Source organism: Heloderma suspectum, chromosome 10 (genome assembly GCF_057233095.1).
Source record: "Heloderma suspectum isolate Gila_16-S chromosome 10, 16-S_ref, whole genome shotgun sequence".
Taxonomy (NCBI): Eukaryota; Metazoa; Chordata; class Lepidosauria; order Squamata; family Helodermatidae; genus Heloderma; species Heloderma suspectum.
This window is the reverse complement of record NC_139467.1, coordinates 30,476,881-30,720,673: the sequence shown is the minus strand read 5'-3', so window position 1 is coordinate 30,720,673 and position 243,793 is coordinate 30,476,881. Positions and strand designations below refer to the sequence as shown.

Below are 243,793 nucleotides of genomic sequence, written 5' to 3'. Positions count from 1 at the left end.
TTTTAGGGTGCCTTGTCTTCCAACCACAGTGGGAACAATGGCAGATGAAGTCGCAGAGACAAGGCTCCCTGCTTTGAAATGCAGGCCAGAATAAATCTCATCCACCCCGCCAAGCTTATTCTGGTGCGGAGTTGAGAAAAACAAGTGAGCTATTTTCTAGCCGCCAACAGAGAGCCTGGCAGCCTTGAGCAGTGTAGCAGCAAGCTGGAAGCTGCAAGCACTGCAAAGAGCAAAGGCTTCTCCCTGCCATCAGATGCCCTTTGATGGCAGCCCAAACCTCTGAACAGCAGCCCTTTACAATGCGTCGTTTCTGGATTTGGCCCTGTGAGGGCCTCTCCCACCCCATCCCAATGCATTAACGAAGCACATCGTCTCAGGCACATGAGCGAAGAGCACGTTCCAACCCCTCCCCCCTTGAATCCCCAAGTGCTGGCAACAGACTCTCCCTAGATACCCCAGGCATCCATTCAACTGCCAACAGAAGCACACGAAGCAGCCGCGTCGCTCAATATATAGGTTTCTTTTAATATAAAAAAGTGTCTATTAAAAATTCCTTCCTAAATACACAAAAAGACCAGTTGGGGTGCAGGGGAGGGAGGGCAGGGAAGCAAAAAAGGGAGGCTTTGGGGTGGTGGATGAAGGCAACTTGGCCCCGGGAAGGAATCAAGCAAGCAGGAGCTTATATGGTGACAATCAGGTGTGTTCTGTCTCCAAGCAACTATCAAATCTGGTATATTTAGTTGTACAGTTCAGATCAGTAATGGACAACACAGGATGGGGTTTTTTTCTTCCTTTTTTCCCTTTCTTTCTTTGCACAATCCACAAAGCTGTACATAAGTTTCCAAATCGAGAAAAAAAAGGAGGGAATAAACAGGGCAGGACAAAAGTGAAAAAAGTCACATGCACGCACACACACACACACGCACACACACACACACACACACACGCACACACACCCTGAGCTCAGCACTGGCGCAAAGGGGCACACACGGAGGAAGGAATACTCATTTCGATTTACAAGTGGCCAATGAGAACTCAGAAAATGCAGTTGATCCCCTCCCTCTCCCCCCTCCCCAACAAAAGAGGGTGTATTTGCTTGTCTTTAATATTTTTTCCTAGTTTTTTTGTTTTTAATACAAATTTGGATCTTTGGGTGCGTACTGCCGAAAAACAAACAAACAAATTTTAAAAATCCCCCCAAACAATAAAAAAGCAACTTAAAACCTCAATGAAACCCATGCTGAAATTTGCACATCACAAAACCACAGCAGATGTACAGATGCAATATACAATACACGATTTATAATAAAACGTTATATACAATAAATAGGTTCTTGTTACTTTTTTGTCAATCAATCCGCGAATAGTTTTCTCAGTGCATACCTGACACAGTTAGCTTCTCTCCTGCTTTGACTCTATCCGGACTTTCATTTTTGTCCACAAAACGTTTGTTTCTGATTTTGAAAACGTGTGTGTGTGTGTGTGTGTTTTCATTGTGTTCGCTCTTTTGTATTGTTTTTTTTTTTTTTTTACATTTTTGAAAAGTATTTACAATTGCTGGTTTTGTGCAGAAAGAAAAGCCCCGTCACCCCATCCCACCCGCGTCTTCTCAGTAGAGGGACACAAGCACCTCAGTGACAGACCTGGGACTGAGGGGGCAGGGAGGAGTTGGAGAACAAATGGGGCACAGTAATACAGAGAAGGTAGGGAGAGGGCAGGAAAGGCGACACGAGGTGTCCATCTTCTTGCTCGGATTTCTTGGGAAACGAGGATTTTTCTGGTGAAACTCCCCCCATTCTCCCCCCGCCCCATGAAGCAATGTCAAGAGGAGCCACAGTTTGTTGCAAGAGCATAGCCAGTGTGATTGGTGGGAGGGGTCTTTTTCCTGTTGGTTATGGAAACTGGAAACAGAAAAAAAGAGAGAGAAGAATTTACATTATGAAATATAAGTAGTTAGGAGGATAACAACTTTCGGCCAAAGCAACCAATGAGAGGGGCCAAGTGCACATTTTCAAAATGAGGGTCAAACTCGGAATATGAAGTCTTGTTATGAGGCCCCTGAACAGTATGTAGTGTTTGCCGTCAGCTGCCTTACATGGAGTAAGGATGGACAACTCTGCCTGCTTCACTTTCTATGATGTTTGCATCTTTTCAAGCACAACTTTGTTCCATCCCCTTTCCCCATCAGTTACAGGATTTTAAAAAACCAAAAAGTCTACATGAAAAATTCATTTGCATTTTGATGCACTTTTTTGTAGGTGTGAAAATTTGCAGGCACATTTGCAAGCAATTTCCCCTAATATACAACATCTTTCTTGCATGCTATTTGTCCCCAACAGATGCTTTTGTGTGTGCAATTTCCCCTATTTTGGTATGCATTTTTTGATCAGAGAGCTGCACTGCAAAATTCAGAGAAGTGAAAAAATCAAGATAATTGCATTCCAATTCATCCATTTGTTTGGGAAGTGCAAAATGTGAACCAAACAAATTCCTCCCTCCCCTCCCTAATGCAGTATGCCTCAGAATACTGGTCCATATAGCTTGGTATTGGCAGTAGCTGTCCAAGGTATCATGAAAAGGCCTTTCCCAGCTCCGAGATCCTTTTAACCAGGGCTCCCAGCGACTGCACCCAACATCTTCTGCACGCAGAGCATGAGCTATACTGCTGAGCCATGGTCTCTTGCCGTAGTGTGTGGCTTGTCTTTCCGCCTACCCTTCTCTGGAAGCTGATTTCGACACTGGATCTGCTGTCTGCTCACAGCACATTGCTCTCTGTCAATCAGTGGGAGGGGGTTTGAATGATCATAAAATCATAGAATAGTAGGGTTGGAAGGGGCCTATAAGACCATCGTGTCCAACCCCCTGCTCAGTGCAGGAATCTAACTCAAAGCATCCCTGACAGATGGCTGTCCAGCTTCGTCTTGAATGCCTCCAGTGTGGCCCTTGATACCTTCCAGACCTCTGACTACCAGGGCTAAAACAAATGGGAGGCAAGAGACTTGGCTGGACCATTGGGAGCATCAGCAGAGTGGGGGATGGGGGTCACCACCCCTTAAGGGAAAGGAGGGTCTATGGCAGGGGTGGGGTGTGGAACCTGTGGACCTCCAGTTGTTGTTGGACCCCAAGTTCCATCAGCTCATCCAGGGTGGCCAATGGGCAGAGATGTTGGAAATTGGAGTCTAACGTCAAATGGAAGGCATAGGTCCCACAGGAGTAACTGAATGTTGGAGCATTCTGGAGTGTGTGTGTGTGTGTGTAGGCTCACATGGGAACTCTGCACCTTAAAATCTCAAGAAGTGCAAGGGCTGGCTGTAGTTACTCAGTACTGAAATCATGGTGTGTGTGTGTGTATGATCAGAGGCACTGATTATTTCATGCAGTTCAGAGATGTGGAATACAAATTCTGGGATGGAATCAAAATGTAGCCCTGGTCACACCACGGAGGTCTTTCAGTCATGGCTAAGCAGACACAGTCAGAAGCCCCTCCTGGGCCCAACACGCCTGGCTTTGTAGTTCCAAAGGCCTGCCCATGTGGGGATCAAGAGGCATAAAAATGCAGAGGAATGGAATGCCTGACCCTCCCATGAACGATGCTGGAGGTCCTCAGGCAGAAGAAACAGAGTGACAGGAATCCTAGGGAGGCAAAGGATGAGGCGAGCTGAGGGATCAGTTGTCATAGAGACTGTGACGGCTAGACTCGTTCAGCTTAGTTAGCATGGGAGAGCAGAGAAAGGCACCCATTGGACAGCGACTGTTGAGAGGCTCTCAAAAGTGGCATCAAAATGGACGCCAGTAGGCAGGAGCGGAGGAGGAGAGATGGCTGGCAACATATCCATTCCAGAGACACCTGTTTAAAGGGGGTGCCTTGGCTACAGCCTTCCTCTGCAGTCCTTCTCTCAGCTCCGTCTTTTGCGTTGCCAACGTGTGATTTCGATGGAAGGGAAGAGCCAAAGCTTTTTGCTTGCGCCTACGGATTGTGCAGCCCAAAATGACGGGCAGAGCCTGTCCTTGGGATCAAGCAGGATGAGCTGCATATGGGAGTGGAGGTACGAGCAAGTGGTTGCTAACAAACCTCTGCATTGCTCTCCCACCAACGCTGCCTCCTTCAGAGCAAGGGAAGCTGGAAGTGGGGTGTGTGTGGCAGATGTGGGCAGGACCCCATCCCCCGCTGTCATGACTCTCATGCAGCGGCAGGTAGGCTGGCGGGCCGAGACGGAGCTGAAGCCTGAGTGAGCGGCAGCTGGAGCGCGTGTCACGGGTCAGCATTGAGGGACCCACTACCGACCCCTGGAGCTTCCTGGTTCTCCTCCTCTATGTGTTCGCCTGTCCTCACCCAGCGTGCAACCAGTGATAAGAGTGAGATGAGGCAGCACCCTATATTTGCCTTGCATTCTCCTGCTGGGCAGTTGTCTGGATTGGGCCCAGAAAGAGAAGGCAAGCAAAAGGACAGAGGTGACACTGACAAGCAGGAGGGCCTCTTGCCCACAGCCTCCCCCGCCCAACCTTGAGGCCAGTGCTAGGGGGAGGGCGCCGGGCACTTGGCTTAAGCATTTCGTTGTTTATGAGGACCCCAAGGTCTACCCCCTGGCACCAGCTCATCGTGCAAAAGAGTGCAAAGGCGAGGAGCCAAATACCAAAGAGTGGGTGGAGCCAATTGCCTCCTTCTCCCCATGAGCTGGAATGCCCTGCATATACAAGTGCAAGCCTACACAGCGATCAAGGATGAGAACAGCCTGATTTGTTTGCGGGGTGCGGGGGCTTTTTTGTTGTTAAGAACGTAAGAAAAGCTCTGCTGGATCAGACCAAGGGTCCCTCTAGTCCAGCATGGGGAAGGTGTACACAAATCTCTTGTGAGGCCACTTTTGGGATAGTGTATTGGGTTGCCAGTGCTTCATCTCAGGAAGGATATTGTAGAACTGGGAAAGGATCAGAAGAGGGCAGCTAAAGAGAACAGGGCCCTATGAAAAGAGGTTATGACATTTGCGGCTCTTTTGTTTAGAAAGGAGGCGACTAAGGAATGGCTACTTGTCATCAGTGGTGTAGTGGAGGTTTCAAGGCTCACAGGATTGAAGCGCCAGGACCTTTTGGTTGGCAGGGACGATGACCCATCCTCAGACTTTACTAAAGACCTGCTCCTGGTGGAAATGAGAACTGAAAGAACTGGTTTGTGGATATGGATTGAGAGATCACCTTCTCCCTTATTAACCTGCTCAGTCACTGATGCCATCAGAGGGCATGCTCCTGGTGGTTCTGCATGGACCTATGGCCTGATTGGAATCCACGTGGAGTACAGCCTTCAGTGTGGTGGCTCCCTTTCTGTGGAACTCCCTGCCTCTGGAGGGAAAATACAACATCGTGTATTTTCAGCACATGCTGAAGACATCTTTATTCCAAGAAGCCTTCCTTGATGGACCAGCCACAGTTTTATTGGTATTCTGTTTTTGAAAACTTTTAATAAGGTGTTTTATTCTTCATATCTTTTATTGTTCACAGCTACAGAATTTGTTTAAATGTGGAGTGGTGCATAAATGTTGTAAATAAAATAAATTAATAAACATAGTTTATTATGAAATAAAGATGTCTTCAGCATGTGCTGAAAATACACTATGTTGTATTTTCCCTCCAGAGGCAAGGAGTTCCACAGAAAGGCATAGTTGCCTTCGGTTTTGGACTTTCCTTGGGGCCTTGGACTTTCCTTGGGGCCGTGGCTCTGGGGACTATCATGATGAACATCTGCACTTCAAAGTTTACCACTACTTGTCATGATGGCTATATGCTCCCTCCAGGATCAGAGGCAATATGCATCTGAATGCCAGTCACTGGGGAACAGCAGCAGGAGAGGGTCATACTTGCAAGCTTCCCATAGGCACCTGGTTGGCCATTGTGGGAAACAGAGTTCTGGGCTAGACAGATCTTTGGTCTGATCCCAGAGGGCTCTTGCGTAGTTCTTCACTGTCTGAGAATCCTGGATTAGCTGGATGGAGGATGGGGAGATGGGACAGACGAAATATATGATGGCGCACCCCATGTACGTGGTTCTGTTTGTGGTATAAACATTATGTCACAAGGAAGTCTGAGTATATAACACCAATTCTGGCCTGCTTGCACTGGTTGCCTGTATGTTTCCAAGCCCGGTTCAAGGTGCTGGTTTTAATCTATAAAGCCTTACACAGTTTGGAACCACAACACCTGACGAAGTGCCTCTCCTGACATGAACCTACTAGGACACCACAATCAACATCCGAGTCCTTCCTCCAATGCCACTTCCAAGGGAGGTTTGGAAGGTGGCAACAAGGGAGGGGGCCTTCTCAGTAGTGGCCCCCAGATTGTGGAATGATCTCTCCACTGAGGCTCGCCAGGTGCTAACACAGTCATATTTTTGGCACCAGGTGTCAAAAGAGTACCCTCTACTCCCAGGAATTTCATGGCATATGATGGGACATTTATGTCAGCTGTCTTGAACAGGTCTAGTATTGAAATTGTTTATTGAAATTGATTTTAGCTAAATTGTTTTAAATGCTGTAAGTTAAAAATGCTACACTATGTTTTATTATAATGTTGTATCTGTGGTTTGTAATTTTTGTGATTTGTTGTGAACTGCTCAGAAAGCTTCACCTATTGGGCTGTATAGAAATGAAACAGGTATAGAAATGACATCAGGTCTCATCCCTACAGATGTCTTGGATTGCAGTTCCCATCAGCCCCAGCCAGCATGGTCAATGGCTGCAGATGATGGGAGTTGCCATCCAAAACATTTGGAAGGATCCAGATGGGGGAAGTCTGCCTTAGAACCAATACAAATATTCACGCGCATGATACAGCCCTCCCCAGGCTGTGACACTTCAGAACATGGATGGGGAACAAAGCCCAACCATTCGTTCGCCCTGTTCCTGAGTATGGAAAACTAGCATGTCAGGGAGGACACACCAGATCCCTTCTTTGTGACTTACTAGATCTGGGACCTGAACAGATGATATAAATTAAAGCAATGTGCGCATATTCACCTATGTGGCTCCATTTGGGATTAGGGGCACAGGACTACTCAGGATGCAGAAGCTGGGCTATCTCAGCCCTTGGGAATCGGATTCATCAGCCCCCCCTCTGGCCACTGGGACTTCAGCAGGCCTTGCTCAGCCCACACAATTTCCAGATAATCTTCATAGCCTTGAGGGATGTATAAACATGCTCTTTAAAAAAAAAATGTGGAGACTCTCCGGTTGCTGAATTCTGTACTCAGTGCTGTAGCACAGTGGCAAAGCACGTGCTTTGCATGCAGAAAGTCCCTGGTTCAATCCCTGTCCACTCCAGGGAAGGGATTGGGAAAGAATCCTGCCTGGAGCCCAGGAGAGCCGCTGCCAGTCAGTGTCGACAATACTGGGCTAGGTGAACCAATGGCAAGGGAGGCTGGTGGCTCCGATGTCAGTGGGGCCATGAATCCGCTCCGGGTTTCAGTCAGAACTCTAAAGAAGCTTTCCAAGGTGCACCCTGGATAGCTCCTTTAGAGTTCTGACTGAAACCTGGAGTGGATTCACTGCCCCACTGACATCGGAGCCATCAGCCTCCACTGACCAATGATAAAATGTAGCTTCCTTCGTTCGCATGTTTTCCCTCCAGTTTTTAATTATTTGGCAGTCTAGATTAACCTGGGAGATAATTTGGGCAGGGCCTGTCTATGTGTTCTGTACAGTGCCTGGACTTTTTAGGCACATAACAAGCGGTTTGTTTGCAGCGGGGCTCATAGCTCCGTGACAGAGCACCAGCCTTGCATGCGGAGGGTTCCAGGTTCGATCTTCGACATCTCCAGTTGAAAGAAGTGGTTGAGGAGAAAGACCTCTGCCTGAAAGCCACTGCTAGTCTCAGTAGACAATAAATACATGAATTACTGGGTAAGGCAGACCAATACATCTGAGTCTGCGCAAAGCAGCGTCGTCTGTTATTATTGCTGCTGTGACACACAGCTCAGATCTTCAGTAGCAACTTACTTCTTTGTTTGTTTGTTCTCTCCCCTGCCCCATTTTTCATGTCACACTGTCAATGCACAGTGCTGTGGGGCAATCCGAACACTCAGCCCCACAGACAAGGGGATCAACTTTATGGAAAGGGTTAAAAAAGTACACAGGCCTCCTCCCCCATACACCTTTCCACTGAATGGGTTTAAATGAGCACTTAATGTGTCTTTAATATGGCTGTTTCAGTATGCTAATCCAATATCGATTGATTGTTAAAAGGGAAGCCCCTACTCTGAAACCTGAACCAGCCAGAGAGAAACAAACCTGGCACACAATTAGTGCCAAATTACAAGGCCCTGATGACTTTGAGTACCTCCTGATTAAAGCTGGAAACTGGAGAGGAAAAGGGGCGAAACCCAGACAGGCACCTGCGCTCCGGAAAAACGCTTTCTGATGGCAGTCTAGTGAGGAGGTGTGTGCATATGGTGGAACAGCCTAATCAAGAGGATTAAAAGCACAGGTGCATGCCGGGGCATACTGCAGCCAGGAAAAGAAAGAAAGAACAAAAGTGAGCAAGGACAGAGCCTGAAGGGCTGAACTGAATGGGAGTTCAGGTTTACTAAGGCTGGAGAAGGACAATTGCTTTTAAGAGAGCCGAAGCAAGGTGACAACACTGCAGGAACCTTGCTTGTGGGGCATAAGCTCATGTTTTTTGTTCCCCTACTGCCTTTCCCAACCCGGTGACCTCCAATTGTGTTGGACTACAACTCCCAGCATCCCCCAGCCATCATTGCCGGCTGAGGGGTGCTAGGACTTGTTGTCCAGCACAACTAGAGCACACCAGCTCGGGGAACGCTGCACTACAGTCTTAGACAAAATGGGTTTTTGAAGCACTGGAAAAATAAATTACATAATCCATTTGGGGCAGGGATGTTTTCAGACAGGGGCTCTTAGTGCTGCCCAGTCATTGTTCTTCCTCTGTAAATTGCAATGGTCTTCCCACACTTTGGTGGTGGTGGTGGGGGGTATGGTGCTGTTTTGGTGCGTACATCTCACGATGTTTCTGTTCACAGTATTTATTTGCTCAGAGCGCAACTGCTTAGGGCACAATCCTACACAAGTTTAGACTTGGAAAAAACCCTATAACTCCCAGCATCCCCCTTGCTGCCTGGGGAATGCTGGGATTTATAGGATTTTTTTCTGTCTAAACATGCATAGGATTGCGCACTTACTTACTTACTATATTTATGTACTGGCCAATAACCAAAGTTCTCTGGGCGGTTGATGGTCAACGTTGAAGTACAAAAAAAGAAGTAAAATACAAACATGAAGGCTAAAGCCCAGTAAAACCCGCAACAGCGTGAAACCAAAATAAAACCAACAGCAGGAGATTACATTAATGCAAAGAATTTTAAAAACCACTCAAAGCTTTTACGAAAAGCCTGGGAAAATGAAAAAATCTTCACTTGGTGCCAAAAAGACTGCAATATAGGTGGCCAGGTGAGAATCTCCCAAGGAGGGCATTCTGCAACTGGGGCACCCCCACGCCCAGTAGCCATTCACACACGTAATCCCCCCCCCGCCAAAGGACCTCAGGAGATTGTCTTGCGTTTTAGGTAGGTATATGTGGGACGAGGCGATCCTTCAGGTAAGCTGGCCCAAGTGATTTAGGGCATTAAAGATTAATACCAGCGCTTTGAATTGAGCCTGCAAATGGACTGGGTTCCAGTGCAAGTGGCAAAGTGCTGGCATAATATGGTTGTATTGCCCAGTCCCAGTCAGCAACCTCATTGGCCTATTTTGGACTAACTGAAGTTTTCTGGACTGTTTTCAAAGGCAGCCTCACGTTATTATTACATATTGCAATAATACAAGCAGGTGGTTACCAGAATGTGGGTAACTGTAGCGAGGCCATCTCTGTCCAGCTAGGGTCAGTATATCGGCCTAAGCTGATAAAAGCTGCTCTGAGCCTCTAGGGAGAAGGCTGGATCCACAAGCATCCCCCAGACTGCATGCTTGATCCCTTAGGGGGAACTCAACCCCCTCCAGAACAGGTTGGACACCAGCCATCTGGCCAATCAACCACCTACTAACAGCTCTCCTGCTTTGTCTGGACGGAATGTCAGGTGAATGGTACCTTGCCACCCACACAGCTATGTCATACCCAAATTCCAGCTTTTACACAAAAAGTTCTGGCCCTGATATTTGGGGAAAACACACACACACAGCCTGGTGAGGGTTTTTTCCTGGTCACTTGGCAATCTGACTTGTCCCTCTTTGAGGTTGCACCGCATCATTACTGTTTTCTTCATGGGGCCTACATCAGGCATGGGCAGACTCAGGCTTATGGCATCTACTTTTGTGTATTATGAGAACCCTGAGGTCTACCAACTGGAGCCAAGTCGTGGCGCAGAATAGTGAATAAGGAGAAAAGCCAGCTACTAAATAGCAGGTGGAGCAAAATGTCAACTTCTCCCTGTGAGTGGGGAAAACTTGCATACTACAAATGTACATCTGGGAACATAGGAAGCTGCCTTATACCGAGTCAGACCCTGGGTCCATCTCGCCCAGTATTGTCGACATTGACTGGCAGCGGCTCTCCAGGGTTTCAGGCAGGAATTTTTCCTGCCCTACCAGGGGACACTGGGGATCAAACCTGGGGCCTTCTACATGCCAAGCAAGTGCTCGACCACTGAACCATAGCCACTCCATCTGAGTTACTAGAACAGTCTAACCTCTGATCTCTAGTATCAGGGAGGGAGGGGCCCTTTTTGTTGTTGCTATTGTTAAACAATTGGGAGCCAGAAAGTCTTGCCAACCTCCTGCAAATCAATCAGCGTCTACCGGTACATCCTGATGTACCTTCAACTGACCCTTGAGCCAGACCCCTGACAGCTGAGAACCTCCAATTTAATCTCATGCCCACCAAGCAGGATAGCAGCAGTGAGTGAACTGCTGTGAGCGAGTAAATGAAGTGTGGCAATTCCATACTACATGTTTAGTGTGGAAGCATCCTGGGTGTGATAACAGGATGAGTGTGTACACCATGGGGCAACTATGCTGTTATCATGACACTTCCAGAGCTCTGAGAGAACTGGCCCCTGTCTCCAGCCTGTGACTGGAGTTATTTGGTGCACAATCCTATGCATGTTTAGACAGAAAAAAGTCCTACACTTCCCAGCATTCCCCAGCCAGCCATGCTGGGAGTTGTAGGACTTTGTTCTGTCTAAACACGCATAGGGTTGCGCCCTAAATCAATGGGAGGACAGTCCTGCAGCTCTTATGGAAAACAGGCAGGGACAAATGGCAAAAGCCCCATTTATCATCACCAATGTGACTGCTTGTAATGAGAGAACAGAAAGAGGGGCTTGGTTCACCTGATGGCAACTGTAATGCAGGTTGATACAAGGAGAGTGGATCCCTAAAGTATTGCAGTCCCAGGCCTTAAAGGGCTTTACAGGTCAAAACCAGCACCTTTAACTGGGCCTGGAAGCACACCGGTAGCCAGTGCATCTAGTGTGCTATGGGCTGAATGCGCTCTTGGTTATTCTTTTCCCCATTTACAGACAAGCAGATTTTTGTGCCATCACAATGTTAAGCACATTACAGTAGTCAGGTCTGGAGGTTACAAGAGCACTGAAATCCACAAAGAGAGAACATGCCTCAGGATGCAAGAAAAATTGCTTTTTTCTTAAGAAAGCCCAACATGCTTTGGCTCAGATTTTCTTTGGGGTTTTCTTCAGGGCATTCCTTAGAATAGCCTTCAGAGAATCTGGAAGAATCTGGAAGAAATGTTTTGTTTGTTCAACAACTGGCATGTAAGGAATCCCCTGAAGAAGGCTCCTAAGAAAATCTGGGCCAAAACACGTTGGGCTTTCTTAAGAACAAAGCCATGTTTCTAGCATCTGAGATGTGTTCTCTTTGTGGATTTCTAGTGGAAGCTTTCCACTTTGTTCATGCTCACCATTTCATATCTTACAAGAGCACTGATCAACAAGTTTCTAGCCCTTATGGCAGAAAGCCATAAGGGATTCTCCAGCAGGAGGGCAAATGATGGTGGTGGTAGTGGTAGGCAGGCAGGTGAGAATCCTAAGTGAATGGAACAGGAGAAAACGCCAAGGAGATGGAAGAGATCATTACTTACTGGGAGATGATGGTGTCTCCAAGATCCATTCACAGACTTTTAAAATCTTCTGGGCTCTCCAAAGAACTTAAGCAACAAAAGTAATTTTAAAAAATGCAAACAAACTGGGAGAAAAATAAAGAAATCTGCACAAAAGAAGGGGAGGGGGGAGAAAGATGAGGAGGAAAACGCCGCAACTTCAGTCTTCATTACCAAGTTTTCATTTGAGTTCACAGATTAGATGGTTTTCTTTCCCCTCCCCGAAAAAGAAGCAAAAACAACTGTCCCCTTCCCTGTGGCTGTCCTAGGTTGTTGTCCATTGCCTTTTGGTGTGTTTCTCGTATGCATGCTGTGGGCGGGCGGTGCAGAGGATCATGGGAACCCCCCATGCTTTCCTGCTCCACCCGAGCGGTGGCTGTGACCATTCGATTGTCTTTTTGCTGGATTGTGGGGTGGGAAGAGGGCTGACAACACAGTCTGGTTCAAAAATCGCCTCCGTGCCCTTCTCAAAGAAAGCAAGTTTATTTTTTTAATATATTTTCTTTTCTTCTTTCTTTTCTTTTTTTTTTTTAGGGGGTATTATCTCTCTCTTTTTTCCCTCTTTTCCTTTTCCTCTTTTTTTTTTTTTTTTTTAGAAAAACAAAAACAAAAGAACCAACAAACAAATGAAAAGGTCGGTTTTTGATTTCCATTAAATACAGAACTTGAAAAGTGTTCCAGAAAAAGTGCTGGCTAAAGTAGCTCTGAAAGAGAGAGACAGAGAAAGAGAGAGAAAACAAGAAAGAGACATATATCAAAACACAGCTTGTTCTGTCAGAGCTTGGGTATTTATTCTGGAGCATGGAACCCAAGGGACCAATAACCTTTTTGCCTGACAAATCCCTTTATTGGAATCTACGGTTTGATTTGTCCCTTTAAACAGAACCTACTAAGCATCTCTGGGCATAACCATACTGCCTTTATTTAGGGCGGAGGTGGTCAACTAGTGTGGCTTGTGCAGCCTGCAAAGCAGTTTGATTTGGCCCCTTACAGTCACTATTTCACTTCAATTGAGGGGTGGCTAAATGTTTTGCCCAGTTTTGCTTGTAAGGGCAAATATATATGTATTAAATTTAGACCCTGCCCTTCCTACAAGAAGCTCGCAGTGGCATATGTGCTCTTTCCCCATGTTTCATCCCCCAACAACCCAGTGAGGTAGGTTAACCTGAGTTTTTAAAAGCTGCTTTTAAAAGTTGTGTGTGTATGTGTCTATGGAGAGAAAGTTGCAGGAGGTGGACGTTATGGCTGTGCATATGAGTACACGCGTGTGTGCCGCCCAAAGAGACAGACTCACTCTGCATCCTCTGTTCTCTTCCAGCAATACCTCCATAAGACCAAACATGTGACATGACGTCATCACACCATGAGTCTCATGGCAAGCAGCCAACGAAGTGGGGTGCAGACAGGAAAACTTGCTAAGCAATTATGTCAAATCAGGCATTTCTTTATTATACTGGACATTACCAGTAGAAAGGAAGAAGAGGAGGAGGAGGAGAAGCCGAGACACAGGGCTACTACTTTGGTACAGCCAGGTGGTCAGTTCCAGCCCCTCATTGCATATTTTGTAGGTAATGCCCAGGATAAGAGATACTCAAGAGGTCTGAGAGATGGTAAACCCATGTGTGAGCTGCAGCACCTTATGGACTGCAGGAGGGTGCTCACATGACCACTCCCCAGGGTCCTAGGCTAGTGCCAGTAAAACCATCTCAGTAAAACCTAGGCCAGATATGTTACAGAACAGCCTTCTCCAACCTGGTAACCTGCCGATGTGCTGAACTACAACTTCCATCATCCCCAGCCAGCATGGCTGATGGGTGAAGCAAGATGTAGTCCAACACATCTGGAGGGAACCAGGTTGGGGAAGGTTGTTACAGAGCGTGACCACAGGCAAAACAAACTTCTGAAGCCTGGGCCATCTGGAGAACAGAGTGGGCCTTGGCCCCAAGAATACTGCGGCTGGCCAGTGCTAATTTTAATGGATGGGAAGCTCTGTTTGAAGTTCACACACAGAGCCCTGCTGCTCATTTGCTGCCACCCAATTAAAAATAAAACAAAGCAAAGCTCAAAAGGCAAAGGGGGCATTCAGATCCCACTATTTTTTTTTATGTTGACCCTGCAGTGTCGGCCACCCCACCAAATAAATGAAATCTTTTCACCATCAGCTCAGTGAACAATGCGCTTCCCAGAAAATTATCTGTGCGTTCCTCCTAGTTTTGTTTCTGCCTGGTGACAACCGTTGGCACAAACCGCCAGACCAATTTTTATCGCCATCACAAATTCCAGTCCTCCAAGCCCTGAGAGAGAAGGGGATTGACCTGCTAAAATGTGGAATAGCTTCTAGCCACTTGCGTGTATGTTGCTTCTGCATGGACATACACACCCAATGAGATTTGGAGGTGACAACCTTCTACCACCATTGCGTAGGTACTGAACGTAACATAAGCACACTGCACTCACATGCCAGAGCCCTGCACTAGCTTCCATTAGCCTTTGGTGTTAGCCTATCCAGCAGTAAATATTAGTCACTGATTTGGTTTATTATTTCAGTTTATATCCTGCCTTGCTGCATATAGCACTCAAGGCAACTAACAGCAGCAAAAAGAATAACATTACAATAAAACAAAGAGCTCATATCCAACATGTTTTACAGCCTGCAACTCTCCCAAAGATCAACCCAAACGTTCTGTTAACCACAGGCACCTCCTTTGAACACAGTGTGTAGGAAGGCTTTCTCAATCACTGCCTCACATTTTTAGCACTTCCTTCCTCTGGAGGTTCTCCAGAAGCCCAGCTGAAGCATATTGCAGAAGCAGTGAAAGACTATTCAAGTTTGGGTATGCATCTGGATGTCAGGGCTAGCTGCATAGTATTTACGCTTACAGCATGTAATTCCACCCCCACCTCCATTAATTTTAAGGCTGGTTCCCAAGTTATAGCAAAAGACAGGTCCTATTGCAGGACCACATCCTTTCTGTAATCTTGGAAAGGTGTTTATGTATCTGAAAACATGTGCTCAGGAACCTCTGCTGATCACTGCTCCCTGGAGACAGTTTATTACTTGTTTCCAGGCACATGGTATCCTTCAGATGTTACAGAAATAATATAGCCAACCGGGGGGCGGGGGGAGGGGGAGACACAGGGAACCGTATCCTGCTGTCATATGAGAAGGGATAATTTCTTAACACACTGCTGCCTATCTTAAGTCCTACGATGTGAGGCAGAATATATTAGCCAGCACCCCAAAATGCTGTAAAACACCCACCAGGTAGGACTCAATAGTAGACTGCACATTTTAGTTGTTATCTATAGTCCTTAAGGGTGCAATCCTAGGCATGTTTAGACAGAAAAAGTCCTACAACTCCCAGCATTCCCCAGCCAGCCATGTTGGCTGGGTAATGTTGGGAGTTGCAGGATTTTGCCTTTCTAAACTTGCATAGGATTGTGCCCTAAGCAGCCTTTTTGCACAAAAAAAGAAACAACCGATAAGCCAATATATATGGACTACTCTGTTTAAATAATTGCCTGCCTTTGGTCCTGACAGAACAGAAATGGTTGTTTAATAGAGGAAGAATTCATAAGACTACTGGATAACTTCTGATGCAGATACACAAAACGGGCACATTTCTGGTATGCTTGTCAAATCTCCTCTGGTGTACTTTGTAGCTTTAAATTGAATCTCCTCTTTTGTTGCTTTAGAGGTTCACTTTGCCTGCGTACCGCTGAATTTCATCTTAGTGTACAATGATGTGCATATGTATTTGTTATACATAAATGTTGGGTGCTTTACAGCATGTGTTTGGTGTTGTTTATGAACTGTTATCCTCCTTTTTGTACTGCTGGAATATATTAGCAGCATGCAGAAATGCCTTGGCTTGCACACGAGCATCACCTTAAAGCCCCATCCCTACCCAGTAACTGCTGGACATCCATTTGGGAAGGCAATGCTGACCCCATCGTCCCTCCCCTCCCCTTCCACCCGGGTCTTCAAGTATCCCAAAGCCAGCCACTTTTCTCTTCCCATAATGCACCCTGATTCTGGTTTTCTTTTTTAATGTGCCAAGAAGCCCATTGCTGGCACGCCTGGGACACTGGCAATGTGCACAGCAGGCCCGAGATGCCCTCTTCCCCCGAGCATGCCTGCTCCCCTCCCGGCTTTTCCTTCGGCACCTACCCTGAAACAAAACCTTGTTGTCTGGTTTGGCACTTCAGATGACACTACAATGAGGTGACTGTGAATGTGTCCTCGGGGTGCTGCTCTAGCATTGGACCCAAAAACCCGCTCTTCTGGGCTGCGGCCATGATGGGGTGCCCTTGGGGCGCAAAGCTGGGGTACCTATAGTTGTCCTGCAGCGGCAGCATGGAGTCTCTTGGGACTGGGGAGATATTCAAGTCATTCATCAAGGGGCAAATGTAGGCCCCTCGGTGGTGAGCCCTTGCCATGTCCATGGGCTCCTTCTCGCTCTTGGAAGGGTTGGTGCTGGGGGGGCTGGTCAGGTGGGGGTTGAGGCAGGAGGCGTCCGGGCTTCTCCCCATGAAGTCCACCAGCATCCCGACCCCGGCTTTGTTGTCATAGGGAGGGCTACGGGTGCTGGAGGTGGGGGAGTACCAGTAGCTGGGGTTTTTGCAGCTGGGTGAGTCATAGTGCGGCTGAGACATGGACAGGTCCCGGCAGGCCATGTGCGCGGCTGCCGAGTGGGGCATGCCGGTGGCCCCTTGCATGCTATGTTTGAGCGAGTCGCAGGCTGGGAGCTTCCGGATGTCACTGGGCCGTAGGTCCTCCTTGAAGGCCAGGGTTGGGGAGCAATTGGGCGAGAAGGCTTTCTGCAGGCCCGCTTCAAACACAGTCTGCTGAGGAGGCGGGGCGGCCAGCTGGTGGGGCAAGGCGGAGAAATGCTTGCTGTCCAGCTCTGCCTGCCCCAGGCCGGGGGAGTCGCTCTGGAACCCTTGCCCAAAGGTGCCGTCCGAAGGGGTGGAAGGGTTCATGGAATATGGCCCGGCATAGTCACAGGGGTCTCTTTCGCTGAGCCCAAAGCCCCGGGATTGGGAAGGCAGTGGGGACATACTGCTGTCTCCGCTGTAGTAGTCCAGGCCTAAATCGGTGCTGTCTTGGAACAGCAGGTTCACTGGCTGGGACTTGGCAGGGAATTTGCTTTTGCCGGTGCCTCGCTCCTTCTTGGAGCTGCAAGCGCCCCGGGTGCCCCGTGGCTGCCGGGCCCCCGTGCCCCTTTTGGAAGGATATGCGCCCGTCGTGAAATTCAGGTGGGCTGCGTCGAAGAGGTCCACTTTCTTCCGCCTGCCACGCCCTGGCTTGGAGCTGCTCTGGAATAAGACACTCTGGTTCCAGTTGTACCCTGGGGCTGAAGAGGACTCGTTCCAGTCCATCATCAGCTTCTCCAGGCTAGAGAGGCTGGACTGGCCCTCGCTGGAGGAGGCCTCGCTGTTGGCCCTTCTGTAGCCGGCCGGCTGGTTAAACTGGGTGCTGTCCGAGGAGGACTCGGAAAAGGTCTCAGAGACCGTCTGCTGCTTGGCCTTCTGGGGGGTGTAGTTGGAGATGTCCAGGATGACATTGGGCTCGTTGATATGGCAGTCAAAGCCCGGGTTGTAGAGCTGGCTGAAGGTCTCAGAGTTCCAGTCCAGGCCTCCATAGCCTTGCCGGAAAGCCCACTGGGAGGCACTGGGAAACTGCCGGCAGTTCTCCGGGGAGGGCTGGAAGGAGACCGAACCTTTGGGAACCATGTAGCCCCCCGGGGACACTGTGCTGGCCCGGCTGTCACACCGCATGGGCGTGTGGGAGGCGCTGGAGAACTGGCTGGGATCCGAGCTGTTGAAGAAGGAGGCTTTGCTCAAGGGCAAGCTGGCCGCTGAAGTCTGCTGGGCATAGCTGGTACTGTGGGCACTGCTGGGCGAGGAGGGCAGGCTGTTGCCGCTGCCGTAGGTGAAGCTGCAGTCTTTGTTGTTGGGGCAGTCCTGTGTGGCGTGGTACGGCTTCCCTTGCTGGAACAAGCTAGAGGGCGTCAGGCTCTGCCCTCCGCCGCCATAGCTGCTGTACTGTGCATAGCTGGAGGCTGCCGTGGAGTGAGTGGTAGGTGACCTGGAGACAGCCGAGAGGGGTGCCAGCTTCTGGAAGGCATCTGTGCCACGGCACTCGGAAGCCACCTGAGAAAGGCTGTATCCTGTCGCTCTGCTGGGCGGGAACGACTGCCGGCTTGTCATGACTGTGTGGAAGGGTGCCTCGGTCGTAGCGGGGGCAGCGGTGGAGGAGGGCGTGACTTTGCCCCCTCGGCTCGGGTAAGATGCCATGCCCCTCTGGGTGGCGATAGCATTGGGAGGGGCCGTATACGTGGTGGTGGACTTCCGCGACTCGGAGCGCGTATTGGAGAGGGCAAAGTCCAGCAGGTCAGAGGAGTCATCCGAATCCAGCAGGGAGCGGAAGTAGCCCGTGAAAAGGCTCTGTCTTTCCTGGCTTAGCTCAGACTGGGAGGATGGGTTGCTCCCACCATAAAAACCAGACCTGCTGGAAGAACTTGGCTCCAGCGCAGAAGAGTGGAAGGTCCGAGAGTCGGTGCCTTGGTAACTGCAGTTCCTGTTGGCTTGGCTGGAGAGGTGTCCGTGGTGGGACATCCAAGGGCTGTCCTTGTCTCCGCACCATTCAGAGGTCGCATCGCTGAAGTTCTGGCTCAGGTTCTGCTCCGGAAACAGAACCCCATTTTTGCGGGATCTTCGCTTCCTCTTGGGCTTCTCCATGGAGTCTGGCTCTGGCCGGCCCCTTTTCCGTGGGTGGGCGGGGTCACCATGCATGGCCGCTCCCGGCGCAGCCTTCTTCTTCTTGCCGATGCCTTCAAAGAAATCGCTGAAGGAGCAGCGAGCAGAGCGGGCAGAGTGGCCCCCTCCACGCCCAAACCCGCCGCCTTTGCCACCACGCCGCCGGAAGCCTTGGACTCGGTGCAAGAAGTGGGAGATGCTCTGGGTGTCGGGGGCCTGGTGGATGGAGTCCGGCTCGCTCGGGGTCCAGCAGCGGGGTGGGGAGCAGCGAGCCGAACACTGGCTCTGGCGGTTGAGGAAGGCCAGCTTTGCCAGGACGTCCGAGTAGTCGGCTTTGCTGTCGTTGGTGTCGGCCACGTAAGAAGGCTGCGGCGATGCCAGTTTCTGCTTCCTCCTCCTCCGCTTCTTGACTTCCGGGGTGGGCTCCTTGGGCTTGCAGGGCCCCAGCATCAGGTTCTTCGGGGGCCTCCCCCGCTTGCGCTTCAGGATGATGGGCATTTCACCTGGAGGGAAGACCACTACCACGTTGCGGCCATTGTTCTTCATCTTCAGCAGCGGAGTCGGCTCCGCTGAGCTGCAGGCGGTCAGCTCCTTGCCTTCTAGGTTCAGGTTGCTGTTGAGGGAGGAGACTTTGTATGTAGTCTTATTCCTCCTCCCAAGGGAGACAGGGATCTTGGCCATCTTCACCACCATCCTGCGCATGCCACGGCACTTGGGCTTTGGGGGCTGCAGGCTGGCGGCAGTGGCGGCAGCTTTCTGGCCATCTTCAGGCTCCAGAGTGGACATGAGGGGACCAAGCACTTCATCTGCTGCTGTGGTTGCCACGGGCATCCTGGCTTCCTCTGGCTGCGCCATCACCACCTCCACTGGCACAGCCATGGGGAGGACCCTGGTCTCAGCTGCAATCTCTGCCCGCCGCCCCCGGCCTCCCCTCCGCCGCCGGCAGAGCATCTTTGGTTTATCTGCTCTACGTAGAGCATACTTCCTGTGGTCATCCCTTCCCCGCCCGGCCCCTCGCCTTACCACCCCTCTCGGGGCACAGCCTCCGAGGCGGGATTCGGGCTGTAGCGGAAGCGCTCCGAGGGACTCGTCTGTCCCCAGCTGGGGCTGGGAGTCTAACAACTTGGGCAGGGGGCCTAGCAGCTGGGCCTCTGGATCCAGAAGCTGGGCTTGGGCGTCGAGCAACTGGTGGTCCAGCGCCCCTAAAGACTGGAGCCCTAGAGGCTCAGAAAGGGGTTCCAGGGACTGGAGGGAGAGCGATTCGGACAAGGGCTCCAGGCTTTGCAGTTCGAGTGTCTCAAGCGTCTGCAGCCCCAGCGGGGCAGGCAGGGGCCCCACCGTCTGCAGGGCTAGGGGTTCCGGGGGAGGCTCTAGGGACTTAGAGTCTACTAGCTGAGGCGGGTGTTCCAGAGGCTGCGAGCCCATTAACTGGGACCTGGAATCGAGCCCCTGGCTTGCGAGCAACTGGGGGTGGGACTCTGCATGCTGATGATCAAGCAACTGGGGGCCTTGGCATGCCAGAGAAGCCAGTTCGCTCAGGATATCTGTGTCGGCCAGCTCCGTGTAATCGGTGGTGTCGGACTCCGAGCTGCTGGCGTCGTCGAGGCTGCTGGGAGGCTTCAGAGCAGGGCTACTCTGGCAAGCTGGGTACTGGGCGGCCTGAGCGTCCCCCTCTGCCTCTCCCACATAGAGGCCGGTCTGGGCCTGCTTGCACAGCACAGCTTTGGTGCTGCCCTGTGCTGCTAGCTCCTCGGGGCTACGGATGCTGTTGGCCAGCATGGGCGAGGAGTAGAAGCTGTACTGCAGGCCCTGACCCCGGCCTTCCTCGCCAAGTAATGACGGGTGGCTGTTGAGCTGTAGGCCGCTGCAGTCCAGGTGAACGCCACAACTCTTCAGGTCCTGGGAGAGGCGGTTGATGTCCTTCATGATGTCTATGAGCTGCACCACAGGGTGAAGGTTGATATGGCCGTTGCCACATTTGCTCTTGAGCAGCGAGATGATGCTGTCGATGTTGCACCTCCCCGAGGCCAGAGTGGCATCGGGGAAGGTCTTGGCTGCTCTGTCGTGGGTGGCTGTCTCGTCCAGGACCTCGGCATCGACAGGGCCGTCCAGAAGGTTGGCCGGCAGCAAGTCCTCGGCCTTGGCGGTGCCCTGGGCGTGAAGGCTCTTGTACTGGTCGGCTGTCTCCGTACGGCGTAACGAGCCAGACTTGTGCTCCCGGCCTAATACTGAGCAAGACCCCTCGGGGAAGCTGAGCATGCTGAATGACAAGGCTTTCTCTGCCAGACACGCCGAGGCCTTTTGGCCAGGATGCCCTGCCTGGCAGAACTTCGGCTCCTGGGGGTAATCGGAAGAGCTGCGGACGGCGCCTCCTGTTGGTGGGACTGGCAGGCCCTGGGGTTTCAGGCGCTTCCTCAGTTCCTCTTCACCGGCGTGCCTCTTTGCTGAACAGTTGCTGGGATGGACTTCTGCAAATGTAGGGCCTGGACCTGGAACAGGCAAAGGGGAGAGGTTAAGGTTCTCCTTGGCAGCCAGAGAAGCGTGTGATGAGCTCCAAGATACGACAGCATCTTTGAGCTCATCACTTCCTGGGGCTCCTGAGCCATTATGCTGGTGTTTCCCCAAGGCAATCTCTTATGCTGAAACCCATTGTGACACGGGGATGCGATGCTTTGGAACTCCCTGCCGCTGGGGGTCAGGCAGGCGCCAACACTGTGTTGCTTCCGGTCCTGTTCCAGGAAGCATCCCTTACATGACCAGCCACGGTTTTTATTGGCATTCTGTTTTTAATAATTTTAATACGCTGTTCATTCCCCTCCCCCCATTGTACTTCTTGTGTTCCCTGCTCTGGAATCTGTTTGGAGGGGGAGCGGTATAAAAATGTTGTAAAATAATAAACAAACAAACAAACAAACAGCATCCTCACGTCAAGTTCCACTCCTTTCCCCACAAAGTGAAGAAACCCTGACCTCATGTTTTGATGGTGCCCCATGGGGCATTTTCCTGGCCCAGCTCTACATCTTTGGCGGCCACTACTGGGGGTAGAAAACACACTAAGGGATGACATTGCAAGTTGGGGTCGGTGTTACTGTAGGGGAAAAGGAGAAAAAACCAACACAGGGATGCTGCTCCTAATGGTACCCTGGCTTGAGTTTCCCCATATGTCCCCCGTAACATGTAGAGCAGCCTTCTCCAACTTTGTGCCCTCCAGATGCATTGGACTACATGCTGAAAGTTGAAGTCCAACACATGTGAAGGGTGCCAGTTTGGGGAAGGCTGATGTAGGAATCTGACATGGGAATGCCATTTGTGACAGCATCCACACATCATGCATAACGTTTAATTTCAGCATTGCATGGTGAGGGTGGTGACTGGGTTTTTAAAGTATGTTTTATGCAGCTGAGACTAGGCTGATCCATGCCTTCTTGCAGGAAGGGAAGCCTCTCTTTCTCCTCTGGCCAGTGGCTGGGGTCACACGGTCCTCTTTCCCTCTCTCTCTCACTTCTGTAGCCAAAGGGAATGCAAAGACATTTGGGATTTGTCATCAGCCAGAGGTGACGGGCCTTCTCAAATGCCGTTGTTCTCCTCAAGGGAACTGTGCAGCAACTGCAGACAGTACCAACCAAGCAAGTCCTTCTGTGGAGGCAATGTTGTCTTCCCTGCGTTCACACTGCTAAATCTAAATTGCTGGGAAACTTGTGAGTCTTGCCCCAGTAAGAGCAAGGAGCACTCATAAGTTTTGCAGACCAGTAGTGGTTGCACTAGCACCAATAACACCACTGTGAAGCATGTCACAAATCCTCTCCCCTCCAATCCCAACCCAGTTTCTTCTGCCCTGTCTCTTCTTGCCCTGCCCTGTCTCTTTCTGCCCTGTGTCTTTCTGCCCAGATTCTTCTGCCCTGTCTCTTCTTGCCCTGCCCTGTCTCTTTCTGCCCAGATTCTTCTGCCTTGTCTCTTTCTCTCTTGCCCTGTCTCTTTAGCAACCTCTTTCTCTCTCCGGCCCCTGGAAAACATGCCTCCTACAGTATGAAATAAAACCCTGAGATTCCTCTGCAAAGTCAAGTGGTGGTGGGACCTGAGCCTGCAGCGGGGCTCAAACTGGTGACTTGATGTCTGATGAGGATTCAGCCTGTGTGCCCCCACCCAGCTGTGGCAAAGGAAGGAAGTGCAGGGAGAGCAGCCAAATAAACTTCAGGCCAGGGGATGAAAACATCTGGGTCAGGCTTGCTCACTGGTGTGACACCTGCTGTGGTTACCTACACACGGTCTTCACCTGTCTCTCTGGTTAACAGGAGCCAGATTTGACAGGCTTCCCTTTCCTTGTGTGGCAAAGAGAAGAATGCTTGATGTGGCTCATGCTAGTAAAACTATGCGAGTAGGAGAGGGGAGAGGCAGAGAGAGAGAGACGATCATCTGAACATGGCCTTGTGTTTGGTCCAGTGTGCCCCAAGTGCACTGCAGCCTATGATCGAGACACCCACCTGTCCTTTATCCATGCCAACCAGAGGCGGCCTTGCCACGAAGCAAGGTGAAGCGGATTACAGGTGCCTTTGAGGGTGACAGATCTGATGACCCAAAGGGCACAGGCTAGCAGGAACATCTAGGGGAGGCGCTGTAGCCCAGTGGCAGAGCACCTGCTCTGCATGCAGAGGGTCCCAGGTTTGATCCCCAGCATCTCCAGGCAGGGCAGGAAAAACTCCTTGGAGAGCCGCTGCCAGCCATATTGGGCTTGGCGGGCCAACGGTCTGATTCAGTATAAAGGAGCTCCCTATGTTCTCTTGTGTGATCCCCACTGGAATGAAGGGGGGTGGCGCCAGGGCACCGCCATTCACCTGCTCTTGTGCAGCTCCTGACTGTGTTAAATGAGCAGGAGGGTGGTGCCATGTCGATTTCCCCCCTCAGGCACCATGACGACATATGAATGTGACAGAGCCATGCAACGGATGGGGTGAGTGGGGAAATGCTGTGCGGGGTGGCGGTGCAGGTATGCTGCTTTTTGTTGCTGCTTTCCTCCTTGATCTTTAGGAGCTACATGTAGACCACTACACTACACGGACCAATACGCTAAAGGACCACCACGTGGTCATCCCATTCCCACTATCCCAGCCAGGTAAGGAAACTGTCCTGCAGCTTGTGAGGCAAGGAGCACATGGTTTGGGCGTGCGAGCTGAGCCATGGTTTGAGCCATGGTTTGGGCCTGTGAACTGAGCCATAGTTTGGGCCTGTGAGCTGAGCCTAGAAGCTACATGAGGAGCTACCAAACCAGCACTGAGTAGCCAGGGACTAATAGTTCTTCTACTAGGTGGGGAACCTCAGGACTGGGGGCCAAATGTGGTCCTCTGGGATTCCCCAGAGGGCCACGTCTTCTTCCCCCACCCCCTTTCCCCCAACCACTGATTGTTTGGTGGTTTCCCGGCTTTTGTGCAGTTTTCCCCTCCTTCTTAAAGGTTGAAATGCCCCTCCTAAGGCTTAGTTACTAGCAGTGAGAACTTTAAGTTACAGTAGGCTGGTATCTTTTATATTTTTGGCCCACCCCTTTTGCCTTTGGCCCTGCCCACTACTGGACTGCAGCCCCCGAGAGCTTCTCTAAAAATGGAATTCAGCCCTCAGACTGAAAGAGGTTCCCCACCCCTGTCTTAGACTCTAGAGTGCCTGGAGGCCTCACCTCTTCCTGGAATTGCTCAGGGTCAGGATCCAGAGCACACGTCAGGCTTGTCTTCTCCCCCTAAGTACACTGGATAGATAGGAGGCCTTGGGCTGCAGCCTGGGCGTTGCATCGTAAAGGTGGGGAAGAGAAGGGGAGTGTTCTATAGCTGGGATGGCAGTCTCAGCAAAGGGGAGAGGGATCCCTTCTAGCAGACCACCCTCATGTGGGTAGTCATCTGGGGACATGGCTGTAACGTTCCTTCTTCTTCTCCCTTCGCAATCAACACACTCCAGGAAACAAGGGTACAGGCTCACTACTTTATTAGTAAATGACCAGCTTCTTTACAAATGCAGATTCTAGGAAACTCTCTGACTGCAATGAAACAACTAATCCACACATCTACGAATATCAACAGAGGAGACAAAGTGGAAGTTAGAGAAGTTGCCAGCAGTCTGGGCACGAACTTTTAGCTAAACATGCTTGGCAAGGATGCCCCTCCCTTCGGTGGCTCCCTCCTACATTGGCTTCTATGAGTGGCCAACCTGGCGGAGTGTCAGAGCCCCGCGCCTAACTTTTCCCGCTTTGCTCTGCGACAGACCCTAGCATCCCTCAAGTCATTCCCTTCACTCTCCTCCTCCTCCAAATCCTGGGTTCTCATGCTGGAGGAAAGGGGGAGCCACTCAGACTGGGCCCTCTGCGTGCCAAGGTCTTGGGAAGACAGTCTCGCTGTATCTGGGCTCACTCAGGAGGGTGCCTGCCTCTGCTCTGGCTGTTCCCGTTCAGATTCCGAATCTGAGCTGCCAGACATCTCCACATGCTCAGATGCATTCCTGATAATGGCCTCTGGATGTAGCTCACCATATGTCTGTGTGCAGGGAACCTCCCAGTGGAGGCTGGTGGCTCTGATGTCAGTGGGGCGGTGGACCTGCTCCGGGTTTCAGTCAGAACTCTTTGAATAGCTCCTTTAGAGTTCTGACTGGTTCTGACTGAAACCCGGAGCAGATTCATCACCCCACTGACATCGGAGTCACCAGCCTCCACTGGACCCTCCAAGCTTCCCATCTTCTTTCCCCTCCAGTCCAGAGGAGAGGGGATCAGGAAGTTTTGCTTGTGTGCCAGACTTTGAAAGAGGGGTGTCCAACGTCTTTCAGCTCATGGGCTGAATTCCACTTCAGAGAAGCTCTCGGGGGCTGCATTCCAGTGATGGGTGTGGCCAAAGGCAAAAGGGGAGGACCAAAACAGCCGGATAGTTTAGCTTGGAACTCTTACTGCCAGTCACTAAGCCTTAGAAGAGGCGTTTCAACCTTTCAGAATGGAGGCGGGGGGAACAGCACTAAAGCTGGGAAGTCTGCAAACAATCAGAGAAAGGGGGTGGGGCCAAAGGCATGGGGTGGGGCCAATGGGGAAAAGGGGTAGGTCCAAAAATTCCAGCCTAGTTTAGCTTAAAGCTCTTACTGCCCAAAACTAAGCCTTAGGAGAGGCATTTTAGGGGGGATGCACAAAACCAGAAACTGCCAAATGATCCCCAGTCCATCTGAGGAACCCTGGCAGGTCAGATTTAACCCAAGCGCCGGAGGTTTGAGCCCCTGCTTTAAAACAAACAGCAAAATGGGTAAATGATCATAGTCTGCAATGCACTTGAGGCATCCCCTGCACAGGACTGGTAGAGCTGGAGGATATATAGCCTCTGAATTACTACTACTACTACTATTATGGTTATTTATTTACGCCGCCTTGGGTTTCTTAAAGAGGAAAAATGGTGGGATATAAATGTAATAAATTGTTGTTGTTGTTGTTGTTATTACTATTATTATATTCACAAAACAATGCAGGGGGTGAAGGGGTAGTTCTATTGCTAGTAACTAATCGGGTCACAAAATGTGCTTGTGACACTTACAATGATCATCCTCCACAAAGCCTTCCCAACAGCAGTGGGGCGCTATTTGAGAAGAACATCAGCAACAACAACAGGTAAAAAGGGCGGAGTGCTGAGCAACTGTGATCTCCTCACAAGAAAAATGCAACCTGTGCAGATGGCATGCAATGCAGGAGAACAAATGTGCATTTACTGTGCAACAAATGGCCTGCACAGAAGGGGCCCAGAGGCTGCCTGCACACTCCTTCATTTCTCTGCTGCCTCACAAGGGAAGAATGGGAGGGAGGGAAACACAAAGTCCACAGTGCACAACTCACCTTCTGCTTTGCTGCTCCTGCTGTTACACTTGAGTTCTCTGTGGAGAGGAAAGGAAAGATTTTTTAAAAAAGGGAATTTAGCCTGGAGAACAAACAGACCTGCCCTTCCTGTCGGTGGCTCAGACAGCCCACTCCTCCCTACTTTTATTTTTAAAATATTTTCATTTTTTCTGACCGGCAGCTGGGATTGCCTCAAAGTGAAGTGAGGCGCTCGTAGCTGCTGCCATCTTAACTTCCCATGAATGCCTCTGGGCAGGTTACTTGTCCTTTGTAACTAGCCATGCCCACCCACAGCAGCCATTTTTTGATTGTGCCCTGGGCAGTTTCTCAAATTTCCAAATGTGCCTGTGCTCACTAGACTAGGTCCCTAAAACCATGAAGTTGCTGGCTGCAGAACCTGGCAAATTGGCTGCTACAGCACGGTAGCTTTTCTACATAGATCTCTTGGGTGCGGCGGAATCATCACTATCACAGCCTGCCTGCTTCCTGCCCCTCTTTGGCCTATCTCCCTGTCCTAGTTCTCATGTAACAACAACCCATGGTTTGTTGTTGGGTTAGAACTATGGCTTGTTTCCCCCTCAACAGCCCAGAGTGCTGTGTTCACTGAACAAGCCTGGGTGTTTGAGAAAACGGATGCTAAGTGGAAATGCTGAGTGCAAGGGAGGCTGCTTGCTTGCTGGCTCTGGTGCAGCCATTTTAGGGGTTAAACCACCATAAAGTGGTGTTATATGCAAACCAAGTTTCTGCCTCTTTGCTCCCAACCTTGCCAACCACTTTCTGATTCTGTACCCCATTCCTGCCTCTTTCACTGCTGCTAGAACAGATTCTGTAGAAGCAAGGTGCAGAGCGGAGAGGTTGTGGACACAGTACTTTAGGATCACACAGCTGGCATACACCAACACTGAAACAAGCCCGTTCACTCATGGGAAAAACACGAGTGTAGAGACTTTGGAACTTGGAAGTTCTCAAGAATGTTCTATATCAGCCTCCCCAAATTGGTGCCTTCCAGATGTGGTTGACTAAATCTCCCATTGGCCATGCTGGCTGGGAATGATGGGAGTTGCAGTCCAACATATCTGGGGGGGGGCATCTGGTTGGGGGAGCCTGTTCTAGTCAATCCATATTCTGCGCGCCCGTCCTTATGTAGCCAAAACAGCACTACCCATGCACATGGAAGAGATTTCAGGAGGTTTGGGGGAATCCCAAGATTTGTAGAAGGACAAAAAATAAAAAAAAATTAAGGGGGAAAAATTAAGGGGGGAATGCCCCCAAAACAGTCCATTGAGGCAGAGAATGCTTAGTGGGCATGGAATGCAAATTGACTGTTGAGGCGGGTGATGCTGGAATCACCTGGAACAGGACATAGCTGGCTAGCACATTAAACCAAAACACTTCACAGTGCAACATTTTGTTGCAGGTCCCACTTATGATTCTGATTATTTCCCTACCTGGGAAGGAAACCCTAACTGTCGCTTGTTCTTTGATCATTGGGCCTTTGCACCCTCAGACCAACTCACTCTTCTGAGAGGGTTACCCTACGTTGCTCCTTGTTCGAACACAACGTATTTTCATGGGGGCCCATCATCAAAGTATCTGAGCCATAAATGACAGCAAATTGCTTGAACATCTTCATTCCTCAACAAAAGCACCTGGAGGAGACCCGTGATTAGATTTCCATTTTTTTTAAAAAAAATAATTGGATTTATTTTTGCTTGGGGCAGCAGTGCTCGGGATGGGAATGTTTAGCTCTTCTGTTTCCCAATTTAAATATCCCATTGAAAGCTGCTATTTGCCTTACAGCAGAAAAAAATACTGGTATGATGATAGAGATAACCGTATTTTTGCTGCTGCAAAGCTAGTAGCAACTTTGGGAGGGGGGTATTTAAAGCAGGAAAATAGCACAGGGAAAAGGGCTAAGCACCCACATATCCCATGTTTGTATGTGTGTGTATAAAGCTGGAAGACCTGTTTATGAATCTTCTACATCATCCTCATTTTGAGCCTGAAACTCACAGGGAATAAACAGGTAATTGTAAAATCCCACTGCTGTGAAGATGCAGAACAAAATGTACTTCTCCCAAATAAAGTCTGTTTCACCTTTTGAGGATTTCAACACCTCTACAAGCTTATTCAGAAGCTAGTGCCATTGAGCTTGATGGTAAGTGTGTTTTGGATTGCACTGTTAATATGGACTAGGTTCCTCTTACCATGCTGCTTGTACTCACACTTGGGATGGTTAAAAAAGAAGGGAAAGAATGAGGTATGGATGCTACCGTTTCCCCTGACAGGGGCTCTGTACTGAAAGGCAGAAATTCTACAGGTGCAGCTTTCCCCCCATTTTGGAGAAGCAGTCATGGGAGAAATGGAACTGTTCCAATTTCTGTCTGCCATCGAGCTATTAAAGGCAGAGAACCTGTGTGTGCGTATGTGTGAAATGTGAATATCATATCCACTATTTTCATTCATGCCTACAGGTACAATGGAAACTATAAACTGTAACTGTATGAAATCAGAGGATGGAAGATATTGCAGATTTATTAACCAAGTCCCAGAGTCACCTTTGCCAAAAGGCTCTTGTAGCCACATCTCCACTAGGTGTCCCTGATGAGCTAAAGATCCCCTTCCAAGCGGCTGTGTCTGTTAAACGGTTAAAACCCCCTCCCAAAGTTATTCCCACTTTCTGTTTAAACTTTCTGACCTGGCTGTGCTACTTTTCTGGCCTGACAAAAAAAGCCCCCTTTGTGTAGTTCCCTTTTTGTGTGACAGCCGAGTGCTTGTCTTGCCGAAAGCAGGCTGAGGAAACACGCACCTGGCACGAAGGTTTTAAAAATGTATCCGTTACACCGTCTGTGCCTCCCCTCACCCTGGGCCTAGAAGGCAGGAAGGACAGACGGAAGGAGAGACACTGAGAGAAATGGAAGTCCTTTGTTTGCAACTTTCTCCTTGGCGCGGGGGGGGGGGGGGGACTATGACTGAAAATTCTCCATTCCATCCTAGACACGAAGGGCCAGTCTCCGTCTCCATGTACTGCTTCATGTGTCCCCTTGGGGTTTTGCTCACTGAAAAGACAGGCGTCTCTTCCCTCAGTCTGTTTCAAGAGGGTTAGCCTTCAAGGAGTCCTGTGGCAGCCCCAGGCCGGTTGGGAAAAACCTTCCTTAGACAGGCCAGGCTGTTCTAGATAACAGGCCTATGCTAAGACCAAAGCACCAAGTACACACGAAGCAGACTATCTATGTGGGTACATATGTATATGTAGGCGTGCATATCAGCTCAGGTGAGCTCCAGTATGCCCAGATGGGATGTTTATCCCAAACTATGGTTTATCTCTTAAGGCCCAGTTTTGACTGAGGCAGTCAACCTGGCTCTGGGTTCTATCACTTCAGGCTCGTATGATAGAATGTGTTTTAATACAAAAAGATTCCTTGCTGATAAAAATCTAGCAAGTCAGGGAGAAGACATTCCATTCTAGCCTACTTGACCTCTAGTTTTCCAGGTGCAGAGTTGTTTTGAATGGAGGAATACTCACTCCTATCAGCCTCTACCTGGGCTCTGAAGTGGTACAACCCAGACAACTTGTGCCACCGCAGAGGGAATTAGGTCAAAATGTGAGGTGGATCTCCGGAAGGAAATGTGAACCAGCTGTAACCAGATGTGTGTATGTTGGACCCTATATACCCAAGAGACTGTCTCTTCCTCCCATATCCTGTTATGATCTTAAGGTAGCCGTCCCCAACTTTGTGCCCTCCAGATGGTTTGGACTACAACCCCCAGGATTCCTGACCATTGGCTGTGTTGGATGGGGCTGATGGGAGTAATTATTATAATATTATTATATTTATTTATATCCCGCCTTTTTATTTATTTATTTATTTATTACATTTATATCCCGCCTTTTTTCCTCCAAGGAACTCAAGGTGGCATACATAATTCTCCTCCTCCATTTTATCCTCACAACAACAACCCTGTGAGGTAGGTTGGGCTGAGAGTCTGTGACTGGCCCAAAGTCACCCAGTGAGCTTCCATGGCCAAGTGGGGACTAGAACCCAGATCTCCTGACTCCCAGTCCAGCACTCTAGCCACTACACCACAATACTGGGACTCAAGTTGAAGCCCAAAACCTCTGGAGGGCACCATGTTGGGGAAGACTGCTCTAAACTTATCCATGCCCCATTGTATGGTCCCCATGTAATTACTTGTGGGAATGTGCAGGGTCATGAGTGGCAAGGATCATGTAGAACAGCACCAACCTCCGGTGCCCACCAGATGGACACTTAGGGACTTAGGGATGTGTAAAATCTGTTACGTCTATGTTTCACAGGTTGTCAGGGACCTTTCGTTCCGTTGTCCACCGGCAACAGAACTGGATGTTCTCATTTCCAAATTTGCGCAAATGCACCCATGCAAAAATGCACCCCCCCCACGCAATGGGCATTTTCATGCTTTAGCCTATGGGGGAAATGCACATTTTCAGCTGGGTTTTTAAATTTTTTTGCATAGTTTTCTACAACAAAATTTGAGAAAAATCCCCAAAGGTTAAAAAAATGGTCTGCAAGTCCATGGAATCCACCTGACAGGGAAAAAGCCGGTCCACTGAAGAATCCGCGGGTCGGATTTATAAAAATCTGAACTCTTTTGGTTCTATTGCGGATTTCTCTGACACCCCTAGTTGGACTACTTGTCCCATCAGCCCCAGCCAATGTGACCATTGGTTATGCTGGCTGAGGAAGATGGGAGACGAAGTCCAACACCTTTGGAGGGCACTAGGTTGGAGATGTTTTGTGTAATTGATTTTATGAACAGGTACTTGCATGCATTCAGGCCACTGAACTATTTGCAATCCACTGCAGCAGCATTTTTCAAGCTGCCTGTTTGGAAGAATTGCACAAACCTTGGTCAGTCTGCAACCTTCCTGTCAGCTCCACACACTCCTTTACACAGTTGTGTGTGGGTCCTGCTGAGAGTCTGATCTTGCTGTGTGGAGTGCTTCACACAATACTTTTACAGACACAAAATGTTTTACATTGGCCTGCAAAACCACACATACATACATACAGCCAACATTTTACCCATCAACTGTATGGTGCTGGCATATGCTTCAGGAAGCCAATATTACCTACGAGTTCCCACTGCATGCAAAAACAGCAGCAGACAACTGCCACATAATGTGTGAAGCATCCCTGATTGTGCCTCCTGAAGGATGCCCTCCCAGGAGCATTCAGACAACAAGGGCATATAGGAAGACATCCTCATGTCTTGCTCTCCACCTCTGGAACTCCCTTCCATAGGAATGTTTAGCAAAGCCCAAGCATCAGAATGTAAGAGTGGCTTGGCTAAGCACATGAACATAAGAATTTGCCTTATTTGTCTGTCTACCCCAGTACCGTCTACAGCAGACTTCCCCAATGTGGTCCTCTCCAGGTGTTCTGGACTGCAACTCTCAGCCCCAGTCAGCACACAATCAATGATCAGGGATGATGGGAGTTGCAGTCCTTAACATCTGGGGGGGCATCAGGTTGGGGAAGGCTGGTCTACTCTGGCTGGCAGTGGCATTCCAGGATGGGATCTTTCCCAACGCATGTGTGACCTCATACTTTTAACTGGAGACAGGAGGGTGAGACTCTGAGACTTTGACTCTGAGACTTTCAGAGTCTCATTGAGAGACTCTGAGACTTTGACTCAGAGACTTTGACTCTGAGACTTTCAGAGTCTCATTGAGAGACTCTGAGACTTTGACTCAGAGACTTTGACTCTGAGACTTTGACTCTGAGACTTTCAGAGTCTCATTGAGAGACTCTGAGACTTTGACTCAGAGACTTTGACTCTGAGACTTTCAGAGTCTCATTGACTCCGAGACTTTCTGCATGTAAAGCATGGGCTCTGACAATGAGCTATGGCCCCTTGGCAACTTGAGAATGCCTTACTTCCCAGTTCAGTGGGGCAGTATTCAATGGTGTCATTCTGCAAACTGAAATAGCACTAGAGGAACGCCTCTGAATCAGTTGCGCAAATGGTTGGCAATTATGCTTGCGCAACTGGTTGTACAAACAGTTGCACAACCAGCTGCATGACACGCTGCACAACCAGCTGCATGACAGTTTGCACAAGAGTTATGTGCAACTGGTTGCACAGCATAATGCATAAACGCCCATGCAGCTGGATTCTTCTCTTGCGCATGGTTCAGAACTTAGTTTCCGCTAGTGCAAGGTCATTTGCGCTAACAGAAAGACACAGCTGGATACTGCCTGTTGTGTCCTCTTAGAACATAAAAAGGGGCCTTTTACTAAGTCAGACCACTATCTAGCTCTATATAGTTACTGGTAGTAGCAAACAACGACAGATCACAATACAACACATTGTTGGTGAGCAAATCATACAACCATGTAAAATATTGCTGATCCTTTTTTTTAGCTGGAGATGCGAAGGATCGAACCCAGGGCCTTCTGTATACAAAGCGAGTGCTCTACCACTAAGCTAGAGCCCCTCCTGATGGCCAGGGATAAATAAACATTACCGTGCTTTATTATAGCACCACAGTAAACTTTAACAAAACAGTAAACTTTAAACAAATAAAAAAAACACATTTTAAAAGTTTGCTGTTTTATAAGAGATGATTTTATGTGGCTTTTAAAATGATGGTGATGGTGATGATGGATGGCATCTTGAGCAAGCATGGATGGGACAAGTTATGAATAAAAAACAGATGACATGAAAGATATAATAAATTTTTTTGCCACAAGATGTGTAACACATTCTTTACAATTGGAGGGCAGTCGGAGCCCGTGGGAGCCTTTGTCCCGTTCTCCTCCCATTTCTGACTAGTCCTTTTGTTTCTCTTTATCCCTTTGTCAAAGACCTTAAAGCATGATATAGTGAATCTGTGCCATCCCTTTGTAAAATTCTTATGAAAAACACAAGGGCACTCATCCTCATCTCTCAGCACCTCTACAATTAGAAGAGCATACATCCTATACATCTTTCACCCGCTCAGCTAGTGCATAAACACACAGCTGGATGCCTTGCCAGGGAAACTTGTTTTCTGCTTTGAGGATGCAGGAACATAGGAACCTGCCTTATACTGAATCAGACCTCAGTCTAGCCCATATTGTTGATACTGACTGGCAGCAGTGGCTCTCCAGGGTTTCAGGCGGGATTCTGTCCTAGCCCTACCTGGAGATGCTGGGGATTGAATCTGGGACCCTCTGCATGCAAAGCAGCTGCTCTATTACTGAGCTGTAGTCCCTCCCTAAAGTTACGGTCCCTCCCTTGGATCATGAAGCTGCTTTACATCCCCACATATAGGGCAAACAGATACCACCAGAGTAGGAGTAACACTGGATGTGGGTGTTTGTTTTTACTTCGCTTGATTTATATTAGTTGCAAGAGGAGTAAATCAGGAACACGAGCTTCTGATGGCAACACAGGTTAAGATTCCCATTGGTGAGATTACCAACATTTATCATCAAAGTTTGGATGCTTAGAACCCAGCTTTAACACGCTGCCACAAACCACTCTACACATGTGGAGATGCCACAGATGTGGCTGGAAATCAGCAGAGGTTGGCATCTTCCCTGTGGCTGTCATAGGCTTGGACGGTTGTGACTTCTCTTTTAATTCATACAATCAGAATGTATATCAGAAGCATTTTTTTCCTTTTAGCTTTGCAAGTGGAGTTTTGCATTTTTTTTTAAAGTAGCAAGCCATGTTTATACGTCCATCCTTCATCTTAATCTGCCCTGCCATCATAAAACATTTGGGGGAATGCTGGGGGAATGGGGGTGGGAAAGGTGTGCTAGTAAAGTTATGGGTGCTAGCCAATAGGTACTATCCATAGCTGGCTTTTCTGCAGTCCAAACCCACCATGCTGGAAACATGAAGCATCAGTTTTGCAGAGCTCAGCCCCCAAAGAGAAAGAGGTGCATTTGTACTGAACATGGTGGGAATGTTTTCAAACTATCCCCAGGGTTCTAAAAATGTTAGATCTGTCTTCATCCTGAAATGAGCAACTTGTATGCTCTTCCACAATTCATTTCTACGGAGCTCATGTAGAAAAAGCTTCTGGTGCTTTGTACCCTCTTTGAGCAAAAGGGTATTAGAAATCTATGACTGTGTACAAATGCGTTTTCTTCTTCTGCAGAGTGAGTTTCCTTGCATTCAGAATCCAAGGCAGAGATGTACATGCCACAAATTTCAACACTGATTAATTATTACTTTTGCGCCTCTCCCCATATTTCAGGCAGACTATCTGCTTTTTTGTTTAGAATGCTGTTTGTACATTTATGCAATCAAAACTTTATTCAAGGCCTTTAAAAAAAACTGTAGGTGTTTTTAAAATAGCAGAACTGTTTCAGGAGGGGGAGATTGATTTGTGTCACACGGACACTAGCCAATTGGTGCTGCACACAGCCTGCTTTTGTTGCAAAGTGGCAGAACCGGTTTCACCTGAGCTGGAGAAAATGGGTTTTGTTTAAAACAGAGTGCAGCAAGTGTGTTTCCAGAGTGGTCCCACTGCTTGCATAAAGTTTCATCTTGATGCACCCTATGTTTTAAAGACAACTAGCCCTGTGTGTGCCCTTGTAAAATGATTTAACCCTGGTCCCTGAATGTAGGCAGCTTCCCTTAAAACCTCAATGAGTGAAATGAAGAACATTTCAGCTTTCATTTTTAACAAGGCATGTTTCCAGCCCAGACTCCCAACTGGTGGGTCAAGATCCCACCAGATTGGAAATCCTGCATGGTTCCCCAGGAACTTCATTTAATGAGTTCAGGTATTTATACTTTACTCTGTGTATCACACAGCTAACAGCGTAAATTTTAAACTCCTCTTTCTTTGCGTGTGCTTCTATCCATTTCTATTATTTGTTAAAAAATGAATAGAACAAAAACATTTGGGGAAAAACCCACTAGTCCAATGTTTTGAAGGAACTTTCTGTAGGAGCGTTGAGACTGGGTTAGGAAAATTCAGAGGCTCTGGGGGGCAATTTCTGACTCTTGGAACCCACCAGGGGCCACACCTCCCCCCTGCAAAATTGCAGCTGTCGAAAAAGTCATGTTTCCCTTAGGGTGCAATCCTGTGCGTGTTTAGACAGCAAAAAGTCCTACAACTCCAGCATGCCCAGGACAGCATGGTTGGCTGGGGCATGCTGGGAGCTGTAGGGCTTTTTGCTGTCTAAACATGCATAGGATTGCACCCTTAAATGCAAAATCATGCTCTTGGAGGCCCTGGGGGGGGGGGATGCAATTTTGCTTTAAATCAAGGCACCCATTCCCCGTACACCTTGTTTTAAAGGGAAAATGTGCCTTTCCTTGGCGCCGCAATTGGTGGCAATTTAGGTTGCAAGGGTGGCAAAAAAAGAACACAGGCTGTATGCAGCCCAGTCCTGCTCTTCAATCTCATTCTAGCAGGGGTTTCTTGTCAGGGATGCCATGCTGGGCCTCAGGGAACAGGGATGTGGAGCATCACCCTGCGACTGGTAGGCACTGTGATGCCTCTAGACTGACCAGGCTTGGTACAAATAACAGCCTCCCGTCCTTGACTGGTAGAAGCGAGCTTCTACTAGCTCCTGACCTCCAGGACCCTGAAACTGAGACGGAACCCTCCAGGCTTGGACGTGGGCTGATTCCCCTCCCTGGCCTGACACTTCCCACTGATGCTGTGGCCCAGTCTTGTAGTGCACAACCAAGAAGTACAGAGAAGTACCGAGGGACGGGGGAGCCTCTTATGGCAAGCGTGGGAAGTGGACTATGTTGGCTAAGGAACAACAGCGGTCTAATGGACGCGGTGCACCGGGAATGCCTGCATCCCTGACCTGAGCTCCCAGGAACACAGGCAATGAGCCTATGTACACTAGTTGCAGGGGAACATGGGCGGGAGGGTGCTGTTGCACTCATTTCCTGCTTGTGGGTCCCTGGTTGACAGCTGGTTGGCCACAGTGTGAACACAATGTTGGACTAGGTGGACCCTTGGTCTGATCCAGCCGGGCTCTTCTGATGTTCTTACGTTCTTATGAACCACTTGGGTGCCCAAGAATAAATATCAGAAATAGCACCGGCCTCAGCTACAGAGGTCTTGGTTGGAAAAACTCAGCCTCGCCCACCCCTCCCAGTTGAGACTTGTTGTGTGCTAAGGAGGCGCTTGCATTCCTTTCCCAACTCCTGCCGTTCCACCAGCCAGCCGCCCCCCCGCCCCGCGAGCCCCTTCCCTTTCTGTGCCTCTCAGTCAACTCTGGTTTCCTTCAAGCTGCAGCTGCTCATCCACTCACCCAGCACCTGACTCAGCTGACTTCCCGACTGCCCCTCCCACTGCTGAGGCCACCTGGCTTCTGCCTTTGCCGTCTTACAGCATCGAGGGCTTTCCGTCTCCCTTCCTTTGGAACCTGCTGTGCCCGAGATACAGAGACGCGGGCCCAGCAAAACAGCACTGAGAAGAGGAAGGTCCATTTGTTGCTGGGGCATAAATGCTGCCCCCTGCCTGGGGCTGCCTAAGGCTGTCCCCTTAGAATAGCCTTCCCCAACCTGGTGTCCTGTAGACGTGTCAGACTACAACTCCCATAATCCACAGCTAGCATGCTGGCTGGTAGCTGGTGGGAGTTGTAGTCTGACACATCTGGAAGGTGCACCTTGTAAGCACACCTGGTCACAATATGCACTTTGAAACCTGCGATTTCAGAATGCCCTTGTCAGGCTTCCTGTTATGACCTGGACCCCCCAAGCAACTCCTTAAGGATCTCTTGCCTCCTTAAGAGCCCCACCTTCCTCCTTTTAAAGTTCCCCTTCCCAATAACATGGGGTTTAGGCTATAGACGTGGGGTGATTAGCATTTTTCAGACACTTGGGTTTTAACCACAACAGTTTACTGGTAAATTAAAGCAGGCAAATTACAGCTAAAGGTATTTACAGAATACAGCTAAGTGATACAAAAGGTATTAAGAGAAAATAAAGGTGGCAGAAATGCAAGTTCCTCTACCCTCGCTGCACTTAGACTTCTCCAGGCTGCTTCTTCCTGCTCTCTCTTCCTGCTCTAGTCTTCCTTTCTTTCCCTCACTGGCTCTCTCTCTCTTTCTCTCTTTATCCCCTCCTTCCCCCCAACCAAAAGTACTGTTTCAAACCTGAAGAAATGAAATGTAACTTAGGAAAATGAAACTTAACTACGGAAATGAAACTACTCCTCTACCCCACCCAACAAAAAAACCCCAGGCTTCTTGGCCTGACCTTTTTACCTTGCCTCCGTAGGCCTCAAACCTTCACAGCCCATAAAGGGGTTTGCTTTCCAGAAAAGAAAATGTAACTTGTCACTGGGCCCGACTCCAACACACAAGGATTCAACCAACTCCTGGAGGACAGATCGATCAGTGGCTTTTTAGCTCATTATTGCTAAAGCTGGAGCATCCATTGCACCTGCAGTACAGTCCCCATAACTAAGATGATGGGGAAGAATAGCAGGAGACGGCTCTCTCCGTCATGCCTTGCTTGAGACCTTGCCGGGAGCATCTGCCTGGCCATTGTTGCAGACCAAGTGCTGGGATGGATGGACCTTTCGTGGGACTCCACCCGAAGTTCTTAGGTTTCAAACAAAACTGCTTGACTTTCAAGATGATTTCATGAAGCCTGGGACTGGATTTATGATCTGTGCATCCTGACAGATCCTGATATTCCACCATGCTGCAGTGTGACCAAGAAATGGACCCAGGATGGGGCTATGTCAATAAGAGAAGGGTTGATTGTCAATAGGATGGGGGTGGGAATGGTAACTTCCGGCAAAGAGTAGGTTGAACTTCCATCCCAATAGGGCAACGTTCCCAACCTAGTGCCCTCCAGGTATGTTGAACTACAACTGCCAGTAGACTGAGACAGGAGACAATCTTTTGCTGTGAAAAAACTTCTGCAGACTTTTTTCTCTACCCCCTAAAGAAGGCCTAAAAATAAGAAAAAGGCCGAAACGTGTTGGGCTTCCTACAGTAAATTTGTTTTTGCATCTTGAGAACCTGTTTCTCTTCGTGATCTACTTTGGATGCTTACCTCCTTCTGTTTTCTTGGACCAACATGGGAGGCTGGATATGCAGGCTTGGTGGTGACACGAAATCATACTGTAAAGCAGGGGTGGGGAACCTTTTCTGTTGAGGGCCACATTCCCTTGGGGGATAATCTTTCGGGGACTGCATGTCAGCAGTGGGTGGAGCCAAAGTCAGCAAGGGGTGGAGCCAGAGCCAAAAGTGGGCGAGGCCTCTCTTTTTCTTTCTCTTTCTGCCACCCTGTTCTCTCTCTTCTCACCTGCCTGATGGGCTGCTGGGGGATAACAGATCGCTCTTACCCGAGTCTGAACTGATTGCTTGCAGGGGGGTTTTGAAATTAGACTGAGGACTCCAGAATGCCCACCCCTGCTGTTAAAGCAGAGCACTCTTGAGCATGTGCAAAAACTGTTGTGTGGCATTAGATACTGGAGAATCGGAGGGCTCCAGATTTGCTTCTCTGATGTGGGTCTTTGGGGTAGCTTATGAAGCTCTGCAAGTTTCATGGATCTAAAATTTGCAAGTACCCATTCAAATGACCCAAATGCGTGTGTTTGGACATGTTGCTTCCTGTTTTCCTACTTTTCTGAATTTTTCCTGGTCCCACTTGTGACTTAAAGCAGCCAAAGAGGACAGATTTCCCAGCAACTTTAGTGCCAACCCCCAGAAGTATATCAATGATTAGGAAGCTGGTGCTAGGGTGACTGGTTTGCTGTTACTATCCCTCTGCCACCCAAACTGTCTGTCCAGAGCAGCAGTGATCAGCATGAAGATTGGCAACGTCAACATCTGTGCTCCATGTATTGGCACGTTGATTCAGCACACGCTCCACTCTTGGAAAACACCTCCACCCTGATGCCTCAAGCAGAATCCAGGGGTAAGGTTTGTCCTGGACTGTACCACTTCAAGCTGGAGTTGGGTGGCTTCATGTCTTAGAAAGCTAGCATGTCAGGGAAAGAGCTCCATGTAGTCCTCTCCCTACCATGCTATTTGTGTGCAAGGAGTTATTTTCACGGAGGAGCAGTCAAACATGCGATCTCCCACTTGCAGCCCAAAGTGGCACCATTATCAGTCACTTGAGTCTGTGGATATAAAACTCTCTCCCAAGTCTATGTAGCGGGAAGGATCTGATCCAAAGCAGCTCATAGATCAGGGGTGCAGAACCTCAGGCACAGGGGCCAAATCTGCCCCTCCTGGGGACCTGGATGGCCATGCCCCCTTTCCCTGTCTCTGTCCCCTTTCCCCCAACCACCCATCATTGGGTGGTTTCCTGGGTTTCATGCAGTTTTCCCCCATTCCCGAAGGCTGAAATGCCTCTCCAGGTGCTTAGTTACAGGCAGTACGAGCTTTCAGCTACAATGTGCTGATATTTGGGGTATTTTGGCCACACCCTTTTTGCCTTCAGCCCTGGCCACCACTGGCATGAGGCCCCCAAGAGCATCTATGAAAGGAATCTGCCCTTTGGGCTGAAAGAGTCTCAACAGCCCTCTTGAAAGAGTCTCAACAGCCCCCAGAGCCTGCCCTACCATTAGGCAGAGAGAAGCAGTCACCTCAGGCGGCAGATGCCAGGAGGCGGCAGCAAGGTGCTGGAGGAGAGACCTGTGCGCCATGTGGCCTCCTCTGTGCCCCCTATGTTAGCCTGCTGCCTTCAGATGGAGTGGAGGATGCTGTCCCATCATGAGTGTGGAAGACAGATTGATCTGCCAGTCCAGTCAGCTTTTGTGCATGGAATGGGAGGGGGCGCCATCTTGTCCTTCACCTCAGGCTGCAAAATGTCTTGGGACGTCCCTGGGGGCAGCTGTGTTAGTCAGTTACAGCAAACACAAAACAACGACTTGTGACCAACTTAAAGACTAACGTTTTGCCAGATTCATCTGGCACCAAGCGACTTGTGCCTGGGCGCTAGGCGGGTGTACGGACGTCTATGGATCTCTGTCAACCGAAGCCATGCCATGCCAGGGCTGGTCTGGAGAGCAAGTTTGGTTGTCACCACCCATAAAAGTGGCCCTCTGTGGAGCGCTATGTTCTTCCTCACAGGAACTAATGGCAGCCATTTGCCTCTATGGGAGAAAGCATAAGGGTGCACTTGGAGCAACCTGGTGCCCTCCAGATGTGTTGGGCTACAAGTCCCAGACAGCCCCAGCCACGTATGAGGAGAGGCAAAGGATAATACTGAAAAGACACACGCCAGAAAAAGCAAGCGCAATCTGTAACTCTTTTGACAGATATTTACATTTGGACTTGAACATGTAAAATGTAGAGCTAGTGTGGTGTTAGGTGTAAAGATAATGAACTGCAAAGCTGGGAAGTTCCAAGTTTAAATCTCAGCTCAATGGACAGAAAGCCTTAGATCAGAGGTGGGGAAACTGTAGCCTTCCAGATGTTGTTGGACTCCAACTTCCATCAGCTCCAGGCAGCATGGCCAATGGTCAAGGTGGATGGGAGTTATAGTCCAAACATAGCCAAAGGGCCATTGGTTCCCCACTCCTGCCTTGGATAAACCACTGTTCTCTCAGCCTCAGCACCCCGTCCCCATCTGTCATATGGGCCAGTCCCTCTTTCTCAGCCTGGTCTACCTCACAGGGTTGTTGTGAGGATAAAATAGGCTGGATGGGAAGAGAATCTTCTACGCTGCCCAGAACTCCTTTGGGGGAAGGATGTGATAAAAGTGTAATAAAGTAAACAATGGCCCACCTTATAGGGTGGTTGTAAGGATGACTTTAGCTATGAAAGGCTTTGTGTATTTCAGAAAAGCACTGTAATCAACAGCGAGCACTATTTATGTATTTCTTTAGTAATACATTCCCAAACATCACAACTCTCTCACATCCATATTCCATACTAAAGAACGATGCTAAATCCTGACGGAAAAAAATGCCCACACTAGAGTTTCCTGCTTAAGGGTTAGGCTGGAGGTGTGAGGAGATGGAAAAAAGGAACCACCATGTGGGATGCAGGTTTGTATGCCAATTGCCTAGGAGGACAGCACCACCTGCAACAACCCAATAACTCCCCTTCTCCCTTCTATTGCCGACACTGCCACATGAGTCAGTAGGGGATCAGCACAGTTGCCATTCTGAAGGAAGGCATCCGAACTGCCATGTGGACATACCCCGAGGCTCCAGTCTGGTGGGAAACAGTCCTAGGCGTACAGGCTGTGCTTAAAGGAAGCCGAGGCGATTCTGGGCCCTGCGCTGGAAAAACAGGCAAGGGGAGAAGAGCCTTTCCCTTGAGAACTGGCTGGCCCAGCTCAACAGAGTGTTCCTCCCTCCCTCTCTCTCTCTCTCTCTCTGCGTTCCAGAAAGGTTGCAACATACATCATTTTACATTTTTAACTTATTGCTGCCTTCTGCGTTTCACGCTTTTAGCTTTGCCTGCCGCTCTGAGTTCAGGGAAAGCGGCATGTCAGCTTTTAAAGAAATCAAAATAATCCCATATATCGTACATACCAGTAGCCATCTTATTCTCCAAGTGCCGGTCCTTATGTAGCCAAAACAGCATCATCCATGCACAAGTAGGGATGCATGAAAATGTCGTTTCAGTTCACAAATCATCAGAACTTGCCCCATTTGCAACCCCATATGTGACGAGGAGTGCATTGTTCAGAAAAACCCTTTTGCACATCCCTGAACTTGTGACTGAATTTGAAAAATGTGTTGTTCTTACTAATGCACACTTTAAAATGTGCTTTAAACCCCCCCAAACATAAATTTTCATACTTTAGCCAATGGGGGAAAGTGTAAACTTTTGAAAAATGTGCACAGAAATGCAAAACTTTCCCATTTGAAATGTGCACTTTTCCCATTCGAACAAAAGGAAAAACAGGTTGCAAATGAAAACAGGAGTGAGGCGAACTGAGGTTCGAAGTGGAGTTTGGAGAATCTCATTAGGCTCGAGCATCCCTGGTTTCCTCACCTTGGCCGATGCACAAGGAGGAAGTATCAGCAAGGTTGGGGAAACTCCAAGGTTTGCATAACTAGAAAACCCCCTTTTTTCAGGGTGAGGACAGCTCAATGAGGAATCATCAGTGGGCACAGAATGCTGACTGACTGTTTGGAGGAGGGGAATGGAAAACTGAGCATGGGGAGGGAATGGAGTATCCTACAAAAGGGCATGTCTGGCTGGCTGGAACTGTGGCCAGGAGCATTCCATGCTGCAACATTTTGTTGCAGGTTCCACTTGTAAGACACGATACACAGAGTGAAAGGCAGGTGCAGCTCAATTCAGCAGGAACATATTGGCATAGCAAGTGGTACAAATGTTAACAAACCGTAAAGAGGCATGGACAAATGGTCAGTTGTAACCTATCTGGGGTTTCTTTTTGTGTGTGGTCATTTTACTATAACTTCTTTTTATTTGTTATTGTACTATAACTATAATTTATTCCATATATATGGAACTCAGCCGCAGTTAAGGACATTTTGAAGTCTCGCTCATTTCAGTGTGGGACTTAGGTGCGTGCTTAACTTGTCTCCTGTGGAATTCCCAGAGGTTTTAAAAATGCCTAACTTTGGCTGGATCATGCTCACCATTTTTCAAATGCAACCCTGGCTACAAGGCTAGGCAATGGGCAATTTGAAATATTTATTTATGTAAAGACAGATACATCTGTTGAAAAGTGTTAAAAATAATTCAGCTCATTTATCCAGACTACCCACATGTGGGAAGGAGATGCAACAGTACCCTCAATGCCACCCCCCCCACATGCGTGCCACTCCTTATGGAACACCAGAGGTGCAGAACTGATGGCAGGAGCCACAGGTAAGTTCAGTGGAGCCTGGCTGCTCCAGTGTCAGTGGGGGGGGGGGGTGTGAATCATAGAATCATAGAATAGTAGGGTTGGAAGAGGCCTACAAGGCCATCGAGTCCAGCTCCCTGCTCAATGCAGGAATCCAAGTCAGAATCCGCTCTGGGTTTCAGTCCGAGCTCTAAAGGAGCGAACCATAGAGCTTCTGACTGATTCTGACTGAAACCTGGAGAAGACTCATTGTCCCACTTACATTGGAGCCACCAGCCTCCACTGGGTAAAAGTTCTATGCTGCAGTGTCACTCAGAGCTTCACAACACTTTTGGACATCAGGACATTTGGCTCAGGATGTGCCTCCTCCACCAGACTTTGGGAGGGAGATGGCCCAAACTTTTTCCAAAGCCTGACCCTCCCCCCTCCCCCCCTAAACATCTTTCACATATTATTTCAAAGAGGTCCAGCCCTCTCCTCCTCCGCCCGCCCCCCCGCCAGCCTTGGCACTGAAACCTTTCCATTGCCGGCCCCAGCCACTGCGGCATGGCCCCCTCCCTCTCCACTCTAGGAGGGCTCCACATTGCAGAAAGCCGCTGCAGGAAGTGACCTCAGTTCTTTGGCAGGCGCGGCCCTGTTGCACCTACAGGAGCCATCTGCTCCCCTCCTCCCATTCCCACCGCTCGCAAAGGACCATCACCCTTCTGCCCTCAGCGTCCGCTTGGAGCCTTTAGAAAGGGCTGCTTTTGTTTCGCTTTCGGGGTTCTCTTCCCCTGCAACCTCCCCCTCCCCTGTCTGCCCCCAAACTTCCTGACACTGTCCAGCGAGGGTAAGAAGGAAGGGATCCAATGTCTGCCGCAGACCTGGCTTTCCTCCTGGCTTTCCCTACACTCCCACCCCGTTCCTGTGAGAACAGTCCTCCCTTCCCTCCCCCCCCACCGCACTGCTGTTTCCAGGCAACTCTTGGCCAGATGTGGAGTGAGAAGGGTCAGGAAAGCAACAGCACACAGCAGGGACCCACAGAACCCTGAGGAGCAGTAAGGAGGGAAGGGAGCCGGAGGAACCAAGAAGCAAGAGCTCTCTCTCTCCCTCTCTCATGCATTTCTTCAATCCCACCCACCCCCTTCTGTCAAATGGGGCTAAAGACAGCAGGGGGGAGCTACTGGCTCTTTGGAGAACGAAGGCTAGGGTGTTGTGTGTGTGTGTGTTTCACAGCTGCACTGAAGTAAACCTGGTACTATTGAGCATTCAGAATCCTCAGATTCTTTGCTTGCTTTCTAAAAAATGCAAGTTTCGTCCTTAAGGCAGCCAAGATGGGCCTGGAAGGACCAGGAGCAACGGGCGGTGAAAACTCTTAACAGAAATCCAACTGGGGGAGAGGCGGGACTTCTAGCGGTCACTGTGCTGTGTTTAACCCTGTTAGCAGAAGAAGTATAAATCAGGCGATGTGCACATACTCACGCACATCCCAGAAGTCTGCTTTTCTTAGTGCAAAATTTTGATTTAAATACAGAGTGTTTCACTGCTTGGGATCAGTACTGGGAGATCCCCAGATGTCTGGTAGCCCACAGGCTTCAAAATCCATCTCCTTCCTCCAATGAGTTCAGGTGTCCCTTCCTCACTGCCCCTTCCCTGCATGTTCTTTTCACAACCACCCTGGGAGGTAGGTTAGACTGAGAGATAGTGACTGGCCCATGGTCACCCCTTGGAGGATGAGTGAGTAGGGATTTGAACCTCTGTCTCCCTGGTCTAAATCCAACCCGATCCATTGCACCACCACACTGCTTCTTCCTCTGCAGTTCTTCCATTTCTGGAACATAGGAAACTGCTTTATACAGAGTCAGACCCTTGGGCCATCTAGCCCAGTATCAGCAACACTGACTGGCAGCTGTGGCTCTCCAAGGTTACAGGCCAGGAGTTTTTCCAGCCCTACCAGGAGATGCTGGGGATCGAACTTGGAACCTTCTGCATGCACAGCAGATGTTCTACCACTGAGCCAGAGCCCCTTCCTTACAGGTCTGGTGAAGGGTCAACTACCACGAGAAGCCTGGGACAGCAAATTAAGTTTGGGGTGCAGTGAGGGAGCAGCACAGCTACTTTTCAGCAACACAGGCTACAACCAAGCCCGTACTCACAGCACCACCACAAAGAAACTGAAAATGGTTTATGCATCAGCAAGGCAAACAGAGGCCTAGCTGCAGACTGGCTGTGTAGTGGTGAAGGTGTTGTAATATCACTACTCTGCCCTGGGCTGAGTCTTGGTCTATTCTCACACACAGAAGAAAAAAAGAGGGGGCAAAATACTGAGGGGTGGAATGTGCAGAACCGCTTCAGACCGCAGTTGAGGAGAATTCTGTTTCAGAAAAACACAACTCCCTGCAAACAGAAAATTAGCATGACATTCAAAGGCTTTCTGATGTGCTAGTTTTCTATGTGCAGGGGACGTTGTTTGCTTTTTGAAATGTGGTGAGAGGCCATTCAAATTGGCATCCATCCCCACAGCCTGAAAGCAGCGGAGTCCATTCTATCACCCCGTTCCGCTGCATGCATACACTGAGCTTGAGTTTGGGCATTTTCCACTGAACCCACTTTCTCCACATCTCGATTTGGTCTCGCCTGTCTGCCCCAAATTAATAAGAAGGGTTAGAAGTGTAACCCTCGCATGACCACAGGGATACGGCAGGAATTTACGTGGGCCCATCCCCTCGCCCATCTCTCCCCTCCCCTTACCTGGGCCGCCCGTGCTTGCAGTGGAGGTTCACCCTGAAGTTTCTCTCACCGCCGTCCACCTCGCTGTGGGGCTGCCGCAGCCCTGGGCCCTGGCTGCGTGGAAACCATTCAGCCGGCGGGTTGGCTCCGTTTTCCAGTCCAATGGGCTGGCAGGCGATGGAGCTCCCATCTGTCAAAGGGAAGCACACAGACCCAGGCGTGTGAAGCAGGGGCAGAGCGGGAAGAAGGTAAAAGAAGATGGGGACCAATCTGACAAAACAGGTAATCCTGCAAGCCTGCAAAGGGCCCAGTAGTGCCTTGCCCATGGATGCATGTGTGTGTGTGTGTGGGGCTGCACACAGGGCAGATGGCTGGGACAGGGATCATTTGCACGGGCAGCAGCATTTCCTCCTCCCCATGGCCATACTTCCAACCCTCTAATCTTGCAGGCTTTTAGCAAGCTGTTGCTGCCTTCGTTTCCTGGTCAAGAGAGCAGGCTGGGGCGAGGGAAGTTATGTCTATAGCATCTCTAAATACAGGAAGGCATTTGCTGAGCTGTATTTGCTACTGGCATCCTAAACACCATCACCACTGCCACATCTACAGGTTGTCTTGGGAGTTATTCACATTAGGCATTGTGCAGCTACAGAGGGTAACACACACATCCATGGCTGACCAGGTTTACAACTGTGCACTTCTCCCTGCAACCTCCCTGACTTTGAAACCAATTTGCATCGGGGATGCAACCAAGAGGCAAGAGGATCCTGTGTCTTTGTCCGAGGCTTGACGGTTCCAGCTCAAGGTCACCAAAAATTAAAAAAGGGGCTTGGCTTTGGACTAGAGCAGATGTGCACGAGTCCCCGCCTCGGTTCCTGGAGCATGCAACCCCAGCCTTGCGCTGTGGGTCAGATGCCTGCGTGCAGCCCTGACAGACAAACAAAATGTCCGTGCATCCCTTTCCATGCCAGGCCTGGCTGTCACTCATCGGGTCTGCCTCATCTCTACCCAAGCTCTCTTGGCTTTTCCTTCCTTGTCTGGCTCCCCTCCCCTCCCCTCTCCCTCTTCCCGTTTTGTCCATCTCATCATAGCCCTGCAGGGGGATCAGCCAAACTCTATTAGCTACAGTCATCCTGCTGTCTCAAGCTGTGTTTGAGAGAAACACACACTGTGTGTGTGTGTGTGTGTGTGTGTGTGTGTGAGAGAGAGAGAGAGAGAGAGAGAGAAGGCATGCATGCTCTGTGCAACTTATCTGTGTTTCAGTGGCCAAATGCTGGTGGCATGTGCCTATGCATCTCTACTTGCATGCCTGTTGGGTTTCTGCTATTTTGCTGGTATGCATTTATGTATCTATTCATCAAGCAGGCCATGGAACTCTGTCTCATTCAACTTCACAACCACCCAGCAAGGTAGACCAGGAATGGCCAACGGGTAAGCTGGGGGCCAGAGCCAGACCCAAATCAATTTTGCATCATGCCTCTGATAACCCTACTAGATATTAAATCAAGGTGCGATATGAATTTTGGCCAACAGATTTTGCACAAGAAGAAAAAGACAACTGCTTAACAGTGCTGCTTTTGATGGGGCCAACTTTATTATAAAGGAGGTTAGTGTAGTGCAATAACTGAATGGTGAACCAGGAAGTCAAGGTTTTTTGATTAACAACCCATAGTTAAACCACAGTGCAGGGTTCACACATAACTACAACCCACACTTCAACAACAACCCACAATTCAGTGCCCCCCACCCCAATTATGGAATGATCTTCCCAATGAGTCCCACCTGGCGCCAATGTTGTTATCTTTTCGGCACCAGGTCAAGACATTTCTCCCAGGCACTTGGCAGCATATGATGTGTTTTAATCAACCCTGGATTTGTCTTATGGTTATGGATGATTGCTTGAAGTTGTTTTTAGATATATGTTGTCTTTGTTTATATTGTCCGTCTGTGTGTTTTTTATGTAAATGGCTTTTAACGTCTGTATACTGTATTTTTTATGTTTGTAATCTCCGTAAACTGCTCAGAATGCTTTGGCTATGGGGCAGTAAAAGGTAAAGGTAAAGGTGTCCCCAACCAGTCGTGTCCGACTCTAGGGTGCGGTGCTCATCCCCGTTTCTAAGCCGAAGAGCCAGCGCTGTCCGAAGACGCTTCCGTGGTCATGTGGCCGGCATGACTGAACACCGAGGTGCACGGAACGCTGTTACCTTTCCCGCCAAGGCGGTACCTATTTATCTACTTGCAATTTCTTGCTTTCGAACTGCTAGGTTGGCAGAAGCTGGGACTGAAGACGGGAGCTCACTCCGTCACGCAGCACTCGGGTCTCGAACTGCTGACCTGCCGACCTTCCAGTCTGCAGTTCAGCGTCTTAACCACTAAGGCACCGCAGCCCATTCTGTACTGTATGGGGCAGTACAGAAATGCTAATCATCACCACCACTACCACCACCACCCATACTCATCCTGTACTCTGAGGTTTCAAATGTCATCTCTGCCATGAACTTACTGGAAACCACTGGCCATGTTCACATAGAACGAGAAACCAGGTTTCCAGAGAACTGTGGCTTATCGTGAACAAACTGTGTGCTAGTGGATGCAGCAAGTTTGCTCCTGCTTGGCGATTCCTGCTAGCAGAAGTCGCTAACCCAAGGGTGGGCAACAGGTGGCCCTGGGCCGCATGTACCCCCATCCTTCTTTGCAGCCCTCACTGCTGCAGCACTGCTGATTTTTGGCAGCAGACCAGCAGCAAAAAAGCTCAATTCTCCATTTAAAACAAGGCACGCAGGGACAGTGTGCTTGTTTTAATGCACAATTCTGCTCCCCAGGGCTTCTGTGAGTGAGATTTTGCACTCTTCACACACCTTGCTTCAAATGGGAAATGTGGCTTTTTTGCCGCTACAGCACTGCTGAAATTCAGCAGCAATTTGATGGTGCCGCCCCAGTGGGTTCCGGGGGGCAGAAATTGGCCCCCGGACGCTCAGACATTGCCCACCACTGGACTAAACTAACCCAGGATTGAAAGCTTACATTGGGATTGTTCTCATGTAACAGTGGCAAATTGTGGGTTAATTAACACACAGTTTGCTATTCAACCTCCAACCCAGAGTTCGCAACCCAACAACAAGTCTTGGCTTCTCTTCAGCATAGGTCTGTGTTATTCAAAGCAGGCATCTTGGCTTGTTGCTCCCTTTACACTACAGAATTGCAAATCGGGCTAGGTTCTTGGTTTACAAACCCTGGCTTGTTTGGGAGTGCTATGCCAGGATCTCTGGTTCAGATGACACTGTGCGCTTTATTTATTTATTTTGAGGATAAACCACAAAAGTTACAATACACTATGATAAAACATCCCACACTGAAACCACGTTACAATTCCATCTAATTCAATAAGGAGAAGAGCAACATCATACAAGGAAAGGTCAGCCTAAACCAATCAAAAAATATATCAAAATTTAAACAAAAGCAATAATTAAACTAACCCAACCCAAAGGTGGACTGAAACAAAAATGTCTTCAGGACCCATCTAAAAGAAAACAAAAAAGGGGGCAAACATACCTTTCTAGGGAAGGAGTTCCATAGATGGGGAGCCATCCAAGATTGGTGTGGACTTTTAAAGCCCTAAACAGCTTGGGACCAGAGTATACAAAGGAACGTCTTCTCTTGTTTGTATCCGCTCGGACCCCTAGGTCATCTTTGGAGACCCTCCTCTGGGTGCTCCCAGAGGGTGGCTAGAAGAGAGAGGGTCTTCTCAGTGGTGGCACCCCACTTATGGAATGCCCTCCCCAGAGTAATCTTTTTGGCACCAGGCAAAGACCCCTCTTTTCTCCCAGGCATTCTAGAGACCGACTTCTAGTTTTGCATGGCTGTTTTAACAATTCCTGTGCTGTCTGTTTGTTATTGTATTTTATTCTTTTAAATATTGTATCATATTTTATATTTTTAATTGCCTGTATTTTAATCTTGTAATTGTTGTATTCTGCCCAGCGAATATTGTTTATTGGGCAAATTACAAATATAATAAATAAATAAATAATCCCTCAAAAGGTACTGGCAGGTCTGTAAGCAGGCCCTCTGAAGCTGATCTTAGGGCAAGGGCAGGCCCATATGGGTACAAGTGTTCCATCAAGTAATCTGGTCCCCAAACCGTGTAGGGCTTTAAAGGTTAAAACCAGCACTCTGAAGTGGGCTTGCAAGCAAGTAGGCAGCCAGTGCAGTTGATAAAATAGTGGAGTGACAGGCTCCAAACACTGAGCCCCCATGAGAATCTGGGCAGCTGAACTGTGCCTTAGCTGAAGCTTCCGAACTGTCTTCAGGGGCAACCCCATGTACAGTACATTACAGTAGTCCAGCTGGGGTGTGACCAGGGCATGGGTAACCGAGGCAGTCAACCCAAGATAGGGTTAATCTGCCTAAGCTGATAATAGCCACTCCTAGATACCGCTGCCACGTGTACTTCCACAGAGAGTGACGAGTATAGGAGCACCCCCAAGCTGCAAACTTGGTTGTCGAGGGGGAGTAAAACCCCACTCAGAACCAGCTAAACATCTTTATCCATGTTTGTCAGTTCCCCCACTCACCCACAGCAGCTCCATCTTGTCTGGATTAAGCTTCAGCATTTTTGTCCTCATCCATCCCAAAACTGCCTCCAGAAACCTGTTCAGGAGTTCCACAGCCTCCCTGGGATCCGTAGATGGAAATGAGAAATAGAGCCACATTCCACATACTGATGACACTTCAGCCCAAACATCACCTGGCGCCTACGTTGTATTCCTTCCAGTGCCAGGTGAAGACCTTTTTATTTTACCAGGCATTTTAGCATTTTAGCTTTCTAGTCTTTTAGCTTTGCTGTTTTAAATCTGTATTTTAAATATCTGCAATGCTGCTAGGTTTTATTCTGGTTGTACGGTTATATTGTGGTTTTAATGCTTTTATATTTTATATTGTTTTACTGTGTGCTTTTTGGTTTTAATTTTTGTGAACCGCCCAGAGAGCTTCAGCTATTGGGCGGTATAGAAATGAAATCCATCGATCGATCGATCAATCAATCAATCAATCAATCAATCACTTCTCCCAGTGGCTTCATGTTGATGTTAGCCGGTGTCGGGGACAAGATGGAACTCTGTGACAGCCCAAAGGCCATAAGGTGGAAGAGACATCTTCCAGAATCACTGACTGGGTACATTCCGCCAGAAAAGACCAGAGCCATGGTAGCACTGTGCCTCCTAGTCCCACTCTAGCCAGGTGGCCCAGAAGGATACCGTGCCTGATGGTATCAAAAGCTGCTGAGAGGTCCAAGAGAACTAGCAGGGTCACCTTCCCCCATCAATTCCCCAGCATCAGTCATTCACCAGAGCGACCAAGGCTGCCTCCATCCCATATTCAACCCCAAAGCCAGATTGGAATGGATCCAAATAACCAGTAGCATCCAAGGCTGCCTGGATGTCAATTCCTGGTTAGTTTAGCGGCTTGTGCTAGCAGAAGGAGCCAAGTGGGAATGAACGGGCTGTATGCACCAGCATCCAGCTCAATCATGATAAGCCAGGATTCTCCGCAATCCAGGATCTCCATTCCGTGCAAACCCTCCCCCACTTGTAATATGGGGAAGAACCAGTGGAGGCTGGTGACTCCGATGCCAGTGGGGTGGTGAATCTGCTCCGGGTTTCAGTCGGAACCAGTCAGAACTCTAAAGGAGCTATCCAAGGTGTGAAGCCTTACAGGTTCTGACTGAAATCCAGAGCAGATTTACTGCCCCACTGACATCGGAACCACCAGCCTCCACTCGAAAGAACACCTCTGACCTACCTTACAGGAAAAACAAGCCAATAGTAACTTGTGGTATCTTAAGAGACTAGCAAATTCATTGTGGGATGAGCTTTCGTAGCCAGAAGCTTATTTCATCAGGATTTCTACCCTACACAGATGCTGTATACATTATCTAGGGATAATGTATTTGATGATTATCACAACAAAAGCGTCAGGGAGGGGGAAGAATGATGGGGTGTTCTCTCTCTTCTCCTTTTAGTATCAGCGCCTGATGGTGATGGTTTACAAAAACAGCTCCCAGAGCAAGGAAGTGAGGCTGTCTAGACTAGTAAAGTCTCCAGACTTTTCAGTCTTCTGTTAAGACATCTCTTTTTCACCAGGACTTGGGGTTGATGTACATTTGTTATTGGGCGGATCAAAAATATAACAAACAAACATCCCATCCCTACTACTGCCGAGAGTTGCTTTAGTTAGCTCTGGTTTCTACTTACTTGTTTTGTTTTTATCATTGTTATACATTGTATTGTGTTTTTAACTTCTGATGATGAACTCCCATGGCGGCCCACGTGAAGCCAAAACGTGGGATAAACATTATTTAATAAATTAAAGATTGCTAAACCATGCCTTGATGATATGTAAAAGAGCCTGGAGGAATCTCACACTGGCAATCTCCTTTTTCTCATGCCAGTGGAGGCTGGTGGCTCTGGTGTCAGTGGGGCGGTGCATCCGCTCCGGGTTTCAGTCAGAACCAGGCAGAACTCTAAAGGAGCTTTGCACCTTGGATAGCTCCTTTAGAGTTCTGACTGGTCCTGACTGAAACCCGGAGTGGATTCACCGCCTCACTGATATTGGAGCCACCAGCCTCCACTGTCTCATGCACAATTCCCAGAGACTGGTTTGAAGCAAACCACAGTTGCCATTTCATCTGAAACAGCAAGCTATGGTTTGTGGTGGCCCTGCAACCCTGGATCAAAAACCAAGGTAAAACCCTGGTTTGTGATGCTGATTTGCAGGCAAAACCCTGGTTTGTGATGCTGATTTGCAGGCAAGCGCAGGCCATAGCTTGACCGAAAGCTATGAAAAGTATGGTTTGTCTCAAACCGGGATTGGGAGGTGAGGCATCACAACACACAACAGCACCATAGGCAAATTTGCCTAGTGAAGGGGGGCAGAACGTTAGGCCTGTGGGCCAAATCCCACCCTTCTGGGGTTTCCCAGAAGGCCAGTTCCCCTTCCCCTGGCCCCTTTCCCTCCAGCCCTGCTTGTTTGGTGGTTTACCCATTTTTGCTTGTCCCCCCGCCCACTCTAAAAGGTTGACAGGCCTCTCCAAAGGCTGAGTTAGTAAACACTTTGAGCTAAAATATGCTGGGATTTTTGGCCCCACTCTTTGGCTCCGCCCACTACTGGCATGTGGCCCTCAAGAAAATTTGAGGGCCACATTCCAGTAGTGGAATGTGAAATGGGCAGCGTGGGTTCTAAATCCCACCCGTTTGGGGGAGCGGGATGGGGGAAGGCAACCCTGCTAGTTCTTTTGGACCTCTTGGCGGCTTTCGATACCATCTACTTTCTCCAGTAGAAGGAATGTGGCCCTTCTCCAAAACTGAATCTAGCCCTCAGGCTGAAAGAGCTTCAGCACCCCTGGCTTAATGTCAACCCATGCTTTGGCATTCTACCTGAACAAGCCTTTTGTGAGCCAAGAATTCAAGCTTCTGCATCTTGAAGCAAATGTCGCATGTCGGATGTCTCTTGGGTAGCAAGGAGCAGCTTTCAAGCATCCACACGAATCAGAATCCATTCTTCCCTTGCCCTTTCTGTTTCCCGTCACAGGATTTTTAAAGGCAGACCATGCGTGGGAGAAGGGGGTGGCCTCATATGCCACGTGGCTTCCCCAGCCAATGTTCGACAGATTCTTGTGGTTAGGTGGATAGGAAAATTAATTTCCTCCAGTGCTAAAGCCCAATTATTGTGTAGATCTCAAAACTTAATTTCCTACATATTATCACTACAATTCTAACAGGACGTCTTGGCTAGCGCTTCAAAGGAATAGGTGAGCCATCAAGATAAGTGGAGGTGTCCACTAAAGAGGTGCGTTTACATTTGACAAACATACCTCGAAGCCTCCAATCAAGTGATACCCAGACAAAGGGGAGTTGGCAGTTCCACAGTGCCAAAAGGAATAAGGGTGCTGTTGTTTTTGAAAAGACAGCATGGCTCAAAGCAAGCAAGGAACACCTTAACTTCTATAATTACATTTCCTTCATATACAAAAAGCCGCAAGCACCTGAGTGCTACAGTATCATGACAATAATGTATAAAACATTGTAAAGTGTGTTGTAAGGAGCCTGGGGAAGGAGGACCAGCCAGCAGCTGCACCAGGTGGATCCTGAGCCTGAGCCTGCTTCTGCCCCCGCCCACAGGTACTTAAGGCGGGGCTGCCAGAGGCTGCTCGGGAAGGAGCCTGGGGAAGGAGGACCAGCCAGCAGCTGCACCAGGTGGATCCTGAGCCTGCTTCTGCCCCCGCCCACAGGTACCTAAGGCGGGGCTGCCAGAGGCAGCCACCTCTGGTGGTGCTGCTGCTGAATGCCAGGTCGGCCCAAAATAAGACCTCCCTCATCCATGATTTCATTGTGGATGAGGGGGCTGACCTGGCATGTATTACTGAGACCTGGGTGGGGGAACTGGGAGAGGTCACTCTCTCCCAGCTGTGCCCTCCTGGGTACTCGGTGCAGCATCAACACCGACTTGAGGGTCGGGGAGGGGGGGTTGCCGTGGTCTATTGGAATTCAATCTCCCTCTCCAGGCTTCCTGCTCATTCGAGTGCAGATCTTGAGTGTCTGTACCTTGTGTTGGGTACCCGGGATAGATTAGGGATTCTGTTGGTGTACCGCCCACCCCGCTGCCCATCGGACTCCCTGCCTGAGCTGACGGAGGTGGTCTCGGACTTGGTGTTGAGGACCCCCAGGATGATGGTCCTGGGGGATCTCAACTTCCATGCCGAGGCCGCTGTATCCGGGGCGGCTCAGGACTTCATGGCCGCCATGACAACCATGGGGCTGTCCCAACATGTCATCGGCCCAACGCATATAAAAGGACACACGCTTGATCTGGTTTTCTCGACTGGGCAGGAGGATGGTGATCTGAAAGTGGAGGAATTAACATCTGTCCCTTTGTCAAGGTCAGATCACTTCCTGCTGAGGTTTAGACTTCTGGCGGCCTTTCCCCTCTGCAAGGGTGGGGGACCTATTAAAATGGTCCGCCCCCGGAGATTAATGGATTCCGATGGATTCCAGAGGGCTCTGGGGGATTTTCCTGCTGGTATGACGGGTGCTCCTGTCGAAGCCCAGGTCGCTCTGTGGAATGCAGAGATGACTCGGGCGGTTGACATGATCGCACCCAAGCGCCCTCTCCCTCTGAGCAGAGCCCGGCCAGCTCCTTGGTATACACCTGAGCTGAGGGCAATGAAGCAAGAGGGGAGACGGCTAGAACGCAGGTGGAGGAAAACTTGTGCTGACCGAACACAGGTAAGAGCCCACTATCGAGCCTACTCTGTGGCGGTGAGGGTGGCAAAGAGGCAGTTCTTTTCCACCAGCATTGCATCTTCTCAGTGTCGTCCGGTGGAGCTTTTCCAAGTGGTTCGCGGCCTGTTACATTCTGGGCCAGGGAGAGAGACGGTGGAACCCTCGGTAGCACGCTGTGACGAGTTTGCGCGGCACTTTGAGGATAAAGTCACTCAGATTCGTCATGAATTGGACACCACCATTAATGCAGTTCCATTGGTAGAGGCGTTCAGAGCACCGTCTGGTCCAGTTTTATTGGATGACTTTCAGTTACTGAGGCCTGAGGATGCGGACAAGGTGCTTGGCCAAGTCCGATCGACCACTTGTGTGCTTGACCCTTGCCCTTCATGGCTTATTAAATCAAACAAGGAGGGGTTGTCCGGCTGGGTCCAGGAGGTTGTAAATTCCTCCTTGAGAGAGGGAGTGGTGCCTGCTGCTTTAAAAGAGGCAGTAATTAGACCACTCCTGAAAAAGCCTAACCTGGACCCAGAGGATGTTAACAATTATAGGCCAGTGGCCAACATCCCCTTCCTGGGCAAGGTGCTTGAGCGGGTGGTTGTAGGACAGCTCCAGGCACTCTTGAATGAAACGGATTATCTAGATCCATTTCAATCGGGCTTCAGGCCTGGTTTTGGAACGGAAACTGCCTTGGTCGCCCTGTGGGATGACCTCTGCCGGGAGAGGGACAGGGGGAGTGCGACCCTGTTGATTCTCCTGGACCTCTCAGCGGCTTTCGATACCATCGACCATGGTATCCTTCTGGATAGGTTGTCTGGGTTGGGAGTTGGAGGCACTGCACTACAGTGGTTCCGCTCCTACTTGGATGGCCGATTCCAGAAGGTGGTGCTGGGGGATTATTGCTCTGTGCCATGGCAATTGTGCCATGGGGTTCCACAGGGCTCTATTCTATCCCCCATGCTGTTTAACATCTACATGAAACCGCTGGGGGAGGTTATCCGGAGGTGTGGGCTGAGGTGCCATCAATATGCGGATGACACCCAGCTCTACCTCTCTTTCTCATCAAAACCAGGTGAGGCAGTGGCTGTTCTGAACCAGTGCCTGGGCACGGTAATGGACTGGATGAGGGCTAATAAACTGAAACTCAATCCAGACAAGACGGAGGTACTGTTAGTGGGTGGTTCGTCTGCCCGGCTAGGTGATATTCAACCTGTTCTGGAGGGGGTTGCACTCCCCCTAAAGGATCAGGTTCGTAGTTTGGGGGTGCTCTTGGATCCAGAACTGTCACTTGAGGCACAGGTGAACTCAGTGGCACGGAGCACTTTTTATCAGCTTAGGCTGGTATACCAACTACGCCCTTATCTGGACAGAGATAGCCTAGCTACAGTTATCCATGCTCTGATAACTTCTCGTCTGGATTACTGCAATGCGTTATACGTGGGGCTGCCTTTGAAAACGGTCCGGAAACTTCAGCTGGTCCAAAATACGGCAGCAAGATTGTTAACAGGAACTGGCCTGCGAGCTCATATTACGCCAGTACTTTTCCAGCTGCACTGGCTGCCAGTCCATTTCCGGGCCCGATTCAAAGTGCTGGTGTTAACATTCAAAGCCCTTAACGGCTTGGGGCCAGGTTACCTGAAGGATCGCCTCCTCCCATATGTGCCTGCCCGGACCTTAAGATCATCAGCAGCAGCCCTTCTCCGTGAGCCCCTGCCAAAGGAAGTGAGGCAGGTGGCTACTAGGAAGAGGGCTTTTTCTGCTGTGGCACCCCGGCTCTGGAATGAGCTCCCTAGTGAGGTTCGCCTGGCGCCTACATTGTACTCCTTTCGGCGCCAGGTGAAGACCTTTTTATTTTCCCAGGCATTTTAGCTTTCTAAATTTTTATCTTTGCTGTTTTAAATCTGTATTTTAAACTCCTGTACTGCTGCTAGGTTTTATTGTGGTTGTATTGTTATATTGTGGTTTTAATGTTCTATATATTTTAAATTGTTTTATTGTGTGTTGTTTGGTTTTAGTTTTTGTGAACCGCCCAGAGAGCTTCGGCTATTGGGCGGTATAGAAATGAAATAAATAAATAAATAAATAAATAAATTGTACACACTAAGTAATATTGCTATAGAGCATTGCTACTTGTAAGGTGCTAGCGGTCTGTGTGTGGGTGTCTCTCTTCGGGGGGTCATTTTCAACTCCCCTGGCCCCCTCCCCCAAGTCATCACTCTTGCTGCTGTGCTGCCAAAATCTGGCTCTGCAGCACTAGCTGCACTAGAGGCCAAGGAGGGGGGCACATGTGGAAATTGTCCACCCCTGCTGTAGAGCATTACTACTTGTAAGGCAATTTCTAATTGTTTTAAAATATATATATCATTTTCCAGTGTGGCCGGTGGGGGTGCGTATGTGTGAAAAAGGCCCCATGGATGTCCCTGCTGTGAGGGAATATCAATAGGCTATGCCCTAGTTCCTTGATCCCTTTTTCCAAACCTGCTGCTTTTGGATTTCAACCCCTTCCCTCCCTTGGATTATGCTACCTGCCTCTGAAACGTTCTCACCTTCGGTTGCTGTGGTGGATTGAGACCTGGCGCTCTCTCTGTCTTTCTCTCTCTCTTGGAAACAAAGCCCTATGAAGAGAGACTGAAAGAACTGGGCATGTTTAGCCTTGAGAAGAGAAGACTGAGGGGAGAGAGCATAGCGCTCTTCAAGTACTTGAAAGGTGGTCACAGAGAGGAAGGCCAGGATCTCTTCTCGATCACCCAGAGTGCAGGACACAGAATCATGGGCTCAAGTGACAGGAAGCAGGATTCTGGCTGAACATCAGGAGAAACCTCCTGACTGTTAGAGCAATACGACAATGAAACCAATTCTCTAGGGAGGTGGTGGGCTCTCCCACACTGGAGGCCTTCAAGACGAGGCTGGACAGCCATCTGTCAGGGATGCTCTGACTTGGATTCCTGCAATGAGCAGGGGGTTGGACTCGATGGTCTTGTAGGCCCCTTCCAACCCTACTATTCTGTGATTCTGATCCTCCCTCCCTCCCTCCCTCACACACACACACACACACACACACACATGAAAACTTGACATTTGAGGTCTGACTCCCTAGGGAGCTTGACCCAATCCACGGGGTGGCTGTTTGGGTAACCGGAAAGCACGCCCCTTCCTTCCTCAGATGCAGAAGCTGGCCTTACCTACGGCAGGCCAGATTCTCATTTCACAGATGACAAACTAAGGCTGAGGCATCGCCATGCAGGCCACGTCAACAATGGCTCATTTTTCGGAGATTGGCTGTGCACGCCCATACAGCATGCCGAATGCTCCGTTGTTCACAGAGGTTCCTCTGGCCGGCATCAGCCCTGCCTGTCCGCGTGACTGGAGTGGGTCTAATGCAGACAATGTGGTTGGTGGAGCTGGCTCTCCCTGTGTTGGCGCTGGGCTGTCCTGGGAGGAGAGGTACCTGCTTTTTCCAGGGACAAGTCTTCTTATTTCTAGTTGAGTGATGGAATGCCAAACCAGGAGTGTGAGCAGCTGCCATGGAGGCATGTGTCCTGACATGCCAAGGCCACCCAGCAAGCCCTGGCTGAAGTGAGCGGGATTTGGAACCCATGCTGCCCAGGTTCAAAAGCTACTACTAACTCTTGATGCAAATCTTGGGGCACAATCCAGACAAAAACATTACGTACTTCAAAGCCCCGATGTCAACGGGGCGCTGAGTATATGCTTAAATCTTGGGACTTCACAGCGCTGAATTTCAGGCAGATTATATCCTTAGAGTTTGGGCCATTTCTAGCCGGGGGCGGGGGGAATATTTGTATGGAAAAAACAGACTTGAAGCCATTTCAGGGATTTTGCTGCCAGATGAACTGGATGTTTGTATGACTGGCACTGCTGGAAATATTCTGTCAGGAGAAGAGGAAGTGAACTAGTGTACAACTTATTAGCAGCTGCAAACATTGGTGGCAGGTTCTGCAGACAGAAAGTAGCACCATCTATTCAGCTCCAGTGTTTGATGGAGGTATGGAAATAATGACAACAACATTTCTGTCCCACCCTTCCTCTCAAAGAGGTCAGGGAGGCTTACTCCTTCATCATTCTTCTTCCTCTTTTTATCTTCACAACAACCCTGCGAGGTAGTTCAAACTGAGAGATAATGACTGGCCCAAGGGCACCCACTAAGCTTTGTGGCTAAGTGGGGATCCGAACTCGTGTTTCTCTGTTCTGACCACTACATCATACTGGCTCTCTGACCATCACTGCCAGTATGGTCAACCTGGCATATTTTGCTTAACAATTTAAGACAGTCAAATAGAATTCAGTGTAGGGTTTAAAGTAGCGGTGAGGAACTACAGAGGAGCCCAGGGGCCACTTTCCACCCTCGGACACCCCCACCCCCACCCTGGGCCACACTCCTGCAGCCACCACCACCATTCAGCAGCAAACCGCTATGGAGGCTTAAAAGTGACAAATTTAGCTTGAAAACAAGCTTAATTTGACCTTTTTAAAACTCCATAGCAGTTTACCACTGAAAAAACACCTATTTTTGCCTTTGGTGGTGGAGGTGGCAGGGCTGCTCAAGAGGACTGGTGTGTGTGTGTGTGTGTGTGCACACGCTGCCTGCCCATTTTAAAGCAAATGGAGACATTGCCAACATCTGCCAAGATTTATCCAAATGGATTTTGGTTCTTGCAGAAAAAAAACAGGAAACTCCCTCTCCTCCAATATTTAATTTCTGTCCACAACCATGTACAGGGCAGTATATCTCTGAATATCGGATACTGCAGACAAGCAACTGGGAATACTCTCCTTTCTGGCCCTACTTGTGAATACTCAGGAAGCTGCCTTATGCAAAATCATACTACTGGTCTGTCTAGCTCAGTATCACCTACTCTGCTTTGACCGGCAGTCACTCTCCAGGGTCTTGGGCAGACAGGGCTGGCCCTACCATTAGGCAGAGTGAGGCGGTTGCCTCAGGCAGCAGATGCTGGGAGGTGGCAGAAAGGTGTTGGAGGGAGAGCTGTGGCCCAGGCAGCCTGCCCTGGGTGCCCGAAGCTAGCTTGCCCCCTTCAGGAGCAGTGGACGATGCTCTGTCATTGCCAATGTTGAAGTCAGATTCAGCTGTCAGTATGTCTACATGGAATGAGAGGGGGGCGCCATCTTGTCCTTCGCCACAGTCAACAAAATGTCATGGGCCAGTCCTGCAGGGAGAGGTCTTGCCCGTCCCCTACTACCTGAGACTCTTTCAATTGGAGATGCTGGTGATTGAACTGGGGACTCTCTGCCTAAAAAGGATGTGCTCTCCCATTGAGTATGGATGTCTGTTGCTGAGAAATCTGGCCCTTTTTTGGGCTCATCAGATTTCTCTGGTGCCTCGATATCTGGTTTGCATTTGCGAGCCAAGCCATGGGTTTCTTCCCAAAATCCGGGAACATTATCGGGTTTTCTTTTTTTAAAAATGGCGTAAAAACCAATTTGCACAAATTATGCAAATTACAGCAGCAATTTGCACAAATTATGCAAATTACAACCAGTTTACACAAATTATTCAAATTATAGCTTAGTTTGCACAAATCGATGCAGATTGAGTTGGGCCAGCTTGCAGGATAGTGAGCCAAAGTCCGGGGGGTCGAGCTGATTAAAGCTCAGCGAGCTTCGCCCCCCAGACAGATTCCTCTAATATCCCTACCATTGAGCAGCTACAGCACTTCCCTGTAACCGAGGGAACTGTTTTAATCCAAAGAATCTTAGATTAAATGGACCTTGATCTGATGCAGCCAGGCAGTTCTCATGTTCTTGTGCCTGTGCCTAGGTGACTCGTGCCAGTATGTCTATTAAAACGGCTTTTATTATTTATTTGAGCTATTTTTCTCCCACTCTTCAGCACAAGTGCTCTCAGGGCAGCTAACAAATCCAAAGGTGTTTCCCCACCCCTTGTATTCACAGCACAACCCTGTGAGGTAGGTTAGGTTGAGAGAAAGAAAAAAGAGAATGACTGGCCAACGGTTGCCCAGTGAGCTTCATGGTTGAGTGGGGAATTGAACCTGGGTCTCCCCAGCCCTAGTCAGACACTCCTAACCACAACACCACACTGGCTCTCCGCAAATGGTTGTGGTGTGCTATTCTTTTACATAGCTGTTTCAGTCAAGTGTGGTGTAGTGGTTCTAGTGTTGGACTGGGATTCAGGAGATCTGGGTTCTAGTCTCCACTTGGGCACAGAATCATAGAATAGTAGGGTTGGAAGGGGCCTATAAGACCATCGAGTCCAACCCCCTGCTCAATGCAGGAATCCAAGTCAAAGTATCCCTGATATGTGGCTGTCCAGCTTCATCTTGAATGCCTCCAGTGTGGGAGAGCCCACCACCTCCCGAGGTCATTGGTTCCACTGTCGTATTGCTCTAACAGTCAGGAAGTTTTTCCTGATGTTCAGCTGGAATCTGGCTTCCTGTCACTTGAGCCCATGATTCCACATCCTGCACTCTGGGATGATCGAGAAGAGATCCTGGCCTTCCTCTCTGTGACAACCTTTCAAGTACTTGAAGAGTGCTATCATATCTCCCCCCAGTCTTCTCTTCTCAAGGCTAAGCATGCCCAGTTCTTTTAGTCTCTCCTCGTAGGGCTTTGTTTCCAGTCCCCTGATCATCTTCATTGCCCTCCTCTGAACCCTCTCCAGTTTGTCTGCATCTTTCTTAAAGTGCGGTGCCCAGAACTGGACACAGTACTCAAGATGAGGCCTAACCAGTGCTGAGTAGAGGGGAACTAGTACTTCACATGATTAGGCAGTTATACTTCTATTAATGCAGCCCAAAATAGCATTTGCCTTTTTTGTAGCCACATCACACTGTTGGCTCATATTCAGCTTGTGATCTACAACAAATCCAAAATCCTTCTAGCTTGCAGTATAGTTGAGCCAATGAAGCCCCCTGGGTGGCTTTGGGTCAGTCATTGCCTTTCAGCCTAACCTATCTCACAGGGTTGTTGTGAGGATCAAATGGAGAGGAGGACCACCATGTAAGCCACCTTGGGCTCCTTGAAAAAGGTGGGATATAAATGAAATAATATATATAATAAACTGAAAAATCCTTTCTGAAGTGAGGGTTGCACTTTTCTCGCCTTCTGTCCCTTCGATCTCACACCGTGGTGTTCGTTGCCACTGAATTGTGTTCCTTCCTGTGGATCCATACGTGGATGTGTCACCTCGATATCAGCTTTCTTATGGTGTGCATTCACATTTTTGTCTCCCACCACCATCTGCCTGGCTCCTGGGATGGCTCTGCATCCACCTGTGTGCCCGTGTCCCTCTCCTGCCTCTCCCCCCACCTCAGTCCCACTTGAGTCAGCCTATTCTATGACCCCTGATCAGCGTGGAAACCTATCAACAAAGCAGGGAGGAAGAATTCAGACCTGTCAGGTATGGAGCCCACATCCCACCCACCCCCACCCCCTTCCTCCCCATGCAATCTCTGAGCTGGCAGGAAAATGCAGGCACACAGTTCTGGCATCACTGAGAAGCTGCTGTTGCAGGCTGGGAGGGTGTAGAGTTACACCAAAGGGCAATGTGGAACAAGGAAACAGCACTAGAAAGACCGGTCTAGTCTCAGCTGCGTCTGCTCATGTGCCCAGAGCTGGAAGCAGAAAGATCAAGAGGCAGGCAACTCACAGAAGGCTTTTCTTTATAGTCTGTGGGTCCCAGCCCCTCCCCAACACCCCCCTTACCGTCTCCCCACCCCAACTTCCTTTTTAATTCAAGTGAAACGTGGAAAGACTGTGGAAAGACTGAAAAACCGTTCAGGCCCCGGGAGCCTTCCTTTCCAAGGGATCAAGGGCAGCAAGGGAGGAAGCAGAGTGAGTCCACAGGGACCCTTTGGGCACTGACACATTCCTGTTTACGCCAGGAGAAAAGCCAGCAGAATCTAAACAGTGTGCAAATGCATGGCGGTCACCTGAAGCCTGGCAGAACATCTGTGTCCAGAAAAGGATGCATATCCAGAAACATTCTTTCCCCACCAGTTCTCAAGAAGCACACCTCATAAAGGGACATCACCACTGCACAAGAACACAGAAGTACTCAAAGCTGTGTATGTGAGCAGAAACAGGCACCCAGTACTGATAAAACGAACACTCCAAAAAGAAGGGCACACACAGTTACCGCAGGTGGGAGGGGAGGATGCAATGGAGTGTGGAAACTGAACAGGATGTGTTCAAGGCGGGGGGGGGGGAGATGGCACAGGCTCACAACTACAAAGTCATAAGAACATACGTAGATCCATACTGGACCAGACCAATGGTCCATCTCATCCAGCATTCTGTTCACACAGTGGCCAGCCAGCTGCCCACAGGAAACCCACAATCAGGACATATGAGTGCAACAGCACCCTCCCGTCCATGTTCCCCAGCAGCTGGTGTACATAGGCATATGGCTTCTGGTACTGGAGGTAGCACATAGCCATCAGGAGTAGCCTTCTCCTCCAGGAATTTGTCCATTGATAGCCTTCTCCTCCAGGAATTTGTCTAACCCCCTTTTAAAGCCATCCAAATTGGTGGCCACCACTATGTCTTGTACCACACCAAATTCACACCCAAACTGCACACAGACGTGGACACTGAAATATGCCCACCCAACCCAAAACACAAACAAAAAGCCTTGTGTGAGCACTCTTATTCAGAGAAGTGTCCAAATACAAGGCCATGCGCACATACAGACCCTCATACAGTCACAGACCTCCCTTGTTCCTGCTGTCATCCCTAATTTGCAGGTTCAGCCTGGGTTTCCTTCCTTGCCCAATTCCCCTAATGTTGCAACAAGCCTGTATGGCTGCTAAGGCAGGCTTTCCCAACCTGGTGCCCCCAAGATGTGTTGGGACTACAACTCCCAGCACCCACCAGCCAGCATGGAAAGACTGTGCTAAGGGGTCTTATACTCAGAAGGTTGTCTGCAAGCAACTGGTGATAATGCAGGAGAGGAGGAAGCACTGTGTCCCCTCCCCCCCACTCTTCCCTGCCCTGCAAAACAGCAAGAGTTTTGCTACGGCTTGGGGCGAGGAAGGCAACCAGGGGATGTTGACCCCAGTGCACAGCAAGAAATATAGAGGAGAGGAGGAGGTGGTGGAGCTTTATTAGCCAGGCTTTCTGAGCTAGCAGGGAGTCCAAAATGCTTCCTGCCCCCCCTGCCCCGCCTCCAAAAAAAAAGCACCTTTCCTCCATCCCTGCTTAGTTGAGAGCCTGCAATCCCACTCCATTTGGCGTTTGGGTTAATAAACCCTTCAGCTTCAGCCTTACACTGAACCAGGGAGAATCAAGAGTTCAGTTTCAGGGGGCTCAAAGCGCTGGCCCCAGACATTGGTGCTTGAGGTGGAAAATCCAGACACGCTCACACACTCACACACGCGGGACACAAATTCCACTGAGAAGCTCTCCTGTGTAGACCTCATTGAAATGCTGCATACAGCCTCCTGTGCTCTCCCTGCTGGATTGTGTTGCATGAGTCAGACCTGTCTGTCTCCCACCGACTGCCCTTAATGGTGACAAAAAATCTCTCCCCCACCCCCTCAACTTCACACAGCACTTTGGGACCTGCGTCTACCCAATCTTAATGCCTCGGCAGATGAACAGCCGGGGCACAACCAGGCCCCTGCCCCTGGTTCCACCAGCCGAAAAAATGCAGCGCTGTGCCGCAAGCAGACGGGCCTGCTGGGAAGCCGGATGGAGGGTGGCCAAACCCCCCAGAATAGGCTGTGACTCACTCTCCTGGCTCACGGAATGGTCACCGTGTGTGTGTGTGTGTGTGTGTGTGTGTGCGTGCATGCGCACGCGTGTGAAATTATAAGGCCACACCGATCCCCTCTCCCCTTCCAGCCCCTGCATGGTTTGCTTGTGCGGAGGGAAGAGTTGGAACGGCAGGGCTGCCGCATATGCCCAGCCTGAGACGGGCCTGGATCCCCCTCAGTGTGGAACTGCTGGGACCCAGAAGCCCTCCATTTCCCAACTGCCGGAACCCAGCTGTGCCAAAGCATTCATAGGCTTGGCCCCAGAAAGGGAGGGGTGGAAGAGGGCCACAGCGAGGGGAGGGAGGAAAGGCGGCAGGGGGGCTAGGAGACAAATACTCTTTTTCTCCACTGCGCTCACTCTCACCTCCCCTGCTCAGCCGCAGGCAGCTGCCACATGGTAAACATTAGGAGCTCTGGACTTCACTGTTCCTGGGGTGTCAGCCAGGGGTATTTCTCTCTCTCTCTCTCTCCAAACTCCCCCCCCCCATTACAAAACTCCAGCAGAGACCACACAAGAGAAGGAAAAGATGCTTGGATAACAAAAGGGAGGGGGCAGAAAGAGAGAGAGAGAGAAGGATATGCGGGGCAGGGGGGATGCAGCATACATGAGATTGCAAGGTAAATGGGTGGTGCAGGCAAGAACACAGCAACATATACAGTGTGTGTGTGTGTGTGTGTGCGCGTGTGTGTAAAAGAGTGAGAGAGAAAGATTGCAGTCACCTCTCCTTGCTACTTCCTGACCCCTGGAGCCTTGGAAAGATAACAGCCCCCAAAGAGTGCTGACTTGCCTTTCAGAAATCCAATATCCTCGCCTGGTGAACTAATCGACTACCTGGGCTCACAATAACCACCCTGCAAAAGGATTAATCCTGGCGCTGAAAATCTTTAATTAGTTTAACAGTTTCAGGCTCCGTGGAGGCAGCAAATGGCAGACACAGGCGCCCTGGCCTCCCCCGCCCCCCCCCCCGCCCCCTCTCTCAGTCCTCCACAACTCAAGAATGGGACCTCCTGGGAGGCTGCTTCATTTCCCAGTTGAGATGGAAAGAAGAAGCAAGAATTTCCCAGCTCAAGATGGGAGAGATGCTAGAGAGGGTGAGGAAGGGCAGACTCTCATTCTCTCTCTGCTTTTTTTTATTATTATTTTTCTTATTAAAGAGAGAGCTTACTCCCTTGGAGTGCAGAGTGTAGTCCATGGGAAGGAGACATGATCAAGCAATCTCCATCTATTGCCAAATGGCTAGAAAGGCAGGACAGTATAATACCGAGTTGCATCTCCTTGCACATTATAGCCAAGGGCCACCGCATGTTGCGCAGTCACACTGTGCAAGTGTGGAATCTGGTATTGAGTGCACTGTGACTCTTTGGTTTTATTTTATAAGATGCAAGTTTCTAGTCCTTAAGATTCTGAAGTGAGGGTTAAAAAATATTTTGGCAATGCCTGGCGGGCTCTCATAGAAGGCAATCATGGGATGATGACAGTGCAGAGCAGAATTTCCACATCCATGTTCTCAGGCATGCTTCTGACTTCCATGTCTCATGTTCTTTTCCCAGGTTGGGACTGTGAGCAGGCATCCAGTGCCATTGGGGCCACACAACCAGGCAGAGATCTTGAAACAAATTTGGCTTGATGGGCCACACATCTTGGAATCAGCTGAGCTGATCCAAAGGCTCAAAACCTCGCTACTTTACCATAGTCTTCCTGGTACAGAAACCTATCTCTGCCATTTCATGAAAGCAACAAGTCCATTAGCACAGTCCCTGCTGGCATTACCTTGCCACTAAGCCTCTCCCTCCTATGGTTTGTAGAATTCATCCCTGGATCGACAAAGAACGAGAGAGGTAATAGGGAGGTGGCCAATCTCTTTAAGAAGTTGAAACCCCAGGGAACAAGATAGCAGCTACCAAGGGAGGAGACAGTGTGCTAATCCAACGTGACTCAGAGAAGAGTGGCAAGAAGTAGGAATGGCCAAATCCAGAATGGGGCGAGGATGCACTAGGAAGCATGCTGTGGAACAGCCAGACGAATGCCAAGATCCCAAAGATATATCTCTGCCAGGAAGCAAAGAAAGAATAGGACAGAAACCATAAAGTGTGTCTAAAGCCAGCAAACCCAGCAAAATTTTCCAAGCATGGAAGGCTGAATGATTTATTCGGCGCTCAAGGCAACTAACAATAATAAGAATCAATGAAAATGAAAACTTAGTTAAAATAATTATAAGATGAATACATTAAAAACACAATTAAAAAAACACAGTAAAAGAAAACAGCACCCTCTCTTGTAATACTGGAACCCATTGGGGTCATCCCATAAGGCTGAATGGTGGGAGATTCAGGACAGATAAAAGGAAGGTCTTCTTCACACAGTGCATAATTAAACTATGGAATTCACTACCACAAGACGTAGCAATGGTCACCACTTTGGATGGCTTTAAAATGGGGTTAGACAAATTCCTGGAGGAGGCTATTGATGGCTACTAGTCCCGATGGCTATATGCTACTTCCAGTAACAGAGGCAGTATGCCTATGTACATAAGAACATAAGAAGAGCCCGGCTGGATCAGACCAAGGGTCCATCCAGTCCTGCATTCTGTTAATACAGTGGCCAACCAGCTGTCGACCAGGAACCCACAAGCAGGACATGAGTGCAAGAGCACCTTTCTGGCCATGTTCCCCAGCAACTGCCTCTGGTGCTAGAGTAGCACACAGCCATCAGGGCTAGTAGCCATTGATAGCCTTTTCCTCCAGGACTGTCTGACCCCCTTTTAAATCCATCCAAATTGGTGGCCATCACTGCAGCTTGTGGTAGCAAATTTCATAGTTTAACTATGTGCTGCGTTAACTATGTACACCAGTTGCTGGGGAACATGGGTGGGAGGGTGCTGTTGCACTCATGTCCTGCTTGTGGGTTCCTGGTCGACAGCTGGTTGGCCACTGTATTAACAGAATGCAGGACTGGATGGACAACCAGGGCTTGTGGGTCCCTGGTTGACAGCTGGTTGGCCATTGTGTGAAAAGAATGCTGGACTAGATGGACCCTTGGTCTGATCCAGCAGGGCTCTTCTTGTGTTCTTATATTCTTACATGCCAAAGCCCTGCTTGAATAAAAACATCTTTGCCTGCTGGTGGAAGGACAGCAGAAAGGGGGCCAACCTAGTCTCTCTCGGCAGGACATTCCAGAGCCTGGGAGCAGCCATTAAGAAGGCCCTCTTTCATGTCCCCACCAAACGTGTTTCTGATGGTAGCGGGAACAAAAGGATTTTATTTATTTAATTAATTAATAAATGGGATAGGAAGGCATGTTGGGGCAGAGGAAGGTCAGAGACTGGAGATTAGGTCAATCAGGGTAAGACTCAGCAGGAAAGCTTTGCCAAATAGATATTTGTGCATAAGCATCTTGACAGTAACAAGCAAAGACAGGAAGTTCATATCCAGGCAGTAACCAATACATGGTCTGGCTGATGCTTAGGCGCAATGAGGCACATGGAGAATTATTGGGGAAGCATGGACATGGTTGCAAAGAAAGCAGAGATCCACACCCCCAAAGAGCTCTGCTTCCTTCCAGTTCATGAACACCACCACGTGTAGTTCTTCAAACGCAGTGATCACCAGACAGTTGGAACATTTGCATTGCAGTTACTGTGCAATAAAGAATGGGGTATGGTCTCCAAAAGCACATTCAGAATGCGGAGAATGTCACTGTCACGTTTCCTTTTAAATCCAAAGTTTCTAACCCTCAAAGATGCCAGCCAGGGGCGGGGGAGGGTGGGAGCAGGGCGGGCGAAGAAATACAGTTTCTGGATGTTAACCAGAAATTGATTTTATCCTCAGATCCCAGAAGTGTGATAATCCAATAGGAGAAGGGCAAGCCTTGCTGGAGGCCGATAACTAGTCTGCTGTTTACCATTTGGAATGGTGTGTGCGTGTTAATGGATCCCAGCGAATGCTACATCCCAACTTTGCACAGCAGGAGAACATGCAACCAGCAAGAGAACAAACCTTAAGTAAAAGAACAAAGAGTCTTCTGGCACCTTAAAGACTAACTCATTGATTTCCACTTCGTCAAAAGCACAGGTTCTTGAAATGATGGGTCAGTGTGGTGTGGGTTGTTGTTGTTCAGTCGTTAAGTCGTGTCCGACTCTTCGTGACCCCATGGACCATAGCACGCCAGGCCTTCCTGTCCTGCGCTCTCTCCTGGAGCATGCTCAAGTTCATATTCATTGCATCGGTGATGCTATCTAGCCATCTCATCCTCTGCCATCCCCTTCTCCTTTTGCCTTCAATTTTTCCCAGCATCAGGGTCTTTTCCAGTGAGTTTTCTCTTCACATTAGGTGGCCAAAATATTGGAGCTTCAGCTTCAGTATCTGTCCTTCCAATGAGCAGTCAGGGTTGATTTCCTTTAGGATTGACTGATTTGACCTCCTTGGTGCTATAGCCTTATTCTGGATAAATGATTAATTGCTGTGGCAGTACAATGGACACAAACCTTTCTTTTAAATTAAAAAAAATAGAGTTGTGGACAGTCAGAGTTCAGGATTTGATCCCTTTCATGCTGTCCACACCCTTCCACATATTCTCCTGCCTCCCTATGTTTCTCACCTCGGCAGGAGGAACCACAAACACTGCAATTCCATTTCAAATATATTTGTTAATGTAAGCAGTCAATATATCTAAATAAGCATCTATATGACTTTGACGGTTGTAGGAGATATTTGAAATGAAAGTGTTAAATCCTTTGTGTTCTCCCCTCCATATCAAGGGAGGTGTTAATTACTATGTAGTGATGTTATATGATATGAATTCCCCCTCTCTTTTTGCTTTTGTTGTTATTGTGTTGCAAATAAAAAGACACACACACACACACACACACACCCCACTCTAATTCCAATTTGGGGGGTGTGGGGTAGGGGAGGAACAAAACAGGCTCTGAAATCACAAACCAGGTTGGGGAATGCACAGCTGTACACACTTCATAAAGAACACCCAGTTCAGCAAAGTTTATCCAAAATTAGGCCTCTTTGCACCGCAACAACCTCAGAAAGTACGGGCCATCAGTTACGTGGATTAGCAACAATTGGGGTGCGGGTGGGAAGCTACTAGGGTTTGTGAGCCAATTTGCAAATACATTTAGGAGTCCACTTGAGCACATTTTATTTATTTGTTTGTTTGTTTAATACAGTTCTAATCTGCCCAATAGCTGATGTTCCCTCGGAGGATTACAACTAGTTAAAAAACTAAAATGCCATTTTAAAAAACAGTTAAAAGTTAAAATACAATGCAAATATTTAGTACAATACACATCCCTCCTTGACCAGAGTACCTAAGCCAGGCTCAATAAACGCAGGCTTCTCGATCTATCCACTATTTAGCTGCCACCAGTGGCTATCAGCCAAGATGGTCAAAGGGAACTTCCAGATCCAGTATGCCACTGAATACCAGACCCTTTATTTGAAGAGCTGCCAGAGGACAGTCCTCTATTTGAAGGACTGTCTTGTCCAATTCTGGTTTAAAGACAAAGAACCATCACAGCTGTTGCCCATCCACAGTTACCACTTGGACAGCAGCCTGAACAGGCAGGCACACAGGTGAGAGGGACTATATTTCTTAAATTCTTATAATTTCTATATATGTGCTTCTATACATATAAATTAGCATAAGCAAATTTCAGGCAAATCTGCATCCTCTTTAGCCCTCTTGTTTGGCCATTTGCAAGCGGACACCCTAGGAGCAACAGCAGGAGAGGACCATTGCCCTCATGAAATGGAGGCTGGTGGCTCCGATGTCCGTGGGGTGGTGAATCCGCTCCGGTTTTCAGTCAGAACCAGTCAGAACTCTAAAGGAACTATCTGCACCTTGGAGAGCTCCTTCAGAGTTCTGACTGGTTCTGACTGAAACCTGGAGCAGATTCACTGTCCCACTGACACTGGAGCTACCAGCCGCCACTGCCCTCGTGTCCTGCTTGTGGGCTTCCCAGATGGCAGGATGCTGGACTTGATAGGCTTTTGGTTCTTATATTCACCTCCTGCTCCCCCTGCCACCCAAATCTGTCCACTTCTTTGCCTGCTGAGAGCCAGTGGCTACAGTGTTGGACTGGCAGTCGGGAGATCCAGGTTCTAGTCCCTCCTCGGCCATGGAAGCTCGCTGGGTGACTTTGGGCCAAGCCCTGACTCTCAGCCCAGCCTACCTCACAGGGTTGTTGTTGTAAGGATAAAATGGAGAGGAGGAAGATTATGTATGCTGCTTTGGGTTCCTTAATGAGGAAAGAAGGCGGGATATAAATGTAATAAACCAACCAATAAACAAGTTGGTTCTGTCCTCTGTCCCCAGCCCTGAAAGAGGGCTAGAACAGTAACCTCAAAGCTTCTGCTGGCCTTTTGGCTGTAGTAAAATGGTAGAACCCACTTGTGTCCTGCAAAAAGGTCTGCGGCCTTCAGGAAGAGCTAACACCACTGTCATCTGCACACTGCAGGGTCAGGGTAGCCATGTGTCCTCTTTTACAGAGGACAGTCTTCTATTTGCAGGGCAGCCAGAGGACTGCCCTTATTTGCAAGGCTTGACAATCCAAGTTGCTTTAAAGGTAAAGAATCATCAGCAGAAAGGGCTGGGTATTGAGCTTGTCCTGCAAAAGCACCTGGACAGCACGCTTTGAACAAGGCACACACAGCACCTGGTCACAGTCCTCCCCACTATAGTGAGATGTACTGTATTTCTATATAAATGATACTAACAATGACTGAATTTGCATCTATAAAGATAAATTAACATATGCAAATCTGTGTCCTCTTTTGTCCTCTTTTTTGGTGATGCATGTCCTCTTTTTTGGCAATTCACAAGTGGCCACCCTATGCAGAAGGCAATCACACCCTCACTCTGGGCAAAGATGTTGGGCGAGCCATTGTGCTCCTGGATAAGCTCCTTTCTGCCTTTTTCATTAGTCCATATATTCATCAGCGGCCTGGTTCAATGTTGTTGACCGTGAGGCCATGTAAGGGAAATTACTCAGGTGATTCTGTTCAGCCATTGCTGGGGTGCTGGGAAGAAGACATTTTAAAGCAGGGATGGAGAAACTGTAGCCATCCAGATGCTGTTAGTCTGCAGCTCCTACCCTCTCTGACTACTGGGTGTGCTGGCTGGGGCTGACGGGAGTTGGAGTCTAACAACATCTGGAGAGTCAAAGACTCTCCCCTCCCCATTTTAAATTGTGGTGGAAGTGGTTTCAACATTCATTCCCTGCAATTCAAGGCATTTTGTATTCAGGCCAACGATCGTACATCGAAACAGCTTCCACAACCCGTCTGTTTTCCTTCATTCTAAGGCTTCTATATATGTGGAACCTGCACACTAACGCTAGTAGAAACACAAGAATACAATCCACCGCTTGGCTTGACATCCCTCCACAGGAAGCCTCGCCTTCCTTATTGCACACACTTCGACTTCCACCTCCTTCTATTGCCATTCCTTTTATTCACTCCTTACTATTTGCCGGAATAACTCTTTGTTTTGCATTTACAATTAGGAGACAAAACAGATGGCAAGTGATTCATCTTGGGTAATGGGTCCATGAGATTCCCCTAAGCTGCTGGATTTCCTTTGCTGGAGCCTATAACTTTAAGTTGCTGTTTTGTGGCATGCATGCATTTTCCCCCCAGTCAAGAACTGGGGAAAGGCAAACGTAAATTCAGCAGCTGTTTGGGGAGGCAAAAACAGGGACCACTGTTCTGTTTGACTGGTGACAGTGAAGGATGCAGAGAGAGAGAGAGAGCGCCTGTGGGAGCCGCTCTGTGGAGTAAAAGAGAGGCCTGCGCTTCTAGCAATGCTGTTGCCAATAAGGAGCCATTTTGATCCTGTCCTTAGACCCCAAACTTCATTGATCGTGGCCTGCTGTGGTGCATTCTGGGACAATGAAGGCATGTGGTGAAGTTAGATCCCTGTCTATGTGCAAAAGATGGGCTTGGAGTAACTTCTAAACATGAAACATGGCAATATACGGCAGGAACAGGGCTGGGAGAAGGTAGGCTGTCCATACCGAAGAAGAGTCAGTCAAGGGGACAAGAACTTGTCACAGATGGACAACCACATACTATAGATAACATGTGTTAAAATGTGTATTCAACCAAGGAGGGCATGATGAAGGAAGGAAACGGCTGCTCCAACAAAAGGGCCCCACTTATTGCTTCTAAGGGTTAAAAGGTGTTGCACAATCAGCCTGATGTTATTGCAAAGCACGCTAACCTGTAAAAGCTGGTCAGAGAAGTTCTGAAAGAAGCCTTTAGCGAAAACCCCATCCTTTCACCCCCAGCTGAAAGGAAGCATATAACTGCATTTGCACATATTCATCCCTTGTTACCCTTTACTCTCTCATTTTTCCGTCTTGTCAAAATGTACTTTCAGAGCAGGAATCTGGCTCTCTCTTTGTGTTTATGTTCTGTTCTGCAAGGTGTCATGTACATTGATGGCACCAGTAGCGATGATGAAAATGATGATGATGATGAAAGCAAGAAATGCACATCTACTCTTGTGCCTCCCATGTGAACCGGATTCAACACAGACACAACAGCTGCCTGGTTCTGCCCTTGAAGGTCTTAAGGCCAAATCTGTCTTTCGCATATCTCCTCCTCCCCCTAATCCATTCACAAATTAAGGGAAAGCTCTTCACCAACCATGGCTTAGAAATCATCATATTTTAATGTCTGAGAATTAGATATTGTTTTAAACTTTGTTGTAGTAGTAGTAGTAGTAGTAGTTGTTGTGAGCCGCCTAGAAGGATTTGTATTCTGAAAGGTAGTATATAAAGCAGCTTTCCCCAAACTGGCACCCTCCAGTTGTGTTGTACTACAATGCCCATCATCTCCCAGATGTGGATTATGTATACAGCCTATTATAAAGTGGATGTAGTTTAACACATCTGAAGGGTGCCAGGTTGGGGAAGGCTGACAATTATAAAGTGGCTATACTAAATGAAATACAATAGAATGTGAAAATACCGAGTTCTTGGACATGAGGTTGCCAGTTGCATCTGAGATCAGCTGGGAAAGGGAAGTGAGCCAATCCTATAAAAAAGTGGAGAACCTTGTGAATGTAACCCCCTGGGGTTCCTGAGATCGAGGCATTGGTACAAAGCCCCAAATACATATCCAATGAAAACATGAGACTGGCGTGAAACATTACCTTTTGCTTCCTTATCACAGGGTGATGCTCCCTTGCTAACACTATCAGTCTACTCACACACGTGTGCACACACACACACCTCCTCTTCCTGCAGTCTTCTTTTGCCACCCAGTTCACCTTCTGGGAGGGAAAAGGAACAGAGGGAAGGCGTTGTGAAATCAACCAACAGATGGGCTGCTGAAACAACGCACCTCGGCCAGCTCAAACCAAAACGCTGCAGTTCATAAAAGAGCTAGCAGGGAGACGGGCTAAATTTAGCTGCTTTCCAGTGCCAGCTTTGTCCCCCCACCCTTTGCAGAAAGGGGGGGGTTGTGTTTCTCTCTTCCAGCAGATCCCTGTCCCATCATGCTTTGCGCCGGCTTCCTCTGGAGAGGGCCACGTTGATGTCTAGGACTGTTCTCCCTGCCTCAGCTGGGGACTTACTCGCATTCCCTGCTTCTTGTATGCTGTTCCGCCTCCAGGACCAGGCCTTTCCTGAGATGGCTCTGTTTCTTGTCTCCTTCTCTGCCACCAAACACCTAGCTAATGGACCTGACGTAAATGCCACTGCTCCCTCAGGCCAAGGACAGCCAGCTCCGTGGCATTGTTTGCAGCCACAGAGTCAGGCGCTCCATAAAAAAGGGACTTGCCATTTCTCTGCATCTGGGAAGGCCAGCTTCCCTCACCCCAATGCCCTGCCTGCCAAGCAAGACCTTGAAAATCCAAGGCCAGAGAGAAAACAAGAGTTTTGTTTGTTTGTTCCTCCCCGCCCCGAGAATTGAGGGTGGTGTGAAAAGGAGATGGTTGCTCAAAGCAGGTATGCTCATCCTGGTTTTGCCTCTTGGAAAACAGGGTTTTGTATTGTTCCAGCCATCTGAAAAGCTGGCTTGAGAGGCAGCAGGAGAAAAGAGAGGGGTGCACACTCCACGGGCAGCGAAACTCTTCTCAAATAAAATTTCAGCTCTCTTAAATATGGCTGTCTTTCACTAGCCCAGACTTCCCCAACCAGATACCCTCCAGATGAACTAGACTATAGACCCTATCATCCCCAGCCAACATACTGACTGGGGAAGATGGGAGTTGCAGCCATAGGAACATAGGAAGCTGCCTTATGCTATCACTCAGACCCTTGGTCCATCTAGCCCAGTACTGTCAACTCTTGACTGGCAGCAGCAGCTCTCCAAGGTTTCAGGCAGGAGTTTTTCCAGCCCTGCCTGGGGAGATGCTAAGGACCAAACCTGGGACCTTCTGCCCGCAAAGCAGGGGCTCTACCACTGAGCTATGGCCCACCAACACATCTGGAGGGTGCCACATTGGGGAAGGCTGCTCTAACCCAAGTTCGCCTGGATTGTGCTATTAATGTCTCAGTCCCACCTGGAGCAAGAGACACATAGGACGCTGCCTTACACCAGATCAGACCATTGGTACCATCTAGCCCAGTATTGTCTGCTCTGGCTGACAATGGCTATCCCAGGTCTCAGGCAGAGAAAGTCTTTCCCATTGTACCTGGGACCTTCTCCATAAAAAGTATGTGCTCCAGAGTTGAGATACACACGTCCCCCAAAGGTTCAGAGGTGCCAGGCTTTGACACTGGTTAAAAGCTGTACTGATGTAGATGAGAGGGGGAAACAGGGCCATTCCACCAGCCCTGACTTACTTTTTCCCTCTTCCCTCCCCATTCCCTTTTCCTTGTGTGTCATGACTTTTTAGGCTGTAAGCCTTCAGGCAGATGCCGTCTTGTTTTACTGCTTATAGGTAAGCTGCTCTGGGAGAGTGTTTGGCTGAGGAGCGGGATGAAAATACTTTAAAATAAAATCAATAAAAGCATCCCTGAACCTCATGCACAGCTGTGCTCTAGCTCTAAGCAAAGCTACACAGAAAGAAAGAGGAGAGGTCTTCCTTTTCTGCCCCCCACCCCCCAGGGCATTTATGCTGGTGCATTTTGATTTGCCTGCAAGGCTGAAAGACTCGGGAGAGTTAACTGAGCAGCAGAAGCTGGTTGCTGGGCGGACTTGCTGGAAATGTGCCCATCCCAAGGTCTTAAGAGCTGAACAGGCGCAATGCTTTCCAGCATGAAGCAGCTCAGGGACAGCAAGGATGATAAAAGGAAGGTGGAGCGGGAGGGGTAGAGGGGAGACTTTAGGGATCTTTTGGGTCTCTTTGCTCCTTGCACAATCTGCAGGATGGAGGGAGAGTGGAAAAGGAGCTGAAGGACAGCAGACAGGCACAGGGTGCAATGAGACGGAGAGGGAGTGACGCAGACAGAGTAATCGCTGGGCCTCGGCAATTTATACCATGTCAGGTGTGGGTGCCAAAAGGCTGGCGTGGTTGACAGCAATCCTTCCATCCCGGTCCTTCTCTCCAATCTACTCCGGGTTGTCGGAAGCAGCCACCTGCCTTTGTCTTTCCTCATCTGTGGAACCCAGCCCTGGCCTGGGGGAGAGAGTTTGGTGGCTTGCAAGGCCAGTTCTGAAGGATCGACTGCGCTGGCTAAACGGAGGGAGGGGAAGGTGTGGTGCATGAGAGATGGCCTCTTCCCCCAATTGGTGAAGCAGCCCCCACAAAATGAATGAGGCAGAACATGCTGCACCAGACCCATCCCCCTGAGAAGGCAAAGAGCAGCCTATAAGCCAGCAAAAACAGATCTCCTGTTTGCTCAGACCAGTGAGCTGATCTGACCCAGAAGTCAGTGGAGGCTGGGGGCTCCGACATCAGTGGGGCAGTGAATCCGCTCCGAGTTTCAGTCAGTCAGTCAGAATTCTAGGTGCGGAAGCACCTTGGATAGCTGCTTTAGTTCTGATTGAAACCCGGAGCGGACTCAATGCCCCACTGACATTGGAGCCAGCAGCCTCCACTGCCAGAAGTGTTCACTGGAGTGAGGGCAGCAGTGGGGGGACGGGACGGACAGTATCATTCTGGCCCATCTGTGCAGGGAGCTTGCCATGGTTGGTGTGGGTGGCCACCCTGCAGTCCCCCTGGATGGCAGTGCCGAAGCTGGCTCCTTGCAGGAGATCCCTTAGGTCAGCTTTCCCCAACCTGGGGCCCTCCAGGTACATTGGATCACAACGCTCAGCATCCCCAGCCAGCGTGGCCATGGCTATGCTGGCTGGAGATAAGGGGAGTTGAAGTCCAATCCATCTGGAGGGCTGCCTTAGGCAACAAGTGCAAGACCTGCTGTGGACTCAAGTGTCAGCGTAGCAGCACCAAGAAGTTCTGAGGTCTTGCCTGCTCAGGTACTGCAAAGGTACCCAAGTGGAGGGGGATGAAGGGGAGAGGAAAGGCCGGTGAGCATGCATGGCCATGGATTCTCCACTTATTTCTCCCTGGAGGTACCATTACCTGGAGGTAATGCAAAAAATAATGGGGAGCTGGGCCACGCAACAGGAACGGGACATGTTTGTGCACCACAGAAACACAGAGACTGGTATCAAGCATAGAACTCAGCATCCTGGGAATCTCAGCTCAGAAGTAAAGTTTCTAGCCCTTAAGGCTTCCAAGATGCTTTTGAAAGCACATGGGCAACACTTTTGGAGGACAGGGGAGGGGTGCAGCTCGGAACAGACAATCAAGATTTTTGGGACTTCAGGGCCAAGACTTTGGAACATGGCTTCCCTCTTCTACCTATAATGATCACAATCAGCCTACACTGTGGAAATCATTTACGCCAGTCACAGGATTCCACTTCTCCCCTTCATTAGCTTCAAGTCACCATGTCAACATGCTGGAAATGCATCTGCTGTATGTGCAGACCTCAGTCACAGACTGTAGGTCATCTACTGCATCACTTCTACAGCTTGTTCAGCACCTAGCATAGGAGCCTTGCTGGATCAAGCCAAGGCTCCAACTAGCCCAGTATCCTGTTTCCAACAGTGGCCAAGCCAGAAAATGTTGGGAATCCCTGCCTCTTTTTGTCCCATTCACACACCCAGCTAGTGCCAGATAAATGTCCAACAGTTACCCCCACCTCTTCTCTGCAACCCCCTTGCTTCTCTTGAAGAGAAACAGTATATTCACCCTCAGCCCACCCTCCAAAACTGGCATGAGTGAGGCTAGTGATGGGGAAAATGCGCTAGTCGGGGACAGGAAGACCAGCCCTCACTCAATTTGGCCCCTTTCTTGCACAGGAGAAAAACTTATATGCTAATAGCAAAATCATTCTCTGAGTGTGAATCCTTATGTAGCCACACACAAGAAGCCTCAAGTTCTGCAGAACTAAAATCTTGGGGCAGCGGGGTGGGGTGGGAGAACCATAACAGGGAGGTTGGGAGGGAGAAACTCCAAAAGAACTCAAGACTGAGCATGGTCAGTGGCCAGAAAATACTGGCTGCCAGATGAAGCGGGGGGAGGGGGGAGGGGAGAAAAACCAGGGTGGAGAGAGAAATGGAAGGGAGTATCCTAAAAAAGGGCAGGGCTGGCTGGAACCCTGAAAAGGAGCATTGCAGAGTTTGTTGCAGGTCCCACTTTTTAGGAAAGCTATGCATATAAAAGGTATCACCCGAGGTAGAACTTCAGGCCTCTCTCTTTCTCATGCATGCACAAGCACGCACGCACACACACGCGCGCGCGCATGCACTCACACTCTTGAATTTCTCCTGCTGCTCTGGTGACTTATCAGCAAACATCCGAGAAAGAGGGCGGTGGAATGCCAGACAGAAAGGAGAGGCAAGGACAGAGGTGGCAAGACCTGTTCCTATTTTAGAAACTGACTGGACAAGAAATGTAGAATCCAGTGGGCAGAAGGGATTTATGATCCAACACTAGCTGTTCCCCTCACTCCCTCCCTTCTGGGAGGGGCGATAGTTGATGGGGAACTCCTGGCTCAAGATCTTTTTTCCTGGGAGACTCAGACATCCATGCAGGAGGCTAAGAGCTGCCTACAGGGGTGAAGAGAGGAGGTTGCAGTGCCAATGGAGACAGGTTGATGCACAGAAACCAGAGGGGGAGGGAAGGAGGCAGCGGGAATGGTGAACACCCGAAGAGAGCATAAAACCCTAAGTGACTGTGACGGTCAGAGGCGCACAGACCAGAGTTCCCCACCAGCTAAGAGTCCAAGTTGTGATCCTTCCCCACAAGCCCTTGCAGCCAATGTGGGAAATTATAAAGGCAAAGGGGGAACCCCGGTTTTGTGCATGATGAAGAACCCCAGTATCTGACTCTGCAAGACAGCTCATGCATCAGCTTCCTCAAAAGCCAAACTCTCCTGGAGGTGATTAACCAGGGACTGGGCTGTACAACTTCAGATGGGGGCTCATTTGACCAACTACTTCTCTGTCCAAACAAACAACCCTCTAAAATAGCCTGGAGGTGGGAGAGAAGGGTTCACTTCTAACTTGGCCAGTTTTCTGTGTGGAGGACATTTTTCAAAGGAGAAGCATTTGATTGCATGAGCCAAGGCCCTCCCTGCAAGCTGAAGTGGTACAGCCCAGGCTTACTAAGTAAGAAGTTCACTCTGGAATTGTGGCTATACAGCTAAAAAGCCAAATGCTGAATTGCTAAAGGCACCAAACGTTTTTGTGTGTGTTTTTTAAGAACGAGTTGGATGGGCTTCTAGTGGCCAGGAAATACTGAGAGAAGCCCACACCCTTATTTAGTAATTTTAATTCAAGTATTTACAGACTGTTTTTAAGGGCCATACCCTCACAAAGCGACATAAACAATAGAGACAATAATAGATGAATTAGATACATCACATTGGTATAAATTACAATGAGACAGCACTTTGGAATCACAGGTCTAAATGGACTGTAGGGTTACACGGAACCCCCTGGCAGAATCATATAGCTTAGAATACTTTAAGGAAAGGCAGCCTGGAAGAGAGGCATTTTGAAGCTTCATTTGAAAACCAACACTGTGGGGGCCAAGCATAATTCATTCGGAAGGGAGTTCCATAAGCATGGGGACACCACTGAGAAGGCCAAGTCTCTCATGCCTGTCAATCTAACTGATTTTACAGACAGGCATACAAACTGGATTTCTGATGTTGATCTTAATGTACCAGCATAGTTCTATGGGTGAAGGCAGTCCATTTACCCCAGTTCCTACCTAGTTACTGCTCACCAGTGTCCTACATATCCAGTACCTCTTTCTTCTTTACAATTTCACCACGAGGACAGGATGCCTAACCTGAGCTTAGCATGGGTGGCATTGTGCCAGATAAACAGTTACCACTTCTGCTGTTGCTGAATGGCAATTATGAGCTCCATTATCGAATAAAATCAATAAAGTAAATTAGGATGGGGTTTGTAATTTATTTATTCTGCTCACAAAGCAAAGCTGCCCGAGAGCTGTCTTTTCCAAATGAGGAGGTTGGGGTTCTGACACAGAAGACCAGCATTCAGGATCTGTGCTTTACTGTGCTCCAAGAATCTCAGCTAGCTGAAGCCTGTAGTGCATCCTTTCCCAACTTGGTGCCCTCCAGATGAGCTGGACTAGAACTCCCATAACCCTGCAGCCAGCTGGAGGGCACCAGCTGCTGTTAGCACCTCCTTGGTGCTAATCTTAAGCATGGGGGGTGGGGAGAAAAGCAAGCAAGTAGAGTCAATACACTATAAATAAATTTTAAATGATGGGAAGGAGCTGAGTGTATTCCCTTGGGAGGTGGCAGCACCATAGATATTTCAAGGAACTACTCCCACGCTGTAGGGCCTTCCTGGAAGTCCCCCATTTATCCACCCAGGCACACGGCACCTTTGGCTCCTGCTGAACTCCGAAAGCCAGGCTGGGGATGCTGGTACCCTCTAGAACAGTGGTGGGCAACACATGGGCTGCATGAGGCCCCCACAGGCTTATGTGCAAACTCGCACCACATTGGAGACCTTACTGCACCCCATGAGCTATACACTGGGGCAGCCTGTCCATACAAGTATAAATCTACCTCTGTATTAGTGAAGATTCTAACAGCCTAAGACAGGCAGGGGAGAGAAAGGGAGAGAACAACGCTTGTTGCTGTTGCAGCTATTGTTAAAACAATTGGAGGTCCTTCCAGACAGAGGGCTCCTAGCGCCATCAGTGAGAAGGCATAGTACAGCTACTCTGGGTGCTTTTTTCTTTTTGCTTAACGGATTCTCTGTGGTAAGAAAAGATGAAAGAGGCAGCGGGAAAACACCGGAGAGTTGCAAGTGGAAGGCGACAAAGATGTCTGGACCCCCCCCCCCCACAAAATTCTGTGAATGAGGCAGGACTAAAAACTTTGTCTGGAAGCTGTCAGGGAGTCAGAAACCCCTGCTGATGGGAATGCTAATTAGCAATTGAAGGGTGGGGTATAAATGTTAGAAAATCAATCAATCAATCATGCAGTGATCTACTAGGAGATCCTGAATTACCTTCTGTTCAGTTCTGCCTCAAATGGTACCTTATCTAAGGCATGGTCCATTCCCACATGACCTAATTGGTTCCATAGTCCTCTAAGAGTCCAGTGCCTAAATTTGCTTTTTTCCCCCTCCTCTCTCCCAATCCCCTTTCCTTTTGTGTCCTGTCTTTTAGATTGTAAGTCTGTGGGGCAGGGACTGTCTTATTTCTTATCTTTGTAAGCTGCTCTGGGAGCATTTTCAGCTGAAGGGTGAGATAAAAATGCTATAAATAAAAAAGTAAGAAAAAAGGGCAGGATTTCCTACTGACCAGCAAAGAAAACATGTCCTGGCTTGGGAGTAGGGTTCATTTCAGTTCAGTAGCCAGAAAAGCAAGGAGTAAACCAGGTTTGGTTTGTTTGCAGCTTCTGTTATTGTTGTCACCCTTGTCCTTTTTATTTGTGTTTTACCTTTACTTAATATAGTTTTATGCTATCCTTCAGTAAAACTAACAACAAAAATGATAGGAAGAGGGTGTGCGAGGAAGCAAACATTAAATAGTAAGAAAAAAGTAGCAGTTAAAAACAGCTCACAAAATGTATCTGTTCTGTTGAAACGAAATCTACAAGCAGCTTATAAACTAGGCGAATAGTTTCTGAGAAGTCTTCAAGGCAGCACTGCAGTAGTCTAGGCTGAAGGTTACCAGGTCATGAATGACTGTGGCCAACAGGAGCCCACAAACATTGGCCCCACTTACATTATTGGTGATTGCCACAGCCCCCTCTGGCAGGCATAGAAAGGAGGCTGGCAAGTTCTTCTCATAGTTGTGCAGGCCATAGAGAAGGTAAGGAACAGCGAACATTTATCCCACTGCTCAGAGGGCACTCCATGTACAAAAACTGCAGTGCAACTGAGACCTCTGCAGCAGGGATCTCTCTGCATGGTGTTGGGTGACCTGCTCGCCAGAGGGCTGAGGGAACTTGCCATAGGCAAGATGGCAGGTGGATTTGAGGATGCTGGCAGGCATGATCTTTCAGTCCAAGAGATGTTGCAGCTGGTGGAAGGGTACTGCATGTCACTGAGCTTCCAATGACAGTGCTAGATCTAGCAGTACCCCCAAACTACAAATCTGGTCCTTCAGGGGGAGCGTAACCTCATCCAGAGCAGGATGAATCCCCACTCCATTGTCCAATAAACCATCTTCTGGTTCAGCACTTCACTATTTCACTTGATTCTGATGAAAAAGGCCTAAATGCCATGGGGGTGAGCAGCAGTTTCTGGTGCCACCTTCTGGAATTTGCTGTACAGCTAGGATTGGAACCACTGAAACACAGTGCCTGAGATTCCCAACGAGGACAGAATACCATGGTCAATAGCACTGAACGCCACCGCTGCCAGAAACCACCCAAGCTTTGCCCCTAGATCTACTCTGGACTCAGACCCTAGAATATTTTATTTCAAGGGTTGGCAACTCTAGGGAAGCCTCCCAGAAAATACCAGCCACACATTCTGCTGGGATCCTGCCACAGTCCACACTAGATGTTCGCTCCTCTAGCTGCAATCCAACTGGATACCTGTTCAGCTGAAGCAGCCTGCTTGTGAAAGAACAGTGAGGGTATGATGCCGTTTCTGTACCTCAAGACCCCTACATTGGATGTGTCTGTGAGAAAGCAGAGGGGAACATAGGAAGAGCCCTGCTGGATCAAACCACAGATCCATCTAGTTCAGCATTTTGTTCACAGCGTGGTCGACCAGTCAGGCAGGGAGAGGATGGCTCACCTTGAGAGAAACATGTGATCACAAGCAGCAATCTGTTTTCGTCAATGGTGTGGGTTCTCTGAGCAATCAAGCTGGCTGGCTGGGATGTGGGAGGCAGGGGAAGAAGTCAAACAGCTTAGCTTTCCAGGGCATGTTAAATGGCACACAATTAAGCCCCAGTTCTCCAAAGTTCTCAATCTTTAGGGCCTGCTGATGGAATTTCCTCCCCGAAGCAAGAAGAAGGAAGACCACAACACTTTACAGCAAGGGTAGACAACATTTTTGGGCCATACGCACATTTGGCAGTTTGAGAAACTGTCCTGGGAACCATCACAGAATGGCTGCTATGGGAAGTGTGGTTAGTCACAAATAGGGGTGTGTGATGCTGGGAATTCTGTTCTGTTTGAGCCTAATTGGATTTTGCAGTGTTTCCATTCTGGTAAGTGGTGGCAGACCATAGTGGAATTTTTTTCTGATTCTGGAAATATTTTGTGCATTTTTTCAGGTTCTGCAATTTGTACAAATTTTTTTAGGGGGTGGTCTTGAAATTTGTGCAAATTGGGTCATAATTTTTTAAAAATATATTTTTATCGGTGATCTTGTGTAAGTGCGCGTGATCCCAAGTCCACCTGTCCGCTATGTAGCCCTGCAGAGGCATATTCCCCTCTTGTCAATATCTTCGTCAGTTTCATCCTCTCCACACACTACTTCATTTAGCCCAGTGGGGCCATATTCCATACTTGTCCAAGAATTTGTGGATTTTATCTTCCCCTTCAACCCAGCGCAAATTCTGCAAATTGCCACCATTAAAAACCAAATCCACAGAGCCAAACCAGAAAAATCCATTGAGTTTTCACCCCCCAAATGGAATGTTCATGCATCCCTAGTTGCAAAAGACAACTAACATGCCCAAAAGACTGACTGCAAGGCAGAAGTGGGGTCTGAGCACCAACACACTAAACAATTCCTTCGAACCCACAATTTTCAGCACCAACAGAAACCCATTTCACAGCAACCCCAGCTGCTGGTAAGGATGTTTGGGGGCACATTGGTGCCCATAGGCACCATGTTGCCTGCCTCTGCTTTAAAGCAACGTGGCCCAGTCCTGTTAGAGAGTGTCAGATCATGCGGGAAGCTGCCCTAAGAGCTCAGATGGCCAAAGTCAGAAGAATATTGGTCAAAGGTGCTCTAGGGGTGGTAGGTGTTTTGTTTTTGTTTTTAAAAAACCCCAAGAACAACAATAGTATTTTAATCAACTTTGGCTTCCCATCTGCTAGCTTGGTACTGGACGAGCATGGGATAAATCTTCTGGCTGTTTCTTTTTGGCAAGGCAACGAGCAAGGAGGCTTCAGACAGGGAGATTTTGTACAGCCTGGTTATAAGAACCTGCTGTATCTCCTCCCAGCCACTGAGATCTCTTTGCATTGCACCTTTTGCAAATGAATGACTGAGTGAATGAATGAATGGATGAATAAAATAATAGAGCTTAAGAATCTAGTACAGTTATGGCATATCCTGTCCTCCCTTCCTCTCACACAACTGGTGCTTGATGCAAGGAGTAGGGCTACAGTTCTGAACAGGTGTGCTTATGCAACGCTGCATAGATCTTGTAGAATCTGGGGATTGAGCCAGTAAGACAGGGCGACCTTGGAAAACGTGAAAGCTTGCACAGTATTTTGTGACCTTTGGGACACAAAATAAGTCTTGTAATATGAAGGTATTGCCATAAAATGCATTTTGGACTTTTTCTTAGAAAGCAATCCTATGGTCCCTGGGCAAGTGTCCATAGGATCCATAGGATGGCTCAGAAAACCCATTCCGAGGTCAGAGACAGTGCCCTGACCTTGGAAGGGGGAGGTGTAGTTCTGACCCCCAACCCCCAGTCTGACCCCTCATAACCAGCATGGAGAGAACCATGCTGGCTGCCTCTCTGAGATCAGAAAATCAACCTTGGAGAGGGGGAAAAGGGGGCATTCCAGTGGGTAGGGAGGAGACCGGAGAGGCCAGGACACGATTTATCCTGAGCCTCCTCTAGCCTCCTTCATTCCCCTCCAAAGCACCCTCATTAGACAGGCTGAAAAGCCTGTCTAGCAAAAAATTCAAAGATTGGAGGATGGGGAAGCAAAGATCACCTATGCTGCTCTTCATGCCCTGCCAACTTCAGCCCTGCTGGTCATAGGAATCTCGGAAGCCTCTGAACAGCAATGATGCAATCCATAGAATTGTGCCCTTATGGCCTTTCTGCTTTAAAAAATAAAAAAAGGGAAGTTCATGGAAGATAAGTTGATCAATGCCAATGGAGCCCCCATGTCCAGAGACGGTACACCTCTGAATACCAGATTCTGGAGACATTCAACAGGGGAGGGATGGGGCCTTCGTGCTCAGCTGTGACCTTTCTAAAAGGCATCTGGGTGGTTATCAATAGAAACAGACCTGCTGGGCTAGGAGGTCTGATCTAAAAAGGCCAGTGGCCATGCTGGCTGGGGATGATGAACTATAACCCCCAATACATCTGGGGGCACCAAGCTGGGAAAGGAGGCCTTAGCACAAGAAGATGGTTGTTGCAAGACTACATTCTAATGAAAGTAGCTCTTTAAGGGTGTAAGAACCATGCACTGAGTCAGCAGGAGAAAACCTCATAAAAAACAAAAACAGAACAGGGTAGGGCTCTTATACCACGGCTCCAAGCATGCACCTGAAATTACCTGGAAGCAACTGTGCCCCAGGTGATCACCTGGTGAATGCTAGGCTAAAGGACTCCAATAGAGGCTGCACTATGTGGGCATCTCCGCCTCCCTCTCAACCACACAGCATCCTTAGAAGACCAGGCATTTGGATTGTGAGCCATTCACATGCAGGGATCTGCTTCTTTTTATGTTTGTGCAGTTGCTGTTCCTCCATTGATTTCCCACTGCTCCTAGCTCCCCGACAGATCAAAACAAAACAAGATTAATTAATTTATTTATTTGCAGAGGGGCTTTCTAGCATTCAGAATGGAAAAAAACACACACAAGGTACCACCAGAGCCCCTGCGCTGATCATATGCAACCTGTCAGTCAGCCATCACTTTGTGGATGCCCATAAACTGCTCCATTACCTCTTCTAATTGAGAAGAATGCAGCTGCTGGGGGGGGGGGGTGGCAGCACAGTGTTAAAAAAAGAAAAGGATAGCTTGCATTGGTTTGACAGTGGATTCCTAGAATGCTTCACTGCTGCTGCAATGGGAAAACCCACAGCAAAAAAAATATCTGGGCTGGACCTATGAGGGATGCTGACCAAGAGGAAACAGAACCTGTGCTCAAAAGAGTGAAATTCTGAAATGGAAACCAACCCCACAACCATGAATTCTGCAATAAGAAGAAAATTGGCTTAAATCAGGGGTTGGCAACTTTGGGAGGGGAGGCTGGGGGTCACTTTTCACCCACTGGGCCACTGTCCCCCTCACAGGCTGTCCCCCTGCTGCTTCTGCCACCATGCCCCAAAGATCAGTTCTTTGCCGAATTTCATCAGCAAACTGAAACAGGGGCTGCAAAGAGAAAAATTAAGCCTGTTTTCAAGCTAAATTTGTTCTTTTTTAAGCCTTTGGCAGCATTTGTTACCAAAATTCAGCGGCAAACAACTGTGTTTGTTTTTGCCACCATAGCACTGCCCAATTTTGGTGACACGAGGGCTGCACTGGAAGCCGGGGCGCATGCAGCCAGCGGGCCAAGTGTTGCCCACCCGTGGTGTAAATGGATTTGGATTTTCTGCCTCAGGTACTCCAAATGTCCTGAGCCATCCCCATTCAGTTCTGACAGCATACAAGCTACCAATTTACATCTCTGGATTCAGGCAATGTACTTAAGAGTGTTCCCCCCCCCCCCAAGTGTGTTACAATTGCCATGCTCCTCAAAATAGCTTCAGTGTGGTAAGTGCTCTGGAAATGTTAGTGACAATGGACTGGATGTTAAAGCATCACAAAGAATGCTGGAAAACAGTTCCCATTTTCAGCAAGTTTTCACCAGCCCTCAAGAAAATATTTGCTCATTCATTTAAAATCACTTGCCCTCATTTGCAATTGCTCTCAATGGTGTTATCACAAAGCCAACCCCGATTGGTTGTGTTGCCCCACATCATTTTATTTATTGGTTCTGTTGTGGTAACACTTATAGTAGTTGTGACATCATCTTGTCCACTACATGAGATCACCCATTCAACTCATTAAACAAGAAGGAAAATAGCCATCAGCAATAAGAATAGTACCAAACGGTTTTGAAAAGAAAAGGCAAATATTCTTGCCATGAAAGTTGTTTCGGGAGGAAATTTATACCCCACCCCAAACAGTAATTTCACCCCCAAATTGAAATGGCTGAAAGTTTGGTGCAGACCTAGGTTTCAGACAGGGTTTAAATTGCAAGACAGAGACTTAGTTGGAAACTTATTAATTGCTGCCTGAACAGCATCAGCAAAGCTACAAATCCCCGATTCTATGGATTGGCTCAAAGGTCATGGGATATAACAGTAATGAACAAACCAACCTCTCTCATTCATATGAGAGAAACAAGATACTGTAGAGAAAACCTTTGAAAACACATAGAAAGAAGCTTGTATATTTTGGATATACAATATATGAGGGAAAATTATATAATGCAAGTTCTATAAAATACTAATATCACATTTGTTGGCATAATGTACCATTTAATTGGAAAACAGGAAAAACGGCATATTGATTAAAAGCCTCTCATGCAGTAACAGCCCAACTCAAAATACAACATCGTATTTAGTCTGTATGGTAGTAACTGGGCACCTGTGACTGTTAAACAGGTGAAATAGAGCAGGGAAACCATTTAGGTCTGTCTTGCTAAAATGAACAATGAATGGCTCAAAATTAAGCTCGACCCAAGGCCTTGCACAGATGTTTGGCTGATATTGGGGACCTTTTCAGTATCTTTCATAACTATAGCACGCTGTGAGAATGGAAAACGGAAAAGGAAGTCATGGTAAAGAACAAGGGAAGACTGGTGCAGAATAGACCAAGGAGATCTAGCTTCAAATCTCCTCTGGACCGTGAAGCTTAAGGAATACCTATGTTACAAAACGTACATAAGTGTTATTATCAGTTTAAGTAATGTCCCCCCCAAAATCATGGGAATTGTAGTTTGGCGAAGATAGCTGTTAGAATCTCCCCCCGCCCCCGAACTACACGTTCTAGAGCAGCCTTCCCGAATCTGGCCATGCTGAGTGGGGATTATGGGAGTTGTAGTCCAACACATCTGCAAGGCACCTGGCTGGGGAAGAGTACCCTAGAGTACCCTGTGCAGAGGGGATCTGTTTGAATCTGTGCTCCTATATATGCCTTCAGTAGATGGCCCCAAGTAAGATCCCAACTTCCTTTGGGCAATAAAAGTGTGGGATGATAAATAATATACTCTCATGCCCCCCCCCTCAGGATTTAGAATTTGGCACCAAAATGACTCAAATTCCCTGCTTAGAATCATGCTGCTAATGGGGCTGGCAGGATGGGCGCACAGTAATACTTTGGGGTGTCCAGGAACGAAGGAGTATTATAAAAGGCTACTGATGTGTGCCCCAGTGTAGTCAAACCTGCCTGCTGCTAAATAACCCTATCCTGCAGAATTGCTGGATGACAAAAGGGGGTTGAACAATGTAAAAGCTGTCACCCCCTGGCACTTTTATCAGAAGACCTACCCAATTTGTGTGTTATGGCCACTGATTATAGCTTGTCGCTTAGATGCATTAAACAAATTCATGGGGGAGAGGCCTATCAGGGGCTATTAGCCATGATGACTAAGTGAACAAACCTTAAGAGAGTTTCACTATCTTCATGTCCTGCCAATGGCCATCTGGTTGGCTGCTGTGTGGGGAAAAGGATGCTAGACCAGAGGGACCTCTGCTTGGATCTACCAGGGTCTTCTTATGACTAAGGATGGATGAATCTGTCAGTTTAGCTTTCTCCTGCATTCAATTTTTTTTTTTTCTTAAATCAAGTTCTTTCCACAACTGTGCCATGCAGGGCTGGCGTCAAGGGTAGTCACAGTCGGGCACCTGCTGAGGGCCCACACTGCAGCAGGGGCCCACTAACAAGAGCTCCCTGAAGCTGCTCTTCCTCTTCACTATTGCAACCTGCTTGTTCACCTTCCTCTCGCTCAGGCCCAGACAATGGTGGTGGTGAGGAGGAGGGGCAGGAGATGCCACTGCCTGCTTGCCACTGGCTTTCTGCCTGCCAAGCAAGCAAGTGGTTGCAATGATGAGAAAGAGGATGAGGAACAAAAGCAGCTGGTGGCAATGGGGGTGAGAAGGTAGACTCACTGAAGACAGGGCCCATTGAGGGTGTCTTGCCCAAGGGCCCTCCGAAACATGGAGCTGGCACTGCTGCCATGTATCACTGTGGGTGCAGCCTGCCACCTCAGGTGGGTAGAGGCATTCCAGTGGACATCACCACACCCTCTTTCATCAGAAAAATGCCAGCCACATTGCACGACAAACCTTTTGCCATGTGTCATATGGGTAGAAACTACATACAAGGTCATTATGGTGCTTTTGCAAATGTACTTTTTTCTTTTCTGTCTTTTTTCTGTTTTCATTCTTTAAAAGAGAGAGAGAGAGAGACTGAGAAAGAGATAGAGAGAGAGAGAGAGAGAGAGAGAGAGAGAGAGAGAGAGAGAGAACGGGGATCTAGGCCTCTGAGTCTCGTCTGGCAATGAAGCAGCTGTCTGCAGCCCGGCATCCTCCCCTTGGAGGATACAACAGCAATATTTACTGTACTGCAGACTTAGCTGGCTGCAGCCCAATGCACTCTGGATTCAGAGAGTGGATTCAGCTCTGGGCAGGACAGACACAAGAGCATTTGGGTGCACGGCAGCATGATGTGATACAGCTTGGGGATTAGGGAGGCAAAAAGGAGGGTGGCTTTTACTGCAGTAAGAGCACATGGAAGGCAAAGCTGAAGTATAGGGTAGCCAACCCAGGCAATGCTATGCCCACCACGGGGGGAAGGTTGGAAGTGGGGAGGAGGAAGAAAAAGAGAGAAGGGAAGTACTAGGGGGATTTCATGCCAAATATTTTCAACCTTCCCTCCAAATCTCACTCAAGTGGAAAATTTTCCAAGCAGCTCCACGGCTCGTCCAGTGCCTGCTGGAGCCCCTGGGCAAAAAGCACTGTGGGATGCAAGTGCATCTGTAATCGCCATGGAGAATGCCATTTTTGTCCCCATGGCAGAAGTGTAGGCTAACTCCCCCTCCTGCAGAGAGGCTACTGACCACTGGCGGTGGTGATGGGTGAGCCTCCGCCTTGAAAAACGTTCAGGAAGTCACCTGTGATTAAAAGGGCTGCTGGTCTAAGCAATACGGCAAAGGCAGCCGAGAAACTGGGCGATGGTGGGGGGAGAACACAAGTTGCCATTTATTGCACTCCCTGTTCTATGGGAGGCAATGAGCAGGAAGATTGATGCTCAGCCGCAAATCAGCAGAGAGAGAGAGAGAGAGAGAGGCTTCTCTTCTTCCCTCAGACAGGCAGGAAGGACGAACCAGCCTTAAAATGGGGGACAAAGGCTTGGTGTTTACAGACGCTTTCCAAGGCTTTATGCACTTCTCCCCACCACCCTACACCCCACTTTACCCCATGCTGCATTTCAGGAAGGGGGAAAAAAGAGACCAGGGGAGCAGTGGCGTGGACCAGAGCCAAAAAGACTTAAGGCACAGATAGGTGCCTGCAGAAAGGGGAAGGAGTAATCAGAAGCCAAATCAGGCTTATAGCCCTGAAGGAAATCCAGGGAGAGCAGGTTGGGAAGGTGAGGGGGAGTGAAAGGAGGAGGGTGAGACCACCAGACAGGACGAGGGGGTGGAAGACAGCAAGGAAAAAGGAGGCAAAAGAAGGGAGCAGATGAGAGAGAGAGAGAGAGAGAGAGAGAGAGAGAGAGAGAGCAGTGGCGGGAAGGCTGGAATGTCAGCTGGGGCAAGAGGCTAGCAGATGCTTTGGGCTCAGGTTACATCTAGGGGGCAGGCTGGCTGGGAGCAGAGTGTGAGAAAGGGGTCTGGTTTCAGCCCAGCCGCTTGGAGAAAGGGTGGGAGCACCAAAGAAAGCCCTGCTGGAAAGGACACAGGCAGGAGACATCTGCACAGAACATGGACTGAACTGTCTCTTTTGGTACAGAGGCCGGGTGAGCAAGGCGCAAAGCTGCTGGTTTCTGGGGGTGCCCAGTAGCAGCTGCCTGCAGGGCTTAGGGAAGGAGTGGGAAACTTGTGGCCCTCCAGATGTTTTGGCCTACAACTCCCATCAGCCCTAGCCAGCATAACCAATGGTGAGGAATGATGGCGTTATAAGCTATGGAGCTAGAGAAGACATAAACCTGCCTGAGAAGATGTGGAGATCAATTCGAAACGGTTGATTGTGCACCTTGCCTATGCAAGAGCCAAGGAGCACACTCTCTCTCTCTCTCTCTCTCTCTCTCAGTCTCTCGGAGGCCTTGGGGAAGTCACTCACCCCAACTCATTGCACAGAGGTGGGGTGGTGCGCACTTCCTGCTGGGCAATCAGCTTGCCATAATGCCAACATCAGGAATACAGGAAGCTGCCTGATACCGAGTCAGACCGTTGGTCCATCTAGTTCAGTATTGTCGACACTGACTGGCAGCGGCTCTCCAGGGTTTCAGGCAGGATTCCTTCCTAGCCCTACTTGGAGATGCTGGGGATTGAACCTGGGACCTTCTGCATGCCAAGCAGGTGCTCTACCACTGAGCTATGGCTTTTCCTCCCAAGATACATGGGGGTAGTCAGGCTGGTCGGTTGTTGGATTGAACTGCAAGGCTTAATCTGCATCTTGCCAGGTTGTTGAGAAGGAAAAGGAGGCAAGAGTTGTAATGCACTGTATGGATGCTGAGCAATGCAACAAAAACTGTTTGAATAATTACATGATTAAAGATTAATTACTAGGGCTGTGAGCTTTAATCGATGAATCAGTTAATCAATTCATCTAAGAAACTTTTTCATTGACTAAGAAGGCATCCCCAATCAGACAATACTTTTAAAAAAGCAAATTATGTAGTTTCCTCTTCACACACACACACACATGCACACATGCCTAAGAATGTAAGAACAGCCATGCTGAATCTGGCCACAGCCCCATTAGTCTAGCATTCTGTTCACATAGTGGCCGATCAGCTGCCTGTGGGACACCCACAAATAGGACATGACTGCAACAGAACCATCATGTTCCCCAGCAACTGGTGTACAGAGGCATACTGCCTCTGACACTGGAGGTAGCATATAGCCATCAGGGCTAGTAGCCATTGATAGCTGTTTACGAATTGTCCAACACCCTTTTAAAGCGTGGTGTAGTGATGAGAGTGTTGGACTGGGAGTCAGGAGATCCGGGTTCTAGTCCCCCCTCAGCCATGGAAGCTCACTGGGTGACTTTGGGCCAGTCACAGACTCTCAGCCCAACCTACCTCACAGGGTTGTTGTTGTGAGGATAAAATGGAGAGTATGAGGAGGATAATGTAAGCTACCTTGGGTTCCTCGCAAGAGGAAAAAAGGCAGGATATAAATGCAATAAGTAAATAAATAAAGCCATCCAAGTTGATGGCCTCTTCTAAAATGGTGCCTACTGTGACATATATGTGCCCCATTCAAAAACAAAGGTAGAATGCTTTTGTCCTTCAAACAATTGTTTAAAAAGTGCATAAATTTGCACATGATTAATCAATAGCTAGTTGATTAATCTTTTTAAACTTTAAATTGACTACTTAAAAAAAACCTGGGTGACAGACCTCTTAATTATGTAACATTACACATTTGACTGCACAAGGAAAAGGAGGTTGATTTACTGCATTTGTATTCCACCTTTGCTTCTTCCAAGGCGCTCAAGGCTGAAATATATGTGGATAACTGAACGACTGAACAACAACATATCCCACTTTATCCTCACAACAGCCCTGTGAGGGTAGGTGGTACAAGACCACCCAGCAAGCTTTGTGCTTCAGTGACAGCTGTCTGACTGGATCCCCAAATCCAGGGCCAGTCTCACTATGAAGTGACGTGAAGCTGTGGTTTCAGGTGGCAGAGGCCCAGACCAGACAATGTTAACCCCCCAAGTCTTCCTGAACATCATTTAAAAACACGAAATGAAAGAGCCTGAGTGCCTATGTGTCACGTTGACTTTCCACTTCAGGCGTGAACATGGCTACAGGGCCTGACACCCTCCTAACTGTTTAAGCTGGTGAACCCTTACTGGCTTGTGGAGGACTCTTATGCTACTGGAGAAAGAGAGACAGATAGGCAGAAAGAAAAGTCAGAGGAAGAGTGCAGGCACACAGAAACAAGAACAGTCAAAAGAGAAGAAGGCAGGGAGGAGAGCCATGCTGTTTCAAATCAAGTTCTGGAAGAATCCCCCCTCCCCCAACAAACAGCCAGCTCCCCAAACCTAGGCAATGCTATGATCTCATCCTGAGGCTGCTTCAGGGCTAATGCTGCTACAGAGATGACATTTTGAAAGGATACCTGTATGTGGTGCCTGCAGGCACCAATACACTCCCAAACACCTTTCCTAGTGCCCACCAAGGTGCACTTTAAAAACAAATAACCATATTTTCTCACTGGCAGCTGGGTTTGCTGTGAAATAGGTTTCTGTTGGTGCTGAAAACGGTGGGTTCAAAGGAGGCATTTAATGTGTTGGGGTGCAGACCCCACCTCTGCCTTGTACTCAGTCTTTGAGGCAGGTTACTTGGCCCCTGCCATGCCTCCCATGGCAGCCATTTTGTGGTGGTGCCCAGGATGGTTTCTCAAACTGTCAAATGTGCCCACTGACTACAAAGGTTGCCTGCCCCTGATGTAAAGCATTTTAGATATTGAAATGTAGGGTGTGAATACAACAAAGACAGGTGTTTGCAAACTGGGATCTTATTAGAAATGTGAAGATTTGGGGAAAAAACTGAGAGGGTTGGGGAAACAGAAAAATTTGAGAGAAACCCCATGTGTTTTTTCCAAATTTTCCAAAGATCACTGGAAAATAACTTCTCTCCCCTATTTTTTTTTTTGGGGGGGGGTTCCCCATTTTTCCCCAGGCCTTCACATAAGGGCATTTGGGTGGGGGGTCCCCAGGTCTTATACAGGTTCACTTGCCACAGTTTTCTGCTAAGTTCCCACAGACAATGTGTCCTACCTGAAAACTCATGAGAGAAGGGGAAATCGATGGCCCTCAGAAAACGGCTTAGGATGGGAAAGAACAGAGAATTGGCATGCCTCAGCTACTCACTGCTCCATTCTTTACACACACTGGTCTTCAAGTGGTGGATTGTGCCCCAGAAGTAGCCTGCAGCCTGACCTAAAGTGGGCCACAATGGTGTCAATGCTGCCATTGTTTTGTTTTGTTTTTAATTCAAAGCGAAACAGCTCCTCAAAGAGGCAACCTCCACCTCTCTTCCTCTTTGCCTTGTACTGCTCTTGGAGAGCAGGAAGATGGACTGGATTTAGTCCTGGACGTGGGGGCCAGGAGAGACAAAAGAGGAAGTGGGGCAGATGCTGTATCATTCTAAACCCTGCCAGCCAGTCTCCCCTGCAGCTTATGCTCCTCTCCAGGGCTTAATTGGGTGGGGCTTGGGAGAAGAGAGGCCTCAGGTCTGTCTGGAAACACCAGCAATTCTCCCCAGTCCTTGATGGGCGAGGACACAGCAGTGAAGGAAATGCCCTCTGCTGATGCTCAGGCGAACAGATTATGACCCACTCCTTTCACTTTCTTCCTGTCTTCTTCTCTGGTCCTGTCCGAACCACACCTTTCCTTTCCTCCAGCTTTTCACCCTCCTCCGCTCCTCCTTTTTTCTCAACTCATTCATCAGTATCTCCATCAGAATGATTTCCCCCCTTGTTATCTCTGCCTCTTCCACTGCTCCATTCCTGACACATCTGCTCATGCCCATTCTCTGCCTCCTCACCCTTGCCCCTTTACCTGTTCTTACACTCCTCTCTAATACATCACATTGATTCCTTGGTTCTTTCAAACTCCTAAGCCTTTCCCCAGGACACCCTTTTCTGCCTTCTGATGATCCACTCCACCTTTCCTTGTCACAGCCTTTGTCACTTCTCCATCGCCTGTTCCCCTCCCTTTTTAGACAAGCAGAATTAGCCTGCCCTTTCCCCCTCCCATAGGTGATCTTACACATAGCCTCCAGAATAAGGAAAAGGAGTCTTGATCAGTCCCCCAGAGGAGGAGGGAATGAAAATTGTGCAGAGCTGCTGCCACTGCTGGCCTATTTTTCTCTTCCTCCTTGGAAGGATGTGGCAGAATGTAATTTCATTTTAGAGGATTCAAGTTTCTAGCCCCTGTGGTTGAAAAGATTAGGATCAGGGGACAGAGCTTTTGAGCGTTTGTGTGGCTGTTCATCTCTCTATTTTGGCCTCTGGTCAAATTCTGTTACCTACACATTCCCCTCATTTAACCATGCTGCTGCAAGAACTGGAGCTGGATGGCTCATTTAGTCCAAGTATAAGGAACCTGTGGCTTTCCAGATGTTGGACTACAACCCCCATCATCCTAGATCATGCTAACTGGGGCTCATGGGAATTAGCATTCAACAATGTCCACAGGTTCCCCAAACCCAATTTAGTTAGAGCAATTCCTTGCCCTGTCCTGAAGCAGGACATCCTACACCATACGAAATGCCAGCAGATGCTTTGTCCAATGTTCACCTGAAAATGTTCAATGAAGACATGTCTACCACCTTCCTGTGTAGCTTGTGGCAGTGAGGTCCAATCTGTACAAGTTGCTCTTAAAATGTTTAACATACAGCTACTCCTGTAGCTTAAACCCTTTCTTCTTGTCTGAGCCTTGGTGGCTTGAGTGGACAACTGTGGCCATCCATCTTTCTGGACGTTCCTCCTCTCGCTACTGCAACCCCATTCATAAAAATAAATATTTCCCCAATTCTGCAAACTTCAAAGTTTGGCTTCATCACAGAACATGCATTTTGGGCCTGCTCTGTTAAATGATAACATTAATCATTCATACGCGCGCGCGCACACACACGCATACAATAAATGCTACAAATATTTGTAGCAAAAAAAAGGTTCCAGGTTTCCTTGGCACAAAATTGTGATTTGATTTATTCTGACACAAGATTAAGAACAGCCCGGATACAAGAACTATCAATGTCACACTGTCCACTAGCCCACAGTGAAAACAGAATGAAACAAAACAAAGGCTGCAATTCTATACACGCTTACCTAGGAGTAAGTCCCACTGAATGCCATGGGATTTACTTCTGAGTAGACATGCATAGGATTGTTCTGTAAGTCAGGAATCCAGTTCAGAGATATTCACATGCAGTGCAACATTGTACAAGACTAGTGCCACACAAGGGGTGTGTGGGGGAGAAAAGGAAAACAATGCACATTGGTTCTCACATCAACGCGAGCACACATTTGCGCTGGGAGGTGGATGGGAAGGAGCGTCTTCATCCAACCCATGCAGAGAGCCAGTGTGGTGTAGTGGCTAGAGTGCTGGACTGGGAGTCAGGAGATCCGGGTTCTAGTCCCCACTCAGCCATGGAAGCTCATTGGGTGACTTTGGGCCAGTCACAGACTCTCAGCCCAACCTACCTCACAGGGTTGTTGTTGTGAGGATAAAATGGAAGAAGGAGGAGGATTATGTATGCTGCCTTGAGTTCCTTGGAGGAAAAAAGGCGGGATATAAATGAAATAAATAAATAAATAAAATAAAGGCAGGGCAGTGTTGGGAATGCACTGTCTTCCCTGCCCACCACCACCAATTAATAGATTGCTGCACACAGCAGGATCCAGGAATGACATGTGTGTGTGGAGGGCAGGGCAGGGCAGGGCAGGGCAGGTGCTGATGCACTCGTGTCCTGCTTGTGGGCTTCCCCTGGGCATCTGCTTGACCACTGTGGGAACAGAATGCTGGACTGCACAGGCCTTTGGTCTCATCCAGCACGGCTCCTCTTATGTTCTCACGTTATCTCTGCACTGGCTCTTTTTTGCCCTGGGTTCCAGAACGGGCTTGCTGTATTTTTTAGTTATTAGTTGCGATCCTGTTGCTTTTATACATTACAAGCACAAAATACTGCAGTGTATTTCCAGCCACTAACAAGGAGTATGCCTGTTCAGGTTTCCAGCAACCCTGGATCAGGAACTGATTTGGAGCTCACTGGGATAGTAGAGGGAGAAATTTCAGGAGGAGAAAAGGGGATCGCTCTTTCTTTCCCACCCTCCTGATCTTCCCTGCTGTGCCAAAAAGTACTAAAAGGTTCAGGTTGAGGGCTGGTTGCCAGCTCTGAACCTAGTATTTTAATGCTATGTATGAGAGTGGAAGTTTTCTATACAGTGGCCCAGTTCGCACATCACGGCAGCCCACAATTTTTTCCCCACAAGTGGGAATGGCTAAACAGCCCAGGGATGCTCTGTCCCTGGGTTGTTTAGCACTGCAGCTGAGCCCAGACCTCTAGCTTGCCTCTCCCCTGACAATCCAGAGAAATAATCCTCAAACAAACCATGGGACTTTTTTTCCCTATGGCTTGTTGGGGGAGACACAAGCCAGAGGTCCTGGTTCAGACACAGCGCTAAACAACCCAGAAAAAGACTATCCCTGGGTTGTTTAGCCGCTCCTGCTTGAGCAGGAGCTACTGATCACCATGCACCAGCATGCCTGCTTGCTCCCAAAAAACAAGGGTGATACGCAGACCAGGCCAGTGGGAAAGACAAAAGGTGTCTCCCCCTCCCCCACCTCCTGAATCTTCCCAGTATAGTGCAGGGAGGGGAGGATTTTTTAACTTCATTGCATCCATTTTTCATGCTCCTCATTGCATGCACCTGCCTTGAAAGGCAACCTATATTTTAAATCAATCCCCCCACCTCAAATCCTCACGTGCAGGATACTTCCCTTTTCTCCACCCAACATCTTCCAACATTTGGCAGCTCAACCTCACAGGTCCTTGTCAGGCTGTTTCTGTTTATTTGCTTTCCCGTTCCCATTCCCAAACAAATATGCTTCAGTATACCTAGGAAGTCGCCTGAGTATATAAAGTGCTACCTCATTTTTGGGTGACCCTGTTTGGCTTCCGTACCTATCACTATTAGAAGAAACAATGTAATGTTTTATTAGGTTCTTACTTTGTTTTTGCATTTATTTTCAGTAGTAGACAGCAAAGTGTGCAGTATTTTTGATCAGCAATGAGATTTATGGGGGGATCATTTTGAGGAGAAGAGAGTGGGGATCAGCCCCCCCTTTTGCCCACAGACTACCAGCAAGTCCCATTCCCACTAGCACATGGATTCCATACATGTTCTTTCACCTCTGTATTGATAAGTATGTGTGTGGAGCGGGGGTGGGGTTGGTGTTAGCTGGAGGGGGAATGGCAATTGCCAGTCCCTAATTCAGCAAAAAGGCAGTAAGAAATGTTAAATAAAAATATATGGCTAATGAAAAGCTTTTTTTTTTTAAGTTGAGACAACAGCCTCCCTCAACCTGGTGCTATCCAGATACTGGCTGAGAATGATAGGAGTTGTAGTTGAGCAACTCTGGAGGGCACTAGGTTGAAGTAGACTGCTCTAATATATCCTTCAGCATGTAATGGGGAGGAGAGAAGAGAAAACAGAGCGGTACTTCTGTTAACCCACAGTTATCTTTTAAGAATTGGATAGATGTTCACTGTGGTATAGGAGGGCGAGGAGGTGAGGGAGGAGGGCACAGCACCCAAAGACATTTTTTAAACCTAATAAATGGTTTTCGCAACAGCAATGCATTCCTGCAAAGAGGAGGGGTACCTCACTGGTGTTTGCCATTAAAAAAAAAAAGAAAGAAGCAAAATGAATATGTCTGGATTAATTAATTACTTAATTAATTAATTACATTTCTATACTGCCCAATAGCTGAAGCTCTCAGGGCGGTTCACAAAAATTAAAACCACAAGTACAGCATAAAGACAATATAAAATATAAAAGCATTAAAACTACAGTATAAAAGTACAACCAGCATAAAACCTAGCAGCAATGCGGAGTTGTACTACGGGGTTGGCACACTGATCCAATATGGAGCAGGGGAGAGAAAGGGAGAAACAAGTTTCACAATCTGGTGATGACATGAGAGTGAGCAAGAGTTGCGCTAAACATAGCAACAAGCGCCTATGGCACACCTGCAACCATGCTCCATGCATCATTGACATCCGCTGTGAACACACTTTCTGGAGGAAGCATCACACCTCTCCCCCGGCCCCCACCCCACAATCCTGGGAGAAGGAGATAGGTTCTATGTTGTCCATCAAGGCTGCTCTTTTGGGATGGGGATGTGTGCAATAAATGAGACGCAAATGTGCTTCTGGTGGGTGTGTGGATCCTGTGGAGTGGCCCTTCAAGGCCAGGAGGAGGGTTGACCTCTGTGAACAGCTCAAGGGGTCAGAGATGGCGGGTCCAATCACAGCTCGCAATGGATACACACTCACCCTATTCATACTGTTTATGAAGGCGATGGCTGGAGCAGCCAAAGACCCCAGTTTGGACCCCCAAAGAGCACCAGCACACACACACATTTATTCTGTCCTACTTCCAAAATGAACAGCAATAAAACTAAGTTTAATTGTCCTGCTGGTTGGGACACAAAGCCTTGCACAGATCACACTGACTTAAGCATCAAAGACCAGCAATTGCAAACTGAACCCAGACTGACCATTATCTGAAACATTACGCTTCAGCGACGATGGGGAACTCTTTCTTTGGTGACAGGGTCACCACACTGGCAATTGGTTTTATACTGGCCTGGTATGAACACTCTCTCCATTACATCTGGCCCTATCCTCCACCATGCCAAAGGTTGTAGCACTACCTACTTTTTCAACAAGAGCCACCTATGCTGCACAGGGAAGACCCCTACTCAGTGGTAGACCCAGTTCACACATAATGGTGGCAAATCGTGGGCTTATTAACCCATGATCTGTTGCAATGTGTTCCTGGCACATGCTGCATCTGCTTTGCATAATTAACCTCCAATCAGCCTGATCAGATTTTGATTTGTGCAGACCTGGACACTATGAGTTGAACAGCCCACAGTTAACCTATGATAAGTTCTTAGGTTAACTGTGGGTTGTTTGACCCACACTTAATCTATAGTGTCCAGGTTTGCATGTCATGAATAAATCTCTGATCGATCCCTGTCTGAAATGCTGGAGAGCTGCTGCCAGGTCAATCAGCTAGATCAGGGGTGGGCAGAAGGTAGATCTGGATTTACTGGCAGATCTCTTAGTAGTTTGCAATAGATCGGCAACTACTCTAACTCCGAGTACATAAACAGCGGCAACAACAAAAAGATTCCGCCCACCCTCACCTCAAGTAGGCTGGTGAAATGAAGGCTTGGGGTAACCAAGAATGGACATTTTTGTGAAAGGATAAATTTCTAGGCTCAGAATGTACTCAGAGACATCCTGTTCTTTAATTCTAAGTGTATGTCTTTTGCACTGGGCTTTGGTTGGTGGGTTAACTAACTGACACCAACTTCCCTGAGGGAAAGAAGGAGGAGGGGAGCAGGCAGGAGCAGGCAAAGGGAACATCAGGGCCTGCTTCATTTGAGACTGCCTCCACCCGCTGGGTGTTGAAGCAGGGCCATTCCAGCAGACAGTCTGCTTAAGTTTTACTTCTTCCCACTCCATCCCCTTTTATTTGTGTGCTGTGTCTTTTTAGATTGTAAGCCTACAGAAACCCTTTTTTTTTTGGCTGAGGAATGGGATAAAAATACTTTAAATCAATAAATAATAACATATTGGGTTTCTACTGAAAAAACAAACAAGACCTGACAAGCCTGAAGTATGCCCAACCCTGAGCTCCATGGACCAGTGGACTAAGCAGAAAGCAGCTTCCCAGGTTTTGTTTCATCCCACCATCCTATGGCTGATGCTCTTGACTTAAGCCTTCTCTTCCTCTCCCCCCGGTTTTGTTTTTCAAGGGTTGGCACCCCAGGATGGCCAGGCTCCCTCATGGTGCTGGTATCTCCACATGCTCCAAAGTACGGAGCAAGGCTGGAACCAGGGCTAGCTCCAGAGGGTGGCAAAGTTGGGCATTTGCCAGGGCCCCAAGACCAGCAGAGGACCCACTGCTCTATCAATGCTACATTTCCACTTTGCACAGAGTATCGAAGATCAGATGCACCTAACAGAGTTATGCTTTGCATGTCCAAACTCTTCCAGGTTAGGAGGCTCTCTCTGAGAGTGCTGTCCAGGAGGGGGCCCCAATCCTGGAGTTGGCACTGCTTGAAGCTGCTGCCTTTCTTGGCGTTTTTCCCAGCCTGCTCCATCTTCAACGTTAGAATGTGGTATTAGGGAACCAGGGAGGAAGGCACGATGGCTGCAGGCCCAACTGGTGTAGGCTCTGCCTCTTCCCTGCAAGGAGCCAACAATCCTATTGCTTCATACCTTATTTTTAATCATTTATAAAGTGCCTAATATTTGCTACGTGCTGCCCAGAGATTAAAGGACAAGACAGACTGGGTGCAGCCTTACAGTCTAACGGACCCAACAAGGCTTAGTTATTGCCAGGGTCAAAATAAGAATGGCTGGTCTGGTCTTTTGCATCTCGGAAAGCTATGCTTCCAAGAGGTTGAGGTAATGAGAATGTAAGAGCAGCCCTGCTGGAACAGATCAAAAGATCCATCTCATCCAGCGCCCCGCTTCCAACAGCAGCCAACCAGATGCTTCTGAGAAACCCACAAGCAGGGCAAGATGCAAAAGCCATGCCAATAACCAAGCAAGACACTGGCTCTACTCATGGGGGCTCCACCTGGCTTCTCATGGTTAATGCCCACTGATTATTCTCTCTCCCAATTGTGTTTTTAATCCTTAAAAAGGGATTACAAAAGGAGGGTGTGTGCCAGCACATGTGGTCTTCAAGCATTTGAAAGGCCACCATTCAGAAGTTCATGCAAACTTCTCTGTGGTTCCAGAAGGCAGGAGTGGAACCAACAGGCAGAAATTGCAGGGAAACAGATCTCAGAGAATTATTAGGAGAAATTTCCCAATGTCAAGAGCTGTTTATCTGTGGAACAGACTGCTATTGGAGGTGGTGGGCTTTCCTTCGCTGGAGGCTTTTAAGTAGAGGATGGACCATAGGTGCAAGATCCTGCATCGCGGATCCTGCATTGACCAAGGGGTTGGGCTAGATTACCTCCATGGTCCCTTCCAACTCTGTAAAAATGTGACCAAAGCTGATCTGGGATCTTTTCATGTTGAAAACATGAAAAGATCCCAGACATGCATATTCTGCCCCCAGAACTCATCCTTCTAAAAAATGCACACACTTGAGGATGAAAGTGGAAAAGGTAATTTTTCCACAGTGGACCCATCTCTACAGAACTCCCTAATGAGGAGTGTGCATTGGGCTCCCCCTTTGGCTGCTTTTAAAAGCAACCTGGCTTTTCCAGGCTGCATTTAGGGCATAACTCTATGCATGTTTAAACAGAAAGAAGTCCTACAGCTCCCAGCATTCCCTAGCCAGCATGGCTGGCTGGGGAATACTAGGAGTAGTAAGATGTTTTCTGTCTAAACATGCATAGAATTGTGCCCATAATTAGGTAAAGTTATGTCACCATAATTTTTAAGGGCGTTTATTATGCTTTTCATGGATATAATGCTTATATTTATACTATTATGCAGCTCTTAATGTTTTGAATGATTATATACATTTGTTTTTTAGTTGTAAACCACCTTGATGAGACCTCTAACCCTGAAAGGTAATACCTCAGTACTTAAATAAATAAAATCCCCCCCCCCCCAACGCCAACCCTAGTGTAACATTCCCTGTGAAGAAGTGTGCTTTATGCAGCTTCCTGGTAAGGCCAACCAAGACCAGATTGGCTTGGCAGGATCAGACCCAGAGCTGCCAATGCAGAACCTGACACCCAGTTGCTAAGAGAGGTTCCACCGTACACGGGAAAACCGCAACCCAGACAAGACGCCCTGACTGGCTCAACCTCTTCCCTCAAGGAAGTAACGCATGTCTACGATTCTTGATCTGGCCTTCATTTCCACGTTTTAGGGGCTGCTTCATCAGGCCAGGGGTGCTAATGAGCGTAGGCTGACGCACTTCGGTTCAGAACAAGGCAAGAGACCGATTCCCAAGGAGCTGGTTCTTGGTTCTGCAGGGAGGAAAAGTGGGTGGGATGCGGCGGGAGGAGGGAGAGCCATCTAAACTGTCTTTTAAAGGAGTTGTGAATTCAGACTGAGCAATCCTGACATCAGAGTCCCTACCCGGGATCCAGTTTCCACAGCAACCAGAGGTCAAAGGGCAGAGAGGGGAGCCAGCTCCTCCAGTCAGAATTCCAATTGTTAAGTCTCCGAAATAAACAGCTGAAATGGCCAGGAAGGGGAGTGGGGGCGGGGGAGGCTGGAAAGCGGCTCAGTGTGGCGTTGTCAGCGAGATGTCACTAATTGTCTGCAGGAACAGCAAACTCGCAATTAACCCTTGCGGCACTGCTGCTAAGGAAAAGTGTCGGGAAACCACTCTTCGCCTGGCAATTCAAATTGCACTCCGCCTCCCGTCTCGCTCTCAAGGGTTCACTAAACAGCTTTCAACCTGGAGAAGTAATTGGGGAGCGGCGGCATGTATTACAGACGACATCATTGATAGGGGTCGTATGTGCGCGTGTGAGAGTGTGTGTGCGCGCGTACGGGTGCGCGCATGCATGTACTTGCGTGCACAGCATAAAGTTAAGTAAATGGATACCCTCCCCTACTGTGCTTTGCAAGCTGATTACCTACAAAAAATGAGAGACCAACAGGATATTTTATTTAGTCCAAGACTGCAACCTCAGTTGGTTTGTTGGTTGGTTTCAAAAAAGCAGGCACAGGACGGAAGTTCAGCAGCCTCTGATGGGTTAGGCATGGGCCAATGACATTCTTCCAAAATAGAAAGCCCCACCCACATTCTACATGGAGAAATCTCAAAATCCCACTCTTAACACTGCAAAACCGTGCCTACAAATTGGCTTATCTCGCCCCGTTCAATCCACTTCAAAGGGTCCGGTTTTCAAAGGGTCACATTTTAGTTTGCAGCAGGGAATGCGACCATGGAAAGAGGGGTGTGTGTGGGATTTGAAACCGGGGAGCAGGGCCAGAACATAGCAGACAAAGGAAGGAGGAGAAACTATGCGGGAGAGTAGTGAAGCCTCTGCCCTCCAGATCGGCAAATGTACTGCTCAAACCAATTTAAAGGTTTTCTTTGCAGTCACAAAGGGTCTAAAACTTGCTGTCTTAACAAGAATGATGAAACTCAAGATGGTAGGATGCCAAATTTCACACCAGGCATCACATTCCAGAATTACAGAGGAAACCCTCACATCTGTATGGAATAGCTCCAGGCAATTCAGGAAGCGGCACACAACCTTGATGTAGGAAAATGTCACCTCTCCTTTAAGATGTATAAGAAATTAATTTCAGCTCATTTTAGACCAGAATATACCCAGTTCGCAACTCTTGACCTGAACGCAATCTGCAGTCAAAGTCCATACATTTCCAAACTTGCGATGAGATTCGTGGACCAAAGAAGTATGGATTTGAAAATGCATACATTTGAAAAATACATATGAAAAAGTGCATACTTTTGAAAAATGCATACAAAACATGCTTTAATCAATGGGAGAAAAATACGTACTTCTCAGAAATGCACACAACTGATGCATACTTTTGGGAAAATCTGAATGAACATTAATGTGACCAACAACAAAAAGCTTGGAACCTGATACAGACATGTGTTGGAACAAAGTTCGAGGTGGAATTTGGCAAACCTTGTCAAGCTCACATGCTGATTTGTGCATCCCTCCATTCCTTCACCCACAACATCCTCCTGAGCCCCCATTCTCAATAGGCAACAAAAAACTGGACAGCAGTGGTACAGGCCAAGTTAAGAGAAAGAGCTGCTACAAAGCCATACCTGTTATCTCCTACCATTGCTGTGAAATTGGCACAAATATTAGTTTTGTTTTCACTTCTATGGCAACTAAACCTAGTTTGCTTCTGTGGATACTCAAGCAGGGAGCTGTGCCCAATTCTGCTCCCTGACAAGTGTACTCTGCACAATGCGTGCATTGGATATTTGGTCCGCTTTTGTTGATGTTTATGTATAATTCTTAGAAAGTGCTCTCTCACTCTCGCTCTCTCTATATACACATATGCATTTCAGATGCACACATTGAAACTGATATATTTCATAGGTTTCATAGGTTACATAGGTTTGATGTAGTTACATTTTCCCCCTTTCCTCTTTTTTGTTCTGTTTTGTTGAATTTTTTTACAATAAAAGATTAATTCAAAAATGTATTTAAAGATGCATGCATTTGCAAATATGTCGGTGGCTTTCAGGCTTTCCATCATCAGGCATACACAGCAAACATCACCTGTACATCCAGAGTGTGTCCTCTGTCACGCAACAATTAGTGCCATGGCAAAGACAACACAACACTCTAAAGTCTTGTCTTCAGACTTGACAGTTGGAGTACGCTGCTCCAAAGCTGGCCACTGACACATGGAGGGCATTTTCTCCCACTGCAGGCCACATAATTCAAGTCAGGAAAAAGGATGAATGGGGAGGCATTCGACAGCCAATGTTCCAGACAACTCCCATTATACCTGACCATTGGCCATGCTGACTAATGGAGTTGTAGGCCTTAGACCCAGGTTGGGAAAGGCTGGTCTAACACACCTCCAGTAAGTTCAGCCACATAAGCATGGCCCAACCTAGACAGGAAAAGGCTATCATGGATGTCAGGCCTGTCTTGTCTCTAACACAAGAGACAAGGTTTATTTTTGGACTGCAACTCCCATAATTCCCAGCCAGCAATTATGAGATTTGCAGTCAAACACATCTGGAGGGCACCCTTCCCCAACCTGGTGCCCTCCAGATGCCACTGGATGGCAACATGGCCATGCTGGCTGAGAATTATGGGAGTTGCCTTCCAATGCATTTGGGGGGCACCAGGTTGGGGAAGGCTGATTGATGGGGTGGGGTAGATTTGTCCCATATGCAGATCCCTCCTGCTGCATTGCCAGCACAGCTGCAGTGGCATCAATCTTTCACGGATCAGGTCTAAGCCTATGAGTTATGCAAACACTGAGCAGGCCTGCCACGGGGACCCCCCAAGTCTTCTGAGTGAACTCTCAAGAAGAGAGTTTTATCTGCAGTCCTCTAGGTTGGATACAAACAGAAGCAAACGATGCGGAGCCAAATCAGGCGGTAAAGAAGAAGGCAGCAGCAGCTGAGCTACTGGGATGCAGCAGCTGGACACAAACCATCAGAAGACTCTCGGGATGGGGGCAACACCATACGCAAGGATGATCCAGGAACAGCTCTAGCTGCTGCGGCTGGATCCTGGGGGTAGCTTTCCATAGACTTGGAGGTGATATTACAGAGCTGACACATTCATTTTGTCTCTTCTGCCACTGTCTCTGGTAGCCCGAATTATTTCTCTCCCACCACCACAGGGAAAGAGGGATTTTTCTCAAAGCTATAGCAAGGCAGGAAAGGGTTACGTTCTCTCTCCATGCCTGCTTTGATCCTTTTAATTTATCACACACCCCAGCTGATGCAATTTGCATTTTTAAAACCTGCACATTAAATGCAAAGACCCACTTAACCTCAGCCTAGCTTGGTCCAAGATAAATGTGTGTGGGCTAGCATCTTTTGTGGTCTTACTTGCCAAAATACTCTCTGGTCAAATCTACATAGTAGTGCAAACTGTAACCTGGAAAAACTGGAAAGATCAGCACTGCTGCAGTAGACATATCTCCATTTAGGTGTCAATTGCAGTAGGCACCTATTGAACAGGGCCCCTTACAAGTAATATATTTCCCCTTCCCAGGTGTGAAGCAAATGTGAGACTGGAGTGAAAGTGACAAGACCACAGAAGCTGCTCCCAATCTAGTCCATTTAATTTCACCATTCTGTTGATTTGTATGGGTCTAGAATAGGTGGACAACTCTGGAGGGTCTGGGAGCCATTTTCACCACCCCCCAGACTCCCCGGTGGGCTGCATTCTGTGCGGTGCCCCACATTTTTTAAAACAAACCAAAAAAATGGTTGCATTAGCACTGCAAAGCCCTAAACAAGATTAGCCATTACGGAGCACTATACGGGTCAAATTTTGCTTCAAAACAAGCTAGGGAGAAGAAACTGTGATTTGAATCAAGTACATTCATTTGAGGCGCTTCAGGTTTACATGGGTCACAAGGAGGAATGGAACACAGAATCTGAATGCAGGGTTGAAAAACAGTAGACAGACACACAGGGCCAGTTCGCATGACACTGAGGCTTATCGTGGGTTAATTAACCGATGATTATACCATTGCCCTATTAATGATGAACCCATTTTTTAATTAACCGACAATTAGCCACAGAGCATGCAGGGTGCATGCAGCCACCGTTTTGAATATACAACCTCTGATTGGGGCGATTGTGGGTTACGGTGTGTCATGTGAACCCGGCCACTGTGGATTAATGGAGGGTTAAACAACCCACACTTAACCCAACTACTAATAGAGGGTTAAGTGTGGATTGTTTAACCCTCCATTAACCCATGATGGGTTCTCATGACACGCTGCAACCCCCAATCGCCCCGATCGAAAGCTGCGTTTTTAAAATGGTGGCCACATGCACTGTGGAATTGTGGGTTAATTAACCCATGATAACCCACCATGTCATGCAAACTGGGTCACAGAAAGACACTACCAAATAATGCTGGACTTATTATTTAAGCATATTTTTTACCATCTTCACAGACGACTAGTATTTTATTGGTTTTAGGTAGTGTAAATTGTAAAGATCATCATTTGTGCATTGAATATTTGAAGGACTTTGTGAAGGTTTTGGCAAATGCTACCCAGGAAGTTTATTTACATGTGTCTGTGTGTCTCTCTGTGTGTATAATGTATAAACATACACACACCTGCGTGTGCACACACAAAAACAAGATAGAAATTGTGTAAAGCCAGTTAAACTAGTGGCTGCCAAGATTAACATCTTGTGGCAAGAAAGTCCATACACAATTGATGCACTGCATGAAGAGGAGCAGGTTCTGGAAAGTGGATGATCTCACAGCAGTCCCTCATTGCTGTGGTTATCCAGAGAAGCGCTATGAAGAGACTGATACACCCTTGGTTCTTGGATCCTTCATAGCAGACAAACAGCCTTTGGATCCTGTGATAGGGTATGGTTTGACAGTAGAGGCTGGTGGCTCCGATGCCAGGAGGTGGTGAATCCGCTCTGGGTTTCAGTCAGAACCAATCAGAACTCTGCACCTTGGAGAGCTCCTTTAGAGTTCTGACTGAAACCTGGAGTGGATTCACCGCCCCAGTGATATCAGAGACACCAGCCTCCACTGGTAGCTAGGGCTGAATCTTGGGGTCAAAGTCTGCCCCCCACACACACACACAGTCAATCCCCCTGCCCCAAGGGTCCATCAGGGCAGATGCTGCTCAATGCAGCTTCCTTTGGAGCCACCAGCCACCACTTGCAATTTAATCTAAGACAGCAGTAGTCGTGGCCATGCTGGCTGGGGCTGATGGGAGCTGAAGTCTAAAACATCTGGAGGGCACCAGGTTGAGGAAGCCTGCCCTAGTTCATGTAGAAGGGAGATACCATTTCAGGAAAGAGGTTAACATCTGGCTTTAGTACTATCTTGTCCAGATAGGGTGGGTCAGCACAATAGTCATGGAGTTTACTCTTTCAACATGCAGACAGAATGGCTATGCAAAATCTCCCGCTGGAGCTTTGGCTAGGACTGGATGATGTCAGGGCATAGCCACGTCCTCTGATGTCATTCAGCCAGCAGAGGGCCCGTTGGGGGGGTCAATTGCCCCCACTTACCCAGAAGACCTTCAGCACCCCTGGCTTAGTGGAAGGTTTTCTCGTTGCATCTGGCATCTGCTGTATACTCTGCCATACGAGTCTAGAAGGAATATATGAAATGAGGTGAAGTGCCTCGACCTCTAGATGCCCCTGGTTCTGCAAGGTGAGACCCGATGCCTCCAGCAGTCTGAGATGCATCCAGCAGGACATGAGAAGGAGGATGGTGAACCATGGTGGATGGGGCCACCAGTATACAATCTGCATCATCCCATGGAGCTTTACCACTTGTTATGTTGATGTTCACTCCTTGCTGCCCACTCCTGCCCTGCTGCAGAATCAGGAACATTGGCAGCTCTGCGATGGGCCAAATAGATCCATCTGAGGCACCCCCCCCCCGAGCTGGAAAAGGTAGTGAACTATTCTGGGAGCCAACATCCACCAGTGGGAGCTGGCCCGGTGGTTCCAGTCCTCTGGAGGTCTGAGAGAGAGAGAGAGACCAGGTATCCGAGTCTGTTGCCGAAAAGGTGGGTTGGCACAGCAGGGTGACATGAGAGGCAACCAAAGGCAACACTTGGGGGTCTTACCAGGTTTGTGGCAAGAAATCAGTTGGAATTTCGATGCCAAATGTATACTTTTGCACCCTGCAGCAGTTGCCAAGAGGATCTTGTACCCAGCAAGCGAGATGTCTGCCAGTTCAAGAATCCCCTACTCCTGCCTTCTCGAACCTGGCGCCTTCCAGATGTTTTGGATTACAACTCCCTGATGGGAGCTGAAGTCCAAAATATGGAGAGGGCACCAGGCTGGGGAACGCTGCTTTCCCTGCAGTGGGATCTGGAGTAAGATGACTATTGTGCTCCCACTTCCACCCATCAGGCAGTATTCTCCATCTTTGGCTCCCTGTCAAGGGTATCATTGGTTTGGAGGCTAAAAGGCTCCTTCTCTTCCACAGGGGAGGTTCACTGAGGTTCAGAATGTCAAGGCTGGTTCTGGCCCCTTGGGTGAGGCCTGCTGATCAAAGCCAAGCATGTCTGTGGAGGCTCTATTGACCTACACCCTGGAACAGCCTTCCTGAACCTTATGTCTTCCAGACGTATTGGACTACAACACTCACCAACCCCAGCCAACCAGCCCAAGTTGCTCTGTCGCTACCACGTGCTTTCTTGACCTGCAGAGAGGCAGTGAGCAAGCAGGCCATGGGAGCAGCTGCCAGGCCAGAGCGAGAGGCAGGTGAGCAAGCAGGTGAAGAGGAGCAGCAACTCCAGGGGACTCTTGTCAGTGGGCCCCTGCTGGGGTGTGGGCCCTTGGCAGGTGCCTGACCATGCCTAGCCTTGATACTGGCCTTATGTTCTGGTATTTTTTACAATCAGGAGCCCCTCAGCTGACTAGATGGATGAGAAAAAGGCTCCCTGAAGACAGAAATTGAAATCCATGGGGGTTCAAAGGGAATGAACACACACACACACACACACACACACACACACACACACGAGAAAGGAGCTTCCCAAGCTCTTTGTCATAAAGGCAAAGCACCAGATTCTCCTTTCTTCTTTGGCGGCCCTTCCAAGGGAAGGACGAGAGTCGTCTCACGTGGGTAGGGTGGCGGTCGGTGGTGTCTGGGGTCAAGCAGGAAGCTCTTTGGGCTCCGCTCGCCCCCAGCCCTGGCACAGGAGACCTTTTGTTCCCATTCTTTGCATTCTCCTCCTCCAGAGCAAGCTCAGCAGCTCCCTCTCTACTTCTCCCAGGCCCTTGATGGTGGAGAACAGTAGCACCATGAGCAAGCGAGGGTGGAGAGTAAAAGGGGGATGGATCCCCTGGGAAGGCAAGGGGTGGGTGGGAAGAAGACTGGGAGAGGCCTTTTGACCAGCTGCAGCTCCTTGAAAGGGCAGCTTCCTCTGTCTTTGCCTGTCCTTGCTGAGCTAAGCGCTCTTTCGCCTGCCCTCCCGCCCGCCCGCCCGCCCTCTGTGCACACTCGCACAACACAGCAGCATATGGCTGGGACTATTGGGCCTTTGGCCCCGGTGGCATACAGATCCGATCATGAATCTGCCAGGAAGAGGGCTGTTTTAATTAGACCGAAGCAGTTACAGAATGTATTTATTTGGAGGGGGCAAGGGTCACCCACCTCAGGATGGCTTCTTTTGACCGAGGCTCAGGCCTGGATCATGCTGGGAATCAATACAAGAGGGGTGCTTCTGAGCATGAGCAGAGTGCTGTTTCCTCACCCAGCGAACGCACACAGACACCCAGGAATGGGGCTTCCGAAGCGGATCTGAGACCTTGTTTCAGACAATAGCCACCACCCACTTATAGGACTACAAGTGGGTGGGGAGGTGCTGTAGGTCAGCGGTAGAGCACACGCTTTGCACACAGAAGGTCCCAGGTTCAATCCCTGGCTTCTCCAGGGAGGGCTAGGAAAGAATCCTGCCTGAAACCCTGGAGAGCCGCTGACAGTCAGTGTTGACAATACTGGGCTAGACGGACCACGGGTCTGACTCAGTATCAGGTGGCTTCCTATGCAAGGCCAAAGGTCGGGGATCCTCTGTGCCACCCCACTTTTCTGCCCAGAACCAACCCTGTACGCTGCTGTCTTGGGACCTTGGACAGGCTGAACTCTTAGGGCAGGTATGATGCCTTCTCCTGAATTGAAGCTGCAGTTCCATGGGCTGGGGGCTGGGGGGACAGGGAGAGATTCACTGTGCAAAGCCTCCCTTAACCTGGTGCCTTTGAGATGTTTTGGACTACAACTCCCAGAATTCCTGTCCACTGGCCATGCTGGCTGCGGCTGATGGGAGTTGAAGTCCAAAACATCTGGAGGGCACCAGGTTGGATCTAGCACTTGCTACGGACTGAAATTGTTTTGGTTACCAAAAGGCAAGCACATGTTGTCTTCCCCCCTCACCCAATACTGCCATTTGGGTCTTTCCTTAAAATGCTCAAAGCACTGCTCATGTAAATAGCTCAGTCATCCCTTACAACCACCACGTAAAATAGAACAGCATTAATGCCGTTTTGCAGATGGGAGGCCGAGACTGAGCTATGACAGGTTATCTAAGGCCTCCTTGTGAGGTTGTGGCTGAAGGGAGATTTGAACTACGGACTTCCTGGATCACAGCTTATTCTCTTAACTATACTAGACTCCAAATGAACAGCACTGGATGTTTTTGTATCGGGGAGCAGGGGGCATGTATCCCCCCTTCCTAGAGAGGACTTAGGTCGCCATACTTAGATTATCTATTTGAACAACCAGAACCAGCCGTGGGAGGTGGAGGATTATGCCAAGAAATGCGCCTTGCCCAAGGCCACCCAGTGAGAATCATGGCTGAGTGGGGAACGGAATTTGGGATTCCTACTAGGGCTGAGCTAAAACATGGACAGCTGAGGCTTTTCATGAACAGTCTAGCTTCTCAAGTAAAAAGTGACCCATCTCCTTTCAGCAGTTTTTGGAGGGGCGTATGTGCAAACAGGAGCAAAAATATTTGTAGCTTGGCTTCTACGCATTCAGAGTAAGGGCAATGCTTCCTTAATGCTGCCCTCCCTCTGAACTGGTTTTCTGATATTGTCACATAGCTAAATAACCTGATAGGTATGTTGTAGCTTTGCCACCATCATGGGATCCCTGATTGACAAGTGATTATGCAACCAGCAAGAAGTGCATGAAGTTAAGTGTGTGTGGGGAGGGGAAGATTTGGGGGGGGGGAATATTGCAGAAGCAGCAGCCCATAAAGGTTGTGAATGGGCTGTAAAAAGAGTAACAATGAGTGTGACCAACGAGGGTGAAGAGATGTTTTTACACTGTAAAGACATCTGTATGCAAACATTTAATTCCATCATCCCCAAACCCACATCTGCACTCACACCACCACAACTTGCTCTCCGTGAGGCTCACTGTACTCATGCACCAGCTGTGGAAGTTCAGGACATCATTGCTATGGGGCTGGTTTCCTCCAAAAGAGTGTTGCCTGGAGCCACTGCAGCATCTTTCTGAAACTCCAGGGACATTCACATATGGATGCACTTTATCACTGGACTGCTCAAACGGCATAAGGTGGCATCAAACCCTCAATGTGTGAACTGCCTCCAATGAATATTATTGTATCAATAACCAAAATGGAGCCTTTATCTGTGGGTTTGGTCCAGGATGGCTTTTACACACTGACAAGTCATTGCTTGATGAACACACATGTGAACACGGCCTGTGGTTAATTTACAAATGCAAGGGCTGAAGAATTATTACAGGGATGCAACAGAAAGCATGCATGCATGTATGCAGGCAGGCAGGCAGGGCTGAACCTACGTCACACCAGAACCCCCAACAACTGATAATCCAGATCTCTTTCTGAGCAACAAGCAGCCCTGCGGGGGTGGCTCTGGTTTCTATCTAAACTAGGCATTCCATACAGCTGGGCAACTGCAAGCAGGTTGTAGGAGACATTTTCTGCTAGTTGAAGAACTCAGATGCCATCTTCCCAGATGGTTGGAATACCTGGAAGAAAGCAGCACCCAAAGGGTGGTTCTCGACCACAAAGTCAAGGAAACAACCTTGGTTCACAATGCAAGTGGATGAAAGTGCAACAGTGGGAAAGCCTCCGGGCAGGTGTCACACAGAACATGTATTTTCCCAAGAAATGGAAATGACCAATGTCAGGATTGAGGGGGCCCTGGAAAAGGTGCCTTCTAGGGCCTCCCATACCACCCTGGTTGCCCCCCACTACTAAGCTTGTAGGAGTCTTTTTCACTTTCTCTCTCTTTTTCTTTCATATTTTTACTTGAGTGGCAGGCATAAGAACATAAGAAGAGCCCTGCTGGATCAGACCAAGGGTCTATCTAGTCCAGTATTCTGTTCACACAGTGGCCAACCAGCTGTCAACCAGGGACCCACAAGCAGGGCATGAGCGCAACAGCACCCTCCCACCCATGTTCCCCAGGAACTGGTGTACATAGGCTCAGTGCCTCTGGTGGCATGCTGCAAAGAGAAACACCAGACAAGGCTGAAGCCAGCCATCATCTTAATTTCCCCAGAATTCCTCTGGGCCATACTATGTCAAGGACCAGAGGCATTCTGGGAGAAAGAAGATGGCTCTCTGCTGCAGCCTTAGCTCAGAGCTTCACTTTGCAGCGTGCCCGTCCCCCTAGTAAAAATGTACAAGAAAAACAGAGGAAGAGAAATAAATAAAAGGCGGGGGGAATGTCAGCAACTGGTGTCCACTGAAGTGGATTTGCCCCACCATGCTGGATGTTAAAGCCAGGCCTGAACGTAAGCTTTAACCTGTTAACTGCTAGGAGACAGTTAATCAGAATGGGTGAGAGTCAGTGTGTCTGTGCTCCCCCCACCCTGCCACTGCCACCCTTTACAGGGGGTTCAGTTCTCATGAATGAAAAAGGCAACAGTCGAAGATAGGACTGCCCTCCAAACAAGGAATAGCGGTTTCTCCAACATCTCAAGAACAGGACCTTTGCTTTGGTTTGGGTAACGTGCAAAATATATTTACATTAAAGGGATTCATTGGCTAAAAAGGCAGATGACTGAACAACTCAATTTATTTCATTATGGCAAAACCGCTGAGTGAAAAGAGAAAGAGGTCCAGGTGCGAGAGGTGCAGCAGTCCATTCATGGTGCGTCATTCGTCCCGAACAAAACTGGCTCTGGCTCTTTACCATCTCTAGAACAGCACAATCAAGTTCAACTTGAGCAACTTGGACGTTTTTGCCACTCCCAGTGGACGAGGAGGAGGACTGTTTTTGCAATCGCCGGGTCGTACAAAGCACTCCGGTGCAAGATCAGCTCTGCAGCCACAATGCTTTTGACTAGCCAGATATTTGTGGGTTGCCAAAAGTGCGGCAGTCACTGAAAAGCAATTTTTTCGGGGGGGGGGGTATTGTCAGAGTCCTCTTTTTAAAACTTCAGTGACACTTGTGGAAGGTAAAAGGGTAGCTTAAAGCAATGAAAGGAGAGAGATTGTTCCACTCCTGCAACAGATGTTTGCAGGCACAGAGTGACCATCCTCTTCACTTTAGGGGTTCCGTCCCTGACAGCTCTGGATTAGAAGGATCTCTGCTAGAAGGACTGGGAAAGTGCCCTGCCAAGACCCTGTAAAGCTGCTGTCGGTCAGAGTAGATAGTTCAAGGCTAGATGAGCAGACATTCTGACTCAGTATTAAGGCAGCTTCGTAAGTTTATTTATTTATTGCATTTATACCACACCTTTTTTCCTCTTGCAAGGAACCCAAGGCGGCTGACATCCTCCTCCTCCTCTCCATTTTATCCTCACAACAACCACCCTGTGAGGTGGGTTGGGCTGAGAGTCTGTGACTGGCCCAAAGTCATCCAGTGAGCTTCCATGGCTGAGTGGGGACTAGAACCCAGATCTCCCAGCTCCTAGTGCAACACTCTTGCAGCATGCAGAATTAAGAGCCACATGACACACTACATTAGATTTCAAACACAGGGGGCCCTGATCCAGATTGGGACCAGAGCAGGGGGCAAAGGGTTAATTCCCCTTACCACCCACACTAGGGTCTGTATCAGGTCCTCTGCTTTTTGGGGGAGTGGGGATAAAAAAGAGAGACATAGCTCCCAGCTACATTTTTAAAGCAACGTGTAGTTTCAACCCAGGAGAGTGGTAGTTATGCCAAATAAATGGAGTCAGAATTCAACCAATGCCATTTTTGTTTGTTTTCTTATGCACCTTAGGTGTGATACTAAGAGCTTGGAAAATGGTCCAGGCACAGGTAACCTGGTACCCTCCAGATGTTTTGGACTGCAATTCCCAGAATCCCTTACCATGCTGGCTGGGGCTTCTGGGGGTTGTCCAAAACATCTGGAGGACACCAGGTTACTTACTCCTGGTAGACTGTGCTGGGGGGCGGGGGCTAAGGCCAATAGCAGATGCCCTGGGAAGGTCTGAAGAAGCTGCAGCAAACCTTCAAAAGACACCGTGGGACTTTTTTTTTGCTTCCCCCCTCCCCCTACAGTTTTCACCAGGCTCACTTTTGCTCTCTGTGAAACAGATCCCACATTTTGCACTGAAAAAGCAACAACCACCTCAAGAACAATATGGTATTTCCCATGTGGCTTGGCTTGGCTGGCTGGCTGACTTGCATAGGAGTTCTCGGCACAGGACCCTGGGTAACCAGGTTGCACATCCCACCCTGAGCCGTTTAAAATGGGCCAGCTAATGGTTTTGTCTGGAAGCCACCTGCACCCCCACCCAATCCTTAAACCAAGCCAGAAGAGGGGGGTACACGGCTGCAGCACAAACCTCCCTTCTGGGTTTCTCCAACATTCATCCCAAAGACCTTAAAAACAATGGCTCTTGGAAGCAGCAAATAACCAGGCTGCTGCAGAGGCACTTAAGTTTTACTTCAAACTACTGAGCTGCAAAATAGTTAAGTCAGGAGAGGAAGAAAAAGGAAGTGTGGTGGGGCAGTGGGGAGAGAAAAGGTCAGCATCTAAGCTACAGGTTCATTTACCTTGTGGACAAGCGGCTTCTGCTTAATTCAGAATGGACGGTTCCATAAAAGGGCATTGCCAGATCAGCCTCAACACTCAAATCCAAGGCACATGGTAATAACTAATCAGCTGTGGAAGTAGGCAGAGGTGCTGCCCTCTTGCGGTGTCACTTGTACAAGAGAAAGAGTTCACTCCTATGACTGGGCTCTGCTTTGTCTCATTTGGGCATATAAAGGCAAGGAGGCAGCCCACAGATGGCACACCATAAGCAAAGATGCGCATGAATACGGCGCCAGTTTCTGCTCCCAGTTTATCGTAGCCTGGCTCCCAATCCATCCAAAAGACAGCCAGGTTAGGCTCAAATGTCAGACATCCGCACATTGTTGGAGGTTTAGGGTCGCTTTGGACATCACAAACAAGCAGATGGGAAGGAAGCGTGAGCAACTTCTTTCTTTCGTGCTGCGCAAAGGTGTGGAACGGGCTTGATGTGATTCGCAGACATCCAGAGCTCACATGTCTCCCCATGTGGGAGACGATGCACCCACATAAGGCAAAACGAAAGCTTGAAATGAAAAGGTGCGTTTTTACAACAGAGTTGGCTTTCCAAACCTGTCCCCATTCAGAAAACTGGCAATAGCACAAAGCCAGCCCCTTATCACCAATATTGATCTGGGGGCTCCACTGAGGGGTCACTCTTCATATGATGCACTAAGCATCTTGTTTTCTTTTCTTTTTTAACAGCCAGCCCACTTCCAAGCTCCTCCTCATGCTGTCCAGGGATTTAAAAGGAGCCAAGACTGACCAAGCCCTCGAGACCTTGGACTGGTCAAGCAGCAATAAAGCAAGTGCTCTAAAAGCAGCCTCCCCCAACCTGATATCCTCCAGATGCATTGGACTACAACTCCCAGCATCCCCCCAGCCACATCTGAAGAGCGCTAGGTTGAGTAAGGCTGCGCTAGACTCCAGAGCATGTGCAGAGCGTTTTTGTGAACCCACACACAAGTCTAAGAGTAAGGGGGAAGTCTCAGCACAAAATCCATAGCTCAGAGGGTGCAAAGTCAAAGCAGGCATGAACCTCTTGTAATTGGGGGATGGGACCTTTGGCCCTTGGTCTAATTTCATGCAGCCCTTGGCTAATTTCTGTAATTGTTCAGGTCAGACTTCTGGCAAGATAGATCTGTCTCTCCTACGGCAGCTCCTGGGTGGAGAGAAAAAGAGGGGTGGAAGAGAGAGAAAGGGGGGTCTGCCCACTTTGGCCCTTCCCAGCACCAGCATGCAGTCGTGGGGGGGGGGATTACCCCTGAGGGGATGCAGTCCTTTTGAGAGACTTAACTTTTTCCTCTTCCCTCCCCAGCCCCTTTTCCTTGCGTGTCCCACCTCTTTAGATTGTAAGCCCGCAAGCAGGGCCTGTCTTGTTTTACTGACTGCGAGTAAGCCACTCCTGAAGCCTTTTTGACAGAGGAGCAGGATAAAAATCCTGCAAATTAATAAATAAGGCAGAAAAAAGGTTCCCCGCCCTCCTCATAGGGCGGAGGAGGTGGGGAAGAGAGAAAGAAAGCCACTGAAAATGGGGTATGGGGTCAGGCACGGAGAAAAGGTACCACACTTTGGAGTTTTTTCATGAAAGTGGGAAAATCGGGACTCTGATGGAAACCCTCGCTCTTCTGCTCCTGCCTCGCGTCTACTCCTGCTCCTCTCCGAGCCAGAAGCCAGCCACTCGCCTCCCTACCCTCCCCGGCCTTTTTTGGTGTGTATAGCAGATGGGTTAGGCCTCCCCCTAGTCTGCCGCGTGGCTGAGTTAAGCATATTTAGCACTTTTTAATTATTCTTAATAAATCAGCCCTCTAAATCATCTTTGTTGCTTCTCTCCATGAGTCTGGGAAGCTTGCTGAGCACAGCGCGCCAAGGGAGGGGAGAGCTGGTCTCCAAGGCCTGCTTCCTCTCACCCACCGCCGTGATCCATGGAGAGCCGCAGCTCAATGCATGTGGGGCCACATCCCTCTTTCACTCCCAGTGGCCCTTCGTGTAGCTCCCTCATCCAGATAAGTAGAACGTCTTTCTGCTCCCCTTCCTGCAAATCTGCCCCATACTGACGGTGGTGACCAGATGTGAGAGCAGCAGCAGTGAGGGTGAAAGATGGCAGTCATGCCCAATGGACAGAGTTCTGCATAATTGGGGGGGGGGGTGTTCCAGGAGGACTACCTTCCTAGAGCAATGTGTGTTAATAAGAGGCATGAGTCCTCTCCTCGAAATATATTTCTCCCACACTGGAAGAGAGCAAAGGAGGCGCTACAGATGGCAACTGGTCTGGTGTAACAGGGTAGTTGAAGCAGGGTGGCGAAGGAGTCGCAGGCTGGGACCGCATCATGCCCAGATGCCTCTCCAGATGTGTTGGACTGAAACTCCCATCATCCATTGGCCTCGCTGGCTGGAGATGATGGGAGCTGCCATCTCACACATCTGGACGGCACCAGGATGAGGAAAGCTGGTCTACAGTCACTTTTTTGAAGCAGTCACGCTGTGCAGCCCAGCGGTGCTGACCCTCTTGCAGCCCAAGGGATGAATTCAATTTGGGGGGTGGGGCATTCTGGTGGTGGGCGGAGCCAAAGACAAAAGGAGTGGGCTAGAAATCCTCCAAATACCAGCCTATTTTAGCTTAAAGCTCTGACAGTAACTGATTGATTGATTGAATTTCTTAATTGCATCTGGCTGGTCACCTGGCCACTTTGGGCAGTGTACAGCAATACAACAGTTTTAAAACAATAACATTCTACTTTAAAACATCATATTTCTAAAAATACCCTAACCCACCCCAAATGCCTGCCTGAACAACCACATTTTTAATGCGTGGTGGAAGCTCATTAAAGAGGGGGCATGGTGGAGTTCCCTAGGGAGGGAGTTCCACAGAGTGGGGGCCACCACAGAGAAGGCCCTCTCCCTCATCCTTACCAGCCTAGCCATCTAACTAAGCTTTAGGAGAGGCTTTTCAACCTTTTAGAATCCACACGGAAGGTGGGAAGCCATCGAACAGCTGGTGATCAGGGAAAGGGGTGGGGTCAGGGAAAGGAAGTAAGGCCAGGGAAAAGGCGAAGGGACCATCTGTGGAAACCTGGATGGTCAGATTGGGACCCCAGGCGGTCTGCACTGGGACCCCAGGCCTGAGGTTCTGGCCCCTTGATTTGGCCAATCAATCTGTTGGAAGAAATCCCTCGCCAAACTTTTGATCAATTAAAAGGGCTCCCCTACTTAATTCAGAGCAGCAGATTTATGTTTAAGTTTTTAATTTAAACACTACTTTGATCCCCATTCCCCCCACAAGGAGCTCCTCCTTCTCCCCCTGACCCAGCATGCAAGAGAGCAGTGGGAAGGATTAAGACAGCCTTCCCCAAGCCGGTGCCCTCCAGATGTTTTTGACTACAACCCCCATCACCCCTGACCATGGTGGCTGGGGCTGATGGGAGTTGCAGTCCAACACGTATGGAGGGCGCCAGGTTGGGCAAGGCGGGATTAAGATGAGTAGGAATTATGCCGACTGGAAAGGGGAAAAGTGGACAGGCAGGCACATCCTGAGGTAGGCAGGCACATCCTGAGAAAAGAACCTTGCCCTCTGCAAAACAGGAGCGAACTAGTTGGTTTGAAGTCCTGGTCACAGAATTACAGCTAAAGACAGCTTCAGCACTCTGTCCCCCTTGTATTTAAGGTAAGGGTGCCTTGGGAATGCCCTAAAAACAGAGAAAAGTTCCTTCAGAACTGGATTCATATGTGAATTCATGTAAATGTAATCAATTAAAATTCATACAATCAGCTACAATTTATTTAATAGGGAGACAGCCCTATTTTTAAGCAATGAACATAACTTACGCTCTCACATCTGGATGTTTGGCCCTTTGCAGGGACAAGGAGCTCTTGGCACAGGGGAACATTCAAAGACACAACCCCTGGTTGCACTCTGAAATGGAACAGTCCGAAGAGGGCCGTTCATAGACAGACACAGCTGCTCAAAAGGACTTCACACATGTCACCGCAGGAATCCTTACAACTGCCCTGTAAGGTTGGAAAATTACCACCTCCATGTTACAGACATTGGGGTTAGGAAGAACTAAAGCCAGCAAGAACTACATGCCAAAATTCCCTCTTCTACACATGTATTATAGATGCGAGAGCCCTGTCTTCTTTTGCACCTGGCCCAAGTACATGCGTAAGTCAAGATATGAACCCAAAGCATAGCTTCATGGGTCACAGCTCACGTCCTTGAGCACTACACTATGCGGGTTTCTGGAGGGAATATTCATCTACCTAGGCAGATACTACGAATTACAATGCTTTAAGGCAGGGCTGGGGAACCTGTGGCCCTCCTGATGCTATTGGACTCCAAATCCCATCAGCCCCAGCCACCAATGGTCAGGGATATTGGGTACTGTAGTCCAAAAACATCTGGGGTGCCACAGCTCCCCCACCCCTGCTTTCAGAGAAGGCTTGACAGAGATGCAAGTTATGTGGTAACAGGAGCTGCTCAAGAGTAGGCATGTTCAGCAGTGAGGACAACATGCAGGAAATACATTATAAAATGTCAAAACAAGGGAGATGCTAATGATTACTGTATATTTATGTTTTATGATAATGAGTTTTTTCCTTTCCCCCCACTTTTGTTGTTGTTCTTATTGTTGTGTTGCAAATAAAAAGATTTTTAAAAAATGTCAAAGCAACAAAGAGTCTTGTGGAACCTTAAAGGCTACCAAGTACATTATACTTTAAGGTGCTACAAGACTCTTTTGTCATTTTTGCTTCAACAAGCTAATACAGCTACCCCTCTGGAAAATATAAAGTCAGAAGTGTGTGGCTAACGTTTATATCTCAGTCACATAACACCAGCATATGGGCACCATCATTATTCTTATTCTTACAATTGATATCCTGCTCTGTCTTAAGGGCTCAGAGTGGTAATGAGCCAGTGTGGTGTGGTGGTGAGAGTGTTAGACTGGGAGTCAGGAGATCCGGGTTCTAGTCCCCACTTGGCCATGGAAGCTCACTGGGTGACTTTGGGCCAGTCACTGACTCTCAGCCCAACCTACCTCACAGGGCTGTTGTGAGGATAAAATGGAGAGGAGGAGAAAGATAAAGAAAGCCACCTTGGGTTCCTTGCAAGAGGAAAAAAGGTGGGATATAAATGCAGTAAAATGAATGAATGAATGAATGAATGCGGTTTTAAAAGCATGAACCCATAGATATGGGCCCATGTGCCTGCCTTCCCCAATCTGCCCCCCCACCGATCTGTTGGACTACAGCTCATGGCTGGGGCATGCTAGGAATTGTAGTCCAAGCAATCTGGAAGGCACCAAATGGCTGCCATAGATACACACACACACACTCACACACACACAGAAAGACTTACACTTAAAGGCGCATAATATGAGGGCACTTGAATGCATCCAGGAGGAGAGATAGAAACCACCACATTGCATGGGATTCAGTTCCAGCACCACTGCTTCCTGTACCCGAAGAACAACTAGTGTGTTTCCCATGTGCTGCGCATAGGAGGGGGGAGCACTGATCTCGGAGCATATGAACATAGGAGACAAGTATCACGTCATATGTTAACAGACACTTGGGTGTCCAAGCTTCCTATTTTCAGACTTCTTTGTTCATCAAGGAGCCTGAGCCTCCATGTATACTACAAATTCCAGCTATTATGCAAGTACGTCAGACATCCTGAGGTACACATGATCTGTGTTTTGAGGAAGAGATGTACCCATTTCTGTCTTTCAGACTGAGCGATCAGAGCGTCTCAAACCACATTCCCAAACCATCAGTGTCCTAACAAGTTTGAAGTCATGAGTCAGTCCCATGCGGCTTCATAGATTATAACATCATCCTGGACGCAAATTACCTGCTGCTGTTAATGTCAAATATGTAACAGAGCTAGGTGCTACCACTCGAGCCACCTTGAATGCCGTATTTTTGGTAGAAAGGTGGGGTACAAATCAAATAAATAAAGCAGCTTGCCATCCATAACCATCTCAGGAGGTGATTATCCCATGATGTCTATGGACAGATTCTCCCAACTCTCATAGAGCCTTAAGGCTAGATTTGTAAACTGCCCATGTGGCTGGTTCAGGGTTAGTGTACTCCGGCCTTCCTCAGCCTGGTTCCCTCCAGATGTTTTGCCCTACAGCTCCCATCAGCCCACAGCAGCATGGCAAATTTATTTTATTTTATTCATTTCATTTCTGTACCACCCAATAGCCACAGCTCTCCAGGCAGTTCACAAAAATGGAGAGGAATGATGGGAATGTAGTCCAAAACATCTGGAGGGCACCAAGTTAGGGAAGGCTGGTGTAGAAGTTGGGGAAGGCTGCGTGTATCCTGTACAATGTGAAATGGACCCCTTGTTAAACAAGAACAACTACATCCTTGAGTGAGCACAAGGACTCACATAGGTGCATTTTTTGTTTTGCTGCGACTCAACCACAAACCAAACAAAATTCACCACACAATCCTCCACTCCTCATCAAACATGAAGTTTCCACCCAGTCTGCATTGATGCTCTGGAAGATGCGACAGTTTACGTCAGGAGACTTCATAGGAATTGATGTAAGATGAACAATACTTCAGAGCAGGTCTGGGAAACCTTCGGCCCTCCAAATGTTGTTGGACTACAATTCTCATCAGCCCCAGTCAACACAGCTAATGATGGGAGTTGTATTCCAACCTCTGGAAAGCCACAGTTTCCTCATCCTACTTTAGAATTCTGAAGATCATCAATCTTCAATATTCATTAGCTATTCCTAGACAGAATTCTGATGGATTGACAGGGAAGCACAGTAACCATTCTAAATAATTACAAGGGAGATGACTATCAGCTGCTTGGGGGAAAACAGTATGTCATGAACGGACTAGCTATTTATGATTTTATACTTCCCACAATTTCGTTTTTTGGGGTGAAAAGCAACCCTAGAACTAAGGAAGAAGCTCTCCTCCTCCCTCCTAGCCCCAGACCCTTTTAATTCAGATGCTTTTTGCCATTACAATTACAAATAAAAAACCAAAACACACCAGTGGTTCCCCCACGTCCCCAAGCACATGATTTCAAAGGTCTCAAGGCCACAATAGCAATGAACTAAGCTTTGGGATAACTGGTCATTCAGTGGGCATGCTTGCCTGGCTGGAACTGGGGCTTTATGAGTCGAGGGAACTGAGCCCCAAGAAGGGCTGATAAATCTCTTATTATGTACAGCCTTTAAATATGTTTAGCGGTATATAAATCTATTAAATAAATAAATACAGCAAAGCAATTGGATGCAATACGCACGCACTCCTCTCTCTTTCACTCACTCATTCACAGTGCTAGCTAACTTATGGAGACTATTTCATTTTTAATACACACCAGTTGAAACCTGTCCCCATCATGTAATCTATCTATAAAAGCCAGTTCCCAACATATCATCCCACGCTCCCAATTTTTTTTTAACACTTTAGTGTGGCCAGGAAACACAAGCCCACTCACAAAAAATGAGCCCACATGAACCTGCCCATCTGTTAGATCAGCCTTCCCCAACCTGGTGCCCTCAAGACGTGTTAGACTACAACTCCAAGCAGCCATTCTGGCTGAGGATGATGGAAGCTGTAGTCCCATACATCTGAAGGGCCCCAGGTTGGCGAAGGTTGTATTAGATCATCAACAGAGAGGCTCTTCCCTGGGTATCCCCCTGCCTTCAGAGGTCATGGCGGGTAGGAACTGGGGAAAGGTCTTTCTCAGACTTTGGAAGGCTCTCCCCGGAGCTGCCCACCTGATGCCAGCCTGATGAATTTTACGAGCCAGGTCAAGACCTTCTTATTTGTCCAAGCTTTTAAAAGACTGATCAATCCGATGCTGCAATCTTCCAGTTACTGGTTTTACTGCATTATTGCTCAAAGTTTATGACTGTGACTTACTATTTGTTTTATTGTTCTTTTAACTGAATTTTCATCATGAAATTTCTTTAATTGTAAGGAGGGGTTTACTATAAAACACACACTCAGTAAAAAAACAACCAAAGAAATAGCACAAGTCATCTGGAATTCATCTCCTGCAGAAGCTGTGTGGAAAGGAACAGGACCTGCGCAACAGCGGTGTTCTTGTGCAAATCCTGTTGATTGTGATGCGGCATGCACAGGAGAATGTGCCAGCAGATTGCACCCCTATGATATGCCCCTTCTCCTACTCAGACACTTTTTAACAGCACGTGAGTTCTACCACCTAAAGTAGCCAATTCCATCTCACCTCACTTTGTGGCTGCCTCTCGGTACACCAACCACAGTGGCAAAACAGAACACATGGGTGCAGAACGCAACATGAATGGAATACATGGAAATGTATATTCCTGCAAAACTGACAGGAGTATACATGGAATGTTCATGATCCAGAAGACAGAGGAGGAGGGCTAGACAAGTGGACTGCCCTTTTCTCCAAACACAGAGACCCCAATGCCACCTCTCTGAGTGTTTGCATGAGCTGGTCTTTACACGAAGCAGAACAAGATGGGAGAACGCATGTCAGCCTGCAGGTGGGGAATACCAGTTCTGACTCTTCCGTCATTGTTAAAAACACCCCACAAACAGAAAAGCAGCACAGCAGGCAAAGGACTGGGCTAGAATCTCATTGCCCATTGTGCTAGTTGTTTGCAAGGGTTTATTATTTGTTTACATGGTTGGGTTTTTTTTGTTATGTGCAGGGTGGTTCTTTGTTTTTAGTTTTGACACATGCAACTATCTCCTAAGCATTAACTATACCCTACTGCCTCCGGATTCTACCATGGCATTCTGCTGCATGCGCAGATGTTAACTTTATCTACTATGCACACACGCGTGCAAGAACAGCCCGCGCTGGAGATGGGTGTGTGTGTGTGTGTGGGGGAACTGTAGGGCTTTTAGGTTGTGGGCTAACCTTGACACAGTTGCACAGTCACTAATAGCAGGCAATACGCCTGATCTTGGGGGAATGTTGCAGTTGCTAAGATACTGGCAGCCGTGTGAATGGAAATGGGTCAGTAAACCTGTGGAGAGATAGTGTGACACTCAAGCCACCGCAGCTGTTTGAGCACAGATCTAAATCCCACCCTTTCAATATTTATCACTCTCCGCCTTCCGGCTCTTTCCTGTTAGCAATTTTCCACTTTGCGCCTCCCCTTTCCCTGGGCTAGAGTTGAAGCCAGAACAATTTTAACAGCGGCAAACAACTGCCACTTAAAAATATACCAGCCAACCTACACACACAATGCTATCCTGAGCGTTATTATTTGGGAATTAAAACTGGAATTTCAGAAGTGGGGAGAAGAGAACATACCAAAGGAAAGGAGGGGGGGAGAAAGAAGGTTAAACAACAATCTCTTCCCCCACCCCACCCCACCCCAAGATGCCTTCCCCTCTCAAACAGGATGGAACTGGTTCTTGAGATTTAACAGGAAACAGGCTCTAATCCCTTGGTAGGAAAAAGGGTTAAAAGGTCAATTTACTTCTGTCCCTCACTTAGGCACCGTGGTAAAATTACGCACTAACAGGAGAAGCATTTTCCTCGGTCTCCCCACCACCACCACTACATCTTCACAATGTGCTTCAGGAATAAAAAGCACAAACACAGGTAGGGGAGGACAAAACAGTTGAGAGATTCCACACTACTTTGGAGGGGGAAGAGGCACAGCCCAAAATGTGGGGCTTGTCTTTTTATATATTCTGTGCACATGTCCATCCAGAAGCAGGGTGAGCGACCCCATCACGTTTGTGCAACACAGAAGGGGGGGGATTCTGCACCAGCACAATCCAGCAAAGTTGGTGTGCAACAGGGGGGAAAAGCAAGGGGAGTGGGTCTGCCTCTGCATGCACACTTGCCAAGGCTGGTCTACAATAAAGTATATTTGGGTGGATGCTGTGTAAGGCTTTGTGCATCTTTGGCTTTGGAGTGCTGAAATGGGTGCATGGGGCTGCCTTTGAAGACAGTCCTGAAACTTTGGTTAGTTTCAAGCCCAATTCATAAAGGCTCTTCATGGTTTGGGACCGGGCTTCCTGAAAGACCACCTCTCCCCACATGTAACTCATAGAATCATAGGGTTGGGAGGGGCCTACACAAGACCGTAGAGTCCAACCCCCTGCTCAGTGCCAGAAGCCTGATTCCCAGGCGGCCTCCCATCCAAGTACTAAGCAGGGCTGACCCTGCTTAGCTTCGGAGATCAGACGAGATCAGGAACATCCAGCCCTCTCTGGAACTTAAGATCTTTGAAGGCACTTCTCCGAGGGCCCCCACTGAGTTAGGTGTGGTAGATGGCTACAGAGAGGGACTTTCCAGTAGGGATGTACGAAAGTCACTTACCGTTTCGCGGATTCATTTGCGGCGGGGGGGGAGGCGCTCTGTCCCTCCCCCCGGAATCCACGACGGGGGGAGGCACTCCGGTCTCCCCCCCCGGAATCCTGCCTGGCCGGCTCCGCTCCGCGGTAATTCCGCGGAGCCGCCGGCTGGCTCCACCCGCGGCTGGACATCCAGCCGCTGGGCAGCAGGGATGCAAATGGCGGCGGCCATAGCCATAGCTGTAGTGAGCCGTGATAGGCTACGTAAGTATTTACGTAGCCCATCACGGCAGGCTTAAAAAAAAAAAAAAAAGCGTACGGAAATGGTGGCGGCTACAGCGGCCGCCATTTGCGTTCTGTACTTTTCGCCATTTTAGCCTATGTAAATATTTACGTAACGAAACGTAAATTACAGTGAAATAAAGGGGAACGCAAATGATGTAGTTGGCGCCATCTGCGTTCCCCTTTTTTTGGCTGTAATAGCTTACGTAAATATTTATGCAGGCTAAAATGGTGAAAAATACAGTAGCCGCCATTTGCGTACGTGTTTTTTTTTTTTAAGCCTGCTGTGATAGGCTATGTAAGTATTTACGTAGCCTATCACAGCCTCCGCAGGGACGCAAAAGGCGTCCCTGCATTAGCCGTGATAGGCTACGTATGTATTTACGTAGCCTATCACGGCTGTGAAGAAGAAGCGAATGGTGGCCACAGGGCAGCCGCCATTCGCAAGTTGGCGCCGACGGAAGCAGGTAAGTGCTCCATTTCGCATGACTTTCATGGGTTGGGGGGGGGACAGGGGCTTCGTCCCGCCCGACTTTTGTGGGTTGGGGGAGGTGGGGGCTTTGTTCTGCAATGGATTTTGGGGGGCCGAATGCACTTGCATTCGGCCTCACCGAGATCTGTTGCGGAATTCTCTGACATCCCTACTGTCCAGTAGTGGCACCCCAGCTATGGAACACCCTAGCCAAAAAGGCTCATCTACTTTGGTGTCATGGGAAGACCTTTTCATTTTCAGACACCTTTTAATCCATCTTGCAGTTTTACTTCCTGGAACTTTTTTTTAAAGCTGCTTTTATACTTTTGTTGTATATGGTCACAGAATTTTAAATTGCTGTATTCCTTGTTGTGAGCCGCCCTGAGAACTGAGGGAGGCCTATAAATGCTGTAAATAAAGTATTTAAAACAATCAACATTTTATAACAATACTTGGGACTCTCATGCTCCTTCGGTCTTACCCCCACTACATAATTCAGTTTGATTTCTCTCTCCTCTCCTCCAGTTCCCCTGATGGATTACTTTCTTCTACTCCAAATAATACCTGTTAAGACGTTTTATCCAGTCCTTTGAGTTAAGATGGTGTTGTTAAATACAGATGGAAACAAAGCAGGATGCTGATCATAACCATGCTTGCAATATATAGGATTGGCACATCCACCTCTCTTTTATTGGAGCATCACACATGCATCCCCCCCACTCAGCTTATCCTCAGACCCATCCTGCAAGCTAGAGTAAGCTAGGAGAGAGCAATTTCCTTTATGGCTGAGTGGAGTAACTCCGGTCCATATCCAAATAGGGAATATCTGCCATTACAAATATATACATACTAAGACTGACGGAACTGGTTCCAAGGGTAAAAAGGGGGATATTTTCCATTTTTTGCTTAATAGAGTATAATTAACATGCACACAGCCACATACAATCACCCCTCAAAGCGTGCTTTGTATCTCTTTAACTGAGTCACAGCTGCCCCCAAAGAACACTGGGAATTTTAGTTTGGTGAGGTGCTAAAATTTCTCTGTTGTGATTTCAAGGGGTGGGCTAAAATCTCAAGATTCCCTGGGAAGAGGGAGGAACAAAGTAGTTTATGTCTGCACTGTAGAGACATGTCCACTCAATCCACTAAACTACTCTGGTTTTGTATGGCAGTCCTTCTGCGGGTCCTCTCCCCAGGCTTTACAGCCTGCTATTGCAACTTACCCTGGCGCTGTTTTATGAAATGTGAACTGTATTAATATTTGTTGGAAAGTAAAAACACAACCAGCCTACATCCCCTGTACTTTTGTTCAGTTCCAACACAGTGCTAAGTAGCATGCAGAACACAGACACGACACTATCTGCCCCAAAGTACTTGCAATATTACAACAGAAAGACCTCTGGAGGGAAATGCGTAGCAGCTGAAGATGGGTGGTGGCCAGGAAGGCCTTAAGTATAGAAATCAAGGCAGGACTTGGAGAAAAAGGAAATAGCATGATAAAAGGCTGGGAGATTATGGGAGTTGTAGTCCAACACATCTGGAAGGCACCAGGTTGGGGAAGCTGGCTGAGCTCAGTTTTTAGCATCTTGCTCTCCTCGGATCAAGCAACCCTGCTTTGCGCTGTATGCAGCTTCACAGCCAGAGGAGGCTGGTGGCTCCAATGTCAGTGGGACGAGTTTCAGTCAGAACTCTAAAGGAGCTATCTAAGGTGTTCTGCATCTTGGATAGCTCCTTTAGAGTTCTGACTGAAACCCGGAGCAGATTTACCGCCCCACTGACATCGGAGCCACTAACCTCCACTGCTCCCAGCTCATCTCCTAATTATTAGAAGTCACCCTTCCGTTACTGATAGCAGTGAATCTTCATCCAATCACACCATGAAGACATTTCCATGCAGGAAACAGCGTGATGCAACCTGCATAGACTGCCTCATGTCAGACAATCACACACGCAGATGTTGCTCAGCACATGTACACTAAGCGTGCATGCAATGAAACAGAAGCAGCCTGCTATCACGCCACTTGCATATGTGCAGTGAAACACCAAGGAGCATGTTCTACATATGGGCTGCATGCTATTAGTAGTCCAGCAGCACTTTCCCAATGTGGGGATCTTGACCCATTTGAAGCAGCCCTACATTTAAACCTAAAGTCTATGCCAACATCTCTTTAGTTTTTTCCTGGGGGTGGGGGGTGGGATTGTGGGAGGTGGGTGCCAAGCCAAGGCAAGCCAATTCAGATTTAGGATTTGATCTGGCCTTATGTGGAAGTGACTTGTTTTACTTCACTGGTGAGATGGATAACTCCCAGGCCGCTCCCAGGCTCTGGAACACCCTGCCAAGGGAGGGGAGGCTGACGCCTGCTCTGTTGACCTTTCACAGGGAGGCAAAGACATTTTATTCAGGCAGGGCTTTGGGATATAAGCTGGTCTGCTGCTGGAGGTTTTATTTAATTGGTTGGTGCTGCTTATTTCTTTGACTGTTGTGTTTTTAATTTGCTTGTTTTTATGTCATGTTTTAATTAAGATTTTACTTTTAATCTAGATTTTGTTGTTAGCCGCCTTGGGTGCCATTCTTTGGCAGAAAGGTGGGAACATTAAATCAATCAATCAATCAATCAATCAATCAATCAATCTCCACTTCCTACACAAAGATTCAGCCCAAAGAATGAAACTTCTCTTTATGATGAGATGGGGAGTATTGTGTCTGCACAAGCAAATACCTCCTCTTGCAAATGACAGGATCCAGTACAAAACCTCCATCCTTTGGCTAGAAGAGGGTATGCTAGGGCAAGGAGAAGAAGAGAAAAGAAGGGACTGACCTGGAAGGAAAGGTCATCCCCATTGGAGGCTGTGTGGCTCTGATGTCAGTGGGGTGATGAATCCGTTCCAGGTTTCAGTCAGAACCAGTCAGAACTCTAATGGAGATATCCAAGGTGCTTTGGGGTAACCCCTTTAGAATTCTGACATGGAGCGGATTAACCTCCCCATTGACATCAGAGCCACCAGCCACCACTGGCCATCCCAGTATGAGTAGGACTTTGCCACGGGGGTCTTGCTTGAGTAAGCTTTTGCCTAGTTAAGGAACAAGCCTGACAGTGATTTTCAGTACTCATCCTTGGATGGGAAGAGGTGAAGCTGGCTGCAAACGGCTCATGCTTCTCCATATAATGGCTCTGGAGTATCCGCTACCATCCACCATACAGGTGGTTCGAGCAGGACAGTTGGTATGAAGACAGAGGGAAGTGGACATGATCCAAATAAGGTGATGTTCAGACAGATGCCACACAGTGGGGAGACCTTGAATCCAGTCTCCATCACCACTTCCTTGTGAGCCGAGCCAAGAACGAGATATGAGGGAGAATGCGTCTAGGGAGTAGGAGGTGGAGTCTTTTATCACGCCCAGCAGCACCCCACACCTTAAAAAGAAAATCAAGGGGAGGGGAAAGCTATGGAGGCCAAGTGCAGAATGTAGCTCTCCCTCTCCAATTGACCTAGCATAGTTCTCCGCCAGCCCCATAACCCTAAATGACATAGGGCCTCCCAGTGAAATTGATCAGCAAGAGATGCAGGATAGAGAAGCCACAGGATGTCTTTCATGCAACGCAGAACTTAATACAGTCCATGGCCAGAAGATGTGGTGAGGGCCATCAGCTTAGATGGCTTGAAAATGGGATCAGATCAGCCTTTCATGACCTGGCGACCACCAGGGGTACTGGGCTGTATCTCCCATCATTCCCACCCCATTGCAGATGGTTGGGAAAGGCTGGATGAGACAAATGAACAGAGAACAGGTTTGTCAATGGATATTAGCCATGACGGCTGAACGGAATCTCCACGACCAGCAACAGGATGCCAATGCAGGATACCAGGTGCTGGAGAGCAAGAGCAGGGGAGGGCTGTCGCCTTCATGTTCTGCTGTTGGACATGGCTGGCTGGCAGCCTGAGCTTTTCCCACCCACTGCAATTCCCTTCATTGTTTGGAGAGAAAAAAGTAGAAAAGAAAAAGACCATTCCCGATTCCCCGCCATGCTCCCTCCTCTTCTCCCATCCTTCTTCCCCCACCCTCAACTCAGAGCAGCAGAAGGCGGCCAGCAATTAAACAGGAAAAAACCCCGAAGCCCAACTTCACACAGAGGCTGCTCTGGCTGCTGCATCTCCAGAGCCAAGATCAAAGGGACATCTTACGGATCAGTGAGCCAGGGCAGGAGAAATTCCCGTCACGCAAAGGTCCAGCGGGGGCGGGGGGAGGGTCCATTAGTACAGAACTGAGAAGGAGACTGTGCCACCCGGGTCACTTTTGCCACCCAACCCACTGTGGCAGGGAAGGGAACACAACACCAGGGTTTAATAGCTACAGCCTAAGCCAAGCTTGTCAATATTCGGTAGGAGAAAGAGCTGCATCTTCTGTCCTCTCTTATCTGTTACCTGCAGCTTTGGATTTTGGCAGGGCCAAGAGTCAGCTTCTAGATAGCCTCTTTGTTCCAGTTCCATTCTAGCTCAACCATCTTCATCTGTCACACCAGTGATGGCCCATTAAAGAATCTTCTTTTGCTCTATACGCACACATACATGCCAGAGGTGGATTCAGGCTATCCATTGCACACAGTGTGGCAATTCCTTTCTTTTTAGGGCACAACCCTGCAGGAGTTTTGAATGGGGATGGCCATCAGCACTCGGTGCGTGACTCACAGTCCACGTGCCTTCATCCTGAGCTGGCCACGTGCATTCACAAAGGACGTGGGAGCAAGGGCAGAACCAGAGGAAGGATGCACTTTTGTTGGGATTTCCATGCTTCCAAACTAATGTGCCTGGATGGAAGTCTGGGAAAATGCTCATCTTGATGTACTGCTCATCTTGATCACTGCCCTGTGAGATGAATGGCATCTGAACTGGTCACATTATTAATATCATTTATTACTACCGTATTATTATTATTAGCATATTAGTGCTAAAGAGAGTAACAAAGACAATCTTCTGCCCAAAGGAGCTTCCAAACTAAACATGAGCAGGGTTGTGCATATTTTTAATTTTAAAAAGTATTTAAAAACTCCAAGAAAGTAAGCCAAATTCTGTGCCAAGAAAATGCCAGTTATGCAGAGCAAGCAGAGACTGTCATTTAAGTTTTGCACAACCTATTCTTGGGAGGGGCAAGAAGCTATGAATGAAATTGAAGCCCTGCCCTTGACAAATGGAAGTCTTATTTAGCGACTTCTCTGGGCTTCTGGGATTTCACCAGGCATTTGTCATACGTGATGTATAATTGCAATATTTTGCATTTTCTGGCAGGAAGCCTTCCAGTGGCATGAGGAGAGGAGCAGGAAAAGGGCGGGGGGAATATTTTTAAAATAATTTTTGCATTGCTTTATTATATTGTATTTTGATATTTATTTTTCATCTTCTATATGTCACCTTCAATGTATTTCTGATATAGAAAAGCAACTGATAAGTTTCAAATACAATTCCAACATCACAGCTGAAGACCACAAGAGAGGGAGGTAGCCATGCAGGACAGGGAAGGTCGATCTCTTGAGGAGAGTAACCAGGTGCCCTCTTTCATACAGGACAATCCTCTTTCTGAAGGGTTGTCCCGTCCAATTCTAGTTCAATGATAAAGAACCAGAAGAATTCTTGCCCGTCCAAGTTAGCACTTGGACAGCAGACTGAACAGGCAGGCACGCAGGTCCTTTGGTCATAGTCTTCTGTAATATGATGAGATCTACCATTTTTCTGTTTAAATTATGATAATTTCTAAATTTGTATATATTTTATGCAAATTATAAAATTTATATTTAAATTATAAATTTTATGCAAAATGATGCCCTCTTTTCCAGCAGTTCACAAGCTGCCATCCTATTCTTGAGCCCATCAAAGACCTGACCAGCATATCTCCAAAAACAGTGGTGCTAGGTTAAAATCAACAATTCTGCTATCTAAGTGCTGCATGTCCCTCTCTTTCCCTCAGGGCCGGCCATCCCATGAAACAGGGTGAGGCACCTGTGTCAGATGGCGGAGTGGGAGGAGCAGCAAATTGTACCATTCCCCCCTCCCAGGAAGGGCCCACCATTGCTGCTCTGCCACCTCCAGCATGTGCTCTGGAGAACCCCACCAGCCACTTGCTTGCTGTGGCATTTGCCGCAGAAAGGGAGTGGCTGGCGGGGCTCTCTGGAGCAGCCACCCACCCTCTGTTTCCCTTGTTGCATGTCCCCCTGATCCACTTATTTTTGCCGCCACTGCATTGGCTCTATGGAGAGCCGTGCAGCCAAAAGAAGCAGCTGCCAGGCTCTTGCGAGAACTCTCCTGGGTCTCGCAAGATCTAAGCAATTTCTCATGAGAGCCACGCGACCACTTCTTCTAACTGCATGACTCTTCACAGAGCCACTGGGGTGGCAGCAAAGGTAAGGGGAAGAGGGGCGCGATGGGGGAAGGGGAAGCACAATGCAGTGGCGCTGTGTGTTCTCCTCCCACCTTAGGTGACGAGACAGCTTGTGCCAGGGCTGCTCACTCTCATATTTAAATTGTAAACTACCTCGAGTGCCTTGGCATAAATGTAGTATATTTACTATACGCATATTTTTACTCTCATATATATATATATGTGTGTGTGTGTGTATGTGTGTGTGTGTGTGTGTGTGTGTGTATATATATATATATATATATATATAAACTACACATCCACCCATTTAAAACAATCTATTATTTTAAGCATTTTACTCTGCCTTTCAGAACACAAGGCAGCTTACAGTCAAAATTTGAAAATACATTTTCAACATTTGAAAATACGACCAACCAAACAACTGAACAGCCACTAAAACAAGTGGCCAGCATAAAAATATTCAGAGAAAAGCTAAACAATATATACACACACAAGTCTTCAGGGTATGTTTAAATACAACTACAAAGGGGGCTTGACACAGATGATGGGGAAATATAATTCCACAAATATGAAACCACCACTGAAAAGGTCCCGTCCCTGGCAGCCACCAACCTGAGCTTTCCTGGGGTGCTTCCAGAAAAGGCTTGTATCATACCATCGCCCTGCTTCATTCACAGAATTTTAGAGGGGGTCCCAACAGCGACATCTTCAACTCATAGCCCTCCCATGTTTTCCCACCGCTTCTGTCTTTTTCCTTACCGCAGAAAAATGGTTAAGGGGAAAAAAAGGAAAAAGAAGAAGACAGAATAGCTTCACAGTGACTTCTGATCATTAGCATTAGGAGCTCTCTATCTGGAAGCACCCTTGGTTCCCAGAAATCCCAATTCTACCTGAGATACAAGGGTGTGATACAAGGGCTGAGCAAACTGGGAAAAACTGGGGGGGGGGACAAATTCCATCCCTGGGGGAGCGGGGAGGGAACCTGCAAAATTTCTCAACGATTTTGGGGCCTTACAACCCAGAGTGCACAACCCAACAACAAACCATGAATTCTCTTCCTGGGTTGTTCATGGTTAACAACCCCATAGTTAAACCATAGTGCAAGGGTTGCATGTAACCACAAACCATGATTCTACAACAACCCATGATTCAATGACAACCCATACTCTGGGTTGTTGTTACGTGTGAACTGTATCTATGACGGTGTGCCAGAAAGGGGAGGAAGGCTTAGATCAGCCATTCCCTACCTGGGGCATGCAGGCTGGGGCTGATAGGAGTTGGAATCCAAAACACCTGGAGGGCACCAGGTTGAAGAAGCCTGGATTAGATCATGCCTGGCAGCTCTGCTTATCCCCCGACACCACACTGGGTGCAACAGTCAGAGGCTTATCCAACCCTGAGTATTATTTGTTTCTTTTATTCATTTGTGACATTTATATCCTCTTTTTTGTTCTTGCAAGAAACCCAAGGCAGCTTGCATAGTTCTCCTCCTCTCCATTTTATCCTCACAACAACCCTGTGAGGTAGGTTAGGCTAAGAGTCAGTGACTGGCCCAAAGTCACCCAGTGAGCTTCATGGCCGAGCAGGGACTGAAACCCAAATCTCCGAGTCCCAGTCCAACACTCTCACCGCTAAACCATGCTAGCTCTGCATCATCCTGCAGCAGTGGCCACTTCTGCACTAATAGCAGCGGCCAGGTTGTGCAAAGGGGCAGAGGAAGCAGCTGGCAGGAAGAAGGCAAGGAAGGTGCGTGCAATAGAGGGGAAGCACGTCCAGGGCACAGTTTATGAACAGGAGCAGGGAGAAAGGGTTGGAGAGGAGAGTGGCATTTCATTCTGTCACCTCCACCCCCCAAAAACAAGAGTCAGGGAGGGAGTTGCCTGACCTGCTTCCCAGTCGCCAGCAAAGCCATGCCATGCACAAGAAAAGGCAACAGAATGGAGAGGCTGTTCTCTGTGCCAGAGCCACCTTAAGGGCCAGGCAGGAGACGGAGAAGGGGAGGGAAGGAAATTGGACAATGAAGGCTGGAATCAAACATGCTCTGCTGTAGACCTGGCTGGGGAGGTGAAAAAGGAAAAGGGGTGGGGAGAGCATGTGATGAGAACCAGCTTCACAGCTTGCAACAATCTTTCTTTAAATAGTCCAAATGGTGTGTAGGTTGCGGGGAAAGCCGCAGAATCCAAGGTACGCTATCCTTGCTCCAGGACTTCTCCTCCAAAAACACACACTTCCCCTTTCACTCTTCCAAGAGCTCCTAGTGGTTGCAACTGTGCTTGTGTAATTTTATGTTTTCCTTAACCGATTATTTAAAGTTTGTTCTCTCCCCCCGCCCAGCACCTCCCCTCCAGCAGTCTCCCTTGCTCTCTCGCATTCTGGCATTTGGTGTGTTCCCCAGCTGCAGGAAATTCCTAACACTCTCCATCATGCAAGTCTGCTTGCAAAGAGCCCTTGCCTTCGCCAAGTCTCCCCTAAAGAACAGACATGTGTTGGGCATTCAAGCACACCCACCCAACGGCACACAATTTCTCTTCTCTTGGCTTCCTGACATAGATTTGGATTCTCTACCTCCCTTTCTCCCAGTTGTTGTTGTGTTTAAATCACACAAACCCTGTTAAGTTCTCTGAAGAGAGAGCTCCCTTGATGGGGTGGTGGGTGAGCCCTATAGTCAGATGCATTTGCAAGAACTCTGTACGTTTCTTGCACACTCTGCCTTCCCTTCCTTCTTCCCTGCCATCGTTCCTGATCTTATTTTAATTCGTCTCAGACAGTGTTGGGGAGTGTTATTTTAAGAGAGAGGATATGCACAGACATTGTGTTTTCTGCTTTTTTTTCCTGGCCCCAAGCCAGTCTCTCTGGGCTGTCAAGCTACCCACTGTGTTGCAGTCACGTGTGGGAAGAGGCAGCTAGCGCCAGCTTCAGAACTCCTGGTAGCAGCATGAGAATCAAGTGTGCACTTTTCTTCCCTCTGTATGTGTCTGTATTATTAATAGCATCTCTCTTCTCTGCCCGCCCCCCCTCCCCAACTGCATGAGCTATCAATAACGTATCTTAATACCTGTCTGTGTCTATGGATGTTGGTTAAGGGGCAAGCGACGCTATCTGGGTACCATATGCCCATTCCAGTGCACAAAGAGAGAGGTGAAAAATAAAAGGTTCAAGATGCAGCCACAAAGCTCTGCTACCACCTTGATTTGTGAGCTGCCTTCTTTGCTGGATGGGTTAGTATAAAGCCCATTCGTGTCCTGTAGGCAGGAAAATCCATTTTCTGCACAGCTGTGATAAAGGCAGAGTTTGTGGACAATGTTCTGGTACTGAATACAGTCTGTTCCATTGCAGAGAATCCTAGCTTTCATTGAACACTTACTAGTCCTTAGGACTGCAAAGAGAACAGTCTGGACATTCACTACAACGTTTGACAAAACTAGAAGAAAACTAGAAGAGCCCAAAGGGAAAGAGCTCTCTCCCACATAGCTTCTTTGTCTTCACCCCAGTGGAGACTGGTGGATCCAATGTCAGTGGGGCGGTGAATCTGCTCCAGGTTTCAGTCAGAACTCTAAAGGAGCTATTGTATAGCTCCTTTAGAGTTCTGCCTGGTTCTGACTGAAACCCGGAGATGATTCACCACCCCACTGACATTGGAGCCACCAGCCTCCACTGCTTCACCCATAGATTCGGATCCCTGTTATCACTTCTGCTGAAGCTGAATGCAGTACTCATTATAAGCTGCTCTGCCCTTAAAGGCGGGCTAGAAATATTTTGAGTAAATAAATAATACAATTAACTCGATCTAAATCAAGATGATATTTACATACATCACATGCCTGATCTCACCTACCAAATACTGCAGTTATCAGCTATGAGCTGGAACAAAATATGCACAGACAAGGATGGCAAATGTTCATGTTGCTTTAAAAACTATGAAAAGCCATGACGACACGCTACACCGAGGAAGGAAATGCACGTGTGTGGAAGTAAGTATTGGGGGCCTCGTAATGAAGCGAGCCGTTGACAATACCGAAGAAGTGGCAGCACAGATGACCAGGTGAAACTCTGAACAGAGGCTTTCCACAGAAATCCATAGGCTGGAGGCTCTGAAGATGAAACTCCTGCAGGTTGTATGCCCCACAATAAGGATCTGCATGCAGATTTTGCACATACGAAATCACTATAATCTCACTCGGAGAGAGCGGCATGCACGAAACATCCATAAAGTAACCCAGAAATAGAACCCCTTCACCAGCACCAGGGGTGACTGAGAAAGATTATACTTCTTTAAACCAGAGGATGGGCAAATGCTAAGAGAGCTTGGGCTATGGAAGACAGGCTTGCTTCCGGTGACAGGATGAAAGCAAGCATGAGTCTATGTTCCCAGGCACACTGAAGGCCATACCAAACTCGATCCTCCCCTCAAAACAACCAATGCAATGCACATTTGTTTCTTCATGGGGAGGGGGTGGGGACGGGAAGCTCTTACTACATCCCACCTGAGAGGTTACTGACTGGGGCACAGTGAAACCAGCCAGCAGAACAAGGAGTAGGGAGACAGACAAGCTGCATTTCGCACAACTAGAAGGTAGGCCAAGCTACTGTCAACCAGCATGTTTTCATTTTTCTGTACAAATTCTGACTCTTTCTCACCAAAGGCTTTTGTTTGCCATTTCCAAAACATAGAAAGCATCAACTAAACCAGACTTCCCCAACCTGGTGCCCTCCAGATGTGTTGCACTGCAACTCCCATCATTTCCAGCCAGCATGGCTGCCAAACTGCAGTCCAACACATCTGGGAGGGCACCAAGTTGGGGAAGGATGGACAGAACCATATCTATACTTATGAAAACCTCTCTTTTGTTTTGTTTCTTACATGGATATTCTGCCTTGTGGTACAGCAGAGGATGTTGCATGGCCTGGGGTGGCATCCAAGTACTTGGAGAGTCAGAGAGAGAGAGAGAGAAGTTTTTTATTTGAGACAGGGTTAAATAAACCTACCCTTAATGGCACCTAAAATCTGCAGCCTGAGGTAGCCACCTCACCTTCTCTGACAGCAGGCATCTGAATAACTGGTTCAGGTAACTGTGGGTAAAATCCAACCTATGTCCTACTTAGAGAAGACTCATTGAAATTAATCATGACTAACTTCAACTGCATTCACTTCAATGGGTCTACTCTAAGTAGGCCTTAGGTTGGATTTTACCCCAAGCTTTGGATCAGAGAGTTGCAACACACCACACTGACATTTATTTCTAAGTGAGATAGAGTGTTGTGCAGCAAACAAACATTGCATTTAGACCTGTACAATGTTGGTTCAAGTTGCAGGTGCTAGGACAGCCTTAAGCATGCGCTCTCCACATGCGCACGCACACAAGCACATACACACACACACACACACAATCTATAAAATGTGAATTAAAGCAGCCTACAGGGCTGTCATAAGTGACGCAAAGCACTAAAAATAACAATGTACACACTACCAGACTCTCCCCCACTAATATACTCCAAACACTGAAAAATGTACCGTAAGTGTGCTACAAGGGAATCTATCAGACACATGTTATCATATTGCTAGAAGATATTATGACCAGATTGCATCAGGTCTTCAAAGAAGTTGCGAGGTGGTGGGGCCACTTTGGATTGGCCTTGGAAGGGGAGGGGAGGGGAGGGGAGGGAAAAATGGCTGCCACGCAACTCTGAATCCGATTGGCTGCTGAAAATTCCGACCGCGGTGGTGGTGGTGGTGGTGGTGGTGGTGGTGATGCTGCTGCTGCTGCTGCTTCCCAGCCTCCCTACGTTGCCCAGGCAGAATGGAATTGCTAGCAGCACTGTCTGGAACAAGTTAGCTCATTAGCCCATAGCCCAGCTGCTGCCTGAAAACTAAGGTGGGTCCAAATCTGTAGCTGGTTTTGGAACCCGACACTCACATCCCTCAGAAGTCAGCCAGCAACCGAAATAGCCAAGGGAGGAGCGTTGTGCCCAGCTGCCAACAGCTTTGCTGAGTGTTTTCCAGAAACAAGAGGGATGGCGTAAAGAGAGGGTGGGGGGAAGAGTGATGGGAGGGCAAGAGAAGAGGAGGGAGAAATGGGCTAAGGTCTGCCGGAGACTCTTGCCAGATCCCTAAACCAACACACACACACACACACACACACACACACGCGCGGAGGGAGGGAGGGAGGGAGGGAGGGAGGATCTGAAGACAGAATTTGGTCCTAAAGTAAAAGGCTTTCACTAAGCTCCTCCATCTGATGTCAGTTTCCTTAAGGGGGGAAAGGGGGAACTGGAATCCAGCGAGTGAAATTAACAGGAGCTTCAGGCTTTGCAATTCTGGATTCTGGTTCCCCTATTTCTGCTCCTGGCTGTTGTTTCCATGGAAACTGGCATCAGACCTGGGAAAATAAGGTTAGGGTTTTCAAAGGGAGGCTCTCTTCCAGCTCCCTCTCCCCCTTAATTTCTGGCGCTCCAGCCCCCTGTTCCACTGAGAAAAGCAAAGTGAGGAAACAGCAAGCAAGATTCTCTCCCTGGAAGATCGCAGCTGCCTGCTGAGATGGGGTAAGCTATGCTTTTCAGAACCCAATACTGATTTGCAGTGCTTCAAAAAAAATGGGGAGGGGGAGGGGGGAACATTTTAATTAGTAAGTGACAATAATAATACCTTTGTGCTTCTCCACTGCCTTTCATCTGGGCATCCCACAGTGCTCTGCAGACATTCATTAATTTCGAACTGCATATCAGCATCCAGGCACCTCTGCCAGGAGGAGGAGAACTTGATCAGTCCCCCACCCCACCCCATACCAGGAGATAGCCGTGCCCAAAGTTCCACAGCCAAAGGGCAAAAACAGGAACGGAACTCAGAATAGCCAAGCCAAGAACACAGTTACCCTCCCGAGATTTTAAGATACCTTTAAGAGATAAATCACATACGCACATACAAAATCTCCATTCATATAAAGTTGGTTGCATGCTTTTAATAACGAAATGCTCCTACATACGGAAGGATGCTATTCTTCTTACAGTAATGCCTGCAAGCCTCATCCTGGTTTGGTCAAGCAACGTAGCGCATAATGTCCAAGTGTGTAGCAGGAGCCCTGTTTCTGCTGTAAAAAGGCAATCTTTGTAAAGCAAGTGGTCTTGGGGAGGCAGCCACACTAGCCCAGCTTCTGTTCTCACAATGCTGAAAACACAATAGTTTTTGGCAAGTGCTTTCTTTGCTCTTGCCTCAGTTTCCCTTTGGGTCAAGGGGGTGGAAGCAGCAACTTTATAGCAAGAGGGCAAGACGCAAAGTTTCACAAATAAGATTTGGGGAAATATTTTCAAAGATGCTGAGTGCAAATATGATGGAGATTAGAGGGTAGGGCGAGAGTGTAAACAAATACACACACACACACACACACACTAAGAATACGACTTCATACAAAGTTATGAAACTAGCTGCAACAAAATGGGTTGATGGCAAACAGGTTAAATGCCTCAAAAAGCGAGTCCAGGCATAGGCAATGTGGTGCCCTCCAGAATCTTTGGCCTCAAACAATTCCTGCAATCCTTGGCCGTGCTGGCTGGGGCTGGTGGGAGTTGCAGTCCAAAACATCTGGAGGGCACCAGGCTGGATTAGACAAATTAGTGGAGGAAGACAGAGTGGCCGTGTAGCCAGCCAGATGGGTGGTTAATAAATCTAATACATAAATAAAATAAATAAAATAACAGCTAGTAGTCAATAAAACAAAATGGAGCCTCCATGTTGAAAGACAAGATGTCACTGAATACCAGCAGCTGGATAGCAAGCGTGGGGAGGGTGGCTACTGCCTTCACGTCACACTTGTGGGCTTCCTGGAAGCATCTTGCTGGCCACCATGGGAAGACAATGCTGGATTATATAGGCCTTTGCTTTACTCCAACAGGGCATAGATGTAGATCAGCCTTCCTGAACCTGGTGCCGTTGAGATGTGTTGGACTGCAACTCCCATACTTCCCAGCCAGGGGAGGGCAATTTAGAGTAGCAAAGTAGCATGCTTGCTGGGAATTATGGGAGTTGCAGTTCAACACATCTGGAAGGCACCAGGTTGGGGAAGGCCGATGTAGATATATGCAGAAAAATTCACAAAGTAGTCCATTTCACCAGTTGTCAAAGGTGGCATGAAACGGGCATCACTGCCCATAGTGTGAGCACTATAACCTCTGCTAAACATGCCTAGCAGGTTTCACCTATGATTTGGTAAAAACCTGCCATACCTGTTTGACCAGAGGTGAAAGTGGATCAGAAGAAACATGTCTATATGCCAGATACGATGATGCCTTTTTCAAACCAGAAACAAATACAAATTTAAAATTCTTTTAAAGTTATCTATCATGCGTACATCCATATGTTATCTCTAGAAGGGAAAATAGCAACTGGGGGTGGGAAAACAGGGCAGGAGGGAAGGGTTAAACTCTCCTAGGGCAATAATCCCAAGCAGTTTGGGGAGGGGGGGCACCCCCTTGTCTGCTTTCAAAGGAAATTTAAGGTAACATCATCTGATCATGGTAAGTTGGCCCTGCATCTACTCAAAAACAAAACAGTTCTTCGGGTCAAAATGTAAGGATCTTATCTCAAAGAGCTTTGGTTTGTTTTTGCTTTTTTAAAAATGAAGGCACCAGGGAACTACCTGATAAGACTCTCAATATCAACCAAATGACAGGAAACATGCATACACAGAGAATGCATTTTAATATTACTTTCCTCCGCAAACTACTATGCTCTCAATGAGCCTGTTCACACGACATGACAGCCCACTGTAGCTTAATTTACCCATGGGGGCTGTTGCATCATGCCAGGCGTCATTTTTGCATGGTACTTGTGGGCTCCTGGCTTGCTGTGGCTTGTTGTTCTGTGCAAACCCAGGCAGCAGGGCTTGTTTGAGGGTTAGCCATCACTCAAATAATCCTAAAACAAGCTATGGGTTATTTGAGGGTTGTCCAACCTTCAAACAACCTGTTGCCCGGGTTCACACAACACAACAACTCACAGCAAGGCAGGTCCCACAAGTGCCATGCTGTATATTGTCGCCCTGCTTATTTAATTTATACGCAGAGTACATCATGAGAAACGCCGGGTTGGATGAATCAGAGGTCGGAATTAAGATTGCTGGGAGAATTATCAACAACCTCAGATACGCAGACGATACCACCCTAATGGCAGAAAGCAAAGAGGATCTAAAGAGCCTCTTGTTGAGGGTGAAAGTGGAGAGTGCAAAAGCTGGTTTGAAACTCAACATTAAAAAAACTAAGATCATAGCATCTGGCCCCATCACTTCCTGGCATATAGAAGGGGAAGAAATGGAAGAAGTGACAGATTTTATTTTCTTGGGCTCCAAGACCATGGCAGACGGTGACTGTAGCCATGAAATTAAAAGACGCTTGCTCCTTGGGAAGAAAGCTATGGCAAACCTAGGCAGCATAGTAAGAAGCAGAGACATCACCTTGCTGACGAAGATTCGTATAATCAAAGCTATGGTTTTCCCAGTAGCAACGTATGGCTGTGAGAGCTGGACTATAAGGAAGGCTGAGCGCCGAAGAATCGATGCTTTCGAACTGTGGTGCTGGAGAAGACTCTTAGGAGTCCCCTGGACTGCAAGGAGGTCAAATCAGTCCATCCTAAAGGAAATCAACCCTGACTGCTCATTGGAAGGACAGATATTGAAACTGAAGCTCAAATATTTTGGCCACCTAATGTGAAGAGAAAACTCCCTGGAAAAGAGCCTGATGCTGGGAAAGACTGAAGGCAAAAGAAGAAGGGGATGGCAGAAGATGAGATGGCTAGATAGCATCACCGATGCAATGAATATGAATTTGAGCACACTCTGGGAGAGAGCGGAGGACAGGAAGGCCTGGAGTGCTATGGTCCATGGGGTCACGAAGAGTTGGGCACGACTTAACGACTGAACAACAACAAATGATGCAACAGCCCTCGTGGGTAAATTAAGCCACAGTGGGCTGTCGCGTCATGAGAACCAGGTTATTAAGGAAGCAATCCTATGGCTGCTAGACAGTGACTAGACGGCGATAGGATATGCTGTTTTCCGGGAACCGACCTCCCCCCACTTCCACGCTGCCTCCAAGGCAGCACGGAGAAGCCTCGTCGTCCGCACTCAGAAGAGGAGCATGGGGCGGCTGAAGGGGGGCATGGCTGGGGGCGTGTACGACACATCCTATGTGTCATACAACAGCCTCCTCTCCCGCTCAGCCCCCCTGCGGCTAGACAGTCGCAATTGGCTGTCTAGCAGAAAAAGCAGGGCAGGAGAGGCGTGGAGGGAACGATCCCCCTGTGCTTCTCCTGCCTTGCTTTGGATAGGCGGTCGCCTCTGAGTTCTGATGCGGCCGCCTATCTAGATAGGATTGCACCCTAAGAGTATTTCTCCCCATCCACAAATACGTGTAACCAAACTGATGCGTGTACACACACACTCACTCACTCTATACCTCCCTTCTGTGGAAGGAGTCCATCTGGAGTAGCAATGTGGTATGGGAGGGGACTTTACCATTTACTCTCCATCTGCTTCTCCACCTGAAATCATCGCCCCTCACATGTGGCTTCCGCCTTAGGACACCAAATACGATCAACTTTGTGAATGTATATTTGGAACCCAGTGATGGGGGTGGGGTGGGGGTGGGATTAGACAGAGAGAAGCAGCTGTGGGGGTGGACAATTTAGAGTAGCGGAGGACCAGGTAGGCAAAGGGTCAAGCTCCGTTTCTCACTGTGCATCTCTGCTCCCAATTGCCCCCTTCCAAATTAGCTTTATCTTTGGGGTAGGGTGAGGTGGGGGAAGGTCCATCAGGGTTTGGTTACATGCATGTGAACGGTGTTGTTAGACCATTAGAATGGCAGAGCAGCTTATGCAGGCTTCCTAGGCAGTGCCCTATCCAGGCACTGCCAAGCCAAGACTGATCGTAGAAAGAAAACGATTTTGCATAATTAATTCTTCTTCCATCAGCCATGAGAGGGGCAAGGAGCTTTGCAGGCTCCCCAAACCTTCTCCCTTTACTACTCAAAAACCTGCTCAGCCCCCACCCCCCAGCTTCTAGTATTTTACCATCTTAGGCACAAGAAGGGCCAGAAATGCGATTCCCTGCCCAATGAATGGCAATTCGCTTAAGCACATCATTTTAACTCCACCACTGTCTCTCAGAAACATAAGTAGTGCAGATGTATGTGTCTACATACATACATACACACACACTTATCCTCACAACACGTCAATAGAATATGGGTTAGAATATGAGAACGACTGGACCATGTTCTCATAAGTGAGCTTCATGACTGAGGAACTGAACCCAGAACTCTCTGGTCAAAGTCCAACACTCTATCTTCTGTGCCACTCTAGCTCCAGAGTCTTAGGATGCTGAATTTTACCTCTGTTACCAAACTCTGAGACTGGGCAGTGTTGACTGGATAAAAGCAAATGTACTTATTGATCATAATTAAGAATTTGCTATTTTGTCATGAAGTGCAAAACATTTTGGTGCATCAGCCATAGAACCCAAATTGTAGGTAGCATCTTGGAGCACTCAGAGATCCAGCAACCAAAATCCACAAAGGGAGAAACATTAAACTGCTTTGGGGATTAGAACAATTAGAGGACTCGGGAGGAAAAGTTAGTGAGACTTGGCTCTTAATTCATTTCATGGGCCCATGTAAACATACTTGAAAACAATATTCAATATCTAAAAATGAAGTGGGAATGAATTATTTGCCTAGATGTCATGCTCTCTGCCTTCCCTGGAAATACCCATATCCCCAATCCCAAATGTATGGAACCCAGTTGGGAGACTACTCAACATTGACAGAATGGCACTCTGCACATGCTCAAAGGTGCCCTCTTTAAGACAGCACTGAAAACAAGTTCCAGGGTTAAACCCCTGATTCTGTCCTGCAGCATTATTCAAAAGTCAACATGTGGTTAAGGAGGAGCTGTTTTACAGAACATTAATGCAGAACAACAACAACAACAACAACAACAGCAACAACGATGATAGTCAGATCTTTGTCTCACTCATCCATTATCCCAGAATCTCTATTTGGCTGTAGCCAGAATGTGAATGTGAAACTTCACTTCAGTGGTACAGAACCTCCCTTTATAGCCAGCAAAAAAGTGTGTGCCCAAAGTTCCTCTGTAATGGCTGGTTCATTCTCTCTCTCTCTCACACACGCAAGCATACAGAGCAGTTGTGGGATGGGCACAAGAAGGGAAGAAAACTGGATCTGGACCTACTATACACATACTGCAAAAACTTCTGCACTTCATTTCAAGCATTCCTCACTGCCAAAGCATGCACATGGGAGCCACTGAGAAGTCAAGTGGCAAGGAAGCAGGCAAGGGCAGGGGTGAGCAGAAGGTAGATCAAGATCTACTGGTAGATCTCGACTTGCAGTCGATCGAAAAGGATTTTTGACTCCCGAGAGTTCAACCTTCTCCAACTTGGTGCTCTCCAGATGTTTTGGTCTTCAACTTCCATCAGCCCCAAACATCATGGCTGATGGTCAGGAAGGCTGGAAGTTGTGGTTCAAAACATCTGGAGGGCACCAGATTCGAGAAGATAGCAATAGTTTAACAATAGCAATCACAAAACGACACTTCTCCCCTGCCTTCCCCACCACCAAACTATACTGCTAAACCGAAGAAAGCTTGCTTTCGGTAGCCAGGAGCGGATGTTTGTGTAGGAGGATGGTGAGCTCAGTCCAGTTCTGGTACTTGACATAAGTTCTTGAGCTCAGAGTTCTTTAATTCTAAGTATATGTCTTTCACACCTAACTCTGGTTGGTGGGTCTCAGGGTAAAAAACAAAGTCAGTCTCACAAGTCTGAAGTTTGCCCATCCCTGGGCAAGAGCCTTGTTGGAAGAAAGGGATAGTTGGGGGCGGGAGAAAAGAGAGGATAAATCTCAGACCCAGTAAACTACACAAGGAGCACCGGGGACGGTATACAAGAAAAGACAGGACGACTTGAGGATTACCAATATCCCATTATTCTAGGCCAGTGATTCTTAACAAGGCCAAAAAGATCTTCCAGGAGCAATCTACAAATCTCTGTGGGGACCATTTGGGATTTTAAGTAGCCCCTTCTCCCCTCTTGTAATGGCTTCCAGCAGCTAGCAGGGAAGAGTTGTTGTATCCTGCTCACCCCACCTTGAGGATGAAATCCTAGATTTCTCCCCCAGGCGTATTTTTTTTTAAAAAATGCACATGGCAAAAAGGAATCTAACAGGAATCTAACCCTCCCTACTTAGAGCATAAAAAAACCCACTCTGCCCATTTGCAGAAACATTTCCAGAAAGAAAACAGAGGGGGCGCTGTAACAGCAACAAAGACAAGAGAGAAAGAGGTTCTCAGATCGGGCTGAAATAAACCTAACTTTAAGAAGTTGACCAATGGCTACCAAGCAATGGTCGAGATCTCTGTATTGTATGCATATAAAAGAAATATACCTATCAGAATAAAGCTACCTTTCTAGAGTGCTGTTCTTATGTCCTGATTTTTTTACTTGCGGCAGGGGGGGGGGGGCATTCAATGATAATGTGGCATGTTTGGTGGTCAGCAATAGATTAAAGGCTACGGACCACTGTTCTAGGCTGATGTTTCTAGCATCATCCCAATATGGTGAACTAACGAGAAACAGGATGCTTGCTTCAACTCTGTAGGTCAGCCAGCAAGCTAGGGGATTATGGGAATTGTAGTAATCAATTATGGGAATTGTAGTAATCAATTATGGGAGTTGTAGCCCAGCCAGCAATTATGAGATTTGCAAACCAACACATCTGGAGGGCAGCTTTCCTCAACCTGGTGCCCTCCAGATGCATTGGGCAGTAACTCCCATAATTCCCAGTCAGCATGGCCAGGTCGGGGAAATCCAGGCTGAGGTAAGCCAGGCTGGCATTCTAAGCAATATAGCCTCTGCAATGCGAGAACACATGGTGTTTGTGGCAATACACAAAGCAGTCCTATGTTGCACATGGCAGCTAGCTTGCCTGTGGCTCACCACGAATCAGCCTCCCGGTTCTCACATACTGCTGGACTCAAGACCGGGATGGCATGAAATCCACTCTGCATATCGGACTGGCTGGTGGCGTTACGTGTGCAGAATCTGGCACCTTTTGTTTAACGTGCTTCCAATTACCTGCTTGGCAAACACTGTGCTCTCCCTTGCCCTCTGCTTGCGGCGGAAGTGGACCTTAAATGTTATGGACTCATCTCTAGGAAGGGGCAGACCTTAGCAGCAGAACACATGCTTTGCATGCAGAAAGCCCCTCAGCATTATGGGTCGCGAACCTGGGAAGGACCTCCACCCAAGACCTTGAAAGGTCCCTGCCATCTGGAGTTGATGAGATGGGGCTAGACGGACCAGCGACCTGATTTCATACAAGGCAACTTCCTATGTCCATATGACAGACACAAAGATGATCCTGTTTGGGTGGGGGAGAAGTGGACAAGGACTCTCTGGTCTTTTCTACCATGATAGATTCACCAGCACTACTTCCAGGTGAGCAGCTCAACATAATCAAGAGCTTGTTTCTGGACTAGCACCTACGGGCTGATCAGAGATAGCTGGGGCCACAGCCACTCAACACAGCTGGAAAAAAGAACTGAGACCTTCCAGGAGTTGTCTATCTCCATGAAGTACCTGCTGCTTCTACAGTGCAGGGCTGATCCTGTCTCATACAAACTCACTACAGGAAAAGGCTCTTATGGATATGGAAAGAGAACAGTAATAATAAAAAGGATAGAGAGAGAGCGTGCACGCTTGCTCACACGCAAGCACAGGAGCAGCTCTTTTACTATTAATAAAAAGTGGAACCAGACCTGCCTTTGGAAAGCCCTAGAGCCAAATGCAGTTACATCTCCATTCCTTGAAGCCCAGGGACTTCTAGTTTCTTGCTCAGACAAGTGGGCTTGAGCCCTGGTTGTCCCAGTGGCAAACCATGCCTACACATCAACCCCAGCTGCAGGGGCACACAGGTTTGGGCTAAGGACTGCTCCTCCTCTTCCTCTTCTCCCCAGAGGTGAGAGAGGCTGGTGTGATAATCCTCTCCCCTCCCACATAGTACCCAACTTCCCTGCTGGGTCCCCGACAAGCTCTGCATGAGAAGGACAGCTTTTGTGCTTTCTAAAGGTAGCTCCTGCTGTTCACATCATCGCCCACCCCCTACTGTAATCCCATTTGTGTGGAGGGGCCAGCTGTCCCTTCTTGAAAAGGGGGGAAAGGGGAAGACAAGGGGGAAAAGACAGTTCCTGTTTTTGTCAACAAAATGCCATCCTCCTCCTCTTGTCCCTGGTAACCTTACTCCCCTGCTAGGGAGCTGCAAATGACCCACATGGATGGACTGTGGAGGAGTCCTCCAAGTACATCCTCCTTAGACCAACTCCAATCACTCTAAAAAGCATTTGCGCCTTTCAGTTACATCATAATATTCCCCAAGAGCTCTGCTCCACCTGGCTTATTAACAGCTTTGAGGTACCTCCACTGGCTTCCCCCTCTCTTCACATCCTCCTCCTCCTCCTTTCATCTTTAGGAATGATTTTTTTTACGGCTCTTCCAGAGGAGACTACAGTGGTGGCGGGAGGATTTTGTTACTGAAAAAAGTTCAAAAGGTATCTGCTTGGGTATGAATAATTCGTCAATAGGGAAAGACATTTTGATAAAGTTATGTATTCTTTAAAAAACAGCGTCACTAAGCAGTTATGCAATGGACTACCATACCTTGCTCTGGCTGCATTCTCTTACACCACTCCGCAAGCAGCCATGGCCTGGGTACATTCATATGTACCTTTGTGTGTTCATCTGGTAACTTCAGAATTCATACTCAGAGCTCCTTTGAGATCAGACAACTCCTATTTTTCCACACATTGTTCCCTAATGCCAATCTCATATTCCCTTTGGACAACAATGCTTACATTAGAAAAGGGACATGCTACTAGCCAACTATTTATGTTCAAGACAAGAGTAGCAATTACTCCTGAACTCCAAAACAGTCTGCCCTGCCTCTTTTAACAACAATTCCCCTGGGCTGCTTTGAACTACAGCTATCAAATTTAACACCAGCCTCCAACTGGAGAAGTGGTAGGGGTATTTGGCATGGAAAATCCAGCAATAAAGTGCTGATTTAACTGAACTACCACAGGCTGTGCCATGCTAGTTCCAGCAGAAAACTAATCCGATGATGCAAACACACATATACAGTGCCTAGATGTTGACGTGCCCACCTCCAGCAAAATTCTGATTCGGCTTGGCAGCACATACCATAAGGGGCTTTTTGTACGTGGCACAGCTGGGCACGCCCGAGGCACAACCCACAACCCCCTCCACCCTACATTCACCACTGTTCTGTAGCCATTCAGTTCCACATTCCATGGCTTCACTTTGGAAATTACTCAGAGTCTCTGCTCTCAAGAGCCTGCTTGGCACTGTGGGATGGGCTTCCCAGAATGCACTGCAAAGGTGTGCAGCGAACAAAGGAGGAGAGCACAGTCAACAGCTGGATTGCATGCGCTGACCCGAGGCAAGGATAAACAAGAGGAAGCCACCAACATCCCCGCAGCCATCTCTTTGCAGAGGGTAAAGCCCATCTTCTGCACAAAAGATCCTGTTCCCAGATATGGAGGAGGGAGAGAATAATGCGTTCCAAATTAAACACAGCTGGACAAAACTTGCAGGGAAGAGCCAGTCCTCTGTCCCCCGAGGGCAACTGCAGACAATTTTTTTTTGTAAGGTCCATTTCTTAAGATGCATGCATGAGAACACACATCTAATTCCCAGAGAAGATGTGCACTCTCAGTCAAACAGCATTGTTCAAAATGAAATGTACAAGCTTTTGGTTCACTCAGAACTATACAGGCTCTGGCCAAGCATCATTTTGCCCTCCTTGCTTTCTGCATGTGCCTCTCAGGACATGGTGCTGTGGACCACTGCTGTGGAAATGATATCTGAAGTGGCCCACAGCTTCATAAGCCAAGCTCCCAAAGAGAAAGCAAGCCCCAATATAAATGGCTGAGCTTCTGGTGCTTTCGACAAAGGCCAGGTTTGCTCAAAAATAGGTGAAACTTAGGCAATGGTTAGAAAGAACCCATTTGATTCAGACTCCACCTAAGCCAGCTTGTTGGGGAACTTTGTAGAGTCATTCAGCTGAGTCAACTATGCAAAGAGGCTGTGGGTATGATGGGCCATGGCTATCAAACATCCCCTGCACTCTCCACTTCTGAATACCCACTATCTACTCATAGACTGGGTTCACACAACATACTAACCCACACTCAGTGGTTGAGTGTTGGTTGTTGTTGAACCATGGGTTGTTTGCTGAACTGTGGGTTAGTGTGTTGTCAGGACATTTTCCCAGGACATTTTCTGCAGGGTGGCTTCTTAACCACCCTGAACACAACAAACCATGTGTTCTCAAGGTGGCTTGTCCAGAAAATAAGCCACACTGCATGGTTAACAAGCCACCCTGTGGAAAAAGTCCTGGGTTCAGACAATACACGAACCCATAGTTCAACGAACAACCCACATTTCACCAACAACCGACATTCAGCCACTGAACCTGCATTAGCGTGTTGTGTGAACAGCTCCAGTATCAGTGGCCCAGTCACACAGATTTGTCACATCCGCCCCCTGGCTGTCAGCCTGTCATTGGCTTACCTTCCCCTGATGTCAGAAAGAGACCCCCTTATGGTATCATGGTACGGCTTAACAGTGCTTTAGGGGGTTCTTCAGACATTTTAATATGAATTCAGAAGATTACAAACAATTTAATTGCATTGCATTTATATCCTGCCTTTTTTCCTCTTGCAAGGAACCCAAGGCAGCTTACATTATCCTCCTCCTCCTCTCCATTTTATCCTCATAACAACAACCCTGTGAGGTAGGCTGGGCTGGGAGTCAGTGACTGGCCCGAAGTCACCCAGAGAGCTTCCATGGCTGAGTGGGGACTAGAACCCGGATCTCCCAACCGCTCAGCTGTGTCTGTGATGAGTAGACTTATGCACAGCATCTTACTGGTGCCACTTGGTTCAACAACCTGAGCCTTTCATTTAAGAGAAAGTGTGGTGTAGGAGAGCCAGTGTGGTGTAGTAGCTAGAGTGTTGGACTGGGAGTTGGGAGATCCGGGCTCTAGTCCCCACTCAGCCATGGAAGCTCACTGGGTGACTTTGGGCCAGTTACAGACTCTCAGCCCAACCCACCTCACAGGGTTGTTGTTGCGAGGATAAAATGGAGGAGGGGGAGGACTATGTACGCCGCCTTGGGTTCCTTAAGGAGGAAAAAAGGCGGGATATAAACGTGACAATAATAATAATAATAATAATAATAATAATAAAGATACCACCAGCTTATGTGGCTCTGGCTTTAACATGGTTTGCTAATTTTAAGAACTGGGATGGGAAATGGGAAATTGGCTCTACTCCTGATTCAGTGTACTCTTCCATAATTTGGCCTTTTAGGCCTTACTCAGTCTTCCTAGGATGGTTATAATTCTTCACGTTAGGAATAATACAATAAAGCTTGGGGCTCCAGCCCTAAATCCATTTCCCATGGCTCCGATCCATTCCCCAGAGCCCTAAGTGTCCCTTGATGACAATGAAAGGTTTTTTTTCTCTCACTTTAATTGCCATACAGTGGGCAATTTTCAAGAGGGGTTGCAGTTGGGGAGGGAAGGCCTAAACCCCTCCCCACATCCTGCAATGCTCCTCCAACACCCCCCGCCCCATGGCAATTAAGCATAGAAAACAATCTTTTTGTTGGTACCAATGGGAGGTTTTTTTCCCCAAGCTTAGCTGCCATGCAGGGGGGAATTTAACCCTCCCTGTGCACTGTGCCTGCCCCCACTGCCCCTCTACATGGCAAGTAAGCTTAGAAACAAAAAACCTTCCATTGATGCCAGTTGAAAGATTGGACCCTGAACCTTTCAAGTGCTTAGCAACGCCCCTGAAATAAAGCATATTTGCATGTGTGCACACATGTATTGTGTGCACATGCACGCTACACATGTCACTACAAGAAGTTGGCTTTTTAGTATTTTTGATGGACAATCAAAAATACCTTTAACTTTACTGTATTCCTAAATTCAATGTGCAACCAGCACCAGTACCACAACTCTGGAGGCTCAACTCTGCCAGACCTGATTATCAGGAAAAAACCTGCAGCAGCTGTGCTCTCCCTCAACACTGTTGGTGGGTCACACAGCTGCAATTTTCTCAGACCAGCCCGCAAACCCAAGCGGATTCAGCACCTTGTACGAGGCCTCTATCCTCCCACCTCACCCCCAGGCACCCCTTGTTCTACAGGGTTCTTAAATCTTGGCATGCATAAAAAAACATCTCTACTGACACCACCCTCGATTTGAACCTGAAACCTCTAAGTTGCTAGCATACACGAAAAATAAAAGTTTGCACAATCTTAATTGCACCAGTGTATACGTAGGATGCTTGTGCTTAGTACAGAAGTACTGACGCAGTGATCAGCTTTAGGGTTGTTAGCCATGTAAGTGCAACAGGATACAATACGAATTCCCACATTAAAAGAATCACATCAACACTCAAAATGATGCAAGTTCATCACAAGGAAACTTATGCAAATGATAGTACAAATTGATTGCTTACTTAAGATACAACCCATCTAACAAATGCATTTCACTGATTTAAAAAAAAATATTGTGGGCACTGATTTAAAGAGACTGCTAGTCAACAGAAGCAATGCTAGCGGCTTGTTTGAAACAGCACATTGGTGGAATAGCAAAAGCAAAAAGGAGAGATGGATGTTAGTGAGCAGCAGTTAAAGAAAAGTGATGGGGATGTGAGAAGAACAGGAAGTTGAGAAAGGCTCAAGAAATCTTTCTTTCCCATTGGAAACTCTACCCCAAGACCCCACTGGACTCACTTGTCTACTGATTTCCCCTGTTAACATTTCACTGCTCCCCTGAGGACTAGAAACTCGGATTTAGAAAACAGCTGGGAAGGCTTTTAAAGAGAATCGAATTGATGCACCCGATTACATGCAGAAAATCTAGTTTGGTAAAGTGCAACAGGGGGTGGGGAGCATGTGGTCCTCCAGATGTTGCAGGCCCACAACGCCCATCAGCCTCAGCCAGCATGGCCAGTGCTCAGGGATTACGAGGGTTTTAATTTATGACACAAATTTGAATACTGCTTTCCAATAAATTATCAAAGCGGTTAACATTATAACAATGTAAAAATAAAATACCACAAAATAATCAGAACTCAACAATAAAATTGCAGCTATAATGGCTGGGTCACACCTCAGGGAAAGCCTGCATAAAGAGGTAGGACCCGAAAGATCAGAAGTGTCTAATATCAATGGGGAGTGTGTTCCAGACAGCAGGAGCTGCAAAACTAAGTCCTCTACTGCAAATACTCGTGAGGTAAACCACAGGAGAGTTGTATGCCAGCAACGCCCAGAGGAACACAGGTAGGGGTGTTGGCCCACCGTTTGGTGGGTGGAGCTCGATGAGTTTTCCATGGTTCAGTGGAAGTCTCCCGGACTTCGTTCCATTTTGCGCTGCAGAGCCCGACTTGGACTGCAGTGAGTTGGGCCAGTTCGCAGCTTTTCCATGTTTATTAATTTGTGCAAACTACAGCTGAAATTTGCACAAATCTGCATAACCTCTTCAAATTTGCACATATTTCGGCCGCAACTTGTGCAAATTACACAAATTTGCTCAAAGTTTGGCCATAATTTGCGCAAATCTCTATTTGCACAAATTATGACTCAACACACAAAAATATGGAAGAAGTTCCTGGAGTTTTGGGGGAAAACCCACAGCTCAGCCCACAAATGCAAACCAAGTTGGGCATACTGCAGAACCCCACTGAGCCAAAACACAACCAGATTTCCCAGCAACAGACATCCCTGAACACAGGTTCCCCACCTGTGCATTACAAGAATGTTCAATTCTCCTCCCTCGCCCCCTCTCTCCAAATGGTCTTCAGCAGTTGTCTTTTCCAACTACTTTGTAAGGAACTAAGCACAGGTCTCACTATTGCTTGGGTGATAAAAGCCGCGCCATACAAACACATCAGCAGAAACACTGGCCAGATGAGGATGTCTGCAACCCTGCCCCACTGTGCAGACTCAAGTCTTTACAGTAGCAATGTTAGAAAGCCAAGGTCACCGCATGCCTTCTTTCCCACTTACAGTGTAGTTATGATAATAGTATCTCCCCTAAACCCCTATCAAGCTTTCCAAGACCCCACTTCATGGCATCTATGCACAACTATCAAAATGCCAAGGACAGAAAGGCAATGCCAGTAGCTGCCCCATACCTATGGACCTCTTTCTCCCTGGAGAGGCACAAGAGCCCAGGTATTTTTCCCACAATACAGCCAGCCCTTCTCATGGAGGATAACTTTCAAGGAAAGATGTTAGAGCTGATAGAGTTTGCAGACTTTTCTTAAGCTGTGTTAGCTGGGATGCATACTATACGCTGCTGTATCACTGCAAAGCACCTACCTATGGATGCATTTCCACATACTAGGTCATTTCTAGTTCTGCTCTCATCGTGTGTACCTCACTTCTGTAGCGCACACTTTCATGCATTTCCACTGTGATTTAACTATTCTCCCCACCAACCAACCACTCTTATGGTGGTGACCCCATACCCCTTCCTATGGTTAAAAGAGTACTGAAAATGATTGTGGATGCAAGGAGCTCATTTGGGCCAATTCACACATACACTGGCCACATTCTCACAAAATAGTAATTCAGAATTCCTGAGGATTTTCGCCCATTGATAACAAGTGCACTGTTGGACGTTGCTCGTCACTCCTACTTGGGCACTGCTGCAAGCACGAGTGGCTAAAGTAACCAGGAACCAACTTACTGGGAATAGAAAGCTTAGCGTTTGGTCTAAACACAGACCCTGGCTTGTCACTCCTCTAACAAACCAGGATCCAGACCAGGATCTAACAAGCCAGGATCTAAGCTTAGTGTTCAGTCCAAACCCGGACCCAGCTTGTCACTCCTCTAACAAGCCAGGATCCAGAAGCCAACTACAAACCCTGGCTTGAAACTCTGGCTTGTTAGAGGGGAGACAAGCCAGGCATCTGGGTTCAGATATACTACGCCTTCTATTTCTGGTAAGTTCCTGGTTCCTTAAACCACTTCCGCCTGCTTGTTACCAATAAGCCAGAATTCTCAGCAAAGGTGGCTTACCATTTTCTGCAAATGCAGCCATTCTAATTCATGAAGAATTAGGATGCAATCTTATGCATGTTTAGACAGAGAAAAGTCCTACAAATCCCAGCATTCCCCATCCAGCCATGCTGGCTGAGGAATGCTGGGAGATGTAGGACTTTTCTCTATCTAAACATGCAAGAATTGCACCTTTACAGTCTTGGAAATCTGCACTGTCCCACTATTGCCATCAAGCAATACCATGCATAGAGGATATCAGGCCACCACATATCGACCTAACAAAATGCAGACGACATCTATGTTACAAGTGAAAAGCAAGAACTAAAAGTGTATGCAGAGTAGATGACTCAAAGCAGGTGAGCCTAACCCCAGATTATATAGAGAGTCATGTGCATATATTGGGCAGTATCCAACAGGGCCACTTGGCTGCCTTTCGTTCTGTTGCGCTTGCAGGACCCACTGCTTGCACAAGAGAGCTCTCACACCCCTAAAAATAGCCCTGGAAACAAGCAGAGCTCTGCTGCGAGCTCCACTGACCTGCCCCATTCCAGAAACTAGCATTTCCACTTGTTTCAGGTTATTTTTAGAATGGTCTGGTGAGCACAAGGGCAGAATGGGATACTATCCATAGCATGTTATTAAAGAATTAAGAATTGAGAAGGCATTCTACAGAAGAATCAGCCAAAGAAAAGATTCCTCTATTTGATATATAGGGAACTCTGTGGCTCAGACTAGCCGCAAGGACAATCAGTGAATCCATGGCAAAGAACTCAAACACACCTAGAGCAGATAAGTCAAGCCATCAATCCCCACATGTATTCAGCATAAGGTCAAGAAATTAAGCATGTAGAAAATATTTTCCCATTTTACAGATGGGAGAACCACCAAAATGCAGAGTAGTCAGATGGGCAAGTTTACTTAGACTTGTAAAGTCTCACCAAAGGCTCCTGAGTAAACTTAGCAGTCGTGGGATAAGAGGATGGGGTCCTCTTATGGACTAGTAGCTGGTTGAAGAGAAAATGACGTGTAAGATTAAAGTGACAGTTCCCACAGTGGGGGGAAATAAGAAGTGGAGTCCCCCCAAGGATCTGCATTGGGATTGGTACTTTTTAACTAGTTCCTAAACGATCTAGAATTCTGAGTGAGCAGTGAGATGGCCACGTTTGCAGACAACACTAGATTATTCAAGATGGTGAAAACCCAGTGCAAAGAACTCCAAAAGGATAGCTCTAAACTGGGTGAATGGGCAACAAAAATGGGGCTTAAGGTAAATTCCCACGCTGGCAAAAAAATAAAAATAAATCCTGTAACTTCACATATGCACCAATGTGATCTGAAGTGGCAGTGACTAACTATGAAAGACAACTGGGGGCAGTGGATAGCTCAGTGAAACTGCTGACCCAGAGAGGGATCAAAATTAAGCTGCCAGTATCATAATGCCCTAAGACAAACCTGTGGCACAACTCCACTTGGAATACTGTGTACAGTTCTGGTTGCACCATCTCAAAAAGGATATCATAGAGCTGGAAGAGTGCAGAAGAGGGCAACCAAGATGATCAGGGCACTACAACACCGTTTCTACAAGGAAAGGCTAAAGGGTTGGGGATTATTTTAGTTTGAAAAAATGGTGAAGGGGTGTGTGGAACAGAGGTGAATAAAAATATGCATGATGTGGAGAAAGGGGACAGAGATAGGTTTTTCCCTTATAATATTCGAACCTGGAATTCTCCAATGAAGCTGACTGGTGAGAGATTCAGGACAGATAAAACGACTTCTTCACATAGCGCACAGTTAAGACTACGGAGTCTGCTACCACAAGATGTGGTGATGGCCACTAACCTAGCTGGCTTTTAAAGGGGGATTTGACAAATTCATGGAGGAAAAGACTATCGATGGCTAATAGTCATATAACAGCTATATGGAACCTCCATGTGCAAAAAGTAGCATGCCACTGAATCCCAGTTGCTGGAAAGCAGTTACAGAAGTGGCTACCCAGAGGCCTTTTGGTTGGCCACTAAAGGAAGCAGGATGATGGACTAAATGGACCTCTGATATAATCTAGCAGAGTTCTTATGGCAGAGAGCTCAAACACAAGCACACCTTTTATTATTAGTCCCTTTTTACAGTGGATTAGTAATGAGACACACGCCCCTTACACAGGCACACAATCCCCGCTTACACACACAATTCATACATATGGCACCTTCCTGACTCATACACACACATAATACTCTTTTTCTCTCACTCTCTCTCTTACACAGACACACACTTTTCACAAACACCAGATCAGGAGGTACCAGACTGTACCATTACAGACTGCGAGTAGGAGGGTCACATAATGGAACGTTCCTCCAAACAAAATAAAAAGGTGGAAGGGCCATAGCTCAGTGGTAGAGCACATACTTTGCATGCAGAAGGTCCCAGGTTCGATCCCTGGCTTCTCCAGGTAGGGCTAGGAAAGAATCCTGCCTGAAACCCTGGAAAGGCGCTGCCAGTCAGTGTTGACAATACTGGGCTAGATGGACCGAGCGTCTGACTCAGTGTAAGGCAGGTTCCTATCTGCCTGAAAATCCTACCAGGAGCTATGAAGTCAGGGAGAAGGCTCACCTTCTAGAAACAGCAGCCATCGGCAGTCTGACCCAGAGCCGAAGCACCAAACTCCACTGCTGCTGGCCACTCACCACTTACAACCAGCTTCTCTTCAAAGCCGCACGAGGCCACTGAAGCCAACAGCTCCTCCTCGTCATCCACCCAAGCAGCCCCACTGGCAACTTCTCCTCGCAAGTCGTTGTTGAGACGCCAGTATCCCACACTGCTTAGGAAAGGGGCCAGGTGTGCAATTTTTAAAAGCAATCTTTCATGCACAACACTGCATATGGGGTCACAGACAGTTTCCAGGCCTTTATACGTGTAACACACAAAGATGTGCAAAATAAATGTTTTTAAAAGAACTTCAAAATAAGTTAAGGGGGATGGGATCTAAGTAGCAAGAAAGACCCCTGGTTTCTCTGTTACAGCCCACTTTTGTCTTGCACCCACATCTCCTGTGGTGGATATCTTTCCATATCAGGAATGCACAACCCTTTTGGCTATGAGGGCCGCATCCAATATGAGCATGGGGGCCCAGGGGCAGCGCACACACACTCTAGGGTAGGAGATGGCGGGGACGCTGCTTCAGGGTCACTGAGGACGGGGGTGGCTAAAGCCTCCTCCCCTCCCAGCAACTCCAGTGGACACTGCTGCTTCCACATGGCCATTAGCATGGTGAAGACCTTGATTGGCAATGGGGGATGTGGCAGCTTGGGGCCGCACAACAGGTGTCCAGTGCTGCATGAGGCTTGCAGGTTGTGCACCACTATTTTACACTAATATCATGTTCTCTTCTACCCACTGCCCTTCACATCGCCTCTTTCTGCCCTTTAACTCGTCTCCTCTTTATCACTCTTTGCTTTTAGTTCTCATCTATTTTTAGCCCATGACCCAGCCCAACTCACTCTCTCCTCCATACTTCTCTCCTCAGCTGCAAAGGCACTAAGGACCACCAGTTACAGAGCTCATGGCTGCCAAACCAACAACCTCCTGATACCACAGAGTGAAGGCAGGATCAAGACAGCTCTCAGACGGTTGAAGTGGGCAATAGCTGATTGTATTTTTTCCTAGCTGAACATCCTTAAGCCACGTTGACACTGGGCTAATGGTGAAACTGGAATGTGGCACTTTTGCACATCCAGTTCCTGCAAGTTGCACAGCAATTGTGCTAATCCACACGGGAGACCGTGGGAGACTTGTGAGTAGTATGGTCCATGGAGACGAGGTGTTGGGCAAACCCCCTATCCACACAAGGTGTGGCATTTTCCTCTTCCCTCGAGAGGCCACCTACTTCCTTACACTTATGGCTTAAGCACTGAAGAGATGAGCTAGAAGTATTGGAGGAGTCCAGATGGATGTGACCCTAGAGAGAGAATCAAGACCATTAATGCTGTGGTGGCATAAGGGGGCACAATGCCACCTTTAAAGCTACCTGCTGCTCAACTCCTAGGCTGAACTAAAACTTAGCCAGAGCACAAGATTTAGTCATAACGATCATTCTTAAATAAGATGCACACACATATGTATACAAATAAACATTTAAAAAGAACATTAAACCTGGGAGTGGAGGACCAAAAGGGCGAATAGCAATTATGGCCACCCAGTAAAAAGGGGCAGAAGATTGTGGGGACGATCTTGGGGATAGATCTCCCCGTTTTTAATTTTAAACTATTGGCTAATATGGGGGAAGAGACAACCTAGAACAGCCTTCCCCAACCTAGTGGCCTTTAAATGTTTTGGACGTTAACTCCCAGCAGCCCCAGCCAGTATGGCCTATGGTCAGGAATGCTGGGAGTTGTGGTCCAAACATCTGGAGGGCACCAGGTTGGGGAGTCAAAGCCAATTCAATCATTAAGAAAAAGCATGCATTATAGTCCGCATGAGAAAGCACTCTTTCAAAATACAGGCAAGGGATTGCCCATTTCGGTGCTCCCACGGGAAGTGGGTGGTAGCACAGAAAGCTAGATTATTATGAAGCGAGTCAGGCTAGAAAGGATAATTTCCATATGCAAGAAGTGACATGTGGCAGTATTCAGAGAACACAATCCCTCTCCTGCCAGGGAAAAGGGTTTCTTTGCCTTACATCCTCCACCCCTCCCAGTATGCCAGGAATTGTCTGACCTGGAGAAGCAGCCAAACACAGAATCCCCCACCCAGTGGAGTCTGGGTGGGGGAAAACACACACTTTTCCTGAACGTTTGAATCACCTCTCAGGGCTACTTCGTATGCAATACATTCACTACACAGAAAGTGCTTCTGTATAGGAAATAGCAGGAAACTTGCATCTCGACCACCCTGTGGGGCGACTGTCCATGCTTGTACATGGTGTTCTTCTATATGTGATGGTTATGTGTGGCTTCCACACACTTTCCTACACCAGGGGTGGGGAAATTTGAGATGGAGTCCATTGTTGTTGGACTCCATTTCCCATCAGCCCAAGCCAGCATGGCCAGGGATGACGGGAGTTGTAGTTCAACATCATCTGAAGGGCCACAGGGTTCCCAGCCTTATCATAAACAAAGCATTTTTCCATGTGGCATATACTAACGTGTGCAAAGCGGACCTCTACCACGTTCGTTACGGCAGAGCTAGAAGAGTTCTTCTCAAATTCTTCCGTCATAGTGGTCTGCTCAGTCACTCATTTTGATACAGATTTCTCAGGATCCTCCCACCCGCAGAAAAAGTGTGGGGTGTGTGGGTGTGTATGTATGTATGTGTATGTACATAGAACCATAGAATCATACGGCTGGAAGGGGCCTACAAGACCATCGAGTCCAACCCCCTGCGCAATGCAGGAAGCCTGATTCCCAGGCGGTCTCCCATCCAAGTACTAACCAGGGCTGACGCTGCTTAGCTTCCGAGATCAGACAAGATCAGGCACATCCAGCCTGTGCACGCGCATGTGTGTGTGTGTGTGTGTGTGTGTATAATTTCCATCTTTTCCAACAGCGCCTTTAGTCTCTTTTCACATACAGGCAAATGGTGCCTCATCCTCTCTGGGTCATAATCCTTCCTAAGAGATCTCCCTGATCAATTAGGAAACATGTGGAAATAGGAAGCTGCTTGATACAGAGTCAGACCCTTGGTCCATCTAACCCTGTATTGTCGATACTGCCTGGCGGCAGTACTGTACTGTACTGGTGTGCACAGACTTGAGAGTGTGGGGACATTCTATCCAGTTTGGAGGGAAGAGCTGCCAGATGCCCCAAGTGTGGAGGAGTGAAGAGCGAAGCTGGGCCTTGAGCGGTCGTGTTGGGAGTCAGTTCCTGAGCTGCATCCTGAGCAGGCTTTTTCCGTCTCACTGGCATACACGACGCTGCAAATTCATCCTCCCTACTTCGTTCAGCCATGGTCTGCATCGTGCAGTCTGCCTGGGCCTAACTGTCCCCTCAGCCTGACTTTGGGGACTGAGGGGGAAGAAGGTGGAGGAAAGTAAGGGAGTATTCAGGCCCAAAGAACAAGTCAAGACTGAAAGGAAAGAAGGGCCCTGCTAATTGGAGTCCCTACCAGATGATCCCAAAAGTCCAGTTAAGACTTTTCTTACACCTGTTGGGACTGCCAGAGTTCACGTTGTGAGCTAATGCTTACAGACAAGTAAGCACAGACAAGCTCTCTCTGTGTAATCAAGTTACCGCCATTTTGTTTCACAAACGCACACAGTGGTCAATTATCTCTAACAGGAAACCTCAGGAAACATTCAACAGGTTCTTTGCTCCTGGCGACTAGGTCTGAGCCTCTTACAAATACAATCCCCACCCACCTTTCTGAAGCAGCCCCCTGGCCCAGCAAATAAATAAATAAACAAACAAATCTCTCGTTTGGTATTGTCTTCTCATCTCCTGTTCCCAGTTCTCTCTCCCTGCTCTGGAAGATCCTCCCAACCCTCCATCATCTACCTGCTGCATGGAGCTGCCAGGTGCCACAAGTTGGTGCTCATTAACCAATCCATAAACCAACTCTCCAGCACATCTCATCTCCTGAGGGCAAGTTGACTGAGGCCAACCCCGGCCCATTTTCCTCTACCGGCTCATCTAATGTCACTATGGGCCCAATCCCCCACTCCTACCATCCTTCACACTGCTGAAAAGAAAAATAAGCATATTGACATCAGCAAGAATGAGACATACCACCTGGGGGGCGAAAGTTTAATATTGTTTTTCTTATTTTATTTTTAAATTGTATATCTCACCTCTCTCACCATTTGAGGTGGTTCAAACCCACACACATACCACAAACACACACTAATATAAAATCATAATCACTATTAAGAAATGAAGAAATTGCTGAAGTTCCTCTAAGGCTGAATAGCTATAGCTGACCTTGCTCTCAACAAGTCATGGTGAGCTGTCATAAGCCAATTTCTTTCTAGAGGGAGAGGAGACCACTCAAACATTGACAGGAAACCAGCACCTGGTGGAGGTGGGGGAGCAAGACAGCATTGACCAGGTTTGCACATAACAACAATGCATAATATGGGATGAGTATGGGCTGTCATTGAATCGTGGCTTGTTGGATTGTGGCTTGTCATTACGTACAAACCCAGCACTATGGTTTGTTGTTACATGTGAACCAGGCCATTGTGTGAACTGTTAGTATTCAGCTTAAAAAAAAATAGTCAAAACCCAGACCCCATTCACACTTTAATCTCTACTGATACTAGTGTACCTAGCAAGTAAACTGTAAAAAGGAGGCATGCATCTCCAAACACAAGGCAAGCATAAAGTAGGAGGCCACAGCCAGTCCACCAATGGCCCTCCATGTTTAGAAATGGGTGTGTCTTCTCCACACTTTGCTCATGTTTGCTGCAGTAATATTTATCATGTTTAGTGTTCATCATTATCATGTTTGCCAACATGTGTATCAGTTCAGTTTGTCATTGTGCACACCATCACCCTACAAGGACCGCCAGAAATGAGTGGGAATGCAACTCCCTTACCGCTGTGCGGCCATTTATTCCCAGCTCAAGTGCTATGGTGCGATGGGGTATGTAGAAACTCTGCAGTGATATGGAGCTATAGCATCCAGGCAACATGTAATACAGGGAGGAGGTATCTTGGGGTGAACTATATAGTTAATAAGGTCTGTAGATATTGAGTGCATGGGCGGTGGTGGTGCGCACACAATTTCAGAACGTGTCATAGGGCTGGGTTAAAACAATCTCAAGGACTCTTGAGCTTTTACATGTTCATAGTTACCACAGCATAAAATAAGCCATGGCTAGTTTAACAAAAGATATTGGGCTCATAAAAGAAAAGGTAGCCTGTAAGCAAGGCGTGAGAGCACTGTATTTTTCATTGATTCAGAGGCTTCGCCTCATATGTGCTGCAATTTAATTAGCCAGCAACCTTGGGGGTGGGGTGGGGGAACAGGAGGGAGACGGGGTGGAAAGCCCAGCTATTATAAGTGCACCTGCCCCATGCAAACTCTTATGGGCCTTGCCGAAGGCAAGTATCCAAGGTGGTTCTTCTGAAGCATCATACAAAGAGGTGAGACTGAGGCAGGTAGGGAATGCCGGAAGAAATTGACAGAACTCCATCCATTATTTCACAGTACCCTTCCTGGACACCCTCCAGCCCATCTTTCCACTCGAGTTCAGCAATCACAGACATCTGAAAGTAGCTTGGGAGAAGGTTTACCCAGCAGTTAATTAAAGCAAGCATCAAATTAAATACAGCAAAATTAAAACAGCTCCGGAAATTAATTTTCAACATTAAAAAAAAATCCTACCTGGTAAGGCTACATATTATTTAAAGAGTGAGAAGGAACTCATTGAGGTGGGAAAGATAGAACAGCACCCAGGCTCTGAATCCCCAGCAATCAATTACAGACACAGCCCCAAACCTCCCTTTTTCCCAAATCCAGGGAGCCGACTTGCCTGCTCTGTTTTATTTTTATTATGCCCCTCCTACCCCAGACAGCTGCATCTATGCCCACTGACTGTACCTGACCACTACCAGTCACAGTCCCTTAGCTAAATGCTTACCACCCAGCTCCTCTGAACTACATGGGTGACCCACACCCTCTTTTTCTTCTCCCTCCCGCCATCAAATCATCAGATGCACAGTGTGTTCAGGGGAGTTTTCACTCTTATGGCACTATGTGCGGAAAGGGAAGCAAGAGGCAGCAGCATGGGTTTATATATATTTATATTTATCTATATACCTCCTAGTGGAGATTTTGCAAAGCTGCATGCAGTATGCTGGAAATAAACAAAAGGGACATTTAAAGGAGAAAACTCAGCCAGAACTTCCTGGGGTATACTTGCATGTTTGCATATTATTTTTTTAAGGAGCAGCTGAAGGAAGAGAGTGTGTGTGTGTGTGTGTGTGGGGGATTTCATATGAAGGGCCTTTGTTCGTTTCTACCACCAGTCAGTGGGATTACGCTCTATAGCACTGGTGCAAATCTAGTAATAGAATTCATACTACTAGAACCCGGGGTCATCCTATGAAGCTGACTGGTAGGAGATTCAGGACAGATCAAAGGACTTCTTCACACAGCTCACAGTTAAACTATGGATTCACTACCACAACATGTAGTGATGGCCACCAATTTGAATGGCTTTAAAAGAGGGCTAGACAAATTCCTGGAGGAGAAGGCTGCTAGTCCTGATGGCTATGTGCTACCTCCAGTATCAGAGGCAGTATACCTATGTAACCAGTTGCTGGGGAACATGGGTGGGAGAGTGCTGTTTCACTCGTGTCCTGCTTGTGGGTTCCTGGTTGACAGCTGGTTGGCCACTGTGTGAACAGAATGCTGGACTAGATGGACCCCTGGTCTGATCCAGCATGGCTCTTATGTTCTTAGAACTGGAGAACAGCAACCTGCCCTGATCTGAGTGTAAATATGAGGATCCAGCCAAGTTCAGAACCCTATAACACAGCCTTCCCTCTGGATGTGTCAGACTACAACTGCTGGCTGGGGGATGCTAGAAGCTGTAGTCCAACACACCAGGTTGGGTACGGCTGCTATAGCACATCAGTATACATATACCAATATAGCACTATACGCAGACTCTCTGAAACACTGACTACCCACAACTGATGTCTTCAAAGACAAAATGAACTTTATGAACAATGAAGATATATGAAAGCTTAAACTTGTAAATAGACTGGATATCAGACCAAAGCTGCTTGGCTGGGGGATGAAACTGTTTTTAGGAAAGAAGCCCCTTCAGGAGTGTCAGGAGCTCTCTGGTTTGCATTATTTAGCAGACAACAAATACCAAAATGTAGGGGTTGCACTTAATTCACAGGGAATTGCATAGCCAAACACATTTTATTATCACTGAGCATGCCAACTAAAGAGAAAGAGAGAGAAAAGGAAAATTGCAAACAAGTTGCCCTTATGAATACCAAGCCTAGTTCTTTAGCCTGTGTCAGCACCCTCTGCAGACCAAAAGCTGCTTCTGCAGACCAAGAGCTGCTTCAAGGAGTAACCTCGCAAAGTGTGTTGGGTCAGAACCAAGCAATATGAAACCTTGGCTACCAGTGCCACATGTAATTCACATTTACCTCTAACTACAAGGGCTAGAAAGTTATTTGCCTTTCAAAAGTTTAAAAGCTGGGATCCTCAGGATTCTAATAAAAGTCCACAGGCAGCATAAGGCCAGCTTTGGGGATGAAAACAAGCAGTCCACATCCAGCATGGGGTAAATCATTCGCTGAAAAGACTTTTCTTTTATTGGTGAGGGGGCCGCCCCCTATCTTAAAACCAGAGAATGGCTCATTCCTATAAGAGCTGCCTGTGACCAAAGTGTTCTACACATCCTCTTGCAGTGTGTCCCCACCAGCAGATTCACACGTGATGGTATTTGCATGGGGGTGGGGAGGAGACACACTGTGCTCTGCTTCCTGGATTTCTCTGCAAACATCCCAGACCTCAGCGAAGAGATACAAGCATTTTGCATTACTGGTGCAGACTGAATCTCTCAGGGCATCAAATTCTCAGAAAGCCAATGTTGAAAACGGCAGCCCACAATGTCAATGCCCCCTGAAACATACATTCCTCTCCCCCACACCACTGGCGGCGGCGGCTGGCAGGACCAGGGGAGCCCACATCTACAGCAGACCCATGACGAGCTTATGTGTAGGTCTGCCCCTTCTTACAGCCATTGTCCCAACCCTTCTCCTCCTTCCTAATCCAAACCTTTAACATCATGATATCTGAGTGATTGCACCCATGTTAGTTATGTGCCGAGATACCTGATTTTATCTGCCTTAGAAAAGCTAAATAATCACCACTATCCACTTTTTAAATAAGGCTTAAAATAAAAATTACTATAAAACAAAACACATACATAGTAAGACCCCACAACATTAGAATCATTTCTATCCAGGTGAAAGTTTCAACCATTCAAAGTAAAATAGTCATATTTACATTATAATACATTTTGATCTATTAAGTGATTCAGCAGCTGCCAACTGCAAATCTTCCAGCTTATTTCTGGTCATGCTAAAAACTTGAATCCTGGAATGTGGCTGCTCCATGATCCTGAGAATGAGCTACTTTCAGCATCCCCATTCTTCCATCTTCTTTTAAGCCCTGTGCATAAAATGTACTGAAAGATGTCTATCTACATGAGTGCAATTCAGTGTTCTTACTAATAAAAATACCAAGTGGGAATTCAGGGGAGGGGAAAGCCTGTGAGTACAGGAAACATGCAAAATATTGTTTCAGATCAGCACAGAACCAGAAAGTGCCATGGAAGACTCATAGCAATATCAACCCAGCATCATTAAGGTTTTTTTTTTTTTTAAACGCTACCTGGTTTTTCACAATGCACATCTGCTTCCTATTTGTTGCACACATCCCACACATCTTCCTTCAAGGTTGCTTCCATCAATTGGAGGGATCGCGCATTCTAAGTTGTAGCACTTGAGAAAATGCATTTCCTCACCCACAGGTGAGCGCATGGGTTGCTATTTTGATTGCCACACTAAACGAGGTTATGTAAAGGTCATGCACACACACACCCCTACGGGATATAGTTTGTAAATTTATTGGCAAGGTGTGGCAAAACACCTCCTCTTGGATATTGTTTGCGAACTTATTGGAAAGGAGTGGCACAACGCCACCATCTCAATGCCTACATTGTGAACATTTGTTATCAGTAGTGCAGGTTGAGCTGGACCTCAGGGCTAAAGACCCAAAGCCCAGGGGGACACCCAAAGAATGGTAGAGGTGATGAAGCAGTGACAAACAGGGCTACTGTCAGCACCAGGGCCACCATGAGGGGGACCGCCACAGCATCCTTCCTTCTTATTTAAAAGAAATTGGGGTGGCTGCTGGAGATGAACATGCTTAAACACTTGTTTAATTACTCTTACTTGATTTTCATTTCATTTCTTTCATCACATTTCTATACCCAATAGCCGAAGCTCCCTGGGAGGTTTACAAAGATTAAATCCTTAAAAATACATTATACACAGTATTAAAACTATTTACAGACAAACATATAAACAGACAGCACACACACAGCCACATGAATCTAAACAATACTTTAAAATATATTATCCTTTTCTACAAAGAAATGATGCTTCTTCTCAAGTAAATGTGTTTAGCATCAGGGCAGCAGAAGCAAACACCATTTTATTTTTGTAGTCGTGATGGTACTATGTTTTAAGTAAGTTTAAAATGTAAAACTGCACATGCTCAGAGTATTTGCTGTTGGGGGGGTTTTATCAGGGTTAGCAAACAGTTTTACCGTTTTTGCCTTCTTTTTTTGGCTCTAATGTATCAGGAATGTAGAAGCAGTTGTAGAGCATGGAATGGTGGCAGAGTGGTGGTGGTGGTGGAGTGAAATGTTACTTGCGTGCTTCACAATGGAAGTGATACACCTGGTCATGTAAAGGAGACCCCTATAAGATCATTAAGTCCAGGTTGTTATGGTGGCTGTGCACTGCGCTGCAGTAAGACTCCTGAAGACGAGTGTATATCTCTCACACTGTGTTAAGGGGCCACCGAACAGCACAAGCCCCCCATCTAATACATAAAGGGAAATCACACTGCTGTCCCCGTTCTGGCAGGGGAGAGAGTGGAGGAATGGGGAGAAGAGCCCCTGGCAGTAGTACTGAATAAATGTACGTGCTTGTGGTGTGTTTTCCATGTCTGTGCGAAAAGGCCCTTCGAAAAGCAGGCAGAAAAGACATGGTGGACAGCCCACTCCAGATGGGAAAGAACCAGACTGCTTTGTCTTCATTTGCAGCCAGGACAAGGCATGTGTCTTGCCCGTTTTCTGCTGCTTGACGATCTGACAGAACTTTAAAGGACACCAAACTCCATGTCCAGAGATTTGCCACAACATGAACTGTTAAGCCCGGCTACTCCCGAAACTTGCGATGCGGCAGCCCCAGCCATGACAAGGCAGTGAAACCGCCCCTCAGGCAAAGCAAGACAAGAGGGTGTGCCATCAGCTGGTGGGGAAACTGAGCCCTAGTGGCAGGTAGCAGCTTGCGCACAAAAGTCAATGTTTCCAGGGCTTGCTTGGTCTTTTTGGTTTTTTAACCACTCCAAAACTGGAGCTCTAAGAGGATTAGTTCACCTTCTATTCCTTGCTTTCCCTATTAGCATCTCCTGCACATTATCATTTTCAGTGTACAAGATGCAATGTAGTCCTTATTCCAGCCTTCCCCAACCTGGTGCCCTCCAGATGCTCTGGACTACAACTCCCACAATTATGGGAGTTGTAGTCCAACACACCTGAAGGGTGCCAGTTTGGGGAAAGCTGCCTTATTCACTCACCTTTTACTACTCACATGTAAAATAGGTGACCACGTTCCTTTCTAAACTTGAAAGAAAAGTAGCTATTGATTTACCAAAAGGCCAACCATTAAGTTCACGGCTGAGCCAACAGTCAAACTTGGGTCCTCCCACATACAAGAGAAAAACTTAGCCAACTTATTCTTAGACAGTGTTCAGGACTTTTCAGTTTAGGGTGGGAAAAGATGGGGGAACAGACATTACAGAGGTTTACGCATGATGTAGAGAGAAATGTTTCCTTCCTCTCTCATGGTACTAGAACTCAGGGTCACCCAGTGAAATTAAATTGGTAGCAGATGCAGGACAGACAAAATGAAGCACTTCTCCACACAACATAGAAGTTAAGGTGAGATGTGGGAGAGGGCCTTCTCTGCTGTGGCACCCCGGTTGTGGAATGCCCTCCCCTTGGAGGCCTGACTGGTGCAGACAGTGGTCTCGTTTGAGCACCAAGTAAGAATGTGGCTTTTTACCAAAGCCTTTGAGGGCTAAATGCATTCCCTAGCACGCTGTTTTAACTGTTTTATTGTTTTAGATGTTAACTGGTTTTAGCTTGTTTAATATGGTTTTAGGTGTTAAATTATTTATTGTTTTATATTGTTTACATTGATTTTATCTGTATGCCACCCTGAGATCTTAATGATATAGGGCAGGATAGAAATGTTTTAAATAAATAATAAAGAAATAAGGAATCCACAAAATGTGATGACAGCCACTAGCTCAGATGGCTTTAAAAAGGGATTAGACAAATTCATGCAAGGATAAGTCTATCAATGGCTTTTAGCCTTGATGGATAAGTGGAGCTCCCAAGTTCAGGGGCAGTATACCGCTGAAGACCCATAAAAGAGGGTTATAGCCTTCAAACACTGCTTCTGCGCTTCTTGGAGGCATCTGGCTCAGTACTGGGGGAAGCAGGATACTGGACTAATCTTCGGGCAGATCCAGCAGGGCTCCTCTTGTGTTCTCATGGGACAAGTTTCTCTCTTGAAATGGGAACAACAGGAAAGGTAACCCCCTGCCAGGATATGTGTCTTCCATGAGTCCAGCAAAAGAGATGTGTTTAGCCATCCGCATTCCATCCCAATCCAAGGTTGTGTTTCCCAGATGTCCCCTCTCAACAGTGAGATCACTGCAGCAACTTTCAATTTTTTAAAAATCTCTTCCCACCCACAAAGGACCTTCTGGGCACAGATGCAGAAGTGAAGTCAAGGTGCACTTCCAGACTGCTTCCTCCACTCCCAATCAAAAGACATTGTGCAGTTTTCCATCTTTCCCTCCTTAAGTGATTTTTCCGTGGAAAGAAAAAGAGACAGAAGCAGTGGTGGGGAAAACCAGAAGAGTTACAAATGGAAGACGTCATCACCTGGCCCCCCCATAAAATTCCATAAATAAGGCAAGGCGATTGATTGCACAAAAAGACCCTTGTCCGGAAGCTTGAGAGAGGGGTGGACTTTAAGAGAAAGAGGACCTAAGAAACAGAGGGACATGCCCTAAGAGAGAGAGGGACATTCCCAAGGACACACATGGCAAAGTCATGGTAAAACATTCAACACCTTAAAGGCACAATCCTATGCTTGTTTAGACAGAAAAGACCAACAACTCCCAGCATTCCCCAGCCAGCATGGGGAACAGACATAGTATTGCACCCTTAACCACTGGAAAGGCAACCAGTTATTCCTTTTCAAGTGAATTGCTCACACATGCACACGCCCACATGCACACACACAGACAAGTGAGTGCTGCCACATGTGCCATCAGTTTTTGCAGGGATTTTTTTTCTTTTTGGTCTTTGTTACAAAGTGGGAAAGCTCCAACAGCTTTTGTCTGGACCTCGGGAGGTTCAGTATGATGCCTGGGAGCCTTACAACAGTGCAGCCTTCCCCAAACCTCCAGAGGCTTTGACGTCAACTCCCATCGGCCCCAGGCATCATGGCCAATGCTCAGAAACATGGGGAGTTGTAGTCCCAAACATCTGGAGGGCCCCAAGTGGGGGAAGGCTGCAGCAGCACTTCTCTCACTTTCTTGTTCCACCTGCAGCTGCACTGTTTGGCCATCTTTAGCTTTAAAAGATTACCCCCTCATCACAGAGGCTTCCGGCAGACCAGACTCTCTTTCCCTGTGCGTCTGCTAGAACTTTTGCAGCATTCCCCCCCCCCCACACACACACTGCAGTATGCCTAAATCTGTCCCTGACACTTTGGCTGAATATCATTGTCTACTCCTCACTCCACCCTACCAAAACACATATACAAGCACGCGCGCGCGTGCACACACACACACACACACACCCTTCCTGTTAGATGTCAGGATGATCTTGGATCCTTGCCTAGGCAGCTCCAACATAGCTTTCTCCTTCATTTGACAGCAGCCCTGCCAGTGAAGGAGGGTCAGGAGGAAAGGAGGGAAGGAAAGATTCCAGAAGACACAGGGGGAGGGGAAGTAAGGGTCTGCAGGGTGGGGCGGTTGTGGAGGAGATGTCCGTTCCCTCCATGGTGCTTTTAAAAAAACCCAGCTTGCTTCCCAGCTGCATGACCCCCCTCCCTTCCAGTCTCCCCGACCCCCTGCACACCATTCCACCATCTTCTCCAGTCTCTCAGCACAGGCCATTTCAGTCTCTCAGCTCTGGGTGGCCTGGCCTTCTTCATGCTGCTCACAGATGGCTGTTTCTCCTCACTTGAGCGCTTGACCTAAATCCCTCCTCTCCTGATCCAGTGGCACTGCAAATGTCTTACCAGTGAAGCGCAAGGCATGCCAAGGCTTAAAAAAAAGAGGAGGAGGAGGAGGAAGAGGTGAAGGAGAAGAGTATGACAACAGGATGTCAGCAGTCTCAGGGGGAGCCCCCACCCCAACTCCCCCTGCTAGAACCAGACAGAAAGACGATTCGGTCCTAGGCATCCTCTCCTGCCCAAGAGCACACACTGTCATGTGTTCCGCGCCACTGTCTGAAAACTGGGTAACCACACATCCGGCCCCAATCTTCCTGATAAACCTTCTCTTCACTCTCCCTGGCCCCGCCGCCCCTCCCTGCAAGCTCAAAGGAAGTTCCAATAGCTCTAAAGTTTCATCAGTGACTCAGCGGCTGGCTGCTTCAGCCAACAGTGACTGACACACACACACACACACCTCAAGGGAAATGGAAAGAGGCCTTCAGCCCCCAGTTGCAGATGGGGTGGGTGGTGCAGGAAGGCCGGAGGATAGCCCTGCTCAAGTTATAATGTGTGTATCGCAGGGAACCACAGGCTGGGGTGGGGGGATAGGAGAAGGGAGGCCAGACTATAATAATAATAATAATTAGCACTTATGTACTCCTTCAAATATTCAAAGTACTTCACATACATTATCTTGTTGTAATGTTTACAACAAGCCTGTAGGGTAGGCAGGTCACTACAACCCGGTTGTTGCAAAGTGGAGTGGGGGAGGGCCTACTTAAGGCCACCTAGTTCATGGCAGAAGCCAGATTTGAACTGGGGACTTCCCAACTCATAGCTCAGTCTTAGCCACACCAGCTCTCTCCAATTTCTCCCAGCTATACTCTTGAGAACTTAACAGATGCTGGAGGGGACGGGCGCGGAGAAACAGTATACACACAAGCACGCCCTCTCAATGCCGGGGGGCACACATGCAAAAGAGAAGCCCCCTACCCAAATCCACCCCTTCCCCATGGAAAAGGCTAAGAGGAGGAGGGACCCAGCCATCGCACGGCAGCCCTCCCCAGCCGAAGCCGTCTTCAAGCGCCCATCATTCGTTCCGCCCCCAGCGCCAAAGCACTGAGCGACAACAGAATGCTTTTAAAATCCCCTACGCGCGGCGTGACTCACTGCAACCCCACGTTGCCCAAAACAAGCTCCGACAAGGAGAGGAATGGAGAGGCAGAGAGATCCTGGAGGCGGGGATAAAAGGGTGGGGGGAGAGGAGAGAGAGAAGCAAAGAGGAGGGAGGGGAGGGAAGGAGGGAGAGACAGAAGGGGCAGAGAGAACAGGCCGGAAAGAACAGGGGCTGAAATTCTGCCTGCTGGCTGGAGGCTAATTGGTTCCGGCAACAGCCTGCTTTGCTTGGCGACGCTTCCTCGAATCCTGCTCCAGCCACTGCAATGCTGGTCCTGGAGAGGGGAGAACATTTCTCCTTGCTCCGCACTGGACACAACCCTGCTGACATAGTGGGGGTGGAGCGCGAGGGGAGGGGGGGAGAAGAGGGAGAGAAGCAAAATTACTAAGCGGTGTTGTTGTTGTTTTTTAAGAAAGAATATTTTCCCCACCGCCAAAGGCTTCCAACTTGCACATGGTGAGCACTGCACATTTGCAAACGTGAACCCACCACTGATAAATAGAGCGAGCCAGTTGGGGGCAGCAGAAGCAAAAGGACCTAGGACAGGAGAGAGGCTGACTGACATCTATCAACCCCTCTCTCGCCCCACAAAGGCCGCTGAGAGAGAGAGAGAGAGAGAGAAGCCAGGGCTGCGTGAGGTCAAAATTCTGCAGCAAGAAAAACTGAATGCTACAACCTGCAAATACTGGTCACAAATAAGGTGACTGGCACATATTTACTTACTTGGCATGATTCACAGGGAAGGGCACAGAGCCATGTGGGATCACAGCTCAGACCCAGTTCCCCAACACACTCTCTCTCTCTCCACCGCCTTTCAACATTTCGCTAGGCAATCTGAAGAATGTCAAGCCTAAGCTTCTAACCACTAAGGGTTGGAACATTTCACACGGCCTTTCCATGCCCCAATGCAGGTAAGCTTCAGAAGGGGCAAGAGCAAGCTTTCACTTGCCCAGGAGTCAAGAACCTGATACCAGCTGTACTGCACAAACAAGCTCCTCTCTGAGCCTTTACCAATCTATCTTTCACTCCCTGCTTCCATCAAACCCAGAGCACTTCACAGTGTGTAAGAACTAGAATCCAAAATCAGCCAGTTTGCTTTGATTTCTTGCCAACACTGAAAATACAGATATTTCAGAGGCCTTGCTTGTCTCTGGGAGTTCTGGAAAATGGGTGCATGGTCCAAGCTTGAGCTTGAACATGAAATACAGAACTATGTCCCAGAAGGGCAACACCAGTTCAGCTTCCAAGGACATTTCCCCACTATGCCTTTGAAAATTGGTACCAATGGAGATTTCCTTCCAATGCAAACAGCAGCTTCAGAGAAGCAATTTGTCAGGAATGCAGTAGTGGAAGAAAGGGTTAAACTTTTCCTCCTTGTCTGCTGTGATCCCTTACCATAGGAGCTAGCTATTTGGTTTTGTTTTATCTTTTTAACAGGCATGTTTAATCACAAATATATCTAAAAGGCCACATCTAGTTTGGTCCTTGGGTGGTGCCAATTCCAATATGCAATACACAGTGCGTAAGAACATAAGAAGAGCCCTGCTGGATCACACCAAGGGTCCATCTAGTCCAGCATTCTGCTCGCACAGTGGCCAACCAGCTGACAACCAGGAACCTACAAGGACATGAGTGCTACAGCACCCTCCCACTCATGTTCCCCAGCAACTGGTGCACATAGCCCTCAGGACTAGTAGCCATTGATAGCCTTCTCCTCCAGGAATTTGTCCAATCCCTTTTTAAAGCCATCCAAATTGGTGGCCATCACTACGTCTTGTGGTAGTGAATTCCATAGCTTAACTATGAGCTGTGTGAAGAAGTACTTCCTTTTATCTGTCCTGAATCTCCCACCAATCAGCTTCATAGGATTACCCTGGATTCTAGTATTTTGAGAGAGGGAGAAAAATGTCTCCCTATCCACATTCTCCACACCATGCATAATTTTGTACACCTCTGTCATGTCTCCGCTTACCCTCCTTTTTTCCAAGCTAAACAAGCCCAGCTGTTGTAACCTTTCCTCACAGGGGAGATGCTCCAGTTCCTTGATCATTTTAGTTGCCCTATTCTGCACTTTTTCCAGGTCTACAACATCTTTTTTTAGGTGTGGTGACCAGAACTGCACATAGGCTGGCCCCCAAAACTTGGAATGGTTTTGCTTCCTGGCCATAGCCATGTTCATAGGCCACAAACTCCTGCTGCTTTGTATGTCACTTGTGGCACCAATGCTTGCACTCTCTCTAAAGAGAGCTTGAAGGAGCACCTGCTCCCATATTTACCTACCCAGACTAAGGTCATCATCTGAAGCTCTCTCCAGATGCCCCTGGCAAATGAGACGAGGCAGGTGATTACAAAAAGAGGGACTTTCCAGTGGTGGCCCCCTCTCTATGGAATGCCCACCCCAGAGAAGTACACGTCGTGCTCATGCTCTGGTCTTGTTGGCACCAACTGAAGAGCTTTTTATTCTCTAAGGCATTTTCAAGAGCCGGGTTTTAGAGCTTTTAGATCACTGCACTTTTTGCTTCTGGTTTTAGTTTGGCTTTATGCGCTGGACTGTCTGTACTCTTTGCTCCTGATTTCATCTTGGTTTTATTATGCGCTGTTTTTTATTCATTGTTTTAGTTGTTCGCATTTTATGTTTTTCATGTATTGTACACTGCCCAGAGAACTTGGGTCATTGGATACTTTAAAAGTAAAATGAATTAATGAATATTTTAAAGAAGAGAACTGGGGGGGGGGGCAGGGTCAACAGATCAAAGTCAGTAGCCACCTGCCATGGGCTGAAGTTGATAAGGTGGTTTGGCTGGATGCTACTCAAATGGCTTGTTTCTAGAATTAGTCAGTTAGCAGGTCTAGGCTGAAAGCCATCTCAGCAGCCCTTGTTCCCTGGGAGCAGTTTGCTAGCAGGATTAGGGGCTGACCCGGCCTAGGCTGGTTAAGACAGAACTCCAAGTCAATTAGAAGAGAGGCCTGGGAGGTTCTGTTGTTTTCTTTACTGGCTGAGGATCCAGAGCAGCTAGATTTCAGGCGCTGTGCAACAATGGACTCTTTGTAGCATGTGATACACCCCTGAACAGCTGGGTTCAGCTGTACCTCATCCGTGCTGGTGATGATTAGGGCTCTACTTCCAGGTTCTGTCACAGTGAAGTTTATACCTTAAGGGAGTACTGGCTTTATTAACATGTCCCTTCATGGAGTCCGTATATTGCCCTGCAAGCAGCATCCCGCCACACTTGCTTCCCCAAATACATCGGACATAAACAAAGGCAGAGGGTCATGTTCCTTAAAATGGCAGGGTTTGATTTGCCCCACTCAATGCAAGAACAAGAGATGAGAGGGCCCAGCAGACAACCTGAAATAAACCCCAAAAGAAGATGAGTCCTGGTGCAAACACACCCTTCGTATCAGAGGACAACAACAGGAGCGTAACTGGTTTTGGTATAGACCGGAGTACTTGCATAGCAGTGATTGCATCGTGAAGTGTAGAATATAGCCTCTTCTCGCAGAATCGAAAAGCTGTTCTGTATCTGAGCTTTTAATCTAAGAGAACGTAAAAGAGCGTGAGAGAAAAAGGTTGTGTTGGCGGGGGCGGGGGGGGGGAGGGTTGAGCCAACAAAAGAAAACTCTGAAAGTACATGGGCAGTTTGTTAGAAATTAGAAAGATGGAGTGGTTCTTCACACAGCACTACTACCAGCCTTTCCTTCCATACCCACAATCCCTGCCCCTCAAGACCAAACTGTAGGGTGGACTAGCCTCTGCCCCATACATCTGCTGCCCATGGTGGCTGTAGAAAGTTGAGCCCCGTCCACCAAGTTTCCTTATCTGGCTTGTTGCACGATTTCAGGTCCTTTAGATAACAGACAGCTGCCAGTGTGTGGGTCTCCGAGAATAAAGGATTCACGCAAAGGCATTACTGCTTACTGGACCAACCTGTTAGCACAGGACAACACAAGCTTTAGCCAAGGAAAACACTTCTTGCTTTACCCAACAAAAAGAGTTCAGTGTATCCCAAAAGATGTGTTTTATTAAATCACATTTGTTTCCTTTTGAGGAGCTCATGGCAGCACACTCTGGCTCCTCTCATTTTAGCCCAACATACCTCACAAGGTTATTGTGAGGGTGACAACTTCCATAAGGCCATCTCATTCACTTCATAGCAAAATATGGATTAGAATCTGGGCTTCAGTTTACTGCAGGGGTGGACAACTGTGGGAGGTATGGGGGGGTTTTTTACCCCCAGGGAAACACCCCCCCCCCCATGAGATGCAACCTTCTACCACCACCACACACCCCTCAGGTACTGGGGGGGCGGGGAATAGAAAATGGTCTCTGTACTGGCTACGGAGCACCAAAAGGGTCAAAATTAGCTTGTTTGCAAGCTAAATTTAACCTTTTTGGCACTTCATAGCTGCTACATACCCCAATTTTTTAAATTAAAAATTCCTGATTTGGGGGGCAGTGGGGGTCACATGCAGCCCACAGGCTGCATGTTGCCAACTCCTGATTTACTGTGTCCAAGCCCAACGTTTTAGCCAGTTACACGCCACTGGCTCTTCTCTATACCATACACTACTGCACCTGGAGATGGTAGTGGAAAACCTTGGGGCATACAAGGCTAGCACCATCCCTGTAGGTAACACTTTCCGCATTTTGAAGTGTACATTCTTGTTGTATTGTCTTAGCCTTGCATAGCAACTGAAACCTTAATTCCAACATTATAGACTGGGAAAGGAGGCCAAGGCACAGTGAGTTTGTCCAAGGCTGCATAGCAAGTCCTTGGCTGAGCAAGGTTATGAAACCAGGGCTAGAGAGTCAAGTCATCTTTTTTCAGAGAGTTGAAAGTGGTTTGGGAAAGGCTTTGCTTCCCTGTTTCTTTTGCCCTGTTGTTGGTGAAATAGGTTTTTGAACCAACAGTCAACTCTGCAAATCCATAGAATAGTAGGGTTGGAAGGGGCCTACAAGGCCATCCAGTGTATCTGGTGATGAAAACGGGGTAGCCTTCCACACCACAAGCAAATCCCAAACCACCTTTTTATATCACACAATAAGACACAGACATGCACACACCTACCTTTCTAATGGACTACATAATTGGTGGTCTCATTCTCCCACCAAAGCTCCCACTGCACAACATTCTGACTCTCCCACTCTAATCCCCAGAGAAAGAACACAGCCAAGAGGTCTCTTGGATCTCTATCGTTCCTCTTGCTGCTCCTTTAGGAGCCACTACCCTGCTGAACCACTCTGGAGAAGCTGCAGGGCAAACAAAGCAAGTTCCCTGGTGTAATCTCTCAATAATCCTAATTAGAATGTGGCCAGTTCATCCATAGGAGGGACAAGCAGGATGCTCAGTTTTGGCTTTGGCCAGTGCTGGTCTCTCTTTCCTGGTCCTAGACACACAGCACTGCCCGCTTCGCCCATCACAAAGTGGGGAAGAGAAAACAAGAGAAGGATGGCCTGCTTTTTTTAAAATGTAAGGACCTCTGGGGAATTACAGGGTAATGTCTACAGTAGTCTTTGTAGGAGGATTGATGGGGGGGGGGGGTTGGGTGTGAGAGACTCCTCCCCACATCCAGACTTCCTTATCTGGAATGTGTTAATTCAGTTAAGCAAGAAAGCACTGGAGTGACTTGAAGTTCTATGGGCAAATGGCAACCCATAAAATGGTGACACTGGGAGTTGGTTCATTGCTCATCTGTTTATCTTCTTCCATTTAAATGGAAGCAAGTTTTTAAACAGTCAAATGGAATCAATCCCCTCTTTAAGGAAGTGGTTATATTCCTCCCGTCCAACACGCACATGCACGCACACGTACACCTCCAGAGCTTAGGACCCATTTGTTGCTGATCTGTTTTGCTCGTCAAGGGATGTTGCTGCCTGGGTGCCCCCCTCCAAAGGATGCTCCAGCCTTTCTCGTCTCCCACTCGCCACCCACCCCCAAATATCCCCAGACTACATTAAGCAAGCTGCCTGAGCAGGGGCCAACCAGGCCCCCAAGGCTGCCAGCCTAAGGCACTCGCCAAGAGTCAGTAGCTTTGTTCCAGGTGCCTGTTCACTTCTTTCATTAGGCTAATGGGATGCGGATGCATTACTCCATTCCGCATGCTGCTAATGAAGCACTCAGGCCTGTGTGTTTGCATTAATGTGCGTAGCGGTGGCAGGCAGGCGGGCGAGGAAAAGAAGAGGAGCGAAGGGGCTGCATTCGGTCAGACGATCTAACTCCCCCGCCCGCCACCGCCAGCCCCCGCAATCATCCTAGCCTTCTTCACAGGGCCTCCTTGCCTCGGCCTCCATGCCTTGCCCTGCAGAACTGAATCAGGTTATGTTGCACTCCAGGCGGACGAATCCTAATCTGCCCAGGGAGAATTCCACAGCACATTCCACTACACATTAAAACAAGGCCCTTTGCACTGGGCAGGCCCAGAAACAAAGCTGTCGGCATGGAGGGGCGGCTACACCTACCCCCTTGCTCTCCGGAAGGGAAGCCTGAGAAGCAGGGCTGTGGGGAGGGAGAGGGGGAAAGAGAGAAGACAGCTGCCCTTTCAGAACAAGCCAGCCACTCTCTGTAATCCAGTTTCCACACAGGAAACAGAGCTACATCCCCCCGCCCCACCTCCAACCCTCCGCTCTGGCCAGCAATGCCGTGGTGATGGAACCAGCGCAGGCAACACTCCCAACTTGGCAGCATCATGTGCCATCTTAAAGAACAATGGCCAGCTCCCACACATACACACACACACACACACACACACTTTCCACCTTGACAACTATGTCCATAAACTCAGAAGGAGGGGACAGGGGAGGGAGGAGAGCAGGAACCCCTCCTTGCTACAACCACAGCAACAGTATTTGTAAGCCTGCCCAGCAATGCTTTTTAGCACCAGATGGTACCCAGCCCCAGCCCCAGTCTCCTCAAGAGCCAGGCCCAGCTCCTCCTCCCTCTCCTGGCTAAACAGCATCTGTAAAACAGTGTCCAACTCTGCCTGCCTTTCAGTAAGGAGAGGGTCTGAGCATGGCTGCCTAGCAATAGTGCAGCCAAATCAGGCAGTGGAAATCCCAGCCGCACAAAACATTATCATCCAGAAGCTTCACCCCATGCCCATCTTCCTTCTGCATATGCAAAAATATTTAGATTCCTGAACATTTTGTCTTACACCGCATGCTTCTAGTCCCTATCACTGCATACAGGAACATAGAAAGCCGACTTATATGGAGTCACAGCATTAGTCCATCCAGCCCAGTTTTGTCGACACTGACTGGAGATGTTGGGGACTGAACCTGGGACCTTCACTGCTTCTAACCTCAAAAAAACTGGGAAGAGAAGTTAATCTGAAAACTAGTCTGAGCTCTTTAGAAGAGGAGGTTGGATAACAGATTCCCATCACAACCATGTTCCTTAGCAAAATGACAAAACACCCACCCACAAAACATTCAAATAATTTGGGGACGGGGCACACAAGCACTAGTCGTTTTTGCATTCTCTCTGATGCAAATGCAGGTATGGATAAACTGAAACAAAATCATGCCAAGCACACGGTCGTCCTCTGAACGCATGAGCCCTGTCCACAGCCTGTCAAGACACATGGAGTTTAGGGTGCATTTGCTTCTTTCCCATACTTTTACACGCTAGGACCAAGCCCAAGATTCTGTGCCTGGAGTGAGCACCAGCAGAGCACCAAAAGCAGAAGACCAGAGCGGGAAAGAAGCCACCCCACCCCAATGACCCCAATCCTCCCACCCCTCAGAAAAGTCCACCCATGCAAAGCCTTATTCAAGTAACTTTGCAGGGGAGCATGGATACACATTCCTGCACCATCCTTCACCACGAGGCTTCCGGAAAACACAAGGAGACACCTGAGCCCCAGGATTCAGAAGCTGGGGCTCAGGGAGCCACCAAGCCGCAGCTTGCTTGCTAGAGCTCTTGGCTGCCTCAGCTCCTCAAGGGCATCAGGAAGGCGAGTGATTCAAGAACTGTAATTCAAAAGCCAGCAAAAGCCTCCAGGAAAACATATCCAGATGCCCGCACCCAGAGCAGAACAAAGGGGAGGGGGAGCTAGAGGGGGAAAACCTGTGCTTTCTCCAGGAGGGTCAGCGCAATGCCCTTCCCCTGACAGATGGCACAGCCCCAACATCGGGCCGCTTATTTAGCCAGGTACTGGGTTGTCATGTGCCATTGTTCCAGTCTCGGCATCTTGCTCCAGCTAGCTAAGACAGGGTTAAGCCACCCCCTCCAGCTTTCCTGGGGCCAGGCACTCTTCTCTTCCTCCTCCCTCCTGCAACTCTCCCCCCCCCCCAACAGAAAGGAAGAATGGAGTCTTCGCATTTGGTCCCATGTGGCTGAGCGCACTCTGTGTGTGGGAGCTGGCCAGGAATGGCATGCCTAGCAACACTGAGAACATAGCAGATTAGGAGGAAGGCAGCCTATCCTGCTGTCCAGCATCTGTACAGAGATGGTTGCACCAGCAAGGCATGCTGGGTCAGCAGGCCCATCTCCAGTGGGTCATGCTGCTGTCCCCATCATCCTAAGCTGTGGGGGGCAAAGTTCAATGGAGTGCTCCTCTCCACCTTCTTGATGCGATACGGTTGCCTTTGGGGGTGGCCGACACTCTGCTTTGCAGCTGGCAGGTCAGCATTTTGTCTGCATGGACCACACAAAAAATGCCCCATCTCCCAAGATTCTGACTGCTTGTGATTGTGGCTCAGGAGCCTCTCTCTCTCTCTCTCTCTCTCTGGCCAGCTCACAGGCTGTATATGCCAAGGGGCTATTGTTGTCAACAATTCAATAGCCCCTACCAAATAGATATGCATGCCAAAAGGTACAAATCCCTTCCAAAAATACAGGGTGGGGTGGGGTGTCTGCCTGTCCCTGTAGCAATAACACTGCTGTAAGTTATTATAATGTATTTTTAAAAGGGAGAGAAAACCACAATGAGTGCACACTGCATACATTATAATACACATTGCATTTTCTGCAACTTAATCTTCAGTATGTCCAACAGTGGGCTTTATTAAGAATCTAATTTCCCCCTTGCCTCCAGAACTCTCCTCCCACCTGCAAAAATCAAAACCAAATTGAAACGGCACTCATGTACTCCAGGCTAAAAAAAAAAGCTAACGTTCTGACTGGGGAAAAAAGAAGAAAAAAAATATATTTGCCAGTATAAGTTATGCAGATTGAACAAACTTAAGGTGACTCTACCCCATCCCCAAACACTGGACAGCCTAGTCCCACCCATTTGGTATTTCACCAGGTATCACCCACAAGCTTTCATGTATTTCTCTGCAGCATGAGGACTAGAAACTTCCTTTTAAAAAATGGTTTTAAAAAGCCAGCTTCCTCAAGAAAGCCAAAATCAGTATCCAGATTTTGACAGATCCTGTAGTACATCTATGCTCTCATGGCACACTGGCACATACAGTCCTAAGGGAGCAAGTAACTGGAATTTGAAGACTGGTTAACACAGGCCAGGTCATCAAACTGGGAGTCAGAATCGCTACATATTCAACTATGTTATCTATGCACACCAGTGGTATTAGCAAGAGGCACTGAGGCAAGGATGCCCCCGCGTGCCAGCCACTCTTCCACAGTAAGCCAAAGAAGGTGAGCAAGTGTCCCAACGCTTGCCTGGGAAGGGGAGCAAAGGTGCTGGTGGTGGCGGCAGCAGGGGGTTGTGCGCGCATGTGCGTATCTGGGGTTTGTCACAGATTGGTGAGCAAGTTAATCTCAGACTCCCTGACACGTGGAATAAAATCACGATCCCGTAATGGAATTCATTCGTCTTCCTGTCCAGGGAGAGGACAACCCCAGCACGGCCTGCCAGAACAGAGGAGAATAAAACATCAGGAGAAGGGCTTCGCACCAGGCAACAGGGCCCTGCCAAGCAGAGCCTGGAGGGGGAGGGAACTAGACCCTGGGATTGGATTGATCCTCCCTTTACCGATTCACCGCTCGTACGGCTAGGGAGCATGGGCAAGGCGTGGGGGGCATTAATTTTCAGCCCATTAATGAGGAAAAGCTGCGCAGCACTGGGAGTGTTGCACCAGAGCACCTGCAGACCAAAAAAAATCATAATAACGACCTTGCCTTGGACTAAGCTGCCACCTCAGTAAATGGAATAGCATCTTGTTTAAGAGACCATTAACACAAGGAAGCCCGGGCCGCTTCACACATTATGCAGCAACAAACCCAGGCTTGCCACCAAGTGTACAATCAACAGCGAGTGGCAGCCAGCTCTGGCTCTCTGCAAGCACATGCTTCATGCACAGCCACTCGTCAAATACCTGCTTATTGCATTCGCACGATGCATTTTTAGGTCTCGTTAGCCCCTATATTGAATCATAGAATAGTAGGGTTGGAAGGGGCCTACAAGACCATCGAGTCCAACCCCCTGCTCAATGCAGGAATCCAAGTCAGAGCATCCCTGACAGATGGCTGTCCAGCCTCATCTTGAACACCTCCAGTGAGGGAGAGCCCACCACCTCCCTAGGTAATTGGTTCCATTGTCGTATTGCTCATATATCCAATCCCACAAAGGCACAAGGCACCACAAAACAGCTCAAAGCAAATCTAGCTCAGGGAACTTCTCTTCAGCCCTGCCCTGTGTCAGATGATTCCAAAGGAAGGCATACTATAGGATAGGTGGTCTGCAACCCTTCGTTTATACTGGTGCTCTTCCTACCTGCCCACATCTCTGGACTCTGGATTGGTTCTTTACACCTTACTCAGCTGAGCACTCAGCACCAACTGCTGTATTCTGCGGAAATGCCATCTGTTTTGAACAGGAAGCACACAAGGGAAGTGGAGACGGTACAAGAACAACATCAAAGAGGACTAGCAGCTTGGGCCAAAACACCCAGGAGATCATTGTCCTCTGTATGTCACCAGAGGATCACCAAGACAAACTAAAAACACCCTTTTGAGCTCACCATCCATGCACCAGGTACAGGGAGGTATCCTTCGTGGCTGCCCCTCAGTTGCAGAACTTTCTTCCCCACAGGACTTGTGGGCCCTCAAGTCCCTACTTTTAAGGCCTTCTTGGTGGCCTGAGCTAAGCCAACATGGGGTGGGATTTGGGGCCTTCATTCACTTGAAAAGGAAATGTAAGTGTTTTAATCTATCGTCGCTCATCCCAAGCTGTTGATTTGATATTAGGGCAACCAGCTGCAATAGAGGATAAGGTATACAACCTTTAAGAACTGTGTGGAAGGAAGGATTGGAGCAGGTGCAGCTGCCTTGCCCCCAGCAGCAGTAGGACGTGACAAGCTACACCTGCCGAAATTCTCTTTTACACAATCATTAAAATACACAAGGCCTGCCCTCTATCACATCCAGACAGTCACCCTAGGCAGTATATCACCAGCTGGGACGGGTGAACAGTGGTCACACATACAAGGCCTTAAATGGCAAACCAACCAAGACAAGGAACAAGACATGAGAAGGCCAGGGGCAACAACGGGATTCCAAGCCAAGCCTTCCAAATGCTAGTCCAGAGCCATATGAGTCAAAAATAGCCAGTGTGTTGTCTTAAGAACACATGAGGTATAGTGGCTACAGCAGCCTCTGCCAAGCTGGTACCCTCCAGATGGGCTGGACTGTAACTGCCAACATTCCCAGCCAGCATGGGCAACGGCTGGGAATGGTGGAAGTTGCAGTCGAACACATCTGGATGGCTCCTGGTTGGCAAATGTTGGGCTAGAGTCATGGAAGATCCAGGTTCAAATCACTGCTCAACTATGATGTTCCTTTAGCAGCTCTGGGCTAGTCAGTCTCTCTCGCTGTCTAGCTTTCCTCACAGGAGTGTTGTGAATATTTTAAAAATGGAGTAACCCCCTCCATTTACGCTGTCCTTGGAGCTCCTTGGAGGAAGGGCAGAATGCAGATGATATAGAACAAGAATGAAATTTAAAATATGCAGCATGTCCATATCCACTGGGTTTCTACTGCCAGAGTAGCAAGAGAGCAGCTCTGACACGTTCTGCTTGTGGACTTCCCACTGAAGCACCGACTTCCGCACACAGACCCTTTGAAGTGAGGGGAACATCCCCTTTGAAGGATACACTGAGGAGTCTAAACCTGTCACATGTTGGAACAAGCACAACCCCCCACTGTCTCCCTGCCCCCCAGTACACACACACAGGCTCCAAGCAATGCAAACAGACTGGTAAAGCTGTGCTTCCATTTGATGGTATCATTCTGGTTTGCCAAGCAAGCAGGACGACACACGAAGGGGCAAGAGTCAATGAAGCATTGTGTGAGCAGGGCCATCACAATGGTCTTGTAACTTGTTAAATACATCCATATTGAGCTCTGTGTGGTGGTGGGGGGGGGATCCATAGGGTTTGTAAAAAGCAACAGGATGTTGATCTTCACTTTTGCTGAGCAAGTTGGGTTTGCCAATCCAAATTGGAACCCCAAGGGGAAACACAGCTTCAAATGGGGAGGAGATGTGTTCTGCAGGCCCGCCTGCCCGCCCACCTCAACTCCTACAAGAAGTTAGAAACAGTTTCATATGCAACACAAACCCAAAGAAAGAGCAGAGGCTAAAGAGATGGTCTTCCATGCAAAAAGGAGAGCCAGGTGGATAAGAACACTATAAAATTTGTTCGGTTTTCAACCAAAACATGCTCTCAAGACAACTTACAAAACAAGAATGCCAGATTTTTAAAAAAGTAATCATCACTTAACACAATGACCGATAATACACTCTCTTTTTAAAATGCACTAGCTAAAAGTCATTGAACACATTACACATTAGAATCAATATAGGCAGCTGGGGAAAGCTGTGTGTGTGTGTGTGTGTGTGTGTGTGTGTGTGTGTAGGTAGGGATAGACAGACGGTTAGCACAAGAACCACAAAATGGTTAGGCAGAATTCCCTGGAGCATGGAGTTCAAAAAGGTGGGTTTTTGAACTCCAGAAGTGCTACCCAGGTCCCATCTAATCACACTCCTGAGAAGGAAGGAACATTTATTAGTTTGTTACATTTATAACCTGTCTTTTCCTCCAAGGAGCCCAAGATGGTGTACATGATCATCCTCCTCTCCATTTTATCTTCACAACAACCCTGTGAGGTAGGTTAGGCTGAGAGTTACTGACTAGCCCTAAGTCACCCAGTGAGCTTCATGACTGAGTGGGGACTAGAACCCAGGTCTTCCAAGCCCCAGTCCAACACTGTCACCACTACACCACACTGGCTCTCATAGAGAAAGGGCCTTCTTTTCTGCTCTGGAGGGATGGGGAGAAGACACAAAGTAACAAACCATGGATGGGAATTTGACAGGCCCGAGCACCATTCAGCATTGGTGAATGATTTATATATTTTAAAACCATTAAGTGTGTAAGTCTCCATAGAGACACATCCCCTGTATGTGCAAGGAGGCTGGTGACACCCTCCACCACTACCACGCTCAGGCAATTGCTTGAATGGAACCTGCTCCAGGCTAACACCTCCTTTAGGAGCCCTGCTCCAGACCTCCTTTCCCCTCAAGTCTTGCTTACATTATCTTTTTACTAATCCCATGCTAGCTTAGTTACTTTTGCAACCCTGGAAAGCTGACAGAGCAGCTTTCCCAAACCTGTTGCCCTCCAGATTTTTATTTATTTATTTAAAACATTTCTTGGTCACCTTTCAGTGCAGAAGCCCTCCCAAGGCGGCTTACAGCAATAAAATACATAAAATACAGATGTGTTGGACTACAATTCCCAGAATTCCCCCACCAGGCATGCTGGGACAGAGGATGAAAACCAGAGAGAAGACAGGACAGAAGATGAAAACCAGGGGCCTGAAGTATACCAAACAAAACACATTCTTATTTACCCAGGCATTTTAACTTGTGTGCATCTCAGTCCGGTTTCTAAAGAGTTTGTCTGCCAAGTTTACTATTTCCATTGTGTTTTATTGTACTGGTTTTAGGTTGTACGCCACCCTGAAATCCAAACAGGATGAAGGGCCTTATAGAAACAGTTCAGTAAATCAATAAGGTGTTACTTTCAGGAGGAGAGGATTCTTCTAGCAAAATGGCCCATGTTGTGTTTGGAAAACGCATCAGCATCCAAGGAGATCTCCCTTAGCGCTTAGCTGTTTAGATACCCACACAAAGATGGGAGCAGAGATGCAGAGGCCAGCCAGTTCATTTCTTAACACCACCCCCGAGCAAGTGATTTTTTAAAAGGATGGCCTTGAGGCACAAGCATGTTCTTGGGAAAGGGGACTGGGTTGTAAGATGGGCCAGGGAGGAGGGGGACAGGCTTCTACCCAGTATACAAAGACCCTTTCATAGGGGTTGAGACTGGAGCCACACCACAGGGCGATCCTTCTAGAGAGCAACCCAGCTGTGTTACCAAATACCAGCGCCTTACAGATAGGATGGCCACTTATGAATTGCAGAAACAAAGGAAATGTATCACTCCCCACAAAAAAAGGAGAGCACAGAAGAGGGCAGCATTTTGCCTATCCTGATTTATACGTGTAGATGCAAATTTAGAAAGAATTATTATTTACGCAGAAGTACGCAACCAGACTGTAACCAGATGACCTGTGTTGCCTGCCTGTTCAGTCTGCTGCCCAGGTGCTAACTGTGGATGGGTAAGAATTCTTATGGTTCTTTATCTTTAAACCAGAATTGAACAGAACAGCCTTTTAAACACAGGACTGTAGGAGAGGACACACAGCCACCCTTCTTACAGAGGATAAAGCAAAGTCCTGGCAGAACTGGCACCTCAGTTCTATACACCCAGATGGGACCACGGTTACAGGGGCCTTCCCAATCCTGCCTGAATGTTCAACAATGCCACTTTTAGAACCCCCACTTGTGTCAGTTTAATTGGCAATAAGGCTCAGCAGAGAGAGCCTGTTTACATATTTGGCGCAATTCTGGGCCTTGAAAAACAACAAGAGAGTTTAAAGAGCAATTTCCCCTCCCTACACTGAATTATCATGGCCATCCAGCACACATCTGGGAGGAGGGGGAAGATATTCCAGGTCAGAATGTATTGCTTTACAAGCACTTCTAATGTAAGCATTTAGCTGTTACATCCCACATCAGACTTGGCATCTACAGAATGGGATACAACAACCCAAAGGCAACAGTAACAGGGCAGCATTTGGGGAAAGTCAGCCAGCATCAGAGGAAGAGACGGCCAGAGGAGAATTCTGGCAGGAGTCTCACCTGACAGATCAAAGTGCACCTGATCTCGTCTGATCTCCGAAGCTAAGCAGGGTCAGCCCTGGTTAGTATTGGATGGGAGACCGCCTGGGAATCAGGCTTCCTGCATTGAGCAGGAGGTTGGACTCGATGGTCTTGTAGGCCCCTTCCAAGCCTATGGTTCTATGATTCTACACTTTTACAGAACACTTGTGCTCCTTAACTGCCCATCCCAGGCACCCAGCCAAAGAAGTCCCCTCCCCCTAAGAGAAACTCTGCTCCCCTGCAAACACTTCCTGCATCTTTCCTCTCACCGGCATCTTAATTATATTAATAATAAGAGTCGCTTGCACGAAAACAGGAGATCTGTTGCTTAGGAGCTCATCTGTTCCCACTGCTTATTCCCCACTTTAAACTGTAATCCGCTACTGGGGACACTACAATTAGCTGCCGCAAGATGGTTGCAGTGTCACAGCGGATTAGGACTTCACCTGGGTACTAAGCAAGAGTCCGTGGATGAAGCACTAAATAACTCCCATCCTGCTTTCTTCCAAGCAAGAATCGGCAGCAACCCCAAAATCAAGGATCGGGGGTGGGGGTAGGGAGATGAAATTTCCCATTATATTCACCCTGCAATTGGCCTCCAGAACAAAAGACATTAAACCATGGCCTCAGAATGGTTCCTCACAATGAGATGCCTTGGGCTCCACTACTCCCATCTGCATTCCTGGGTCCTCGCAGGGCCTGGACTTGCTCAACTGGTCTTGCCCCATCGCCTTGTAAATGAGCCCACGACATACCATCCACCCTCCCACCCTCACAAGGTCCAAATTCAGTTTGCAACAGCCCTGCTTTCAGCACAACAGAAAATCCAGAAAGAGGGAGGAGGGGTGCAGTAGAGGAAGAGGACTGGTGTTAAGGAAAGGCAGACGATAGCATCAACGGCTGTCAAGAAAGCCAGATTTGGGGCAGGCTAAGAACAGGGTGGGATGAAGGGAGAGTCCCTCTGATTGATCACGGTAAACTCATTCTTCCAGCTTCCCCCTTCTGGCTCCTTCTCAAGAGCAACCCGCATTTCCGTGCACCACCCCCAGGTGCTTCCATCTACAACCAGCTAGAAACCTGCAGGTCTGAATCCCCTCTTACCCCGCCCCTTCTACCATCCGTCAGCCACCACGGGGTTAATTCCAGCTCCACCAGGTTATTCTCCCCTCAGTGCTTCTGACTCACCAATGATGTGCCAGGGACACAAAGACCACTGTAAAACAGATACACAATCACCACTACCACCACTACCACCATCTCCCTGTTCCCAGCAGTGACTGCTTCCCTGGGTCTCTTCCCCCACCCCTCACCAAGCAGGCACACACACCTCCAGCCTCCGGATACACCTGTGTGTGGCAGGGAGAGATATTAACCCCTTGTCAGCCAGACTCAGATTCTTAGCATACAAAGCGGCAGCAAGGCACAGAGTGAAAATGGAAGACGAAAAGCAAGAACTTATTAGCAGCTAGGGGAACGTAGTGGTCAGGAAGAAGATTGCCCAAGCCAACCCTCCGGCCTGGTGAAGGTTTACACCAACAAAGCACACACTCTGTGACTGATACACACGCACACCCTTCTCACAAGCCCTGCAGCAAAGTCCCACCACATGCGAACACTGCCTAGGGTCACAGCCGCAGCTGTGAGGAGCATAGCAAAGCCGCCCTGTGCATCCCACCCTTAAATCTCAGAAGGTACTGAGGCAGCTCATTACAGGAGTCTCAAGCAGGCTGCAACCAAGCAGGGAAAGGGCCTATCCAAGGGACGTCTTCCTTTCAACACTATCTCCCCACAGGCTCATCATTTCTCTGCCCAAGGGCCTCTCCCACCAGGAAAACAGGAGGTGGCATTTGCCCCCACAGGAACCTGCTCCTGTGGAGAAGGCCTGGCTATGGTCTTTGGCAGGAGGACCCGGCCTATTGCCCCTGGAGAGATGGGGATGACCAGCGGTGACCCTGTTCTGTGCAAAGAGATGACTGGCAGGGGTTCCTCACATCCGCCACAGCTGGCAAAACTGAGGTGCTTAAAAACTGAGGCCTAGGTCCTGCTGAAGATGGTCAACCCATGTGGCTGTACCACTTCAGACAGGGGCGCATACAATAGAATGTTCTGCCATACCAAAAAAAACCCCTCTACATAGAAAGATAGCCAGTCAGAGAAGAGGTCTTGTCTGTTCCTCTCCTAGATATCTCATTTTCTATGCACAGGGAGTTGTTTTGTATGGAAGATCATTCAGTCAGGTGAGCCTCACACCTGAAGCGGTATTATCATTAATTAATAACAACAACACATCTATATCCCACCATTTTCTTCTCGCAGACAACACAAGGCGGCTTACATTATCCTCCTCCTCTCCATTTTATCCTCACAATAACACTGTGAGGTAGGTCACGCTGAGAGGCAGTGACTGGCCCAAAGCTTCACTGCCAAGTGGGGACTAGAACCCATAGCTCCCAAGTCCTAGTCCAATGCTCTAGCCACTACACCACAAGTTGACCACCTTCAGCAAGCATGAGGCCTGAGATGATGGATGACCTCATAACAAGTACGTGCTCCAATACTGGCGTGCACCACAATTGCAAGTAGGGACTGCAGGAATGGGAGCAGATTTGTTCCAGCCTCCTCAAGAGGATTTCCATTTTAAGGCCATTAACACTATATCCAGGTTGCTGAAAATGTTAGCACACCATTTTTAAAGGTAACTAAGAAGAAGAATGACTGGTTCTAACAAGCTACAGGTAAATTCTAAGATCCAATAATTTTCAGGTAAAACCACCAAATCTATTAAAAGTCTATATGCATTACTAGAAAAGACTGAAACCCTAAAGCATGCTTATATAATCCACTAATTCCAAAGTAAATCAATATTTAGCCATCTTTAAGGATGCTCTCATAATGGCAATGCTGGCTTTGAGGAGTACAATCCCCAAGAGACGGAAGGTATCAAGAGGGAAGCTTGTTTTATGGCAAGATGGTTTCCTCCCAAGAGATAGAGAGTCTGAATGACCGATCCCACTGGGCATAAGCCCACCAGCCTTTGTGGACTACTTTAATCATCCCTCCTGCTTTAATCATCCTTTGACTATACCATATGTATATACATATATATGTATATATATATCAGCCTCCCCGCAGCCTTCAAACGTATCGGACTACAACTCCCAATGGCCATGCTGGCTGAAGATGATGGAATTTGTAGTCCAACACATCTGGAGGTCACCAGGCTGGGGGGAGGCTGTCTTATAGGATGACATGGTATCTTATATACTTTACCTTCAATGACCAAGTCCCCAGGAAGATTGACTAACAACTACATATAGTATTATAAAATAGTCAAAACAATGATAAAAACAGCAAATCCAAAGGCTGGGTTCCACAACTAAGAAAGGTCTCTCCAATCATCTTCTGCCTTGCTTCAGGTGGTGGGGCTACTCAGAGCACAGCCTCTGCAAATGACTTCCTTGCACTGACAGGCTGATATAGGATCAGGTGAACATGAAGCCCAAAGCATCTGGAGATCTACCTTATGCCTGCCCCTGCAATAATGACACAGGTTTATCTAGGAGCACCCCCAAGGTGCTGATAAGAGTATAGTTGAGTTTCTAGCCACCCAAGTTGGGCAGCAGAAACCTGACATCTGCAAATATGTGCCATATCAAGACAGGGTCAGTGCAAGATTATATCCCACAATAATAAGCATGGCACCACAGGCACCAAGTACGCAACCTGGGAGCTATTACAACCTGAGCTTCCCCCTCACCCGCTTTGCTGCAGAGCCAAAGGGCACCCTTGGGCCCTCTCCTGGAGAGCTCTGCTCTCTCTCTCTCTCTCCCCCCCCCACTGCAGAGCCAAGCCCCCTCCCCACAAGAACAGGATCATTAGAGGTCAAGAAGTTGCTGTGATTCCACAGAGGACAGGGCAAGGAGAGCGTTTCTCACCCTGCCCCCCCACTGCCTGCTCCAGCACGCTCGATCTCCCCCACATGCTGCTTAAGCTGACACAGACATTCCACACAAAATCCCCTTTGATCGCCAGAAATGCTTGCCCAGAGCTACAATCTGACCTGCCTGCCAGCCATTATCACTTCTTTTTCAAGAGGAGAGGGGGTGAGAGAAAAGAGAAGGAGCTTGTCTGTCTGTCCCTCCATAGTAGTTCTTCCAGCCCCAGAGAGCTGTGCTGAGATTTTGACCAGAACTACGTGGCGAGGCCCAACTTCGGCTCCAAAAGCAGCAAGCCATGCGCTAAGATGGCTGCTGCCCTCACCTAGCAACCCCATGTTCCCTGTGAATCCTGCTGAGGAGATAACTGGAGGCCAAGTGTGGGCCTCGAATAGCCCAAGTGTGCTAATTAGAAGTGCAAAATAAGCGTGTGTGTGTGTGTGTGTGTGTGTGCGCGTGCACACACACGCGCACGCATGCATGTGTGGTGCAGAGAAAAGCTGTGGATAATTGAGGAATAGTTGAAGAAGGCTGGCCAGATAGCAGTGTTAACCATTTGCAGATCCTTACCACCACCACCCTGCCAAAAGTCGGTGGCCAAGAAGCTACTTTATTTAGATAGGATGGGCTACGCTTGCTAATATCTTTTACCTCGTTCGTTCTCACAACCCAGGCTTCCCCAACCTGGCACCCTCCAGATGTGTTGGACTACAACTCCCAGCATCCCCAGCCAGCCATGCTGGGAGTTGTAATCCAACATATCTGGAGGCTATCATAATCCTTCTGTAACATTCCCGTTTTTAGACAGGCAGAGGAACTGAGACTTGCTCAAAATAAACATCCACCGGCAGCCAACCTGGCAAGTCAAACCTAGGTCCACACACTGTCCTAACCGACCTCAAAAGTGAAAGCTTGATATCGGGCAGGGTTGTTAACTCAGGAGGTTGGGATAAGGCAGCCTTCCCCAATCTGGTGCTCTCCAGATGTTATATACTTCAATTCCCAACACAGCCCCAGCCAGCATAGCCACTGTTCAGGAATTCTGGGAGCTGAAGTCCAAAACACCTGCAGGGAAGGCTGGGATAAGGTGTACAAATAGGATCATAAGAACATCAGAAGAGCCATGCTGGATCAGACCAAGGGTCCATCTAGTCCAGCATTCTGTTCACACAGTGGCCAACCAGCTGTCGACCAGGAACCCACAAGCAGGACACAATCGCAACAGCACCCTCCCATCCATGTTCCCCAGCAACCGGTGTACATAGGCTCACTGCCTCTGGTACTGGAGGTAGCACACAGCCATCAGGACTAGTAGCCATTGATAGCCTTCTCCTCCAGGAATTTGTCTAATCCCCTTTTAAAGCCATCCAAATTGGTGGCCGTCACTACATCCTGTGGTAGGAAATTCCATAGTTTAACTCTGCACTGTGTGAAGGACTTCCTTTCATCTGTCCTGAATCTCCCACCAATCAGCTTCATCGGATGACCCCATTTCTAATATCATAAGAGAGGGAGAAAAATGTCTCCCTATCCACATTCTCCACACCACGCATAATTTTGTACACCTCCATCATATCTCCCTTTAGCCTCCTTTTTTCCAAGCTAAACAAACCCAGCTGTTGTAACCTTTCTTCTTAGGGGAGATGCTCCAGCCACTTGAACATTTTAGTTGCCCTTTTCTGCAACAGCCTTCAACCAGTTTCATGACATGCAGAAAAATCAACAGGCACAGTCTCCCTCAAGGGTATCTGCATGCCAGAACAGCTGCACCAGTTAAATTTCTGCCTGTGCAAGGCATTCTGCCAGGAAACAAAAAGGTAGGAACACTAGGCTTAGGAAAGCAGAAGTATAGCCAATTTCTCCAAACACCCCTTCCCTCTACCCACCCTCCCTCCTACACACACACACACACACACACACACACACACACAGCATATAAGGAGCTTTGGAGGCTCAGTGACCTTCCGCTTCTCACACCTGCTCTAGGCCCACGGTTGTGCTACTCTAAACCAAGCCATATGGCACCTCAGAGACGTCCTTGAATGAAGGTTCCAGGGCTGCAGTATGTACAAGTCTTAGAGTTAAATGTGCTTGGGAAGAGAAGGCAATGCCATACAGAAGTACCAAGAGTAACTCTAGTGGGATTTAGGCTTACTGGGGCTTTGAGCCTCTGCAGGGGTAGAGGACAGACTAGGATGGCCTGTCCCAAGAGACTGATGGATAGAAATGTTTTCCCCAACGGTTCTTGAGGATTTTTCTGTCATTTCAATAGGGGGTACTGTCAAAGTCCTGATGGATCTCCTGAATGGAGAAATGGCCCAGGTGGTTCACACGATCACTCTGAAAATCCTCTCCCACTTAGTAGAGCCAAACAAAACAGACACACACACTTTCTGGGAAGCTTGGGGTGATGAAACAAGTAGGATGACAGCTAGAGCAAAGCTAGTGGAAGACAAGTCTGACCGAACATGGGCCCAAGCCTATTGTAGGGCCTATGCCATGGCGACAAGTCAGCCAGCGGAGCTTTTTCAGATGGTCAGGGCCTATTACATCTGGGCCCACAAGATGGTAATGAGGACTACTGCTGTGCCCAATTCGCAAGATACTTCACAGATAAAATCACTCATACCCATTCCGGCTTGGATGCCATGGTTAGTGTAGATCCAATTTTTATAGCTTGGATACCTGCTTGTCCAATTGTCATGGATACTTTTCAATTTGCTGAGCCAGAGGATGTGACTAGGATGCTTGGAGAAGTGAGACCTGCCATGTGTGTGCTTAACCCTCATCCTCCTTGTCTTATAAAAGCTGTGAGGGAAGGGTCAGTGCCTCTCTATGAGAGAAAGCAATTCCACCAGACATAAAAGAGGCAGTGTTAGTCCTTAATTTAAAAAGCCCTCCCTACATCCTACCATGTTGGATCATTTCTGGCCAGTCTCCAATATTCCACTCTTGGGCAAGGTGCTTGAGTGTATGGCTACAACTCCAGGTTTTTTGGCCAACACAGATAATCTAGATGCATTTCAGTCTGGTTTAAAGCCTGGCTATGGGATGGAAACTCCTTTGGCCTCCTTGGTGAATGACCCTCACAGGGAACTGGACAGGGGGGAGCATGTCCATATCGGTTCTGCTGGACCTCTCAGCAGCTTTCAGTCCCATCAACCATGATATCATTCTCAATTTCCTGGCTGGGGAAGCACTGGGTGGCACTGCCTTCCTGTTTCAGAAAGTGATGCTGAGGGGACTACCATTAGACATCTTGGCCATTCGTCTATGCCAGCCTTCCCCAACCTGGTGCCCTCCAGTTGTTTTGGACTACAAATCCAAGCATTCCTGACCATTGGCCATGGTGCCTGGGGCTGACGGGAGTTGAAGTCCAAAACATCTGGAGGGCACCAGGTTGGGGAAGGCTGGTCTACATTATCCCACAGGGTTCTGTTCTGTCTCCCACGCTATCTAGCATCTACAAGAAACTGGAGCTCAGTGCCAGCAATGTGTGTGCGGTGCTCAACTTTTTCCCTCCATCAGAATCCAAAGATGCTGTTGATGTTCGGAAGCTATGTCTAGTATCAGTAACGGACTGCGTTTGGGAACAGGGCTGGCTCTAGTTCTTGCCGACTCCCTCCCTGTTCCCGCAGTGGATATCCACATAATCTGGCAGATTTAAGCCATTTAACATAGCCCCTACTTGTGTGGCTGTCCCAGGTGGAAGGATATCAGTGGAGAGTTGTGAGGCTTGTCACTGTTCATTAAAGTTGCCAGCAGGAGGTGGAGGAGGAAGAGAAAGGCATGAAATCCTTCCGCTCGCTGCTCATGCCACAGCTAAAATGCCTCACACTTCGATGGCATCTGATGGCATAGGAGATGGTAAGAAACAAGAGGTTGGAAAATGAAGGAGGGGGGAATTCTGTCCAGGAGTTGCCTCTGCTGGAGTTGCTTTCATTGGGAAAGGCACCAGCAGGGAGTTGCCCATTTTGAAATTCATATAATTCCCGAATAAACATGCCAACTACCTGGTTGCGATATAGGCATTACACTATATTGGTTTGCAACTACAGAAAAGCCTTGAAGACAAGCTAGGCACATAATCCAAAACCTTTGCTCATGCAGAGCACATGCCTTTTGCACTGCAAAATTATATTGGCTTAAAGGGGAAAAAAAAGACAGAGTTCCATTTGGTTCTGCGTACACATGCAAGGATACTAAGCAAGATCACATGCTTGAAAGCGAAGGCTGCAATCCTACGCACCCTTCATTGGAAGTTCAATTAAGGCGACGGGCCGTAGCTGCGTGGCTGAGCACATGCTTTGTGTGCAGTGAGGTCTGAGGTTTAAGCCCTGGCATCTCCAAGTAAAGCTGGCAAAAACTTCTGCCTGAAACCTGGAGAGCTGCTGCCAGTCAGCGTAGACAATACCAAGCTAGAAGGCCCAAAGGCCTGACTTGAATATATAGGAAGCTTCCTTACGCCAACTCCCATTGAACAAAGTAAAAACTTGCTTCCAAGTAAATATGCAGAGGATTGGGTCTCCAGGACCTTTTCCAGTAGTTCAGCACTAAACAGCAATTCTTCTTCAGATGGAAAGCAGCTGTCCATGCTGCTTGATTAGTAGAGTAAATGCAAGAAGCAAAACAAAATGCAGGAAGCAAAACACATTGCAGAGCTCAGGCAGTTGGAGGGCATTTAAATAGGGCATGATTTGTCGGGGATGCTCTGTCTTGGAACCTGCATTGAGCAGGGGGTTGGACTCGATGGCCTTGTAGGCCCCTTCCAACCCTACTATTCTATGATTCTATGATTCTATGATAACCCATATGAGCTCAGTGGATGATCCTGGTGAGACAGCATATGGCATCTCCTGGATCCTAACATTTGCAATGACTCAGTAGTTGCTGGGTCCAGTAGGAAACCCATAATAATGAATGCAAACTTTGATGTCAATTTCCCCTCTATTTTCTGTGTAAAAAAGAACGTCTGAATGAAGCCATAAAGCAGTATTCCCTAAACCAATGCCCTCCAGATGTTTTGGACTACAACTCTCAGGATTCCTGACCATTGCCTATACTGGCTAGAGCTGATGAGAGCCAAAGTTCAAAATATCTGGAGGCACCAGGTTAGGGAAGGGTGACATACAGACTAACAGGAAACCATGGGCCCTCCAGATGTTGTTGGGCACCAGCTCCCATAAGCCCTAGCTAGCATAGAGGTGATGTGGGTTGCAGTCCAACAACATCTGAAAGTCCATACATTCCTCATCCCTGAGCTATGAGGATAAACCTCCCAGAGATTTCAGGCTTATACATGGCGATACCCATCCTCCCACCCTCTTTTCTGGTTATTTGTACAGGCAAACAATGGTTCATTACAAACCAGAAAAAACAAAAACAAATGAGGGAATTGCTAGCAATATGCAAGGGGAGGAGGGAATGTACAAGCCCAAAGCCCCTTCAAGGCTTGTCGCATAATGCCAAATCATGGCCTGGCATCACTTCTGAACTAAGCCAATCTGTTTGATAGACGGCCATAACTCAGTGTTAAGGGACAACCAGTGTAGCCTCCAACATGTTAGTCTAAAATTAAAATCTGAATACAATACAAGCGAGGTGTTTTTTAAAAGGGGCAGTTAATATAATTGATTTTTTAAAAATAAATCTGATTTACTATGCAGTAGTAAATGATCACCTTTACATTTCAAGAGATACTAAAAGACAATGTGCTCATTCCATCAGACCTATCCCCCCAGAAGCCCCACACACACACACACACAGGACAAGTGCAGGTCTGCTCATATTCTGGACCATAAGCACCCCTGTTCCACATCAATAAACCCAAAATTTTGTGCTCAGATTAACTGTTGCAAATGTCAGATTTGTGCACATTTGCTTAGTTTGCATAAACGTTTATTCTGAAATTAAAACTTCATGTTGGAGCAGGGCTGGGGGTTGGGTCCCCTTGAAAATATGGCATTTGAAGGGAAGGACTGGTGGGGCAGTAGAAGCAGCATGGCTAAGAAGGGAATATGACTGAGTGTCTTTGAGGAAGACAAACTCCACCCCTCCCAAAATATTGGAGACATGTCTGCAGACATAGCCTCTGTTTTCCAAGCGTTATCTCCGCCCACCATGAGGGCTAGAAACTTATTTCAAGGAAAGCAGGATTCTTCAGAAAACAAACCAAGATTCTGAGCACCTCTTACACAATTTGACAAAGAGTGATGGTCACGCTTGAGGACAGAGAGAGAATTACTGGCAGAAACATGAGTCAAAGGCTTCTCACTTTCCTCATGATCGACTTGTTCGATTGTGCTGTCCCACCAACAACTTCCCATTTAATGACACGCTCGAACCAACAGCTGGCACGGAAGGCTCTAAGAGCGGAATGGGGGAAACAAAAAGAACTGAGGGGTGTGTGTGTGTGTGTGTGTGTGTATTTTGGGGTGGTTCAGCATTGCAGGCAAGAGAAGAAAGCAGCCTGAGCTAATCAGGTACGAGTGGCAGTGCATAAGGGGGGGTGGGGTGAAATCAGCCGACTGCAGGCAGGGAGTCTCTACTCAATCTTCCTGCAGGTTTCAGGCTGTTAGACAACTAGGCCAGAAGGCCTGAAAGTGCAATCAGCATTTAACCGCCAGGGCCAACAGCAATCACAGCGGTGGGAAGGAGTAGGCGGAGCGGCGCCAGAGCCCCAGAGAAGGGGTGCAGTGACACACAAGAGCAGTTTCAGCCACACCACACAGACCTGGTTGCTGGAGTGCAGCTGAAGAATTAGCTGTCCTCATGCATTGCCCATAGACTCATTATGCACTTCTGTGCATACGCTGCTGCATGGTACATGAATCTCACCCACTAGAACACTATTGCACACTAGAAACACAGGCCCCATATATTAAAAGAACTATGCTCAGATGCAGGGCAGGCGCATGTTTGCACAAATAGCCACAGGCAAACCAAGAAGGGAATCTAAAAACCTTCATCTGCCAACACATATTGCAGGGGCTGAAAGCTAAGGTCACAGACAAGGCAGCACCAAAATATTGAAAGCAGGGGCTGCGGGGGGGGGGGGGGAGGACCTACCACAGTGAGCTTTGTGTAAGGGGGGAGTGGAAGGAGAAGGGGGTAAGCACGTCCCTTTAACTCTTTCCTATCAGAACCTATCAGAACCCAAACTATACGTCTACCTCCCTACCACTGCAAGACAATTCTGCGATTTCCACACGCACGCACGCACGCACGCACACAGCCCTGGGATTCCTGCCTTCAAATCTCGCTCAGAAGGAGCGAGAGCGCACAGCGGAGCTGCTCGTTAACGGCCGCTCATTAACAGCCCTCTGGGACAAGCAGGGTAGCCAGGGCACCTGCAACTTCCAACTAATGAGCTCCATTACTGTCCTGAAGCCCCAAGCACAAACGAGGGGGCAGAGGGCCCTTTCTGCGACGGATGCCAAAGTGCTACAAGCCTATCATCCCCAATTTTGCCAGCCTTGCAGGGAGCCACAATTGACAGCCAGCTAGCACATGCTATCGAAGCTGGGGATATACACACACACATGCACGTCCAGGGTGCAAGCGAATCCCTGTTGCCCTCTCATTAATCAGCATATGGAGGAGCATTCAGTGCTTCAAAGATTGGAACTGCAGAGGGAGAAAAGAGAGAGAATGGTAGCATCAGGGTCACCACACCCTGGAAGAGGGATAGTCACGGCAGCCAGAAATTAGAGAGGGAAAGCTCGATTTTGACTCATCATAGCAATGGCAGAGTCTGGGGAAGGCAGAGGAGCAACTGCTGGTAAGGAACACCCCATCCTCGCCACAAACATGCCACTACGCCCCCGGAACACTCCTTCTTGCCTTGGCCCCGTGACACCAGCTCAAGGCAAGGCCAGCCACAATGGGTGGATGCCATCTTACAGAGGGCTGGGTTCAGAATGTCAGCAAGGATGTGGGGAGGGGCGCACACACAGGAACAGACCAGCCAAAGCTTATCCTCCCATGTCGTGAAGACAGCAAGAGCAGGATCCGAGGGAAACCCTGGAGCTGCAAGTCAAATAAGAGGCCAGCCTCTCATGAGCAGGAAGGCAGAAGCAACGGTGTCTCCCATATAAACCCAATTTACAGCACAATCCTGTACATGGCTACTCAGAAGTAAGTCCCACCGAGTTCAACAAAACATACTCCCTGGTAAGTGAAAACAGAACTGCCACCTTAAACAAGTTTTAGACCAATCTAGTCATCGTAGTTTCTTGTACAAGCACCCCTCTTGAGGAAGTCTGGGGACTGGAATTCCATGAAGCAACTGGGGCTCTCTGACAGAGGATAACCATACAAAACTACAGTTCCCAAGGTTCCCGAGGGGAGGGAGGGGGAAGCAAGACAGTTGAACTGATTTAAAACCAATTCACATTTGTAGCACAGATGTACCTCCAGGGTCCTGCTGCAAAATCAACATGGGATTCTTGTCCTTTAATTGGTCTGAGATCATTACCCAGCCTCTGTTGCTTGTCCAAGGAACTTCGCAAACCCAAATGTGCCAAGCAAAATATGTGACGGATGGAGAGTGTGCTCCGGATCCCAGGATTGCAGAAAGCACTGGGGGAGAGGGAGGGAGGGGGGAGGGAGAGAGAGAGAGAGAGAGAGAGAGAGAGAATATACACGACTTTGCCAGGGCAAGTGCTGTGATCTTTCCTTGTATCCAAAGAACAGCAAGAACAATCCTCTTGCTGAGCTGCTGCTGCCACCAACCACTTGGCAGAAGCTATCCCTGTTTATCTGAGCCACACACCTGCATCAATGAGAGTAGCAGCTGGGTAGAGTTCTCTGGGCCTTCATAGTGTTCGGTTCAGCTGCTCCAGGCCTCTGAACCCTGCAGGAGCCAACCCACCCAACGGCCCCCACATACACACACCAAAAACAGACTCTAATAACAGACTCAACCCTCCCACTGATGCAAAATAATGATTCCTTATTTCAGCACTTAGCATTTGGATTGAAGTAGCCATGCCACATGGAAACAGAGGTTCTGTTCCATTTTACCTCCCACGCAAAGGGATGAAAGATGGGACGTCTAAGTGCCAAGGATTAAACACAAAAGCCACCATTATCAATGTGACCACCGTGCCAAATACACATCAACAAAGAACCAATACCCAAAACGTTCACAGACTTCCCATACATCGCCATTCCCCCATCTCAGCTACCTCATCTGTGAAATAGGGGACCCTCAAAGGGAAACAGGACTTCATTACTGCCCAGATGGACGGTCTGATGCAAGAACAAAAGGACTTTCAGACCATCAGTTCTTTATCTTAAAGGCAGCTTCCGTAGAATGGTCAGATGTCCTACTTTACAGAGGACAGTCCTCTGTTCTGGAGAGCTGGTAGTGGATAGTCCTCTATTTCAAGGTATCATCTATTTGAAGAGGTCTTGAGTGTAACCTTGTTTTAAAGACAAAGTAGTGTAAGGAAAAACAGCAGCAAGGGCCTTGAAGCTGCCCATCAGCAATTAGCACCTGGACTGAGAAGGCACACAGATCACCTGGTCAGTCTTCCCCAGTATGGTGAAATGCATTGTATTTCTACTTAAATTACAGTTATTATTTCTAAATTTGCACCTATACATATACATTTACACAGGCAAATTGATGCCCTCTTTTTTGATGAAGCAATTCCTTTCTTTGGAGCAGGGGGCAACCTATAAACGGCCACCCTAACCTCCTGCGCCTTTAACAACTACATGGCAGCAACCAGGAACAGAGCTACAGCAACCAGGAACAGGAGAATCCAATCTGTACCTGCTGAACCTTCCCCCCCCCCACTCTAGGATGCAGCAATTAAAAGAGCGCAGAAACACCCTTCAAGGGCAGGTGTTGATAACCCTAGCCTAGAGCTTGTGAGTCAACACAGGGCTTTTGAAAGCTGCATCATTCTGAAGCAAGACGCTTCCCACCTCCCCTCTCCAAAGCACACCACACATTCTCATGTTGCCCACGAAGCCATCTTCCTCCCATCAAACAAGACTGACAGCCCCCGCAGGCAGCCCTGAGCTGGAGGAAGAAGAGAGAAAAAAAAAACCCTCAGCTTCTCACAGAGGGCTCTGTAACTTCCAGGCTCCATGCAAAATCTCCACCCCCAGGGACGAGCTCTTCTTGTTCCAGAGATACAAGAGAAGCAGCCAGACTGCCCTTGTGCACAGCTCTGTGGGCAACTAGGTGAGGAACAGGGTGGGGACTGTGGCTGGAGCCCGCAGGCTCTGTCCTCCCTCCAGAAAAAGGGGAGGCTGAACACAGCTTTCAGGAATGGAGCCAAAGCCACCCAGCACCCGGCATGCCTCTGCCCTATGCTCCCTGGAAGCTGCAAACAGAACCTGGAGTCCTCAGCTTGTTGCTGCAAGCTCTGACTACAGGACTTGCTATAGAAGACAGAGCATTTTAAAGGCTCTCACCATCCCCTCCCAAGTCACCTTTCCCCAACCGGGTGCCTTCCAGGTGTGTTGGGAGTGCAATTCCCATCATTCCCAAACAACATGGACAACAGCCATGCTGGCTGAGAAGGATGGAAGTTGCAGTCCAATGCATCTGGTGGGACCCGGGTTGAGGAAGGGTGCCCTGAGCCTAGGTGTTTACGACAGACCTGTGCTGGCTCTCTCTCGGATATGAACTCCACTGGCTGGTGCAAAGAGGTATGGGGGGGGGGAGCACGCGCTGCAGAGGCACAAGGCAATAATGCAGGTTGAAACAGAAACCTTTACCCCAGTGTGTTCTTCGCACTTCTGACCTCCTCTGCATGTCAAGTCCGACCCACAGGCCTAAACCTGGAGAAGGCCTCATATCCAGCCACAAAAAAGTCACCACCACCTTCTCTTTCTCTCTCGTTTTTCTTCCTTGGTTACTCCAGCTGACTGCCCCCCCCCCCAAGCACCCCAGCCTCTGACCCTGAACTGCACAGGGGGTCTCCCTCCGTTAATGTTTACTCAGGCTAGTTTAACAACTGCAGGTTGCTATAGTAACCTTTTTCAAGCTGGGATCTACCAGGGTCCAGCTGAGGCATGGCGGAGCAAAGAGGAGACTACGGCCCCCACCGTGTACAGGTGTCACCTTGGAGACTCCATGGGGTACTTACGAAATAGCATTCTTCCACCACTGGCATTGATGCACACTGCTTCGCACCCCACAATTCCACACCCATGTGGTCTATGCTATGGATGCCTTGGGTGCCCAAGGCAAGGCAGTAGCTAGTGGTAGGAGCTACGATGGAGTGGTAGAATGATTCTGTCAGGACCACAGAAGTCCTGTTCTTGGCACTTTTTTTTTTTTTGCAAAAGGAGCATGTTTCACAACTGATGCCAAAGAGGCCAAATGTCAGATCTCTGGGGGTCTTATTCCTAGCTGAAAGCAGTCACTAGTGGCCAGAGCAGATGACTAAGCCAAGACACCTGCCTCCCAGTTTTCACCTTGGCGACAGCCTGTGTGAGGTCTTGGGCAGGTTCTTCTCTCTGCATCACCCGCTTCAACCACATCTGTGCTCACTCCCCCCACACACACTCAGCTGCCTCTCTCTCTCTCTCTCTCTCACACACACACACACACACACACGCCTGCGCGCACGCGCGCACACACACACACACACACACCACCACTCCAACAAGGTGGAAAGACATAAATTCAAGTCTGGAAAGCATTCTTGGATCCCCTGGTGAATTATACCTTGCTGAAACCTAAAGTAACTCTCCCAGCTTCCACCCATCAAGTGGCTACCTCCTCTTGGGTCTACTAGTGCAAGGACTGCAAAGAACCACCTGACAGATACCTGAGGGGCAACCTTCTCACGGCACAGCTAGCAAAGTAAAACCCCTTCTACCTTGAGCAACCACAAGGTTAGAGTTGTATCGCCTCTTTCCACCCCACACCCCCCCACACCACCTCCGCCTAACCGCCCCCCCTCCCCGCTCAAGCCTGCTGCTATGTGTTGAAGGCTCCTTCGATCCAACTGCCTGTGAAGCTCTCTGCCAACACGCCTCTGTGCTGCATTATTTATAAAACAGAGGAGCAGAGGGCCAGGCAACAGCTGCAGAGCACTCCACGGACGGCAGCCCTGCCCAAGCTCTAAAGCGCCACGACACCACAGGGCATGTGGTATGGGGGTGGGAGGAGAGGAGAGGAGAGGGTCTTCCCCTTCTGCTTCTGCACAGAGAGGGCTGTCCTTTCCTGCCCTCTCCCACGCAGGCACAGCAATTTCAGCAGGCATGTGGGCATGGGGCATTTCTCACGGCCTCGCTATTCTTTGGAAATGGAGGGGGTGCTTCCCAGTAGGGAGAGGTGGCCTATGCCATCTGTATCTCTTTGGCGCCTGGGTTCTCCCCCACCCCCACCCCCCGCTTCAAAAGATGGTGGCTCTGCAAGCCACATGATGGGAGGACGCTCTGCTGTTTTGTGAGCCCGTCCATTAAAACAGGAGGTCTCTAATCAGTCACATGCTGCCGGTCACAGAGGCCCAGTGCAAAGAGTGTCTTCCTAGCCCCCCTTGGCATTGAAAGCTCAACCCAACCCACCCCCTCAATCTCTCAGACGTATCGCAATCCTGTGCTGTGGGGTGTGATGGAGTCTCCTCTTTGAAGAAGAAAATAGCCTCTCATTATTGGAAAGCTGAAATCAACGGGCAAAAAAAGTGAGTGTTCGGGGGGCGGGGGGAGAAAAATCCAGGAAGAGACAAATGCACATGCACACAAGACGAAAACCCAATTTCTCATCAATGCAAAGATGGCCTTGCTCCACTGGAGCAAAATATGACCCCAGGCATATACCTTGCCCAACAGTGAACAGGCGGCATGGCTGGGGGTATGTCTGAGATTGCAGCCAGGTTCTCCTTCAGCCATTGCAGAATTGTGTATGTCTCTCTCTCTTCTCGAAAGCCCCAGGAAGGCAGTGTTAAAGCTTTACTTTTTCATTATAAAAATTTCACATCCTATCAAGGAGCTGCTTTCCTCCCCCCAGCCCACAGCCTCTCCTCCCACCCCTCCGCCTGCCCTGCAATCTCCCCTCCTGAAGATCTGTACCCGCTGAAGCCAAACTAGGATGCCGATCGGATTAATTCTGCATGACTGCCCATCTCCACAGGGGTGTCTAAGACCCTCAGGCCTGCAGCAATCTTTAACATTCCTCCAGCCCAACTTAATTCCCTTTTTTCCCCTGCAATGCTAGTGCATCTGCTGCAGTCTAACACTTGGATGCAGAAGCACCCAGGAACAAAACACACAGAGTTTTTCAGGGGTGGGAGGAAATGGTAGCACAAGGCCCAATGGCTGCTTCGCTCAGCAACTTACCCAGCACTGCACAAACTGGGCAGCTCCCCGAGAGAAGGATGGCCGCTTACACATCACCCCCCAAAAGAGAAAATGCTTCACCTTTGCATGTGATCATTCATATGTATACATGCAAATTTAGACATAATTACTATAAGCTAAACAGAAATTCAACACATCTCACCCTAGTGGAGAAGACTGTGACAAGGTGACCCATGTGCCTGCCTGCTCAGTCTGCTATCCAGATGCTAACTGTTGACTGGCAGCTTCAAGGCTCTCCCTTCTTTGGGTTTATCTTTAAACTGGACTTGGACTGGGCAGCCCTTCAAACAGGGGATACCTACAAATAGAGGGCTGTCCCCTGTAAAGTAGGACACATGGCCACCCTACCTGAGAGGGGAAGGAAGATGTAGAACCCCATCAACCCATGTCGTCTTGATTTAAGACCTCAAACCATTTGCTGCCTGTTATGGCACACGGGCCAATTGGTTCCTGCTTTGATTACCCACATGACACCATTCTCTTTCCTGGCCAAGCCTCCTCTTTCACTGAACTGTTACTTCCATGGCTTTTTTCCTTTCCTTTCCCTTGTAAGAGGAGCATCTTACAAGTAACATTCCTTTGTTTGTGCTCCAAGCCAGGAGTTCCACAGAGCAAGATATACCAATGTCTTTGAGCATCAGACTTCAGGCTCTCCACGCAAACCACCTTGTGGATCCTGATGGATGGAAAGGTGGAGTATAAGTATTTTTAAGTAAATCTTTTTCTTTTTTGAAAGACAGGCTGAGGCAACATATGCCTCTGAGACTTGGCCGAACATATCAATTAAGCAGAGCAAGTAAGGCTCCTACAACACAAAGTACTATGGAAGGGCTGGATATTCTTAGAAGAGAAAAATGGCTGCGTACATAGTGCAGTGTTGTGCTGAACAACCACTGTGACAGAAGCAACAATGGTAGCAACACAAGCTGTCCCCATGGACCTGAAGTGTAGTCAGAGGAAGTGCACCAGTTTCCTGTGCGTCTGATGGTTATAGCCACAAATGTGAAATAAGAGCCCAAGTCCATAGCAAGGGTGGCACCAGTGATGTGCACAGACCCCTTACTGAAAGATGGGGAGCACTCATACATATGACCATATTTGCCCCTCAAGAACTCATGCCACTTTTGTGAACCTTCAAGTTAAAACGAAAGACCGTAAAAAGATCAGACCAAAGGTTCATCTAGCCCAATGTTCTGTTTACACAGTGGCCAACTGGGTACCTGTGGGAAACCCACAAGTAAGATATGAGTTCAAAAGTTCTTCGGGCCTCATGGGTTACCTTGTGGCCAGTGACTTGATCTTTTTTGGAAGTAGTCTTGGGATAGGATCCACATCAAACCTGATCGTATGAAAGAGCCCACCATGCATTCTGCTCATGAGCAGGGATGTCAGAGAATCTGCAAAGGAACCAAATGAGTTTGGATTTTCATGAGTCCAACCCACGGATTCCACAGCGGACCAGCTTCCCCCCTCTTGGGCAGATTCCACAGACTTATGGACCATTTTCTAAATTTCACAAATTTTGCACAAATTTCGTCATGGAAATATATGCAGAATTTTAAAAACCTGGCCAAAAATGTGCATTTCTCCCATAGGCTAAATTGCACAAATGCACATTTTGGGGGAATTTGCACATTTTTGCATGTGCAAATTTGCACAACTGCTCATTTGGGCAAATTCGCAGGAAAAAAATCCGATTCCGTGGATGGGCAGATGACAGAACAAAGGCGCCCAACAATCCATGAAATACAGACAGAACAGATTTTACACAATCCATACATCCCTACTCATGAGTCCCAATGATCTCAGCAAGCCTCAGAAAAAAAAAGGAAAAAAAGCAGGTTATCAGGAAACTGAATACATTGTGGACCTCTTCATGAGATCAAGTTGTCGTGGTTCCCACCACACAAGAAGCTAGATCTCCCTAAAGTGGCAGAAAACCAAGAATAAAAGCCAGCATGAACTAGGATATTTAGCCTTTTAAAACGGGAAGAAAGTTAACATAGTGGAGCAGATGTCTCGCAAGAAGGATTTCATGAATAGCTCTGTTGGTCATCTCCACAACCTGGAGTTCCAGGCAGAGCAATGGATCTAGGGAAGAATTCCAAGGCCACACACCTGAATGGAAAAGCAGCTAAGCCCCACCAATAAAAGGGGCACCTCTGAACCCACCGAATCACAAGGCCGCTTCAAAGCATTACATCAGTCAGGTTGGCCACAGTCTCCAAACAATCGCTCAGTTCAGACTGAGAATGAGCCATGCACTCACATGCTCCCTCCAAGTGCACAACTTCATTTTATTTCAGTTAGCACAAACCATCGCACGCTCCGGTGTCCAAATCAGCAAACCATGGTCAGCACTTGCCATCCAAATCAGAATTGGAAGCTACAGTTTGAAGTCTGCTTCTAATTCTGGTTTTACGGTTACCACTTTGTCCTCCATTTGCCAAATAAATACACTGGCAAGCAACGGATTGTGTTAAACAGAGTGAAAATGAAGCTGTGTACAAGAGGAGATGTAGGAGCATGCAAGAACGCAGCCCGTTCCCAGTTACCTGAATTAGGCCATAGGATAAGCAGAGATTTTAGAGGGTAAAGAAGATGCAAGGGAGTGTGGGGGGGGGGAATGAGAAAAGGGAGTACTAGATCTGCAGAGGGGGACTCAGAGTGTAGAAATAGTGCAAACACTCTCACAGAGCATCTCTCGGCCATGGTGTAAGTCTGACTTCTTTCTAGCTTCACAACTGAAAATAACAGTATGTACCAGCGAATCAAACACTGGTGCAGCTGTCAGCCATGCCCCTCCCTTTACAATTATATTCATTTAAGCACCACATAAATGTTCCTGCATTTATCCATTCATTCACCACCTTATTAAAAAAAAAATAAGGAAACTTCTTTTGAAGTGCAAGATTACTTGAGCGATGGTGATGGAAACGTTTCTTGCTGACATCACGGTATGCCACCCAATCAGCACAGTGCACAACCAGCTTCTGCAACCAACTTGCAGTCATCCCCCCCCCACAAGCTCATCATAAAGTGGGATACACAAGTTTGAAGTAAATACACCAAGGCCAATTCCAACCTGGCACCACTGCTCAACATAGGTCACATCTATCATCTCCCACAAACCACAGGAAATAAGCCACTGGCCTAAAGCAACATTATGGAATTCCTTGGATATGCATTTTCCTATGAGAAACACCCATAAATCACATGGCATGCTAGTTTTATGAATGGAGCAACATCATTACTACAACAATATATACAGACACAGAATGCCTTGCTATCTCAACCCTCATGGGACCCACTCCTCCCAGCCATGTAGCACAACCAGCAGTATCCGCTATATCTCTAACCAGGACAATTACAGTCTGGAGCCACTACCACCACCTGTGTGTTAAGCCCTACACAGACATGACATGCTCCTTGGCTCATACATCCAGAAACCTCTGGGTTGATCTATTACACAAATGGATTTATATCAGCTTTGCTTAAAGAAAAGAGGCTTGCAGCCTGATCATAATCATGTTTACTCAAAAATAACCCCAGCGATTTCAAATGGTACTTTCTTCCAAGTAAACGTACTTGGGCTTGCAACCTTGGCCCTATAAACTGGGCCCCTCTCACAGCACAATCCTATACATGTCTACTCAAAAGTAAGCCCCATCAAGTTCACTCCCAGGTAAATGGGCATAGGATTGCAGCCTCAGTCTATTTCTGCAGCTTCTTCCCAAGCCCAGCTTACTGAAATCCAAACAGCAGGAGAGGTTTCACATAATAGCCAGGTTGTTCAATCTATTGAACACCACAATGTTTCAGAGGGCATTGTTCTAAGTTGGTTGTGCATAGTCTTTCAAGCATCATTAAAATCTAGAGAGGAGTGAGTACTGGATACAACAGAATAAAAGCAGGCTGAATTCAGGCTTGCGAGGTCTCCTTTTAAAAACAAAATAGAAACAAAACACTGGAACCCCCATGGTCCACCAATGTGTTTTAAATTTACAAAGCATCTGTGCATACCCATGATCTCTTAAGGCATAACTAATCTGCTTTAAGTATGCCCTCTTGCTCAAACACATAAGAACTGCCATGCTGGATCAGACCAAGGTCCATCTAGTCCAGGGGTCGGCAATTTTCAGGGGTTGGGGGCCACATTGCCTCCTTCAACCCACCATGGGGCCACAGCCCTGCCCCCTGTCACATTTGCCATTTCAGCAGCAGAGCAGTGGCAAAAAAGTGATGTTTTTAAACTGAAAACAAGGCACAGGGAGTGCACACCTTGTTTGGAAGCAAAATTGCTTTTGTAGAAGTGGGATTCTGCTTCCAAACAAGATGCATGTCTTGTCTTTAAGGAAAATTGCCACTTTTTTTTGCAAGAAAGGTCAGGTCACCCCTCATCTTGTCCAACACTCTGTCTCCCATAGTGGCCAGCTAGATGTCTCTGGGCACTAGGTGGTCCACTCGTGACGGACTGCGATCTACAGTCTGCCCACACATGAAACAGAAAACAGTTTCCAGATGGCGAAAACAGGGAGGATTGAGAAAGGTAGCTTAAATATTTGTATCCAAGGGCACGGATGCTGAAGAGCAACAGGTAACAGACAGCCACCCCACCCTGATTTTGCCTATCCCCTTCACACCTCAGGCCTAGCTTGCTTTGCCATCTGTCTGCTATGGCTATCATAAACTGTGAGCTCCCTTCTACAGGGCCTTCTATATTTAATATTGTACAGACAGCATCCAGGGTGCTCTAAGAACAACTCCCTCCAATTTTCTTGTTCCACACAGGAAAAAAAGAAGTTATCCACAGGGATCAATTACACATGGGATCAGCTGCTTTTAAAGCCACCAAAGTGCTTAAAGGCAAGCAGAACAATGGGTCTGCCAGAAATGGAAAAAACAGAACTGATGGTTACCCCACACCCTCAAATTCCCACAATGCACCAGCATCCACAAAGGCAGAGGCAAACATTTCTTTGCACTTTGAAAGCTTAAAATCCAATCTAGCCTTGAGGCAAAGCTACTCTTCTTCGACTGGAGTAGGAGGGGGGCAAAGCGGGGGCCCCTCCTACTCACGACATGAGCCCAGCCTCCTGTTGCAGAGCAAGGGGGCTTCCCTCCCCCATAACTGGCAATGTTTTATCTGAGACAGGAGAAAGGAAGAAGGGAAACACACTTCCCTTCCCAGATGCTTACAGAGCTTTAGATCCATGCATTTAAATCACTTATATCTTTACCTTCTCCTGAGCTGGCTGTGATTATTTTTATTTTTTTGCATTGGTAATTAGGGGGTGGAACAGATGGCGGAGGGCTCATTTAAAGTAAAGCATCCATTAAAATAACCTTCACTGTCGGGGACTGTGTTCCACAAGGGCTGGCTTTATTTGGAGACCAAAGGGCAGAAGGATTGGAACGGGGAACTGGACTCGGGGGGGGGGGGGGACAGGACTAAGTCTTACGTGGATGGAATCTATGCCAGCACGAACCCATTCTTCAGCAGCTGTACTGCACCAAATAAGCACACAACTGCCTGTACTGGACACAGTACAGGCTCAGGTTTCTACTGGTGGGGAGCGGGGGGAGTGAAGAAAGAAGAACCTTACAGGGCACCAGCTTAGCTCCAAGAGTCTGCTCAGATTAACTACTAACTGCTCTAACTGCTATTCCTACACTCTCATCACGTGACTTTGCTAGTTAGTGCTCTGGGCTTGCTTTTGCTCACTGTTGGAATGGCCATTTTTTAAAATTCTGACCTCCCCCCCACACACACACATCCTGGAACAAAAAGAAGCTTCTTTAGCAGAGTTATTTACACACTTTCTGCAAATAATCATCAAATTGAGCTCCGGGGTAAGCCAAATTACATGCCAAGAAATACGAAAAAAGGGTGATCTGAATATATCATGCAAATTTAAAATATCTGCATGGCTTTGCTTAGGCTGGATAACTTATTTGGCTTTTGCTAGCCACAGCGAAGGATGAAGGTGCTATGGTCACTCCAATTTCCATCTTCTGGCCACTGAAATTCCTGCCTGGTACCTTCTGCTGCTGCTCTGACCCAGCATCAGGCAATGCCTATAAATTTTCAAGTCTCTCTTCAGTCATGAGGCCTAGAAACCCTGTTATTGATGTGTGTTTTTTGTTTTTTAAAGATTGTATACCAAGATTATATTATATGTTAGATTATTTATTTAATGCATTTGTACCCCACCTCTCAGGGCACATTGCCCTTGTAAGGCGTCTTCCAGGAAAAAAGTTTTTAAAATGTAATGTATAAAATATTATTCTTATTCAGTGCCAAATGCCATGCCTGCATGCTGCAATCACAGAATACACACAGCCCTGAGTATTATCAGCTCAATACTAGAGCACCCAGAGTTACTGGGCAACTCCCAAAGCTCCTGGGCAACTGTTCCTGAAATCTCACAAGGAAATCTAGCATGGATTAATGTGCCTCATTTGGTTGGCACAGAGGGCACAAGAAACTGCACACAAATCTAGAGCAGCCTGAATGAAGCTGCCACATCAACCAAACAAAGGAGAATCTGGTGGAAGTTCTCTCTGTGCCCAGGGAGGAGCTTACATGTCAACTGGTGTGACCTGGAAGGAGTCCAGGTTAAAAAGAAGGTGTAGCCCTGTATGCTAACCAGGGCAATGCTGCCCATTGGGCCTCTAGGGGGATGCCACAACTGCATAACACAACCAGAGATCTTGCTGCATTTCAAGAAAGCAAGTCAAGCGGTAGAACCCTTGCCAGAGATTTGAAGGGTGGGGTGAAGGACACTGCCTGGAGGCAGCCACAAGATTCTTGCAATCTTTGCCTCTCCTCCCCAGCCCCAGCCCACAACCTGAGCTCCAGCTCCCACAATGGAAACCTGAGGTGGGCCTAAAGGAGCAATCACCATTCCAGGCAGCAGCAGCAGCAGCCTCTCCTGTTTCAGGCTCGGCTCCCAGGAGAGCTGGGGCAGGCTTTGTTCAGGAATTGGAGAATGGGCCAGAGAGAGAGAGGGTCTCTGCCAGCGCTTGTGTTTCATTCCTATGGAATGCTGGGGAGAGGAAAGTGGAGCAGGAAAAAGAAAAAGGCACCCCCCCAACGCGCGTACACGCGCACACACACAGCTTTGGACGAGGGGCAGTGGAGAGAGGGTTGAGGGGGTTACAGCACAGAAAGAGAAGGTACTCGAGCTAGGGTGGATATCAGAGAAAAGATTTCTGCACACATTTTTTAGTCAAGAGTTCTTAACTGTAGGGGACATCTGTTTGCATGTGCAAACTGACACAGTTTACTGACACCATGCATCTGACACAGGTTTATATTGGGGAGAGTGCCCATAGGGCTCTCCCCACTCCCACAGAGAAGTTGCAAGGGACAGATTTCAGGGTGCTGTTTACTAGGTCTTGAGGAACGCTTATCACCACTATCTTAGAAGCATTTCACCTCCCCATGTATGTTTACCATTAAAGCAATAGCCAGCAGCCAAGACCTGCAGAACCAAGCTGGTGACCACATTTTCACAATTGTCCAACTATTCCATGCACATGCAGGCACCTAGGATGTGGACGAAGCAAGTGACGCTGGAGAGGATTCCAAGACGTGCCATTGTGTAGCAGGGAATCACATTTATTTGCTGGAGCAGGCATAAATTCAAAAAACTGAGATGAGTTTCTATTTACAGGGGACAAACTGTGTGCCAATGGTGGGGGTGTTCATGCACTGCAGGAGAGCAGACCATCAGCGATACCGCTTCCAAATCATACGTCAGCAAGGACAATAAAATGCACAGAGGAAGTGGAATATGGGAGAAGACAACCCGTATTTAGAAAGATGCTACCATATTTCCTGTACCTGAACCAACAGAGGAGGGTACTCCTCTCCTCCTGTAACTTGTTCTTGGCTTCTAAGGGTTATGGAATCAAGAGTAGAAGTGAACATTTCCTCAGAGCTTTGCATTACATCTGTGCTTCCCTTGGGGTATTTGGAGGAAGGGGGTGCGGGAGTCCCCACATTTGTGGTGAGCATTTACAAGCTGACTGCCCCATCTGTCTCTGCTTTACATAAGCTTCCTCTCCCCCACCCTTGAGAGAGGAAGGATGGAAGGAAATCAACGTGGGGTAGGGGGAGAGGGAGAAGAAAAAAACTGAATTCCAACCCACTCAGTTCTGTTCAAATATTTAGCATTTGCCTGCTAGGTTTTTCTACAGCCTTTAGGGCAGGGGCAGGCAGAAGGTAGATGGGGATCTACTGATAGATCTTTCAGGGTGATTTGCAGTGGATCAGTTAGGCTTTCCCACTGCCAATTATTTAACAATAGCAACAACAAAAAGCCTTTTTCTCTCTCCCTCTCCCAAATTAGGCTGCTGAAATCAAGAAAGCTTGGGAGGAAAACAGGAGTCAGATTTATGTGTAAAAGAATGTGTGTGAGCTCCAGCTCCAAAACTAAAATCAAATTCCTGGGCAGACCATATGTTCAGAGGCACCTTGTATCACAATTCTATGCCTCACCATCACGAGCCATTTTTGCACTTGCTCTAATTGTTTTCTTTACTACAGCCCAACCAAAGTAGCTCTCATAAGTCTAAACTCTGCCCACCTCTGCTTGAGGGCACCTTGGTGTTTCAGGCGTCAGAGAGTAAAGAGAAGGAAAAGTAGGCAAGGGGTGGGGGGATGAAAAAATAAATAAAGGGTCTAGGTGGATTGTTTCCCTCTCCGTTAACTGCTGACATTGTAAGCACTAGGGAATGGATATGGTTGCAGTGCAAAGGAAAGGATAGAGCCACGGCTGTCTATGGACAGGAGGGTTATAATAGAAAGAATGACTCCTCAAATTGCACCTGGGAGCCTCTGAGTTGCACTGGTGGGGAGAGGAAGAAAGGAGGCCTCAAATGAGGATATACACATTGGCTAAATGGGGAGAGGGAGAGAAGGAGAGAGAGAGAGGGAGAGAGAGAGAGAGAAAAAAAAGGAGAAGGGGAAGGAGGAGGAAAGAGAGGAAGGAGGGAGGCCTCTGGAATTTACCTTTGATCAGTCAGGCAGAGATGCCAGCCATGTGTTGAGTTGCACACCACCACTGACCCTGCGGACCCACATACCTTGCGCTCCAGGGAGCCCAAAGATATAGGTAGCATTCCCATCCTGCTCAGAAGGAGATGGCAGCTTGGGTTACACTAAGCAGGTCCCTCCAGGCTTGGATCCTGTTCCATTACTGTTCACGTCAGGCATTTCAGGACGCCACCGCCCCCACACGCACTCCAGGCTGGCAGCTCACAGCAGACACCTCCCTCTCTCACCCCCCCCATCCCCACCAATCCCCTTCCCAGCAATCTGTATTCCTCACAGACTCGGCAATGCACACACAGTTATCTCCGAGCCGTCCAATAGCTCCCGAGTGACCCGGGGGACAGCAGGCAGCTGTGACACTTCAATAGCCAATGTGAGCAGAAGGACTGCACCTCTGTTTTTTACTAGCGCATTAAATGGCACTTTCAGGGAGGGGGGGATGGACGCTGATGTCTGCTCTTGCTCTCTTTCCCCCACCATTCCTCCCAATATGGAATTTGACCCATCAATTCCCTGCCCATTCCGCCACAGGACTGCCAATCATTCAGGGTTGTTGGATGCTCTGTCCAAAATAAGTTTTGTACTTATTATGGGCACCATTCTATCTGTATGTTTGTTGTTGCAAGTTATTTCTCCTATGAAAGAGAATGAAGGTGTCACTTGTGAAGGGAGAGCTGTGTGTGCAAACAAACTTTAATCAATCCTGCCTTTAGAGGAGGGCAACAAAGATGATCAGGGGACTGAACACAAAGCCCTGTGAAGACAGACTGAAAGAACTGGGCATGTTTAGCCTTGAGAAGAGAAGACTGAGGGGAGATCCGATAGCACCCTTCAAGGACTTGGAAGGCTGTCACAGAGAGGAAGGCCAGCATCTCTTCTCAATCATCCCAGAGTGCAGGACATGGAATAATGGGTTCAAGTTACAGGAAGCCAGATTCTGGATGAACATCAGGAAAAACTTCCTGACTATTAGAGCAATATGACAATGGAACCAACTACCTAGGGAGGTGGTGAGCTCTCCCACTCTGGAGGCATTCAAGACGAGGCTGGACAGCCATCTGTCGGGGATGCTCTGACCTGGATTCCTGCATTGAGCAGTGGGTTGGGCTCGATGATTTTGTAGGCCCCTTCCAACCCTACTATTCTATGATTCAATCTCAATTTTTTAAAAAAATGTTTGAGGGCTTCTGGAAGTAACAAAGAGCAACAGCCACTTTGGCTTAACACACGCTTTTGTTTTGTAGAATTATAATGCACAGGGCTGTCTGTGGTATCCATTCTGAAGATACTACGCAAGAAAATAAAGGTCTAGCACAATCATTAGGGATTAGCGACTTGTTTTCCAACTCATACCTTATTTATTACTAAAAAATGATGCCTAGATAACCATCATTGCACTGGCTGTGCAACACCACTGCCTACACATTTGCCCCACTGATGTTCTCACCCAGTAGCTTTACCATCCACAGTTGCCACACTTAATACTGCAAATCTACATAACAGTGTTGACTGCAGGCTTCATGGCTGCTATGGAAACGTGCAGGCCCAACTTCTTGCCATGTGCTTATGGGGCTGCGTAGCCCTGAAAGGGAGTAAACCCCATATCCATTACATGTGTTTTAAAAGGAATATGGCATGGAGGAAAAAGCGCAAAGGGCTATAGTGACAGCTGATACCTTTTATTAAGAGGCAGTGCCATATGGAGCAGAACACTGCCTACATAAGCCACCAGGCTGTGTAAGGAACGAAGCCCACAGTGCAGCAGAGCGAAGACAGGCAAAACTTTGAAAGAAATCGAAGAAAGAGATAGAGGTGAAATTACTTCCCAGACATCAACTTTCAGACCCCTGTCTGAAACACAGGATTTCCACTCTCAATCAGTATAGACCAGGGTGGGCAACTTGTGGCCCTCCAGATTTTTTGGCTTACAAGGGCCAGTGCCGTCTAGTGATTAGGTCTGGACTGGAAATTGAGAGATCCGGGTTCTCGTCCCTACTAGGCCATGAAGCTGACTGGGTGACTCTGGGCCAGTCACTGACTCTCAGTCTAACCTACCTCACAGGGCTGTTGTGAGGATAAAATGGACAGGGGAAGGTAAGCTGCCTTGGGTTCCTTGCAGGAGGAATAAAAGCAGGCTATAAATGTAGTAGCATTAATAGTAATAATAATGTCATCAGCCCTAGCCAGCATAGCTAACAGTGAAAGATCATGGGACTTGGAGGCCAAAACATCTGAGGGGCTGGAGGTTGCCTACCCCTGGTGTAGTCAATACTGCACTAGATTGACCAGTGTTCTGGCTCAATAGAAAACAGCTCATATGTACATGTAAAATATGGATAACAGAAGGCCTGGCTTAATTTCCATTATGGTTCTTGTCAGTCATGCATCAACTTTCCAGCAACCAAGCTAAAGGGACCCACTTCCTCTACTTTACTAAGAAACAGCAGCAAGGTTCTCCTCCATACAGGCCAGCAAGGAAGCACTTCTCCCCAACATGTTCCTGTTAGAATCCACATACCCCAGCTCCAACCAATACCTTGCACAGCCTGGGACGGAATGTCCCACATGATGGGTTTTCTGCCTGTTCCCATCAAAGCCCATTCCATGCATTCACAGCCCTGTCGGCCTATCCACCCCTTCCACAAATCCAGCTGAATTCTTCCCTCCCCCTCTCTCTGTCACTACCATAAATAAACCCTTTTCCACACTTGGCATGCGCCCTCTGCACTCTTTGCTCCCCACCCGCCAAGTTCCACTTATTTAGCCTCTGCTGCTGTTCCTTCTAACCTCCTTCTAACAACAAAACAGGGAAGGAAGCAAAACAAGCCATACAAGTTACTTTTTATTCTTTTGATGCCATAAACACAAAATGCTATGTGAACTGGAGGAACTGAAATGGCCAAATCATCAATGGCCGTGCCAGCAAGAAAAAGCTTCACCCCTTTTTCTATCCATGGCAGGACTACTTTGAATCTATAAATGCCAGCATTTGACGACAAATTTGACATGCTGGCCACTAGTGTGCGTAGCTTCCTTTGAGTCGCAGCTGTTGTACCAGTTCTTCCCTTCCTAGTAAGCAATAGTGTTAAACCAGAATAAGTCATACACAAGGTCTCAAACTAATCTGACATTTTTTTTTCATTTGAAAAAGAAGAAAAGAAATTTGAATGCAAGGTGAATGGTGGCAAATCTTGTGCTTTTCTGTTTGTTGTCCGTCAAGAAGATCTAAACTAATGATGTAGTTCAAATGTTGCTGCTCTGCTCCCAATAGATGAAGTTTATATACCTTCCTGTAACACAGGATGCAATTATCATCTGCAACTTAAAGCAATTTATTTATGCTTGCTTCAGTTCTCCTCTCTGGCTTGCACCTTTGCTAGGGCTGGTCTGGAAAAAATATGAAGTAACTTTTCTCCTGAATTCTTTCCACAATATGTCTACTGGGGAGTTAGTCCTGCCCTGTTGGCCTCCCTTTTTCTTCATGCACCTACCAAAGGGTCCTTCATTTCCCAATCACTTCCCAGGGAGGGTTCTTCCCATTATATGCCTATTCAGTCCTTGAATGCCCTGGACACTTCTTTTCTCACCTCATTAGATTAAAGCCTGGTCCATTGCATGCAGCTAAATAAAGTGGTAGAGTCCCAAGGTGATAGAATGGACTGTGCCACTTCAGGCATCATGTGTGGGATCACATTTCTGAAAATCCCCTGTGGGAAAATATCCCTGCAAGTTTAAACATTTTAAAATGGGAAAAAGCACTCTAGGAAGTGGGCTGGGGGGTGGGGAGTGGGTTAAGCTTGGAGGGAGGTTTTCTCCAAGAAGGGACCATTCAAATATGGCATCCCCTGCCTGCAACTTGAAGTCATATAGTACATCCTACCCTCACATTTGACCACATGTGTAGACTAGGCCCCAATCTTCCACCCTCTTCAGCCAATGCAGCTGCGTTATTCATTGGTTTCTTGCACAAATGTGCTAAAAGGTAGATTGTTCTGGGAGTTTTCTTACTAAGCAAACTCCCCAGTGGAATCTTCACTTTTTTTTAACCCCACCTATGGATCCCATGCACAGTCCCCCTTCGACAGCAGTGTAACCAAACGCCAACTCCCACATATCAACCAGCAGGTCCCATTTGAGAATTGCCAGCAGAAAGTCTCTCACCCTCTCCCTTGAGGAACAGGAGTGCCATTTGTCACCCTTGCAAACTCTGCCATAGCTTAACCAGCACCATCCTACTCCACCACCCACTCGGATTTGCAACACCTGCTCCATTTCGCCCCTCCTTTTCCTGTGAAAGTAGACATGTCTCCCATTCTCTCTCCAGACACAATCGCCATCTTCAGCAGCAAGTATGGGCCAACCCACAGAACTGAAGCTACAGAAACTGTCAGATATCTCCAGGGAGCTCTCACAAACTTTTTTTTAGGGGGTTGGGTAGAGAGAAAGAGACTGTGGTTCCATGTTGATAATGAGATCGTTATCTCAAAAGATGCATTCAGATCTCAGGCATGAACTCACCAGGTGGCCTTAGTCAAGCCACTGCTTCTCAGACCCCTCCCCAATCTATCACATGAGGTATAGTAATACTGATCTACTGTGCTGCATTCAAGCACAATGAATTAACAGCATCCAGGCTTCCCTCCCCTGCCCTTGGGAGAAACCCTGCTGCAGGCCTATGTTAGGAACCCTGCCATGAAGCTCTGTAGCTGTAGCCTTCACCCTTTTCAGACCCAGGACCCACCTTAAGCTCAGAAACACATGGGGGGGGGGTCCCACTCCTTAATTTAATTACACTACATTTGTATGGTGGTAGGGCTATTGTTGTGAGCCAGCTTAGGTCAGGCCGCAGCCCAGTAGAGGGTCCTGACCCACCAACTGAAGACCAATGCTCTACAGAACCCTGTTAATACCCCTGTTCAGTTACCAACATCTGTGCAGGGCCTAACTGAAGTTCAACACACAATACAACTACCTTACCAGATTTCTGAGAATGTCAAGCTCTTGAAGGATTTAACACAGCCTTCCCCAATCTGGTGCTCTCCAGATGTTTTGGACTACAAGCCCCATCAGTCCCAGCCAGCATGCCCAGTGGTCATGGATGGTGGGATTTGTAGCCCCAAACATCTGGAGGGCAGCAGGTTGGGGAAGGCTGATTTAGAGGAAGCACTTCATAAATACCAAGTATTGATACTATGAGATGGTAAAAGCCTATTGCCACAAACATTTATCCAAGGACTGCTATTGTATACCTAAGATTATTTAAGATTATTCATCTAATAAACAGGAACTAAGAATATGGGGTCTGCCACTGCTGCTCCCAAGGAATTTGGATGTATTTGGATTAACTAGCATTTTTACCAATGGTCTTTGCTGGACCTACTGGACAGACCACTGATATACTTCCACAGCAATAGTTGAGAATGTAAGAAGTCAAATTTGTTAAAGGTGCAACAGCAGATGCACGCACTGCAGAGGATCAGTCACAGGAAGTACCTACCTCTCAGAATCTGGAGTAACTACTTCTGCCCTCCTAAACAGAGCACCCTTAATATTCCCTTACACCCCCGTTCCAATATCTCAAGTGAACTAATTTTGCCCTCTCGATCAAGAATAAAATGCCAACACATTCCATGCTTCCGTGTTTCATGCAAGGTGATAGCCGTTTTCAGCAGGGAGTACACAGAAGAATAGGTGTAAAATGGCAAATTTTATTTTAAAATATTCAAAGCAGTTTCCAACAAAATACTGGCTGGGTTCAGACGATCATGGGGGGGGGGGGGAGAAGCCACCATGGCTTCTTCACCCACCCGTGTAAATAATTACCCACAGGTAATTATTTACATAATTACCTGTGACACCATAGGCGTTGCCGTGTCATCAAAACCCAATGCGGTGCATGGGGATGGGTAGTGGCTTCCCAGGGCTTGTAGCATAGGTTGTAGAGTGGGTAAGAAGCCACCTCTGCCGCACTGGGTTTGGACGACATGGCAACCTCTGCGGTGGCGCAGGTAATTATGCAAATGGTGGTCGCACCGGTGGGGGAAGAAGCGGGGGCGAGCCACCCCCATGCTCGTTTAACACAGCCACTGAAATAATTGAGATGACTGCCTATCTGTACATCAACTTGCCAATACGTTGGGGGTCATCATCAGAGGCTCTTCTCTTGATGCTGACAGAGGTGGAGTGGGTAGCAACTGGGGGCAGGGCCTTAGTGGTGGCACCCCACATGTGGAATGCTCTCCCCAGGGAGGCTTTTCCTGGTACCTTTCTGGCACTAGGTGAACCCCTTTCCCAGATCTTTTAAACAAAGTTTAGCTTTACAATGTTTTTTTTAATGTTGCTTTTATTTGTTAGTTGCATTTTTAAAAAAGTTGTTGTATTTTAAAAAGTTGATTACTTTTTCTTGAACTTTGAAAACTTATCAGAAGGGGGGCTAGAAATGTATTAACAAATAAAATGTAATAAAGTAAGCGCAGCATATTGAAGCAGCAAAACCTGTTAATTAAGAGCCCTGGAGATTAAGAACAAAGAGACTTGTGGTACCTTAAAGCTTATCAAATTTATTCTGGCATAAGCTTTTGTGGACTATAGTCCACTTCATCAGAAGCATGGAGTATAATGGAGGCTTTCAGGTTTTTATACAGTTCATATGGGGGGGGGGGATGGAAGTGAGGTCAGAAGGAAATTCAATGCAGAATGTGATTGGTGACAATCACATTATTAACAGTGGTCTTTACTCTTTGTTATTTTTGTGGCAATTGACTAACACGACTACCCTCTGGAAACCAGAGTATAAGGTGATCATAGTTTGATGCCACTAGGTCACCAACACTGGTGGCTCGCAAGCCTGTCTGGTGAGATTTTTCCATAGCAGTGCCCCATCTACAGAACAAGGTCGTCTCACTGGTTGACACCTAATTTCTGACAGTACAGGTATGCACAGGAGGCAGATGTGAAAGACTTCAGGTTCATGGGAGAAGACAGTCCTTCAGGTGTCGGTCTGGTTACAGTATAAGCAGAGCCCAAACTGGAAATAACCCCACAAAGTCATGTAGTCCAGATCACTGGATTAAGAAAGGACCACCTAAGGCTGAAGCATCCCACCCAACCTTTTCTCAAAAACATCCAAGTGCACAAGTATGACAGTACCAGCAATTTTCTACATACAAGTGCAGCCTTTCCCCCCCTGAAACAGCCTCATAATTACAGCAATTATTTACTACAGTGATTACAGCATAGGGAGGAAACAGAAGTGAAGTAGTTATGGGGCAAACCCCCTCAGATTTAACTACTCTGGATTTAAGAGAAAAATAAAACTAGAGAAGGGTACGAACATACCCTGAATCCTGCTCTATGAGTCAGCACATCTTAGCCAGTCTCATCTTTGATACATTTTCCAGAATTCATATGACACTGTTACATACAACGGCCATGTTCACACGGAAAGATAAGCCAGGTTCTGGGGATGAAGATCTGCTTCATGTGAACAAACTACGTCCTTGTGCATATAGCCCATTTGCTCCCACTTGGCTCCTCCCACTAGCAGCTAAACAAACCAGAAATTATTTGTTTAGCTCATCATCCAACCTAGGATCCTGGCTTGTTACATCCTTTACAGGCCAGGATCGTAAACCAAGGTTTATTCTTGGCTTACAAATCCTGGCTTGTAAAAGGTGCAACAAGCCAGGATTGCAGTCTTGGACAACACACTAACAAACAATTTCCTGTTTGTTCAGCTGCTCGGAATAGCAGGAGGAGCCAAGAGAGAGCAAATGGGTTAAATGCACCAGCATGCATGTTCTCCAGAATCCTGGCAAATACATTCAGTATCAAGGAGACAACACTAAATTATTGTCCCCTGGGATGTCTTTCTCTAATGCAAAGCAATGGTCAGGCTTTAAGATATCAGAAATTATTATACAAGAAGGGTCAGAAGACTTAGTGTGTGTTATCCTGAAAACAGTACATACTGCACAAACCATAACATTTTGTGGAAATGCCTAGTGACAGGTCTTCCCTTCTTTTGTGGCCAAGTGCCATGAAACTTGCTAGAAAAGATACCTACATGTAGATCAAGAAAGTTGGAACCAAACAAGTCCCTGATGTCAACATAACATCAGTTTAGGAGGAAAAGAAAGGATGGATTTCTAACACAAGAAGCACCAGGGATACATCTGCTCAAAAGTCACCCCTGAAATACCTCCCTGCTAAGTCACAACATAGGAGAATTATTATTTGGTCAGTCAGTGGAGGTGCATTCTGAAAACAGACCTTGATCCTAACTTGAAATAAGCATCAGATTCCTTTCATGGTGCATAGCTGAATGCTCAAGCTAAACTTGCACACTTGAGATTCGGCTAGAGTCTGAAGCCTCATTGCCCCAGAAACCATCTAACGGAAAGGCAAGTACTTTTCCCATGAGAGACCCCTGCAGGACACCCACGATGCCATGGTCCCCAAGAGTCATGGTCGCTGCTAGGCACACAGACTGGCAGGGATCCACAGCACTGTGTGTGTGTGTCGATGGCAGAACTGGGAACACTGTGTCATTGCTCCCAATCTCTGGAGGGCCATCTGGACAGCTCCTACAAGTGCTCCGTGCCCAGAAGAGGAGACACAACTAAGATGTAGGTTTCTTCACATCACGTCCCACCACCAGTTCCTCCAGTCTCTACAGTAGAACAAGAAGGCCTGAATTCCCAAGCACCATGGCCAAACCCAACACTGCTGTTTTTGTGATAGAGAGCGCAACCAGGATTAGCTACAGTGTCCATCTTATCCATTCTGTGCACTGGAGTCTAAAGAGTCCAGGCACACCTAAAATCCTGGCAGCATGTTTTTTTTTTAAACTTACATTTTACTGTAGAGAAAAACAATGATAAACAAAATAGATCTATGCATCTGTGAGGAGATGTTATGGAAGGAAGGAAGAAGTACAAAAGTTTTGTGTTCAACTGTGATACCACCCATCCCAGAAAAAATCCAGTTTATCACTGCAACTCTAGAGACTGAGCTTAAGACATGGGCTGCACCTTAGAACAAAGGTACGTGATTTGTAGGTTAGGCACAGACAGGAACTTGGGTTGCAATTCTGAACTCACATTAGAGAGTAAGCCCCATTAAGTTACTGGAAGGTACTTCCAAGTAAACATGCATAGGATTGCTCCAATTGTGATCTACAGTCCTTGTGAATTACTCAAGCAGGCAAAATGTCACAGCAAGAACTCAATATGCAATCACAAGCATACAGTGGGGAGTTTCTAGCATCCTAGCATGCACTATCGACAGAAAGGTACATGCAAAGCCCTAGAGCATACTCGGGTTTGAGAGCATTACAGCAAGCATAACACACCAATACATGCAACAGTTATGAGTAGTATGCTAGTTCAAGATGTGCATTTTATATCCCGCCCCCCCATGCACTTGCAGCATGGAATATGCACCGCAGTCACCATATTTATGTCACAGAGAACAAGACTTGTATGAAACACTAATATACTGATGGACTGCCCAACACTCTCCCAGTTTCCATGCACAACAGTAAATATGCCAGCAACAAAATATGGTATCCCTTCAGATCTGTGAACTCATAAGAAAGCCTCCTCTTGAGCAAGGGAGAACTTCTGTTGGGGGGCAGATTAGTATGCAAGGTTATGTATGTATACACCACAGGTCTTCATGACTCTCCAGAAGACTACCACACTGCTTCAAAGGGGGAAAAGTCATGTTTGGAATGAAGCAGGTTGATTAGGTGCTTCAAAGAAAATTGCAAATTAGAATCTCAGGAGAACCCCCTTTGCTGGTACTGGCAGCTTTTGAGCTACTACCCAACTGCATGGTAAGAAACTTGCAACTCTATGGAATGCAGGTTATGCAAAGTTACCGAATTTAACCCTTTTCTCCTGGAACAAAGAAAAGAAACATGATGAAAATACCTCTCTTGTGTTGGGCCAGAGAAGGAAAAGCCATCAAATGAGGAAGTCCAGGGACGTTCAGGATATTCAAAGTGAACCACTTCTCCTGGCAACCCTGACTTGAGCTGGGCCTGTACAACTTGTCCATCAAGTCAAACAGAGACACATTTTGACCTGCCAGGTGCTCAACATCCCCTCCACATCAATTTTGCAGTTCTGGGCAAGCAGCAAAAACAGGAGATATATGGAACCCCTGGCATGGTGCCATGCATGGTTGGCAGACCACATTCTGTTTAGTGGGTCACAAGTTGTGCAGGCCTACCTTATCCTCCCCTCGCCAACACCGTTTTTCCTGCATAATCAAGAACTCTAGGATAATCTTAATCACCACCATCCTAATACATATTCCCAAAGCAGGGGGTGTGCACGCGCGTGTGTGTGTATATATATCTTTTACACACACACACACGGCCCAAGCATCAGGGGGAGATGTACACTTCATCGGCCCTGGATACTGAAGCTAAGTTGTAGAACATGGTTGAAGATATTTCTGGAAAGTTATTTCCCTGCATGTGTTTACCTCTTATCCAGATCTTGTGAAATTTGCTGGTGCCAGTCAGAGAAGCAGCAGTAGAGCAGAACAAGAAACATTCTGAACAGTGAGTTGCTGGCCCAGGAGCGTCTCTAGAATAGAGCGAGTGTGCTTCCGTAGTTAACCAGGACTTGTAATTTGAGAGACAGACTGGTGCTCCCCAAAGTGGCATGCTCTTTCCAGAACTATCAGTCCCATAGTTCCTTGTGCACAGGCAGGGAGGGACAGACAGCTGGTGGGAAGGACAACACACCATAATGATCAGGGACACTGATCCCAGGGACAGTGGGAGCCTGTGCTGCTGGTAAGATTTACAGGTCCTACACACACACACACGTGTGTGTGTGTGTGTGAGAGAGAGAGAGAGAGAGAATGAATAAATGCCTGCTAGTTCACACACACCATACTGCCACATCTGGCTATAAATGCAACTGAGATGGTATGTATGGGATGGGATCATAGCAGGAGGGATCATAGCATATGCAGGAGAAGGCCCAAGTTGCCAGTTTGTACTGGGTCCAAAAACACATTGCTTGGGCTGTGTGCGCGCATATACCTTACGCTTTTCCCTTGTCTGCTCACTCAAAGGCGGTCCTGCCACAAAGCAAGGCGAGGCAGCAGCCTCTGGCAGCCAATTTGGGGCATCGAGGATGGGAGACAGACAGGCCAAGCCCAACCCATCACAGGCACAATTTTCTGGGAAGGTCTCCTGCACAAGCCTCGTTGAAATTATGGAGAAGCCCCCTCCAAATTCTGGCTCATGTTTATTAGTGCACACGCATATTTGTGTGCGTGTGTGTGTGCGCGCGTGGGGGGTGCCCCAGGCTCCAGAATGACTTGAGCTGGCCCGATGCGCTCTCTCTCCTCAACCATATCAATAAAACCACCCTTATTGATCCTTACTTCTAGCGACACAAGCTTTCCATGCAATTCCCCAGACTACTTGGGTACGCACCAGGTTGCTTTGAATAGCCTGAAGTGGTCGTGCTCAACAATCATGCCTTCAGGTTTTGCTTTTTCCTCGAATCGCCAAAATAGCTCTGTCCATGCTGACAGAGCCACCATCATCTGCAAAGTTAATGACACGGAACTTCCGTGTCATTTGACCAACCAACAGGTGGCCACACTGAACGCTCCTGCAAGCTCCCTGGCTTCAGAACTCCAGCTGAAAAGTTCCACAGGAAGGCCTAATGCCCAGAGGGCTTATTCCTCCCCAACTAGAAGACAGGCCAGAGGTGGCTGGAGATTAACGTTCCCAAGTCATCTGGCACTCCTCACCACCCCCTCCACATTCTTGCTGGAGCGTGCACGCAGGGCAATACGACCTAGGCATTACAGCACACAGACAGAGTTGGGCTTCTGACAAGGCCTTGATACATACACCCTGAACAACAGGGAGCTGCTCCGCTCCACACCCCTATTCCCAAACCCCTTCAGTCCCAGATCTCATTACAAGCACTGCCTTCCCCACAAACACAGCCCTGTTTATCAAGGCACTGGTCTCTCAAGCAGGAGCGTTTCAGAGGCTCCGTTTCCACTTGGCTGACACACACTATTTATAGATGCTTACCATTCTCCCAGATCTTTCCTCAGGATCTCAGCAGAAACAGCCCGCCCCCAGGTCCCTGAAGCCTCCCTCCGAGGCAGTTTGGACAAGGACTCCAGCCAGATAGCCCCCTCTGGGCTGCCTGTAACCTTCTACACGCTTCCACCTCCTTGTCTCTGCCAGGCTCCAGTTCCCAAATGTTCATTGTGTCCTTGCCCTGGCTGGCTCCTGTGCGCAAGTCACACGTTAAGACGGCTCTCCCCCCACCCCCCGCACACCTCACCCCACATCCTCCTCCTCAGGCACAACTCCCAGGAGGTCCTCCGTTCTGTTCCTCAGGTGCACAGCTGTTAAGGAGAAAGAAAGACGGCTTCACGAACAAAAATTATTCTCAACTGGCATAAGCCAAGAGAGCAGGATTTGACCCTCTCTCAAGACAAGAATTAGCACAGCGGTAACCACAAATAGACACACACACACACACACACACACACACGGAACATGACAGATGTGCTTTAGCTCATTTGGGCTGCACAGGAACAAACGAGCAGAAGTTGACTTCATGGTGCACCCCCCCTTCCTTCCACAGAGCCCCAGTGAGCATATGAAGCTGCCATATCCCAAATGAGGCCATTGGTCCATTTAGCCCATTGGGCGCCCCCTCTCTCTCTCCTCTCTCAGGCAGGTGTCTTCTCCTCCAGCCCTGCTACCCGAGAACCTTGTAATGGGAGCCGTTAGGGATTGAACCTGGGACCTTCCGCATGCAAAGCATGTGCTCTGCCAACAGAGCTGTGGCCGTCCCCCAGCGGGATGTTTCTTGGCATGAACCGTAAGGAGACACCTAGGAGCTCATTAAAAGCAACTCCATATCTACATCAACTTCAAACCAAGTTACTCTGGACTGGTCTTACACCCTTGCAAAGAAACTTGGGAATCCAGCTTTTGGCCCTCCCACGTGCAAGAGAGACATGCCCTGCGCTCTGTTCGCAAACTACCCAGCCCACACCTGGGCTGGGCGGGCAAGAGACAAGTCTTAAACAAGTTGGCAACACTGAGACATTGCTCTCCCTTGTTAGTGAAACTTTCTCTATGCAAAAGTATGTCAACAGACCTTGACAACTAAAACCTCAAAGGCTTAATGGCAAGTATCACCCAGTGCACCTCATTAGTTAAATTGTTGCTGCTAATTTATTCCTGCATGAGCCCGGGTATTTTGATTTCACTTGCTCTTCAAGAAAGATAAGAGTATCCATAAAGCCAGAGGAGAGGAGGCACCTCCACTATGGAGCTGAACCCAATTATCTCCCAGGCGTTTACCCAACACTTGGGAGAGAGGTTTCCCCAAAGGACCAGACACAACCACCGAGATGGTTGCAGTGAATCCTATGCACACTTACCTAGGAGTAAGTACGCCTGAGTTAACATGCATAGGATTGTGCTGCAAGTGTACTGAATGCCATGTTTGAAAGAAAGAAAGAAAGAAAGAAAGAAAGAAAGAAAGGTATTCTTTGACAGAAAATCTGAAAAGCATCAGGATTTCTTGCAAGAGGAAAATCCATCTGCAGCCTCCACAGTAAAGAAGCTGCCCTGCGCAGCGCCACTTGAGGAAGGGCAGGGGTAAAAGGGGCGATAAATAAACAGGCACCACACTTCACATGCAAGGAGCTATCTAAGTAAAGCATCTGGGCACAAAATTATAGTTAGGCTGCAATCTTATGCACCCTTACCTGTGAGTACGCCCCCCTGAACACAACAGAACTTACTTCTGGGTAAATATGCCTCCCTCCCATGCCCAAGACTCAGTCACAGTAGCTTTAAAGGGGAAAAGCTACCTGCCTTCTAGTGGACAGAACCCTGCCTGGCAGATGTCACTCAACACTTTTTTCTGGGATGGGGGGGGCAGAGAGGAGGAGATAAAAGATCCCCAGGTGCAGTCTTCTTCCTTGTAAAAGAGACTTGTTTTTCCCCCCTTTCATTTGCATCAGACGCAGTTGTGTCACAAGTTCCCCCCTCCCTTTCAGCTGGCCCCTCACCATGATGGACCTGTCTCCACCGCCACCAGCACCTTTGCATGAAATCTCTATAACCCTTTCACCCCTTCTCCCCCCGCCCCGCCTTCCTGCAGTCAATGTCTCCTTGCAAACTCCACTGCCAATGATGGGGGGGGGGGGAGAAGAGAGAGGCGAGAAGAAACTCTAGGGGAGAGGACGCAACTTCACCCTTTTCCCAGCGAGGTTCCGCAGGGTGCTTCCGTCCCCAATTGAGCCTCCCTGCCAGTCCCACATGCTGAAATAATAAAGGATTGTTTGCCTGGCGAGAGCTTCCACTCCCCCACCCCCAACTCCTTCCCTGTTCAAAGCATCGCCTCCCCCCCCCTTCCTTCTCCCACCGCCTCTCAACCCCCCTCCCTCCCCAGTAAACAGATCCGCTTACTCCGAGGGCTTCTCAGCTGCAATACACAGAGAGTCCTTCTGCCTGCATCGCACCCCATCTGCATGTGCGAAGCCAGATTAATGTTTACACCTAAAGCGATTTCGGGAGCAATTTAAAGAGCGGTGGAGGGAGAAAAAGAGAAGCGATGAGAGAGAGAGAGAGAGAGAGAGAGAGAGAGAGAAAAGAAAGTGGAGCTTGATGATCAGCGCATTGCAAAGGCAGCGGGGAGACAACTGAAAAGGAGAGAGAGAGAACGAGAGAGAGGAAGGGAGGACAGGAAATAAAGAGAAATACAGCCCTTTTTTGTGCTTCAACTGTCTTGCTTACACTGGTTGAGACAAAAGGCTGGTTCATACGGACAAGGTTGTGTGTGTGTGTTTTTTAAATCATTCATCGCTTTCTCCCTCTCCCCCCTCCCCAAACCCCTCTTCCCAATCCCATGGATACTTTGCTGCCCACACACGCACTCCTTGTAGCGGTGGAGGTGGGTGGATTTTGGTTCCCCTCCCTAAAAAGGGGGGGGGGGAGAGAGAGAGAGAGAAGAGAGAAACACACACACGCACACAACTAGGGTGGGGAAGGAAATTTTGTAGCCTTCCAACATCCTGGGTTGGAAAAAAAGGGGGGGGGGTGGAGAGAGCCAGAAACCAAATGAAAAGAAATAAATTAAAAAGAAAAGGAAGAATTTGGCAAGGAAGAGGAGGAGGAGGGCTGGCTGGCCAAGCCGAAGGCGAACCGCCCGAGTTACTCACCAGCCTGCTGCTGCTGGGCTCCGATCCCTTCGGCGGCCGCTGCCTTTCGGGAGAGACTTTTCTCCTCCAGAAGAGAGGACTCCTGGCTGCCCGACCCTTCGGCGCCACTGCCAGCCTTCAGGGACAGCATATTCATCGCCTCTTTGCCGATCACATTATCCTCGCCCAACTCTGCTGGACATGACTCCGCCGCCGCGCCGCTCTCCTCCGCCTCCCTTCCTTCCTCCCTTCCTCTCTCTCTCTCTCTCTCTCTCTCGCCTCCTTCCCTCCCTTTCAAACACACCACACAAAAGAAGAAGCCGGGAGGAGGGGTGGGCAGGGAATCTGCAAGGCTGGGAGAATCCGCTCTCGAGCTCGCTTTCCTCCGCCCGCCTTCTCCGCCGTCTCTCTCTGCTGCTGGGTGGGAAAAAGGAAATGAAGACAAACCAGACCCTCTTGGCTTTGGCTTTGGCGGCGGCGGCGGCTGGTAGTGGTTATTCCACACACACGCACACGCGCGCGCACACACAGCCGCCGCTGCCGCCTCCTTCCAGTCGCCGCCGCCGCCTCCCCTCGCCTGCCTCTCGCTTGGCTTGGCTTGGCTTGGCGAGGGAGGGATGGAGGGAGGGAGTGGGAGGAAGCCGGCCGAGGCTCCCCTGCGCTGGAGCTGCTCTCGCTGCCTCAGAAGCGCTCGCTCGCTCTCTGCTTACCTTCGCTTGTCAGCAGCAGCGGCGGCGGCGGCGGCAGCAGCAGCAGCATCCGGAACCCCAGGGAGAGACCGGCAAAGCATCTTGGGGGATGTAGTCTTCAGCGCAGGGAGGGGAGGGGAAGGAGGCCGCCGCGCAGACTTCAGGGGGCGGCGCGCGGCAAGCGCGGATGGCGCCGCGCTCCCCCGCCCGCCCGCGGTGGCCGGCTCTCCGCGTTGCGGGAAGCGCCGGGGCCGCAGCGGGGCGCCGACGGCCTTCGTTGCGCAGCGGCTGGGGGGAGGGGGTCGCGCGGTAGCGATCCTGAACGGGGGTCGCGGGGTGGCTGAACGCTCCGCGAGGCGCAACCCGAGGCAGGATCCCAATTTCGCCGGGTCGCGCACGTGCCTGTTCCAGCCGCCCCGGGCGCGGCTTAAAAGCGCGCGCGCTCGCGCGCAATTAGCGCACAACCTCTTTTTCTTGCCCGCCTGACTTGGGGAAAGTTCGGCCCTTCCGAACGCAGTTTAAACAAACAAACAAACAAACAAACAAACAGAAGAGCGACAATAAGCCCATGTGGTGCAGGTACACAAACCGCGCTTCTGCGGGAATCCTCGATGGGCCCGGGGAGAAATTTGGGACGAAGAAATGAAACATAACCAAAACGCCTATGGATTGATGAGGCAGCGGCTGTTTATGTGTTAGCAGTGCCCCCTAATGGTGGGAATTGGAACTGCTAGGCTCTGTGCGCCTTAAGCCCCATATTCTTCCCCACGCGCTCGGATTGGTGCCTCTCGTTCAGGGATGGGTCACTGGCATTGTGGTACAAGGGGAGAGTCAGATGCCCGCAAGCTGTAGGGTGTACGCCCGTCTTACTCTCACCCCAGACTATACCGGTTCTGTAGGCGTTTTGTCATGTTTCAAAAACCTGCAAAACCTATTTGGCCAGAGACAGGAGCAGAACAGCAGAACAAAATAAAGGCGTCCGCGTACCATGTGCAACGATGGTTCTATCAAGGAAGCTTTCCGCTCTCTCAAAAACGATCATCTGTCTCCATTTTGCGGCTGTATTCATACACTAGCACATTATCCTGCATATACCAATAGCATACTCATTCTCCAGGGGAGGATCGTCATGCAGCCAAAACTGCACTGTCCAGGCACAAAAGGGAAGGTTCCAGCATCTCTACACCAGCCTAAAATCCTGCATTTAAAACGGGGCTTTTTGCTTCCGTTTTAAATGCAGGATCACAGCAACTTCCCTTTTCATGCGCTTCCTCCCCCCCCCCCCCGCTTCTCCCTATCAAATTACCCCGTTGTGTTCCGCTTCAGTTTCCTCTGTGAAAAGAGTAAAAGTGGCAAGAAGACGGACGAGAGCAATGATAGATAATGGAAGACTCAGATACGGGGAGAAGGAGGGGGAAGGGGGTGGGTGAGAAGGAAGCACGTGAAAAGGGGAGTCGTTGTGATCCTGCATTTAAAACAGAAGCAGAAAGCCCCATTTTAAATGCAGGATTTTAGGCTGGTGTAGAGATGCCCATTATCTGCAATCTGTTTAAAAACGGAACGAAGGGCATTTAGTGCAGGAAACGCCTGGAATGATCACAGCGTCATGTAAAGAGCCTGCAAATTTCCATGAAGGAGCAATCTCAATCGCGGGATAAAAGCTCTGTGTGACGGAGCCCGTCAGCATGGTCTGGGTTTGCAGAAATGCAAACTTCAGAAAACACAAACTTAAGGAGAGGAGGGATGCAAAAATCAGTGAGGATTGAGCATGCCCAGTGAGCCTTGCTGAGCATCTGTTGGGTAGGACAGAAAACTGGGGGAGGAGGGATAGAATGCAGGACTGGATGGCTGGAACCCTGAATTCACTCACTCCTCACCCTCATTCTAACATTCTCTCACTCGCCCACTCACTCCCCTCTCACTGCCTAGAATGCGGCTGTGACTCTAAAGATGCTCCTCCCCACACATTCTAAAGGGCTTGGGCATTATTATAGCAGTTCTGCATTTCATCGGATTTTTGTTGTTGCCGGAAGGTTGTCCCTCCAGTTTGGGGATGCCAACTACTCTTTTGAACCCAAATAAAGATGATGCTGGACAGCAGCCCTCCAGCCTCTCACCTAAAAAATAATCTTAGGGCGCAATCCTATTTCTATTTTTTTTATTTATTTATTTCATTTCTATACCACCCAATAGCCGAAGCTTTCTGGGCAGGTCACAAAAATTAAAACCACACAGCAAGGCATAAAATAATATAAAATATAAAAGCTTAAAACCACAATATAACAGTACAACCAGAATAAAATCTAGCAGCAATGCAGAGATTTAAAATACAGATTTTAAACACCAGAGCTAAAAGATTAAGAAGCTAAGGGAGCAATCCTATGGCCACTAGTCAGCGGCTAGACGGCCTTTGGTCCGTTCCCTGAGAACCGACTGCCACCCCATCCTGTGCTGCCTCTTAGGCAGTGTGGAATGGCCCCACTCTCCGTGCTCAGAACAGGAGCGTGGAGTGACCAAAACGGGGCGTTCCTGGGGGCATGTCGGGGCAGGGAAGTCGGAAATGCTGGTACGACACATCCTACGTGTTGTCTAGCTGCCGCTTCCAGCACTCCGAGGTCCCACAGCTAGGCTGTCTAGCCGTAAATGCAGAGCAGCTGAAGCGTGGAGGGGATGATCCCCTTCACCCTTCTCCTACCCTGCATTGGATAGGCGGTCGCCTCCGAGTTCGGAAGCGGCCACCTACCCCGATAGGATTGCACCCTAAAATGCTGAAATTGTTGTTGTTGTTCAGTCGTTGAGTCGTGTCCGACTCTTCGTGACCCCATGGACCATAGCATGCCAGGCCTTCCTGTCCTGCGCTCTCTCCCGGAGCGTGCTCAAGTCCATATTCATTGCATCGGTGCTGCTATCTAGCCATCTCATCCTCTGCTGTCCCCTTCTCCTTTTGCCTTCAGTCTTTCCCAGCAACAGGGTCTGATGCTGAAATACTGGGAGAATAAAAAGGTCTTCACCTGGCGCCGGAAGGAGAACAACATAGGCACCACGTGGACCTCTCTAGAGAAGTTCCCCAGCATTCCCCAGGCTGGCTGGGGAATGCTGGGATTCATAGGACTTTTTCTGTCTATGCATAAGATTGTGCCCTTAGGAAATAAAATAAAATAAAAATGAGGAGAGGCTGGGAGCCTAGCAGGTGCCAAGAGAGGTGTCCATGGGCACATTGGTGCCCATGGGCACCACATTGGAAATCCCAGCCATAAAATCTTCAGCTGAGGCCCTTCCGTGGGTGACTGTGCCATCAAAGGTTCCACAGGTAAGTCCCAGGGATAGAGCCTTCTTGGTGGTGGCTCAACTGTGAGGTGCTCACCCTGGATAGGGTTGCCTGGCACCTACTTTGATGTTATTTTGGTGCCAGGCAAAGACTTTCTTTTATTTTGGGAACATAGGAAACTAGCTTAGCAGACCATTGGTCCATCTAGCTCAGTATTGCCGACACTGACTGGCAATGTCTCTCCAGGGTTTCAGGCGGGAGTTCATCCAGCCCTTCTTGGAGATGCCGGGGATAGAGCCTGGGACCTTCTGCATGTGAAGCAGGTGGTCTGCCACTGAGCTACAGGCCGTTCCTTCTTTTCCCAAGCTTTTAATCTGATCTGTTTTTAACTCTGCTGATCACTATTATGCTGCTGTGTATTCATTGTATTTCTGCTGATTGCTGTTTAACTGCTGCCTTTTAAAGTGTGATGTTCTAGCGTTTTTATTTTAATTTGCATTTTATTGTAATTTTTATTCATGCATTTATTTATTTAAGCCATGCTAGGCACTTGTTGGAGGGCCGGACATGCATCCCTAAGATAAGCAAATATAACCAGTGTTCAAACGTCACTTTTGAAATTCGGTTTTAAGGAACAATTCAAACAAATCCCACATCTTCAAACTGATTCATGAACTGATGTTGATAATTGAATTGAGGTGGATGAAGCAAAAGGTTAAATGTCAAGTTGTTAATCCAACTTTTTAAGATCTCCCCCCCCAAAAAGTCCTAAATACAGCACCATCTAAAGCTGGGGGTGTAAAAAAAAGATCATATTAGGGTGAAATCCTATGGAGATAGTTGTCAGCCTCTGAACTCAGAGGCTGACAACTATCCAATGCGGGGTGCCCAGAGCACGGAGACGATCCTCGCCTCCATGCTCCAGCCACCCTGCATATTTGACTAGACAGGTGATTTCATTTGTCTAGCAGGGGAGCTTCAGAGCAGGAGGGGAAGCTGTGTAATGCAGCTTCTGTAGTTTCTTCCCCTCCTCGGTCCTGGAACCACCCCCTTTTCCCCATCTCCGTGCTCCGTTTCCAAGCACATAGATGTGGCCAGTGTGGAAAGAACCACACCAGCTATGAGGGGGCAGGGAGTGAGGTTTCTGAACTCTGACATCGGAGCCCTGGTTCTGAACTCGGAGCTTATAAACTGAAAAATGCTATGTCTCCCAGACACTGTCTAGGGGACATAGGACTGCTCCCTCCAGGGGATATAAATTCATCATCATCATCATTTATTTGTATGCCACTTTCCCAAAAAATTGTGCCAAAAATGACTCACAATGTAACATGCATAAAATTGTGCCAAAAATGACTCACAATGTAACATGCATAAAAGTAAATATAATTTACAAGATATCATTTATATATATGTACGTATGTACGTGTGTATGTGTGTGTGTGTGTGTGTGTGTGTGTGTATATATATATATATATATATATATAAAACAATATTAAAAAAAATACAATAGAAGCAATTACAAATAATCCTAATGTTGGCAGGTAAATACATAGTAAAAGTATCAATACAATATCCAGTAAAACAGTACAAATAAAGTAATCCAACAGCTGAGCACTAAACAGGAGAGAGAACAACGCACAATACAGAAATAGGTACAATATATATAAATAAATCTCCATTCCGTATATGGGCTCTCCATAATTAGTGTACAAGCGCAGGTTGGCAGCCCCCCTCTCACTTGTAGCAGCCTTCCTTCCTCTCACCTCTATCACTAGCAGCCTTCCTTCCTCTCACCTCTGTCACTATCTCTCACCTGAGGAGGTAAATTCAGATGTTTGTGAGCAAATTCAGGCTGGGGGATATACTTGACCATTCCCTCTTGTCCCAAATTCATTTCAGCTTTCAAATTAATTTCAGCCAGGATAACCAAGGCTGGCCAAAGATATTTTGCCTCCTGAGGGGAAGGAAAAGATGGTGCCCTCCCTTCTGTACATTCCATGTACAAAAGCTGACCAGTTTGGCGGTTGGTTCAACACTGGGGACGGGACAGCATGCTGGCTTAGAGGGCACAGGGCAGCCCACCCAGCTCTCATCTCCAACGATCCACTGCAGCTTCCCACTACTCAGCATCTGCCGCCTGAGGCAGTTGCCTCACTGTGTCTAATGGTAGGGCTGGCCTTGGTCACTAACATTTGGAGTCCAGGGTCACCTTTTCTTCCATGGATCAACACCCATGAAAACCATCATCTTGTAAAGTCAAGTCTACCTTGATTTCAGAGACAAGATTGGCAGCCAAATGACCTAAGATGTCTCTGTAGTATTCTTTGTCCAGCACCATTTTTATTTTATTTTATTTGCAGTTTAATCTTGAATATTTGTTTACAAGAGGTGGCCTTTAAATCTTGCTGAGAATCTCCCCCTGTCTCCAGGGAAATCTTTGTTTCTCTCCCCGCTGAAACCTGAAATGGCACTCCTTGGAAATTTGGTTTGCAGTTGTTGCTGCTTTTGTGGATCCTGGACATATTATGTTGAAAGTACTACCATATCATTTGTTTATTATTATTCATTTATTTAAAGGATTTTTATTCTGCTTCTCAGCCAAAAAAGGCTCCCGCTGTGGCTCACATGCCATAAGTAAAGCAAGACAGTCCTTTCCCACACACTTGCAATCTAAAAGGACATAGCACACAAGGAAAAAGGGATGGGAAGGGAAGAGGAAGAACACTTTTATATAGAAATGTTTGACTTTGTTTTAAAAATGTGGGTACTGTGTCATTAAAGTTAAGCACGTCTAAATTCCATTGATTTCAATAGGAAAACTAAACACATGCTTAATTCTTGGGAGCTGAAATCTATGGATTTAAAGAGTACCTAACATTGGCCAGGTCATGCCTAAAATAAGAAAGATTGGGGGTTTGGAGGCAGCATGCAGTCAGTATACGTTTTATGCATTTCTTTTATCTTCACTTCTCACATCTTTAAACTGGTTTATCTTGAGTGTGCATGTATCCATGATGTGCCTAAACTCCCCCCCGCCCCCGCACTCCACCCCGACAGTCTTCTCAGTTCTGTGCTGAGGCAGACTCACAAAAGCTTACATTCCAATAAGCCAATAAGGATGCAGTCCAGTTCAAGTATAATCAAAGATGCAATCCTAGGCATCTGTGCTTGGCAATAATTCCCTTTGAATCACTGGGACTTACATCTGAGCAAGCAGGTTTAGAATGGGGCTGCAAAGGCCGTTTTCCCATTTGCTTCAACAATGAAAGATGCCAAAGAAGAAGAAAAAGACAAGCCTGCAAATGATACTGGAGAATGTAGAGAGCTTTTAATGAACTAGTAAATTGCCCAATGCATTTCAGTGGAAACCTTCCTCAGGGGCATGATGATCCAATTTGGGGAGTTCTTCTAGTTAGATGTTGCCTTACTTGTGCCCCGAGGAAGGTTTCCATCCAAATGTGTTGGGCAATTTACCATTTTTATTAAAGCTCCCCACATTTGTTCCATACCATTTTTGAGGCTTGCCTCTTTTTGTTGTCATTTTTTATTGAAGCTCCCTACATTTTCCCATACCATTTTTGAGGCTTGCCTCTTTTTGTTGTTGTCGTCGCTTTTTTTGGTATTTGGTGTTGCTCTCCAACTTTCCTTCAACCGAAGGTGAACATTAAAAGAGCCTTTCTGGATTAGACCATAGTCTAGCGACTAATTCCTCATCCTGATTCCAACATTGCCCAGCGAAAAAATATTTAAAGCTCAGCTGTCAGCATCTTTCCCAGTTCTTCCTTAACCTACTTTCCTGTAAGCTCGTGCATGCTTTAACATCCTGGGAAATTAAGGCACCATGCAACAGGGGATTGTCCCATTCTATCCTCACAAGGGTAGGCTGAGAAAGAGTATCTAGCAGGGTGGGCAAATTTGGGTGGTCCAGGGACCAACCAACACCGCCCGCCCCAGCTGCAGTCTTGCCATCACCACCATGGCAAAAGTAGAAGAAAAACTCATGGTTTACAAACAGTACAGCAGAAAAGTGCTACAGAGGCTTACCAAACACAAATTTAGCTTGTTTTGAAACTAAATTTGTCCTTAGTAAGACACTGTCGTGGCTTGCCACCACGTTTTGACAGCAAACTGCCATTTGTTTATTTTTTTCTGGTTTGGGGGGGTCTAGTCCAAGGTAGCTGAGCTGGAATTAGAACCCAGGTCTTCTTGCTCCAAGTCCAATTCTTAACCACTGGCTTTATTGGCTTTATTTAGAGGCAGATTGCACCGTTCGCCTCTGCGGCTCCACAGGTGTGTGCATCAGTGGAAGCTGATAGCTCTGATATCAGTGGGGTGGTGAATCTGCTCCTGGTTTCAGTCAGAACCAGTCAGAACTCTAAAGGAGCTATCCAGATGCACCTTGGAGAGCTCCTTTAGAGTTCTGACTGAAACCCGGAGTGGATTCACCGCCCCACTGACATCGGAGCCACCAGCCTCCACTGATATGCATGCACATTTGTGTTGCTGCTACAGAACAGAGACCACAGACCTATGCGCATCTCCGGAATATCCCCCACCCTCAGAGAAATACATTTGGCCCCTCCTTGTTCACCTTTCAGTGGGCTCTAAAGAGCTTTTTATTCCAATTTGTTTTGGGATTATGTAGTACTGTAACTGTTTTATCTGCTGCAGGTATTTTAATGTTTTCTTTGGTGCTGTGTTTTTTTAAAATAAAAAACTAATTGTTTTATCTGATTTATGATTTATGTGCTGTCATTTAAATATTTTAATGTTGTTTTATGTGACCTTCTTACGTAGCTTTAATATTTAAATGTTGTTGTTTTTGTGTGACTTTATTACATTGAGTTGCTGATTATTGTAAACTGCCTTGGGAAGATAATGTATCCTGAAAGGTGTTTTAAAAAACCATTATTGTTGTTGTTGTTGTTACATAAGCGCACGCACACCTGGAAGCAAGTCCCAGTGAATGCTGTAGGGCTTACTTCCAGGTAAACACACATACAATCAAGCTGTGATATGACTACTCTTCTAGACTTTTCAATGTATTCATCTTGCACCAGTGATGTAGTATGAGGATGGTAGGGGGGTGGCCTCCACAAGCCGATGATGTCAGTTTTGAATTCCTGGGCTATTTTTAGCAGCTGATCAAAATCAATACACATCTACATAGCCTTTTCTCTCACTGGGCTTTTGCATGGATTTAATACAGTATAACCACACAGCATTCCTGGTATACTCACAAACACAGTGTAACAAGGTTAGGTGTTCAACTGAGGCATAAGAGCATAAGAAGAGCTATGCTGGATCAGACCAAAGTCTTCTCTAGTCCAGCATTCTGTTCCCACAGAGGCCAACCCAATGACAATGGGAAATTCACAGTAGGCAGTAGCACCCTTCTGTTCGTGTTCCTCCAGCAACTGGTGTAAAAAGCCACGCTGGCTGCCTCTGATACTGGAGGTAATATGTAGCCTAGCCATCAGGACTGGTAGCCATTGATAGCCTTTAACCGCCACGAATTTGTCACGGGGTAGCCAGAAGGACTTTTCACCAGAATCTGTTTAAGTGAAAGATGTTTATTCATTTAATCCCCAGTCTATAAAGGTCAGGCATTAATCAAAGCGAGGCTTAGGGCACAATCCTATGCATGTTTAGATAGAGAAAAGTCCCACAACTCCCAGCATGCCCCAGCCAGCATGGTCTCGACTATACTGCCTCTATCCCAAGTGGTTTAAGAGGAGCTGTTGACCAAACTATTGGCCTTTGAAATGACTAATTTTAAAAATATTCACTTCTTTAAAAAAGAACACCTGTGCTCTTTTTGAGAGACTGAAGGTATCATAAGGCAACTTCCAATTTAACCTTCACACAGAACTTGTTAAACATAAATGTGTTTGAAGGGGCATTTCACTCCCCCAAGCCATTTTCCACTGCATCTTGGGGTGGTAAAATGTCCCATGAATAACTGTGAGTCTGTAGTGTCAGAAGTATGATTTAAACTCAAAATATTAGAAAAGTACCTAAGCTGACATGGTAAAATTTTATTATTCCTAAGAACTAACGTTTTTTGGTCTTGTGGGATATTTTTCGAGCACCAGAACAGATCTGTCTCTGGTGAGGTAAATGAAATCCTATGGTTCGTGCCTGACCTACTGACACCCACAACACTTAAGGGCACAATCCTACGGGGATAGTTGGCGACCTCCAAACTCAGAGGTGACCAACTATCTAGTGCAGGGGAGGTGGGGCGTGGAGGGGATTTTCTCCTCCATGCTCCAGCCACCTTGCATTTGTGGCTAGATGGCCAATTCTGGCTGTCTACCTGGGGCGGGGCGGAGTGGGGGAGAAGGCTGGGCAATGTATAGGAAGCGTAATGGTGCTTCCGCCATCACCCCTCCCCCAGGAATTCCCCCTTTTCCCCCACTCCACACTGCTCTTACGAGTGTGGAGCCGGGGGACAAACTGCACCGCTATGAGGCGGTGGGGGAGGGGGAGGGGAGGGGGTTTTCTGGGAACCAACATCAGAGCGCGGGCTCCAAGCTCAGTTCCTGGAAAACCAAAAATCCTATGGCCATCTAGCCACTGTCTAGCGGCCATAGGATTGCACCCTAAGTCTGTTTCCCTAGATCAGTTTTCTTTGGGAAAATCCATGGAGACATTTTATATCCCTGAAAGATTGCTTGGTTTACAGGACATAAAGACACCCCAATGGCAAAATCAATAGATTCTGGGGATATTTTATGCCTCAGGTGTGTGTTATTTTCCCTAAAGACAACAGTCAGTGGTAAGAGGCTGAAATTTGGGGACATATGCAGGTGACTGTAGATAACAATGTCGTGGGAGGACTACTTTGTAGGTCTACTTCTGTGTAAATTCTGCAAAGTTGAATAAAGGCTACCGCTCACTGTTAGGCCATCTGTAGTGATTTCTGAAACAGCAAGCATAATGCCATTATACAAATCTCTGTGATGTGGCCACATTTAGAATACTGTGTGCAGTTCTAGACTACCCCATTACAAAAAAGGAAATTACCCAGTACAGGCTGCATACCTGCAAGCACATATCTGGGAGTAAGTCCCATAGAACTCAATGGGGCTTACTTCTGAGTACACATGCATAGGATTGCAACATGAATAGTTAAGGCTTAGGGCACCTTCCTATGAAGAAAATCTGAGCAGTATCTTCCCAACCTGGTGCCTTTCAGGTGTGTTGGACCATAGCTCCTATCATCCCCAGCCAGCATGGGGATGATGGAAATTGGTGGATGATGGAAATTGTTGTCCACTGTATCTGGATGGCATCAGGTTGGGGGATGCTAGCTGAAGCACTGGGGTGGGGTTTTTTGTTTTTTAGTAATTTTAAGATGGCTAATGTGAGTGGACAGATTGAGGCTTATAAAAGAAAGAGTGGTGTGGAGAGAAAGAAATCTTTCCACTCTCGAACAGTGTATATTCACTTGGTTCACTCAAGAAAATGGATTGTCAATAGGTTTGGGACAGACAAAAAGAAAGTACCGTTTTCATCCAATACCTAATTCATTGGTGGAATTTGCTGCCCTGAGAGATGGTGATTGACAAGAATGTAGATGGCTTCAAAAGGGGATTAGACCAATTCTTTTTATTTATTTATGTATAAACTTTAATTTATCAAAATACTGATACCCCACCTTTTGTGCCAGAGCAGTTCTAAAGTGGTTCATCATAACATAGAGCAACCAACTATATATTAAAAGCATAAAATCAAATAGACAAAAAAACCCACCCCACTCCCCAAAGAGCAGCAAGCAATAAAACCACACTATAGCCAACATCATAAAACATGGCGTGCTTCCAGATTAGGTTTTTATTGTGTAAATGCCCTGCCTTATTCACATAATTGTATGGGGGACCAGACGACATCTTCTATTTGTAACCCTGCTGTGTTTTCCTGGCACTTCTGTCTTTTTTCTTTCCACAGAAAATGTCTTAAGGAGGGAAAAGATGGAATAGCTGCACAAACCTTTTGATTGGTGATGCTAGGAGCTGTCCCACTGGAAGCACCCACAATCTGCGGTACAGCTGCTCAGAGGGCCCCAAATGCCCTCGAAAGTACAATAGTCTTTACTTGCCACTGGACAGCCAAAAGTATGGCTGCAGAACACACCTTACACAGCATGGCATACCAGAGCCTCAGTACCAATACAAGAAAGGCCCTGTCTTTGGTAATAAATATTTATTAAATGAATAACAATCTTCCTTCATACTTTAAACAGCTGAGAGAATCCCAAGCAGGTGTGAATGAAACTTCCTATGGGAAAAAAACGGTCCTTTGGATCACAGGAACTGCTTTATACTGATTCAGACCAGTGGAGGCTGGTAGCTCAGTGATGTGAATCTGCTGTGAGATTCAATCAGAACCCATCAGAACTCTGAAGGAGCTATCCAAGGTGTTTCTGCACCTTGGATAGCTGCTTTGGAGTTCTGACTGAAACCCGGAGCAGATTTGCTGCCCCACTGCCATCAGAGCCACCAGCTGCCACTGATTCAGACTGCTGGTCCATTTAGCTCAGTATTGTCTATAGCAGGGGGAGGGAGTATTTTTTCTGTTGAGGGCTGCATGCCGGCAGTGGGCAGCACCAAAGTTGACGGTAGCACTCCCTCGCGCTCTCGCGCTCTGCCACCTGCTTTTGTTTCTCTCCTTCTAGGAAATGCCACCTATGAATCGCCAAAAAAATAGGAAATGCATCACCCAAAAAAGAGGACACCAAATGGCACAAAATGTGTGTATGCGAATTTATATGTAGAGATGAAAATTTAGAAATAATTATTTTAATTTAAATAGAAATACAGTACCTCTTGACATAGTGTGGAAGACAGCGACCAGGTGGCCTGCATGCTTGGCTCGGCCTGCTGCCCAGATGCTGTGGATGGGCAACTTCAAGGCCCAGTTCTTGCTTCTGATGGGTCTTTATCTAGGGATGTACGAGCCCCCACTGTCTGGTCCGGGGCGGGGCGTCCGCTGCGGGTCAATCCGGGCTGCTTGGGGCCCCGCGGAGTCCTCAGGAGCCCAGCGGTGTCACCGGAGTTGGTGGAGCGGTTCTCTGGCTTTCTAAAAAATGCGATGCACTGATGGCAGCTGCCATTAGCCTATTGCAGGGAAATACAGCTGTAAATGGTGTATTTTATGCTATTTGCAGCTGTAAAGCACTTACTTTTACCTAAATTGCAGCTGTTTATGGCTGTATTTAGGTAAAAGTAAGTGCTTTACGGCTGCAAATGGCATTGTTGTTCAGTCGTTAAGTCGTGTCCGACTCTTCGTGACCCCACGGACCATAGCACACCAGGCCTTCCTGTCCTCCGCTCTCTCCCAGAGTGTGCTGAAGTTCATATTCATTGCATCCGTGATGCTATCTAGCCATCTCATCCTCTGCTGTCCCTTTCTCCTTTAGCCTTCAATCTTTCCCAGCATCAGGGTCTTTTCCAGTGACTTTTCTCTTCGCATTAGGTGGCCAAAATATTTGAGCTTCAGCTTCAGTATCTGTCCTTCCAATGAGCACTCAGGGTTGATTTCCTTTAGGATTGACTGACTTGACCTCCTTGCAGTCCAGGGGACTTGTAAGAGTCTTCTCCAGCACCACAGTTTGAAAGCATCAATTCTTCGGTGCTCAGCCTTCCTTATAGCCCAGCTCTCACAGCCATACATTACTA

At 47.9% G+C, this 243,793-nt stretch overlaps 1 protein-coding gene across 1 annotated transcript; it reads right to left on the bottom strand.

The window, feature by feature from the left end:
• Positions 1-1,505: 1,505 nt before the first annotated feature.
• On the bottom strand, positions 1,506-231,206 carry AHDC1 (AT-hook DNA binding motif containing 1). The gene is made up of 6 exons (XM_084815744.1): positions 230,172-231,206; positions 46,187-46,355; positions 26,714-26,751; positions 16,283-21,362; positions 12,094-12,815; positions 1,506-1,901 (listed from the first exon to the last, which is right to left on the bottom strand). Exons 1-4 carry the CDS (start codon positions 230,305-230,307, stop codon positions 16,327-16,329), a joined length of 5,379 nt encoding a protein of 1,792 aa, XP_084671870.1. The 5' UTR covers positions 230,308-231,206; the 3' UTR covers positions 1,506-1,901; positions 12,094-12,815; positions 16,283-16,326.
• Positions 231,207-243,793: the final 12,587 nt, after the last annotated feature.

What these genes read in the sequence shown, in the direction of transcription:
- AHDC1 (XM_084815744.1), bottom strand. Translation starts at nt 230,307, where the DNA reads ATGAATATGCTGTCCCTGAAGGCTGGCAGTGGCGCCGAAGGGTCGGGC. An exon ending in AGCCCAGCAGCAGCAGGCTG is followed by an intron (nt 46,356 to 230,171) that starts GTGAGTAACTCG and finishes TCCCTTTGACAG; the next exon opens with ATGGGAGCTCCATCGCCTGC. An exon ending in TGCAAGCACGGGCGGCCCAG is followed by an intron (nt 26,752 to 46,186) that starts GTAAGGGGAGGG and finishes TCCTCTCCACAG; the next exon opens with AGAACTCAAGTGTAACAGCA.